Raw genomic sequence first — 245,135 nt, 5'->3', positions numbered from 1 at the left:
TCAAATTTATGCACTTAGTGATGTCCCTTTCCAAAGCCCCTCCGATTGGAGAACTCCAACCTCATTCTGGGCAAGAGGCTAGTCTTTGGGACTTCAGGGAGTCCCTTGGGGCAAGAGCCAAGGGTCTTCCTCATGCCAGGAGTCAGGAGACCTTTAGGATGGCAGCAGAGTGGGCATGTCCATCTCTATCTTTCCTTTATCCCACTATTGTAAAGATTAAAATTTAGGGGATACTGAGGCAGGTAGAAATTAGTTTCTGTCTGCAAAGAGTATGATATTTTTATAGGTTTATTGAAGATTAAGGATTAAAGAAAATAAAGGATAAGAAAGCACGTGTCTAGGCCCAGGGGCCTAGACAACCTCACCTACATTACGAAAAGAGATGCCTCTGCTTGGAAGCTGCAACAGGAAAAAGAAAGACCCTGCCGTGGGCAGAGACCCTTTAAATAATGATTTGCTCTCAGCCCAGGTGAGAATTCAGTGAGATTACAAAGCATTTTGGGGAAGTGGAGCAAGGACTTCTGGAGATTGAAGTCCTGGATTCAAGTCCATTTTTACACTATCCTAAGTGTTTTGTTTATACATAAACAACAGGCTCTGTCTGCATGCTTAATTCAATCAAAGGATGGGGTAAGAAACAGACATAATTAATAGTAAGTCTTTCTTTTAAAATCCAATGTTTGATATGCTAAAGAAAAGGGGTATAGGCTAGTGTTAAATGTTTACAATGACTTGCCCAGGGTCACACAGCTAGTATATGTGGCTATATTTGAACCCAGGAATATGAGTCTTCCTAACCCCAGGTCTATATAGTCTATCCACTATACCTACCACCTCACTGCCTTCAAATACATTAAGGACTTACTAATAAAATGCCATGCTAGGACTAGGGATGCAAAGACAAAAAATAGGGAAAACAATTCCTATCCTTAAGGAGCTTATATTCTACTTATTCTACTGCAGAACTTGTACACAGATAAGTAAAGACAAATGATGTACAGAGTCAGGACTTGTTCACAAAGACAAGTTTTATGTACAGAGTTGATCATTTTAGCAAGAAGAGAAGGAATCCACTTTGGGTTGTTGTTTTTTAACTCTTACCTTCAGCCTTAGAATCAATACTGTGTTTTGGTTCTAAGGCAGAAGAGTGGTAAGGGCTAGGTAATGGGGGTCAACTGACTTGCCCAGGATCACACAGCTAGGAAATGTTTAAGGCCAAATTTGAACCCAGGACCTCCCCTCTCTAGGCCTGGCTCTCAATAAGCTGAGTTACCCAACTGCCCCCAGCAATCCACTTTGTAAAGAAGGATCTGCTTCACCTCTGACCTCTTTGAATCCCTCAAACACTTCCAGACTCAAATGCCAACTCCTAGATCTTATCTTTCTTGATGGTTCCATTCATTAGAAATTTCTTTCACATTATTTAACATTGTACTAGAAACACTAGCAGTAGCAATTAGAGAAGAAAAAGAAATTGAAGGTATTAAAATTGGCAATGAGGAGACCAAGCTGTCACTCTTTGCAGATGATAGGATGTTCTACTTAAAGAATCCTAGAGAATCAACCAAAAAGCTAGTGGACATAATCAACAACTTTAGCAAAGTTGCAGGATACAAAATATACCCATATAAGTCATCAGCATTTCTATATATTTCTAACACACCTCAGCAACAAGAATTAGAAAAATTAATTTCATTTAAAATCACCTTAGACAATATAAAATACTTAGGAATCTATCTGCCAAGACAAGTACAGGAATTATATGAACACAACTACAAAACACCCTCTACATAATTAAAACTAGATTTAAAGAATTGGAAAAACATTGATTGCTCATGGATAGGATGAGCTAACATAATAAAAAGGACAATCCTGCCCAAATTAATTTACCCATTTAGTGCCATACCCATTGAACTACCAAAAAATTTTTTTACTCAATTAGAAAAAAACATAACAAAGTTCATTTAGAAGAACAAAAGATCAAGGCTATCCAGGGAAATCATGAAAAAAAAATGCAAAGGAAGGAGGACTTGCAGTCCCAGATATCAAACTATATTACAAAGCAGTGGTCATCAAAACAATTTGGTACTGGCAAAGAGACAGAAAGGAGGATCAGTGGAGTAGACTTGGGGTAAGTGACCTCAGCAAGACAGTCTATGATAAGTCCAAAGATCCCAGTTTTGGGGACCAAAAGCCACTATTTGATAAAAACTGCTGGGAAAATTGGAAGACATTATGGGAGAGATTAGATTTGGATCAACATCTCACACCCTACACCAAGATAAACTCAGAATGGGTGAATGACCTGAATATAAAGAAGGAAACTATAAGCAAATTAGGCAAACACAGAATAGTATACTTGTCAGATTTATGGGAAAGGAAAGACTTTAACACCAAACAAGAGATAGAAAAAAATCACAAAATGTAAAATCAATAATTTTGATTACATCAAATTAAAAAGTTTTTATACAAACAAAACTAATACATCCAAAATTAGAAGGGAAGCAACAAATTGGGAAACAATCTTCATTACAAAAACCTCTGACAAAGGTCTAATTATTCAAATTTATAGAGTTAAACCAGTTGTACAAAAAATTAAGACATTCTCCAATTGATAAATGGGCAAGGGACATGAATAGGTGATTTTCAGTTAAAGAAATCAAAACTATTAAAAAGCACATGAAAAAGTGTTCTAAATCTCTTATAATCAAAGATGCAAATCAAAACAACTCTGAGGTATCACCTCACACCTAGCAGATTGGCTAACATGACAGCAAAGGAAAGTAATGAATGCTGGAGGGGATGTGGCAAAGTGGGGACATTAATTCATTGCTGGTGGAGTTGTGAATTGATCCAACCATTCTGGAGGGCAATCTGGAACTATGCCCAAAGAGTGCTAAAAGACTGTCTGCCCCTTAAAAGACTGCCATAGCACTGCTGGGTTTGTACCCCAAAGAGATCATAAGGAAAAAGACTTGTACAAGAATATTCATAGCTGCTCTCTTTGTGGTGGCAAAAAATTGGAAAATGAGAGCCCTTCAATTGGGGAATAGCTGAACAAATTGTGGTATATGTTGGTGATGGAATACTATTGTGCTCAAAGGAATAATAAAGTGGAGGAATTCTATGTAAACTGGAACAACCTCCAGGAAGTGATGCAGAGTGAGAGGAGCAGAACCAAGAAAACATTGTACACAGAGACTGATACACTGTGGTACAATCAAAGGTAAATGGACTTCTCCGTTAGTGGCAATTCAATGACCCTGAACAACTTGGAGGAACTTACAAGGAAAACTACTAACCAAATTTGGGAGTAAAAACACCAAAGAAAAACAACTGCTTGAATTACATGGATCGAAGGGATATGGTTGGGGATGTAGACTCTAAATGAACATCCTAATGCAAACAACAACATGGAAATAGGTTCTGATCAAGGACACATGTAATACCTAATGAAATTGCTCATTGGCTATGGGAAGGGTGGGTGGAGGGGAGGGAGGGAAACCATGTGATTATTGTAACCAAAGAATAATGTTCTAAATTGACTAAATAAACTAATTCAAATGGGAAAAAAAAAAAGAAATTTCTTTCTCTTATCCCAATGTCTGAGAATTCTTTTTCTTTGTATACATTTTTTATTTCTCTGGGTCCATGAGGTCTCTGGGTCCAGTAGGACACAAGTTTCTTGAGGGCAGAGTCTGTCTCATTTTTGTCTCCAACCCCATGGCCTAGCACAGTGCTTGCTTGCTCACTGAGTTGCATTGAAGACTTAAATTTCACAAATTTTTCCAGAAGTAAACTTCATCACAATGTACAGTACATAGTGTAGGTATTTGAAATCATCCAGACTTAGTAGGATGGAGGATGCGACTTGAGAGGAATGACCTCCTACTCGAAAGAATCTCGAACTCAGCATTAACGTGGCAAAGGCTATTTTATTTTATCCTCTAGAGAATGGGTACCCACAAACCAGTGTTACTGCAAGCAAGTACAAAGAACGGGAGCAGCAGAATCCCTTTTATTAACACAAATCAGGCCCTCCCCTTGTTCACCACTGACAGGTTATAATCTAGTCACTGAGAGCCAACTGACTGGAATGCAGTTTGCAATCACACTCATTCACATGGGTTCTAACCAATTAAAATAAGGTAACTTCACCTGTTATCCTCTTAAAGGACTAATCCATCATGTGTTCCTCATCGTGTCCTGCTGATGTGGATGTAGGGTAAAGGAGCTTAAGCTCAATTAGGAGCTTAACTTCATTTTCTTTTCTTTTCACTCCACTATTCAGACTTATGAGAAGAGTCCACCATCTTGTCAGGACCTGTTTCCCACACGACTGACCCACCATAAGTATTCCTTTGTTTTTCTGGGGAACCAAAGCTATGAAAAAAGAGTTGCACATTGTCTCATCTGTTTATATTTTAAATAAAGGTGTATAGTAGGATGGTTGGATGAGGTTAGAAGTGAACTGTATATTTATTTATGGAAAAGATTTAATAATGAGGCAGCTAGGTAGCACAGTGGATAGGGTTCCAGGCCTGGAGTCTGGAGGATCTAGGTTCAAATCTGGCCTCTGACACTTCCTAACTATGTGACCCTGGGCAAATCACTTCACTCCAATTGCCTAGTCCTTGCTGCTCTTCTCTGTCTTAGAATCCATACTTTAAAAAAAAAAAGTGTTAATAACTATTACAAATTGGCAATCAAGGCCACAACTTGAACACCCTGTTTGACCAAGGTAATGGGCTGAAGACTAGTACAGTGTTGTTGCTCAATTGTCTCCGTTGTGTCTGGTTCTTCATGACCCTCTCTTGGGATTTTCTTGGCAAAGATACTGGCATGGCTTGTCATTTCCTTCTCCAACTCATTTTATAGATCAAGAAACTGAGGTAAACATGATTAAATGACTTGTCCAAGGTAATACAGCAAGTTGATTCCAAGCCCAGTGCTCTATCCACCTTACCCCCTGGCTGTCCCAGAGTACAATGTTAGCCCCAATAAAATGTGAACTCCTTTGGCCATTGGATTATTTTTGTTTTATTCTCAATGACTAGCTTAGTACCTGGCACATAGGATACAGACTGGATCTGTGAATTCCTGAGAACAGGGAACTCTCAGATAAGAAACTCTTTCTAGTAATTCAGGTCAGCATTTTTGCTGCAACTTCTAGCCTTAAGTATTGAGAGAGTTTAAGGGATTTTCTTAGAATCAGTATGTCTCAGGGGGGCGATTTGAACCTAGTTCTTCCTTTAATAAGGCTAGCTCTCTGTCCTTTATGTCATGTTGCCTCTCTGCCTGGCACATAGGAGGTGCCTTATAAATGTTTCTTGAAAGAAAGACTATATAATGGCAGTCTTTAATGCTCTGACCAATTGGCCGTATTGGCTCGGGATATATTTCTCAACCCTTGGCTTACAAAAGATACTGAACTTGAGATGCTAGCAGGCCCAGGATCTCGCTCCCTTTCCCAGCACAAAGCCCTGCTGATTGGTATAAGGAAATCACATTTGTAAATCAAATCAGGCATGGAGGCATTTTTTACGCCACTTAAATTTGGTAGATGTGTGCCAGGAGTGATGAAGGTTATGCTGATGGAGCATAGAAATCTATATATAAATCTTCCCAGGGACATAATCATTTAGTAATGAAATTCACCATCATCCTGAATGACGGAGAAATGTAGAGACTACAAAAAACAACTTATCTTTAGAGGATTTTGCTGTCTGTACTAACAAAGAGTCTCCTTCAGAGCCTCCTTCCTCAACAGGTTTCTACCAAGATCTTCATTTGTGGAAATGAAACTGCTCATAGGAGGGCCATAGGCATATTTCTATTAGGTACAAAATAAGCATTAAAATGAGCTTATCAGCCTATGTTAGGCCATATCTTCTTCAAACAACATGAGAGTTCTCCACCCAAGATAAGAAAAGCCTTCATAGCCTTCCGTGTGTTTTTAGAATTAAAATTTTAATCATGGTGGGTGGGCAGCTAGATAGCTCTGTGGGTTGAGTGCCAGGTTCAAATCTGACCTCAAATACTTCCCAACCGTGTGACTCTGGGCAAGTCACTTGACCCCCATTGCCTAGCCCTTACCCTCTTCTGTCTTGGAACCAATACACAGTATTGATTCTAAGATGGAAGGGAAGGGTTTTTAAAAAATGAAATCATCTCTGTCCTTCAACTGAGCATTTATTAAACACCTAGTGTATGCCAGGTTCTATGCTAAGACCCTGGAGAAACCAAGTCCAAAAACCAAAACCATTTCTGTCCTTAAAGAGCCATATTCTTCTGAGGGAAACAACATGTCCACAGATAAATAAATACAAAGTAGCTGGGGGTTGGGGGAGAATACCAAAGCTTTATGTAGGAAGTGGCCCTTGAGCTGAGCCTTGAAGCAAGCCAATACATAGAGGTAAAGAGGTCCCTTCACTGTCCGCTCTTGATCCTAATTGGTAAAGAAGCATGAATCAAATGGCCTCAAGTGCCTTCCCTGGCATTAGCCAACAACAGCAAAAAAAAAAAAAAGAAGAAACAAACAAAAAACCACCCCAAACTCTGACATAGCAATCTGTCTTAACAGCCCTTTCCCCTCCCAGCCTGCATCTCTAATCCTTCCTGGACTGAATGTGGGATTTCTACATCTTGCCCAAAATGTAATTTCAGCAACTGGGTTTTTAGAAAAATGACATCAAAATTCTGCCCTCGGAGATGAGAAAATCCCTGATAGACAGACGCCTCTCAATAACCTGTCATTATAAGAGATACTGTTCATTTCAGACCCAAATTTGCCTCCAACCCACACAGACCTCAGGGTTTCAGGCCCTTTCATCCCTGCAGATCAAGGCATCTGCCAAATTGATTCATGAGCCTAAGGTTAGAGAAAATGTTATTTGTGTCACCAAATGAATAGAAAAGAAGGGGGAATGGCCATTCCCTACCAGACAGGCCCATTTAGTTTGACCTTATCTTTCCCACAGCGAGCATTAATAGAGGTTTCAGAGGGAAATGGAAAGCTGCCAACACACTGAATTGCACAAAATTCTGTCCGCACAGTAATCTTTTGTCCTGGGCTTCATCTGGCAATAACCTTATGGCCCAGATTATAAGGATTATCATTGCTTATTAACATGTACTAATTCATTACCTTTATGTGAACAGGGGCCCTGCCTCGGAGTCAGGAAAAACTGGGTTCAAGGTTGTCATATGCGAGCTGTGTGACCATAGACAAGTCACTTAAAGTGTTATGTCTCTTAAATATGCCCCCAAAGATGAAATTATGAGTAGGGACAAAAACAACATATAATTTGACTTAATTTATTTTTTGTTTAAAGATTACAAGGCACTATTATGGATATAAGCCCATTCTTCTTCCTTCCTTCCTTCCTTCTTTCCTTCCTTTCTCTTCCTCTCTTTTCTCTCTCTCTCTTTCTTAAACCTTTCCCTTCTCTCTTAGAATCCATACTAAGTATCCGTTCAGCAAGGGCCCAGCAATTGAAATCAAAGGACTTACCCAAAGTCACACAGCTAGGAAGTGTATGAGGCCAGATTTAAACTGGGGACCTCCCATTTACAGGTCTGGTGCTCTAGCCACTAACCCACCTAGCTGCCCCCCTTAATATCAAGTCCATGGGCTGGGCAATTGAAATTAAGCAATTGCCCGGTCTGAAGTCAAATTTGAACCCAGTTCCTTCTGACTCCAGTCTTGGTACTCTATCTACTGCACTTCCTAGCTGCCTTACTTCAGATTTATTCCACAGCACTTCCTTTTTACATCATCAATCAGGAAGTAGGCTTCCTAGCCTCTCAATGTGAGGAATTTGGATTATACAAGAAAGTTGATAGGGTGTGCATATGTACCAGACCCTGGCTACACTCATATCTGATGTTTCCATAACTAAAGCAAGGCTTCTTCTACGGAAAGGCAATACCCAAGAAAAGCCTTTGTTGGTCAGAACAGCCATTTCTCAAAGGATCCATCCAAGCTCTTATCAGCCATATTAAAAATTGCTCCAAATTATCAATAATCAGAAAAAGGAAATGAAAGCTACTCAGATAGATGTAACACCACAGGTTCATTAGATTAGCAAAGTTGACCAAAAAGGAAAACAAATGTTGGAGGGGTTGTGGGAAACACACACACACACACACACACACACCCCATAGCATTGTTGATGGAGCTGTGGAATGGTCCAGATATTTTGGAAAGCAACTGGAAAATATGCCCCCAAATTCACTAGCCTTACCCTAGGCACAGCAATACCATTACTAAGCCTATTGACCAACAAGATGAAAGAAAGAGGGAAAAGATTCCTATATAAACAACATTAGTTATTTTTGTGGTGACAAAGAACTAGAAATGAAAGGGGTGCCCAGCAATTGAGGAGCAGTCCAACAAGTTAAGATGTCCATTATGATGTAAACAAATTAAGAGGGGAACAATTTTAGAGAAATCTGGGAAGACTTGTATAAACTGATAAAGAGAGAAGTGAGCAGAACCAGAACAACTTAACAGCAGCATTGAAAAGACAAATGACTTTGAAAGCCTTTGGACCTCTGATCAAGGCTGATTAACTACAATAATGATGCATGCTATTGGCAAATAAACTTAAGATACAGAATATGACATACATTTTCAGACATGACCCATGTAGGAATTATTATTTTTTAAAACTCTTGCCTTCTGGCTTAGAATCAGTATCATGTATTTTTCCAAGGCAAGAAGAGTGGTAAGGGCTAGACAAAGGTTAAATGATTTGCTCAGGGTCACCCAGCTAGAATATGTCTGAGACCACATTGAACATCCAGGTCTCCAGACCTGGATCTCAGTCCACTAGGCCACCTAGCTGCCCCCAAATTAGTTTTACTTAACTAAGCCTATTGGTTATAAGGAGTTTTTCATTGGGGGAGGAGATTCGAGAGGAGGAAAGGAGCTAGTAGCAATGTTGCTCAAAAAAAGAAAAGGAAAGATGGTCACTGAAGCATTTTTTTTTAACTTTCAGAAGAGTTTAGAAGGAATTTCAGAAGGAAACACAGTGGGAGAATAATTTTGAAACCCCTACTCAAATTTAGTCAGTATTTACTCAATTCATTGTGTTTTACTAAGTATCAATGATATGATAGTTTTATGAGTTAAGAGGGGCATTTAATAAATACTTACTGACTTGGCTGTCAACTTTTAAAAAGTCATATGGCTTCGCATATAATCCTCTTTTTCGCTTCTATTTTGTATAAGGAAATGCTCATTTAATTTAATTTGATGGGTGTTTAAGTTCAAAATTTAAAATTTTAACTTAATTTAAAAAATTTTTAAGTCTTTCCTTCTTTCTTACCACCTTCTCCCCTCCCAATATGATTTATCACATTCAATTTGCTAAAGAGCATATTGTTGTTCTTTTGTGGTTTTCAGTTATATCTGACTCTTTGTGATCCCTTTTGGTGTTTTCTTGGTAAAGAGACTGGAGTGGTTTGCTATTTTCTTTCCATTTTACAGGTGAGAAAACTGATGAAAAAGGTGTTCAAAGACTTGTCCAGGATCCCACAGCTAAGAAGTATCTGGGGCCAAATTTGAACCTAGATCCTCCTAACTCTATGCCAGGCTCTCTATCCATTGAGCTACCTAGTTTCTCCCAAAATGCTACTTTCTTCCTACTAGGTATTTCCCCCATCCATACATCAAAACTACTCAATATTCCTTGAAGACATGATAACAGAGGTAATTACCTCTGGGAAGCAAGTGCTATTATTATCATCCCCATTTTACAGAAGAGGACTTTGAACCTAAGAGAGAATAAGTGAACTTGCCTAGAATCACATGAGTAGTAAGTGTCTTTAAGGCAGAATTCAAACTCAAATCTTCTTAATTCCAGTCTATTTATTACTCTCACTTATTAGTTACCTAGCTATCCTGGATAAAATTGAGAAAAGTCTCCAGCACACAGAGCTGACCAATACTACCCCCACCCCACCCTTCTCCAAATTTTAGCAACATATGGACAAGCCACCTAGATTAGGCAGATAACAATTAGTTTCAGGGGAATACCCACAACAATACTATTACAGATTGATTTGAGTAATTTGTGCTTTATACAGTGTCCAAAGCCTAGAGTAGTGATAGCAAAGCTATGCACAGGTGCCAATGATTGCACTCAGAGAGCTCACTGTGGCCACAAAGGCACTGTCCCTCCCCACTTCCACCCCCAGAGTTCCTTACTAAAAAGGACTTGGGTGGGTGGAGCTTACTCCCTCCCCACTTCTACCATGCCTAATGACATTTTTTTCACATGCCCCACCCCTCTGCCCAGCAGCCAATGGAAGCACACAGGAAGTAAAGTGGGCAGCTCACAGACAGCAGAGCTGGAGGGGAGCAGAGCACTGAGCCCACTCCCCTTCCCCTCTCTACACTAGCTGAGGACATTCTTCACTTCACCTCCCTCTCCACCCAGCAGCCCAGTGGGAGTGCTTTCCTCTTCCTTTGTGTCTGAAGTAAATTTCTCTCTCCTGTGTCATACTCATGATGTCATCTCCCATCACCTGGAGGCCAGATACCACTGAGTAAATTGAGGAAAGACCAGCTGCTGGAAAATGGAGCAATGGGGCTAATAATATCGAGTCATCAGGAGGGCAGAATGATTTTCCCTGTAACACCCCCTAGATTGACCCCATGGGTGGCCCAGGCAAATTAGAAAATCATGATATATCATATGTTAGTGGGTGGAGAAATTTAGACTGGATAAATTGAGGCAAGCAGAGAGCTGAGGACCTCTGGCTTTCTGTGTTTGCTGGTGACTACGTTCCTCAGTGTTGGTGTGGTAGGGGGCCCAAAATGGCAGTCATAGATTAGAAAAGCTAAGTACCTCTCTCCTATTTTCCCCCTCTTCTTCCTACTACTATTTTGATTTAATAAAGTTATTAAGCTACAACCAGTCTCCTAATTTTTAATTCTTACACCTCAATGGTGTAAAGGGGTGGGAGTGTGGTATTTAAAAGAGTGGATGCCATAAACTGTAAGAGTTAAAATGGTTGAGGTTGTAAACTGTAGTGATTAAAATAGTGGAAGATATAAATTGTAGTAGATATAAGAGTGGTGAGTAAATTGTGACCGCAGAAAATATGTTTTCACTACAGTGTTTTGTTTTAAATAAAAATATAAGGTGGTCGCCAGGGAAATATTCCCAATTATTCAAATACCCAAGTCAACCATGTTTTATAGAGAATTTAATTAATAATACAATGAGGAATTAAAGAAAGAGAGAGTAAGAAAGGTATAAGTATGAAGGGCCTTAAGCCAACATGGCCTAGACCTGAGTCTTAAGAGAGAGAGATCAGTCAGTCTTTTATCACTCACCACAAAATCTGTCCAAGCAAGGATTCTAGTGACAGAGTCTCCCCAGAGGGAGTTCCAGCCAGAGTCAGCCTCCCTTGAGAGACCTCCTTAGAGATTATCCTTCAAGAGATTCTTCTCAAGAGACCCTCCTTAGAGCCTGTCTCTCAAGAGCTTTTTCTTCTCAAGAGATCCTTTTTCTTATATAAGGGGTTTTCTCCTATGTCATCTCCCCTAATTCCATCTACCAATCACAGTAGACATTTTCCAAAGGACATCCCATTCTGAATTCACAGCTGAGTCGACTAATCCCTTTAGTAAGTTTGAACCAGAAAAAACACAACTGAGTCGACTAATCCTTTTAGTAAGTTTGAACCAGAAAAAACTTCTGAATAAGTTTTCACCTCTTTGCTCCTTGTAAATTCACAAGTTGCCTGACCTTTATAGGTACTTAGCACCCTATTGTATTAATTCTAAAAATAGGCATGGCTTAAGTATGGGTGTAAGCATTTCTCATTGTTCAGCAAGGAGTTTTCTCCCCTAAAGCAGCCCTAAGTACAGGTGGAGTAGAGGTCCTCCCATTTCTGATCCAAGTAGAGTTCTCACATTTTAGATCTAAGTAGCTTCACTGTTTAAAATGGGGAAATGGTCTTAACCAAATGTTCTAAGGTAGAGTCTGAGAAATTTCAAGATTCACAGGAGGAGGGGCACCGCACACAATCTCTGGGGAGGGAGGGCATGACCCTCAGTCTGGAGGGTGGAGTGGGGGCAGGGCCTGGCACTCCATCTCTAAAAGGTTTGCCATCACTGTCTAGAGCTTACAATAACAAAGTATCTTCTTCTGAGTTCCTAGAACTTTTTTTTTTTTAACTCTAATTGATACAAGTATTGGCTCTAAGAGAGAAAAATAGTAAGGGCTAGGCAATTAGGGTCAAGTGTCTTGCTCAGGATCACACATCTAGGAAGTATTTGAAGTCAATTTGAACCGAGGACCTCATATCTCCAGGTCTGGCTCTGTTCACTGAGTTACCTAGCTGTCCCAAGTTCCTATAAATCTTAGCACAAGAGCCAGATAAAGAAGTCATTACATGTGGCAGGGGCATGGAATATAGCTTCCTATCGCCTCCTTTTGTCTAACATCCAAACAATCCCAAGGTCTTTTCTTGGAGGCAGGGTAAAAAAGAGAGAGAGAAGGGGAAGGAAAGTCTGCTTTCACTGATTTGCTGTGAGTCACCTGGGATCTTTACTCTGTAAAAATGGAGATTTGAACCCCGGACTTCAATCCCCAGAAGTCCTTGCTCTAGTTTCATATATTACTGCATTCTGTACTATTCTATTATACTGAATCATTTTAATGTACTGAGTTTTAACTACTGTTAAATTCTGTTGCTTTTCCCCTATAACCATACTGAACGAACAAACATTGAGTAAGCTCATATAAAAAACAGCTTTTCTATTTTTGACTTTGTAAATTTTCACATAAAGAATAGATGGACTCCATCAGGAAAATTTCTATAACAACCTTTGGAAAATTTAATGTGCTAAATATCTCAATTGATTTAAGGGTTCTTTAGACATGATTTTTAGAATTTTTCTTAACAATCTCTGGTCATTTTTGCCAGCCCCTAACACGAGGTGTAAGGCCCATGAAGTGAAATACAATTATAACCCCCAACCTTCCCACATTTCTAAAAATGTGAATGGAAGCTGGGCAGTTAATCCCAGGGCATGTACCCCTAGAAGCCTCCTCCTCCCAAAAAAAAGGGAGCATCTCTCATTTATACTCAGCTCACTACTTAACTTCCACCAGAATGATCTCTAGATTTTTTGATGTTGTTCTAAACCTAAAATGAGTTTTACTTTGTTTAAAAAATATGTTTATTACCAAGGTTGAAAGATTTGTTACATTTGTAAAAATTATGACAAATATATGTGACAAATATCCATCAATTCATAGGCTTTTAAAAATGCCATACAGCAACTTATGTGAAATATGATAGTATGTTTGTTTGCTATTATAATTAATTGGGCTATTGAGAATTTTGGGGATACTGATTCCTATATATTTGTACTACTGTTCTTTAAAAATGAAAAATGTTACCTTGTTCAATTCATTTGCTTTCACTCACAGTGGATCATGGCCAGATATGAAGAGGAAATGGATCTCATTTTCTGTGAGAAAGCCTTATATTCTATATTTTCTTAGCTGACACAGAGTGTCAATGATTATAAGCTATATTTTTGAATTTTAAAACTCTTTTATTATATTTTTCTTGCATGTGCAATATACTATTTCAATTTTTTTATTTTTTCTCTTTTTTTTATATTTGAAGCACATGTCACCAGCATTAAGATTTTCTTTAACTTTTTGATTTTGCAGTACTATAAGTTTAAAATACATTTGCTATAATGCAAATAAATGCCCTAAAAGCTTGAGACTATAAAAATGATGCCACTAATTATTTTAAAAATTCTGGGACTTTGCTTAGTAATTCTGTCTGATTCCAGGACAAGATATACACAAAAGAGCTATTGCATAGGGCCAAAGATAAACCAATCCAGGACAGATTGATGCACTTCTAAGACAATACAAAGGTCTTGAACCTAGTGTGAAGACTTGAGGTTGCTATGTTTAACATTTGTTACAACATAGGCCTTCCTTGTGTCCACACTTACTCTGAAACGAGTATCCCCAAACTTGGCTCCTACCTGGTTCCTATAAACTGGTCCCTTTTCTATCTTTCATAGTGTGGTAACTTTCTGTAGTCCTGGCTACTGACTGGGTAAATGCATCATTGTTTAGATCATTTCAATCGGGCCCTGATTCAAGGACCTGTTATAGATTTGCTTTTCCTTTACTTAGAATTTTTACACATAAGACTTTGATAGTCTATATTTTCATCCAAAAATTTTCTTTTTTATTTGGATTTTTCTGATGTCTTTTTAATTTCTCTTACCAATTGGTTCATATACCTCATAACTCAGCCATGCATCCTTAAGTGATCCTGTGTTTTGCAATCACCCTTTTAACGGGGAAATGTAAAAAATATTATTATTTTAAATTGCAAAGTTTAAATTCCTTTTGAGAAGAATTTTAGGTAAAGAAACATGATACCTCTCCAAATCCAGAAACTGAACTACTTGGAGAAGACACCACGAAGATGCCTCCAGACCACAAGCTGCACAAGAAGATCAAAATGAGCTTTGGGTGTGGTTGATTGAACATTTATTTGTTTCTATACTTTTATGCCAAAGAGGACGTCCCCCTAACTGGCTTTTTGTCAATGCATCCAGCAATTATTGGTTTTGTTCTTTTTTCTTCTTATCCTCAATTATTGTAATGTTTAAGTTGATTATGTTTTCATGATCCTTTGGGAAAAACCTTTTTCCCAGAGGATCATACGAGGAAATGTAAAAATGGAGATTTGAACCCCGGACTTCAATCCCCAGAATTCCTTCTCTAGTTCCCAGGATGCCCTCTAATCTCACTGAGATTTCCACCTGGGCGAGATCAAAATTTCTATTTAACTGGCTGTAAAAGTCTACTGAGCTCTTTTCCTACTTCTGCTTCCAAGCAGACGGGTCTCTCATGATGTAAGTGAAATTGAATGGGCCTTTCGGCCCTCCTAGTCATATACTTTCTTTTTTTTTATTTTTTTATTTTTTTTTAACCCTTACCTTCCATCTTGGAGTCAATACTGTGTATTGGCTCCAAGGCAGAAGAGTGGTAAGGGCTAGGCAATGGGGGTCAAGTGACTTGCCCAGGGTCACACAGCTAGGAAGTGGCTGAGGCCGGATTTGAACCTAGGACCTCCCGTCTCTAGGCCTGGTTCTCAATCCACTGAGCTACCCAGCTGCCCCCCATGTACTTTCTTACTTGTATTTTTCTTTAATGTTTAATCTCTAATAAACCTGATAAAAATATAATACTTCTAGCAGAGAAACTAATTTTTAACTGTTAATACTCTGTCTACCAGTCTTAAAGACTCACATGGGAGGCGATGCAGCAGCCTCCATGTTGAACAAACTGGGTGTGTTCAAAAAGGTCAGAGATGCTCTTCCTCCCTGTATACATTCCATATATGCAAGAGCTCAGTTAGACATCCAAGACACCAAGGTCATCTACTGCATCTTGGGCCAATCTCAGTCCTCTTGCCTTCTGTCTTGACACTGGACTCTGATGACTCTGAAAGAGAGTGAAACTGATGACTCTGTGCAACTTTGCCTCACTGAAATCCAATTCACAGACAAGCCAAGACATCACTCCATGATGTCACTGGTCCTCTTTGAAAATGGACAAAAAGGGGCAGCGGAGTGACTCAGGGGATAAAGAGCCAGGCCTAGAGATGGGAGGTCCTGAGTTCAGATCTGACCTCAGACACTTGCTAGCTGGGTGACCCAGGTCAAGTCACTTAACTCTCATTGCCTAGCCCTTACTACTTCTGCCTTGGAGCCAATACACAGTATTGATTCTAAGATGGAAGAGAATGATAAAATTAAAAAAGAAAGAAAGAAAGAAAGAAAGAAAGAAAGAAAGAAAGAAAGAAAGAAAGAAAGAAAGAAAGAAAGAAAGAAAGAAAGAAAGAAAGAAAGAAAGAAAGAAAGAAAGAAAGAAAGAAAGAAAGAAAGAAAGAAAGAAAGAAAGAAAGAAAGAAAGAAAGAAAGAAAAGAAATGCTCAAACACAACAACTATATACTATATATATGTTAGTATACTACATAGATACTTAGTAGATATACTTAGTATCCTATGTATGTGCATATATGTATAAACAAAAACTCAGGGGGGGAGGGTTCTCAATTATTTTAAAGAGTATAAAGGGGTTGGGGAACAGCTAGACAAATTGTGATACATGACTATAATGGAATACTACTGCATCATAGGGGACAGCTAAGTGGCTCAGTGCATTGAGAACCAGACCCAGAGACAAGGGGTCCTGGAAAGAGAGCAACCAAGAGAACATTATATACAGCTACAGATTTAATACTTGAAGAATAACTTGTGAATGTTCAGCTCCAGAGAATGAACTGAAAAATAGAAATGTGAAAAGACACAATCTAGACATGCATGTCTCCTTGCTGTGTAAAAGTCAAATTTAGGTTTTATGCTAAATATGAGAGTTATAAATTAATATTGTGGTCGTTGATTTAAAAATATTCTAGCTCAAGTCAAAATGACTTTTAGCAGCTTTTATTCACAAAGAGGTGGAAAGAGTGACCATGTACATGTAAATAAAGAGACAGATTCCTAACAAGCCTACCAGCCCTTCTGCAGTGAAGTTTGGCTCAGGCTCAGCAAGGGCTTCCCCAAGTTCCTTGTCTCTGCGTGGATTTCCTGGAAATCTTCAGCTAGAAGTCCCAGTGGTATCTTCAGCCTGAGTTCCACCAGTGCAGCCTTCTCCAAAGTGAAGGCAGGAATCTCAGCCACTCACCCAGCAAGACCAAGCAGAATCCAGGAAAAAGTCTCCTCTAAGCCAAGGCAGGGATCTCAGCTACTCACTCTAAACACCAGGAAGGAATGATCCCTAGCATGCTGGTCTCTTCTTTTATGCTCCTCTTTTTCACAGCACTTCCTGTCACTCCCCCTTCTTCGCAGAAACCAATGGCAGTCTTTTGATTTGCCTAGCATGGGGGTAGGGGTGGGGAGGGGGAAAGAAGGGACCTTTGGAGGTGTGAGCTTACTCTGGTAAGTGACTTGCCAGGAACTCTTGTACTTAATGGTAAGTAGGGGTACTTTAAGTTCTTGATTTGATAGGCAAGGGGAGAGTTAATCCTATTTTCACAGCTGGATGATGCCTTCTAAGATACAGGGAGAGAAGGAAGGTGCAGAGATACTTGGAAATAAATTCCATTAATAAAAAAATAAGAAAAAATGTAAAAGAGCATAGAGCCCTAAGACCAAGAATTTTGAGAACCACTTCAGTGAAATGGAAAAACATCAAATTTAGTCAGAGAGGGGCATCTAGGTGACTCAGTGGAGAGAGCAGAGCGCCAGACCTAGAGATGGGAGGTCTTGGGTTTAAATCTGATCTCAGATGTTTCCTAGTTGTGTGACCCTGGAAAATCACTTAACCTCAGTTATCTAGCCCTTACCATTCTTCTACTTTGGAACCTATAATTAATATTGATTCTAAGGCAAAAAGGTAAGGACTTTAGAAAAATATATATATAATTAGAGGGTTTCAATTCTATTTTTGGCTCCACCACTTGCTAACTGTGTGATCTTGGGCCAGTCACTTCTTTAGGTCTTAGTTTCTTTATGTATAAAGGAAGTTTTAGTAATTCTCTAATTTCCTACTCTGTTTTCTATTTCATTTCCCACATATATTTTATGCTTCAGGTCAATAGCCCTGATAAGTAAAATATCAAGTGGGGAGGAATGACCCAAAATATGCTAAGAAAATTCTATAGAATCCCAGAATTTGGAAGTTAGACCTCAGCAATCATCTAAGCCAAACTATCGCTGAAAGAAGCCTAATTAGCAACAACGACAACAATAATAGCTAACACTCACATAATGCTTTAAGGTTTAGAATGTCCTTTTCATATATTAACTCATTTGGTCATACAACAACCTTATGATGGATGTGCTGTTATTATCACCACTTGACTGAGGACAGTGACCCAGAACTGATTTGCCCAGGGTCACAAAGCTAATATCTATGGCTGAATTTGAACTCAGGTCTTTTTGTACCATGTCTCATGCTCTACACATTGCATCAGACAAGTGATCATCTTACCTCTTTTTGAAGCTCCCCAGGAAAAGAGAATCAACAATCGTATAAGGCAGTCCAGATATCTGTTAGCAAGATTTTCCTGAGGCTGAACAACTGAGGTTGACTACCAACTATTGCTCCATGTCAAGTCCTCTCAGACCAAATAAAAATGCCTGTCCTCTTACGTTGCTGTTGTTCAGTCATTTCAGTTGCCTCTTTGTGACCCATCTGGAGTTTTCTTGGCAAAGGTAGTGGTTTGGCATCTCCTTTTACCAGTGGGAAATCTGAGGCAAACAGAGTTAAGTGACTTGCCCAGGGTCACACAGCTAGTCAGTGTCCAAGGCCAGATTTGAATTCAGAAAGATGAGTTTTCCTGACCCCAGGCCCAGTATTCTATCCACTGTACTAGCTAGTTGTCCCTTTTAGTCCCCAACAGTCTTTTAAATACTTAAACACAATTATCAAAGTCCTCCCTGAATTTTCTTTTCTTTTTTATTCAAAGATATTTAATTTTCCCAATTACATGTAATAACAATTTCACATACATTTTCTTTTTTTTTTTAAACCCTTACCTTCCATCTTAGAATCAATACTATATATTGGTTCTAAGGCAGAAAAGTGGTAAGGGCTAAGCAATGGGGGTTAAGTGACTTGCCCAGGGTCACAGCTAGGAAGTATCTGAGGCCACATTTGAACCCAGAACTTCCCTCTTCTAGGTCTGACTCTCAATCTACTAAGCCACCCAGCTGCCCCCCACATACATTTTCCAAAATTATAAAGTCCTATTTTTGTCTTCCTCCCTCATTTTCCTTCTCCTTCTAGGAGATGGTAAGCAATTTGATCTGGGTTATACATATATTATCATATAAAACATACTTCCATATGAGTATGATTCTCATAACTGATCCTCATCCAAAACTTATCCTCATAACACAGAATCAGTCTTCACCATCCCGGTTGCCCTCCTTTGGACACCCTCCAACTTATTTTTTTTTTAAGTTTGTTTTTTTTAAAAACTTTTTATAGTTTCTGTTGTCCAGAATAATCCACAATAGTCCAGATAAGGAAAAATACAGAGAAACTGTCATCTCCTTATTCCTAGAGGCCATATCTCTCTTAATAAATTCAAAACTGAATTAGCTATCCTATTATTCTGTTGAATCAGATGAAGTTTTTGGTCCCCTAAGACAACCAGATCTTTTTCAGACTGCTTCCTAACTATATCTCCCTCTAAAATTTCCTAGGGCCTTGGTTGCACCTCATTGAGTATAATGTTTATCTTACTCACCCCACAGGGTAATAATGCTGGGTAAAGCGCCATTTTCAGTTGTTATTTTTATTATAAATTCACATTTTGTATTGCGAAGTTGATTTTTTTGAACCCAAGTCTCAGGAATTTACATTTAACCTACTGAATTCTATCTTGGTATATTCAGCTCAGTTCTCAAAACTGACACTATTTTTGGTTCCAGACTTTCTCAGTTGGGGTGTGAGGTTGGGAATCAGGGTAGATTTGGGGAACAGAAAGTAATCCAGGTAGTAGAATACAAAAAGATGGTTTGGAGCCAGGCTGAGGAGAGCCTTAAAACCCAGATTAAGGACATTTGTACTTTTCCCTACTCCTATTATGGAGTCACTAAAATTTATTTGAGCAGGGCAGTGACTTGGTCAGATCTATGCCTTTGGAAGATGATTTTGGGGTAATATTCTAAACCTTCTATTACTTGGCACAGGGCTCTCTGCACACAGTAGTGGTTTGTTGAATGAATGGATGATCGAATGAATGAACTGAAATAGTCAACGAGTGAAAGAATGAGTAAATGATGTGTGTGGACCAGTCTCTGTGTTTCAGAGTGTAAGCTTAGATCAAAACGCTGAGATAGGTCGATGGAAGCTTTCGGCTTGCCGTATTCTTCGACCTTTTCACCTAACAGGAAAGCGCTCTACTTCTCAATCACTCTCGGGAGGGGTCTTCTAAAAGGGAGAAAGATAAAGAGAGCAAGTGCATACCGGCTCAACACTCACCCCCACTGCACATGCGCCACTCAGGGACGGTCTCAGTACGAAGGCAACCCTGCTCCGCGCGCATGCTCATACATCTTCCCTTCCCCCTTCCTTGGGCTCCCACGGTCTGCGCAGACGGTCTGCGCAATCTTAGGTGGGCTTGGAGGCCGTGCAGCGCAGGCGCTGTGCCCATTTCCGGGATCCCTGTCAGCCGCTCCCTCCCGGCCTCCGTCTTCCTCCCGCCGCCCGCCGGAGCTTATTCGCGTCGACTGACCAGAGTCCGCGAATCCTCCGCTCCGGGGCCCGTCCGCACCCTCCCCATCCCAGGTAAGGGATGGCAATCAACTCTTTGCTCATCTCCTGACCCTGTCTGCTTTCGTCCCGGGGTCACTCGGCCCTTTCCCAACCCTTGGTTCCCTGGGACCCGGCTTAGGCCGCTGGGGGCGGGCAGACCCCGGCCGCTGGGGGCTGAGAGGGCGGGGCGGGGCGAGCCTCCCTCTCGTTCCCGCCCCTCCCTTTCCCGACCCCCAGCCCTGAACTGAGGCTTGGGAACTGTAAAAAAGGAAGCTCCTTTCATTCTTTTCCACTCTGGAGATGCTCTCCTTCTTTGTTTTTTTTTGCAGCGGGAGCCCCCCAGTACCGCTACCCCCACCACACACACACACACACCTCATCCCCTCCCGGCATCCTTTGTTCTTTAGCCCCTTAGGTCGTGTTGGTCCATTTCTTCCAGCCAGAGGTGAGACGCCTTAAGCCCCTCCACCTCTGCGGTGGCTGGGACTGGGCGTAGGTTATTGTCCTGCTTTACCTGCCTCGCCCGTCCCTGAATTTCAGGCGTGTCCTCGCTTCTTCCTAGTGTGGGGAGAAGATAGAGGAGAATTGGCCCAGATGAGGAAGACTCATTAAATCCCCTTTTACTACCTTCCTTCTCAGGGCAGCTACCAGCCAGATTCCTAGGCATTTTAACTGACCAATTAGAACTGAGGAAACGGATGACCATGACTATACCTTAGGTTCATTTTTCTTTCTGGTCTGTAGCTTGTATTTTTACCTATGAGGTGGTGGAGGAAGAAAGGAGTTTAGAAAAGGACTCCCAATTAATACATTGAATAGGAGTTTCATGTGGTCTTCTGTAACTGGTGGGTGAGTGATATTGAAGCTAAATTGGTCAGGAAGAGCATTATACTGAGGATGAATCAGTTAAAGCCAACCAGAGAGCTGAGATATTATTCCAAAATCATAGAAAGAAAGGTTGGATCAGGGATCACATTTTCAGATAGGAAAATAAATGAGACTAAAAGGGTCAGATCCTCAGCATTTAATTGGGAGGTGATGTATAAAGTTGTTATCTTAAGTATGTTTCAAAATATTTTTTTAGATCTATGAGTAACAAATTCTGCTAATAAATATTAAGTATCTACTTTATGAGAGGGGCTGAAGATACAATGAATTTTTTTTTCCTTGAGGAACTTGTATTTTACAGGTGGGGTTCATCAGGTACACAAATAATTATAAATCAATTCAAGGTAAATTGAAGGGAATAGTCATTGTTTGGAGATTAGGGAAGACTTCACAGAGGAGATGGTACCTGATTTGAGTCTTGAAGTGAGACAAATTTTGAAGTAGAAACCAAGAGGGCATCCATTCTGGGCATTAGATTGTACAAATGTTTTATATCTCCATATCTGAATGACACTGTACTTAAAGCAAATTGTATATATGAAAAGGAATTTTGATTTCAATCTGTGTTCTTTCACCAACTAAAGGAGTATATCATAGGATCATAAACTTAGAGCTATAATGTTCCTCAGAAGTTATCTAGTCTAAACTCATTTTACAGTTGAAACAGACTCAGAGAGGTGACGTTTATTGACCAAAATTTAAAAGTATTGGGTGTCTGAAGATTTCTTCTTGAGTGCAGTGACCATATTTTATAATTCTTTGATCCTATATTGGGATCAGGGTCAGTTTCTGCATTTTTTGCATCCCTAGTGCTTAACACACATCAGTGTCAAGGATCTATGAGATGGTGTGGAAATATCACAATCTACATATAATTTGATTGATAAGTCTTAGAAAGTTGCCTGAAGTTTAGGCATATTAAGTGATATCAAAGCGAGGCATTCCCTAATTTCAAATCTAGCACCCTTTGGACTATTTAATACTGTCTTAGGGAATTTAGTGAATGTGGGTTGGATTTTTTGGTTAAAATTTTGAAGGTTGATGAGTTTATTATAGTAAATGATGAGTAATGGTTGTTGAGTTCAATAGGTTCCCCTTTCCTTTTTTTTTTTAATAACCCTTACCTTCTATTTTAGAATAGATACTAAACATAGGTTCCAAGGCAGACTAGTGGTAAGGGCTAGGCATTAGAGGTTAAATGACTTGCCCAGGGTCACACTTGGGAAGTGTCTGAGGCTAAATTTAAACCCAGGACTGCCTAGTTCTCTATCCACTAAACCACCTAGCTATCCTTCCCTGTTACTCTTAGCAGTTTTCTTCTGTTTTGCCATTTTGTTAAGAGAAATAAGGAGAAAAATTAATTTTAAAATTTCAGGCAAGGGTGACCATAATCAGATTGGATCCGTATTAAAGATTTGACAAAGGCGCAGTATGCTAATTTGTTAGGTACTTTCACCAAGACAGAACACTTAGGGGTTAAAGTGCTGTGTTTGGAACCGGGAAGTCCTAGGTTGTACTCCTTCATTCAGATATATGCCAGTTGTGTGATCTTGGGCAAGTTACTTAGTCCTTTTTGAGCCTTATTTTCCTAGTCTGTATAACAGTTTAGATTCTGTGAAATCCCTTTTAGCTCTAAATCTGTCATCTATGTGATCAATATTAACTAATAATAAAAATTAATTTAATAATTTAATTAAATTATTGTTTAATTTAAAGTGTAAATGGTGTTTTCCAGCACAACTATCTTCAGTTTGTAGCTAGTATAAAATTTTTCTATCTCCTAAAGCTAGGATAACTGAGACCCAAGGAAATTCTTACACCCTTAGAATTGCATGGCTAGAGCTCAAGTTTGAACCTAGGCTTCTGGCTTAAAAGTCCATTGCTCTTTTCAGTGTACCATACTGCATCTAGAGAGAATGCCAGTTATGGGGATTTTCTTGTTTTATAGTCTTAAAATGTAGTGCCTCCAGCATGAAAGTATGGTCAGATTGGAAACTTGGGTAATATGGCTGACTTAGATATAAACTTTAACATAATTATACCATTGTTTGAATTTTTTTCTTTGAAAAATTACTCCAGTGCAGTAATAAAAATCAGTGAAATTTTTTGACTTTCCCACTGCTGTTTATGACCATACACGAAATTATGCTTTTTCTTGTTTGGCATTCATATAAAGATAATAGTTTTCAGTCCTGTTCATAATCTTTCTATGTCAGCTTCCATAGAACATAAGCTCCTTGTGTGAAAGGTTTGTTTTGTTTTTCTTTGTATCTCAAGCTCCTAGAACATTGCCTTGTGCCTCGTAGGCGTTTAATAAATGTGTGTTGAATAGAATTTCAGTTAACAAATAGAACTTAAATTATTGTTCTCCACTAAGAAACTGTGGTGAACTAAATATCTTTTAATTGAGGAAATATTGAGATACATATATGCTATTTAATTAAACCTGAGCAAATTAAGTAGCTCTGATGTTTTAAGAACTATGCCATGAACATCTTGAAATGTTTTTCGAAACTCATGAATCAATGCAATTAATTTTTAAAACATTGGACTTTTTATTATTGATTTAAACATTTTTTTCCTTTTACATAACTGCCGGTTGCCTAGTAAGTTATGTAAAAACAAAATGTAAAATTCCTATCTTCATTCCTAGAACAGAATGTCAAATTTTGATATTTATTTCATAGCTGATTTCTAGATGTTTGATATTTATTTTACTTACTGGCTGAATGTTTTTATTCCTTATTGGCCTTTGAATATATTTACAAGTATCAAAAGTATTACCTTAAACCAAGTTTAATTTCAGTTTTGACAGCTAATCTTGCTATTAAAGGTAGCCTGGATAGAGAGCCACTATTGCATCTGACACATCCTGGCTTTGTGCCCCTCTACAGATCACTTAACCGTTTAGTATTCTAGGTGACTATCTAAGGCTATAAATTGTAAAGAAGGTGCTGCCCTGCACTGGTTTAGTGTTTGCATCATTAAGAAGTTCCACTATCCCCAATGAAATCTCAGACCCAGACTTTATCCTTTTAACAGCAAAATTTAATAGCTTTCAGGAGCAGCTAGGTGGCATAGTGGATAGAATGCAGGACCTAGAGTTAGGAAGACCCCTCTGAGTTCCACTCTGGTGTCAGACACTTACTAGCTGTGTCACCCTGGGCAAGTCACTTAACAGTTCCTCACTTATAAAATAAACTGGAGACAGAAACAGCAAACCACTTCATTATATTTGCCAAGAAAATCCCAAATAGGGGCAAGTAGGTGGCTCAATGGCTTGAGAGCCAAGCCTAGAGATGGAAGGTTCTAGGTTCATATCTGGCCTCAGAAACTTCCTAGCTGTGCGACACTGGACAAGTCACTTTACCCCCATTGCCTAGCCCTTATGCTCTTCTGCCTTGGAATCAGTAGAAGGTATTGATGGAAGATAAGGCTTTAAATTTAAAAAAATGTTTTTGAATCAAATGGAGTCACGAATATTCTGAAATGACAGGATGATTTCACTTTACCTCTATTTTCTTTTGGCCCTTCCATTCATTTCCTCTTTGCATCAAATTTCTTATCTTTCTTTTCAATTTTTACCCTAGGTTAGCAAGATCCTACTAAGATATGTCATAATTTAAGATTTCAATGAGTGTGACCTTTTGAAAGATATTATTTGCTATGGATTAACTTTTCAATTTAATTCACCAAACATAAGCACTTGCTTTATAGTGGAGAAAAATAAGTTTAAAAATTTTAAGCAAGTGACCATAATTCAAGGGTCAAGAACCAATACTAAGTGGTAGGGAAACTAAGATTTAAAAAATCAGGTAATATCTGACTTCTGCTGGGAATCAGGGGATAGGGTAGGGGTGCAGTGGTATGGAAAGCAGCCAGTGTTCAGAAAAGCATAATCCAGTATGTAGAGATTGATGAGAGAAATGGAGTACTGATAAGTACTCTAGAAATAGAACATTTTGGGAGGGGGTAAACTTGAGGTTGGATTTTAACCCAAAGATCTCTAAGTCATATACTAATTGAATCTAAGCATTTAGAGCAAAATTTTTAAAATCACCAAAACCAGTCCCCTCATTTTACAGATAATGAAACTGGGTTTCTGAAAGTTACCAATGATCCAATAGTAAATGAAGCCGAGTTTCAAATCCTGGGACTCCAAATTTTATGGAACATTTAAAGATTGTATTGTTCAAATGTCCATTTTATACATGAGAGAATTGTTCCACAATTTTTTTTTAAACGCTTACCATCTATCTTAGCATTGATACTTAATATCAGTTCCAAGACAGAAGAGCACTAAGAGCTAGACAATTGGAGTTAAGTGACTTACCCAGAATCACACAATTAGGAAGTATCTGAGACCAGATCTGTACCCAGGGGACTCTTGACTGTGGCACTCTATCCATTGAGCCACCTAGCTGCCCTTTGCTCACTGTCTTATAAAAGGAATAATTCAATCTATTAGTTATTTACTTATTATCCATTAATCTCTATGTCATTACCCAGGTGTATAATTTTGTTTTATGTAAGCTTAATTGCCCAAAGTTTGTCTACTAATCTAATAACCATGTAATAGTTCATAAAGTAGATAGAAATAGATTTTAAGTGGTATATAACTATCACAAATATTAATTTAGAAATATATTTGAGCATCCGAGGCTTCGGATTATTGTTTACCTATATTACTTTGTAGAATGTTTTTATTGATTTTTAATTCCTCAATAAACATGACTCACATCTTTCTATAAATGTTATCCAGTTCTGGAATAATCTGTGTAACAGAACATTCATTAATAGTCATCCTGAATAACTGAATAACTAGTGCTGATCTTGAACTACAGAGATTTTAATTTTTGAACTGAAGTGAATTTAACAAATAGGATCTGGCCTTGGTAAAGCACTACTTTATGACTTTTTAAAAATGCTTTCTTTTATCTTTATTTCAGCTTTTTCCCTTTTGAAAACACTAAGAATAATGTCCTTACATCAATTTTTACTAGAGCCAATCACCTGCCATGCTTGGAACAGAGACCGTACCCGTAAGTATATTATTCTCTTTATTTATTTATTCATTTATTTATTTGTTTGTTTGTTTGTTTATTTATTTATTTTTTTGCTTTGGTACTTTATCTACAGAATAGAATTTATTAGACATTTATGGGATTCTATGATAGGTTACTAAAAGATACATAAGAGTTATAGATCTTCAGAACAAGAGGTGCCTTAGAGATCATATAACCCAGTGATAGCAAAACTTTTAGAGACTGAGTACTCAAATCGCACCCTCGAGCAACATGTGAGCTGCCCCTTTACCCCAGACAAGGGAGGGAGGAAGCACTCCCATTGGGCTGCCAGGCAGAGGAGTGGGTGATGAGAGAAATGTTCTCAGGCAGGGTAGAGAAGGGGAGAGAAGCAGCCCCCTCTGGCACATATGCTATAGGTTTGCCAACACAGATAAAACCTAAATCTTTTTCTTTTCTTTCTTTTTTTTTATTCCCAGATTCTTACTTGGGCAAATCACTCTGAGCCTCAGTTTCCTTATTTGTGAAATTAGAGAATTGGCCTAGATGTTCTCTGGGGTCCTTTTTAGCTGTTAAGATTCTTTGATATAAGCAAAAACTGAAACCTAGGTCTCCATACCTGAAATCTTTTCTTTATGCTCCATCCCACTCCCCTTTTGACTTCAGATGCATATGGGGAGTCTTTTATTACCTGAGATTCTAGCTTTTCCACTTAGCCCAGAACTTTTAACCAATAATCTGGAGGCTAAGACATAGGGTTTATTTTTTAGACTCTCACTCAGTGAGGCAATGTGGTACTGAGTTTGCCTTCCTTCTCCTTTCCCCTTAGCCAAGAGTTAAAAGTGAGCACTTATTTCAGTTATTTAAATATAGAAATTTAAAGAGCATGTCAGTATTTAATATTTAGTACCTTCTAGATTTTCTGATTGTTTTACAGAGACTTAATACATGCAGTCTCGTCCTTATTTTCTTATCAAAAAATTATTATATTCATTTTGCAAAAGTACTTAAATATTTTAAGATCTGTTATTTCTAATGACTCAGGACAAGCTACTGAATTTAATATTTTCCACTTGGGAATTTCAGCTTTGTCAAATTTGTGAGAGTTATTTGTAGATAAAACCCAAGTATCTCGGTATGTAGAATCATTAGGTGGTTGAACTACAGCTTTGAATGGAGGCCTTGCAGATACTTCAATTGTGCAAAAAGGACCTTTATGTTACCCAATATATAAATAATTTGAAAAAACATGTATGATTATCACCATAGCTTAAACATATACAAAAATCTTAAAATCTCTATTGAAAATTTAAAACTGATTTTAAGAACCAATATTGAGAAATACCTTTGGCCAAATGAAAGTTCAATGCAACAAGTTTAACTTTAAGAAAAAATCAATAGAAATTAATAGGTGTTCACTTTTTCTCATATGTATTTTTAATAGATTTTGGTCTAGTTCAGGGGTTCTCCATTTTGAAATTGAAGCCTAAATTCAAGATCCATATGGGCTTTGTTTTTAAATGTTAACTTTTTACTTAGCTGGACCAAATTATAAGAATTCACTATTTGGTAAAAATTATTGGGAAAACTGGAAAGCAGTCTGGCAGAAACTATAGACCAATATCTTACACTATTTACCAAGATAAGATCGAAATGGATTCATGACGTTGCCATAAAAGGAGATATTGTAAGCAAATTAGAAGAAAAATGAACATATCACCTATCAGATTTATGAATGAGAGATGGATTTATGAATAAATGAGATAGAATGCATTGTGAGATATAAAATGGATAATTTTGAATACTTTATATTGAAACGGTTTTTGTATCAATAAAACTAATGTAAATAAGATGAGAAAGAAAGCTGTAAGTTGGGGAAATTTATAGGCAATTTCTCAAATAAAAGTCGCATATCTTAAGTACATATAGAGAATGTTTTCAAATTTATAAGAATAGGAGCAATTCCCCTAATGAAAAACGGTAAAAAAATATGAACAGTTTTTGGATAAAAAATCAAGCCTATATATAACTACATGAAAATATGTTCTAAATCATTATTGATCAGAAAAATGCAAACCGAAACAACTCTTGAGATATCATCTCACACCTATTAGATTGGCTAAAATGATAAAAGGGCAGAATTGACAAATGTTAGAAAAAAGGAGACAAACTGTGAACTAATCTAACCATTTTCAAAAGTAATCTGGAGTTATGCTCGAAGAGTTATAAAACTGTGTATATCTTTTGACACTGCAATGCCACTTTTAATTAGGTTTATTTCCTAAGGTGATTGGGGGGAAAAGGAAAGGAACCTATATGTCCTAAAATATTTATATCTGTTCTCTTTATGGTGGCAAAGAACCAGAAATTGAAGGGATACCCATCAAGTGGGGAATGGTTAAACAAGTTGTAACATATAATTAGATTTTTTTAAGATACCAAATTTTATTTTTAAGAAATTTTTTAAAAGTTTACTTTGGTATGGATTCAGACTCAATTCTTTTTTTCTAGAAGTAGATGGCATTTTTTATCATGAGTCCTTTGGGATGGTTTTGGATCATTATATTGCTGAGAGTAGCTATTATTCACAATTGTTCATTGTAAAGTATTCCTGTTACTTTATAGTGTTCTAGTTCTGCTTATTTCACTTTGCTTAAGGTCATGTAAGTCTTTCCAGGTTTTTTTTGAGCTCCTCCTGCTTGTCATTTCTTACAGCACAGTAGTATTCCATTACAATCATAGACTATAACTTCCTCAGCTATTCCCCCATTGATGGATATCCCTTCACTTTCCAAATATTTGCCCCCTTAAAAAGAGCAGCTTTAAATATTTTGTACATATAGATCCTCCCCGCCCCTCACTCCACCTCGCCTTTTTTTAAATATCTCTTTGGGTTACAAACCTAGTATTGCTGGGTCAAAGGGGCTGTACTGTTGTATAGCCCTTTGCACATAGGTTGAAATTGCTCCCCTGAATATATGAATCAATTCACAACTCCCCCAACAATGTAGCATATGATTGTGATAGAGTACTAGGTAATGATGAGCAAGTTAATTTTTAAAAACCATGGAAAGACCTGCATGAAATTATGAAGAGTGAAGTAAGCAGAACCAAGAGAACATTCTGTATAGCAACAGAAATATTATTTGAAGGATGACTTGTGTATGTCCACCTCCAGAGAAAGAATTGATAAATAGAAATAATTAAGACATAGTTTTGTATATTAAAAAAACAAAAACAAATTATGGTCATTGCAATTTGTATTCACTTTTTCAATCTTTAATTTAAAAAACACCCTTTAAACAAAATTTCTAATAATTTCAAAACAAATTTTAACTCCACTTTTTAAAAATTGCCTTTTATATTTATATAAAATTTATATAGTAATTGATACATTTTTATAATTTTATCTTTAATTATATGATCTATCATTATATATCATTTATATAGAAATTTAAGTTTTGCAAAGGACTTTATATACATCGTCTTATTTGATTGTTAAACAAAATACTGTTATTCTATATATGTTAAATTCTTTCTGCCAGAGATTGCCCTTAGTCCTAATAATCATGAAGTCCACATCTACAAGAAGAATGGGAACCAATGGATGAAAGCCCATGAACTGAAGGAGCACAATGGACATATCACAGGTAATAGAATCCTGTTGTGAGCTTATTGCCCCTGTCTCAAGAGAAGGCTTGAGTGTAAGATGAATCTACTACTTTGCCATATTTAATGTTTAGAGTTCTGTACTACTTATAGAATGTCTTGATAAATGAGAAAATATTATGTTGCTGATTTCAGTCTGTCAAGCATTATTTAACCCTCTTAGACCCCTAGCACTGTTGGTGCTGTGGGGAATATTACAGAAATAGAAGATTCAGTCTTTAAGAGCTTAGTAATTAGTTAGACATACATGAAACTTGAGAAGAAAAGCCTAAAATGAAAATGTGGTCAAGATCATTCATAAGTGTTAAGAGGAACACAGTGTTTCCTAAAAGACTTCACTGCATTTCCTCTTAGAAATTAAGAGTTCTGTTAGGATTTAGACCCAAAGGAAACCTGGAAACAAATAATTAAACATCTCCAAATCTCCAGTTTTTTGTTAGGCAGTGAGAGTAGAAGATGATGGCAGAATCCAGAAGTTAGAATCACCCTGTGAAGGTATGCTCCTACCGCTGCCCTGCTGCTTAGCTAGAGAATGATGTTTAGTAACTTAGGGAACATAATTTTTTGGAAGCAAAAAATATTAATTTTCAGGATTGTTTTATGTAATGAGCCATAAAATCACAGATTTAAAGCTAGAAGAAATCTTAAGACCATAGATCATAGTTTCAGAGCTAAATGTGGGAGTAGAAGAGGAAGGGCATAGGTAGCACAGTGGATAGACTGCCAGGCTTAGTCAGGTGGACCTGAGTTCAAATATGGCACCAGACACTTCGTATGACCCTGGGCTGCTTTTCTATCTTAGGATGGATATTAAGGCTGAAGGTAAGGGTTGTTTTGTTTTGTTTTTTAAGCACCTAAATATGAGCTTCATAGTTATTTAATCTAGCCTCCTCATTTTATAGTTAAGAAAACAAAGGCCCAGAAAAGGTAAGTGATTTTCTTCAGGTCATATAGATATAGATAACAGTGGCAGAGGCAAGATTTGAACTCAAACTTATAAGGATAGATCCTTTTTTATTTTGCTTCAAAGTTTGTCTGCTAAGAGCTAACTGTTTGTAATGATTTAGCTCGAACCATATAGACTTTATGTATTTTTGCCAAGAGTATGATGGTGTTTACTAGTCTTGTGTTCTCTCAATCCATCCCCACCGCCAACATTTTCATTCAAATAATAAAGGACCGCCATTGATTGACTTTATTATGATCATCTGACATTTCATCTATTATTCCCTAACAATGTTGGTAAGTTTCCATTACTTTATAATTGATTCTTTTTTTAAAACCCTTACCTTCTGTCTTGGAATCAAGGAATGGTGAGGTTTGGGCAGTTGGGGATAAATGACTTGCTTAGGGACCCACAGAAAATGTCCAAGGTCGATTTGAACCCAGGATCTCCAGATTCCAGGCCTGATCTAGCTGCCTTTTCATAATTGATTTTTTTTTTTAACCCTTGTCTTAGAATCAATACTGTGTTCCAAAGCAGAAGAGCAATAAGTGCTGGACAAAGGGATTAAGTGACTTGCCCAAAATCACACAGCTGGAAGTATCTGAGGCCAAATTTGAACCCAAGACCTCCCATCTCTAGGCCTAGTTCTCTATCCACTGAATCATCTGGCTGCCCCCTCCATAACTTTTTGTCAAATAACATGACCTCCTAGATTTAAAAAAAAATATGCTTTCTATAGCAGCCCTTTATGTAGTTTCTAAAATTCTTTTCTGAGCTCACACAGATTTGCCTGTAATCCTTACATCACAATCCTATACTTAATAGGGTTGTAATAATAATGTGTCCAATTGTAGGAAACATTAAGAAACTAAATAATTATAGCACTGACTATAGTTTTGATTGTTTACTTATATTGCCTTTCTTCTACTTGACTTTTCTTTGTTACATCTAGCCTATTTCATTTTCAGTTCTTTAGTCATTAAATTCATTGCTAACTTTCCTGACTAGCTTCATTGTGACCTAAGAATGATCAATCAAGTAAACAAACATTTATTAAGCATCTACTCTGTGCCAAACACTAGTTATACAAAGAAAAGAAAAAATAAATAAAAGAGTCTCTGCTTTCAGAGTGTTCATAGTCAAATGGGGGAGACAGCATGCAAAACAGCTATGTGACAAGTTATATCTAGGATAAACTGAAGATAATCAGCAAAGGGAGTTCATGAGCACTGAAGGGAACACAAGAACACTGACTATATTTTACTTTGGATTTTTAACATTAGAAATGTCTTTTTAAGTTAAAATAGTCCAAAGATGAAAGACTTAACAAAATAGTCAAAAAATGTGAACTATCCAGACATCCTTTTCCCCTCCCTCCTTTCCTCTATTGCTCTATTTTGGGGTCCTTTGTGCTTTGGCTGGTTTTTTGTTAGAAGTCTCAAATAGCATTTTTTTAGTTCTGAAGAAAATGTTATTGGAAAACTCTAAATATAACTATGGCAAGAGACCAAGGATCAGTCATTTTTTCAGAGATACTGACTAAAGAGCGGAAATACTCCTGTTGTGGCTCTTTTGAAACTAAAAGAATGTACATTAATACAAGGAAAGAAAGATGCCATTGCAGACTTATCAAAAGAAATGTCACAATTTTTTTCTCATACTTAATCTTTTGGGTTGATGCTTGATCTTTTTTTAAAAAAAAAAGAACACTCAAACTTATTGACCTAGAAGTAATGAGAAAGCTGGGGAAAAATGCAAGTCTATATTAGGAAGAAATGACAACTTTCCTTCTGCTAAGTGTTTCCTTTCTTCATTTCTTTCTTAACTCTTACTTTCTAGCTTAGAATTATACTAGATATATAGAAATATACTAGATATGATTCCAAGAGAGAAGAACAGTAAGGGCTAGGCAATTGGAATTAAGTGATTTGCCCATGGTCACACAGGTAGGAACTGTCTGTGGTCAGATTTAGCCAAATCTAACTGACTCCAGGCCAAGTGCTCTATCCATAGTGCTTCCTAGCTATTGGGGGGGGGGGCCCCCATTCTTCTTTTCTGTCAAGTAAATATTTAGAAAGTTAATGCTAATGTACATTATGGAGCATAAATGTGTAGGTTTGACAGTTACAAAGTTGGCTGTCATAGTAGAGGTGGGGCTAGATATAGAATAGAATAGAATAGAATAGAATAGAATAGAATAGAATAGAATAGAATAGAATAGAAATGCCTTAGAATAATAAAGAGCCAGAGAGAGATTTCCAGGAAGAAAAATATTTGTAGTATTTTTCTTCGAATATAAGGTCTTGGGGGCAGCTGGGTAGCTCAGTGGATTAAGAGCCAGGCCTAGAGATGGGAGATCCTAGGTTCAAATTTGGCCTCAGCCACTTCCTAGCTGTGTGACCCTGGACAAGTCACTTAACCCCCGTTGCCTAGCCCTTACCATTCTTCTGCCTTGGAGCCAATACACAGTATTAACTCCAACACGGAAGGTAAGGGTTTAAAAAAAAAAAGAATATAAGGTCTTACACTATCCACATCCAGAGAAAGAACTGTGGGAACAAAAACGCAGAAGAAAAACAGGATCAATCTTGTGGTTTGATAGGGATATGATTAGGGTTTTAATGTTAAAAGATCATTCTATTGCAATATGAATAACATGGTAATAGGTTTTGAACAATAATATATGTATAACCCAGTGGAATTGCTAGTCAGCTCCTGGGGGTGGGGGTGGGGGTGGGGCAGGAATCATGAATCATGTAATTAGGAAAATATTCTAAAGAAAAAAAAAGAATAAGATTATACTGTCTTAGAAAGTAGGAATCACCTGGAGTAGGGGGTATGGTAGAATGGTGGCAGGAACTCCTTGTACTTTGCATACTTAAAGCTTTTCAATAAAAAATTATTGTTTTTTGATTGGATCTTTGAGAGAAGGTAAAGGATCAGCTCTTCTATTCGACCCAGCTTCCTATTAGGATCACTCAAATATTTATTGAGTACTTACATTATTTTGGTGTGCTAGGTGCTGGTGGATAAAATGAGTTATAAAAATAAGAATATCTTACAGTTTACAAAACTTTACATTCTATTTGTATTGAGTTTCATCACAACCCTCTGAAATAGGCTGAGGGTTTTACTTTCTTTATTACCTTTTTTAAGGAAACAGTCTTAGTTGAGAGATTAATTAACTTATCCAAAGTAGTTGGAGAATCAGGACTAGAATTTTTTTTAAAAACCCTTACCTTCTGGCTTAGAATCAATATTTAGTCTCAGTCCCAAGGCAAATACTTAGTCTCAGTCCCAAGGCAGAAGAACATTAAGAGCTAGGCATTAGGGGTTAAGTGACTTGTCCAGGGTTACACATTTAGGCCATGTCTGAGGCCAGATTTAAACCTAGGTCTTCCCAATTCCAGGCCCAACTAGAATTTTTTAAAATCCCTACTCCAGGTTATCTTTGACTAGAATGAGAGTTTGTTTACAGCTTTCCTAATTGGAAAGTCTGTCCTATAACAATCATTCTATTGGATGTACAAAAAATGTGATTAAGTTGTTGCCAAAACTTAAAATGATTACCAGAAAAGAGATTATGCCTTTGTATTTTAATTTTTCACCAGAAATATACACATAAATTTAAAAGTATACATTTCCTGCTTTTCCCAGTTAGTTCTCATCATAGGATCATAGATTTAGAGCTTTGAGGCCATGAAGTCCAACTTCCTCATTTTGTAGGTAAAGAAATTGAAGTCTGAAGAGGTTAGTTATCCAAGACCACACAAATAGTAGATATTAAAGATGGGATTTGACCCAGTTATTCTGATTCCAAAGCAAATGAATGTTCTTTCCACTGAACCAACCAAGGATATGTAATTTGTTTATTACTGAGGTTTTTTGTTTGATTTATCACATTCTAGTACTGGAATAAAAGAATCCCCAATTACTATTTTTTCTTTTTTGTATAACTGTTCATCTTTTATGAATTAAATTTTTGTGTTGAGTAAATTGAAATTTGTTCCTTTTTCTTTTACTATTATATAATGCCCTTGCTTGTCTTGTTCCATTTTTTTTCTTTTTTTATATTTTGCCTTACCAAATACCATTACTGCCATGTCTGTTTTTTTTTTTTAAATTTGGAGTTTTCATGGTGTATTTTAGACAAATCTTTTTGTTTTAATCTAACAATATCCTTTTAGCTTAAAAGCATTTTCTGAGAGACACTATAACCTAACATGCTGGATTTGGAGACTGGAAGACTTGGGCTCAAATGTCACCTCTTACCAGCTGTGGGACTCCAGACTGATGACTGAACCTTTTTTCTGAGCTTCTGGCAACCCTTAAGACTTAAATTTTAGATTTGGTTGCAATCTATATCAATGAAAGAAATTCCTACATAAAAATGTCCTTGATGTTGGTATGTTTCCTGTAGATGTTATATAGATGACTTTTTTTTCCTAGAGCCATTATACAATTTTTAATAGGAAAATTCATTTTCTTCATGTTTATTGTAAGTAGTCAGATTTTTTTTTTCTTTTAGGAAAAAAGCTATACATGTGAGTAGAGATATTTAAGAAACCTTTTTTTTTTTAAGTGCATACTGTGTCTAAAACTGACACAGTCAACTTTTTGGTTTTTTTAAGATACTGATATGAAGTCTCAATTGTAGGTATTGACTGGGCTCCCAAGAGCGATCGCATTGTAACTTGTGGGGCAGACCGCAATGCCTATGTCTGGAGTCAGAAAGATGGAATCTGGAAGCCAACCTTGGTGATCTTGAGGATTAATCGTGCAGCCACCTTTGTGAAATGGTCTCCCCTGGAGAATAAATTTGCTGTAGGTAGTGGAGCTCGACTGATTTCTGTGTGCTACTTTGAGTCTGAAAATGACTGGTGAGTAGTAGTATTTAGAAGGAATAAATGAGAACAGATTTGTAAAGTTGTACATTCTGACCTATTTTTGCATTCTATATGGTATGCTGAGGCTCACATGTAACTGTTTCTCGAATTGGTATAAACTCTATTAAGATATTTTGCTTTACGAGTTATGTATGCATAGATGGATCAGACCACATGTAACCTCTCTCAGCAGAACCGATCATTTGTGTATTTTAGGCTACATACTTTTTTCCAATCTCTAAAATTAGACTTCTGTTCTCTTTCATCATTCTTTTCAAATTACAATTTTATTACCCTGATGCTATTTTTTCTTATTCTGTTATATAAATTACAGATTTAATTATACTCAGAGGCACATAGAAATGTTAGTATAGCTTCCCTTTCCCCCCACATCTGTCCTCTCAGACTTCTAGGATTAATTTTGAATTGTTTTTATTAAGCAATTCTGAGTTAATATAATATTCTATTTGTCATCTTATGATATAAACTATCTCAATGGAAATCCACTAGACTCTTGGAAGCCTAATTGTGAATGTTGTACTTTATAAATCATTTGAAACCAATCCAATCAAAATACAGAAATTTATTTTATGTCTAAAGAACTTATTTTAACTATTTCCTCCTGTTTGCTTTGATAAGAAAACAATCCTCTTCCATCTGACACACATTCAGATATGGTGGTAAACATACTCCAACTTGGAAGTGGTTTGTGATAACCTACTGTGTTTGTGTTTCAGCCAAAATGATCAAAATGTACTTTCTACAGTTTTGCCATTTCTCTTCAGGCATAATGAAATAAGGGAATTATCTTCTTTTTATAAAGCAATAAAACTTTCAGTTTGCACTCATTGGGATGAAACCAGGCTGAGTTATAAAATAAACTTTAAAAAAGATTTAGTTTTCTTTCTTTCAAGCACAATGAATAAAACATTCTCTCTGAGGAAATTTGTTTAAATGAATAGATGAGAATTACTTGTAATTGGCCATCAGTTGTTTCTGTGTAAATTGAGAACTAAATTTTTAAGGGCTTAAAAATTTTACTTAGATAGCTTAGAGATAGTTCCCCATATATGGTCTTATTTTCACTATCAATTTGCATAATAAACCTTTGCATTTCTTTGCATTCCTTCAGAGAGAACCTTCACAACTCTGGTGTAAATGTTCACAAATTCCGTGTGTGTGTGTGTGTGTGTGTGTGTGTGTGTGTGTGTGTGTGTGTGTGTGTGTTTTAAACCCTTACTTTCTGTCTTAGTAATTTAGTAATAACTATTAAGGCAAAGGGGTTAAGCTAGGCAAATGGGGTTAAGCGACTTGCCCAGTCACATGGCTAGAAAATGTTTGAGGCAGCTTTGAACCCAGGTCCCCTTGAATATACTCTGTGTGTTTTGAATAAATGAGATTTTCTAACTGAATAAAAAAGGTGAAGGAAGTAATTTGAACATCCTCTATTTTTTAATTTCCTGTGCATTCAGAAGCTTTTCCTCAATTGTAAAATAGTATTTCACAGAGTCATAAAATGTTAGAGCTAAAGAGAATTTAGAAGTCATTTAGTGTAATTCCTTAGTTCAGAACAGGTGATATTGATTTGTCTAGACCATAAGAGTTAGTGGTCCAAATGAAGACAAAGATCTCGTGCTCTCTCTTTTTAAGATATTTTATTTCATCAAGTACATGTAAAAAGTTTCTACATAAACGTTTTCAGAAGTTTGCGATCTAAGTTGTCTAAAAAATCATATTCTCTGAAGATCTTGGTCTCTTTTAGTCTAATTCTTTTAACTTATTTACATACTAAGTTTATTTACTGCTTATCTACATGATGATGTCAATACTTTTTAAATAATAACCCAGAGCCCTCAAATGATATTATGAGTTGTTAAGTATCTTTCTCTTCTCTATTTTGCTTTAATATTATAAAATATTTTCATTGTGCTATATACTTAACTACAGTGGTTTGGGGGGAACATCAGGCCTGTTTACATGACAGAGTCCAAAAAGTGAGACATTTTCTGCTCTCCAGGAGTTTACATTAATTGGGAGAGACAGTACATTAAAAGAAAGTTCTGCTACAGAGCAGATCTTAGTTATTCTCCTGAGAATGAGAATTTTAGCTAGATGGAAGATTATAAAATGGATTTGTGAGATTCAAGTACCTTGTAAACTTGTAAACTAAGATGGAAATAAGTAAAGATAACTAATTAGTGAATTTTGATGCTTGGAGGGCTATTCATTACCACTGTTGGTATCACTCACTTGTGCCTTCTCATATGTGACTCTTGTCATTGCCCTTGAGTATTCATTCCATGTTCTTCTAGAAATCCCTCACAGAAGGACCACCCAGTGTCCTGGGTCTTTCTTCTACCTCTCAACATTCCATCTGTAGATTATCTTTTCTTGTTGCTTCATGCACATCTTTCTGATAAATCATCTGCCATTTTTCCTGCACAGTTTTTCATGGTAATCTGTTGAAGCCCTATCAAGGTGCTTCTTTCCACATGCACTCCAGTGCTCTTTGGATGACCTGTAACTTTAATTCTGCCCAACTGTAGGTCAGACAATCTCTTGACCACCACAAAGCATCACCAGAACATTATTGATGTTAACAAGTTAGGCTTTGGTTTCAAGGAGAAGCTTGGGGTCATTAAAAGCATTTTCCAGTTTGCCAAAGGGAATCCAACTTGCAGTCTTTATTCTAGTCAGTTCAGGGCTCTTTGTCCATTTGCAGTGCCTTTCCAAAGCATATGTAATGGCATTCTATGAGCTGTCCATTCTAGTATATAATAGTAGAGCACCAACAAAGGCATTTTTTATCTGTGTGGTTTTTCAAATGTGAATTTTGAAGCCAGACTCTTTAGTAAATATAGAATTCAGAAGATTCTACATTGTTCTAGGGGTTGCTACAATCAGCATAATGTTGCCATTGCCATCTGTAGAGAACCCCTTTGATTTGGATTTATTGTGAACCTCCTCCATGACACTGGCATGTTTGACAACCATATTTTCCTGTTTTATGCTTCATTGTTAATTAAAATTTAGTCAGATATATGCATTTTTGGACCTAGACAATGTGAGAATTAGTTTTGCAAGTTATTTATTTTTGCATCTTTCAAAGAAACATGATTCTCCCCCCCCCCCTTTTTTTTTTAAACCTTTACCTTCTGTCTTAGAATTGACACTGCGTTTTGGTTTCAGGGCAGAAGAAGGATAAAGGCTAGGCAATGGAGGTTAAGTGACTTGCCCGGGGTCGTAGCTAGGAAATGGCTGATGTCATTTGAAACCAGGACTTCCCATTTGCAGGCCTGGCATTCTATCCACTGAATCACCTCGCTGCCCTGGAAACATGATTTTAATATATACATAAGAGACATTGATGGAGAGTTGGAAGGCAATTTTACTCTTATAAAATCAAATATTTATAGATAACAGATAGTAAGTGCAGTGAGATCTCATCAACACTATATCTTTCAATCATTTGTATGACATTAAAGTTGTAGTATGGTATAGAAATCTGGACATGGAGTTAGAAAGATCTGAATTCAAATCCAACCTCAGATTCTTCATACCTGTGTAACCTTGGGCAAATCATTTAAACTCTATTTGCCTCAGTTTTCTCAACTGTAAAATGGAGATGCTTAAAGCACCTGCCTCCCAGGATTGTGAAGATCAAATGTGTTAATATTTGTAAAGTGCTTAATATAATGCCTGGCACATCATACTGTTGTTTAGTTAATCATTGCCAAACCCTTCAAGACCCTGTGGGCCATAACATGCCAACCTTGTCTGTGTTCTTTTCCTTTGTTGTATTTAAAAAAAATTTTTTTTAATAATCCTTATCTTCTGTCTTAGTATCAGAAGGGTGTTAAGGGCTAGGCATTTGAGTTTAAGTGACTTGCTCAGGGTCTGTAAAGATTAAAATTTAGGGGAGACTGAGGCAGGTAGAAATTGGTTTCTCTCTGCAAGGAGTATTATATTTGATGAGGTTTATTAAAGGTTGAGAATTTAAGAATATACAAGTAAGAAAAAACACGTGCCTAGGCCAAAGCCCTAGACAAGACCTTACCTACATTATGGAAAAAGCCATGTCTGCCCCAAAATGGAAGTCCAAAAGAGAGCCAAAAGCCTTTGCAATCAGCTTAAATCCCTTCTCGATCTCGGCCCAGGTGAGATTACAAAGCATCTGGAGAAGTGGAGCAAAGGCTTGTGGGGGTTGAAGTCCAGAGTTCGAGTCTATTTTTTACAGGTCACACAATTAGAAAGTGTCTAAGACCAGATTGGAACCCAAGTCATCCTGACTTCAGGCCTGGCACTCTATCCACTACTACTAGCTGCCCCCATGAAGTTTTCTTGGCAAAAATACTGGAGTGGTTTATCATTTCTTTCTCCAGTGGATTAAGGCAAACAGAGGTTGACTGACTTACCCAGGGTCACCACTAGTAAGTATTTGTGGTCCAATTTGAACTTGGTTCTTCCTAATGCCAGGCTCCCCTCATGCCTTATCCACTGAACCACCAAGCTAGCTACCTAAGCACATTGTAGGTATTTGATAAAATGCTTATTCCCTTCCTCTGTATAACTTCCATCAAGGATGCCCTCGATACATGTATTAGTTATTTTCCTGAAGATTTCTATAGAGAAGAGAATATATTCATATTGGTCAGTAGTTACTGGTATTCTCTTGGTAGTTTTTTTTTTTAAACCCTTACCTTCCATCTTGGAATCAATTACTTTGTATTGGTTCTAAGGCAGAAGAGTTTTAAGGGCTAGGCAATGGGGGTTAAGTGACTTTCCCAGGATCATAGAAGTGTCTGAGACCAGATTTGAATCTAGGACCTCTGGTCTCTAGGCCTGGCTCTCAATCCACTGAGCTACCCAGCTGCCCCCTCTCTTGATAATTAAAAAATAAAAATAAATTCTGACTCAACCAAATGTTTTATATCCTCCCTTTTATTTTTCTTGAGAATTGATCTAACAAACACTCAAAATTGTCACCTCTACTGTGAATTTTTTGTTTATTTGGTCTAAACCAAATAGACCACCCTCTGTGTTCATCATTGTTTTCTTTAGTGCCATTTCTGTTTCCTCATATAGGGCTGAACTTTGCCGAGGACTGTAGCAAACATGTTTGCAGACTGCCCAATATCAGAGACTGTGAGGTTAGCATCCAAATGTTGTGGCTCCAATGTCATAAATGAAAAATAGCTTGTAAGAAATCTTGGCACGTCTTTTTATTTTTTGTTGTCTTTTTTCCACTTTCATCCTTAAATGCTCTCAACATGATCTATCTTAATTAGGTCTCATCACGTTTTCTGTAAGCTTGTTTTTGCCTCCAGCCAGCAACTGGCCTTCAAACATCTCTGAAATACTTTCTATGTGCCAGGCATTGGGCTATCAAAAAAAAAAAGAAGGGAAGTGTTCCAATCCTCAGGAGTTCATTTTGATGGAATAAAACATGCAAATAACTATGTACATAGAAGATATAGTCAGTTTAAATAGAAGTTCATCTCAGAGGAAGGGCTGATGAAAGGGCTGAGGGAGGAACAGAGACTGGGAAAAGCCTTCAGCAAAAGCTGGGATTAAATCCATGTCTTGAAGGAGGCTCTAAAACAGTTGAGGGGGAAGGAGGGTATTCTGGAAATGAGGGAGAGCCAGTACAGATGCAAGGAATTTGGGAAATGAGGTGTTTTGTGAGAAGACCAGCAGGGCCATTGTGGCTAGATCTCAGAGTTTATGGAGGGGAATAAAATGCTAAAAAAGAAAGATAGGGTGGGGCAGCTGGGTAGCTCAGTGGATTGAGAACCAGGCTTAGAGAAGGGGGGTCCTAGGTTCAAATCTGACCTCTTTGACTCATCCAGGGTCACACAGTTAGGAAATGTTTGAGGCCAAATTTGAATTTCTGTCTCTACTCCTGCACTCTGACCATTGAGCCACTTGCCTGCCCCTAGGCATGAATCTTACTTCTAGTTACAAGAAATTGCATTTCCTCCTCCAACATTATTAAATCACAGAGGTCCTAGTGTTCAAGGGGCCCTTCAGGCAGTCTGGTGAAGCCCCTGGGCTCCTTTTAAAAAATGATGTTTTTAATTGTATTAAGATAAAACACAGGATTATAAAGGAAACCAATTCTGTGGACATTTAGGGTATCCCAAAAGTCTTTAGTGCAATATTAAGCTTTAATAGCTTTAGGAGGTTAAAACTATACTAAAGGGGGCAGCTGAGTAGCTCAGTGGATGGAGAGCCAGACCTAGACGGGAAGTCCTGGGTTCAAATGTGACCTGGGACACTTCCTGGCTATGTGATCCTAGGCAAGTCACTTAACCATCATTGCCTGTCCCTTACTGTTCTTCTGCCTTAGAATCAATATACAATATTGATCCCAAGATGGAAGGTAAGGGTTTAGAAAAAAAAAGAAAGATAGAAAGGGACCAAGTTGCAAAAAGACAAACAGAATTTTCTATTTCATTCTGCTTGTATTAGGGAGCCGCTGAAGTTTATCTGGGAGGCGTGGGGGAAGATATAACATGATCAGACCTGTTCAATAGGACACTTTGGCAGTTGAATGGAAGATGGACTGGAGTGGGGAGAAGCAACTAGGCTAATTATTAGTCCAGACATGAGGTGGTGAGGGTTAGGGAGATGATTGTATGAATGTTTGGAAGGTGTAATAGATAACAAAAGATGGGATGGTAGAAATGAACAAAATTTAGCATCATATTCTTACTGTTTTGTGAAATAATACTGGTCTGATCTTTAACTATTCTCTTCCATAAAGATTTTCCACATTAGTTTATATTCCCCTTGGCTGCCATCTCTCCACAAGTTAACTTCTTAAGGAAATATGATGATTTATGTAAATTTCTGTTCTTTTATCCATTTCCCTTTTTTTAATGTCAACAACTTGTTTAGGTCAGGTTGAATTGCCTCAATTGCACATCATAGTTTATTTTAAAATCAAGTATCAATTTTGATTTTACTTTAACAAGTCATTGTTCTAACTATACATATGGCAGTTAATCTGAAATTTTCTCCCTTAGGGCCAGTCATTTTCTGTTCAAATTTAATTAAATTAATGTGTTATTTGGTATTCATCATAATCAGCACTGACTATCTTCTTTGAATAAAGTTATTTCTGAAGACTTGCGTAAACTGATGCAAAGTGAAGTCAGGAGAACAATTTATTCAATAACAACAATATTTTAAAAAACAAATTTTAAATGACTTAGGAACTCTGATCAACACAGTCACCAGTCACAATATCAGTAGCCTTGTGATGAAATATGCTGCCCACCTCTTTCTTATGGACTCAAAGTGCAACTTGAGACATATTTTTTTAGACATGGCCAGTTGGGGAATTTGTTTTAGTTTGTAACAAGGTTTTTTCTTGCTTTTTCAGTTTGGAGGTCAGGGTAAGGGTTGTTGGGAGGGATGAAAATAAAATTCATTTTTTACTTTTATTTTTTTATTTTAATTTTTTAAAACTCTTACCTTCCGTCTTGGAGTCAATACTGTGTATTGGCTCCAAGGCAGAAGAGTGGTAAGGGCTAGGCAATGGGGGTTAAGTGACTTGCCCAGGGTCACACAGCTAGGAAGTATCTGAGGCCAGATTTGAACCTAGGCCCTCCCATCTCTAGGCCTGGCTCTTAATCCACTGAGCCACCCAGCTGCCCCCTAAAATACATTTTTAAAAAAGAAAGTATTCCTAATATATTAGCAAGATACTTCCATATAGTCTACAAGCCATTGGCCTCTTTATTCTTTAATCTTATTTCCTAAACTTTTTGCTTTCTTCCTCTGCCCACTTTTCTATTGAACTAATCAAATATCAAAATAATCTTCATGCACAAGTGTCTTTGTGCACAAAAACACACAAAGACAATCGTCATCCTCGGTTACTGAGAGACTACTACTGTGTAATTTAAGGTCACCATAAGAGTTTTTCTATAATCCCATTCTTTGCAGCAGATGTTGATGTATAGTCAACAGTTATTTTCCTAATAGTATTGTTTCTTTGGGAAATTAGGGTGAATTCCACACCATAGCAAAGCATCAGAGAAGGACTTTGTAGAGGAATATTGATAATAAAGAAATCTAATAAATCTGAACTCTTCATACTATAAAAGTTGGCATCATAGAGGATCTGAAAAAATAGTAACTAACATAGAGGTAAACATCTGTGTACTATTGATAGTAAGAGTGATACCATGTAAAATTCAGAGAGTGAGAGTTTAATTGGAGGGATAATTAGTGAAAGGTTACTATTTATCAATCAATCTGTCTTTGAAAATGTCAGCCCAATTTGTTAGGAAACCCACTGGCAAATGTGAACTTCATGCTTAGATGTTATCTGCTTGATAGACTTAGGTGACATTTGAGGAGTCTGGTTTGACATCTTGGTATGTATATATAAGTTGTCACTTTTTTTGGCTTTAGGTGGGTGAGCAAACACATAAAAAAGCCAATTCGTTCTACTGTCCTTAGTTTGGACTGGCACCCCAACAATGTTTTGCTGGCTGCTGGATCTTGTGACTTCAAATGCAGGTGAGAAAAAACTAAATTTTATATATAGATTTCAAATTGGCTCACTAGGTGTTGACTCATTTTGTATTATCAAATACAAAACAAAGCCAAGTAGTAATAATATAGAAAGACCAGGACCCAAGTCTCTTTTTACTTCTATTTGTTTTTAGTAACATCTTGCCAATATTATCACAAAATATGTATGAGTAATATAGACTGGGGAGAAAGTTTTGATACCTCAATATTATTTCTCATATGTCATCTCTGGCAGCGGCCCTTGTGATATCACTACTATGGTATTAATGTACAAAATGTAGCATAACTACATAAGATTTTCTTGTACTGTTATTTTTGAAGTAGTTCACTGATTACTTTTCTTAGAACAAGACTGGAAGAAATACAGTTGGGTTTAAATTTGATCCATATGTCACCAAGAAGCAGGAAATCTTGGATTTTGCCCTTCTATGAAAAACAATGTCTTTTGGGGTACATAAGACCAGAAAAGATGTCAGGAATCTTTCTCCAATAGGTTACATGAAGAAGAAGGCGGCTTGTATCACCAGTGTTGGGTTATTATTTGGAAAGAATGCTTGTTAAATATTTAAAATCAGATTTTAACAGTGGGGAATTGAGTGAACATCAATTAAGTAAGGCTCATCTGGTGAATGCCGTTTTAACATAAAGCTTTTTAGCCATCCTTCAGAATATGTCCTAAGGTTTCGAATGCCATCGGGTCTCCTAAATTTTGATTTGTTCCTACAGTAGGTTCAGCTATTGTTGTTTGTAATGGTGTAGCTTCTTTGGAAGTTGAAAATAGGTATTGTTAACAAAGAAAGAGGGATAGCTACCACTATCATTCTGTTAGAACAGAGCTAAAAATATGATTATCAAGACAGAGTTTAGTTCACATCATACAAGTGCAGAATAGCACATATAATCCAAAGTATAACATAAAAACTTTATTATTTGAAATAGATGATTTTCTGGATATAACAACCAGTTCGTTATTATCCTTTAATCATAGCTTAAGATGAAAATAGTTCACTCTGACTTAATAACTAACTCTGCTCACCACTTGCTTCCACTGTTGAGGTGGAGAGGGATGGATTTTTTTTTTTTTTTGCAGTAGTACAGGCCTGAGGTAATAAGAGGCAAGAATGAAGTGGTAGCAGTGAAATAGAAAGGAATGAATTTGATATAATTACTAAGGAATGAGCGACAGGACTTGGTATAGACTAGATCCAAATGGAGAAGAACAAGGCATCAAAGATGACTCTGGTTTTCAGAGGCTAAATGAATGGAAGAATGAAAGAAACATTGAAATCTGATAAGGAGTTGGCTTGGCAGAAAATCAGTTTCAGTATGACAAATTAATTTTTAAATCACTTGCTGTTGAAAGCATTAATTAGGCAGTTACAGCTTTGAAACTAGTGCTCAGAAGAGAGTTTAGGAATAGAGGTTTAGGTTTGGGAACCTGGGTCTCATTTTCCTTATTTTTAAAATGAAAGAGTTAGACTTGATGACTCTTCTCTCTAATCTATGGACCTACAATAATCTAAACCTTGAGAGTGGATTAATGTTCTCAGAAAGCAGGAAAACAGCAGACCAAGCCATGAATAATGCAGATATTTAAGGGGGAAGTGAAAGGAAAGTAGTGTAAGGATAATTTTAGCTTTGTGACTTGGAATCTAAATAATTGGTCACCAGGGAAAATTCCCAAATAATAAAATATCCAAGTCATCTGGGAATTATGGTGATTTTAATTAATACAGAGAGAAGGAATTAAGGAAAAGAGAGAGTGTGTGAAAGAATTAATTTAAACTGCTCTGGCTCAGGCTGAGCCAGACAGTAGTTAAAGGCCTTGGCCAAAGTGGCTTCCCTGAGCCCAAGGGGAAAGGAGTCAGTCTTATCACTCACCACGAGACCATTTCCAGGAGGCTGTCTGAGGGGGATCCTCCAGGCTGAGTTCCAGTCCTCACTGAACTGAACTCCAAATCTAATTGCACTATGAACTGAATTCAGTTGCCTGAACTGACTTTTTTAGCCTCCATTTAAAGAAATTTTCTCTTATATCACCTCCCCTAAATTTTCACATCTACCAATCACATAGAGCTTTCTCCAGGACTGCCTATTCTTTAGTTCTCACCTTCTTTGATTAGATTTTCTCCAGGACTATCCACTCTTTAGTTCTCACCTTCTCTGGTTAGATTATATCTTCTGAGGTACTTCAAACTTCTTTGTTAAGCTTACCTTTTGTGAGTTACTTGACCTTTTTGTGATTAATTTAACCTTTATAGGTACTTAATACCCTTTTGTATTAGATCTAAAAATATACTTAGCTTAAGTTTTAGCTTCACTATAAGGCATGAGTTAAGTACCCTCATTGTTCAATCAGGAGTTTACAATTTTATCTTCCCCTAAAGTATGTCTAATTAGGGTGGAGTCATTTCCAAGTTCACAGTAGAGAATAATGTTATTCCCTTGACAACATTTTCAGTTATGGTCTGTTATGCAGGTACTCTTGTTCTTTTTTTTTTTTATTAAACCCTTACCTTCTGTCTTGGAGTCAATACTGTGTATTGGCTCCGAGACAAGAGTGGTAACAGCTAGGCAATGGGAGTTAATGACTTGCCCAGGGTCACACAGCTAGGAAGTGTCTGAAGCCAGATTTGAACCTAGGCCTCCCATCTCTAGGCCTGTCTCTCAATCCACTCAGCCACCCAACTACTATTATTCTTGTGATCCACCCTTGAATTTTAAATTCCTTTGTCATTTTCTTCATTGTGTTTTTAAAAAATGAAAATGATAAAGGGTTCCATATTTCTATGTAAATTAGATGTTCATCTAGGTATCTAATTCCTCTTACTCCTACAAATACTTGAAGACTCCTATGTAAGGGTTAAAATTAATGGTTGGACAATAATTATATGAATTTATGTGGTTGCCAATATTATATCTCCAGTCAGAAATTTATTTACAGATATTTACAAAATGGAGAGAAAACAGTAGAGAAATGTGAAGAGGTTATCTGTCCTATCAACCTAAATGTTTTGCTTCAGGTCTGCTTAATTCAGGCAGAGATTAATTAGCTCTCAACTAAGAAGGCTGGTAGTGAGTAACCATACGGCCTCCTCCAAGATGGAAGCTAGATTCTCCAGAAGCTAGGAAAGGGGTCAGCCTTTTACTCACCCAAGGAGGTAATCCAAGAGTCAGAGTCCAAGTAGAAGCTGAGCTCAGAGCCCATGATCCAAGCCATAGTCTCTAGCAAAGTTCCCTCAAAGACTATCCAAGACTATCTCCAGAAGACAATCTCTTCAGAATATCTTCTCAAAAATAGTCTGCCCTGAAGGAGTTCAGGGCTTGCTTTTTATGGTGACTTCTTGTCTCTTCCCTCTTCACAGTGTAACAATTAAAATTAGTTTTTCTGCTAAAAATATTATATTTTATGAGGTTTATTAAAGATTAAGAAATAAAGAAAATACAAAATTAGATAGCACATGCCTAGGAGGGCTGAAAGCCCATTGAATTTCACTTACTACATCTTGAGAGACACGTGTGCTTGGAAGCGGAAGCAGAGAGAGGGAGGGAGGGAGAGACAGACAGACACAGACAGACGCAGGCTGTACAGTCAGTTTAAATACCCCTTTTGCTCTCGGCCCAGGTGAGGACTGTAACAGTTAAAATTTAGGGGAGACTGAGGCAGGTAGAAATTAGTTTCTCTCTTCAAGGAGTATTATATTTTATGAGGTTTATTAAAGGTTGAGAATTTAAGAATATACAAGTAAGAAAAAACACGTGCCTAGGCCAGAGGCCTAGACAAGACCTCACCTACATAATGGAAAGAGCCACGTCTGCTCCAAAACAGAAGTCCAAGAGCGAAAGAGAGCCCAAAAGCCTTTGCCATCAGCTTAAATCCTTCCTCGATCTCATCCCACCTCAGAATTGCGTGAGATTACAAAGCATTCTGGGGAAGTGGAGCAAGGGCTTGTGGGGATTGAAGTCCAGAGTTCAAATGTCAATTTTACATACCCCCGTTTGATCCTCTGGGAAGAAGTCCTTCCCCAAAGGATCATAAAAACATAATCAATTTAAAGATTATAATAATTTGAGGATAAGAAAAAAAATAAAATAAAACCCATAATTACTGAACTCATTGACAAAAAGCCAGTTAGGGGGCAGTCCCCTTTGGCATAAAAGTCTAGATACAAATAAATGTTCAATCAACTACACCCAAAGTTCAATTTTGTGCAGCTTGTGGTCTGGAGGCTTCTTCATGGTGACTTCTCCAACAGTTCAGTTCTGGATTCAGAGAGGTAGCATCTTCTTTACCTAAAATTCTTCTCAAAAGGAATTTAAACTTTGAAATTTAAAATAATAATATTTTTTACAGGACTCGGGGAGATTATAGGAGCATTCTGGGAACTTCAAAGGACTTCTTAGAATTGAAGTCTGGGGTTCAAATCTCCATTTTACAACAGGGGCCAATAACAGTTTCTAATTTGTCTAGCACTACCCAAGTAGCAGTCTCTGTAGGATAGACTTCTCATCTCCTGAAGGTTAAGTTCTCATCAAAAAGATTCACAGATAGGGCAGCTGTGTTGCTCAGTGGATTGAGAACCAGACCTAGAGACTGGAGGTCCTAGGTTCAAATCTGGCCTCAGACACTTCCTAGCTGTGTGACCCTGGACAAGTCACTTTATACCCCTATTGCCTAGCCCTTTCCACTCTTCTGCCTTGGAACCAATATGCAGTATTGATTCCAAGATGGAAGGTAAGAGTAAAAAAAGAAAAAAAAATTTACAGCTGATTGAATTTCTAAGTACCTTGCTATCTTCTCACCTAATACTAAGTAAAGTGTTTAATCTTTTGTTGATTCAATTCAAAAGTAGACAAAGGAGAGTTAATCCTGTCTTCAAAATCTAGTGAGGTACTAAATAGGGTACTTAAGTTATTGTTAACCAAAGTGTTAACTCAAAATAGACAAAGGGAGTAAAGGATTCCCTTTCAGAACTATAAACTCAGAGAGAACAAATAATTCCCTTTTACACCTACTAAATCTTTTTATTGATAGTTTAAACTTCTCTACTAGGAGCAACTAGGTAGCACAGTGGATAGAGTGCCAGGTCTGGAGTCAGGAGGACCTGGGTTCAAATTTGGCCATGGACATTTCCTGACTATGTGGCCCTAGGCAAGAAATTTAACCTCCATTGCCTAATCCTTGCCATTCTTCTCTTAGAATTAATGTTAAGAAAAATGGTGAGAGTTTTTAAATAAATTAACAAACACACATCCCTACTTTAACCTACTTTAAATGGAACTATCATTCTTTCAAGTGTTGGAATATTAGCTTCTTTTTTTCAGTATTAGACATTCCTAAATTTCACAATTGTATGAACTTCAGCAGTATTTCAAGGACGCTTCAACAGTTCTTCCATCAAGGCAAAACCTTCATCCCCCCCCACACACACACAAAAAACCCAACCTCAACAAAGTTTGTCCATGAGATGGTCTTTGATAATTAATGTGGCCAAAGAATTAAAGGCCTCTCTCCTGCCGTGTTCTTGAGAAGTTTTCTAACCTCCACCAGAAGAGCTCCCAGTTTTGCATCCCAAGACTTTCCATTCTGTTTATGGCAGTGATGGTGAACCTATGGCACAGGTATCAAAGATAGCATGCAGAGTATTCTCTGTGGGCATCCTGTCTGGCCCCTCCCAGTTTGTTACCAGAAAAGGTAGGACTCGGCGGAGCTGCTCCCCTCCCCCTCTACCATGCATGATGACATTTTTTCACATCCCACCCCTGCCCCTCTGGGAGCTCCCATTGGGAGCACACAAGGGATAAGGTGGAGGACTTACAGGTGGCAGAGATGGAGGGGGGAAGAGTGCTCAGGCCACTCCCCTCCCCCTCTCTATACTCACTGAGTACATTCCTCACTTCACCCACCCCTCTACCCAGCAGCCCAATGGGAGTGCTTCCTCCCTCCCCTGTGTGGATTAAGGGGGGGCTCAGGGTACACCTGGCACACAGTTGGAGGGGGGCATGGCATGTGGTCTCTGAGCAAGCAGGGGAAGGCAAGGGCACAGCACTCAGTGGGGGGGTTGGGGGAGCAGAGAGTACTCCATCTCTAAAAGGTTCTCTATCACTGGTAGATGGGATGGGATGGGAACTGAAGAATGGAGAGAGTCTCTTGAATAAAGTAGCTCCCATCCACTATAACAGTTAGCATTTTCTCTGCAACATAGAAAGTTTCCCAGAGCAAAAGTTAAGTTGTCTGCCCGAACCTACATAGCCGGTAGGTAGCAGGTGAGACTTGAACTCATGTTTTCCTGGCTTCAGAGATAGCTCTCTGCTTAAGCCCTGGCTGCCTGTCTACTTGGGACTGCTCCTAATTGTTAGGAAATACTGACTTTGTGACCATTTTCAAGTCACTTAACTTCTTAGTAGCCAAGTAACTCTTAAGATTTTAAGTTATATACAATTTGTTGATCAACGTCTCTGGAAAGATTTTTTTCACACTGGGAATTTCTTACACTACTGACGTCATAGTCATAATGTTGTTTGCTGTCCTCTAAGATCTTAAATCATTTTCATATCAACTGTTCATTAGCTACATTTGTAAATTACATCTTTAAACTTATATATTGGACTTTAAATTTATTCCTATTAAATTTCATCTTATTAGTAACATTTACTTTATCGTTCTGTGTGTGTGTGTATATGTGTGTATAAAAACTTTATCTTTTGTCTTAGTATTCTATTCTTGGTATGTTGAGTCTAAGAGTGGCAAGGGCTAGGTAATTAGGGGTTAGTGACTTGCCCAGAGTGGCATAGTTAGGAATTGTCCAAGGCCAGATTTGAACTCAAAACTCCTCTCTGGGCCTGGCTCTCTGTTTACTGAACCACCTAGCTGACCTTAATTTTATTTCTATGAACTTTTATTAGTAAGCTTTAGTCCACTATTCTGGCCTTTTGCTATGTATTTGTAGTGAACCTGTGATCTAACCCATACTATGAGCCCATCTTGTTCACAAGAATAACATGTGTGATTTTGTCAAATATTTTGCTGAAATCCAGATACACTGCATTCTCTGACCTGCTAATCTGGTAATCCTGACAAAAAAGAAGCGAGTTAATCCTGGAATGACTTGTTTTTAGTGAAGGTATATGCCAGATTTTTTGCAAGGAATCTGTCTTCCAGTACTTTGAAGATTCTACCTCCTCCCTTTTGAAAATCAGGACATTTTTCTCTCTTCTGTCTCATAGCACACATTCTGTTCTCCCTAGATTTTTAAAAATTATTGGCAGCAATTACATCCACCAGGTTTTTAGTACCCTGGGATGTATTACATCCTGTCCTCCTGGCTTGAACTCACTGAGGGAAGATGGATGCTTTCTTACTGTCGTCTTATCTGATAACCATTTTTATCTATTCTTCCCACTACGGAGATCATCCTCCTTGGCCAATTAAAGAAGCTAAATAAGAATTTATTTGTTCTTTTTCCTCTATCATCTGTTATCATCATCTCACATCTTTGAAACAACCCTTAAGATGATTGTCTCCAAAGTTAGTCCTGGATGACAAACACAGTCCATCTCCATGTCATAACCAAAAACCTTTCCAGCTAAGACCTCCTGGATCTTGTACCATTGGTGTTAACCAAGAATCCAGGGTTACCTCCAGGTCATAGTGACACAGGTAGAACAGTATGTGGGTTAGCAGAATGTAAGGGTGTATATGTACAAAATACAAATATTTAGACATGATAAATTCCTTGGAATAGGGAAAATGGGTTCAAGTGTCCTAGCCCCAACACTATGTCACAGTCACTTTGCTTCTTTGTCCCTAAATTGTCTCATTGGTAAAATGGGAAGATAATACTGACTCTACCTTGCAGCATTGTTGTTAAGTACTTTGTAAACCAAATGTAAGACATTAGATATGTTCTTTTTAATTTATAGTTTGTTTTTTAATCTCTTAGAGTATTTTCTGCCTACATTAAAGAAGTTGATGAAAAACCAGCCAGTACTCCATGGGGTACCAAGATGCCTTTTGGTCAACTGATGTCAGAGTTTGGTGGTACTGGAAGCGGTGGTTGGGTCCATGGGGTCAGTTTCTCTGCCAGTGGGAACCGCCTCGCTTGGGTCAGCCATGATAGTACTGTATCAGTTGCTGATGCCTCTAAAAATATGATGTAAGTATTCTTTACTTTTTTAAACATATAGTATCTTCTATTTCTGAAACTTTTTCCCTCTTGTTGGAAATGGGATATGTGAAAGTCAAAGCTGGTCCCTATTAGTTTAATCAGATGAGCGACCATAATTCAGTGTAAAATAATAGAAATACATTGAGACTTCGAATTGGGAAATTTTCATTAACAGAACAGCTCCTTTGAGGCATATTTGTGCTAGTTAACAGCTAATATTTGAAATGTTTTTTAGATCTGAACTTGAAAAAAGGTTCTTATGTTCTTACAGCCAGAAATAATTTCTTTTTTTGTTGTTGTTAATTTTATTTAATTGATTAATTAAGAGAATTTTTCCATGGTTACATGATTCATATTCTTTCCCTCCTGTTCTCCCATCCCCCTTGGGTTTTACGTGTGCCAGTGATCAAGACCTATTTCCACATTATTAATATTTGCACTGGGATGATCATTTAGAGTTCTTTCTCTGGATGTCAATAGCATTCTCAGAAATGATTTCTAATGAAAGAACTATTGCAAATTCCTTTGAGAACTTGTCTGGTTTATAGTATTGATAAGCATTCCTTCAAAATAATAAGTTTATTCTATTAGTCTTCATTATGCATCTCCCTAACACTTAGGTTATCATAAGACATCTACTGGACTTATTGAATAGGAGATATTTTCTTGCCCTAGTTAGCCAGAGAATATTCAGCATTTTCATTAATTTGGACCCAGTTAAGTAAGGCCTGAAATTTTTGATGCTAATTTTCTTGTTAGATATTGGAACAACTTAAATTGTGATGACCCCATTTATTATTTAAGTTCTCAATGACTGAGGTTAATGTTTACATATTTATATGTTGGGGAAATAAAGAAAAACAATTCAGTCATCATTTCTCCTATCAGTTTTTGCCTTTTCTTGATAAACACAGATTTCTAAATGAGTCCAAAGAAAATGTGGTTCTTTATTTTAATTACTAATAAGATGTAATAACATTGTCCTAGAAATCAGTTTTCACAAGTAACTTTGGCTCCCTCTAGTGTCACATGACAGTATAGTCTCAAATTTGGTTTGGTTTTTTTTTCCTTAACTAGATTAGGGTTTTATGTATTTCCCCAAAATGTCATGATGTTGTAGTGTTTGTAAGGTAGTAGATTTTATTCATTTTATCCTGTTGGTTCAAATATACTTAATTAACTTTTTTAAAAGTATTAAGAATTTGGATTTAGGAGCAACTAGGTAGCTTAAAGGAAGAGCACCAGACCTAGAGATGGGAGGTCCCAGGACCAAATCTGGCCTCAGACACTTCTTAGTGGTGTGAACCTGGGCAAGTCACTTAACTCCAATTGCCTAGCTCTTACTTAGTATCAATTCTAAGCCCAGAAAGTAATGTTGGGGGGTTGAGGTAGAGGGACTCAGATTTTTTTTTTTTGCACTGTCATACCCTCTGAAAGAAAGTTTCACATGGTAAAAATCTGATGTAGAATGCTAGTCCAGCACCTGACACTAACTTTTTAAAAATTGTCTTTAAGAATATACTGTCTTTTGGGGGCAGCTGGGTAGCTCAGTGGATGGAGAGCCAGGCCTAGAGATGAGACATCCTGGGTTCAAATGTGACCTCAGACACTTCCCAATTGTGTGACCCTGGGCAAGTCACTTAATCCTCTTTGCCTAGCCCTTATTGCTCTTCTGCCTTAGAACCAATATACAGTATTGATTCCAAGACAGAAGGTAAGGGTTTAAAAAAAAAGAATATGCTGTCTTTTGAGTAAATCACAATTGATCTTTATTCATCCTCAAACTTTCATTGAGTACCCAATGCTAAGTAACATAAGATAGGAGTCCCTTCTGTCATAGAATTGTAAAGTCAAAAGATGCATAAAAATAGAGCTAACAGTAAGTAGGATATCATTAAATTCCAAATAAATAATCATTTTTATCTAGAGTAGTCATGGAACACCTCTTGGAGAAATAGAAATCGGGTTAGCCTTTATGGGACAGATATATTTAAATAGGGAGTAGAGTCTTTCAAGAAAAGTGAGCAGGCAAAAAAAAGAAAAGCAAGCAGGGGGCATATAGGTGGCACAGTAGACAGATCCAGGCCTGGAAATGAGAGGTCCTGTGTTGAAATCTGGTTTCCAGCCATGTGATCCTAGGCAGATCTATCCCTTACCATTCTTCTGCCTTGGAACCTCTACTTAGTATTGATTCTAAGTAAGACAGAAGTAAGGGTTTAAAGGGAGGGGGAGTGAGTAACATGAGCAAAGATAATGAGATAGAAGAGCACATGGCATATTTAGAGGTCAGTGAACAGATCAGTTTTACTGGAATGGAAGTCACTTAATCCTCTTTGCCTAGCCCTTATTGGGTTGGAATGGAAGGTTCCTTTTGAGGAAGGAAGGAAATAAAATTAAATGATACGATAGCCTTGACTGGAAGTTTGAATTTTTTTCTTAAGTTGATGGGAAGCCATTGGAAGGACTTCCCATCAACATAATATATGTAGTGGATAGGACACTGGACTAAAAGTCAGGAAGACTTGGATTCAAATCCTGCCTCAGATACTTAGTACCTATGTGATCCCAGGCAAGTCCTTTAACCTTTCTGGGCCTCACTTTCTTCATCTGTAAAATTAAGGGGTTGGACTGGATGACTTCTCTTTTTAAAACCCTTACTTCCTTTCTTAAAATTGATACTAGGTATCAGTTTCAAGGCAGAAGAGCAGTAAGGGCTAATCAATTGAATTTAAGTGATTTACCCAGGGTAACACTGCTAGAAAGTGTCTGAGGCCACATTTGAACTGGGTAGCTCCTATCTCCAGGCCTATGAGTTTTGTTCACTAAACCACTGTAGAAATAAAAATAAATAAATACTCCTAGTATTGAAAAATACATAACTTACAAGGATGCTTACAAGGACATAACTTACAAGGATGCTGGAAATGTAGCTCAGGGGTGGCAAATTTTCCACCTGCACACCACCTACCTGTCCCTGGACTCAGCTTCTAAAGTCCCTTCCTTCTCTAAAGTCCTATGATCCTAAGAAAGTTACCATAGAATCCATCTCCTATCTGTAATTCTTTAGAATGTTGATATTTTTACTCTTAACATAAGCTTGTGTCTTGGGAGCCCCTGAGAGAGAGATTCTTTTGTCATCTTGTTTGTCTGTAAAGAAGCTAAGTAGTCAGTTTCAGCTCTTGTTTAATAAGTGTTCTTATGTTCAGGGTTTCACAGCTGAAAACAGAGTTCCTCCCACTCCTGAGTGTGTCATTTGTCTCTGAGAATAGCGTGGTGGCTGCTGTGAGTATCTCTTTTCATTTTTTTTCTTGTGGCACTCTGTAGTCTTTCAGCAAGAGAATAATACATACATTATGAAGCTGCTCACAATGTATAAAAGCCCTTTACAGAAAATTGTATTTGCTTTTAATAGTGAAAAATGCTAAAAATGAATGTTCTGTTTAGCAATCAGCTAAATGTATGATGGTATCTTCCATGGCCTTAATGATGTCTTGTTTCAGGGCCATGACTGCTGCCCGATGCTGTTTAATTATGATGATCGTGGCCCCTTGACCTTCGTCTCCAAATTAGACATTCCAAAACAGAGCATTCAGCGCAACATCTCTGCCATGGAACGCTTCCGCAACATGGACAAGAGAGCCACAACTGAGGATCGCAACACTGCTCTAGACACACTACACCAAAACAGTATCACGTAGGTGCTCTTCATTGAGGGTCACCAGCAGCCTTAGTCTTTGTCAGATTCTCAGGATAGAAACCTTTATTTTATTTTATTTTAAATTTATTAATTCCAAAGCAGAAGATCTGTAAGGGGTTGGTAATTGGATTTAAGAGACTTGCTCAAGGTTACACAGGAAATGTCTGAGGTCAGATTTGAACCCAGTACCTCCCATTTCCAGGCCTAGCACTCTATTCATTGAGCCATCTAGAGACCCCTAGGATTGAAACTTTTAAACAGATGCACTTAATCTCCTGAGAGAAGTTGTCTTGTGGCTAGTATACTCTTCCCTCCTCATACTATTCAAACTAGCATTATTTCATGAAAGAGACATACTAACAGTCTGAATTTCCTTTTCTTGATTTTTTTCACCCTAAGTATTTCAAGTTATATTAAGATACAGAATAATTTTGACTTTTGTGATATGAAAAGCAAAACCCATTTATTGTGAGGATTATGAAATACCTGCAGCAAAATTTCAAGGCCGTGGGGGCAGCTGGGTTGCTCAGTGGATTGAGAGCCAGTCTTAGAGACGGGAGGTCCTAGGTTCAAATCTGGCCTCAGCCACTTCCCAGCTGTGTGACCCTGGGCAAGTCACTTGACCCCCATTGCCTAGCCCTTACCACTCTTCTGCCTTGGAGCCAATACACAGTATTGACTCCAAGATGGAAGGTAAGGGTTTAAAAAAAAAATTTCAAGGCCATATAACCTATCAGCATGATTTTTTTGTCAAAATATTTTTCAGAACCATAAGAGGTTCTCAAACACTTCAGTCCAGTGTCATCTTAGTTTTCTTACTAGAAAACATGGAGGTAGAATATCACAGCTTTGTTCATCATGATGCTTCCAATTCTATTTTGGCTCTGGATTTAAACTCAGTATTCTTGTGGATGAGACATAGAGTGGTGTAGTCTGAATACAAGTCTTGATTCAGAGCCAGGCCCTCCTCTGACATTTTTACTGTGTGACCCCTTGGCAAGTCATTTAACTTCTGAATACACTTAACAGTTCTCTAAGTTACATAGAAAGTGCTTGAATTTTTTCACCTAAGTATTCCCAGTGCCAGTGAAATCATGGGTCTAGTCCCAAACCCTGTCCTTGTACCTAAGAACAAGATGATTGTGTGGTTAGAAAAAAAACCAAAATTTTTTTAGAATCATCATGACAAAATTATGGTTTCTTTTGACTCATTTCACACCAGAGACTTGTAATTGTATAATAAGAAGGAAGACTTGAATTTTGTCCAGAAAAAAATAATTAGAGGCTAAAGGGAAGAGTGAGGAATTTTTTTGAGAATTCAAATCAGTATTTCGCCGAAGTGCCATAAGATAGTCTCTGTCTTAATAGATTTTTGATCGCCTAAGAACAAAATTTGATAAGAATGATGGATGGCAAGCACATTAATTTTTCTTTGAAGGACTTTGAAATGGCATAGTATGGTGGAAAGACCTTGGATTTGGAGTCAGGAGACTAGTTAGCTTTGCCACTAACTTGCTATGTGACTTTTGTCCTCAATTTCCTTTTTTTCTTTTTTCTTTAATTCTTACTTTCTGTCTTAGTAACAATTCCTAGACAGAAGGGCAAGGGCTAGGCAAATGGGGTTAAATGACTTGCTCAGGGTCACTTAGATAGAAAGTGTTTGAAGCCAGATTTAAATCCAGGTCCTCCTAAATCCAGGCTATCTTATAAATGTTCTTCTCAAGGACCTTTAAAATAGCCATTTTTAGCATATTTTTCCCTTGCAGTTTTATGCAGATTGCATACCAGAAATATCCTTATTGCCTCTCTTGAGGTTTTTAAGGGTGTAGTTTAAGGAAAAAAGGTGGGGGGTGATACCCTTTTAGGACAGGAATGGCTTTTTTCATTTTTAAGTCTGAATTCTTCCTGGAAAAAAAGATAGATTCCATAGCTTGTTCAGAAGAAAGATTATTTTGTGAGTTCAGACATTGATTTTCTGCTTAAGGAACTTGGAGATGAATTCCTCTATTCCCTATTCTCTTCTTTACTTGTTTGGAATGGGTAACATATATGTCTTTACTGGTGAATTTTATGATATAAATGGCCAAAAACTCAGTAGGGTCGGAGTTTTATTTGTTATAGATCTTTTTGGAATGATTATGATATTTTGAACCTTACTTTTTTTGTATGTTTAACTAGATTTTAGTAAGGTTTCAACCTGCCTTTAATAATTATTGCTCATGGGACAGCTGTCCCATGTAGTGTAGGCAGAGTGCCATACATTGTGTTGGGAGGACGAGGGTCCAAACTTGGTCTCAGACACTCCTGACTATATGACCATGGACAAGTCACTTAACACTCTTTGCCTAGCTCTTATTGCTCTTCTGCCTTAGAACCAAGGCTTAGTATGGACTCTTAAGACAGAAGGTAAGGATTTAATAATAATATTTATACAGTGCTTCTACTGTTACAAAGAATTTTCACATACATTATACCAGTAGAATTTCTTAGCAATCCTGTAAATTATTCAGGTATTATTGTCCTCTTTTTATAGATATGGAAAGTGAGTTTCAGGGGGATAATTTGCCCAAGGTGACAGGTAGTGAGTAGTAGAACCAGAACTTGAACAAGTCTCATGCCTGATGGAATCTGATCTAGTAAAATCAATGAAAAATATTGCTATTGTGGTTATTGATGTAATTCTGCTTCTGTCCCAAACTCTGGGGAAGCATATGAAATAGATGATCATGATTCTCCAGGTCATTTAGTAAATTCTTTGGCAGACTCTGGAAATCCACTACTTCTAAGGATTCTGCCTTTCATTTCAAGAAAACAAGCCCTGAGGTGCATCATTGAAGCCTGCTATCCATAAATCCATGAAGCACAGCTTAAAATGAACTTTCCTCATTTTAGTATTTTTGTCAGAGACCTGAAAGCAAAAAAAAATTGAGGTGTCCTCTGAGTAAAATTGCTGGCAACCAATTTGAATGGGAAAACTTGATATTCTAGAGTTGATGGATAGCTCATTCACTTGAACTGCCATAAAGCTTGACCTGCTATGGGATAGATTGGACAGCCATAGATCACTGCCACAGTGTTAACGTTCCCTGAAGTCCCTCCCTTTATTCTTCCTTTTTCAGCCAAGTGTCTATTTATGAAGTGGACAAGCAAGACTGCCGAAAATTTTGCACCACTGGCATTGATGGAGCTATGACAATTTGGGATTTCAAGGTATTCTTTGTCTTGTGTAATAGATATTGTCTGTGTAGTAGTAGTGGCAGAAATAAGTAACTGACATTTGTATGGCGGTCCTGTCTATCTATGAAGGGCAACATTAGCCATAATCCGTATTTGAAACCAAGTAACAACAATACAATAGAAATACACATGGTTAGATGTGCTTCATTAAAAGATTTAAGGCAAATTCTTTACTAATCAGGAACTTCTTTCAGTCTTCAGTTATTCTTTCAGTGGAAAGATTAATTTATGTGGAGATACTGGCTCAGTTAAATGTGTAAACATCTGCTCTGTGTGTGTACTCATATCTATACACACACACATATTTCTGTTTGGCTTATCTAGGTCCAAGGAGATTCTAGTCTTTAGAATTTAGTCACTTGACCCCCATTGACTCACCCTTACCACTCTTCTGGCTTGGAACCAATACACAGTATTGATTCTAAGACAGAAGATAAAGTTTTTTTTTAAAAAGAGAAATAAAAAAGGAACAACAAATGTGTGATTGCAATATACTTATGTAAACAATCTAGAATAAATTAAATTATCCAGTCTCTGTTAATATGCTTTACATCTAAATAAATAGAGAGATTTTACCATTTCCTGGAGGCTTGAAGACCAAGTATGTATACATATATGTAGAGATATGTATCTACAGAGATCTATGTTTGTATGTATAAAATGTTTTAAAATATATCAATTGTATGTGTTCCAAGAAAAACCACGTAAAAGAAAAATGATAATCCAAACCAATAATATTTAAGTACTAAATACTCCTGGGGTCAGCTGAGTAGGTCAGTGGCTTGAGAGCCAGACCCAGAGATGGGAGGTCCTATCTTCAAATCTGGCCTCAGACATTTCCCAGCTATGTGACCCTGGACAAGTCACTTAACCCCCATTTTCTAGCCCTTATCACTCTTCTGCCTTGGAACCAGTACACTGTATTGATTCCAAGATGGAAAGTAAGGGTTTACAATAAAAATAAAAAATAAAAGAAGTGGGACTTGAGTTAGGCTTTGAGTATAGTTCTCTTTAGTGGAGGAAGTCATTCCAGTCAGAGCTAACAACTTGAGAATATGAAAAAAGATAATTATTTTCAAGGTCTTTTTGGGGAGGTCAATCTTGCTAGACCAAAGGGTCTTAGTGGGGCAGTAGGAGAGTGTTCTTTTATCATTTCCACCTATTGATAACATAAGCTTTAAGGCTCAGCTTAAATGTTGTCTGTCTCCTTAGAGCCTTTCCTGATTCCCTAATGCTCCACCATCCCTATCCCCACATCTAGAAATGTCTTTCTCTGATCTAATCTCTTATTTGGTCATTTTACATTCCTTTTCTAGGTTTGACATCTTCTAATTTGTATCATATTTACCTTTATATATGTCTCATCAACCCATTTAAGATTAAGGAATATGCCTTTATTTGTCATTGTGTCTACCCTGGGGCTTAACATAGCATCCACTAGGTAGAATATATTTACCATTTGATATAAGGCTAAAGTGTGTAGATAGTCCATTGTAGGGAGTTATTAATGGGCAGGCCTATTTGGGGATTTTCAGATTACCACTATAAAATTAATTATTGATTTTCTCTTTTCTCTCCAGACTTTAGAGTCTTCAATCCAGGGGCTACGAATCATGTGAAGCTGTATTTCCACTCTCTAGCATGACAGACATTTGACAGAATGCAGCTCGAGCACTTGCATGAAAATGGGAAAGACCCTACCATAAGCCAACACTGAGAAAATACCCCTTGCAGATGTTTTGTTATTGTTGTTTTTTGAACATAATTGGTGATCGTATTGGTTTAAAAAAAATCAGCAGTGATGTCTTTTTGATTGGCTGTTTCATTCCATTCTTGACCAAAGCTGCTCTTTTAAGTAGTTTATTGTGGGAACTTGTCACACTAAATTAAAGGGGGATTTTATGTAAATTGTCTGCTAGAAAAATAAAAAATTAAAAAATATAGGAAGCATTTGTCTTGTGATTTTTTTTCCCAAGTTTGAATTTGTTGTTTTTGAATGAATTAAAATGTTGTTTTGGTTTTGGTGTTAGTTTTTTTGTTTTTGTTTTTTTTTTCTGTTCTATTTCCCTTCCATTCTGGGGTGGGGGTGGGGAGGAGCTAAAACTCAAGTAACATATATAGAGTCAAACAAAAATAATTCTCCACATTGGCCATATCCAAAAACCATATGTCTCAAAATGCACCTTGAGTTTTCTCACCTCTTTGTTAGGAGGCAGATAGCTTATGTCATCATGGTTTCTGGAATTGTGATTGGTCATTACAATAAGCCAAGTTCTTAAATCTTTCAGAGTTGTTGTCTTTACAATGTTGTAAAGTTATTATAGAAAGTGTTCTCCTGTCTTTCAGTCTACTTGCCTACTAGTTTTTTAGATTTCTTTGAAACCATGCCCTTTATTTATTACATCAAAAAAATATTGTTATATTCCCATGCTATAATTTGTTCAGCTATTCTCCAGTTGATGGGTTGGCTTCCAATTCTTTGCTACCACCAAAAGAACATTTATAAATATTTTTCTATATGTATGTACTTTTTTTTTTCTTTCTTTGGACTCCTTAGGGTATAGAACAGGAGTCCCCAAACTTTTTACACAGGGGGCCAGTTCACTGTCCCTCAGACCGTTGGAGGGTGTAAACCTTAAAATTTCTTAGACTTGTGAATGTTGGAAATTTCACCATTGGAATGTGAACCCCATTGGCAAGGGAGGTTCCTCCTCCTCCCTTCTTAAGATTACTTTAGGACAGAAACCTTTTGCTGAACAATGGAAAGGGCTTTGACCTATGCTTAAGCATAGAACAGGAATTTCTTTGAGTCATGATTGATTTTAGAATTGATACAATGGAGATACTTGGAATGACAGAACCAGGTCTTGGAAATTGCAATCTCCACCCTACTCAGTCCTAACAGGATTTAGGAAGGGCTGCAGCATAGATCAAAATTTAATTATTCCAATCTCTACCCTACTCAGGGTAACAGGATTTAGGAAGGGCTGTAGCAAAAGATAAAGATTTAATTATTTGAGAATATGACCTTCAACAGACATGTGCAAAGCCACAGACCTCTGGGTGGTCCTGGGTTAAGCTAGAGCCACCATTGGCACAGGGAAAATGATGGACAGTGATTGGTATATGTGAGAACTGAGGGGAGGGAACTTGGATGGTTTCCTTAAAGATAGAGGGGTCTGAGGACGGTGGGGGGGTTGGTTGGAGAGTTTTTTGGCTCTGAGAGGTTGTGCTGCTCTGAAGGAAGCTGGAGGTGGAGGCCCCTGAGACTGTTTCTCCATTTTGGTCACGTGAGTAATAGGGACTGATCTCCTTTCTTTGCCTCAGCTATCTAAGGGCTTGGGCCTTTTGGCCCAGCCTAAACAGAAGGTATTTAAGCCCTATTCCCTTCTCTCCCCTTTCCCTCTCCCTCTCTCTCTATATCTCTAATTCCTTTCTTCCTCCTGTTTGTAATTAAACTCTATAAAAGGTTGACGGCTGACTTGAGTTTTCATTTAGGAATTACATAGCTGAATTCCTTGGCGACCTTAAATTAATATATATCAAGGGCCAGACTATAAAAAAAACTATGAACAAATCCCTATGCACACTGCACATATTTTAAAGTAAAAAAAGAAAACAGGAACAAATAAAATATTTAAAATAAAGAACAAGTAAATTTAAATCAACAAACTGACCAGTATTTCAATGGGAACTATGGGCCTGCTTTTGGCTAATGAGATGGTCAATGTCCAGTTCCATATTTGTCACTGCTAGCTGTAACAAGTTAATGCAAGTGTGCATCAGTTAGTCTAGATCTGGTTGGAGATTTCAAATGTTTCATTCTGGAAAAAGTCTGTTCACAGACTTAAGTACTGTCAGAGCTGGTTGCCATTTTGAGTGCATGGTTCCTGAGATTAACCCTAAACCCCAGATCGCCTCTCACCATGTTGATGTCTTCCATTGTGCAGCCACATAATCCTTTGCGTAGCACTTTGTTCTTATTCAGTTACTCTCAGAACAAGGCACCAGGCAAAGGATTATGTCACTGAAAGTAGTACTGTACATGAGTGATGCCACACTTTGCAGCACCTAGGTCTATATTATAGAACTAGGAAGCAGTATTGCTGGGTGAAAAGAGAAGTACTGTTGTGATGTTGGAGGCATAATTCTAAAGTGCTTTCTAGAAAAGCTAGGTTAATGTTCCATTTTTCTATAGCCCCTTCATTATTTGTCCTTTTTCATTTTTTAGTCAACTTTACCAGTCTGAAGGAAATCTTCAGTTGGTTTAATTTTCTTTTCTCTTATTTGTAGCTATTTTTCATATAGCTATTGTTAGCTTGAACTTCTTCCTCTTCTTCATATCTATCTGGTTCTGCTCTTTTGCTATTCTCTTCCCCAGTCCCAGAGCCCAGTCATAGATACTTATTCTTTCTTCTCTTTTAAACTCCTTTCCATGATCCATCCTCCATGTTTAAAGTTTTGTTTATGACTGGCCTCTCCCTAAGTTTACCTCCTTATTCCTCCTCCTTACCCTCCTATTGTTGAATGAAGCATATTTCTGTACCCGACTATATATGTGTTTATTCTTCTCTCCTTTCATATGAGAGGTTCAGGTGTTCCCAGCTCCCCTCACAGCTTTCTCCTTATCCACTTAGTTGTCTTCTTGCATACCTTGATGAGACATTTCCTCCATTTTTCTCTCCCCTGCTTTTTATAATGTATTCTTTCCCCCTCCCTTTCCTTTCTTTTTTCAAACATAAAACTACCCCCTGGCCTCTCCCTTTGATTTGATTCCCTCTATGACCTCTGATGATAGGAGAGTTCAAAGGGGATACTTATCATATTAGAATATAAACAGTTCATTTTTCTTTATATTTACCTTTTTTATGTCTCATTTTCCTGTGTTTTCATTTCATGCTTCCAACATGCTTCTAGTTTTTTCATCAGGTCCTTTCATTCAAGGACCATTTTTTCCCCATAAAGGATTAAACTCAGTTTTTCTGGGTTATTCTTGGTGGTAAGAATATTTTTTGCATTTTAGAATATCATGTTCCAAACTATACCTTTATAGTGGTGTCTGCTAAAGCTTACATGATTTTGACTGGCTCCTTGGTATTTGAAATCTCTCTGGCTATTTGTAGTATTTTTATTTTGTCCTAGAAGCTCTAGATGTTCCTAGGAGTTTTCATTTGGGGGTTTCTTTAAAAAGTGATAACTGGTAAATTTTCAAATTCACTTCTAGAGATCTAGGCAGTATTCTTCGATGATTTCTTGAATTCTGATGTACACGCTCTTTTTAAGGGGTCTTGGCATATAGATAATTTCATAAATTTTCTCTCCTTGATATGTTTTCCAGACTAGTTATTCTAGATACTGGATACCTTACATTTTCTCATATTTTTTTTGGTCTTGATTTTGTATTAGGATTTATTGTCTCATGGTATCACTTCTCTTTGGTCCATTCTAGTTTTCATGGAGTCTGTTGCTTTGACGATTTATGCTAAGCTATTAATTCTTTAAGTCTTCCTCCCGTAACTCATTTCTGTTTCATTTCTTCTAGAATCTGTAATTCACTTAGAAAATAATTTTAAAAAAAATTTTAACTCCATTTTTTCTAGGAATCCTAGTTGTACTTGTGTCCAAGCTGTATTTTTAAAAACATTTTAAAGATGTTTTGGAATCATTCTTAGGCATTTTTGTCTTGAGAGTCCCTATCACCACTGATTGTTAAATTTTTAGTGTGATAAGTTATGCCTCAGAAATCAAGCAAACACTATATAATTCAGGGCTTGACATATTGTTTTGTTGATTGTATAGGCTTAAGGAAACCATGGAGAAAATACTAATAATGCACATTAAACTTAGAAGTGTTGTGAGTACATTTTCCCTCCAGAGAGCCAATTATTAAACATTTATCAACCTGCCACTGTTGAACATAGGGCCAGGCTCTTTGCACTTTTAGAGGAAATATCTGGGCTTGGTCCTGCTCTTGAATCCTGCTGCTGCTTTCTCTAGGTATTGAGTGCTTTGTCCTTCAGGGATCTGGATGGAGGTGACTCAGGCTGGGAACTGGCACTCCTAAAACTGATCCATGCAAAGTGATCATTGCCCTTTTGCTCTGATCTTTTCAAGCTTCTCACTGTGATCTGGATCTAGGCAACACCATTGTGGGCTTGCCCCTGCTTAGAGCTCCCTCCAATAGATTGCTGCTGGCCCCATCGACTGTCAGCTATCTGGAAGACTAAAGGTTCAGAGAGAAGCATCTGCAGGTTCCCTCTTGGTCTCTTTTCCTTGCTTGATTATTCCATTGGAGGCTTCATTCTGAGCTGGGAGCTGGTTTTACTCCAGGAGTCAGGACTCATTTCTGATATTGTTCCTTGCCCAGTACACAGCCTCAGCCCCTTGTCTACCTAATCCCCTAGACAGCCACTTCTAGACAGATTCCCTTTCCAGTCCTCACTGGATTATCAAACCTAGTTTAGGGTGTGAGCAACAACTGTAAGCTGAAACCTGTTCCTGTTCCCTGTGTAGAGCCATGCTCAATGTGGAATCTGGACCTCTTGCCCCAGGGCCCCAGATCCGTGTCTGTTCTGGAAGGCTCTATGAAGTGCCCTCCAGGCTAGACCCTACGTCTGTTGTCAGACTTCTATTTCCCTGGGCCAAGATGGGCTAGAAAAATGATTCGTTTTTCCTTGAATTTTCTGATTGAAATTCAGATTAATGAATTTTTTTAAATTTTCTTAGAGTTGTGAGGAGCAGGGCTGTACTGCCCATCTTGGCTGGTCCTGTCTTGTTTTTAAATATGTTTCTATTTGTCAAATATTTCCCAATTATGTTTTTAATTTGTTTAACATTCTTTTTAAAAATTTAGTCCCAAATCCCTACCCCCTCCACCGATTGAGAAAGCAATTCCACAACTATACATGTGGAATCATGCAAAGCATATTTCCATATTTGTGTTACAATTTTGTGAGGCTTTTAAGTAATAAAGAAGGATAGGGGATTATAGAACGTATACAGGACTAATTGAGAAATAATTAGTTAGGATATAACATTTACATAAACTTTGTGACCTTTAACCGGAATATTTCCATTTAATAATGTCACCCACTAGATTGCCTAAAGATTTCAAACCTGTTTCCTTAAACAGTCGGATGGAATGGTTTTCTGCTTCCTCCTCCAGCTCGTTTTACAGATAAGAAAACTGAGGCAAAGAAGGTAAAATGACTTGCTCAGGGTCACACAGCTAGTCAGTGTCTGAGGCTGGATTTGAGCTCATGAAGATGAGTTTTCTTGATTCCAATCCCAGCACTTTATTCACTGTGCCAGCTACCTGCCCTTTTATCTTTGTGGTGCTGGCTTTTCATTGCTATGCCGAAGCAATAAGACTGTAACACCCTGAATTGCATTTCTCAGCCTCTTAGCATCAGCACCAGCATTCTAAGGGCCTCTAGTACTATGCCAAAAGTTAGGATAAGGACTGGGACCTGCTTTGGGCCCCAAATGGCTTTCAAAGTGAGAGATCTATAAGGAGCCAGTGAAATGTACTGAATTACTTGGAGTTGGGGGTGAGAGGGTAGGAAAACCAAAGGGGGATACCCCTTTGAAAACAAAGGATTTATATTGAAACTTACACATCCATGGTTTGCCCAGCACTAGCCTAGGCCCTTGGGTACCCTCTGAGCTATGCTACTGCACCTCCTGTTTGAGGAGAGTGACTGACTAGAGGAAGCATTTGGAAGGAAACATGTCACCTCCCCTATTCAATAAACTCCAGTGGTTCCCCGTTATTTCCAGAATCAAATGCAAAAACCTGTTTTTTGGCATTCAAAGCCCTTCATAACTTAGCCCCACTCCTATATTTTCAGTCTTCTTACATCTTACTCCAGAGCATATCTTTGATCCAGGGACACTGACTTCCTTACAAAGCACTCCATCTCTTGTCTTTGGATGTTTTCCCTGGCCATTTTCCATACATGGAACACTCCCTCCCTCATCTCTGCCTTCTGCCTTCCCATGCTTCCTTTCTTCCCCCTTAGCACAATCTATTCAATTCTACGTATTATAATTATATTCAAACAATTATGTCTTTAAGTATATTAATGGGCAAAGATTGATGTGAAGGAAGCCATTTTTCATGAGTTTTTCTTGTCTATGCAGTGCCTTATTCCACAAGCCTGATGAATATAGAAATATGTATTACACAGCAGCACATTTATAATCTATATCATATTACTTGCCATCTTGGGGAGGGAGGGAGAGAATTTGGATTGGAAATTGTCAGGAAACATGTCAAAAGTTATTTCTACATGTAATTGGGGGGAAAATATAATAAAACATTACTTCAGGGGAGGAAAAAGGTTGGTGTGCTTAGTGAAAGAGGAGTTTTAAAAAACTGCAAAGAAAAGAAAGATGGCAGAAGGATGTTAGCTTAGTCAAAAGGAAAGTGACAAGTAGAGTTTTGTTGGTTTTTTTTTTTTTTAAGGATATAGAATGTATCAAATCAAGACAAGAGAACAAGAAGACACTGGCCAAGGAAAGTACTTGAACCCTTAGAAATGAATGGCACTTTCAGAAGTTATCTGGTTCAATTCCATTATTTTAGAGACAAAGAAACAGACCCAGAGAAGGGAACTGGCTTTCCCAGTATTCTCATAATGAAAACATTGAAGACTTTCTGGTCATGGAATCTAGGGAGCAGATAACTTCTAAGAGGCTCTTTCACCCTGAAGACAATGATGACACCAAGATCATAGATAGATAGGTTCAAGTGTCCACAAGAATCAGGGTTGATAATTAGCCATCTAGCCTGAGAGTGAAATAGGTTGGAACCATAAAAGTCAGGCTTATTTGTTAAACTGTGTCAAACGATTTGATGACTAAGCCAATTCATCCATCTAGGCAGAACTGTGTCCTGTAATGCCTTTCAGTTTGATAGCATGCTATATGACTGAATATATAAAGTACTGTTGACTCCTCAGGCAATACAGCAATAAAAGAAAGATAAATATGTGTTGGCAAGTTCACAACCTAGAGAAAAAGCTCTTCCCTTTATGGAAGTGGTGGCCTATTATTCTTGATTTCTTGCTTTACTTATGATAAGGAGACTGACGTTTATAGTGGTAAAGCTCTTGCCCAAGGTCAGCCAGGTTCAATCAAGTCAATGGAACTGACCAGAAGTGAACATGGGAGTGGAGAACCTAAAGTTATAGAGTGGTATTTGTCACAGATCCTGATTTATGATGGGAGAAGTCTTATAATGCCATGTTGTAAATGGGAAAATATCTGTTTGTACAAAAATATTTATAGCTGCCCTTTTTGACGTGGCAAAGAATTGGAAACTAAAGGGATGTCCCTCGGTTGGGGAATGGTTGAACAAATTGTAGTATATGACAGTGAGGGAATAATAGTTTATGCTGTAAGGAATGATGAATGGGATGATTTCAGAAGGAACTGGAAAGACCTCCGTGAACTGATGCAGAATGAAATAAGCAGAACCAGGAGAACATTGTACACAGTAACTGTAATACTGTGGGATAATCAAATGTGATAGACTTTGCAACTAACAGCAATACAACGATGCAGGACAATTCTGATGAAGAACTGTGGGAGCAGAAATGCAGATGAAAACACATGATTTATCACTTGTTTATTTGGGTATAGGTTTTGGAGTTTTAGTTCTAGAAGATTATTTGCTTACACAAATGAATAATGTGGGAATTAAAAAATAATAATGCCTGGGAGCAGCTGGGTAGCTCAGTGGATTGAGAGCCAGGCCTAGAGACGGGAGGTCCTAGGTTCAAATCTGGCCTCAGACACTTCCCAGCTGGGTGACCCTGGGCAAGTCGCTTGACCCCCATTGCCTAGCCCTTACCACTCTTCTGCTTTGGAGCCAATATACAGTATTGACTCCAAGACGGAAGGTAAGGGTTTAAAAAAATAAAAAAAAAAAATAATAATGCCATGTTGTAATTGTTCAATCATATCTGACTCTAGAACCTTGTTGTGGGAGAAACACACCCAAGTTTGTAGCAGGGTCTTGCCCCAAGAATGGGAAATTCAAATTCTGTTTAATCCAGAAATAAGAAAAAAACTTTATTTGAAAAAGAAGTGGTTTTTGGTGGTATGATAGTGTAATAGCTGGTAGAATAGTGAGAGTTTCCAGTGTGAAGGTCCCTTGTTCCCCACTGTCCACTTTGTCATCATTTGTCAATGTGGGGGAGGTCCCACCACCCTTCTGGAATGAGAATATGGGGGTGGGGATGCAGTACAATAGAGTACTAGGTAATTAATTACATCTTACAGTTCTAATCTAAAGTAAATATAGAACAATATGAGTAATTAATAAAACAGGTTAGGCACAAAGCTCATGCCAAGTATAGAATGTTACAGATTCAGTACAGGTGAATAATGAACTGACAACAATATAGATTCTGTAATTCATACTTGATTAATGCTGAAACTACAGATTTTCAGTTGCATTTATTGGTAAGAAATACAAGATTTCAGAGTATGAGGATCTTGTTCCGATGACTACTCTCACTGCCTGAGGTCTGCCCCCATCAACTTCATTTGGAATTTTTTTGGGTAAAGATATTGAAGCTGTTTGTCATTTTCTTCTCCAGCTCATTTTATAGATGAGGAAATTGAGGCAAACAAGGGTAAAAGTGACTTGCCCTGGGTAACACAGGTCTGAGGTCACATTTGAACTCAGGAAGATGAGTCTTCCTGACTACAGAAGGAATGCTCTGTCCACCGGGCCACCCAGCTGCGCCTGTTACCTAGTAGTTAATTCTACAGTAGCTCAGACTCCTGAAATGCCTCGTACACAGATTGTGTGGAGCATTTTAATTAATGTGGAACTATGTTGGAATCTCGCTTTCTGGGTCATTGGTGGCCCCTATGGACAACCTCCAAAGGAAATAGATCTCACAGCTGGGATCTCACTTTGTCAGCTAAATAAGACCTTGTTACTGCAAATGGATTTTAGCGTCCTCCTCTATAAAACAAGGGGCTTGAACAAATGGTTCCTCAAATCCCTTCTGTTCTAACACTCTGTAGTCTTTGTTCTAAGGTTCTCTGTTCTCGTGGCCTTCCCACATCTCTAAAGTTCGGTCATTTGAATTCACACTTGTGAAGTTCTTTAAGGTTAACTGAGTTCTTTTTCCCAATGGCCCTCCAAAGGAGATATCCTACAGTCACTTCATTCTGAGTGGTTAGAAAAACAAAGAGGAAGTGATATTTTTAAGGTCACACGGGTAATGTCAGAAATAGGATTCGAACCCAGATCTCTTAAATCCACATTCAAGGCTTTTCTCCTCCCACTACCCCACACAAATGTTTATTTCACTGGTAGAAATAGGTCTTTTGAGGCAACTGACCCCAAGAGATGGAGAGCAACAGCAGTTATCTAGCCAGGAACAACTACTCAAGAGTGTATTGAAACCTTGTTTCAGGAATTAGGTTAAGTTTGTATTATGAGAACACAAAGACAGCACTCCAAATTGTTCTTGGAACATCAGATGTTCTGTATGCAAGCACTCTGTTGTGGCCCACTGTGCCATTCATGCTGATTTCTTTAAGGATTCTGGAAAGTTTTTTTCAGAGGAGTCAGCCTCTTTCTAAAAGAGAATAAATTCTAAGGAGGCAACTGGGTGACTCGGTGGATGGAGAGTCAGGACTACAGATGGGGGATCCTGGGTTCAAATCTGGCCTTAGATACTACCCAGTTGTGTGACCCTGGGCAAGTCACTTGACCCCCATTGCCCAGCCCTTACTGCTCTTCTGCCTTAGAAGTATTGATTCTAAGACAGAAGGTAAGGGTTTAATAGATAAATAAATAAATAAAAATAAATGAATAAAAGAGAATTATAAATGCTCAAGTCTCAACAAAAATGAGCAAAATCATACATAAAACTATAAACTCCAAACTGTATTTTGGTAAAAAGGAAAAGTTTCAACAAAATAACAATAATGGCACGATAGTTGCTCTGTACCCTTTTCCCAACTTTTCAACATTGGGCAAATATTGCAACACACTCTAGATTTTTTGTAGTCATAATACATTGTTTCGATTCTGCTTGTGAGCTATTTAAACATTCCCTGTGTTCAATCTCTAGCCATGTTGGCGTGTGCCCAGAATAGATTTTGTGCATTGTGGCTGCTGACTTTTGGTATTGGTCAACAATCCATTAGACATTCAGCCAACCATTTGGTATGCAGCGATCTACCATACTAAGATGAAAGGCATTTCAGGACACCCGTTCGGAGCAAATGGATGAATTAGCTTAGTCATCGAATCCTGTTTGGCACAGTTTAACAAAGAAATCTGTGCTGTTGAGAAAAATCTACCTCCATAGTTTAATCTCTTACATTCATTCACTCCATCTAGCCTAACCGCATCCCCTTGTCATGGAAGATAATTATTTGTCTCCCTCCCTGCTTAAAGTCTCCTCCCACTCCTGTTCTCTACACAGCAACTACAATAAATGTCATAATTTTAATGGCACGAAGGTACTTTGTAATACAGCTTCCCATTAAGATGAAGGCTTAAACTTCATATTGATTTCTTTAAGGGTTTGGAAATTTTTTCCAGAGGGTTTAGCCTCTTTTTAAAAGAGAATTATAAATGCTCAAGTCTCAGTGAAAACGAGTGAAATCATACATAAAATCCTAACCTCCAAACGATATTGTGATTAAAAGAAAAAGTTTAATAAAACAATAACAATGGCATTGTATTTGCTTTGGTAAACTAATCAAAACAGGAGGGTTACATTTTCAAATATTGTTTAAGGGACAGGTCTGACTGTGACTGCGAAAATATGGGTTTCAAGACTGTGAATTCCCCAAAATGTAAAGATAATTTTTAGCATCTGGATTTTATATCAAAAATAAGTGGTCGCCATGGGTAAAATTCCCAAATATGAAATACCCAAGTCAGCTGGGTTTTATGGAGATCTTAATTAATATAAATGAAGGAATTAAGGAAAGGGAAAGAGACAGAATAAGAGGAAATAGTAGGAAAAGGCTAGGGCCTAGGCCAATGGCCTAGGCCTTTCTCTTTAAGAGAGAAACTAAGTCAGTCTTTAATCACTCACCACAAGATCTTTCCAAGCAAAACTCTAGTGTTCAGAGACCCAGCAGCCTCCTCTGACTCCTGACCTCCAATTCAGCTACCAAAGCTGAACTAAATCGAACTACCTTGAACTGGTTCAGACAGCTCCTTTTAAAGAGAAATTTCTCTTGTGTCACCTCCCCTAAATTTTCACATCTACCAATCACAGTAGATGCTTTTCCTAGGACAACCCATTCTTAGTTTTTAGTTCTCACCTTCTCTGGGTAGATTATATCTTCTGAGTACTTCACACCTCTTTGTTAAGCTTGCCCCTTGCAAGTTGCCTGACCTTTTAGTGATTAATTTGACCTTCATAGGTACTTAGCACCCTTTTGTATTAGATATAAAAATAGACCTAGCTTAAGGGATTTTGCCTCACTATAAGTATGGGTTAAGTAATTTTTCATTGTTCAGTAAGGAGTTTACAACTTTATTTTCCTCTAAAGTATGCCTAAGTATGGGTGGAGTAATGTTAGAGCTCCCAATACATTCCTGACCAAGTACCTCCATTGTTTAAATGGGGAATAACCTTAACCATAACCTTAAGAGTATGTTCCAAGGTTGAGTCTGAGAAAATTTAAGATTCACATGACCATGTCCGTCTTCTGCTCTAAACCCTCCAATGGCTCCCTATTATTACTAAAATAAAATACAAATACTTCAGTCTGAGATTTAAGTTCTTCCACATCTTTTTTTCCATCATTATTTCATATTACACATTTCAAGAAATTGGTGCTTTAGGGGCAGTTAGATGTCTCAGTAGTGGGTTCAAATCTGACCCTAGACACTTCCTAGCTCTCTGACCCTGGGCAAGTCACTTATCCTCAATTACAGGGCCTGTGAATGAGAGAAGTACAATCAGCATTGCAAAGACTTGGTTTTCAAGGAAACCTCATGCAGGAAGAGAATGGAATGTTGCTGGCAATGGGGGATGGGGCTAGAACCTCTAGCCAAGAAAAGCAGATGAACAGTTGGAGAGGGGTTCTCTCTTTTGAACCTGAAGGGAGAAGAGTATCTTGCTGTGATCCCTCATCTATCTGAAGAAATCAGATTAGCCATCCTACCTCAGTAGTGGTGGATAAAGACATTTTCCCTTTGGGGAAGATAAGAGACTATCCACCCAAGAAAGTTGTCAATTGATCTCTTCAATATATCAGGAAAATACAACACAGCCTGACTCCATAATCTCCTCAGGGACTCAGATCCTCAGACCTGAGCCCTCAACCCCTGAAGGGAATTTAGGTTAAAATAGAATTCGATTGTTGATTTTATGGTTGAACTGAATATATTTAATTGGTCGCCAAGGATTTAATTACTAAATCCCAAAGTCAGAATGGAATTTATAGTAGTTTATTTTACAACAGAGGAAAGATATTAAGGAAGAGATAAAGAGAAGAAAAGGGGAGAGAGAGAGAGAGAGAGAGAGAGACAGAGACAGAGACAGAGACAGAGAGACAGAGAGACAGAGGGAAAGAGAGAGAGACAGAGACAGAGAGACAGAGAGAGAGAGAGGGAGGGAGGGAGGAAGAGAGAGAAAAAGAGAGAGTGAGCTTCCGCTTCCTCTGGTTGAGATAGGAATTCAAAGGCCCCAGCCAGGGAAGGAGTCAAGGAAGGGAAGTCAGCCTTTACACTTACCACCTGTCAGTTCAATCAGCAGTTTCTTTATCAGCCTCAACTCCAATAGAATTGCTTCTTATAGGAGGTTCCACTCCAAGTGTGAGTCTCCATTTCAACTGTGTCTCTCTCCACTCCAAGTGTGTCTCTTCATTCCAAGTGTCTCTGTGTGTGTCTCTGTTTCCACTTTTAAAGACCTTTTCCTCTTGCATCACTTCCCCTAAATTTACGTCTACCAATCAGAGCTGATGCTCCACTCCAGGATTGCTCACTCTTTCACACGTGGATCACGGACCTTCCACTCAATGTATCAAATGGGTGTTCATACCTTTTTGTTATTAAAATCCAAAATGGGTAGATTTCCATACTCAACTTTAAATACTGTGCTTACATTTTTTGGAATTAAAATCTAAAAATAGATGGGATTACAATTTAATCTTCACAATCAAGGAAAAGCTAAGTACCTTCATTGTTACAATCAGGGGAGAGCTAAATCTAATCTTCCCAAGAGACTTTCTAATTTTCCCTCTTCCCTAAACCTACCATTCCTAAATACCAAAAGAATTAATAGATCTTATTAATCCAGAAGAAACTGAACATCTTGTTCTTCTAATGTACTAAGGGGATCAAGATAATATCTATATAGGGAAGAAAACAGAAAACAGAAACTGAAGGTGATTTCATTCTTACCTTTCAGCTCTGGAAACTGATCAAATCTCTCACCTTCCCTTGTGTAGCTGTACTCAAGAGAGGAAGTAGTGTTCCGTTTTATCTGTTCCCTCTCTCTCTTAAGTTTTTCAAAGTTTGGTTCCTGATCCCCTGCTGGTACAAGCCCTTATTGCTCTTCTGCCTTGGGGCAGCTGGGTTGCTCAGTGGATGGAGAGCCAGTCCTAGAGACGGGAGGTCCTGGATTCAAATATGACCGCAGACACTTCCTAGCTGAGTGACCCTGGACAAGTCACTTACCCCACATTGCCTAGACCTTACCACTCTTCTACCTTAAAACCAATATCTAGTATTGATTCTAAGATGGAAGGTAAGGGTTTAAAAGAAAAACAAAAAAGATCTAATAGCAGAGAAATAATAAGGGTCTTAACCTAGGGTCTGTTAACATTTTTAAAAATATTTTTAATTTTTATATTCAGTTCTAAATTCTCTCCCCCATTGAGAAGGCAAGAAATATGATAACCATTATACATATGAAGTCATGCAAAGCATATCCACATTAGCCATATGGTAGGGAGAAAAAAGCCAGAATAATAAATGAAAAAAAAAAAACCCATATTTCTTCATTTTGCATTCAAAATCTCTTTCTAGAGATGGATAGCATTTTTCAGCATGGATCCTTTCAAACTGTCATGGATCACTTGGATGGATCTAAATTAGTCTTTCACCGTTGATTATTGTTATCATATTGCTGTCATGTCGTACAATATATATATGAATTTTTACCTTCCATCTTAGAATCAATACTGTGTATTGGCTCCAAGGCAGAGGAGTGGTAAAAGCTAGGAAATGGGGTTAAGTGACTTGTCCAGGTTCACAGAGCTAGGAAGTGTCTGAGGTCAGATTTGGACCCAGGACAAATGTATTTTTAAAAAGCTATCTTTATATTGATGAGTAGTTAAAGGAGAGGGGGCGTATGAGGTGTTCAGGACTAGCCCCGCTGATATAAGCCTTTTTTACCTGCCTTTGGTATCTACCTGTGCCCCTACTCTCACCTATGTATGGCACCAAGAAGATGTAGCAGGAGGTGACCCTATCCAGGCAAAATGGTCTAGGCAGATGAGCTAAACGGACCTCCAACCCCTCTGTGAGTGAGGCTGCTGTCTCTCTCAAGCATGTGAAGACTTCCCCAGCAGAATGGGCAGATGAAGGCGGCTGAAGCAGGCTCTGGGGAGCCCTTAGAGCTTGGCCAACCGTGGAAGATGCCAACGTCATCCCCTGCACCCCGAGCCATCACCAGTTGTCCTGACTTTTGTTTTACCACCATACTGACAGCTCTGGAAGAAAGAGACTGACCACTTTGTCCAACTGTACCTTATTTAAAACCATTTCCCCAGTCAAGACTTCACCCCATGATGCATCGGTCAGTGGTCCTCTTCAAAAAAAAAGCCAAACAACAGAGGTGATAATAGTAGAGAAGAAGTATGCCAGGGGATAGAGGGCTGATTGCTTGGACCCAAGAAAATCTAGAGTTGAGTCCTTTCCCTGATACATGCTAGCTGTGTGACTATGGAAAAATCATTCAAATGCTCAGTGCTGCAGACAAAATTCTAATACTAGGAGTTATAGATGAGTTGCTGCCCTGCTTTAAGGGAAATTTTCTTCATTTGGGGTGGGGGAAGATGGGATTAAGCATTTATTTAGCACCTACAAAGTGCCAGGCTAAGCACTTTACAAATATTATCTCATATGATCCTTACGACAACCTTAGAAGGTAGGTGCAATAAGGACTCCCATTTTATGGGGGAAGAAACTGAGGCAGGTAAAGGCTAAACAACTTGTCCAGAGACAATAGCAATTTAGTGACTCATCAGAATTAGAACTCATGTCTTCCTGAATTTAGGCCCAGATGCTCTATTCACTGGACCACTCAGGGTTCTTTACACTTAAGAAATCCCAAGATGGCAGATGGATGATTCAGATAATTGAGAGCCAGGTCTAAAGTAGGTTCAAATCTGGCCTCAGACACTTTCTAATTGTGTGACCCTGGGCAAGTCATTTACCCACCATTGCCTAGCCCTTACCACTCTTCTGCCTTAGAACTAATACACATAGTATTGATTCTAAGATAAAAGGTGAGGGTTTAAAAAAAATAAAACAAAATCACAGGTCTGGACCAAATATAATAATAACCTCTCATTTTAAAACTCTGTTATGAGTCTAAATAAGCTCTGTTGATTTTCTACAGATTATATTTATTTATTTTATTTATTCATAGTTCATAAATATTCATTATTTACTTCAAGTAAGGTACAAAAGATGGAGATATAGAATCATTTAAACATACCCAGGAGGAATTAGTTCATTAGCTCTTCCTTTCCTTCCTTTCCTTCCTTTCCTTCCTTCCTTCCTTCCTTCCTTCCTTCCTTCCTTCCTTCCTTCTTTCTTTCTTTCTTTCTTTCTTCTTTCTTTCTTTCTTTCTTTCTTTCTTTCTTTCTTTCTTTCTTTCTTTCTTTCTTTCTTTCTTTCTTTCTTTCTTTCTTTCTTTCTTTCTTTCTTTCTTTCTTTCTTTCTTTCTTTCTTTCTTTCTTCCTTCCTTCCTTCCTTCCTTCCTTCCTTCCTTCCTTCCTTCCTTTCTCTCTTTCTCCTTTCCCTTCCTTCCTTGTATGTTTTTACTTACTTATTACATTTTCATTTTATTCCTTTTCTTTTTTTTTTACCAATTACATGTAATAACAAATTTCTCCATAAGTTTTCCAAAGTTATATGATTCAAATTGTCTCCCTTCCTCCCTTCCCTCCCCACTCTCACCCTGGGATTCTGTTGTTTTGGATGGTGATTACCTTAGTCACCTACTATAGCTAGGTCTGGCTCCATCCTCATTTCATCTCTCTTCTTGGCCCTCTCCTCAGCAGCTGCCATGCTATCAAATACATTTCCCAACCTCCCCTGTTTGCTAGTTCTGAAACCATACTCAAATCAACTCTATCATCACTCCTAGAAAGGAGTTATCAATATATTCTCCTATGCCTTCATTCATCATCTCTGTAATTTTCTTTTCTTTAAACCCTTACCTTCTGTTTTAGAATCAATTCTAAGGATAAGTTCCAAGGCCAAACAGCTGGGCATTGAGGGTTAAGTGACTTGCCCAAGGTCACACATCTAGGAAGTGCCTGAGGTCAAATTTGAACCCAGGTCCTCTGAACTTCAGGCTTGGTTCTTTATCCACTGAGACACCTATGTGCCCCCTCTACATGACTTCACTGCTCCAGTTCCCAACATAGCCTTTACCTGATGGCAAAAGCAAAGAAAAATAGAAGAAAAAATGCCTACCCTATATCAGAACTTGCATAAAATCCCATCATGGTAGGTGTTCTTTACCCAGAATCCTTAAAAGTGGCTTTTATTATATTTAATTTTAAAACCCTTATCTTGGTTCTTAGAATCCATATCAATTCTGAGTCAGAAGAGTGGTGTTACAACTAGCAAGTTAGAGCAAAATATCAGAATTGAAGGCCTCCCATTTATCCTTGTCCTCCAATGCAAAAATGGTCCCTCCCCTAGTTCACCATTGGCTGGTCAAAAGAGAGTTACAATCTATACATGAAAGAAGCTAGCTAATCAGAACGCAGGCCAGCAATACCTAATTATACTATATATTCAAGCAGGGTTTAACCAATCAAAACAAGTCTTGTGGTTTGACCAAACAAGACAAGGACTGATTCAATCCTATCTATGTTTTTCTTCAACCAATCAGAGAAGGAAAAGATTATATACTGCTCTTAGGTTTCAGTTTCTATACATCATTTCTTATCAGCCAGATGTACTTCCTCCAGAGGAGTTCATGCTATCTCTTTTCCTCATAGTGACCCTGGACAGATCCCTCAACCCCCATTTCTAAGGCTTTCTCACACTTCTGCCTTATAACTAACACATAATATTAATTCTAGGATGGAAAGTAAGGGTTTATAAAAAAAGAAAAAGGAAAACAATTGTCAATTTTTGTTTCTTTTTTTAAAATAATATTTTATTTGATCATTTCCAAGCATTATTCATTAAAGACAAAGATCATTTTCTTTTCCTCCTCCCCACCCCCCATAGCTGACACATGATTCCACTGGGTATCACATGTGTTCTTGATTCGAACCCATTGTCATGTTGTTAGTATTTGCATTAGAGTGTTCGTTTAGAGTCTCTCCTCTGTCATGTCCCCTCAACCGCTGTAGTTGGGCACTTGCTTTTCCTCCGTGTTTCTACTCCCACAGTTTGTCCTCTGCTTATGGATAGTGTTTTTTCTCCTAGATCCCTACAGATTGTTCAGGGACATTACACCGCTATTAATGGAGAAGTCCATTACGTTCTATTATACCACAGTGTATTAGTCTCTGTGTACAATGTTTTCCTGGTTCTGCTCCTTTCGCTCTGCATCACTTCCTGGAGGTTGTTCCAGTCTCCATGGAATTCCTCCACTTTATTATTCCTTTTTGCACAATAGTATTCCATCACCAACATATACCACAATTTGTCCAGCCATTCCCCAATTGAAGGGCATCCCCTCGTTTTCCAATTTTTGGCCACCACAAAGAGCACAGCTATGAATATTTTTGTACAAGTCTTTGTGTCCATTATCTCTTTGGGGTACAGACCCAGCAGTGCTATGGCTGGATCAAAGGGTAGACATTCTTTTATCGTCCTTTGGGCATAATTCCAAATTGCCCTCCAGAATGGTTGGATCAGTTCACAACTCCACCAGCAATGAATTAATGTCCCTACTCAATTTTTGTTTCTATATGTACTTGGGACTGAGGCCAAGTGCCACAGGTTGGGGAGCTGCTGGGAGCCATTAAGTCCATGCTATCTGATACAGTCACAGGTAGAAACCAGGGACTGCACAGTGGCCCCAGGAAAGATGGAAACATCCACTCAGACCCCTCTGTGTGACTTCTCTTTTACTATCATCCCTTATTATTGGAATTGTTATAATTATTATTCTTACCCAACCCCAGGAAAACATAGATGAAAGCAAAATGCGTACAGGGTTGAAATAAATGTCCCACTCTATCCCCCTAAAATATTGCCAAAAGATATCAAACCTAAGTATTCCTATGTACCCACTTAGATAAGATGGGATCCCCTTCTCCAGGTATAAAACCCCTAACAAAACTATCTAGATTCTCCACCCCATATATAGGCCAGGGACAACAGGTCTCCCTGACCTGGGACATTAATTGCCTTTCATGCAGAGGCTGGTATGTTCTACCTCACTGGTACTGTTTTGTTAACTCTGTAGTCAAGTTAATATGTCTTGGAAACCTTAGTGAAACATTAGAAAATGAAAGCTTGATATTGGAAAAATAATTAAAACTGGGTTATGTTTTATTAACCTCTGACCCCACTGACTTGACAACAGTATTGTGTTGATTATCTCCTTAGAAATCTGATTGATTATGTATTTGGTTAAAGTAACAAATAATCACTCTTGGTGGCTTAACCACATATCTGAGCACCTCACGGGTTAATGAGAAGTGACCTTTAGCTGTGCTATTCCTGTGATGAGAAAACATCCATCTTCTGTAAAAGCTTCTCATTTGTTGTTAGGATCTATAGAAACAAAGTATGTAGGATAATCATAGAATATTAATTAAACAATTTGTTAAAAGTTAATGTATGACCTTGTATAAATGGAGATTGATAAAAAATTTGAGCCAAGCCAAAAGGACTTGAACAAGGCAGGTCTTCCTTGTCCTACATTCTACCAAGTGTCTAAAATTTGGCTCCTACTTGACTCCTACAATCTAGTCCCTTTTCTGTCTTTCATGGTATGGAAAACTTTCTATAGTACTGGCTACTTATTGGGTAAATGCATAATTGCTTAAATTATTTAAATTGGGCCCTGATTTAAGGACCTGTTATAGAGTTGTTTTTCCTTTACTTATATTTTTTTAGACATAAGATTTATACATTTTGCATTTCATCCACAAGTTATTTTTTCTCTTTTATTTGGATTTTTTCATGTTTTTTATTTTCTTTTGCAAACTGATTCATATACCTCATAATTCAGTCATTCATCCCCAAGCAATCCCTCTGTTTGTTATTATTCACCTCAGGGGGGCCAAGTTATTGTTGTGAATTCTGATTTAAATTTGAGCAATTTTAGGATAAGAAACTTGCTACCTCTCAGAATCCAGAAGGCGCCATAAAGATAGATACCTGCAGAGACCACATGCTGCACCAGACGATCCAGAGTGAACTTTGGGGAGTGAATTGAACTATGGGGGGGGGTTGAAATACCTTTGTTTTGAATGTATACTTTTATGCCAAAGGGGTCTGCCCCCAAATTAACTTTTTGTCAACCTAGTTATCATTGGTTTTGTTCTCTTTTCCTTTTATCCACAAATCTTTGCAATTTTAAAGTTGATTATGTTTCCATGATCCTTTTGGGGAAACTGGTTTCCCAATATGATCACAGGTGGAATATGTATAAATGGAGATTTTGAGCCTTTGAATTTCATCCCCCAGAAGTCCCTTAGTATTTTCCCAAAATTCCCTTTTCCTGCATCCCTGCATTTTGTGTGATTGTATTTAAGTGGCTGTATCTCCTCCCTCTTTCTCTCTTGGACCTGCAACTGGACTGAATTCAGGCAGTTCTTTTGTTTTAGTTATTAATAAAACTTTATAAAAATTATTTATTTAGTTATTGATTATTAATTAAAAAACCCACAACCTACTCCATTATCTGTAAGGAAGCATGTATGTTGAAAAATTAAATTGTGTGCCAAGTACATGTGTAATCACTGAGGGTATAAAAAATGAAGCCAAGTCTAAGCCAAGGTGGAGCAGTTTTTTGTGATTCCTGACTGAAGGTTGAAACATTAACTGGTTCCCATCTTCTTCATTACACTGACACTGCCATACCTTCAAGGACCCCCAATCCCCACAGGAGGGTTGAACCCACATACCACAGCAGGGAGCTATGTGAATGTTAGTGTTAGAAACATAGATGGAGAAGGAGCTGGATGGCTCAGTGAATTGAAAGCCAGGCTTAGAGATAGGAGGTCCTGGGTCCAAATCTGAACTTAGATATTTCTTAGCTGTATGACCCTGGGCAAGTCACTAGCCCTTATGATTCTTCTGTCTTGGAACCATTACATAATATTGATTCTAAGGCAGAAGGTAAGGATTTAAAAAACAAAAGAGGGTTGGCTTAGATGATTATATCTGAGGTTCCTTCCTTCTCAAAACTTCAATGATTTCCTCTCCCCTCTGACTTCCCCAGTCCTCACTGCCTGGAAGAGTCATTCCTTTGGCATTTAACCTCATATTTATATCACTCTCCATGTTTCCTGTGTATCACTATTCTCCCCAAGTAGACTGTTAATCCCACCCACAAAGTCCAACCCCATGTCTTTGCTGCACAACTATCATTTAAAAATGACTATTAAATTAAATTAAGAAGCAGCTAAGTAACTGGGTGGATAGAGTATCCAGCCTAGAGTTGGGAGGACCTGAGTTCAAATTTGACCTTAGACAAGTCCTAGCTGAGTGACCCTGGGCAAGTCATGTAATCCAATTGCCCAGCCTCTGCCTCAGGAGATGGATACAATTCTAAGACAGAAAGAAAGGGTTGAAAAAAATTTTTTTAACTGAGTGTTTGGAACTTGTGACAAGAAATGCTCTCCACCTCCAGAGAAAGAACAGTTGGAGTCTAAATGAAGATGAAAACATGATTTTTCACTTGTTTATTTGGGTTTATGTTTGGGGGTTTGGGTTTTATAATATTATTCACTTATAAAAATGAACAATATGTAAATATGTTTTACGTGATAATACATGTATAACCTAGATCGAATCTCCTGCCAGCACTGGGAGAATGAAAGGAAGGGAGGGAGGGAGACAAGTTTGATCATATAACTTTGGAAAATTTGTGTGGAAATTTGTTGAAATTTGTTATTACATGTAATTGGTAAGAAAAATTTTTTAAATAAACTGAGTGTTTTGGAATATAAAGGCATTTTGAGCATTTGTACTGGAATAATGTTTTTAATTCCTCTCCTCAGTTTTATATTTATTGTCTCATTTGATTATCACCAAAACCTTGAAAGATGGGTAAGGCTAGATTCTCATCATCCTCATACTAGGAGGAAACAGACCCAAAGAAAAATGACTCGTCCCAAGGGTAGAAACATAACTAGAGTAGAGTAGGCTAGACTTTATCTCAGGCCACTGAAAAGTTGCCATTTGCTACCAAATTCTTATGATTCTTCAGAAGTTAGAAACTACTGAATTTAGAACCTGAATAATAAGAATATTAATTTAAAAAGGAAGCTACCAAATGATAAACTTCCTCTCCACATTGACTACGCCTCATGGGATTTCCTTCCCATCCTGGCCCTTTTCCCTTCTCTCTAGCAACAATTTAAAATATCCAGGGATTTGTCTCACCTTGACTCCACACACTCCCCATCCCCACTGTGGGGAGGGGAGATCTTATACTTTAGGGGCCCCCCATAGGACTTTGTGTCATGGGATATCTTCACCTTTATTTAACCCTACTGAATGTGTCCGAAAATGTTGATTTGTACTTGTGTTTTATGAAGCTTACTCTGGCTCCAAAAATGTCCAATTAGAGTTCAGTTGACAGCACACGAAGTTAGTTGTGGAACCAGGATTAGAACACAAGTAGATAGATTACTGGATCTGGAGTCAGGAAATCTGAGTTCAAATTTAACCTGAGACACTAGATGTGTAATCCTGGGCAAATTCCTTAACCTCTGCCTGCTTCAGTTTCCTCAAGTGTAAAATTAGGATCATAGGAGCAGTTTGGTGGCTCAGTGGATTGAGAGCTAGGCCCAGAGTTCAAATCTGGCCTCAGACACTTCCTAGATGTATGACCCTGGGCAAGTCCCTTAACCCCCATTGCCAAGCCCTTACCACTCTTCCACTTTGGAACTAATACATGGTATTGATTCTAAGATGGAAGGTAAGGGTTTTTTTAAAAAACTATAATGAGGATCATAATAGCATTTACCTTCTAGGGATGATGTGAGGATCAAACGAGACAATATTTGTAAAATCCTTAGCATAATGCCTGGCACATAGTCAGCACTTAATAAATGCTTGTTTCCTTTCTTCCTAACTCTGTCCCTCTTTCCCTCCCTCTCCCCCTACTCTCTCTCTTTCTTTCCTTTCTCTCTCTCTCTTTTCCCTTCCTTCCTTCCTTCCTTCTTTCCTTCCTTCCTTCCTTCCTTCCTTCCTTCCTTCCTTCCTTCCTTCCTTCCTTCCTTCCTTCCTTCCTTCCTTCCTTCCTTCCCTCCTTCCTTCCTTCCATCTTTCTTTCTTTCTTTCTTTCTTTCTCTTTCTTTCTTTCTTTCTTTCTTTCTTTCTTTCTTTCTTTCTTTCTTTCTTTCTTCTTTCTTTCTTTCTTTCTTTCTTTCTTTCTTTCTTTCTTTCTTTCTTTCTTTCTTTCTTTCTTTCTTTCTTTCTTTCTTTCTGTCTTTCCTTCCTTCTTTCCTCCCTACTTCCCTTCCTCTCTTTCTCCTTCTCTTCCTTCTTTCAATATTTCTTTTGTTGTTATTCTAGCATATCTGACTCTTCGTGACCCCATTGGGGGTTTTCTTGGCAAATATACTGGAATAGTTTGTCATTGCCTTCTCCAGTTCATTTTACAACTAAGGAAACTGAGGCAAACAGGGTTAAGTGACTTGCTCAGAGTCACACAGCTATTAAGTGTCTGAGGTCGGATTGGAATTCAGGAAGATGAATCTTCCTGGTTTCAGGCCCAGCACACTGTGCCCAAATCTTCTTAAGCAATTACTATTGAAACATTGAAACAGTCCCTGACCTCAAGGAGTTTCTCCATTATCTGGAGAGCTAATATGTACATATACAGGTCTATACATAATATAGAATGATTTGGGGTGGGAAGGCAGGATGGGGCAGCTAGATGGTGTAGTGGATAGAAGCTGGATTCAGAAAGAAGAATCTTTCTTAGTTCATATCTCCTCTCAGATACTGACTGGCTGTGTGCCTGGAGAAGTCACTTAACCCTGTTTGCCTCAGTTTCCTCATCTGTGAAATGAGAAGGAAATGGCAAACCACTTGTCAACTTGGAATCTAGAGGTCCCCCACTTGTAGCTTGGAGGGATTTGACTTTAAGATATTTAGTGACTCTCCTGCTCTCCAGAAGCCCCTCCCAGTATTTCACACCCTCCTTCCAAGGATTGGGCTACCTACTGGGACAAATCTTAAGTCTATTTTTATCCTGAAACCAATGAACTTGGACCTTCCCTCAGGGAGGAACTCTCGGTGACAAAGTCAAACCTGGTGTTTCTGCCTCCAAACTAAATAAACTGGGGATCACCGAATCCCTCCAAGCTACAAGTCTGGGACCTCTCGATTCCAGGTTGGCACACTTGTGTCTTTGCCAAGAAAACCCAAATGGGATCGCAAAGAGTTGGACACACCTGAAAAGACTCCACAACAGATTCAGCTAGGTTTGTGAGGGGGGAAGTTGGGAGTTGAGGATGACACAGTTTATGAATCTATTTTGTTTTTTTTGCCATGAATATGTTCTAAGCAAGAGAATTGTTGGTGAAGGGGCCATCCCGAGCCTCATGGCTGGTTCCTGAGAACTGGGGGAGGAGAATGGAAGGCACATTTGATAGGTATGTAGTGGAAAATGCCTGAGTCCTAGGAGTAGTTCCAAGTCTTGGAAGCCTGAGATCTCTTATCCCAGGACACTGGTTCCTTTATGGGATTATCCTACTTTGCCCTGCCCACCCTTCAGACTGTCCATTGGTCCTTGTTTGTCTGGAACCACTAAGCTACCACAGGAAGCCTGGAGCCTCGTGGGTGGTGCCAGGCCTGGGAGGAGAGAATTTGGCTGGGGTTGTTGCAAGGAGGTGATAGAATTGAGCAACCACTTAAAACTCTGCACATGGTGAGAAGGGGTAAACAGGTCAGGAATGTGAGGGATTAAGCCTTGGATGAATCTTGGGAGTCAGAAGAGTTTAAAGAGCCAGCCTCAGTCTGGGCTTATCTTTGGGTTTACTCTAATTGCTGAGCCTGGCCTGTGATGTACCCCAGAACAGAGACAAGGGAGACCTTGATCTCTACCTGTCTTGGCTAATCAGTGGGAGAAAAAAATGATAAAAAAAACAAACAAACGTATTTTGGAGCATGAAGCAGTTAAAAGATTTGGGTTCTTTTACTATTCTGACACTGACTTATAAAACACAATCATTATGGGGGGTATCCTCAGTTTCTACCTCTGTAAAAGAGGGGCCTGCAGGTGGGGCCAGTTGGACCATAAAATGTAGGTCCCTCACATCTGTAACATTCTCTGATCAGCATTCTGAGTAGATGTTCTTTTAACATCTAAAATTCTATGATTCTCTATTTCTGAAAAACCTCCAGATATTCTAGGTTCCTGTTTAACCATTATCATAGGATCATAGAATTTGAACTGGAAAGGACCTTAGAGGACATTTAGTCCAATCCCTTCATTCCAGATGAGGAAATTGAGGCACAGAGGGGTTAAGAGATGATACATCCTAGCTGTATGATCCTGGGCAAATCATTCAACTCCCATACTTAGTATTGATTCCAACATGGAAGGTTAAGAGTTAAAAAAATTTTTTTTTAAACGGGTTGCCTAGCCCTTGCAGTTCTTCTGTTTGAGAATTGATATTAAGTTAGAAGGAAAGGGTTGAGAGAGAAAAGCCCAGGATCATACAGACAGAAAATAGCAGAAACAGAATTTGAACCCAGGTCCTCTGACTCCAAATACATCAATATTCTTTATTCCTCTCTTTCTTCTCTTTCTCCTTTCCTTTCCTTCTCTTTCCTTTCACCCTCACCTCCTTTAGTCAGAAAATCTAGTTTGGACTGTTGGCTCTGAAGCTTACTGGCTGTGACCTTAAGTGAGTCACTTCCCTTCTCATTCTCTAGATCTGTAGGATGGGGTGAGGGGGTGGGGTGGGAGGAGCTGGGCTAGTTTGCCTAGTAAGAAATCTTAGTCTGGTATTTTAAAATCAGAGTAGCATTTTTTTTTCAGTACCCACTGGGTGCCAGGTATTTGAGATGCCATAACAGAAAGGAATTACAAGAACATTCTTCTGAGGAAAGATAACTTAAATAAGGTGGGGCATATAGCACAATGGACTGGAGTCAGGAGGATCTGGGTTCAAATCAAGCCTCAGACACTTCCTAGCTGTGTGACCCTGGATTCACTTAATTCTGTCTTAAGGTAGTTACTAAAACAGAAAGTAAGGCTTTAAAATTAACAAATAAATAAATATGGATTGGGTTTAGATTTGTGGTTTTCTTGAGACTGGAAACTCCTAGATCAGGAAACCCCCTCCACTTTGCATATTCTCTGTAAATTATAGAGAAATTAAGGGACTTGTCTTGTCCAGGGTCACACAGCTAACATACAACAGAGGCAGAACTCGAACCCTGGTCTTTGAGCCAGCTCTCTAATCATTATTTCACAAAGCCATGCATTAGATGAGAGAGACAGAGAGAGAGGAGAGAGGGGAGAGACAGACTGAGAAAGGGAAAGAGACAGAGAAGGAGAGAGAAAAGAGAGAGAGAGACAGAGACAGAGACAGAGACAGAGACAGATACAGAGAGAGACAGAGAGAGAGAGAGAGAGAGAGAGAGAGAGAGAGAGAGAGAGATCCTCCTCCTCCCTCCCCCCACATCCCCCAACCGTACCACAAACCACAGGTTTCTGAAGTTATGAAGTCCACAGTGCAACCCCGTGGCATGAAACCCTCCTGGGGAGGAGATGGGGGGAAGAGCAGACGTGGCACTCGTGCTTTCACTGGATGTCTCCAAATCTCCCCCTGGGGATAGGCTACCCCGAAAGACCCTCTGCTCTGACTCTGGGTGGGTGGGTGACCAGGGGGATGCGGGTGCTATAGCTACAGAGGCTTTGAGTGAACTGACTCGCGTTCTCAGCATCCCCCAGAAACCGTGCCCCGGGGCGCTTGGAGGACACACCTCTCCTCCCGGGCTTCTCAGAGCAGGACGGGAAGTGAGCAGGGCGCGGGCAGCCTGGCGGAGCCCTTCACAGCAGGAGGGAGTGAAGGAAAGAAGGAAGGAGGGAGAGAGAGGGACCGAGAGGGAGGGAGGGAGAGAGAGAGGGAAGGCGGGAGCGAGACAAGGAGGGAGGGAGGAAGGCAGGGCGGGCAGCTCGCTGGGGCTGCAGTCCCCTACGCCCACACAAGGAAGTGGTTGCTTCTCTCGGGGAGGAAAAGGGAAGTCACAGACACTTCAGAGTGCGGACCCAGAACTTCGGGCTCCTGTGGCTGCCCCCGCGCCGTACCCGCACACAGCTGCCTGGCTGAGGTTCATGTGCACTGGCAAGGGGCCAGGAGCTGAGCGGGCCCGGGAGCAGCGGGTACAGACAGCATCTGGGCTCTCCCAGGTAAGGAAGAGGGCGTGAGCACGTGGGGGGACTGGTTGGGGGAGGGGGGAAGGGTGTGTGCGTGTGTGAGTATGAGTGTGTAAGTGTGTGACTGAGTGTGATCATATTTGTGCGTGTGTCTCTGTGTATGTGTGTAGGCATTCAGAAACTCCGGAAATTCGATTTTTTCTTTTCTGTTTAGTTTTTCCTACTCGTTAAGAATATTCTGCCTAAAAAAAAAAAATCCCGAGGAGTAGCTAAGGTAGCACAGTGGATAGAGAGCCTAGCCTAGAGAGGAGAGGTCCCAGGTTCCAATTTGACCTCCAGACACTTCTTAGGTGCGACCCTACCGAGTCACTTAACGCCCATTGCCTAGTCGTTACTACTCTTCTGCCTTGGAACCAATACACGATTCTGATTCTAGGACAGAGAAGGTAAGGGTTTAAAAAAAAAAAAAAAATATATATATATATATATATATATATATATATATATATATATATATATTCTGCCTCAGTTTTCTAGTTGAAATTTAATTGTTTGTTACATTAAAATACCTGGGCAACTCCCCACCTCTTCTCCTATTAGAGAAGGCATCATTTGGCAAAGAGACGGGAGTATGTATATATAAAAGGTGTCTTATTTCTGTTTGTCAGTCTTTCTCTGGAGGTGGACATACAAGCTGTTCTTCAAACAGTGTTTTTCTGTCTATATAATGTTCTCTCAGTTCTGCTCATTTCACTCTTCATAATTTCATATAGATCTTTTCAGGTTTTTAAAAAATTAACCATCTGGGCAGTTGGGTGGCTCACAGTGGATTGAGAGACAGGCCAAGGTCCCCAGTTCAAATGTGGCCTCAGACACTTCCTAGCTGTGTCATTCTAGATGAGTCACATAACCCCCATTGCCTAGCCCTTACCACTCTTCTGCCTTGGAACCAACACACAGTATTGATTCTAAGAGGGAAGGTAAGTAGTTGTTTTGTTTTTTAAATTAATTTGCTCATCGTTTTTTTTTTTAACCCCTTACCTTCCCTCTTGGAATCAATACTATATATTGGTTCCAAGGCAGAAGAGCTCTAAGGGCTCAGCAATGGGGGTGAAATGACTTACCCAGGTCATACAGTTAGGAAGTGTCTGAGGCCAGATTTGAACCTCTATCTCTAGGCTTGCCTCTCAATCCTTTGAGCCACCCAGCTGCCCTCTGCTCTTAAGGCACAAAGTAAAGGTGAAGTGACTTGGACATCCTTCCCCATCTCTGCCCCTTAGGTTCAGAAGTAAGGAGATTTCTTCAATGAGAATTGTGAATTTATCCCCCTCCACCTCAATGCAGTTGGCCTACTTTCTTAGCTCTGCTCTTCCACTCCCTGTATCTTCTGGAATATCCAGGGTCTGAGACTCTTGACAGGACCACATATTAAGGATTTGAATGGGAAATCCCCTTAGAAAGCAGACCATTTCCCCACAGCCTGATGTCTCTGAGAACTCTGCCTCTCTCTCCCTTGCCTCTTTAATCCCTTCTGTGTGTCTTCATCCTCAAGCCTGCCACAGGTTAAGGAAAAGAAGGCTTTTTTTGCATCTGTTTGTATTAGCACAGTACCTGGCATGTAGCCCGTGCTTAATAATGTTTGCTGGCTTTCCGAGATACACAGAACGTCCTCTGCCTCTTTTACAGAAGCCCAGAAAGGTGGAACCTTTAGAACTTAGAATTGGAAAATGGTAAGGGGCCTTAGAATGATAGATGGAAGAGATCTTAGAACACAGAACACAGTGTCAGAGCTAAAGGTACCTCGGAACATAGAACATTGGCCATGAGATCATCTAGCCCAACCCCCGGTTTCACAAATGAGGAAGCTGAAAAGCCTGTATGTGAGGAGTGTTATGGGGTCCAGATGGGTACCCCTGGGGTTCGGGAAGGATACCTTTTGCAAGAATGCAAGACTCCAAAACTTAGCTTAAAAACAAAAAGAGAAATGTATTAATTTAGAAAGTAATGTTGAGAATGGCCAGGAGGATAGCAAGGTGGGACAGCAAGATGGGGAGCAGTTCCTGGAAAGAAAGGCTGTTCCTCCATGGGACAGCATGGGTGGAAAGGCTGTCCCCCAGACCACATCAGTTCTGGGGTTTTTATACTCTTTATGTCCTATGTGTGTCCTAGGTGTGGAGGGGACTTGGAGAGTGTTAGTCCCTCCGGCATTTGGTGGGGTGGGGTGGTCATCTGACTGGGGTCTGCCTGGAGGCCTAAAGATTCATCTCTTTGTCCATTTTAAATCTAGAAGCCTATCAAAGAGGATAAACATCTCAGGACCCTAGGGGGGGGGGGTCATTGGGTGTTTCTAGGTTAAGAGTCAGAGGATGCAAAGGCAAGGGAGTTTCCTTGATAATAGTTTGCCTGGGTTTCTGGGGGTATAGTGCCCATGTCAACGAGTGTCCCAGAACTTAGCCAGTCTCACAGTGTGATGTGAGCAGCAAAGTTTGAACCAAAAATCTAGGTGCCTTGACTCTTAGGCCCCCCAAGACCCAGCACTGATCCTGGGGTCGTCCTCTCATAAAGGATAGATCTGCCCACAGACAGGGAGGAAGGAAAAGAGGCTTTGGAAGAAAGCCTCTGGAAGAAAGAAAGAAAGAAATGTCCTTTTCCAATTGTTCTGGTAATCAATTATACCCAAGTTTAGGAAAGCATCCCCTTGAACTTTTCTTTGCATCTGTTGACTGCTCAGTTTTCTAGTTCACTCTTCACGATTTTTAGTATACCTGGACTTTGCACTGAGGACAGACATCACATCACAGACTGACTAGGAATCAGGAGATCTTTAAGATGAAATAGAAACTCCTCTTTGTCTTTTAGAGCCCTTCAAAGCCTGGTCCCAGTCTCCCTTCCCAGTGCCATACATACTTGGTGGTGTCTCCAGACTGGCCTTAGGCTTCTTTACATTGCACCTGGTTTTCCATTTTCTGCAGGCTGTGTCTCTGTGCAGGCTATCTCCAATGCCTGGAATGCTCCCGTATCTCCACCACAAAGAGACTTATATTTTCTTTGAGACTCAGATCACCTATTTTAAGTCTTTCTTAAATTCTTTCCAAGTACTGGTTGTACCTGTCCTCTCTACATTGCCATTTATTTATTTCTGGATTTTAATTTAACTAGCTAACAAGAACAACAATAGCTATCATCTCTTTTCTTTTTTCTTTGATTTAAAATTTTTTAAAAAAAACTCTTATCTTCTGTCTTAGAATCAATACTGTCTGTTGGTTCCAAGGCAGAAGGCTAGGCAATGGGGGTTAGTGACTTGCCCAGAGTTATAACACAAGGAATTGTACTCTAGCCACACTTAAAAAAATCCTTATCTTCCATCTTAGAATCAATACCATGAATTGGTTGTAAGGCAGAAGAGTGGTAAGGGCTGGGCAATGGGGGTGAAGTGACTTGCCCAGGGTCATACAGCTAGGAAGTGTCTGAGGTCAAATTTGAACCCAGGACCTCCCATCTTTGGGTCTGGCTCTCAATACACTGAGACACCTAGCTGCCCCTAAAAATCTTTTTTAAATCTATTTTTATTTTGCCAGTTATGTGTAGAAACTTTGACTATTGTTTTCTCACATTCCAGGATTCCTCATTTCTTCCTCCCTACCCTTCACCCTGCCCCTCCCTGAGGCAGTAAATAGTCTGATATGCAGCTAACATTTCTATAGCTCTGTGGCTAAATGCTTTACAATTATCTCTCCTTTGATCCTCCCCACCACCTTGGGAGGTAGGTGCTATTATTTATCTCTTATTTGCAGATGAGGAATCTGAGGCAAACCAAGTAGGGTCACATGGCTAGTTCTGAGTATCTAGTATCTGAGACCAGATTTGCTATTTTCTTCTCCAGCTCATTTTATAGATGAGGAATCTGAGACAGATAAGGACTTGTCCAGGATCACACAGCTAGTATCTGAGGTCAAATTTAAACTCAGGTCTTTTTTTTTTCCTGGTTGGAAGCATGCAAAGCTTGGTTAATCTTATTTTTTAAATTTTCTATTTATTTTAAAGATTTTTTTCCATGTTTCCAAGATTCATTTTATTTCCTTCCCCTTTTCCCTTCCCCCTCCCAGAGCAACTCCACTGGGTTATACCTGTGTTATCACTTGATACCTGTTTCCATATTATTCATTTTTGCTGTAAGAGCCATCTTTTAAGGTCTAACCCTCAATTCATATACAAGGGATAAATGATTTATTTTTCTTTTGTGATTCCAATTCGATAGTTCTTTTTCCTAAATCCTTTAAGAGTGGTCTGCTACTAGCAGTGCTGTGGGGGGCTTGAGGTGAATTCCCTGGGTTTGGGATGGGTACTCTTTGCAAGAATGCAAGCGACCAAAATTTAGCTTAAAAATAAAGAGAGAAATGTATTTATTTAGAATTCATGTTGAATTTGGCTGAGAGGACAGCATAGATGGAAAGCTGCCTACCAGAAGACATCACTTTTGGGGTCTTTCTACTTTACAGTAGGCAATACATAACTTGAGGAGGGTGTGTGCTCAGACACAAAGGGCTGGTCATCTGACCAGGGTCCCCCTGAAGATATAGGGGGGTGACCCTTATAGTTTAGGGGACAAATAGATGTTTTAGATCCTTCTCTAATGGATGGATGGTATCAAAGCATAGCCTGGGGGTGTATCTCTGTCCATCTCAAAACCTAAAGGAGGATCCAAGAAGGAGAATTCTCTCAGGGGACTTTCCCTTTGATGCTGCAGGGTCTTATCTGGAGTTTTTGATGTTTCAGGGTTAGTAGTCACAAGGATGAAAGAAAACCAGGCAATTTTCCTGCTTACAGTTTGGCCTGAAAAAGTTCTATAATATGGGGGTACAAGGTAAACCTAGAGTCCCACATCAGTAGTGAAGTCCATTAGTTCCACAATGTTTCTCTTTCTGTGTAGTGAGAACCAAGAGAATGATTCTGCTCATTTCACTCTGCATCAGTTCATGGAGGTTCTTCCAGTTCACGTGGAATCCCTCCAGTTCATTATCCTTTGAGCACAATAGTATTCCATCACCAACATATACCATAATTTGTTCAGTCATTCCCCAATCAGAGGGCATCCCTTCATTTTCCAATTTTTTGCCACCACAAAGAGTTAGGTCTTCCTGGTCTCTACTTACTGCTGCCTTATTCATATTTATAGAAGATTCAAACTAAGAGATGTATTCAACATAAGAGAGACCTCCTGAGGGGCAGCTAGGTGGTGACTAAGTGGATTGAGGGCCAGGCTTGGACACTGGAGGTCCTAAATTTCAATCTGGCCTCAGATACTTCCTAGCTGTGTGACTCTGGGCAAGTCACTTAACCCCAGTTGCCCAGCCCTTACCATTCTTCTTCTGCCTTGGAACCAAAGCCCAGTACTTATTCTAAGACTAATAAGGTAAGAGTTTACAAAAAGAAAAGAAAAAAAGGGACCTCCTCATCACCTAGGTCAATTTATTCAGGAGGATGATGAAGAAAGAGGATTCCTACACTGTGAAGGAGTCCACTTCACAAGTTTCTACCTTGTCTGCCTCCAGTGGATGAGTAATATTTTTTTTATATGTTGGGGAAAAAAAGGGGTGATGGGGAGATGGAAAGACAGGAAGATCAATGACTATTAGCTCTGAGAGGTCCTTGAAATGTTGCTTTGTGTGGGTGGCAGGCATGTCCAGGCTGGATCTGGGGCACAGAAAGGGATCTTAGTAGTAGGAAATTTGGTGCCCCTGAAATACCTTCTCTCTAGAGGAGAAGGTCCCAATTTGGGGCAGAAACACTCCCGTTTGGGTGACCCAGTTCTAAGAACCTCCCTCAATCAAACACCCATCTTGGCAGAAAGACTTTGTTTAAGGTCCTTGGCTGCTGATTCAGTCAACTCTAATTCCAGATAACTTGGTAGCCAGCATAGTGGAGAGGAAAGACCATTGGCCTTAGAGGAAGACGGGCTTGATGCCACACTCATGAAATGGGGATAATAACACTACTCACTTCAGAGCACTGCTGTACTTTGCAGGCATGGAGGGTTTCCTCAAAGTGGAGTGCTATTACTTGCTAGCTGGGAGATACTTTCCAGATCTGTGACCAAAGGCAAGTTGCTTCAACTTTTAAAGCTAGATTTTAAGTTATAGATAAGTTGCTCATCTGCAAAGGTGGAGGGAGTTTCCACCACTGACAGAGGGAACTCCCAGTTCCTAATTGCAATGAAGTCATAGGTCCAGACAATAAGAGTATGATTAGTTAGGTACATCAGAGACAAGGAAACAGAAATCCAGTCTTGTCTTTTGTAGATTGCCTCCATCAAGTAACTTTCAGATAAAAATATGACTTCAGTGCTCCAGGCTAATTTTTTTTTACACTCTTACCTTCCATTGGTTCCAAGGCAGAAGAGTGGTAAGGGCAAGGGCAATGGGGGTTAAGTGACTTGCCCAGGGTCTCACAGATAGGAAGAGTCTGAGGCCAGATTTAAGCCCAAGATCTCCCATCTCCAGGCCTGTTTCTCTATCCACTGAGCCACCCAGCTGTCCCTCCCAGTCTGCTGTGACTGAGACAAATCCCTGCTCATTGATTTCTTCAGAGTATAAATATGTATCTGTCTGAGGCCACATTTGAACCCACATCCTCCTGACCCCAGGTCTGGAGCGCCATCCACTGTGCTACCTAGCCACCCTGTAGACTTCGTTTGAATCAGATACATTAAACTCTGCTAATGTGTTCTTCCCAGGTAATGTGTTATCTCAGTTATTATGCTCATGTTAATGAAAGAAAACTGCACGTGAATTCAAGAGGCCAGCACTGGCATCTTGGTGCTCGATTTTTGCTCTGTGACCTTGGCCAAGTGTGCTAATAGAGAAATGTGCTAGTAGGATTTAGGATCTCAAGGAATAGACAAACACCAAGCTGACCTAATAATGGGCTCTGTTGATAGTATCATGGGGCAGCCGGGTGGCTCAGTGGATTGAGAACCAGGCCTGGAGACGAGGTCCTGGGTTCAAATTTGGCCTCAGACACTTTGCAGCTGTGTGACCCTGGCCAAGTCACTTGACCCCCATTGCCCAGCCCTTACTGCTCTTCTGCCTTGGAACCACTACCCAGTAAGAGTTTACTTTTAATTAAAAGAAAAAAAGAAAGAAAAGTAGACCTACTCATATGAGAGATATATAGATATCCCTTCTTCACTGAAACATCCCATAAAAGAAAAAGAAAAAATTTAGACTTCTTGTATGAAGAGACAGTCAAAACATTTCACACCAATTTTCTAGATGTTGGAGGCTCTGCCCTCCTGGATGGGGTAGGAATACCTGTTCTTCACTGCTTTCCATGGGATACCCTTTCTTTTGAAAAGGAACTAAATTGAAACCAATCACATAGATTTTCCTTGTTAAAAAAGAAAAAGTGGAAACAGCATCTGAGTGCTCTTAACACTGTTCTCTGTTCTATCTGGCAAAACTGTATTTTTATGATGTGTGTGTTGGGGTAGGGAGGGCGACCTGTTCATTAGGGGAAGTCTATTAAGCAACAGTGGAAAAATTTCAAGCATGTTCTGACATTCTGCAATTCTTATATTTACATTCTAAAACAGTTTGCCTCCTTGTGGTTTGTCAGAGAGCGCTTGCCTCGGTGCTTCCTTCTTCAAGGTTGCTCACTATTTCAAGATGGAGTCAGTCTTGTTTCTCTCCTGCAGTTGTCTGGATCAGGAAAATGAAGCTGTTTCCACGATTGCTCCTAGGAAATCAGCTCTCTCCAGACCACAGTCTGACTACCAGATGGGCCACAGATGTTAGAGGCTATGTGGTTTACACTGACCGTCCCTTCAGTATAGGGAGCTGGTTCTTTGTACAAGCCCTGCTCTTAGGCTAGTTAAATCCCACGCACTTGTGATTGAGGACATAATGCTTTGGGGGAGTCAAAGAAGCTCAAGCAGGACAGTGAGTGAACCTGAAAAAGTCTTTCATTATTTAGTTGTTGATGTTCCCTCATTTTAACCCTGTCTGATTGTGACTCCATTTGTAGTTTTTTTTCCTTGACAAAGATACTGGAGTGGTTTACCATTCACTTCTCCAGTTCATTTTACAGTTGAAGAAACTGAGGCAAGCATAGTTAAGGGACTTGCTTAGTGTCACACAGTTAGCAAATGTCTGAGACTGGATTTAAATTCAGGAAGCAACTCAATTGCACCACCTAGATGTGTTCTCTCCCCAGAAATACATTTGCCTTAATTATTTAAAACCCTTCCTTCCCTCTGTCTTAGAATTGATACTAAGTATTGGTTTCAAGGCACAAGAGCAGTAAGGGCGAGGGAATTGAGGTTAAGTGACTTGCCCAGGGTCACACAGCTAGGAAGTATCCAAGACCATATTTGAACCCAGGACATCCTGACTTCTGGCCTGGCTCTTATCCAATGAGGCACCTAGCAGCTCCTCTTTAATTTCCCTTAACATTTCTTTCTAGTTTCCTTATATTCATGCCTGCCACTGACTCCTAGAAAAGAGGTGAGTTCCTTCTTCTTTCATAGAGCCAGAAAATGCTAGAGTTGGAAGGAGTGTTGGAGTTAATCTATTCCAGCCACTTCATTTTACCAAGTTGGAAATTGAGGTCCAGAGATGTACCCAGAGACTTATTGGCAGAATAGCCTTGAGGCAAAGTCTCCTGACTTCCAGGCCAGGGCTCTGCCCACTCCATCAGCTAAAACTGATCCTGGAAATGCACTAAGTGGAGAATTTGCCCACAGACAACTGTCCTCTGGGAATCTCCAAAGTGCTTTCTACATCCTAACTTTGTTCATCTTTGTTCATCCATGTGTGAAGGCTGAAAGAGAATTTTCCTGTATCCAGCCAAGTGCTTACTTAAAGAGAATAACATTTCATCTACCAGAGCTCAAAGAAAAAAGTTCTGTTGACCAGAGCAATTAGGTGACTCTTTGGATAGAGATCCAGGCCTGGAGACAGGAGGTCCTAGTTTCAAATCTGGCCTCAGACACTTCCCAGCTGCGTGACCCTGGGCAAGTCATTTAACTCCCATTGCCTAGCCCTTACTGCTCTTCTGCCTTGGAACCAGTGTGTAGCATTGATTCTAAGATGGAAAGTAGGAGTTGGGCTTTTATTTAAAGAAAAGAAAAACATTGAAATCGTTTCTAAGACAGAAGTTAAGGGTTTTAATTTTAAAGACTTGACTGATTCTTCATTTTCTTGCTTGGATGTGAATTATTGGTGAGGAAAAATGATAAGCCGATCCTTTGTTTTACTTGGTTATACTGTCATCTTCCCCAGAGCCAAAATGCATTTGTAAGTTACGACCTTAGTTGCCTGACAGCCAGAAAGGTCAAGCTGGTTACTTGTGGTCACACAGCTAATAAATATCAGAGATAGATTTGAACTCAGATCTTCCCGACTCGAAGAGCAAATCCTCCATCCACTAAGCCAACCCAGCTTGGAGTTGGAGGAGAGAGTTCTTGATATTAAAAGTTCACTTTCTTACATTTTCCTAAAAAGACACAGGATGTAGCACCCTGATACAATCCCAAGAGCCGACATTAGAAATGGAAATGAAGGTGAATTGGACTGAACTCAAGTAAGAAAGAAGTGTTTTAGACTGAAATTTGCAAAAATCCAAGCAAGAAGGGCAACCAGGTGTTTCTGTGGATAGAGTGGACCTGGGCTCAAATCTGACCTCTGATAATTCCTAGTTGTGTGACCCTGGGCAAGTCACTTAACCCCACTTGCCTAGCTCCTACCCCTGTTCTACCTTAGAATTGATTTTTAGTAAGGATTCTTAGACAGTAAGTGTTAAAACAAACAAAAACAACTCTCAAGAGCCCTATTTGGAGAGGCAAAACAGAGATGAATTCACTGGGGAAGCATATCAAGATCAGATCTTGATGTAAAGACTAGAAAACTTGGGATCATCAGGGAGTCCAGAAAATTCCAAAATTTTTAGAGTAAGGAGGGGCAGTGTGATTGGTTTCAGCATTATGCGGGGGCGTTGGTGCCCTCATTGGCTGACTGCTATATTATGCTATGTTACTGAATTTGGAATAGAATGGAAACTTCTGTTATGTTTAATAACATCAACCCACCCTCATTCAGTTTCACATTGATCTAATAATTCTTGTTATCATTCCAAAGCTTTTTAGGGTATTGATTTTTAAAAAACTTTGATGAAACAACTTGATATGAGGGATCGAATTTGAACTACTTTCAAATTTTTGTTACTTTGAAATAAAATCCTAGCTTGATTTTATGATATTAACTTGGCTGAGCTCTCACTAGAGTGGAGAATTGTGACTTGTGGTAGCCTGATGAAATTAGACCTGACAGTCGTCTACCTCACTGTATTCTCTTTCTGCATCCACTAATAAGAATCAGCCAATCATTTGTCTTGCACTTTATGCTTTTCAAAAATACTTTTACTAACTCATCCTTCTGATCTCCAGTCAATTTCCCAAGTGAGTTTTCTCAGAACTGGCACAATGAGTGTTCCCGTTGCCTAGCAGTTCTATTTTTCTTCATATTGAAGCAAGTGAATAAATTGCTTTTCTGGTACAAATAAGTCTTTTGAGCGTTTGGGTGGCATAACTCAGATTTCCTAGAGCTGAATCATTCCTGAATTAGCTGAGCATCAAAACAAAGTCAGGGGTTCTTAGCCATTTTCCTGCTATAGTCCCCTTGGGAGGTCTAGTAAAGTCCATAAAGTCTCTGAATCACGTTTTAAAAATATATAAGATAGGGACAGCTTAGTGACTCAGTGGATAGAGATGGGAGGTCCTGGATTCAAATCTGGCCTCAGACACTTCCTAGCTGGGTGACCTTGGATAAGTCAGTTAACCTCAATTGCCGAGCCCTTACTGCTCTTCTGCCTTGGAACCAGCACTTAGTATTGATTCTAAGACAAACGGTAAGGGTTTAAAATATATATACATATTCAATTATATTGTTATATAATAACAAAGTAAAATAAAGAAGTAAACTGACTGGAAACTGTTACTTGTTGAAATATAAAGGATAAACTGGTTACATAGAAATACAGTAACCAAAATGTAAAAAACAAACCAAATTCATGGACCGAAGGTTATCTTGTAACTCAGTAAGTGCCAAATAAGTGACTGCGGCTTTGTTGCCTCCTGATAAAACTGTCACATAGAGGAAACTTCCTTCTTCTCCCTCCTTCCCAGGAATGTCTAGTGCCCTTTGCCTATCATTCAAGCTGGGTTGGAAAAGATCCCAGCTCATTCCAGTTTGAGTGTGAGTGACTAATACATTCAGAGAAGGTTTCCAGTCACCCCAGGAAGTGGCCTCTTGGTTCAGAGACTTGACCCTTCCCCTCAAGGTGAAAGAATCCACAAAGTCCGCCAGCAGCTGCCTTGTCCGTCTTGCCCTTGGAAAATCAGTGGCCTGGCCAGAAGGTGAATTGTCTCCAGAATTCTTCCTCTTCTCTGTCTTCCTCCTCTGAACAGAGTGAAGGGAAGGAGAATTCATAGTCCTAGAAAATTGGAGCTGATGGTGCCCTTAGAACTCAGCTGGAAAGGCTAGATCTTAACTTTTGTTTTTTTTGGTAATATGGACACAATCCATTGGCACTCCTTATGGATTTCTTACCAGAATGTTTTTAAATGCATAAGATAAAGTAGGATTGCAAAAGAAAGCAATTAATTGAAATACAGTTACAATACAAAAATAATAAACCCTTCTGTCTTATTATCACTTCTAAGACAGAAGAGTGGTAAGTGCAAGGCAGTGGGGTTTAAGCAAGGAAGTATCTGAGGTCACATTTGAACCTTGGTCCACTGTGCCACCTCGCCCCTATCCCCCTATCCTAATTAAAAAGAAAAAGAGATTTTGGGAGCAGCTAGATGGCTTATTGGATAGAGAGCCAGACGGAGAGATGGATGGGAGGTCATCAGACCCTTCCCAGCTATATGACCCTGGGCAAGTCACTTAAGCCCATGCTTAGCCCTTACCCCTCTCTCTTCTCCCTTCGGTATTGCTATGCTTAGTATTGATTCTAAGGGTTTTTTAAAAAAGGTTATGGACTTCAGGTCAAGAAGCCCTGGGCGAGATAGTCTTCACCCTCATTTTACAGATGAGGAAAAACCTAAAGCCCTGAGAAGGGTCTAAAGTCACGAGAGAGGAAAACTTCAGGGTTCAAATGCACCTTCAACCCTTACAACCAGTGTGGCTTAGAACGAATCACTTAGCCACCCTCCGTTTCCTTATCTGCAAAATGAGAGGGGTTGAACTAGATGGTGTCTTGGGTTCTTTTCTACTCAGTCTATGATGGCAGAGAAATTGTTCCCGGGAGGACCAGGCAAAATGCATTTCTGCTCCACGGAAAATTTCTGTCAGCAGCTCTTCCCCCAGGACCTGCTGGAGGCAACAGAGACTGAAAGTAGCCAGTTCTCCTTCTTTTCTAACTTTGACCAAAAAGGCCATAAAAGGAGAAAAATGGGAAACGACTCTTTTAAGTTAGAGCGAGCTGCCCTGGCTGGCGCCATGACGGTGGAGCCAGGGGGTGGCGCACATAGGGCTAAGACCGATTTTTTAATTTGTCCAAAAAAACTGACAGGTTCCTGTAGGGAAAACACCCCCCCACCCCCACTCCATTTCTGAAGCTGTGGTTGAACAAGACTTTGTGTAAAGTACCAACTTCCCCAGTAGATAGAGGTGGCCCCATTTCCTTAGACTTTCAGCCAATCACTCTGGGCCTGGGTAGTGGGGAGAGCTCATTTTTAACTTCTTTGGGGCTCTTCAAGACATTTTTTTTCAGTTGTTTCATTTCCTGGCTGTCGAAGAGCTGCTTTTATTTGTCAGAATATTCCTTAACACCAGGCACAAAATGGTGGAATGTTGAAACAAATTAGATGGAGGCCTCTCTGCTCCCTGCTGGGGACCTCTGATGCTGGATGCAGGGAGGGGGTGGACCCAGATGTGTCTTTGGCTGCCTTCTAGAAGGAGGATTCCAAGCTGTCCTGCCAGTCTTAGACGCTTTCCAGGCAGAAGGCATTAGAGCAAGGCGGTGGGGGTATATGTTTGAACAGGGTCACAAGATGCTCAAGGGGATGGTCCAAGAAACAAAATGGAAAGATGGAAGGGAAAAAATTAAATTAAAAAAAGGGAGAGGTGAGTTAGGTGGCTCAGTGGTTGGAGAGGCTGGTCTGGAGTCAGGACCTGGGTTCAAATATGGCCTTCCTAGCTGTGTCACCCTGGATTGCCTAGCCCTTGACACACATCTGCCTTAGGACAAAAGGTCAGGGTTTAAAAAAAAAAAGAAAATAGTGGATTTGAAACTAGAAGAGGCAGCACGGAATAGTAGAAGGATCTCTAGCTGTCCTGATTCCAAGGACCTGTATTCAAATCCTGATTCTGATACTGACTTACCAATGTGACTCTGGGTGAGTTTCTTAATCTTTTTGGGATCCATTTTCCTCTTCTATAAAATGAGAAGGTTAGATAAGACGGCCTCCAAGGTCCCTTCAAGTGTCCGATGGTCAGCTCTATCCCTTCCTTTCCTGTGTGACTTTGGACAAGTCATCTTCCTTCTTTGGGCTCCAGCTTCTTCATGTGTAAAATGAAGATGTTGGTCAAATGGCTTGCATAGTGACTATAGTAGGGAGATTTTCTTCCCACTCTACAGTCTATGATCCTAGGATCCTAGGAAATGGACTTGAGACTTTTTCATGTTTGACAGACCAGGGGAGTAGGTTGGAGGAGGAGAAAGAGGTGGTTCTGCCAACTCCTGCTAAAAGATTGGAAGCTAGATACAGGTAGGCAGCACAGTGACTAGAGCTTCAGGCATGGAGTTGGGAGGTCCTGGGTTCAAATCTGGCCTCAGATGCTTCCTATCTGTGTGACCCTGAGCAAGTCACTTAACCCTAATTGCCTAACCCATGCCAGTCTTCTATCTTAGAATTGATACTTAGTTTAATATCAATTCTAAGGCAGAATGTAAAAGTTTTAAATAAATATGTAAAAAATAAAAGATTGGAGACTCAAGTCAGTCAATAAATTCTCCCAATCACTCATCTTTAATCCCATATGATATGGGATTAAATAGAATATATTTATATTATATTTTATTTGTATATAATATATTATAAACATAATATAATATGAGAGAACATAAGTATATGGTGGAATTTGCCTAAGCCTGAAGCTTTATGACTGACAACCTGGAAGGAGATGGAGGAGGGAGGTACAAGGGAGAGTCAGAAGTAATTCAGAATTCTGGTTAGTAAGAAATGGTATTGATTTGGTATTTACAAGGTTCATGGGATAATACGTATAGAGGTGGAAAGGGCATCTAGTCCAACATCATTTTGGAAATTGGGGCTCACAGTGTCACTGAGTAAGTAGCAGAGTGAAGACTTGAACACAGGCCTTCTGACTCCAAGGCTGGCATTCCTTATGTTATACTATAGTAGTACAGTGAATAGAGCACCAGACTTGGAGTCAGGAGAACCAGGGTTCAAATGTGGCTTCAGATACTTCCTAGTTGTGTGATCCTGGATAAGTCATTTAACCTCCATTGCCTAGCTCTTGCCACTCTTCTGTCTTAGAATTGATACTAAGAAGGTAAGGATTAAAAAAGACAATCACAAGTCTAGTCCCTGTTTTAATAGGTGACACAAGAGACAGAGAGCTGGACTTGGAGCTAGGAAGACCTGAGTTCAAATTCTGCCTCAGACATTTACCTGGTTGTATGTGATACTGGAAAAGTCACTTAATCTCTGATGGTCTCGTTTTCCTTATCTACAAAATTGGGATGATAAAAGCACTTATCTCATCAAAGTTGAGGTTCAAATGAAATACTGTATGATAATCGCTTTGTAAATTAAAGCACTATTTAAATATTAACTATTATAATTAAATTTATTTGTGAGAGTATATTTATATACTTTTAAAAGTTGGGGGGAGAGGTTGCGGCAGCTAGGTGGCTCAATAGATTGAGAGCCAGGCCCAAAGCTTCAAATACTTCCTAGTTTTGTGACCCTGGGCAAGTCACTTAACCCTCTTTGCTTAGCCCTTACTGTTCTTCTGCCTTGGAATCAATATACAATATTGATTTTTTTTTTTTTAAATCCTTACCTTCTGTCTTAGAATCAAAGTATGTAAGGCCATATTTGAAAGTAGGATTTCCCATCTCTAGGCCTGGCTTTCAATCTACTGAGCTACCCATCTGCCCCTCACAATATTGATCAGAAGATAGAAGTGAAGGATTAAAAAAAAGACAGAGGACCTTTGTGCCTACTTTTTGCTTTGGTTGAGTCATGTCCAACTTTTTGTGACCCCATTTAGGATTTTCTTGGCAGAGATACTGGAGTAGTTTGCCATTTTCTTTTCTAGTTCATTTTACAGATGAGGAAACTGAGGCAAATACAGTTAGGTGACTTGCCCAGGATCACACAGCTAGTAAGTGTTTGAGGTCAGATCCAGACCTGTCACTCTATCTACTGTACCACCTAGATGCCCTTTGCACCTAATAGAGGTGTTCAATAAGCTTCCTGAAGTCAGGACCATGAACCAAATGGCTTAAAGCTTGTGGTATTTTGGGAAGAGTGTTGGTCAGAGCATCAGGAGAATTTGAGTTTAAATGTTGCTTTAGACTCTCATAGTTGTGTGACCCTGGGTAACTCTCTTATCCTTCGTAAGCCTCATTCTTTTCCACTGTAAAATGAGGAGATTGGTCTAGAGCAGTGGTGGCGAACCTTTTAGAGAACTGAGACCAAGTGCCCAAACTGCAACCTTCATACTGCATGTGAACCCCCCACCTTACCCGAGACAGGGGAGGGAGGAAGCACTCCTATTGGCTGCTGGGCAGAGGGGTGGGTGATATGAGAAATGTCCACAGGTGTGTGTGGAGAGAGAGAAGGGAGGAGCCCCTCTGGCACGGTCCGGCATGCTCCGGCACACATCCATAGGTTCACCAACATGGGTTTTCTCCATCACTTTCTTAAGTGTAGAAATTAACAAAATAATAAATCAAGTCATAATCTCTAGCATTTGCAGATTTCCACGGTTTAAGTTCTTACACTGAGAAATTAACAGTTGGCTGATATTCCAGCATACCACTGAGTGTGTGTTCCTCCTCAGCAAAGTTTCCTAGGGGAAGAGTTGGTAGGTAGGTAGGGATTGGGCAATCTGTGGTTGTCCCTGGATAGGGGCAGGGGGAGGGAGTAACATGCGGAGGGAAAGGAGGAGGTCCCCTGTGGGAGTGTTTGAAGTCAGCAGTAGGTGTTGGGAAACCTTGATAGCTTCCAGATGAGCCAAACTGCTCCTTTATGCGCCCCAGGCCTGGGGTGGTTGCAGTTTTCCCAACCTCCATTAGCTGCTACTTCCTCCACATTATGTTCTGCAGAAGCCAGAACTTCTGGAATGTGAAGCATAAGAAGCAAAGTCTGGTCCAGATCTGGCTGGGGAGAAAATGGGAACAAGTTGGCTTTTTTGAGCTGTGGATGGGGAAGAAAAAGAAAAGTTGGGTTTGGGGGAGTCACTAAATTTCTTACCTAGAAGAGAATTAAAGATGTCTGTGAAAAGCGGGGGGAAAAGAACCTTTACAAGTTAGATTCACTGGGTCTGTATTTCCTGGATGAAAATTGATGTACTGGAATGGGAGTCAATTTGGAATTGGTTTGGACTTTTTTAGATGGGCCCAGCTGGATGTTGGTCTATGTCCTCTAATAGACATGGATCTCCCTCTTTTTTTATTGTAAACTTAATATCATCAAACATGAACTCCTATCTTCCGTTTTCATGAGACACTCCTGGTATGTGAAGCATGAGAAGCAAAGTCTGATCCAGATCTGACTGGGGAGAAAATGGGAGCAAGTTGGCTTTTCTGAGCTGTGGATGGGGAAGAAAAAGAAAAAATTTCAAAATTTTAATATCACTGGGACCTAGTTGGAAGGAATCTCAGAGGTCATCTAGTCTTGTTTTTAAAAAAAATAATTTGGTAACTTTGGAAAATGTATGTGGAAATTTGTTAATACATGTAATTGGTAAAAAAAAAATTAATACTTTGATAACTAAAAAAATAGTAATAATTTGACTAGTGGGAAGTTAAGTGCTCAGTGGATAGAGAGCCAGAGCTAGAGATGGGAAGTCCTGGGTTCAAATTTGGCCCCAGATATTTCCTAGCTGTATGACCTTGGGCAAGTCACTTTACCTTCATTGCCAAGCTCCTACTGCTCTTCAGCCTTGGAACCAGTCCACTATATTGATTCTAAGATGAAAGATAAGAGTTTTTAAAAAAAGATTTTATTACTTTTCCAAGTTGTCAACAAGCATTTATTAAATGATTATGTTAGATCTTGTGCTGAGGGCTAGAAATAGAAAAGCAAGCAAAAATAAAAATAGCCACTGCCCCTAAGGAGCTTATATTCTAATGGGGGAAAGATAAAACACACATAAGGGTACTGAAAAGCAAAAAGGGTTAAAAAGGGGGAGAAGTTTTTTTGTTTTTTTTTTTGACTGATAGATCAAGCTGTTGACTTATTCAGCTTGTAGTTTCCTAAAACAGGTCTTTTTCAGATGAACTTTTGGCATCATCCTTACCCTATCCTGTACTTGGGTGGTTGAATTTTTGAACCCAGGTAGAAGACTTGGCATTTATTCTGATTATACTCCAGTTGATTAGAGTCAGCCTTTCATGTTCACCATTTAAGATCTCTTTAGGGGGCAGCTAGGTGACACAGTGGATAGAGCTCGAAGCCTAGAGGAAGACCTGGGTTCAGATCTGGCCTCAGACGTTTCCTAGCTGCATGAGCCTGGACAAGTCACTTATCCCCAATTGCTTTGTCCTCACCATTCTTCTCACTTAGGATTGAGTACTAAGTCAGAAGGTAAGGGTTAAAAAAAAAGATCTTTTTGAATGCTGATTTTGTCCTGCTGGCCAGCTATCCATCTCTGCCTTGTATTTTCTGTTAAGATAATGTTTGCCAGCTATCCCTTCCTCTTTGTCCATGATTAAAAAAAAGTGCACAGCACAGGCCCAGGCACAAAGCCCCGGCTGTGACTTATCTGGAGAACACATTCCAGGTTGACATCCATCCATGAATCACATGTCTTGGGTGTGGTCATTTTAGTTACTTTTGAAACTCCCTGAAGGGCTTGTGGTCCAGCTCCCATCACTGCATCTGGTTCACAAAGATTTCTGGGAGACTTTTCCAAATGCCTCGCAGCAATCCGTGAAACACTCTATATGGTCTGTGGCATTCCCCTGGCCTATCAGACTTGTAAGCCTGTTGAAAAAGGAAGTGAGATTGGTCTTTTGCAACTTGTTCTCATTGAAACAACCTAGCTGGCTCTTAGTGATTACAGAAGCCACTTTCTTTCCCCTTCTGCCCCTTATCACCTTGACAATTCTTAAAAAAGTTTTTTTTAAATTGGGGACATGTGGATAGGGTCCTAGACCTGGAGTCAGGAGGAGCTGAGTTCAAATCCAGCCTCAAACACAGCTTCTTAGTATTGTGTCCCTAGGCATATCCCTTAACTCCTATTTGCCTAGTCCTTGTCCTTCTGCCTTAGAGTTGTTACTAAGACAAAAAGTAAGCGTTTTAAAAAATTTAAATGAATATCTTTTGGTGTTTTGTGATTTTCCATCAGTTTTCTCTGGATATAACATCTTTTCCCACCTAGTGAAGCCTTTCCTTGTAGCAAAGAAAAAATGTTAAGCAAAATCAATCAAAGAAGTACATTTCCTCATTCCTTATATAGGGCCAAGATTAAGTTTATGGTTATTCCTTTTTTTTTTTTTATAAATCCTTACTTCTTGTCTAACAACTCTTAAAAGGACAAGGGCTAGGCAATGGTGGTTAAGTGACTTGCCCAAGCTCACACAACTAGCCTGGCATTCTATCCACTGAGCCACCTACCTACCTGCTGGGGCAAGAGAGGGATCATTAATCTTAAACAATTACACAATGCCCAATTCTTCTTTCTCCTTGCTTATCTCCATATAATGACTCAGTTTTTTCCATTCCCTAATATTTATTCCCTTCCTTGGGACCACATTACCTGAATTGAGGTCCCCAGTATATCTTTATAAAACCCTGGAGTTGTATGAAAAAGAAAGCTACCCTCTTGAAATTTTCCTTTATTTCTTCTGTACCATTTTGGTGTCAATACTGAGGTCACTTCTCCTTTCTCTCCTCCTCGGTGAGGGGGAAGAAGAGAAAAACACACACACACACTTAACTCTAAGGAAGAGAAGAGTCAAGCAGTGAAGAAGCTCCTACTGTGGTGTGGATCCTTGGACCCTGGGAGCAGGGCAGCATCAATCCATGGCTTGGCTTTGTCCCAAGTGCTGAGGAAAGGTTGAGAGAGAGAGGATCCTTCACCAGGAAGATTCCATCCCCCTTCAGCACAGTCAGAACCCCAAGAAACTTATTCTTTCTGCTGTATCCAACTGGAAGAATTTTAGCTAAAGATTTTCTTTTAATTAGTGTAAATAAAAATTTCCAACAGTTAATATCAAAAAAGGAAGGGAGAAAGAAAGAAAGAAAGATGAACAAAGGAAGGAAAAAGAAAGATGCCTCAATATACAATGAGTCCATTTGGCTTTCTATCTAGAGGTGGATAGGGAGGTTTCCTCATGAGTCTTTGGGAATTAGAGTTGGTTATTGTATTGAACAGTCACCAAGTCTTTCAGAGTTGATTTTCCTTGTAGTATTTCTGTTACTGTATAAATCCTCCTGGTTCTGCTTGCTTGATTTTGTTTCAGTTCATACAAGTCTTAAATGGAAGGAAAATCTTCACAGAAAGGGACTAAGCTAGCGTGGAAAGGACCAGGAAAGGCCTCCAGCTAAAGGTGGCATCTTGAAAGAAGCCAGGGAGGGGATGGAGATGTTTAGGGTGAGGAGGAGAGGACAACCAGTGCAAATATGTAGTATCTACTATGATCCTAAGATTCTCTGTCCTGACTAGATAAGGAACTTTGGTAAGACTTTTCCCCTCTCCAGGCCTCAGTTTCCTCATGTGTAAAATGAAGGGGGTAGGCTATAAGATCTTTGAGTTCCTTTCTGGTGTTAACATCTCATATGGTTCATGGTAGAGGGTTGGGAGGATGAAGGGAGATGTGGCCTCCAGAAGACTCCCTCACCCAGTGTAGAATGTACTAAACCAACCAAGAAACCTTAGGAGATTTAGAACATCCAGGATTATGCGTAACCGCAGTCTTTTATTCTACCACCCCTAGAAGCACGCCCCCCTCCACCCCCCCCCCCCCTGCCTTTTCCTGCTGATTAATAGTTTTTCCCCTAGTTCTCATGAGTATTTTCAAACTAGCTTCCTGTTTTGGACAGTTATCAAGCTTCCTTTATTTTCCCCAACTCTACTTGGATTTCCCCTCTCCACACACACAAGGCTAGTCAGAGGTGCCTTTGTTTAAAGATGGTTGGGCTGTTAGGATGGGGCAAGGGTGGGGGATGTGTCCAAGGAGAGGACCGAGTTCTCTGTGGTTGGGTTTATGGCCAAGTGCTCCACAGAGGGGGCTGAGCGGGGTGGGTTTGGCAATAAGGGAGGTTGGAGGGGAAGGGGCAGGGTCTTGTTAAGTGGATGCCATGCTGGCCACATTATATTGCCTCCCCGTATCCCACTGAGAAGTAGCTGTGGTTCAGTGGTTAGGAGCACTGGACTGAAGTCAGGAATACCTGAGTTCAAATCCTTCCTTCAGACCCTTCCTAGGTGTGTGACCCTGGCCAAGTCACTTAACCTCTGACTATCTGAGAAAAAGGATCCACTGGAGAGAGAAATGGCAAACCACTCCAGGTTCCTTGCCAAGAAAAGCCCATGGATAGCTGTGGTCCAGGGGGTCACAGAGAGTCCACCATGATTGAACAAATCCCCCACTGAAGCCTTTGATGACATCATCAGAGGGCTATGGGGAGTCGTGATGACACCATTAAAGAGCCTTTGTCACTGACCTTTGGAATGTAGCCCATTTCTCTTCTAAGTCCCTGGGACAGTCGCCTTGTTGTCCTATAGGAAGGAATCTTTGCTCCAAGCTATGATGGCAGATAGGGTTCAAAACTATTTCCAAACCAGTCAGTTATCACCAGGAAAGACTCCCCCACCCCATCTCTCAGTGCCTAACCTTTTTTTGTATCAAAGACTTTTGAAAAAAAAATTGTTTTGGGGGACAGCTGGGTGACTCAGTGGATTGAGAGCCAGGCCTAGAGACGGGAGGTCCTGGGTTCAAATCTGACCTCAGACACTTCCCAGCTGTGTGGCCCTGGGCAAGAAGACACTTAACCCCCATTGCCCAGCCCTTACCACTCCTCTGCCTTGGAGCCAATACACAGTATTGACTCCAAGATGGAAGGTAAGGGTTTATTAAAAAAAATGTTTTTATTCTTAATTCAAAGATATTTTATTTTCCCAGTTACACATAATAATTTTCAACATATGTTTTCCAGAATTATAAGATCAGAATCATCCCCTTCCCTCCTTTCCTTTCCTCACTCAGAGCTGGTAAGGAATTTGTGTATCAGAGACTTTTGTCAGGGCAGATAGGTTTGCTAAACTGCCCTTCTCTTTCTCACTCACATCCTTTTAAATTATTAAGGGGCATCTAGGTTGCCCAGTGGTTAGAGAACCAGACCCTAGAGATGGGAGGTTCTAGGTTCAAATCTGGTCTCGGACACTTCCTAGCTGTGTGACCCTGGGCAAGTCACTTGACCCTCATTGCCTAGCCCTTACTGCTCTTCTGCTTTAGGACCCATACACAGTATTGACTCTAAGACAAAAGGTAAGGTTTTAAAAAAAGAAAAGAAGACTCTTGGCAATCCTTTGCTCACAACAAGAAATGCTCAGTTTTGATCAGATGCTAGTAAAAATAAAGATGTTATTTTTTTCCCCAGCTAAGTTCATGAATGTATCCCAGGAAAGGAACCTCTAATAAAAGGTACCCAATTAGTCAACTTAGACATAGATCCTTAGAAAACTGAGTTCAACACACAAGCTTTTATTAAGGGAAGAAAGGAAGAAGCATTTATTAAACATCTTTCAGATGCTAGGCATGCCATGCACCAGAGAGAAAGACAAAGACAAAAATGAAATTCTCTCCCTTTACTAGCTATGGAACCTTGAACAAGACACTTTTTATCTCTTGGACTCAGTTTCCTCAGTAGAAAATGAGTGGGGTTTGGACAAGCTGACCATTGAGGTCCCTTCAAGTTCTAAAACTATTTTTTATTTTAAATTTTTATTTTTAAAAAATATTTTTCCATGTTTACACAATTCGTGCTCTCTCCCCTCTTCCCTCCCCCTTCCCGGAGCTCGACAAGCAATTCCACTGGGTGATACGTGTGTTATCACTTGATACCTATTTCCATAGTGTTCATTTTTGTAATGGAGTAATCTTTTAAAACCCAAACCCCAAATCATACGCCCATATAAATAAGTGATAAGTCATTTGTTTTTCTTCTGCATAAAACTATCATCTTTTTAAGAAGCTTGTGGTTTTTTTTCTTTTTAAACTGGAGTGGTTTGCCATTTCTTTCTCCAGCTCATTTTATAAATGGGGAAACCAAGGCAAGGAGGGTTAAGTGACTTACCCAGAATCACACAGCTAGTAAGTATCTGAAGCCAGATTTGAACTCATGAAGATGAGTCTTCCTGTTTGTAGGCGCAGCACTCTGTCCATTGTGCCACCAGATGCCCTACCTTAAAATACTCTGTATATATCTTGTATTTACCTGGCTATTTACATTTGTCTCCCTCACTGAGAACTCTCCTTTGAGGGCAAGGACTTTTATTGCTTTTAAATCTTTCTTAGTATCTTCTAGTACAGTACAGTTCCTGGCACATTTGTTCAGTTGTTTTCCAATCATGGGGTGGTTTGCCATTTCCTTCGCCATCTCATTTTACAATTGAAGAAACTGAGGCAATGGGGGTTAAGTGACTCATCCAGAGTCACACAGATAGGAAACATCTGAGGCCAGATTTGAACTCAGGAAAGTGAGTCTTCCTGACTCCAGACCAGGTGCTCTATCCACTGGGTCACCTTGCTGTGTCTATTCCTGGCACATGGCAAATCTTTAATAGGTGCTTTTTTGACTAATTGACTGACTTTCTAGATCTAGGATTCTGTGATGCTCCAGGGATAAGGAAATCAGCTCTGTACCAGGATCAGAAGTGGTTGGACTCATGGGATTGCCATGATCTGGTGGTCAGATCTTCAGAGAGAGAGTGGAAGGAGGGCAAAAAGGCCAGTGTTGTTGAATGATGGAGTATGGGTAGCTAAGGATGGAAGGAGTATGGAGCAGTGGTTAGAGTGCTGGACTTTCACTCAACTTCTTGAGTTCAAATCTGGCCTCAAATACTTCCTGTGTGACCCTGGGCAAGTCATTTAATCCTGTTTCCCTCAGTTTCCTCATCTGTAAAATGAGCTGGAGGAAGAATGGCAAATCACTCCAGGATCTCTGCCAAGAAAACCCCAAATAAGACCACAAAGATTTGAGCACAACTGAAATGATTGAACCATAAGAGAATGCTCATGGGAACATGGGATTCAGAGCTTGAGAAGGCTTTTGAGGGCATCTACCTGATTCCTCTTTCCTCTTCTAATTTTTTTTTCCATAGAGGGGAAGATGGTCTTGGGAGTGAAATGACTTGTCCACGGTCACACAATTATAAAGCAGCAGAACTAAATCTAAAATACATTGCTCAGATGAAGTCTTTTTCAACTTGAACATTCTGTCAATCTATATTTATCTAACCCCATCCTCCTCATTATATAAATTTTATTAATTATAAATGACTTCAAACTCACTGCTCTTTCCACTGAACTACATGGCCTCAGCACTAAAAGCCCTTCCTCCACTCTGCTGTCCCCCTTTGCAGATCTGATTATCTGCTAGGTCAAACGTTTCTGAGCCTGGCTCAGAGATGACCTCCTTCTCCCCTGAGATAGCACAGCATGGTAGGACCAAAGATAGACCTGGGAGGGACTGGTCTGGTCTAGAAAGGCAGCAGGGAGAATCCGTATTACTGTGGAATAATAATAACAGTGGTTAACATTTATATATCATTTTAATATTTGCAAAACTTTTATTAGATCTTAGCTTATAGTGTGAATTTTGGATTGACTCCACCCTGCTTAGTCTTTTAAAATTCTAGCAACCAGGAATGTCTACACCCCTACTTAAGGATTAAGTGTTGGGGAGGATGGCCTATGACCAGCATGTGCTAGCAAGTGACAAATCAGAAACAACTGACTGACCCCCTGGGCTGTCCTAAGCCAAGCTTAAGCCACCATTGGTACATGTGAGACACAGGAAGTGATGTAAAGAACTCCCTATATATTTCACTTGAGTATTTATTGGGATTCAATTTAAATCCCTGGCGACTACTAAAATAATATATTCAGTCAACAACCCTAATTTTATCCTTAACAGTAGATGATAATTACATGATATCTAATATTATCTTTTAAAAAACAAAAAAAACCCCCAAAAATCTTACTAGTAACAATACCAGGATAGAAGAATAGTCAGGGCTCTAGGCAGTTGGGATTAAGTGACTTGTCCTTGGTCACACAACTAGGGAGTGTTGGGGGCCATTTTTGAACCTAGGATCTCCCGTTTCTCTAGGTCTGGCTCTCCATCCACTGAGCCATCTAGTTCCCCCCATTTATAGTATCTTAATGGCAGCTAGGTAGCCCAGTGCATAGATGCTTCCAGAATTCCAATCTAGCCTCAGGCACTTACTGTGCCACCTTGGGCCAGTCATTTAATCCTGTTTGCCTCAGTTTCTTCAGCTGTAAAATGAGCTGGAGAAGGAAACAGCAAGCCACTCAGTATCTCTGCCAAGAAAACCCCAAATGGGGCCATGTAGAGAGGGTCATGACTGACCAGTGGAGAATGGCAGGGGCAGCGTTTGCATCATTCTGAAGATGGAGGAGCCTTCTTGCTCTGGGTGACAAATGGTCGGCTCTTTCTGCTCTCTTTTCCGGTATGGGTTTCTTTTAGACTGTACTGGGGGGAAGGAGGCAGAGTGATCTAAAGCAACTTCCTCTTTTCTTTTGCTACAGCAGAAAAACCCACCATGGCCTACCACAGCTTCCTGATTGAACCCATCAGCTGTCACGCCTGGAACAAGGACAGAACCCGTGAGTGCCCCCTTCTGTTCAATTCGACCCAATTGTCCTGGGCATTTTCTTCTAGCAGCCTGAGAGAACCAGAGAAAGAGGAAAATGGGACCCTTCCCCAGACACAGCTTTGGGCAGTCCTTGTTTTTCTTTTTCTTTTTTTTTATGCTGGTATTTTTTTAATCACACAAAACCTGTTGTCATGTAAAAATTATATACCAGTATAGATGTGCCACTCATTAGGTGAAAAACTATTGTACAAAATGTACAATTCACTTGTTTTTCTTTTTAAAAAATGTCAACGTCTGTAAGAGGAGGATCGTTTCTAGGTCTGTTCTGAGGGATTCCTATGTGAATCCTTAGTCTCAGGAGCCAGGATGCCATGATTCTTTCCTCTATTTCCCCCATGCACACTCTTCTCCATCTTTATCCTGCTATTTTTTACTACTGGTCCATGCTTAACTACCATGCCATCCCCAGCTGCTTCTCTTGAACCCTGCTCTTTTTGAGCTTTTCCAGAGAAGGCAGGGCGCTGTAGTTTAAAAAAAACATTTTAATCGTTACTTCCCTTCTTAGAATTAATACTATGTATTGGTTCCCAGACAGAAGAGTGGTAAGGGTTAGGCAATGGAGGTCAAGTGACTTGTCCAGGGTCACACAGCTAGAAAGTGTCTAAGGCCAGATTTGGGCCTCCTTTCTCCAGGCCTGTCTCTCTATCCACAGTGTCACCTAGCTGCCCTTTGTAATTGAATTTTGCTGTTGTGTTGGAAGCCCTAAAATCCAGATTTATGTTCTGTTTATTCTCTCTACTAATTACATGATCTGGATCAAGTGACTTTATTGCTCTGGGATTTGCTTTCCTCCTCCACAAATGAAAGGAACTGGACAAGATGATTTCCAAGGGCTATTCCCACTCTAAATCTGTGACTTTTATGAAATGGAAAACAGATTAAACCACATTCATTTCCCAGTATACACCCCCACCGTCACCAAATCCCCTGGAAACAAAGGAAGTCAAGCCAAACAAACCAACAATGACCTCATCTGGCAGTGTGTGCAGCATTCCACACCCATGATCCTCCATCTCTCTGCCAAAGACCTTGTTTTCACAACTTGTACCAGGTATCAGCGAAGATACTCTTGGCTTCTCCCTGTGTCCTTTGAAGTACTTGGCACTGTTTGGCAAATCACTTCCCTTATTGCCAAGGCTAAGAAGTTCACCCTAGTGAGACATGGGACGCTCTGGCCTCGAGTATCCATCCAGCTTCCCTTTCTCCTCAGGATACTTGCCTTCTCCAAGGACTGTTTTGCTCGTGTCACATCAGCCAGCTCCTTTGTCCTATACACACCGATCGATAGATCTTGTTTGATGTAATTAGAGTTTGACTAAGATGGGCTGTGAGGTCCCTTCCAGCTCTCACCTTCTGTGATATCAGTCTTTTCCCAAGGGGTGACAGCCTTCATTTTATGGAAGAGTGACAGGAAAAAAGGAAGGAAAGATGAATGGAAAGAGGAAAGAAAAGGAGAAAAGGAATGAAAAAAGGAAGTAACTATTTACATTTTTTTAACTTTAACATCCATTTTTTAAAGTTTTGAGTTCCCATTCCCTCTTCCGCCCTCTAAGAAAGCAGGCAATATATCAGTGATACTTATGAAGTCATACAAACCATAGTTTTATATTAGCCATATTGCAAAAAAAAAATTGGGGGAAGCCAAAAAAAATAAGGGGAAAAGCATGATTCAATCTGTATTCAATGTTCATCAGTTCTTTCTCTGGATCTAGATAGCATTTTTTATCATGAGTCCTTTGGAATTGACTTGGATCATTTTATTGCCAAGTCTTTCACAAATGGTCATCCTAATAATATTGCTATTACTGTATACAACATACTCCTGGTTCTGCTCACTTCACTTTGCATCAGTTCATGTACATCTTCCCAGGGTTTTCTGAAACTGTCCCGCTTGTCTTTTTTTTTTTAAACTCTTACCTTCCATCTTAGATTCAATACTGTGTATTGGCTCCAAGGCAGAAGAATGGTAAGGGCTAGGCAATGGGGGTCAAGTGACTTGCCCAGGGTCACACAGCTGGGAAGTGTCTGAGGCCAGATTTGAACCCAGGACCTCCCATCTCTAGGCTTGGCTCTCAATCCACTGAGCCCCCCAGCTGCCCCCCTGCTTGTCATTTCTTAAAGCACAATAGTATTCCATCACAATCATATATATACACAGTCATTGTTCCACCATTCCCCAATTTATTGACATCCCCTTGATTTCTAACTCTTTTGCCACCATAAGAAGAGCTGCTATAAATAATTTTGTACATAGGAGTTCTTTTCCTTTTCCTTTAATCTCTTTGGGGTCAAAGGGCTTTATATCTCGTTGGGCACAATTCCAATTGGCTCTCCTGGTTGGACCAGTTCACAACTCTATCAACAGCATGTAAGCATGCCTTGTTTTCCCAAATCCCCTCTGGCAGTTGTCATTTTTCTTTTCCATTATTTCAGCCAGTCTGATGGGTATGAGGTGATGGTTTAGAGTGGAAACGAGCATTTATTAGATGCCTACTCTGTTCCAGGCACTGTTCTAGGAACTCATATATGTTCTTTCCTTTGATCCTCACCACAAACAACCTTGGAAAAGTAGGTGTGATTGTCATCCTCATTTTTACCGATGAAGAACCCATGACTGAGAAAGTTCAGTGACTTGCCTAGAGTCATAGAGCTGGTAAATATCTAGGGCTTGATTTGAACTCAGATCTTCCAGACCCAGCGCTTTTGCTCAAGGCCACACAGAGAAGGGATGCAGTAGAATTGGAACAAGAACCCAGGTCTCTTGGTTTCCACCCAGTGTTCTTCCCACACCACATTATCTCTATGGTTCAGAGCGCTGATGGAAAATCCTGCCTCTAAAAACATTTCACTCCGCTGTTCTCTCTGTGTTTGGATAGGGGTTCAAAATGTGTGTGTGTGGTGTGTGTGTGTGTGGCCTAGGGCTGCTTGTCTGTGTGTGCTTATGGAGAAAAGGAAGGGAGGGATGACATTGAACTTATCTATCCCTCATTCCTGTGATCTATATAATGCTAGAACCCAGAGGGCTCCTCTCCCCCTCCTCTCTTTCCTCCTCCTTGCCTCCTCTGTTCTCCCTCTCCCCCTCCTTGCTTTCCTACCTCCCTGCCTCCTCTGTTCTCCCTCTCCCCCTCCTCTCTTTCCTGCCTCCCTGCCTCTTCTGTTCTCCCTCTCCCCCTCCTCTCTTTCCTGCCTCCTCTGTTCTCCCTCTCCCCCTCCTCTCTTTCTTGCCTCCCTGCCTCCTCTGTTCTCCCTCTCTCCCTCTCTGCCTCATGTCACTTTGTCATCCAACAGAGATTGCCATCTGTCCAAACAACCATGAGGTCCACATTTATAAGAAGGAGGGAACCAAGTGGGCTAAGGCCCACGAGCTTAAGGAGCACAATGGACAAGTAACGGGTGAGTGTGGCTGTGCACCCTGGGGGCATCAGTGGGGAGACTCTTCCCGTGTCATCCCTGGGAAACCGAGGCGTGGGGAGGCAGAGAGGAGGATGGAGAGCTGCAAGGAAAGGCTGTTGGCTCATCAGCGTGAGGGCAGCGGTAACTTCACTTCCTCATCAAAGGGCTGGGTGAAGTGAACCTCTCACACCTACATTTATGATCTGTGGTCTAGGAAAGGAAGGGAAAGAGCTCTCCCTGCTGGAATCTATGTGCAATTGCAAGGAGGTTCTCCGGGGGGGGGGGGGGGGGGCTGCCCACTGTGGTGGGGGGAGGCCAGGCTGGCCTCGGGCACGGGAAACCCTCCAACTCCTTTCCTGCCCACCTTGGCTGCAGGCATTGATTGGGCCCCTGAGAGCAACCGCATCGTCACGTGCGGCACAGACCGCAATGCTTATGTGTGGACCCTGAAAGGGAACATCTGGAAGCCCACCCTGGTCATCCTGCGGATCAACCGGGCCGCCCGCTGCGTCAGGTGGTCCCCCAAGGAGAACAAGTTTGCGGTGGGCAGTGGCTCCCGCGTCATCTCCATCTGCTACTTTGAGCAAGAGAATGACTGGTGAGAAGAACTGGGCTTTGTCTGAATCATGGTCATTAACTAGGGCTTCAGGCACCTTCTTTTATCCTTCTAGGTCACCTGGAAATTATCTCTCATTTGCACAAAATTTACATGTACTTAGTTGTCTTATTTTATTTATGACAATTGGAGCTAAATGACTTGCCCAGGATCACACAGCTAGGAAATGTCTGAGGTCAGATTTGAACCCAGGACCTCCCATCTCTAGGCTGGCTCTTCACTGAGCGACCCAGCTGCTCTAGCCTTTAACTGTTCTTTTGCCTTTGGAACCAATACTACTATTAATAATCAACTCTAATATTGATTCTAAGATGGAAAATAAGGGTTTTAAAAAAATATTGCTGTTTCAGTACACAATGTGCTCTTAGTTCTGTTTGCATCCATTCTTCTGTGTAAGTCTTCCCAAGTTTTTCTGAAATCATTTCCTTCATTATTTCATATCACACAATAGAATTCCATCACAATCATATACCACCACTTGTTCAGCCATTCCCCAGTTGATGGGCATTCCCTCAACTTCTAATTCTTTGCCGCCACAAAAAAGACCTACTATGAATATTTGTGAACAATTCATTCCTTTTTCTTTTCTTCTCTCTTTAATCTCTTTGGGAAACAGACATAGTAGTGGTATTGCTGGATCAAACAATTTGCAGTTTTATAGTACTTCGGGCAGAGTTCCAAATTGTTCTCTGGAATGGTTGGACCAGTTCACCACTCAATCAACAATGAGTTAGTATTCTTATTTTTCCACATCCCTGCCAGCATTAGTCATGTTCCTTTTCTGTCATGTCAGCCCATCTGATGCAGGCCATTCATTTTAACGGAGAGCTAAGACCCCCAAGAGGGAAAATGACTTATTTGTCCAAGAGAGAGCAGCAAGAGAAAGGCAGAATTGAGATTCAACAGCTTGAATCCAGGGGTGCGGTACACTGAAAAGGGCATTAACTCTGAAATTAGATGACCTGGATTCAGTTCCTGATTACTATGTGGTGCTGGGCAGATTAATGCCCTCTACTTCCTTTTCTTCCTATATAAAATAAGGGGGTTAGGCCAAATGACTTTGGGGCTGGAAGCTTACATTTCCAGCTTGGTGTTCTTTGCCACATTTCCAGGGCACTATTCTGAAATCTAGTCATTTTCCTTGTTCCTGAGAGACAGTCTAACTGGGGGAATTGAAAGAACACTGGGAGCAATTAGGGAGTACAGTAGATAAGAGCACTAGACCTGGAGTCAGGAGGACCTGGGTTCAAATATGGCCCCAGATATTTTCCAGCTCTGTGACTCTGGGCAAGTCACTGAACCCCAATTGCCTATCTGGAAGGAAGGAAAAGAAAGAGAGAGAGAGAGAGAGAGAGAGAGAGAGAGAGAGAGAGAGAGAGAGAGAGAGAGAGAGAGAGAGAGAGAGAGAGTGAGAGAGAGAGAGAGAGAGAGAGAGAGAGAGAGAGAGAGGAAGAGAGGAAGACTGACTAGGAGTCAGGAGGACCTGGGTTCAAATCTGGCCCCAGATATTTCCCAGCTCTGTGACTCTGGGCAAGTTGCTTAACCCCAATTGCCTATCTCTCTGGAAGGAAGGAAGGAAGGAAGGAAGGAAGGAAAGGGAAGAAAGAAAGAAAGAAAGAAAGAAAGAAAGAAAGAAAGAAAGAAAGAAAGAAAGAAAGAAAGAAAGAAAGAAAGAAAGAAAGAAAGAAAGAAAGAAAGAAAGAAAGAAAGAGAAAGAAAGAAAGAGAGAAAGAAAGAGAAAGAAAGAAAGAAAGAGAGAAGGAAAAAGAGAGAGAGAGGAATGAAGGAAGGAAGAAAGAAAGACTAAATTAGGAATCAAGAGTCCTGAGTTCTAGGTTCATCTTTACCTACCTGTGTGACTTGGGAAAAGTCACTTGACTTGTTGAGGTCTTGGTGTCTCCATCTTCCTCATGTCCCCATCTAGAAAAATCTCTAAATTAGGTCTTTTATGGCTCTGACATATTAGAAATCTTGAACTTGACTTTCTTAACAGCCAAGGGAAATCTGACTGTCTTTTTTTGGGCCTGTATTCAGGTGGGTCTGTAAGCACATCAAGAAGCCAATCCGATCGACCGTCCTCAGCCTGGACTGGCACCCCAACAACGTGCTGCTGGCTGCTGGCTCCTGTGATTTCAAGTGCCGGTGAGGAGTGGAGGGTGATGGCTCCAGCTGAGGGAGCACCTGTTTTGCCCCTGGCCAGAGGTGAAGGGCCAGGCCTCTGGGTCCTGGGGCTGGATTTATTCTCCCATGTCAGGTGTTTACTTTGAAGGCCTTTTCAGGAGGAACCTGGTCCAGGACAAATGGGGTTTAGCTATTGATAAAATGGAGGTAGTTAGGGCAACTCTATGGCACAGTGCATAGAATGCTAGCTCGGAGCCAGGAAGACCTGAATTCAAATCCAGCCTCAAACACTTACTAGCTGTTTATACCTCTGGTCAGGTCACTTAACCCTGGTTGCCTGTTTCCTCATTTGTAAAATGATCTGGAGAAATGGCCGACTACTCTAGTATCTTTGCCAAGAAAACTCCAAAATGGGGTCAGAGTCAGACAAGACTGAAATTAGACATAGTATTGAAAGGGCACGTCTATGGATTGCCGATCTTCTTTAAGCAGTGCTTTACAACAAAGCTGTTACTCAGCTTAGTTACAAAAGATGTGAATAATAGCAAAAATAGCATTCAATTTAGGCTTTTATTGAGTGCCTGCCTGCTAGGGGGCAGGAACTGTTAGGTCCTGGGGAAACATTAAAAAAAAAGTTCCTAAGGAGTTAAAAATGCACGAAAGCGATACTGTTTCCTATGTAATGAGTAAAGAAGTTCAACGATAAAGTTAACAAATGACATGTACCCCTCAAAAGGAAAAAGAAATAAAAATGAAGGTAGTTTGAAAAGTGAAAGAGGACCTGCAATTCCCTTCTACTCCCCCAAATTCTAAATAATTTAATTGATGCAGTTTAGATGCAGTGGAAGTAGGAAGAGAATGTTGGGAATTGGAGTAAGATAACATGTCATCACGGTTCTCTCATCTCTGATGCCTGACATTCAATCATTAGAGCTTTATTCTACTGGTTTGGTCACTTAACAGACATGTATTCAATGGCAGATGGGTTGCGCAGTGGGTAGAGCCAGGACTGGAGATGAGAGAACTTGGGTTCAAATATAACCTCAGATATTTCCTAAGCTGTGTGACCCTGGACAAGTCACTTAACCATAGTTACTTAGACCTTAATGCTCTTCTACTTTGAAACCAATCCATGGTGTGGATTCTAAGACAGAAAATAAAAAAAGAAGAAGAAGGAGGAGGAAAGGAGATCAAGTTAGAGAAAAGGGAATCTGCAGATGTCCAAGATGAACCTTTATGTATTGCCTCCCCTAGTTAGAATGTGAGCTCCTTGAGAGCAGAGATTGTGCCTTAGCACTGTGTCTGGCACATAATTAGTACTGAATAAATGCTTTCTTGTTCATTCATTCATCTATTTAAAACTCAAAAATTTTATCATTTCTAATCCAAGGAGGGATGTGCTGGAGCCAGCTCAAACTGGTTCATAAGAGCCAACTGTTAAATTTTCAATGTGAGAATTTTACCTTTCAGAAACCAGTAGATACTACAAATTAAGAACTTTATGGTTCTGCAGATTGCCTAGGTATAAGAATGTGATAGAAAAAGTGTCAATAATGCAGATTAAATTTTTAAAAAGGGTGACAGTATATACTTTTTTTCTGGAGAGCTTGTTGTTAAACATTTACCAGCACATTCCTGAATCCAACCCCCTGGGTTTATTGGTGAGAAAATTGAGGCATAAAAATACAATGCCTCTCCCTGCCCCCCCCCCCCCCCAAGTTCTTAACCTGTAGTGTTTTTTTTTTATGTTTTTACAATTGCACTTCTTTCTTTTTTTTAAATCCTTACCTTTCATCTTATAGTCAATACTGAGTATTAGTTCCAAGGCATATATAAAGGCTCAGCAATGGGGGTTAAGTGAGTTGCCCAAGATCACACAACTAGGAAGTATCTGAGGTCAGATTTAAACCTGGCCAAGACCTGCCTTCTCTAGTCCTGGTTCTCAATTCACTGAGTCACCTAGCTGCCCCATACAGTTTTATTTCACTATATTTTATTTCCATTGTCATCCCATGTATTTTATTTTATACATGTAAAATCATTCCTCAAATGGGGTTCAGAAACTGCCCCAGACTTCCAAAGTGGGTCCATGACATACACAGAAAGGTTAAGATTCCCCGATTCAGGCTGATTTTTGCTTTGGATATGAATGTTGGGGGCTGGAGAGCACTCAGCATGCTTTGTCCAGTACATCCATCCTCTGCCTTTCCCCAGTGAGCTTTCCTGGGAGACATAAAAAGGGCTAATACCCTCCTGTCCACCCAGGCTCCTCTCCCTCTCCATCCCCATAATCCCCTCCTCATTCTGGTTTTCTTTTCCTTCTCTCAGAATCTTCTCAGCTTATATCAAGGAGGTGGAAGAGAGACCCTCACCCACCCCGTGGGGCTCCAAAATGCCCTTTGGCGAGCTGATGTTCGAGTCTAGCAGCAGCTGTGGCTGGGTCCACAGCGTCTGCTTCTCTGACAGCGGCAACCGCATGGCCTGGGTGAGCCACGACAGCACCGTGTGCCTGGCTGATGCCAACAAGAAGATGGCGTAAGTGGGAAGCTTGCAGAAGACCCACCGGGACCTACAGGTCCCTTAGACCCACTTCAGCCTCTTGGAGAGGCTGGTGGATGGTTGGAACCCAGATCCCAAAGGCCAAGTCTGTAGAAGAGCCTGAGCTACAAGAATCCCAAATCTGGGCATCCGTCCTCTGCTTGAAGATTTGCTCTTGAGGCAGCCCATGCCCTTGTGGGACAGGAAATGTTCACTTTTACCAGGCGTCCCAGAACTCTTAGTGATGCTTGAAGCTTTAGTAGCTTAAAATTATAATAGGTTTAAGCTTTAAACTTGAATAATTTTAAGCTTTAACAGCTTAAAACCTCACTTAGGTCTTGGAGACCTGTATAGAGAGGGTATCTATATCTGAAAATGTCTACACTGTGCCTAAAATTCTGTGCCCCGAGGCCACACAATCTGCTCCTGCTTCTGCAAGGCACTGGATATCTGAAGTAATGATGCGCTTCCAAAGCTGAGATTCTTTAGGTTAGGCATCTCCAGGTTCATTTGGCTGATCCTTCTATTGTGGAGTTTTAAGTTATCTTCCTGTCCTGGTTGCCTTACTTCAGGCACACTAGTTTGGCAATATCCATTCCAAGATGATGTGGCCAGAAGTGGCTACCATATTCCAGATGCAGTATGACTAAAGCAGAAGCCATTGCAACTCTGACTTTTCTGGATATGGGCACTAAGCTTCTTACCATGGCCAAAGATTACATCTGAATTTTGGTTTGGTTGCCATGTTGCTGAATTAGCAATCCACTAAAATTATTGTCTTCCCTCCTCTTCCTTTCTTCTTCTCTCCTCTCCCTTCTTTTTTTCTTCTCTTCTCTTTTCCTTCTCCTGCTCCTTCTCTTCTCTCCTTTCCTCTTCTCATCTCTTCCTTCTCCTGCTCCTCCTTCTCTTCTCTCCTCTCCTCCTCCTTCTTGTCTCTTCCTCCTTCTCCTTTTTCTCTTCTCTCCTCTCCTCTCCTCCTTCTCCTTCTCATCTCTTCTCTTCCTCCTTCTTTTCCTTCTCCTTCTTTCCTCTGCTCTCCTCTCCTCTCCTCTCCTCTTCTTCTCTTCCTTCTCTTCTCTTCCTCCTCCTCTTCTCTCCTCTGCTCTCCTCTCCTCCTCCTCCTCCTCTTCTCTCCTCTCCTCCTCCTTTTCCTTCTCCTCTCCTCTGCTTTCTTTTTCTTCTCCTCTCCTCTTCTTTTTTAAACCCTTACTTTCTGGTTTAGAATCAATACCAAGCTCTGGTTCTGTTGGAGGTGAGCAATGGGCAATGAAGGGAGCAGGACCCTCAGGCTCTGAAATCTTGTATTTCTCACTGGTTAGCACTAGCTAAGCAGAAACTGCCAAATCAGTATTATTAATTGGTTAACCATTCTGTATTGTTAATCACTTGTAACTGTACCGTTCTGTCCCTTAGTTCAGAACTGTCAGGCTGCTCTGTGCCACGGCTTTGGGCCTGTATTTACCTCATTCAGAATTATTAGGCCATCCTAATGGCCATTTGCATTGTTCTGTATTTACCTTAACAATGTTCCCATCTTTGATAAAGGCACTTCAGAAGAGTAGTGAGACCTTTCCCACACCGACAAAGGATGGCTGGGGGGCCATGGGGAGAAACCTGAGATATGAGTACCCAGAGCTCTGCCAGTCCAGGGCTCTCAATAAATATGCAAATCCTGATCCACCCAGGGGGCTGCTCCACCAACTTCCAGGCTATTTCATTAGCTCCAAGGCTGCTTCTCCACACCTGGAGAACTGCTACTCCTTCAGCCCAGGGCTCTGGGGCTAATCTGCCATGGGGGCTGCTATTCTACCAGCCCCAAGGTCATTTCACCAGCCTAGACTATTATGCTCTCCTGAAAACCTCTTCTACACATAAAAGTCTTTTCTTACTTCTGGATTGAACAGAGTTTGAGTCTCCTGAGGCTGTTTCAAAGCAGAAGACTGATAAGGATTAGGTAATGGGGGTTAAATGACTTGCCCAGGATCATACAGCTAGGAAGTATCTGAGTCCAGATTTGAACCCAGGACATCTGACTCTGTATCCACGGAACTACCTATATCTTTTTCGCCTGGATTGTTCTCTAGGCATGCCTCCTTCCTTTTGCTCTGGGCTATTGGTTTTCTGAACTCACCGGGCTTCCTATTTATTCCTATGAAATGTTATATTATGGGATCTGACCTATCATTCTAGGCTGTTGAAATCTCTGCCAGTCCTTATTCTGGCTGTCCTATTCTGGGGTTTGTTGTGGTTGTTGTTGCCATAGTCTCTGCTAGCCAGCAATAGCTGGGTTGGGCTCATTTATTTTTTCTTCTTCCCATCCCCTGTGGCAGGGAAAAGGTCAGATGGTTAACTAGTCAGAGATTCTTGGAGCCTCCAAACCTCCAAAAGCCCTTCGTTCTTCATTCATCTTCCCAGCATCCCTGAGGTTTTTGTGGGGGTATTTGTCATGGCCTCAACTGTACAGACAGGACCCTGGGTATCTGCAGGGTTGAAGGAGGAGGACTAGTCCTGACATCCTCCTCTCTCTTCTCCCCTAGGGTGGCCTCCCTGGCCTCAGAGACCCTGCCCCTTCTGGCGCTCACTTTCATCACCGAAAACAGCCTGGTGGCGGCGGTAAGCAATGAGAATTACGTTAGTTCACTTGGTTCTTGCTCCTTGCCATTTGTAATTCTTTACATTCAAATAGATGCATTTCGGTCACTCTCAGTCTTCATAAGGATTATGTCACTCCCATTCACTTTTTTCTTTTATAGAGCACTCTGTTCATCTTGTCCTTCCCTTCCCCTTTATTCCCCCTTTCCCGCCCTCCCCCCCCTTTTTTTGATTTCACAAAAAGTCCAGGTTGGTTTTTATCTCTGATTCATCTTTTTTTCCCTTTTTTCTAATCCTTATCTTCTCTCTTAGAATTGATACTAAGTGTTAGTTTCAAGGCAAAAGAACATTCAGGGCTAGGCAAATGGAATTAAGTGACTTGCCCAAGGTCACACAGCTAAGAAGTATCTGAGATGGGAGGTCACATCTCCAAGACTAGCTCTCTACCCACTGAGCCACCTAGCTGCCGCCAGACTCATTACTTAACTGCATTATAATTTTATTTGTATTATATCTATCTAATATGCATCCAATAATTATATTATAATTTTTATTTTACTATTCTTTTGTGGTAGACAACTGGATGGCACAGTGGAGAGAGTATTGGGCTTGGAGTAAGGAAGACCCAACTTCAAATCCAACCTTAGTCACTTTAACTGTGTGACCCTGGATTAGTTATTTAATTTTGCTGTGCCTCAGTTTCTTCAACTATAAAATGGGGATAATAATAGCACCTATCTCCTAGGGCTGTGTTGGCGAACCTATGGCACGAGTGCTGCTCCCCTCCCCCTCTCCACCACGCCTGAGGACAGTTCTCCCATTACCCATCCCTCTGCCCAGCAGCCCAATGGGAGCGCTTCCTCTCTCCCCTGTCTTGGGGTACGGCTGGTGGCTTACATGCGGCATGAGGGTACAGATTGGGCACTCAGTCTCTGAAAGGTTCACCATCACTGGCCTAGGGTTATTGTGAGTATCAAATGACTATTTGTAAAGGGCTTAGCAGGATCTGGCACATGGAGGTCATTTCATGAATGCTTGTTTCTTTTCTTGCTTTTGCTGGCTAGTTAAACTGCTGGCAGGGTTTTTTACCCTTATGACTAAGGATACTATGAACATCTTTGAACAGATCTCATTTTTTATTTTACTTATTGATACTTTCAAGGCATCTTCCCATTAGTGGAATTACTGGATTAAAGAACATGAATATTTCTGTAACTTGGACTCACATTGCTTTCTTTTCTTTCCTTAAACCCTTACTTTCTGTCCTAGTAACAGTTCTACGGCAGAAGGGCAGGGGCTAGACAAATGGAGTTCAGTGACTTACTCAGGGTCATACAGCTAGGAAGAGTGAGACCAGATCTGAACCCAGGACCTCCTGGCTTCAGGCCTGGCGCTCTATGTACTGTACCACCCAGCTGCCCTCTATAATTCCCATTTTACACATGAGAAAACTAAAATTGAGAGTTAGCAGCTAGCAAGGGACAGAGCCAGCTGAGGCCAGACCCCCTGACAAAGGCTCTTTTTCCTGTGCCCATCCCTCCCTCTCTCTCTTCCCCCAGGGGCATGACTGCTTTCCCATGCTCTTTACCTATGATGGCGCTTCTGGGGTGCTGAGCTTCGGGGGGCGGCTCGACGTGCCCAAGCAGAATTCCCAGCGTGGGATGACCGCCCGAGAACGCTTCCAGAGCCTGGACAAGCGGGCCAGTTCTGATAGCTCTGCTGGCCTGGACACGCTGCACAAGAACAGTGTCAGGTATGTGAATGGCCAGCCCCAGAGTCATTTAGAGGAAGTACGGCTGGCTATGGAGGTTGGAGAAGCAGGGACGGTCCGGACGGGAGGGCTCCCTCCTTCCAGGGACAGGAGGTGGGGTGGAGTGCTCTGCAGGGCTGGGCAGAGAGATTGGTTTGGGCCCTCGGGAAGAAGTAGGGACCTTTTGGAAGTCAGTCAATGAGTTGAGGGTATTTAGGGATTCACAAGACAAGACAAGGTCCCTGCCTTCCTGGTAGATCAGGGCCACCCATGTTGGATCATGTGATCAGAAATCCATACAAATGCTGGCTCTATTAAATTTTTTTAAAAATTCTTACCTATTGATTCTAAGGTAGAAGAGCAGTAAAGGTTAGGTGATTGGGTTAAGTGACTTTCCCATGGTCATGCAGCTAGGAAGTATCTGAGGTAAGATTTGAATCCAGGACCTCCCAAATCCAGACCTGGCTTTCAATCCATCAAACCCTCTTTAATTTTTATAAATTAAACCAAGTGGTCAGATAGACCCTAGTACTATTTAAATGAGTTTTGTTTGGTTTTGATTTTGTTTTAAGCAAGAATGAAACCACGTGGCCTAGTGGAGAAAGGGGTGGACAGGGACAGGGAGAGCTGGTTCCAGTCATGCCTCTGTCAACCCTGGCTGCTCTTTGACCACAGATGAGTTATTTGACTTCTCAGAGCCCCTAGTCTGCCCTCTAGGGTGAGAAGTCACAGAGAGTTGTGGCTGCATTGGTGGAAAGGTTTTTCACACAGGGAGTTCCTGAAATTCACAGGGCTTGCCTAAAATAAAACAAAAGTACAAAGAAAGAAGGGGGGGGAAGACAGAGACAGAGGGAGAGGGAGAAACAGAGACTGAGGAGGGAGAGAGAGACAGAGAGACAGAGAGGGGTGGTGTGTGATGGGGCTGGACTGGGTGATTTCTGACCTTCTAGGATCGTACAAATCTGGTTGCAGAAACAAGAAATACACGTATGAAAACAAATCCAAGGAGTCTGTTATCAATCCTGACTTCCTCCTTCTTGGAGCTTTTCCTGATTCATTGAGGCAAAATGGACCTTGCTAGGCTACTGGCCTGGGAGTAGTTGCAGGTTCAACTGGGTGCCTAGAGGCACATTCCAAGAGCTTAGATAGAAAAACAAAAGGGAAAAGTAGGCCTGCAGAACCAGGGATATTTTTCCAGGATTCATCTATTGTGTTTCTGCCCTAAAGTCTGTGAATAGGAAGAAAAGAAACTTTAATGAGTTAGGCCACTGCTGAGTAATAGAGTACTGGGGCATAGGGAGAGTCTAGGGCCTTGATGGAATGCCTGACCTCACCCTACCCCCAGACCATGTGCTGTGCCCCTCAACCACTGAGTGCTGGGTATGCCCCACCCCCCACTTTACCCCACACAGGGGAGGGAGAAAGTGCTCTCATTGGGCTGCTGGGCAGAGGGGTAGGTGAAGTGAGGAATATCCTCAGCTAGTGTAGAGAGGGGGAGGGGAGAGGCCTGAGTGCTCTGCTCCCCTCCAGCTCTGCCACCTGTGAGCCACCCATATTACCCTCTATGCACTCCCATTGGGCTGCTGGCGGGAGGGATGGGGGATGTGGAGAGGGAGATGGGAGCAACTCTACCTGACTCTCTTTGTCTTTCTAGTAATGAATTGTGCATATGTGGAGGGGGAAGGAAGCAGCTATGTGATCACAGAGAGTACTCTGTGTGCCATTTTTGGCACCCTTGCCATAGGTTCGCCATCACTGGTATAAAGAGATGGAGGGAGGAAGAGAAAATGGTTATGATCTTGGGAAGAAGCTAGGGTATCTCTGTGGAAAGAGCACCTGGTCTGGAGTCAGGAGGACTTGGGTTTGGATCTAGCTTCAGACACTTCCTAGCTGTATGATCCTGGACAAATCACTTAAACCTGATTGCCTGGCCCTTTCTGCTCTTCTGTCTTAGAATTAATACTAAGACAGGAAGTAAAAGTATTTAAAAATAACTTCAACTTCAGGACAGGCCCCTGTCCTTGGGCCAGTGTGTAGAATTCTCTGACTAGATGGAATTGCTCTCAATCTGTTCATTTTTCTTTGCAGTCAGATCTCTGTCCTCACTGGGGGGAAAGCCAAGTGCTCCCAGTTCTGCACCACTGGGATGGATGGAGGGATGAGCATCTGGGACGTCAAGGTGAGTCCAGGAAATGGCAGCTATGGATTTCTCAGCCTCAGGTAGTCCTCTCAAACATACTCCATGCAGAGAACATCAGCATACACAGACCACAATTGGAGTTTCTGATTTCCCTTTGGGGTTCATTTCCAGAGACCTGGGAAACTGAGAGTTTCTTCCTTTAAAATCTTCCTTGTTTTGGGTAGTTGGCGGAAGAGCTAACCAGAAAGAGTGGGGGAGCTTTGTATGAAAGAGGTGTTCCTTGAGTTAGGGAAGAGCTGCTGTGGCTCCTGGAGTTTATGGGGTTCATCTAGGTTTTGGTTGGTTGGTTTTTCCATTAAGTTTAGCTTTTCTGAGGGCTTGAGTATACACCTGGGATTGGTTTTGTGCAAGTAATCCATGCTGGTCACATCGTAATAGCTGATATTTATTAATTTCCTTTTTTTTTTTTTTGATTCAAAGACATATTCTTTTCCTGGTTACATGTAACAATAACAAAATTATTAAGATCCACACCATCTCCTTCCTTTCCTTCTCTCCCACTCTAGGAGATGGTAAGCAGTCTAATCTGGGCCATACATGTATTAGAATGCAAAATTCACTTCTATAGTGGTCATTGTTGTAAGAGGGCACTCATACAAAAGCAAATGCCCCAATAAATAGACTGATGTGAAAGATAGTTGGCTTTGGTCTGCATCCATCTGACTCCAACAATTCTTTGTCTGGAGGTAGATAACAGCTGATATTTAGTTTGTACTCATCTTTCTGAATTTAAATCTTCTCTCAGATATTTAACTAGTTATGAGGCTCTGGACATGTCAGTTCACCCTGTTTGCCCCAGTTTCCTCATCTGGAAAATGAGCTGGAGAAGGACATGGCAAAGCACTCCGGGGTCTGTGAAGAAAACCCCACATGGGGTCACAAGGAGTTAGACAGGACTGAAATGACTGAAACAGCAAATATTGTACTTTAAGGTTTACAAGGAACTTCTTGTACATTATTTCATTTGCTCCTCACAGTTATCATGTGAGATGTATGCTATTATCATCCTCATTCTACAGATGAAGAGGCTGAATCTCAGTGATGTCAAATTTCTTGCCCAGGCACACACAACCAATTAGTGTCCAAGGTGGGATTTGGACCCAGGTCTTCCTGCCTTCAAGTATAACATTCTGTCTCCTGAGAGTGGCTATCCACATCCTTTGGTTTAAGGGACCCCAGGTAGGACATCAGTTGACAAAGAGCTGAATGACAAGCATGAGGGTAGTTCAGACAATGTTAGAGGAAGGAGCAGGTACCAGAAAAAGATGTGGAGTGGAGTGTGCTGTGCTGAGGGTTTTGTAGAGATTGTAACTTAAAATCTAAATTAATTGGCCGCCAGGGGGGAAAAATCCCAAATAAAATACCCAAGTCCGTCTGGAAATTTATGGTAATTTTAATTAATATAGACTAGAGGGAAGGATTTAAGGAGAAAGAGGGAAGAGGGTATAGGATTTCTCCTGCCTGGCCTGTGCCAGGGGGAGTTCAGATCTCCTCCACTAGGTCTCTGAAGGAAATTAGAGGCTTCTAAGAGGATAAAGTTTGGAAAGTAAAGGGGGGAAAACTCAGCCAGAAACTCACCACTGAATCTGACAATAGCTGTAGCCATGCCAAGATGCTGAAAGGGCCCAGCACGCTGCCACCAGTCACCTGTCTGCTGCCAAAAGGTACCACAGAGAGGAAGTGATGCAAAATATATAAACCTTTTACTCTTGTGTCCCCTCCTAAATTTTCACATCTACCCATCACATCAGAGGCTTTTATCCAGGACTGTCCATTCTTTAGTTCTCATCTTCTTTGATTAGATTATATCTTTTGAGTTACTTAACACTTCTTTGTTAAGTCCACCTTTTGTTAGTTACTTAACCTTTTTGTATTAAGATCTTAAAATAGACTTAGCTTAAAGTTCTAGCTTCACTATAAAGTAAGAACTAAGTACCTTCATTGTTCAATCAGGAGATTACAATTTCATCTTCTCCATAAAGTAAGATCTAAGTAGGGTGAAGTAATCTAAATTTCAGTTTCTATGTGCTAGGACTGCTCTAACCACTAATTGTGTTTTATCAAGCAAAGAAAGAAAGAAACAAACAAACAAACAAAAAAAAAAAGAAAATGGATTTTCCAGTACTTGGCCCAGGGCCGCCCCTCATCTCCTTCCCCCAGGAATACAGTATTGTGGGTGCTTTCCTGTGATGTAGGGACCAACCCCATCTGTTTTCTTATTTCAGAGCTTGGAGTCCGCCCTGAAAGATCTCAAAATCCGATGAGCCAGACGTGACAGGGAGGTGGTTTCCCCACCTGTCCTAGGAGTAGGAGGCCCTACGCCGCCAGGCATGCTCATGGATGCCAGCTTCGCTTCCCTCTTTCCTTCTGCAAACCTGACTTTGCCAAAGCCCAAATGGGCTAAGCAGCCCCATCTTTGCCTCTGTCCTCCGGGACAGTCAGAGGTACCTTTTTCTTAAATGTCCACAGAAAATGCCCTTGATATCAATGCTTTCTTTTATATGTATATATATAAAACAGAACTATGCTGGTCATAAGCTGCTTCAACATGTTGAAAGAATAAAAATGGAAACCACGGGTGTCTCTGCCTCTCTTTCTTTCATTCACCATAATAGAATAGGAACAATTGGACTGAGCCAGTCAGGGGTGATGGGTTCAGGGCTTTTGATTAGCTAGATAACCCTGGACAGCATGATTGGGCCATTTTTTTTTTAATTTTTGGATAGATTTCATTTTATTTTTCAATGAACAAAATTTTCTTTTCTCTCTCATCTATTTCCACCTTCTTCTCAAAAGGAAAAGATAAAACAAACCTTAAAACCAATATCAAAATAGATCTATGACTTAGGCATAAAGGGAGATCAATAAGCAAAGTAGAAGAACAAGGAACATATGTAGGGGTAGGAGAAGAATTTATGAATAAATATCAGATTGAAAGCTGAGATAGAAAATAAATCAATTGGAATACATTAAATGGAAAGGTTTTGCACAAATAAAACGAAGCAATAGGGGGCAGCTAGGTGGCTTAGTGGATTGAAAGTCAAGTCTAGAGACGAGGTCCTGGGTTCAAATTTGACTTCAGATACTTCCTAGCTGTGTGACCATTTAACCCCCATTGCTTAACCCTTACCACTCTTCTGCCTTGGAACCAATACATGGTATTGATTCTAATATGGAAGGTAAGGGCTTAAAAAGAAAAGCAATAAGTTTGAGAAAATATTTTATAGACAGTTTCTTAGATAGCTGGGTCTTTCCCTTTTATGTCCATTGTAAAGCATCAGCCCCTCACTGTTATTCCTGTCTGGAACTTCTTCTTTCCCTTTCTTACCATTGTAAAATCAATCAACTGTCCTTCTCATCCTCAGTTCCCATGTTTCACCTAGAAAGGTATTTAAGCTCCCCAACTTTAATGGCTCTTCAGAATTGTCATTCTCCTAAATTTGGCATTTTCTCAGGGGTCAGTGACCAGGGGGGCCAGAGTTCAATCCTTGGACTCTGTGTAGTCGCAGAGCAGCTCTGAGCCAGAGGGAGTTCAGAGGCCTCAGCCAAGGAGCCTTCTCAGAAGATTAAATCTAGCTCGGCTTCCAGCCCTGAGGCCTCCTCCAAGATGAGGGGTTTCCTTGGAGGCTAGTGCCTCCAGAAAGAGCTAAGGAAAAGGGGAGTCAGCCTTAATACTCACCATGTGGTCATCTAAGGAAAGCAGTCTCAGGTCTCCTGCTTGGGCTCCTCCAAGTCAAGTTCTACCACCAAAGTCCTCTCATAGGAAGTGACTCGAAATATAAAGGCAGTTCTTTACATTATTTGCTATGTCTAAAATGTATCAATGCTGGCTTAAACTTGGCTTTGGACAACCCAGGGGGTCAGTCAGTTGTTTCTGATTTGTCACTTGCTAGCACATGCGGGTCATAGACCTTCCTTCCCCACACTTAATCCTTAAGTGGGGGTGTATACATTCCTGGTTGCTAAAATTCTACAGACTAAGCAGGGTGGCGAAAATCTAAAATTCACATGGAAAAGTTGCTGCTTGGGAGGACAGCAAGAGTAGAACAACCTGGAAGGTGACTCCAAGAATGCCTCAATTTTGGGGGGGACTATTCTTTTACTGCAGTGAGGCCCTGACTCTGGAGCAAGGGGTTGGGGAGGAGGTTTGCCCTGAGGGCATGGGGGTGGTTCTCTTGATTTGGAGGACAAATGAATGGTGTCTGTCTTTGTCCATCTCAATTCAATGAGGCAATCAAAGGAGGGTAATCCTCAAGGTCAGGTGTTTGGGGTTGAGAATCAGAGGGCATAAGGGAGCAGAGGAATTTCCCTGATACTAGTTTGCCTGAGTTTCCAGGGGCACAGTGCCCATGCCAGTGTGTGTTGGTGCCTGTGAATGGGAGTACAGCAGTGTCTAGCCTAGACAAGGGTTCAGAGGCGTGAAAGGTTGGCTGAAAGCTTTGAATGGGAAGCTCAGCTGAAGTGGGAGTGCCTGAGTGCTCAGCTGAAGTTCTGGGTAACTGCTTTAAGGCAAATAAAATGGAGAAGGTTTCTTCATGAATTGAAATGCCCGTAAGGTTTCCTTGGTTGGGTGACTTTGTGAAAGAGCTTCTCAGGGAAGCTTCACAACTGAAGTTCTGGGTTTCTTCTCAATGTTCCGTGCGGGTTTGCTTATATTGTGTGTCTAATGGATTTCTTCCAAATGCAGGTGATATAAACGTTAGCAAATAACATCTAGAAAGTTGTGTTGACAGTGAATCGCTCTCCAAAGCCAAAGAGGCGAGAGGGGAGCTGTGATCTGGAAATGGGAATATCCAGCATGAGGCCAAAGGAGGTCCCGAAATGCATCGCTTTAAAGTCTCAGCCTTTCTTCCTAGTTTTGGGTATAGTTAATGTGTGAAATCTTGTCTATCCAGTGCGGTTAATGCTTCGTATTGGTCACCAGATGCCTTTTATTCTGGGAATTAGCTTCGTCATGACTGCTGTCCTTTCGTCTTGTTCAGCTATTATTGGTTTCCCAAGAGCAAGTCTTTCTGATTAACGTGTGTGTGAGTTCTGGAGTAAAGAAAGTTCATTTCGGTTATTGCGGGGTTGTAAAACGACAAGGCGTGATTGGGAAAAGGTCTGCTTTAAACTGCCCAATGCATTTCCTGTCTAGGCTTTAGGCAGAGGGAAGGCCATTTTGGAGCCTGGCATAAATGAGATAGAGATAAAGAGAAGGGAATTAGGTGGGTATCTGCCGGAGGTAAAGGGAACCTTTAAGCTTTTCCTTAGTGACTCACAGTTTTGTTTTGGGAGAGAAAAGTTGTTCTTAAGTACAGGATGGTGAACTATGGAAAATTTCCAGAGTGCACCCATTACAATAGCCAAGTTTTTGTTTTAAAAGACCAGTGAATACTGATTGTTAACTAAGTTTTCCTTTTTAAGTGGAGAGAACTAGTTGTCTTGTGAGCAGCACACGAATGACCGCTCTGAGAGAGAGGAAAGGAATCCCCATCTGGAATGCCCTGCATTTTACCACCCGGGCTCAGGAGTAGTGGGGGAGAGGTGAGTAGAATTGATTAAAGCTGTCTGCTGGGTGGCTCATTGAAAGGAATTGCTTTAGAGCCTCTGGAGCACTGACTGATATCTCCAGAAGTTTCTTAAGAGCTAAAAGCCTGGACAAGATTTTCCTGCAGCCTAGAATCTGAAGAGGACAGAGAAGTCTGAAGGAGCCCCCAAGAAACTGAATCCGATAAGTACTGATTCTCATCATTTTCGTTGACTTTTAGCAATATTTCTGTAGCAGGCCATTGTATTTCCCCTGAGCAAAGTCCCTTTTTAGGTAGAGAATCCAAGAAGAAGAGAGTTTCATTCCCCAAATTTAGTTGAAGTAGGAAAGGTAAAAATAGGAGCATTTTACCTTGTTAAGAGACTTAAAAGTAATGGCTGTTCATTTGAGAATTTGCAGCAAAGATTCCAGAGTGCTACTTTGTTCCAAGGGAGTATCAGAAGAAGTTGGGAAAGAATGATGGAGCCTAAAAATAATTGTTGATAACAGAAGATCATTTATTTTGAACCTTGAGCATGGCCAAAGAATTGCCATTTAGGGGTGAACTGTAGGGGAAGATAATTGGGAAGCGAATTGCTCTGGAAGAAATTGGCTATTTTTTTAAAAATATATTTTATTTGATCATTTCCAAGCATTATTCGTTAAAGACATAGATCATTTTCTTTTCCTCCCCCCCACCCCCCATAGCCGATGCGTAAGTCCACTGGGCATTAGATGTTTTCTTGATTTGAACCCATTGCTTTGTTGATAGTATTTGCATTAGAGTGTTCATTTAGAGTCTCTCCTCTGTCATGTCCCCTCAACCTCTGTATTCAGGCAGTTGCTTTTTCTCGGTGTTTCCACTCCCACAGTTTGTCCTTTGCTTATGAATGGTGTTTTTTTCTCCTGGATCCCTGTAAGTTGTTCAGGGACATTGCATTGCCACTAATGGAGAAGTCCATTACGCTCGATTATACCACAGTGTATTAGTCTCTGTGTACAATGTTCTCCTGGTTCTGCTCCTCTCGCTCTGCATCACTTCCTGGAGGTTGTTCCAGTCTCCATGGAACTCCTCCACTTTATTATTCCTTTGAGCACAATAGTATTCCATCACCAACATATACCACAGTTTGTTCAGCCATTCCCCAATTGATGGGCATCCCCTCGTTTTCCAGTTTTGGGCCACCACAAAGAGCGCAGTTATCAATATTTTTGTACAAGTCTTTGTGTCCATTATCTCTTTGGGGTACAGACCCAGCAGTGCTATGGCTGGGTCAAAGGGTAGACATTGTTTTGTCGCCCTTTGGGCATAGTTCCAAATTGCCCTCCAGAATGGTTGGATCAGTTCACAGCTCCACCAGCAATGAATTAATGTCCCTACTTTGCCACAGAAATTGGCTATTGATATAGTCACAAGGGCGAATGGAAGGGCTGAGAAATGGCTCAGCTGGATTTCTTTCAAGTTCTACAGGGGCCTGCTGGTCACTACCAACTTACTCAGGGCATTAATAGTCCAAGTCATGGGAACTTACTTTTCTCCTGTTATAGCAAATTTTCTGTAATCATATGATGAAGGGAAGCTCGGAAAGGCAAGGCCTAGAATATGGCACTTGTGAAGGCAGATAGACATTTTCAGCCACGATGAATGAGTAAATTCAAAGAGGTCCCTTTTCTTAAAAGGAAGAAGAATTTAGGTCAGAAGGAAAACCTGGCAAAACATCAGCACCAAAAAGGGGGGAAGCCTTGCAGATAAATAGTAGATTCTAAGCAGAATTTTTAATAAACAAGGTTCAGATAGAACACTGAATGGCTCCCTAGTACCAGAAAAGCTTACACATTTTGGAGCTTCTAGGCAGGAAATGAGATTAGAAAAAGTCTTTGTGCCTAGGAATACTCATGAAATCACCCATAGACCTAGGCCCAAGTTCAATGGTGATGAGCCCTTATTGCCAATAAGTAGATATCAATTAGGAAATTGAAATGTGTACCCCAAACTTGTTTATCTGCTTCTTTCTCTTTTCCTCTTTCTTTTTTCCTTATTTTAGTAATAACTCTAAGACAGAAGGGCAAGGCAAGGCAACCATGGTTGAGTGACTTGCCCAGAGTCACATAGCTAAGAAATGTCTGAGGTCAGATTGGAACCCTGGTCTTCTTGACTTCAGGTCTGGCACTCTATCCGCTGTGCCTCCTAGCTGTCTCAATATCTAGTGTTCTAAGTCAACACACAGCTGGCAGAGATCCTTCCTTTCAGTTTAGTGGCCTGGTTTCTATTTGAGTTTGATGCCCCTACTCAACAATCTGACTCGAACCCACTTTGCAGTCTGATTGCACAACACTCCTCTTCATGCAGCCCACATTCCAACCCAACTGGCTCTCCTACTAGCTCTTCCCTGGGCACTCCTTTGTGCCTACGCCAGCATGCCCGAGGCTTGGAACATCCTCCCCCCCTCCACTCCCATGACCATACATCAGACGGGCAGCTCTGGGACCAGTTCTGACTTGAAGTTTCCTGGGACCACAATGTGCCCTCTCCAGCCTCAAACTGTCCTGGAGTTCTTTTTTTAAGCCTTTCCTTTCTGTCTTAGTAACAACTCTAAGATGCAAGGGCAAGGCTAGGCAATAGACTAGGTGAGATATATATTTATATGGGACTTGCCCGGGGTCACAGAGCCAGGAAGTGTCTCTGGTCAAATTTGAACCCAGGACCTCCTGTCTCTAGCCCTGGCTGCTAGTCCTAGTCTAGGACCCTTTGAGCTGCCTAGCTGAGCCTAATCTAGAGTTCTTAATCTGGATTTCTCCTTTGTCTTCTTTGTTGCATTCTATTTTTTTTTAAACCCTCCCCTTCCATCTTAGAATCAATACTGTGTATTAGTTCCAAGACAGAAGAGCAGTAAGGGCTAGGCAATGGGATTAAGTGACTTGCCCAGAGTCACACAGCTGGGACGTGTCTGAGGTCAGATTTGAACCCAGGTCCTTCTGACTGGCTGGCCTGGGCCATCTTTTTTGTTTTCTACAAAGTTTCATTTTTATAGTCAATATTTGTTAAATATGTAACAATACTGCATAAGACAGTTGATACAAATTTCTATTTCTTTGTTTCATAACACTATCAGCCATGGAGACTCTTGAAGCAAAGCAGTGCCATTGCCAGTGTGTAGAGTCTGAAAAATATGGCTTCTTAACCAGTGAATGGAAATGAGTGCTGAGTTACTCTATAAAGTGATTTACTTGTCTACTGGCTAACCTAAGAAAAGGATCTCCTCAGAGGCAATTTTTTCCCTCTTCTGGCACACGGACTCCATCTTCCTCAATATGCTACTGAGTCACTGGAAAGTGTCATCAGCATGTTCATTTGAAAGCCCTCTACATAGAAGAATAGCACTTATGGCTGCTCTTTTGTGGCAGCAATGAATTGGAAATTGAGGGGGTGTCCATTCCTTGGGGAACGGCTGAACAAGTTGTGGTATGTGATTGTGATGGAGTACTATTGTGCTATAAGAGATGATGAGTGGGGGGCAGCTGGGTGGCTCAGTGGATTGATTGAGAGCCAAGCTCAGAGACAGGAGGTCCTGGATTCAAATCTGGCCTCAGACACTTTCCAGCTGTGTGACCCTGGGCAAGTCACTTGACCCCCATTGCCTAGCCCTTACCACTCTTCTGCCTTAGAACCAGTACACAGTATTGATTCCAAGATGGAAGGTGAGGGTTAAAAAAAATAATAATTGATACAAAGACAGAAGGTGAGGGTTAAAAAAAAAAGATGAGTGAGATGATTTTGGAAAAACCTGCAAAGAATTATATGAACTGATGCAAAGAGAAGCAAGCAGAACTGAAAGAACACTGTACACAGTGACAGCAAAAATTCTTTTGTTTAATTCAGAGATATTTTATTTTTCCAATTACATGTCATAACCATTTTTAGCATGTGCTTTTTGAAATTATAAGATTCAAATTGCCTCCCTCCCTCCCTCCCCTCCCCTCTCAGAGATGGTAGACAGCAATATTTCTCAATGAACAACTGTGAACGACCAAATTATTCTCTGAGACTCCTGATGTCAATGTCCTCTGCCCTCCGAGACTGTAGAGTCTGAATGCAGTTCAAGATGTACACTATTTCATTTTCTTTCTCCTTTTGTTTTCATTTGAGATCTCTTCCATGAAATGAGTAGTATGGAGAAAAGTTTTGGAAGCTTAAAATCACTATCAGATTGCTCACTATTTCAGAGAGAGGGGAGGATAGGGACAGAGTGAGGGAGGGAAGATCAGAAGAAGGGAGAGAGTTTGAAACTCAAAAAATTTTTAATGTGTTTTTACATGTAAAAGGGGGAAAATCAAATATTGTTAAATAGGAAAAATATTGAAAAAAATAAAATTATATTAAAACAAAAAACAAACAAAATAAATCAATTGGAAAAAAGGTCTAAGGAACTTTCTAAGCTGGATTTGTAGAGAATATCCTTCCTGATAAAGGGGTTCTTTGCACTGAATAATGATAATAATAATAATAATAAATAAGTACCGTGCTAAAGTCTCAGTCCCCATACCAACTATGGGAGGTAGATGTTATTACTATCTCTATTTTACAGATGAGGAAACTGAGGCAGAGATTAAGTGACTTGCCCAGAGCCATACAGTTATTAATTAGTGTCTGAAGCTGAATTTGAGCTCAGGTCTTCCTGGGGTCCAGAATTCTATTCGCTGTGATGAATTCAGAGACCCAATAAAAAACAAATTTCTAGTGGCTACCAAAGGGTCTTTGACAGTGTAGAGCCCTTAAAGAGACAGCCACCATCACTAGAAATGTGAATTGCCCGGTGGTGCATTTCCTTCCTTTCAGCCAGATTTCCTGATCCAGGTTTATCTGGAGGTCCAGGTAGTTTTAGACTAGATTTGCTGCCTTAAAAATTAGCATCGATTAGGGACAAATTTGTGGGCTCTAATTGGACACATTTCAGTCAATTTAGTTTTCATGTTCCTTCATGGCCTGCAGCCTTAAGGAAGGGAAGACACTGGGTGAGGCCATGTATGACTCACAGATGTATCTGGAGACTCAGACTGTGGGGAGAAAAATGTGGAAGCCCTGTGAGAGACACATTAGAGACTGAAGCCTCTGCACATGACCTCATGCTTCTCATGCTTACTCAAGCAAGGTAACTGCAGATTTAGTCAGAGTAGTTGTAAAAACAAGGGCTGGCCCAGGGGTGGTACAGTGGAAACAGTGGCTTCTTTAGAAAGTTATTGCAGGGGGCAACCAGTGGATTGAGAGCCAGGCCTAGAGTTAGGAAGTCCTGGGTTCAATAGATAGAGAAACAGATCCAGAGACGGGAGGTCTTGGGTTCAAATTTGGCCTCAGACACTTCCTAGCTGGGTGACCCTGGGCAAGTCACTTAACCCCCACTGCCTAACCCTTACCATTCATCTGTCTTGGTTAGTATTGATTCTAAGACAGAAGGTAAGGATTTGAATAAATATTAAAAAAAACCAGGAACTGAGAACGGGGAAATGACTTGTCTAAGGAAACAACACGTGTTCAGTTATTGGCAGAAGGGTGAGTCAGTGAGGAGTTATAGGGAACACTTGTTTCTGATCATTCACATGCAGAAATTTATCAGAGGAGCAGAATACAAGCACAGCTGGAAAGTTTTTGAAGGAAGGTAACCTGTGCTGATCGATGCCAGTCAAGTTATTTCTTGAAGGGAGGGAGGGAGGGAGGGAGGGAGGGAGGGAGGGAAGGAAGGAAGGAAGGAAGGAAGGAAGGAAGGAAGGAAGGAAGGAAGGAAGGAAGCATTTTTAATCATTTGAGCATTTTTAAGGGCTATTAGACACTTGCTAGTTGGGCTTGCCCGTCTCCCTCTGGCTTCACACAGATTTCCGTTTTCCATTGTCTTCTCTCAAGGGTGCTCTGGAGTCTGAAGCAGGATGCTTCTGGCCCTTGAGATTTGGCTTCCTGTCCAGTACCTGATTCATCTCCGGGTGGGAAGATGGACCTGAGAACACAAGAGCCCAGCCCATGGCACCAATATTGGCTTTTCTCCACAGAACCCCCTGAGCCTCACTTCCAATGCCTGGAATCCTCTCCTTCCCTCGTCTTCTCCCAGTCCTTCGAAGCTCACTCATGTTAGTGCTCAGGCTTTTGCTTTGTCCTGCCTGTGTAGGCCATTTCCTCTCCAGTAAAATGAAAACTCTGAATAGGTAAATGCTGTTTAGTTTTGGGCTTTGTGTTCCTGGAGCCTCGCACAGAGCTGAAACAACTGAGCATTAGCAACCTGACAATTCCCATCTGATCTCCACAACATAACCCCGTGAAATAGGCAGTACTATTCCCCAACTTACAAAAAGAGGAACAGAAGGCTCGAGGACTGACATGCCTGTCACGAGGGTAGTATTGGAGATGGGACTCTGAATCAGGTGTTCCCGACGCTAGCTATTGAACGCTATTCACCACGTTACACAACCACTCAGGTAAAGGCAACTTACTCTGGCCTTCACACTACTCCAAAAGTCCCAAAGAACAGGTTTCCTCAATAAACCACATTCTCTCATGGAGGACAAAGCCCGGCAGGGCATTTTCTGCAGCTTCTTCTATCCCGGAGGCACTGTGTGAGGCTTTTCCTGCCTCCCTCCCCTTTGCTATGGGTCCTCAGTCCCAGGTTTGTAAAGTGATTTGAAGACTTAGAGCTGGAAAGGATCTGAGAGATGACCTACTTGTTAAACTGGAAGTGATCTTGGGGATTAGACATCGGATTCAAAGTGGACCAACACCATGGACCCGGAACCCGTTACCTCCAGAACTCTGAGGCTCGGTCCACTTTTGATGAGCTCTCATTGCTTTCTCTGATGTCAAACTTAAATATGCTGCTGCTGCCCTCTGGGGCCAAGGCGAAGCAGCCTCGGCACCCTCATGGGCTAGCAAGCTTTAAGAGTACTTGAAGTTATGATCATCCTGGTCTTGTCCATACATCTTTCCTGTTTCCTTCAAAGTCTTCATGCGGCATGACTCGGAAGCCCAGCCCTGCTGGTGGCTCATTGATGGATGGCTCGTTTGCTTATCCTTGTCTTCCCTACTGAACCCAATGCAGTCATCCCTTGCTATAGCATGGTTCATTATCACAGCTTCACTGTATGGTGGGTTTTTGTGGCTGAATATTGTACTGTACAGAAGGGAAATGTAGAATGCCAATACCGCTTGTGCAGGTTGGCCAATGTGAGATTGTACATGGCACACTATTGGCTGATAGGTGAGGGATCACTGTAATGCAAATGTGGCCTAATTGGGGTAGAGTCCAGAGGAAGTCCCCTTATTTTTGGACGACCAATTTGTCATGTAGGAAACCCAGGATCAGGGATTCAAATCAAGTTCATAGGACAGTAGTTCTACAACCGCTTCAAGTCAAAGCTGCTTCTGAAAGCAATGAAAATGAGGGATCACGGGGCCAGAAACCCATCCTACTCCCCAAAGGCAGGAAAGACATGAAATTAGTTTGGTAGTGACTTGATGCCCACATCTTGGACCCTTTTGAAATGGGAAGTGGCTGATAACTTGGTTAATCTTAATCTGGATGTTAAGGCAGGAAAAGAATCTATTGGGCATCAGTTTTGGAGATGTCATGTCACTTCCTGGTTTGGACATAGAAAAAAGGAGAAATAATCAAGGATAGACAAAATATATGATAATTTATATTTTAATCAGCCAAATATACAAGTTTAATTTCTTGAGCATGTTTTGCCTGGGCCTTTACCAATAAATGTTTTTCGTTAAACAGAAGATATGGTTAAAAATGGGCACTAGACCTAGTCAAAGGGGAGGAAAGAAATGGAAAGAGAGCAGAAGAGAGGGATGGAATGAACAAGGGCCACCCCTCCAAGAACACACATGAGAATGGGCTCCCGGACGTTTATTTACACTCAGACTGCAGAGATTTCATGGGAAAATGTGCAGATGAGCGTCCTGTCAATACAGACCCAGGATTTTCATTCAGATCTTTCTATGGGTCACCCCACCCCACCCCAACCAACATACCCCATGTAATCTACAAGTCGAAGTTTTTCCTACCCTCCCCCAGCCCACTGACCCCCCCTGCTATGTGTTCTGAATCCTAAGAACAGTGAAAACATCCAGACTTTTCAAACTGTTACACACAGAAATGCTTTTCTGCATTATTTCTGCCCCAAAGATAGCAGCTGCCCCCCTCCCCTGCCCTTCCCCCCTGCCCCAAAATGGAATTCTGTGCCGAGATGAGGAGGATTCACGCCGTCTGTGGCTCCGTGAGGTGGAGGGGGATGCCACAGTACACTCCAGGTGGCACCAGTGTGGGATGCAATACGGCAGAGGTCCTGGCAGGCCCTGGGCACAGTTCCCTGGCATTTCCTCCTCCCACATGCACTGTGTTTATTTATTAAGGGAGAGCGACTGCATTCGTTTTCCTGACACAGTTGCATCATCTTTTGCTGAAAGAAACAAAACAGAATATGTAAATGTCAGAAAAGACGCAAGGGGGAGATTCTGGCCATGGACAGAGGGCTCCCTGCCAATCACGTGAGGCGGTGAAAAGCCTTTAAAGGTTCCGCTCACACTTTCTTATTTGTAGCTGAGAGAGACCAGCATTTTCTGGAACAGGAGTGGCTGAGTCAGGGCTGCCCACCTTGTAGCTTTTATAGAAATCTACTTGAGTTGAGGGAACCAACCCCTAATCTGGCTCCAGCCAAGCCACAAGAGAGCAAGTCCAGGTTAAGGAAGCTCCAAAGTCACTTGGGACCCGCCCATAGCACACTCCTTAGGCCCTTTGATCGGGATCTGTATAGTTCCTCGGTGGATAAGCGTGATTCCACAGTCGTTCACCGATTTCAAACAGCTGGATGTTTTAACAGGCTCTCCTTGTTTGGATGGGACAGATATATAAGACATCCAAAACCAAAGCAGCAGCAAGCCTAGGAGTCTCATTCACTGGTGAAGTATGCACTATTCTAGGAATAGACGTCAGGCAGGCAATGATTTTCTCCTAGTCATTTCCTACAAAAAGCACTCCCAGAGCCCTGATTCCAGAGCTCACCGAGCAGCCTCCTACCTTTCCTTTCTTCTTCCTTCTTTCTGGCTGCTTCTTCCCTCTGTTTCCGGATGATGGCTAGCCGGGCCAGATCTGCTTTGGCTTGTTCTGTTTTACCAGCTAAATGCATTTTCATGTATCGTTCTTTTGCTTTCTGTTTTTCTATTTCTTCTCTATTGGAGTGAAAAATAAAAATTTAAAACCTCAATGTGAACATGAGAACTACAAAGTTAAATTTGAAGGAATAAGGCCTTAAGACAAAAAGCAAAAAGAGAGGTGTCCCTTGTCAGTCTGTTTTGGGGCACCTGTGGCATGTAGATGTGTGCTAGGGTGGAAAGATATTGGGGAAAAAAACCCAACCAATTGATAACAAATGTAGAATTAACACTACACAAAGTGATGCAAAAATATGAGATGTGCTTTAAAGACTTAGCAGAGAACAAGGCTCTCTCTAGGAGTATTCTGAATGTGGCAGAGAAATGGCGGGGGAGGAAGATCCCCAGCACTAGAAAATGGTGCAGAACAAAACTGTGAATAAGTCAGCGCAGTACAGTGTTGGGGAATAATGGAAAAGTTGGGAAGGAAGGGGAAGGCAGCTAATGAAAGAAACTGATTTGGGGAGAACCCTAATAAAAGAAATAAGTAGGAGTAAAGATTGGAAACAGGACCAGATGCTATCTGGGTAAGGCAATACTAGTTCTATTGCACACAATATTAATAAACTTGCTAGAGTTCATTCTTTTTGAGCTGAATCCTGAGGCTAACAAAACCCTATATACGCAGAGGGAATCCATTTTAAACTGTGGAATGGCAATCAAAAGGATGAGATGTTAACAAAAAGTCTCTAAAAACTTGCTACTTCTAGCCTATAAGATCTTGATCAAAACCTATGCCATACAACTGGGGAGAAATAGGGGAGGGCGCTCAATTTTTAAAGGGGAAGAGTGGGAAATGGGAAAGGAGCCAGTATAGAGTAAGAAGAAAATATGCTCCCATTTGCCTTGGTATTTATATAAAAACAGTCGTTTTGTTCTGTATGGCTTGGTCTTTAGCATGTAGATTACAAAAGACAGAACACAAACCCGATAAAATCTAGATCACAGACTCAATCTCTGCACAGCCTAATTACTCTCCCAGATAGAGAGGAAAACCTCTCTGTTCTAGGGTGAGTTTGCCACTAACCCCAGGCACCCCTTTCCAGGCTGTCGGATGGTTGTCAGTATGTGGCTGGCTTGGTGAAACCTATCTATCATACGTGGAAAAATACCCCTTTGGGCTATTTATTCTGTTTCCAGTCAACAGCAGAGCCAGGTCTGCCTTTGACTGTTCTGTGATAAGTAGTTAACAGTAGTACTACTTTGCATAGAAAAGTTCATATATATATATTTTTTTCTCCATGTACTGGGAGGGTTTTTGCATGGGTTCCTCCTCTGTGAGAGGGGGATGGACAGCAAAGGGGAAGCCTCATTACACCCCCTACTGCTACCTCCACGGTTGCCATTCAAACATGCACAGAGATGGACAGAAGGTCTTCAGAACAGAAGAGTTACCGTTCTCTCCTGGACAGCTCCTTTGGCCCATCCAGATCCAGCTGAGTGACTTTTTTGGTTGTCTGGCCTATTCGGTTGGGATTCTCTATGTCTATTAACCCTTCCACTCCTTTGCGTTTTTGCTAGGATTCAGAAGAAAGGTAGTTGCAGGTTAGTGAATCTTTGTCATCCTGGAGAGACAAAATTAAACCTGCCCAGATGCACTACCCCAGCAGCTCTGCTGGTTCATTTGAAAGGGGACAAATGATTTCTATAAGACAGAGCAGCTACTCACAACTCCCACCTGCAACTAACAGGGAAAGCTAAATGCAGAAGGCGGTGAAATAATTTGTAAAATGTGTTCTAAGCAGAACACTAACTTCCTAAAAGGTAAAGCTGATGGTAAGTTTAGCCTCTGAAAAAGCATCTCTTGAAAGGTGCAGGGATCTTTTTTTGTGTCAATCACATACAGGTTCCCCCACAGGGCCAATGGGCACATGTCCTGCTGTTCTTGGCTGACAGAGAATCCATACTGTTCTTGGCTGACAGAGAAAAATGAAGCTTTATGCTTTTTACAACACAGGATTAGCTTTGAAGATTAGCTTTCTGAGCTTGCCCAAGAAGGTAGATGGGTTCTAAAACTAGAACTTTCTTTTATGGATGCAAGCGAGGAATATATGTCATGTGGTGGATGTGCTAAATCCTATATCCACTGGGAAAAGGCTTTTATAAAAATAACTCACACATTTACAAAACACTCCAAGGTTTATAATTTACTGTTTCCCCTAGGTGATACAAATGTCATCACCTCCATTTTATAGGGGAGAAAAACAAGGCTTGAAAAAGAACTTAAAATACTCAGTCATATGAGCAATAGCAAAGCTGGATTTGAACCAGGTCTTCCCCCTCCAAGTAGGGGATTTAACACTATTCAGCAGTCCCCTCATAAGGTATAGAAAATAACTCCAGCCTAGGAACCCAAAGACCTGAGTTTGCAGGTCCAGTTCTAATGTGAATATCCCGTGTAAATGTGGAACTCACTTTACTTTTGTGCCTCAGTCTACTCAACAGTAAAACGAAGGGGGGAAGGCTAACTGATCTCTAGCTCTAATACTGGGAACTCAGTTTTTGTCAGTCAGCCTTCCCTTTGTATGCCAGTGATCAGAAGAACATTCAAATCCTGCTCTGGGATGAATGCTGTAATAAGATACACTACCTGGTAATCATCATCATCTTCATCACTTTCATCGGAATCTAAGGATTTCTTTTCCTTTTTGGGGTCACCAGCTGCCCCATCGCCAACTTCTTCATTTTGTTCTTCTTCTTCCTTTTTAGGAAGTTACAAATGACAAATGAAAGGGTTTGAAAGCAGCACCCCAAATAAAACCCACACCCACTTTAGTTGCTTCTGGGTGAGATTACAAGCTATTTAAGGGTCTTTCATATGGTTTTGTGTTTTCCATGGAAGCCTGGGTGGAGATAGGGACCTGCATGGTGCCATGGAAAGGATGGGGTCCTGAGTCAGAGGCCTGTTTGGGCCTCTTACCACTGCCTCTGCCACTTACCAGTGTGACCTTGGGCTCCCTTAGCTTCAGTTATCTCATCAAGCTCACAGGATTGTTGAGACGATCGAATGAGATACTGACTGTGAAGGGCCTTTGCTAAATATGATATGCTATAACCCATAAGGTATTATCATTACTGCTTAGGCTCTCTAAGTATTACATGATAAGACTGACCTCTTGACTGAAGTAAAGATACAAAAAGCCTAAAAAGTTGCTTCATGAATAAGGGATATTCATCAGCATGGTAAGCAATTCTCCCTCCTTTGCTCCATCTACCTGCGTGGGGTCCCGTGCAGCTGGCACTGAACAGCCCTGATACCATCCCACGTGAGTAATTATAACACATATTTAAAAACTCAAATCATCATAAACTCCAATACTAAAATGCCACCCAGACTCCTTTATGTCCCCCTATTTAATAAGTTGCCAAATTCTGTTTTCCTTCACAATGTTTCCTGTATCTATCCTTCTCCTTTCAATTCTCACCATTCTACTTTAGGCTTTTGTTACCTTGCACCAGCTAGATGGAAATTTTTTCTTCTAATCTCTTTTAAATCCTTATCTTCTGTTTTAGCATGGATACTAAGTATTGGTTCCAAGGCAAAAGAGCAACAAGCGATAGGTAATGGGGGTTAAGTGACTTGCCCAGGTACAAATTTGAACTCAGAATCTCCTCTCTCTAGGCTTGGCTCTCTATCCACTGAGCTACCTAGCTGTCCATTCCAATCTCTCTTGTGCATGATCAGACTAATTTTTCCATGCCACTGCTTGGATCTTCTAATTCTACTAGTCAAAAACCTCCTATGTCTCTCCACTGCTTATAGAATCAAGCCCAAATTCTTTAGCCTTATAATTTGGTTCTCAACTACCAGTCCAGCTTTACCTACAACTCCCTTCAAGTGAATTATTTTATGCAAACAAACCACTACTCACCCCCCCTCAAACATGACTTCTATTGTTCTGCCTTCAAGTCTTTGATTATGACAATGCCTCTACTTAAAATGTCCTACCCTCTCTGTTGAGTGAAACAGTATCCATTTTTCAAGGCCCAGCTCACAGTGCTTTTAAATCTTTCTAACTAGACGATAATCTCCTGAAGGGTATGTCCTATCTATCGCTGGAATTCAATCTTTCCGCCAAATTTCTAGCATTTGCATGTAATGTGCATGATTTCATTCCCCCTCAATCAGTCCAATCTTTTGGAAGGCAGTTTTAGAGTAAGGGGTCATCTCTACAAGACTGGTGGCACTCATGGATTTTATGTGGTATTTGATAGCTGACCACCTTCTAAAAGAAAAGGGGTGGCTTTTCAACAAATCTATGAACAAGGTAGTCCATAAATAGAACAGAGTACAGAATGCCATCCTAAGATGCTATATAAAGGGGTGTCTGTTTTTAAAACTACTTAATGATAGGAAACATTTTAGAAATGGAAACACTTACCCTTGCCTTCTGCTTTTCAGCTTGAAGCTGGGCATCAATCTCTTCAGGGCTTGTGTACTGCCTCGCTCGGCCTTTGTGGCCTCCTTTTCTTCCTGCACAAGAGAATTTGCATTTTAGGAAGAAAGATACTTCTTAATTGCTTAGAACATCAGCACCATTGTTTTTAAGCTTGTATTAACACAGATCTTAAATTTGCTTAAAAACACACACACACACACACACAAACACACACACACACACACACACACACACACACTGATATTTGTCTTATTGATTCCAATATCATATTGTTTTTTGTATCACCTATATTTCTTACTGTGTTCTGTCTCCTCCTCCCCTCAAAGAAGTACTATTACAGTAAAGAATAAAGAGAAAAAATTTCAGCAAAAATAATATATCAAAAAAGTCTTGATATAAGTAATATTTCTACTCAGTGTTCCTCATTTCTGCAAAAGTAGGGGTAAAGCAGGGAGTCACTACATTTTTCTTAAAAGTTCAGAAGCTAAAGTTCTAGGAAACTTAGTTGATTATCAAAGAAAATCTTAAGTTAATTACTTCCAAATACTTGAGAAACAAACTCAAGCTGTTTATTCAAAAGGAGGTAACAGTGGAGTAAGACTCTTGAAATGACCATTGATCTCTCTGATATGATTAGCATCCATATGAATGAGGCAGATTAATATTCATCTTAGAGAAGAGGCAGAGTCAAAACTCTTTGGGAAGTTGAGTGACTTGTGTAGGGTTTCAGTTATTAAGGTTCTGAGGTGGGATTTGGTCAAAGGTCATCCTCATTCTAAGTCCAGTGCTCTATCCTCTGTACCACACACCCTTTCAGTTATTCAGGTACATTCATCTGTGTATAACCACTGGAATTTCTATTGATTCTTTTCTAAACATACTTAGGAAATGGATATGTGATCTAAGGATTAAAAGTCATACCACAAGAATTAAGCAGAGCATCATATTAGGCATTTTCCACAGCTATGTGTAAGCAGGGAAAGAAGAACCAAATAAGAGAGAGGGGTGATGATAGAACATAAAATACGTGAAATTCAAAGTTTCTGAATGAACAAAATGGATGTAACCAGGATAAATAAACTTTGATGGGAGAAAAAAATCTTTGCATTAGATGTACAGTATAGGTAATTAATGCAATATACAAGACCAAGAGCCATTCCCCAATGGATAAGAAAATAAACAGATCTCTAATGCAAACCATTGTGACAATTTACAAAGTCAAAATAGAAAAAAGGCTGTTTTTATATATGGGCTTATTCAATAATATTTGTTCAGTATAGTTATTGGGGAAAAGCATCTAATGCAAACTACTAACTATCATATGAGCAATTATTTTGAATCATTAAGAAAAATGTGAATCAAAACAACTCATGGGATTATATCTAGCAAATTGACAAAAACAAATAGTCTATTCTGGAGGAGTTATGGAAAGGCATTTATGCTATTGTGAAGCACTTTGAAATTATGCTAAGAAAGTGACCAAAAGTCCATACCCTTTACCTAGTAATCTCTCTACTAGACACATAGCCCAAAGAGGCTAAAATTAGAAAGATTTCACACACATCAAAATATTCAAGGCAGCAAAATTTTTATAGCAGCAAAGAATGGAAACTAAAGTAGATGCATATTAATTCGGTATGTGAAAACAACACAATTCTCATATGAATATGAAAAATGGGAAATCACATTTGTGATTTCATGAGTATAGAGCTTCCTGTGATGACTGCCAGTTCCTTCTCAGAAACTTCAAGTCTTACAGAGGTGCCTGAGATACACAGAGGTGAAGAAGTGTGCCCAGAGTCACAAAGTCTGCATATGACAGATGGCATAAAACCAGGGCTTCTCATTTTGATGCCATCTCTCAACCCACGGATACCAGGCTGTGTGAAATGATGCAAAGTGAAATAAGCAGAATCAAGAAAACAACATGCAATAACTCTAATGTTGTGAATGGAAAGTATAACCAAAACAAACAGAATCAAACAATGCATGGAAACTGGAATATTATATCTATTGGCAAACAAATTGATATGTTCATTAGTTGGGATGAAATTTCTTTCTGAAAGGATAGAGAAACTCTGATTCCTTGAAAAAGAAAAATCTTGCTAAATACTAACAACCAAAAAAGAATACTGTCAAGTTGAAGGGGAAAAAGCATAAAGAGGGAAATCCATGAAAAAAAATCTCACAAATTCCTAAAAAATGAGATGCCTTTTGGCAAACAAGAGGTTTAAATTTAAAATAAACTAGATAAAAGTCTAAGAGTTAAAAATTAATTGACAGGGGCAGCTAGGTGGTTCAGTGGATAGAGCCAGGTCTGGAGATGGGATGTCCTGGGTTCAAATTTGGACTCAGACATTTCCTATTTGTATGACCCTGGGCAAGTCACTTCCAACTCCAAGTTGCCTAGCCCTTACTAATTTTCTATCCTGGAACAGACACTTAGTATCAATTCTAAGACAGAAGGTAATGGCTAAAAAAAATTGGCTGATGATTCAAGCATACCTAAATATAATTAGTTCTATTGTCTAATATTGTTTAAGCTAACATACTGGCTTGTCATTTCTATAAAAGGAAAACAGGTGATATTCATCATATTTTACTATTCCTAAGATGAAAGTGTTTGCTTTGATCCTCAGATGAGTTCTCACCTAGTAAGCCTGGGGCTCACCTAATTTTCATCTAGTATTTTGCTACAAAACAGCCTCTTTAATTAAACACAATATTGTTTCCATGAGTCACTTACTGAGCCAGGTGGGGACTTAAGAGAAAGTCCCAAAGCTGCTTCCTTTTCCCTAGATTTCCTAGACAGCAGGTGCTGTGCTATAATTGTGTCACTCTGGAACCACCACCCATTTTTAATGACTACTTGAATTTCAAGTGCAGTATGGCAAGGATTCTAATTCTTTCTTTAAATGAAGCATCTTGTCTTACCCTCTTAATTTTTCAAGCAATACGAACAATTCACAAAACTGATTTCTGTAGTCTAATCTTACAGAATTTGATACATGATAATCTCTACTTTCCTTGTAATTTCGTTAAAAATCTACATAACATTTTGTATAATCAGGCCACTTTATTCTGATGCTTAATTGGCCAGTCCTTACTCCTCAAATCAACATATGGAAACAAAGCAGGAGCTTACCAGTATGCTTTTGATCTTAAAGCTCTTCATGGAGAAAGTTTCAGTTATCTGATAGTTCGGTTTTAAGCTTTCCTAATTTTAACTTCCAACCTCAACCAAAAGTTGCCACAAAGCAGTTGACTGAATGATTAAAAAACAAAAACAAAAAACAACACAACCACACTAGATTTTGCACATCTTGAAGTAGGGACCCTGGAGGTGGTTGGTGATCATGAACCAAATGGCTTAGAGAAAACTAGGCAGAATCAAACAAGCATTTAAATGTTTCATAGAAGTATTGAAAGATCAGGAAACTTGGGCTGGAGTTAGTTCTGCTACTAACCATGTGTCCTTGGGCAAATCACTTAAAACTTCCCAGGGTCTCAGTTTCATAATCTATAAAATGAAGATAATGAGATGATCTTGAAGGAAGTTTCTACAACTCATGAAGAAGTTATTTTCCCAGGCCTAAAAACACCCTGGCATGGCTAGAGTGTAAAAGAAGGGGCTAATTATGGCTTCACAGCACTACGAAGTGAGTTCCAATCACAGCTCAAAGGATGCTTATGACTCATGTTAGTTCCTAAAGGGTCATAGGGCGTTTCAAGTCATTTACTAGAAAAGGTTGGGAAGAGTGTTTTTCAGAAATTCTTCTCCTGGTTCTTTCGAAGATCAGAAGCTAAGAAACCAGCTTATTCCTTCCCTTTTATCAGTCTCAAAAGATCTCCTGATTCCTTCTAGGCTCAGACACTAGGAAACCAGTTTCCCTACACTTTATCATACTCAGAAGATCTCCGGCTATGTCCTGGGGTCTGAATGCTGGGAAGTCTTTAGAGTAGAGAAGAAAGTCTGAACTCTAAACAAACGTGTGTGTGTGTAGGGGGGCGCCGGAGAAGTGTGTGTGTGTGTGTGTGTGTGTGTGGCGGCTCACGCGTGTCTGTCTCCGGACGGCCTAGAGAACTCCCCCGCGTGGGAGTAAGGTAATAAACAGGAATTAAGGGGCAAAACATCCAAGCCAGGGCCCCAAACTCACGCGTCCACTCTCCCCATCATCCATTCGCCCTCACTTCACACCTTCCCACAGAGATGGTGGGACCACGCCACCACGCCTCCCCGCAGCCCCAGGGGTCCAGGTTTGGGGGAGGGGGTCTCCCAGTTCGGGCCCTCGGGTCCCCAGCCCAGCCAGGAAGACCCGCTCGCTCTGATGGGGCAGCAGGGCCTGGGCTGGGTCCCCCGAGCCTCACCACAGGCGCCGGAGCAGTTCCTTCGAGGCCGTGGCTCCTCGCTCCGGGCACCACCCGGCAGAAAGGACTGCGGTCGGGGGTCGGAACCAAGTTGGGGGCCGGGCTCCAGGGCCGTCGCTCCCTCCCTGCCTCCCTCCCAGGCCCCGCGCGCGCCTCTCACCTTTGGGCATCGCGGCTCCGGCAGCTGCTGCAGGAACTCGAACTGACGCCGGAACCGGAACTTGTCTCTATCTTTCCTTCCTCCCCCCTCCCCCCTCCCTCCCTCCCTTTCCCCTCTGCTCTCTCTCTGTCTTTAGCCCACCCCGGAGTCGAGGGAAAGAACCCTCCGCGGGCTCAACCCGTCCTCGCGCGCCGCTGCCGCCGCCGCCACCACAGCCACGAGGACCCGGAACCCTTCTCCCAGGCGTGAGAGCTCGAGGGGCGGCTGTCCGGGCGCCCGCCGGAGGCCCGGCGCCGCCAGCGCCCCTCTTACGGGTACTCCCCAACACCGGGGCCCGGGCAGGCTACTGGTTTCACACCCCAAAGAAGGTCGGACTCCCCCATTAAGGAATTCCACCCGCCTCTCGGGACCAGGGAATTAGAATTCTCCGCAGGCAATACTGTGGGCGACCAAACTGACGCAATACCTTTGCAAGGCCTCCGCCTGTGGCGGGACGGTGACGTCATATTACAGGAGCCGGGTAGCCCTTGTCCGTGACGTGTAAATCAGGCGACTAGAGTAGAGGCGGAGCGGTAGGACGGAAACGGAAGCGGGATTGGTGGTCGTTCGTGTAGTCGGTAAGTTTTGCCCCCGTGGTTTCCTTGGCAATGGCCGCTGCCTTCTCTTTCCCCTTTGTGGGTCGAAGAGGGATTTTGTGACCTCCTTCCCTGTCAGACTGAGAGAGTGTGGAGGCTGCTGCTCTTGGGCTGGGCCCGTGATACCTCCCTTTGGAGCCTAGTGAAGAGACCCATTGCTCCCCCTCTCCCCTTCTCCCCGCTCTCGCCCTAAGGACTGGTTCCGGAGGGAAGCAGAGAGCGCCCGGTCTTCCCGGAGGCCTTTGCTTTCCAGTGCCCCGAAGATACGGGCCGTCGGCCTCTCTGGGGCAGGAGTTTTGTTTTGAGTGGTGGAGGGAGGAGGAATTGTGCGGGGCAACCGCTGGTGGAAACAAGTGTCAGACGTTGAGTCGAGGGGACTTGGATTCTTGACCGTCACTGTTCTGCGTGTGATACCTCAGCGTGTGACCCGTCGCTCTTCTGAGCTTCATCTCCCTAATATTACATGCTTTGCTAAAACTCAACGGATTGTTTCGAGGATCAGATTCAATTCCATTAACATTTATTCAGAGCCCTTGTGCAGAGCACGGTACTAGGCTCTGGGATATGATGCGGGAGGTGGTTCCACTACAGACGTGGTTCTTGTCCCGGTATAGATGGAGGATAAGATGCAAACATGAAATGAGTGTACTATATAGCTTTATGTGAATGAATGCTTTAGGGAGCTGTAAAAGATACTGCTTTGTGAGGACCCAAGGGGAAAGCCGTTCTTGGTTCAAGACCAGAATTTTGCTACTGTAGATGGCACTTTATTTGGGGGGGACTAGAGGCTGCCAGAATGCTATATACGTTATGTGTGTATACACCTCTCCACACACACACATTATTATCATTTCCCTTCATAGGCATCCTCAAGGAATCTTCAAGTGCTGGAAGAGACCTTAGAGATAATGAAGTCTGAACTCTTTATTTTACAGATGAGGATGCTGAAGCTTAGAGAGGTTTAGTTAACTTTCTTAAGGTAATATAGAAAATAGGGAGGTATTTGAACCCAAACCTTTTGAATCCAACGCTTGTATTCTTTTCCAAGTAACCATGCTTCCCTCCCTCCTCCCCCCCACATTGTGTGCAGAAATGCTTATTATCACTTTCTAAGTGCTAGTAAGAATTTGTGTTTGGCTTGCTTTATAAGGTCCACTTTGACTGATGTTTTTGTTTGCTGGGCCTATTCTTTGTGGATCCGAGTATCTGGGTTCAATTTATTTATCTTTGTTTTTATATTCTTTTGTATTGTAGAAGATGCCGAAGGTAAAAAGAAGCAGGAAAGCTCCTCCAGATGGCTGGGAGCTAATTGAACCAACATTGGATGAATTAGATCAGAAGATGAGAGAAGGTGAGCAGGAGAGTCAGTTTTCAGTTTCAATATTAGACTATGATCTGACTGAATAATCACTTATTTTGGATACAGCACTTGAACACTCCTCTAAATTGTAGCACTTCATTAAATTGATGGCACAAATCCATGCTCACTTTTTCTAAAATTTTTTTTTGGACACCAACCACATATTATATGGAAGGAGCATGGAATTTGGAGCCTAAGGATTTGAATTCTAGAACTACTACTTAATATTTGTGGTAACAAGTCAACAAGCATTTATTATGCACCTAACGTGCTGTTCTAAGCACTAGATACAAACTAGATAGTTTCTAAAATCCCTTCTGATTTTAAAAATCTACTGACTCTTCCAAGTCTTTACCCAGAGAGAACAGATTTCTCCTCTCTCCTCCTCACACCCATGGGTTGGTATTTTATTATTATGTAGTATTATGTAGGGACATGACTAATTATGGAGGGGGTTCTCTAGATCTCTGAGGGTTTCTTCTAGCTGGAAATTGTAGAACCAAGAGCTCTTGATTTAGGAAATTAAAATTCCTTAATAATGCTTATACTTACAGAATCTTATTTGAGAAAACTGACCAGGTGCATCAGAATTGCTTCCTTATTCAGATTTTTGTTCAAGTGGAAACTTTTTGTATATGCACCATTAAGGAATGCCTGTTTTCATTTTTCTTTGTTAATCATCCATATTGTTTGTTAACCTATAAATATTCTTATTATAGTGATTCCTACCTGAAATGGAACTAGTAGAACATATTTGTTATAGGACTCGTATGTATAAAGTGATGAGCAGATTAAGTTCTTGCACAGAATAGGTGTCCCATAAACAGTTTGTTGAATGCATGTACTATATATAGGCTATTTTGTGAGGCATGAAAGTAACCTTGGTGTGAGTTTTAGGGTACTCGCCCATTGTAGAGGTTCAAGTCAAAGTTGTTGGAAATAGCCAAAAAATATTTTTTAAGCATCTCCACTATAGTCAGCTTTCTTGATCTGATGTAACACCACAATCCTAGCTTTTTATTGTTAAATTCCCTATTATATTTCTTTTCTCCATTTGTTGGCCTGACTGGCATTTTCATGTTCATTTTTGTGATTTAGTATTAAAAAAGCTATTACTATATTGTGTACCCATTGTGCATATAGAATGTTCAAACTTTCCATTCTTGATTCCTGGTTTTTCTTAAACTACAAGAAATTATTGAAGAAAAAATGGCATTTGGAAAAAGAGTAGGGTATTAATATTTAGTGAATCATTAAAAAACTGCTTCTCTCCAGAGATCATTGTTGATGGAAATGTAACTTTATAGACTTTTTTTCTTAGAAAATTATTTCAAATCCTCTGTACCTAATTTCTGTGCCTTTTTCCCTGTAGCTGAAACTGAACCTCATGAAGGAAAGAGGAAAGTGGAATCTCTCTGGCCAATCTTCCGGATTCATCACCAAAAAACACGATATATTTTTGACCTATTTTACAAGAGGAAAGCTATAAGCAAAGGTAATCAGTTGGCTGGTAGGCTTTGGGGTGTCTTACCTTTTTTTTTTTTAGTGGAGGAAATCCTAACTTTAAACTTAAGCATGGAGAGCAATTAAATAATTAATGCCACTCCTGAAACCCCAGCAAATTTTAGTTTTTTTCCTGATCACTAAGAAACCAAAAAGTACTGGTAAAATGTACTTAACAGAACTGCTTCCCTTTCTCCTTATCCTGGGGATGGTGAAAGGGAATTTATTTTGAACAGATATTTACCTAATATTTCTTCCTCTTTCTGACAGAATTATATGAGTACTGCATTAAAGAAGGTTATGCAGACAAAAACTTAATTGCAAAGTGGAAAAAACAAGGCTATGAAAATTTGTGCTGCCTCCGTTGCATCCAGACTCGGGACACCAATTTTGGAACTAACTGTATATGTAGGGTTCCAAAAAGCAAGCTGGAAGTGGTAAGCTTTTTCTTACTGGTACTTATTTCTGCTAACTAGAGAGCTAAATTCCTAGGACAATTCCGAATCACTTGGGGCTAATTATCTTTTTTATATCAGTTTTTATTGTAATGGTATTTATTATGAGTTTCGTTCTCACTTATATGTCCTGGCTCCTTTTAATCCATTTTCTTATGGTTGCCTTGTGTGCCCTGTTTTTCTCTTTTTATGTGGGCAAGATTTGAGGGGTGTGTAATCTACAAATGAACCTAGGGATAATGGTGAAAAGATGCCCGAGTGCTTTAAAGCCATATGGCTCAATGCCTTACACAAATGAGATCTGCAGAACTGATTTAGCTATTATTTGAACTTAAGCTTTGCTTAGGATTTTTACTTAGAACAGAAAAGTGATGAATGGTCTGACTTCTTAAAAGATGCTAATTACAGTGTCATTTGTAATTCATTTGACATGGTTAACATGGAAAAAAAAACACTAAAGCAGTTAACAAGAAAATATCTTTAATTAGGTCAAAGGAGTCAGTGCTCTTATAACCACCATAAAGAGGCATGCACACATACAACACCAAGCTAAGTTCTGAGACTCTGGAACAACACCTCTAGGAAAATGCACCCTGAATGGGAATTTCCATCATGGGATTTTCCATGGAACTGAAGAACTTGGGGTCTTGTGAACTCTTTAGGGAATGTAGGAAAGGAAGGACAATGGATTGAATTATCTGGAGGGCTAGGGAGGAGGATTCTAGCCATGGGCTAGACAACCTAGGAGAAGCATAGATACAATGGAATAAACTTCTAAGTGACCTGCTTAGGGTAACATAGGTAGAAAGTATCTCAGGCCATATTTGAACCCAGAACTTCCAGTCTCCAAGTCTGGCTTTCTATCACTGAGCAATCCAGCTACCCCAGAATAGCTTCCATCAGAAAGGGGTTACTTCCTGCCTCACTGTTAACCAGGCTATATCACTGTCTGCCTTGTTTTACAGGGACGGATCATCGAATGTACCCACTGTGGCTGCCGAGGATGCTCTGGTTGACAGGTCTCGGAGTGATGGGCCCACAGATTCCACTTCTAGCTTATCATTATTGTTCATCTCCACGAGTAGCTGTTAAAGTGAACACTTTCCCCTGGATAACTCCTGCTCTCCAAAGCTACAACCTGCAATTGGAGCATGATGGCAAATAAAAGACTGTATTAATCAGTTGTAATTACCTGTGATTTTAAAATAAAGCCTTTAACTATTGGTAACTCATGCTGTAGTGTGTACACAAGATATTAAGATGGAGATAAGATTTTTCTTAACATGCTACCACTTAAATGGATTGATCCTTTATATATAAAAAGAGCTATTTGAGACTTCATTTTTCTCTCATGACCCTGTAGGTTAACTAGTACAAATATTATCCCCATTTTATAGTTGTGGAAACAAGATCATAGGTTTATAGAATTAGGAGTTGAGAGGGGCTAGCCCAGTTCCTGATTTACACAGTTAGCCTGTGAGGTGGGATTTCAACTATATTACCTCTAATATAAATAGAATTCAGAAAGGGGGCAGTTAGGTGGCTCCGGATTGAGAGCCAGGCTTAGGGGAAATCATGGCAGCAAATCTGGCCTCAGAAAATTGCTAGCTGTGTGACCTTGGGCAAGTCACTTAACCCCCATAGTTCACATAACCCCTTACCACTCTTCTGCCTTAGAACCAATACACAGCATTGATTCTAAGATAGAAGGTAAAGAATTTAGAAGGCTAAATTGCCTTGCCATAGAAATGATAATTGAAAGGCAACACTTGAACTCATGTCTTTTGCCTCTTAAGACAAGAGTTCTTAACATCATTATAGGCCACCTCAGAATAGAGAGATTCTAAAGTCTGAAGATAATAAAGTTATCATTTTAGTATTTCCCAGAGTTGGAAGGGACCTCAGAGCAGCCATTCCTTCTAACATAGCAGCCTGTGCATGAAAACCTCCAATAAAAGAACCTGCTACTTCTTAAGACCTCCCCATTCTACTCATTGTTTGAAGTTTCTACTTAAGTTTAAATTTGTTTTTTAAACTTTTACCCATTTCCTAGTTTTTATTCCTTGGAGCTAAGGACAAGTCGAATCCCATGTGCTATTCCTTCCAATACTAGGATGGAGATTGCTATCATGTGATTCCAATGCCCAGGTCTTCTCTAGGCAAAATATTCTCTTTCTGAACGTGAGGCCAGTCTAGCTGCCCCTCTGGACACTATTTTGTTGGCACAGGGTTCTCCAGACTTGTAAAAACAGCCCAGTTTTTACAAGAGCCAACAACTCTCAGCTCGGGATGATTCAGGAAACAAAAGCTGGTACAATCAGCTGCTGTGTAATGAAGTCTATTGAAAGCATTCTAAAATGCAGTAGTATGCTAATGCAATAAGACCCCCAACTATATTGTGGCCAGTAATGAATACTGAACATAGGGGCAAAGGGTAAAGACTATCATTTCCTTGACCCTGTGATACAAAATACTTCTCTACGTTTCCTCTGTGGCCAACTGATCATTAACAACTGGGGATTTTGGGGGTTTTGCAAAATGTACCAAAGTTGGCCTATATTGTCAGTCCATGGAAGATCATCACAGTGACTGTTCTTGCTGGCCTTTGGCTGCTTCAGTCTCCTCTTCACTAACTTCGTCAGTCTTAGGTTTTATCTTATATTTCTGCCAAGGATGGGGAGTTTCTTCTGCTGGCATCACTTTCAGCCACTGCTTGTAGTAAGCTCGAAAACCATCAATCTTTTCCAGATAGGCATTCTTCTCTTTGTACTGTAAATGAAAAATCCAGTTACATATTTAAGACTAGGGATAAAGTAGCTTCTGTGATTAAAATAATGAGAGAAACTCTTAGGCTAGTGGAGAAATGTTATATATTGTTTCAGTTAATAGAAAAAAGGTAGATCATGACTCAAAGCTTTACTTAGAGAAGTGGCTTGATACTATGTAAATATATTCTTCAGACAATAATGAGAGCATATGTTTTTATAGTGGTTTGAGGTTACAAATTGCTTGACATTAACTCAACTGGTTCTCACAGTCCTACAGTGTAGATTGGACAAGTATTATTTCCATTTCACTGATGAAGAAACCAGTTCAGAGAGGGAAAGCTGCCCCTCCCTAAAGAATATCACAGAAGAGTTTTTTTTTTTTAAAGATTTTAAAACATTATTTTATTTGGTCAATCTCAAACATTATTCCTTGGAAACACAAATCATTCTCTTTTCCTCCCCCCCCCCCCCCCCCCCCCGCCAATGCTCAATTCCACTGGGTATTGCATGTGTCCTTGATCTGAACCCATTTCCATTTTGTTGGTAATTTGTACTAGGATGTTCATTTAAAATCTACATCACCAATCAATATCCCCCTCGATCCATGTAGTCAAGCAATTGCTTTTCCTTGGTGTTTTTACTCCCACAGGTTTTCCTCTACAATGTGTACATTGTTTTTTTCTCATAGATCCCTCCAGGTTGTTCTGGGACATTGCATTGCCACTAATGGAGAAGGCCATTACATTAGATTGTACCACAGTGTAATCAGTCTCTGTGTACAATGTTTTTCCTGGTTCTGCTCCTTTCACTCTGCATCACTTCCTGGAGGTTGTTCCAGGCTCCATGGAATTCCTCCACTTTATTAATCCTTTGAGCACTATAGTATTCCATCACCAACATATACCACAATTTGTTCAAGCCATTCCCCAATTGAAGGGCATCCCCTCATTTTCCATATTGCCACCACAAAGAGCGCAGCTATGAATATTCTTGTACAAGTCTTTTTCCTCATTATCTCTTTGGGGTACAGACCCAGCAGTGCTATGGCTGGATCAAAGGCAGACAGTCTTTTAGCGCCCTTTTGGGCATAGTTCCAAATTGCCCTCCAGAATGGTTGGATCAGTTCACAACTCCACCAGCAATGAATTAGTGTCCCTACTTTGCCACATCCCCTCCAGCATTCATTACTTTCCATAGCTGTCATGTTAGCCAATCTGCTAGGTGTGAGGTGATACCTCAGAGTTGTTTCCCCCCTCCCCCCCAATTTATACATTATTTTATTTGGTCATTTTCAAACAATATTCCTTGGAAACAAAAATCCTTTTCTCCCCCCCCCCCCAGCCAACTCACGATTCAACTGGGTATCACATGTGTCCTTAATCCGAACCCATTTCCATGTTGTTAGTATTTGCATTAGTGTTCATTTAGAGTTTCTCCTCTGTCATGTCCCCTTCCACCCCTGTAGTCAAGAGTTGTAGATCGTGTTTTTTTTTCTCCTAGATCCCTGCAGAATGTTCAGGGTTGTTGTATTGACACTAATGGAGAAGTCCATTACGTTCTCTTTTACCACAGTGTATCAGTCTCTGTGTACAATGTTTTCCTGGTTCTGCTCCTTTCGCTCTGCATCACTTCCTGGAGGTTGTTCCAAGTCTCCATGGAATTCCTCCACTTTATTATTCCTTTGAGCACAATAGTATTCCATCACCAACATATACCACAATTTGTTCAGCCATTTCCAATGGAAGGGCATCCCTCATTTTCCAATTTTTGGCCACCACAAAGAGCACAGCTTTGAATATTCTTGTACAAGTCTTTTTCCTCATTATCTCTTCAGGGTACAAGCCCAGCAGTGCTATGGCTGGATCAAAGGGCAGACAGCCTTTTGGGCATAGTTTCCAAATTGCCCTCCAGAATGGTTGGATCAATTCACAAACTCTACCAGCAAATGAATTAATGTCCCTATTTTGCCACATTCCCTCTAGCATTCATTACTTTCCTTTGCTGTCATGTTAGTCAATCTGCTAGGTGTGAGGTGATACCTCAGAGTTGTTTTGATTTGCATCTCTCTGATTACAAGAGATTTCAAACACTTTTTCATGTGCTTATTAATAGTTTTGATTTCTTTAACTGAAAAACTGCCTATTCATGTCCCTTGCCCATTTATCAATTGGAGAATAGCTTGATATTTTTGTACAATTGACTTAGCTCTTGTAAATTTTAGTAATTAGACCTTTGTCAGAGGTTTTTGTTATGAAGATTTTTTTCCCAGTTTGTTATTTCCCTTCTGATTTTGGTTATATTGGTTTTGTTTGTACAAACCCTTTTTAATTTGATGTAGTCAAAATTATTTTACATTTTGTGACTCTTTCTAAGTCTTGCTTAGTTTTAAAATCTTTCCCTTCCCAAAGGTCTGACATGTATACTATTCTGTGTTCACATAATTTACTTGTTTCCTTCTTTACGTTCAAGTTGTTCACCCATTCTGAGTTTATCTTGGTGTAGGGTCTGAGGTGTTGATCCAAACCCAATCTCTTCCACACTGTCTTCCAATTTTCCCTGCAGTTTTTATCAAATAGTGGATTTTTGTCCCAAAAGTTTGGGATCTTTGGGCTTGTCATAGACTGTCTTGCTGAGGTCACTTACCCCCAGTCTATTTCACTAATCCTCCTTTCTGTATCTTAGCCAGTACCAAATTGTTTTGATGACCACTGCTTTATAATATAGTTTGAGATCTGGGACTGTAAGGCCACCTTCCTTTGTATTTCTTTTTCATGATTTCCCTGGATATCCTTGATCTTTTGTTCTTCCAAATGAACTTTGTTATGTTTTTTTCTAATTCAGTAAAAAAGTTTTTTGGAAGTTCAATGGGTATGGCACTAAATAAGTAAATTAATTTGGGTAGGATGGTCATTTTTATTATGTTAGCTTGTCCTACCTATGAGCAGTTAATGTTTTTCCAATTGTTCAGATGTAGTTTTAGTTGTGTGGAAAGTGTTTTGTAGTTGTGTTCATATAGTTCCTGTGTTTGTCTCAGCAGATAGATTCCTAAGTATTTTTTATTGTCTAAAGTGATTTTGAATGGAATTTCTCTTTCTAATTCTTGCTTCTGAGATGTGTTGGAGATATGTAGAAATGCTGATGACTTATGTGGGTTTATTTTGTATCCTGCAACTTTGCTAAAGTTGTTAATTATTTCGACTAGCTTTTTAGTTGATTCTCTAGGCTTCTTTAAGTAGACCATCATATCATCCACAAAGAGTGATAGCTCGGTCTCTTCATTGCCAATTTTAATACCTTCAATTTCGTTTTCTTCTCTAATTACTACTGCTAGTGTTTCTAGTACAATGTTAAATGCTAGAGGTGATAATGGGCATCCTTGTTTCACTTCTGATCTTATTGGGAATGCATCTAGTTTATCCCCATTGCAGATGATGTTGGCTGATGGTTTTAGATAGATAACTGTTTATTATTTTTAGGAAAGACCCTTCTATTCCTATACTTTCTAGTGTTTTCAATAGGAATGGGTGTTGTATTTTGTCAAAGGCTTTTTATGCATCTATTGAGATAATCATGTGATTTTTGTTGGTTTGCTTGTTGATATGGTCAATTATGTGGATGGTTTTCCTAATATTGAACCATCCTTGCATTCCTGGTATAAATCCCACCTGATCATAATGAATGACCCTCGTGATGACTTGCTGGAGTCTTTTTGCTAGTATCCTATTTAAGATTTTTGCATCTATGTTCATTAGGGAGATTGGGCTATAATTTTCTTTCTCTGTTTTTGACCTGCCTGGCTTTGGAATCAGTATCATATTTGTGTCATAAAAGGAATTTGATAGAACTCCCTTTTTGCTTATTATGTCAAATAGTTTGTATAGTATTGGGATTAGCTGTTCTTTGAATGTTTGATAGAATTGTGAATCCATCTGGCCCTGGGGATTTTTTCTTAGGGAGTTGATTGATGGCCTGTTTGATTTCTTTTTCTGATATGGGATTAAGAATTCTATTTCTTCTTCTGTTAATCTAGGCAATTTATATTTTTGTAAATATTCATCCATATCACCCAGATTGGCATACTGCCATATAATTGGGCAAAATAGTTTTTAATGATTGCCTTAATTTCTTCTTCATTGGAGGTGAGTTCTCCCTTTCTATCCATGATACTGTTAATTTGGTTTTCTTCTTTCCTATTTTTTATTAGATTGCCCAATACTTTGTCTATTTTGTTTTTTCAAAATACTAGCTTCTAGTCTTACTTATTAGTTTAATAGTTCTATCACTTTTGATTTTATTAATTTCTACTTTAATTTTTAGGATCTCTAATTTGGCTTTCTTCTGGGGGTTTTTAATTTGTTCGCTTTCAAGTTTTTTGATTTGCATGTCCAATTCACTGACCTCTGCCCTCCCTAATTTGTTAATATATGAACTCAAGGATATAAATTTTCCCCTGAGTACTGCTTTGGCTGCATCCCATAGAGTTTGAAAGGAAGAAATGAAATGACATTATTGTCATTTTCTTCAATGAAATTATTGTTTCTATGATTTGTTCTCTAACTAGCTGATTCTAGAGAATCATTTAATTTCCAATTAATTTTTGATTTGGTTATTTTTATTGCCTTATGATCTGAAAAAATTGCATTTATTATTTCTGCTTTTCTGCATTTGTATGCCATGTTTCTATGACCTAGTGTATGGTCAATCTTTGGGAATGTGCCCTGTGTTGCTGAGAAGAAGGTGTATTCCTTTTTGTCCCTATTTCTTTTTCTCCATATATCTATTAACTTTAATTTTTCTAAGATTTCATTTACCTCTTTATTGTTTATTTTTTGATTTGATTTATCTAAATTTGATAGTGGTAGGTTCAGGTCTCCCACTATTATAGTTTTACTATCTATTTCCTCCTCCAATTCTACTAGTGTCTCCATTAGAAATTTGGATGCTATACCATTTGGTGCATACATGTTGATTAGTGATATTTCCTCATTATCTATACTCCCTTTTATCAGGATGTATTTACCTTCCCTATCCCTTTTAATCAGGTCTATTTTTACTTTGGCTTTGTCAGATATCATGATTGCAACTCCTGCTTTCTTTCTATCAGTTGAGGCCCAATAGGTTTTACTTCAATCTTTAATTCTGACCTTGTATCTATCCTCCTCAGGTGTGTTTCTTGTAGACAACATATGATAGGATTCTGGATTCTAATCCACTCTCCTATTTGTCTACATTTTATGGGTGAGTTCATCCCATTCACGTTCAAAGTTATGATTGTCACTTTTAAATTCCCTAACATTTTTATATCCTCTCCTAGTTCTGTCCTTTCTTCTTTTGCTATATCCTTTTAACCCAGTGGTTTACATTTAGTCAATCCCCCTATTCCCCTCCCTTAATATGCTTCTCTTTCTGGCCCCTCCCTTTTTGTCCCCCCCCCTTTTTTAGGATCTGTTAAGTTTCCTCCCCCCTCTCCTTCCTTTCCTTTTTTGTAATCCCTCCCCCCTACCCCTCTTAGTTTTCCCTTCTTCCTTACCCTGTAGGATAAGATAGACTTCAAGATCCCAATGGATCCGGATGTTCTTCCTTCTCAGAATTGATTTCACTGAGAGTAATGTTCAAGTATTATCTAGTAGCACTCTCTTCCTCTCCCTCTTATAAGAGTATTCTTCCCCTCCTCTTCCCATGTGTATCTTTGTGTGACAAAGATTATTCTGTTTACTTTATTTTTTCAAGTATCTCTTGGTACCATCATTGATCCCCCCACCCATTTCCTTTTTTTTAATGCCCCAATCTTTTCCTATGAATGATTCTTCTATTTACTATAATAATGAAAACATTTTTTGAGTTACAAATAACATTTTCCCCATATATTAATATATATAATTTGATCTAATTGTAGTCCTTAAAGAAGAGAGTTTGAATAAAAAATTTTTTTTTCTCCTTTTCCCTTTCTTTCATATTTACCTTTTTTCATGTTTCTCTTAATCTTTGTGTTTGGATATCAAACTTTCCACATAGTTCTGGCCTTTTCTTTACAAATACTTGGAAATGTTCTATTTTGTTGAATGCCCCTGGAAGTAGAGAGTCAGTTTTGACGGATAGGTGATTCTTGGTAGGAGACCCAGTTTTCTTGCCTTTCTGAATATCGTGTTCCAGGCCTTGCGGTCCTTTAGTGTGGAAGCTGTCAGGTCTTGTGTGATCCTGATTGGTGCCCCTTGGTATCTGAAATGCCTCTTTTTGGTTTCTGCTAGAATTTTTTCCTTAGCTTGAAAGCTCTGGAATTTGGCAATTACATTTCTGGGAGTTGTTTTTTTGGGATTTAGTGTAGAGGGTGTTCTTTGAACTCTTTCAATGTTTATTCCCCCCCCCCCCCCCCTGTTCAAGAACTTCAGGGCAGTTTTTGGATGATCTCTTGTAGTATGATGTCAAGGTTTCTGTTTATTTCTGGCTTTTCAGTTCTCAAATTGTCTCTCCTTCCTCTGTTTTCCTGATCTGTCACCTTGTCAGTGAGATATTTTATGTTTTCTTCTATTTTGTCAGTCTTTTTACTTTGCTTTATTAATTCTTGCTGTATTGCAAGATCTTTGGTTTCCAGTTGCTCAATTCTGGTCCTTAAGTCCTTGTTTTCTGTTATAATCATTTGGTTTTCTGCATTAATCTTTTGGTATTCAGCTATGATTTCTTCATTATTTTTGAACCATTTCCCATTTCTTTTGCCAGAAGGCTTCCATCTTTTTGATAAGCTCCAATTGAAATTTTTCCAGGGCTTGTGGACAATTTCCATTTTTTAGAAGGTTTTGCCTTTGTTTGAATTTCGTCCAGTATTTTCTCTGTAGCCTGGGTTTTTCCTCTGTAAAAATTCTTGAGGGTCACTGTCTTTTTTTTTGTTTTTGAAGGATTTTGAGGCTCCTGTGCACAATTAGACATCTCCATCTATGTTTTTCCTTTCCTTTTTAGTCAGAAATCTGAGTGAGCTGGGCAGGTTCCCTGTGTATGTAGTTAAGGAGCAAGGATTTTGCCTGAGGCAAGCTCTCGAATCTCCACAGTCCTTTGCAGCTCTTCTCTGTGCTACCTTCCCAGGGTGTCCAAGGTGTGAATTTCAAAACTACTCAACCCTGTTCAAACCATTCTTTAGAGGATGGGATTTGGCTATTTCCTGATCAATAACAATAGAAATACTTGGAATGACAGAATCAGGTCTTGGAAACTACAATCTCCACCCTACTCAGGGTAACAGGATTTAGGAAGGGCTGCAGCAAAGCTCAAGATTTACTTATTTGAGAATATGACCTTCAACAGACATGTGCAAAGGGGACAGACCTCTGGGCGGTCCTGGGTTAAGCTAGAGCCACCATTGGCACAGGGGAGACACAGGAAGTGAGGTAGAGGACAGCTGAGGAGTCTGGGGACTTCCTGTGTGGAGGAAAGGTGTGTATTGGAGCCTGGTGCTTGGAGTGGAGGCACTCAGACTGTCTCTCCATTTTGGTCACGTGAGTGATAGGGACTGATCTCTTTTCTTTGCCTCGGCTATCCAAGGCCTTGAGCCTTTGGCCCAGCCTAAGCAGAGTGGGTATTTAAGCCCTATTCCCTTCTCTCCCCTTTCTCTCTCTCTCTAATACCTTTCTTCCTCCTGTTAGTAATTAAAAAAAAACTCCATAAAAGGTTGACTGCTGACTTGAGTTTTCATTTAGGAATTACATAGCTGAATTCCTTGGCAACCTTAAATTAATATATATCAGTCTTTTAATGTGATTTCCATATCACAAAGGTCTGCGCTCCCCTGCCCGCATGGGTTTCCAGTCTAGCTTCTTTCAGGGGTAGGTCCCTGGAGGTCCTAGTCAGCTCCCAGGGACCTAGAAGTGCCCCTTGCTCGCTCTAGAGGTGCTCCTTGCTCACTCGCTGGTTCTGGTGGGTGCCCTGGCTCTGAGAACCTAAGGTCTGCTCTACCTCGAGTGCGCTGGGGTTTCCTGTCTATCTGCTTTCAGGGGTAGGTCCCCAGCGGTCCTAGTCAGCTCCCAAGGACCTAGAAGTGCCCCTTGCTCACTCTAGACATGCCCCTTGCTTGCTCGCTGGTTCTGGCATGCACTGGCTCCTGCTCTGGCTCTGTAGGTGGGGTGGGGGAGGGTGGATTGGCTCGTGTTTGGGTGGAAGCTTTTTCACCCTCTCATATTTTGGAAAGGCCCTAATCCCACGTACCTTCAATGCTATGCCCTACTGTACAGTTCTTCCATTATTCTGAAAATGATTTTTAAGATCTTTTGAGGTGGTCTTTGTCAGTGTGTGTGTGTGTGAATTTTAAAACTACTCTACTCATGTCGTACTTTAGAAGACCTGATTTAGCTATTTCCTGATTAGTAACAATGGAGATACTTGGTTTAACAGGATCAAGTCTTGGGAACTATATATTTCTCCACCCTACTTATTTTAACAAGGTAAGGAATGCCTGCACCATACTCAAAGATTTAATTATCTGAGGAAATGGCCTTCAACAGACATGTGCAGAAAAAGCGGATAGACCCCTGGGCTGTCCTAAGTCAAGCTAAGCTATCATTGGTACAGATGAGACACAGGAATGTGATGTAAAGCCGTCTATATAAGGCATGTCACTTGCTCTCTCTCTCTCTCTTTCCCCGGAGAGGTGACTCTGGCCGGCAGCGTGCTAAGTGTTCCGACATCTTGGTGTGGTAGCAGCTATTGTCTGGGTTTGGAGGTGAGTTTGCCCTTGAGCTGATTCAGGTTCAGGCATCTTGGCTGAGCCCTTTGGAGTTCAGGCTGATTCTTTCCTCTTTCCTCTTTTCCTTTTCCCTTCTTCTTAATTTCTTTCCACTATATTAATTAAATCATCATAAATTTCCAGCTGAATTGGGTATTTCTTTTATTTGGGATATCCATGGTGACCAATAATTAACATAGTTTAGATCACAATGCTAAATTATCCTTTACATGTGCTGGGGAGAGGAAGTGTCCTGTGTCTAGATTGCCACCATGCTTACGCAGAAGTCCAAGAGTTTTCTTTAACCTCATTTGTAAAAAAAAAAACCCAACAACAACAAACCCTTACTTTCTATCTTAGAATCAATACTGTATGTTGGTTCCAAGGCAGAAAAGTGGGAAGGGCTAGGCAGTAGGCACTAAGTGAGTTCCCCAGGGTCACATAGCTAGGAAGTGTGAGGCCAACTCAGGATCTCTTGTGCCAGGTCTGGTTCTACCCAGTGTGCTACCCATCTTCCTCCCTTTTAATCCTATACTGTATTTTAAAACTATTCCACCCTAATCAGACCATTCTTTAGAAGATCTGATTTAGCTATTTCCTGATCAATACAATGGAGATACTTGGAATAACAGAATCAGATCTTGGAAAACCCACATTCTCCACCCTAGTCAGTTTAACAAGATTTTGAACGGTCTGCATCAAACTCAAGATTTAATTATCTGAGGAGATGGCCTTCAACAGACATGTGCAAAAAAAGGACAGACCTCTGGGCTGTCCTAAGTCAGGTTAAGTCCTCCCAGATAAGACGCATAAAAGTGATGTAAAAACTTCCATATAAGGCACGTCAGTTTTTGCCTCTCTCTTTTTCCCTGGAGAAATGACTCTGGCTGGCAGCGTGCTAAGCGTTCTGTCATCTTGGAGTGTTGGATGGTGAGTTTGCCCTGGAGCTGATTTTAGGTTTGGGCATCTTAGCTAAGCCTCTTTGGAGGTCAAGCTGATTCTTTCCTCCTTCACACTCAAACCCTTACTTTCTAGATCTCCTATCTTCCTGCCCGGTGTTAGCCCCTTCTTTAAATCTTCCTTACTATATCAATTAAATCAGCATAAAATTTGGCAGCTGACTTGGGTATTTTATTATTTGGGATTCACCCTTTACAATACTGCAGCACTGACAAAGGGCCCCCTCCACTGTTTGCCTCCTAAACCCTACCTGTAGAAGTGCACAGCCCTAAGGGGCATAGATAAAGTATTTCTGTAAGGGTTAGGAGACCTGGGTTCTATATAAACTCTACCAGTGTGACCTTGGGTGGTTCATTTGACTCCTCTCTAGAAGCTGTCTCCCTACTTTCTTTGTAAAATTCCAGAGTCTGAGCAAGATGATCTCTAAATCCATACTACTGTAAACCTTAAAATTTCTTAGACTTATAAATGTTGGAAATTTCACTATTGGGAAATTTCATACTTGAAAAATTTCCTATTGATAGTGGAACTCTATTGGAATGTGAACCCCATTGGCATGGGAGGTTCCTCCTCCTCCCTTCTTAAGATTACTTTAGGACAGAAACCTTTTGCTGAACAATGGAAAGGGCTTTGACCTATGCTTAAGCATAGAACAGGAATTTCTTTGAGTCATGATTGATTTTAGAATTGATACAATAGAGATACTTGGAATGACAGAACCAGGTCTTGGAAATTGCAATCTCCACCCTACTCAGTCCTAACAGGATTTAGGAAGGGCTGCAGCATAGATCAAAATTTAATTATTTGAGAATATGACCTTCAACAGACATGTGCAAAGCCACAGACCTCTGGGCAGTCCTGGGTTAAGCTAGAGCCACCATTGGCACAGGGAAGACATGGACAGTGATTGGTAGATGTGAGAACTGAGGGGAGGGAACTTGGATGGTTTGCTTAAAGAGAGAGGGGTCTGAGGACTGAAGGGGGTGGTTGGTTGGAGAGGTTTTGGCTCTGAGAGGTTGTGCTGGCTCTGAAGGAAGCTGCTCTGAAGGAAGCTGGAGGTGGAGGCCCCTGAGACTGTTTCTCCATTTTGGTCACGTGAGTAATAGGGACTGATCTCCTTTCTTTGCCTCAGCTATCTAAGGGCTTGGGCCTTTTGGCCCAGCCTAACAGAAGGGGTATTTAAGCCCTATTCCCTTCTCTCCCCTTTCTTTCTCCCTCTCTCTCTCTATCTCTAATACCTTTCTTCATCCTGTTTGTAATTAAACTCCATAAAAGGTTGACTGCTGACTTGAGTTTTCATTTAGGAATTACATAGCTGAATTCCTTGGTGACCTTAAATTAATATATATCAGTCTTTTAAAGTGATTTCCTTGTCACACTACATAATGCTATGATTCTACAAAATATGGCCAACACCACTCAGAGTTCTAGGGGGAACACCTGAGGATCAGAAACTGCTTTGGCATCAAAGATGAGGGTAGCTTTTTCTATAAGTTTTTATATAAAGAGAAAGCTAGGCAAAACTTATTTGCACACTAATTTAACTGTTCTATTTGCAAAAGACTGACTACCAGTCTTCTGATTGGAGGATTTATGTCACAGCTAAGGTGAGATATTTAAAATCCATAACAATTAGTAATTGGCTGATACTAGATTAGAAAGGAGAAGCCAAAAGGATCTGTCCACCTATGTACCGCACTATAGGCATCCTTAGCTGAGATAAATGTAGCAGAAGGTTGAACTGAATGTGGATTTTGCTATCCTCTGCTCTTTAATTTTCTTATATGCACCAAGCTCTAAAAGAAAGACTTTGCTATTTCATTTCCAGGATATAACTCTTCTTTAAGACCTAGATTACATACCCTGTCAAATGTTGGAGGGTACGTAGCTGCAAACTCCAGCTGTTGGATTATGACTTCATTCACTGGGACCTTGTTCTTCTTCATGTCCTGAAGGATGACTATGAGATAAGCATAGTTCAGCCTCTTCACAGCCGTATTGATGAGGGTGCTGTAGACATGGGTGTTGGGGACAATCCCGCATTTCTGAAACAGCCAGACATATTAATTAGGGAGCTTCCCCAGGGACTGACTGAAGCCAGTAGCACAGAGTTCTTTGATGTTTTGCCAACAGTCAGATTTAAAGGAAGAAGGAATTAAATTAATCTTTCAGTTAAGTCAGCTATGGATATCTCTGGTCAGAGGGAACCAATGTGTCGGAACTTTACACAAAGGCATCAAGTTGTGCTCTTCCTTGAAATAAATATGGGGTTACTAAGGGAGCTGAAGCAAGCTGAACCTTTTATGGTAGCATGTAGGGGACACAGGGCAATCATTGGGAAAGGGAGGGAGTCATATGTTGTTTTGGGTGAAGAACAGATGGGGATTCATGGTCGGGTAGTGATTACTAGAGCTGGCCCATGACTATTTTCTAAAGTGAAGAGAAGGAGAATCCCTGATTTCTTTAAATAAGACCCCAGACGATAGAATTAATCAGTGTTTAGCCAAAGGAAATGACTGAATCTAGGACAATGATGAATTAGTGACTTAACAGAATTATAGTAAAATTAATAAAAATTCTAGTAATTATATTTTATAAAGGAGAAATTTTAACTGCACAGTAAATCTAGCTACTCCCCCCGACCCGTTAACTGTAACTCTATATCAACCATCTTAGTCATGAGGTGTAGGGGCCTTGAATCTTTGCCGACCTGCTGGCCATGGGTCAATACTATACAAGGCACACTCAGAGGAGTGATGATGCCTTGAACCTCTCATTAATATGAGATCATGGCCTAGCACATAAACTTGAAGGCCATACCTACTAACCAAGAATTTCAATAAGAAGTCGAGATACCTCTTCAAGAAGATAACACCCAACATTACTAGGAAATATATCTCCCACCCATTGTCTTTAATAGTATTTCCCATCCTAATGATGATATAATTTAGGGTATAACAAAAGGAGAAAAAGTTTTATTCACTTGTTTTAGGTGGGGAGGCAAACCTAAATACCCAAATTTGCTGAGAGACACCAGTCTTTCTCATTAAACCTGTTATTGGTCTGGAGCTTTGCCTCTTTGTTTTATTTCAGATTGGCTGAATGTTATTTGTCACAGGAGGCACAAAACAGATCAGGCCTTTGGAGAAAAGGGGGGGAGGGGAGAGAGGGAGGGAAGGAGGGAGGGAGAGAGAGAGAGACACAGAGAGAGACAGACAGACAGACAGACAGATTTGGCTGTATTCTGTAAACCTCAGGCATCCAATTAAGACCATCTCTCTCTCTCTCTCTCTCTCTCTCTCTCTCTCTCTTCTCTATGGATGTTGCCTCCCCCAGTGAGAATCCTATTTTGAAATGTTGATTGTTGACCTAATAACCAAGTTTTTCTCCCTTCTTTGTTTAGGAAACTAAATTCCACCTCTTCCATGAAATAGCAACAATGAGAGGTGATGACTACTCTTTCTGAACTAGAAACTTTTATGCTAACCACTCCATAATGCCTCTCAACTTTGTAGAGTGGAGAGAGTGCTGGATTTGGGGTCTGAGGACCTCAGTATAAATATGAGTTCTACCACTGATTAGCTGGATAATCCTGGACAAGGCCCCTGCTGGGCCCCAGGTTTCCTCATCTGCAAAATGAGGGGATTGAACCAGATCATCTCCAGAGTTTCTTCTAGTTTTAAATCTATACTCTCACAATTCACTTAGAACTTCAACACTAAATAATGTTATAAATTTCTAACTTCACAGAATAGGGACTACACTTGGGAATTCAATGAAAGGAACTTTTATATGAGGAGTGCCAATTCAGGGTAACCCCTTCACTGCAACTCATAGTCTTAGAGATCCTTTGTCTGCAAGTGGTGCCTTGAGCCCTTGGGTGGACTTGGCATCCCTTTCCCTTATTCTCTCTACTTTCTCCACACTTTCTCTCATATTTCCAGGTTTAACACCTTCTTGGAAATTACTTTTTCTAAGATGAGAGGTAAGGATTAAAGAAAAGTAAAAACACATCTTTCCCCAAATCCACCTTCTCATGAGTATTGTTCAGATGAGAGCCAGTGACCATGATATGCCAATAAACATTAGTGTTGGCTCAGGGAGAGGTCAATCAGCCATGCTGGTATACTTCCTTTTCCTGGGCACTACCCTCATTGAGGACAGAGGATGCCTTCCCAAGATTGGGTACCCAGAAAAATCCCTTGCCTCTGTGACCTCAACAACCAGAGATCTGAGGCACGGAGTCTACAGACTTGGAAGGGTTCTGTGGATAGATTTCAGAGGGTCCATGAACTTGGGGAAAAAAAGTTGTATCTTTATTTCAATGTAACTGGTTTCCTTTGTAATCCTAAGAATTTTACTTTATTCATTAAAAACCTTTACCTTTTGTCTTTGTAACAATTCTAAGTTAGATGAGAGGCAAGGGCTAGGCAATGGGGGTTAAGTGACTTGCCCAGGGTCACATAACTAGGAACTGCCTAAGGCTAGATTTGAAGCCAGGTCCTCCCATCTCTAGGCCTGGCTCTCTGTTCACTGTGATATCCAGCTGCCCTTTATTTTATGCATTTAAAAGCATCATTTCTAGTCCACAGGCTTCAACAAACTGCCAGAGGAGTCCATGATATAAAAAATGCTAAGAACCCTTGCTTAAGAGATTACCCAGTGCCACGAGAAGTTAAGTGCCTTGCCTCGGATCAAACACAAAAACACAATCAGTAGAGATCAGAGATACCTTCCTGGTTCTAAGGCCACTAAGTCACCACTGGCACATGTGAGACACAGGAAGTGATGTAAAGAACTGCCTTTCTATTGAGCATCACGTGGTGAGTGATAAGACTGACTCCCCTTTCCCTTGGCTTTCTGGGGAGGCCCCCTTGGCCAAGGCCTCTGAACTAACTCTCTCTCTCTCTCTCTCTCACTCTCTCTCTCTCATTCTCAATTTCTTCTTTCTATTGTAAATAAACCACCATAAAATTCCATTCTGACTTGAGTGTTTCATTGGGATTTAGAAATTAAATCCCTGGTGACCAATTAAATTAATTTTCAGTCTCAACCCCAAATTTACCGTTAACACTGCATTAATATTACTATCATTTCATAGATATGCCACCTTAAAGGTTTGCAAAGGTATTTTCCTAAGATAATCTTCTATGTGTTTACCAAAGTTATCTGAGAATGTAAATATCAAGAAGGAAGAGTTGAGCAACTTTTTTTCTGGGGCTGACCATGAAAATTTAAATGAGTGTTCCTGACTACTCTGTAAACTGGATACCTTGAAACACTGTTAAAAGAAAGTCATCAAGAAGGCCTGTTTAGGGGGCAGCAAGGTGGCTCAGTGGATTGAGAGCCAGGAAGACCTTGGATTCAAGTGTGGCCTCAGAAAATTGCTAGCTGTGTGACCCTGGGCAAGTCACTTAACCCCCACTGCCTAGCGCTTACCACTCTTTTGCCTTAGAACAAATGCACAGTATTGATTCTAAGATGGAAGGTAAGGGTTTAAAAAAAAAAAAGGTCTGTTTACCTTCATATCTGCAAGTAGCTGAATTCCATATGCTTTCTTGAGGCAGCCTATAGCCAAGTTACAAAACGTCTGCATGTTAGGGACGATTCCTCTCCTTGCCAAGATGGGAAGCAGCTCCTGAAAGAACAGATCTTTATGCCACTTACAAACATTTCTTGAGCACCATTGTATAAAGGACACTTTGCTAGGTACTGGGGAGGTAAAGGATGAGGCATGCTCCATGCTCCCTGTTCTTTCCCATCTAAGTCCTTTCTGAAGTTGTTTCAGTCACATGATGGTCAAAGCTGTGATGAAGCTGACTGGCCACTGCTTTACTAAAATGAAATTAAATCAACTTAAGGGGGATGACTTTTGCTCTTTCTTTCTGACGCTCAAGAAAGTTCTGATCTTCCTAAATTAAGAAAGGCCTAAAGAATATACAGATTTCAAAAAGGCTGTGACAGCTCACTGGCCCCTCTTGTTCTTCTGTTCCCCTCGTAGTAAAGGGACAACATAACGGGGAAGAGATGAGAATCACCTAAAGGTGAGGGGAGAACAGGAAGAACCTTATTATTCAGCAATGAAAAGAAACCCTCTCTGAAAGGACCCAGATCTGTTGACAGTTGCTGGGAGAGACAATGAAAAAGGGAGAAGGTTTTAAGTGGGGCCTTGGAACTGTATTCTTTACTTTTTAAAAATTAAAAACCCTTGCCTTCTATCTATCAATTCTAAGACAGAAGAGCAGCCAGGGCTAGGCAATTGGGGTTAAGTGACTTGCCCAGGATTGCACAGGTAGAAGTGTATAAGGCCATATTTACATCCAGGTCTGGCACTCTATCCATTGTGCTACCTGTCTGCCCCTTCCTCATCCTAATTTAGGAGAGAAAAGATGTATTAGTGTTTAGAGTTCACCTTACCTTTGCTCCTTGTAGGTCTCCTAATTTGCTCTTCTTCTTCACCAATGTGTTGAAAAATGTAATATCAGCTTCCACTTTGTGCTCATCAAGAATGGCCAACAATGAAGACTCTGATGCACTGTTTGGCCTGACAATCTCAGCCAACATCGTCAGAGTTTTGATATTAGGTACAAGGTGGTCCTCCTTCATCTTACTCAGGAAGCCTTCCATCTCACCCATTAAAGCCAACCTGTCAGCTGGAGTAGTAACAGTCCCTAAAGAAATCACATTCAGGTGAGATACTGTGAGATCCAGCAAGTTTGGCAGGGGGCAACCAGGTTCTAAAAATCCAGCAACATTGGCTTTCATGGGCTCTGGACTACTCAGACTTTGGTTTAGCACCACCAGGGAATCAGCAGGTTTAGAGTCAAGTCCTCCTTTGCCATCTTCCAACTTGGGCTGAACCTCATTGGTCTCTCTGGCTTTCTGGAGGTCCAGAGGATCCCAGGCCTCCCTGGAAATTCCCTGGAATAGCTGTCTCTCCAGGGAGTCCACATGCAGCTTGACTGAGGTGGCCTTCTGTTCTTGTGTTTGCTTCCTTCGGTGCTGCTTGCCTGCTGTCAGTTGGAGCAGGGCTGGCTCCTCTTCAGGCCTCAGAAGCAAATCTGAAGCCACTCTGGGGTCCCCTAGATCACAATCTCGAGCTGCACACAGCATCAGATTGTAACTGTGAGCATTGGGCTTAATCCCCATTTTCAACATCTGTCGCCAAACCTGCTCCAGAAGAAAAAGTGATGTTTCCTCTGAATAATGAAATAAATTTCAGAGGAGCTCTCAGAACCAAGGCTGGGTCAGCTGGGGTCAGACACTCAGATAATGTTTTCTGGGTGGGGTTGGGATATGATGAATGAAGTGACATTGGACTCAGGTCTCTGGTAAGCAAGAAATTTCTCTGGGTACCCAATCTAGTGCCCAGGGGATCTGGGCAGGAGAAGGAAGTATGCCAGCATAGCTGACTGACCTTTCCCTGAGCTGACAGTAATGTTTACTGACATATCATGGTCACTGGCTCACATCTGAACAATACTCATGAGAAGGTGGATTTGGGGAAAGATGTGCCCTTACTTTTTTGTTTTTAAACCCTTACCTTTCATCTTACAATAAATACTAAGTATTGCTTCCAAGGCAGAAGAGCAGGAAGGGCCAGGCAATGGGGGTTAAGTGACTTGTCCAGCGTTGCACAGCCAGGAAGTGTCTGTGCCTTTACTTTTAAACTATCCAGAAGCGTTTTCAGAAAGGCATTTTTATGAGCAAGAACAAAGAAAGGGCCCTCTAAATACCACTTGTGCCCAGCTCTGCCCCAGTTTCCCTTAGGAAAAGACAAAATGACTTGGATTCTAGTTACTGCTACCCCCCCTCCTTCCCCCCAGCTCATCTCTTATCCAGCATCACCACATTCTTTGCCATTTGGCATATATTTCCTATTTCTATCCCACTACCTTGAAAGGATTTGCTTCATACCCAAAACCCTCAAGGGGAAAGGTACAGACCTGCAAGGCATATCTGAAGCCTGTCTTCTTGTCTGTTATGCAACCCATAAGTAGGAAATTGAAAGTCTCTTCGGTGACAGCATGACCTTTGAGGACAATTTCCTAAAGCAGGAAAAATTTGTGACTATTTTGAATCCAGGGTGGCCCCAAGGTATTGTCTGAATGATGATCTGTTTTAGAACATAAGCCCTTAGAAAGCAGCATCTGTAGCTAATTTTATTTAAATGATACCCAGTATGATATCTAGGTAATTTAACCCTCAGCAATCAAAGGGAAAGAAAATGAACTCTCTAATCCTTAAATATATTTATCCTGGATGGACAAAGAAAGTCAATCTCACATCTCCATTTATGAAGTGGTTAAATAGTTTTCTTCAGGATGCATGGAACTACTGCCTGTTTTAAACTCTGGATTTCTAGAGGGCAGACCCCATCCATACCTCCTGTCTTAGAATTAATACTATATATTGGTTCCAAGGCAGAAGAGTGATAAGGGTTAGGTAATGGGGGTTAAGTGACTTACTCAGGATCATACAGTTAAGAAGTGTTTGAGGTCACCTCTGAAACCAGGACCTCCCATCTTTAGGTCTGACCCTCTATCTACTGAGCCACCTAGATGCCCAGGAAGCCTAACTTCTTAAATGTACAATAGCACCTTGTCTCCAGTATCTGTATTTGGATAACAATAACAACTGACATTGCATTTTGTGGTTTATAAGTGCTTTAACCTTGTAATTCCATTTAAGATTCACACTAACTCTGTAATGTAGGTTCAACTGGTTTACAAATTTTCTATTGAGGAAACTGAGGTTAAGTGACTTGTCCACAGACACACAATTACTAAAGGCCAGAGGAAGAAAATCATAGATCTTGAGAGGAAAGAGACCTTAGAGGTCATCTAGCCAAACCCATTCATATCATGGATGAGGAAACGGAGGCTCTGAAAACAGAAGTGACCTGACCCAAGTCTCTCATTTCTATCACCTCTGCTTAGACTAGACTTCCCCTCCTCAGCCTTATTTTTGAATTTTCCACAATGAAGCCTCTTTGGGACACAAGTGTCTGAGCCCAATGTTTTACTGGCAAGGCTGAGTGAGGAGGGGTGAGAGTATTTTATCATCCCACCAATAACTGTTCAGAGCAAGAAGTGGGCTGTGGAAGTAATGGCCAGAAAACAGCTTGAGGAGATACTGAGTGGTTGATTCCCATCTTGTATCTTACCTCCTGATCTCTTGGTCTACATCTCTGTTCCTGCAACAACTGGTTGCCAAAGTCTGGTCTTAGCCATCAGGATATTTAATGCTCTTAAGAAACACACCCTCTGCCTGGATTTGTGATTAAGGATTGCCAGGATCCTCATTTCTAATCCTATTCTTTTCCCTAGCCCAACAGCCCTAATCCCCTGGCACTGTCAGCCCCCTGGCAGGAAAGGATAGTGTTGTCTCATCCCTTACTTGTAGCTGACAATGGCCATAAAGAGCTCTGAGCTTGGAGTCAAAGAGACTTGAGACACCCACAAGCTGCATGACCTTGGGCAAATCATTTATCCTTTCAGTTTCAGGTTTCTCTTCTGTCTGGGTCTAAATCTATGATTCTATGATCTGTATGCCATACTGCAAGGCCCTGAATAGGAGACTACAGAGCTGTAGTCACAGTTGGCTCAGATCTTTGAGAAAGCAGCTGCTCTTTGAGGTATATTTATGCCTTTTGGAAAGGAAAATGCTGCCCTAAGTGGTTGGCTCTCTCTCTGTCTTTGTCTCTGTTCCTTTCTCCCCCCTTACCTTCTGTCTTAGTATCAATTCTAAGACAGAAGAGCAGCAGGTTCTAGGCCAGTGATGGTGAACCTTTTAGAAATGGAGTGCCAAGCCTGCAGGAGGGGTGAGTGAAGTGAGGAATGTCCTCAGCAAGTGCAGAGGGAGGGAGGAGAGTGGCCAGAGCACTCAGTTCCCCTCCAGCTCTGCCACCCATGAGTTGCCCACCTTACCCCCTGTGCACACCATGGACATGGAATCTAAAACCCCCCAAACTTGTAGCCTGATGAGCTCTGATGACCCCCGGTTTAGTTAGCTTGAAGGTGAAAGGCCTAAGTTTGACCTTGAGAGTCTCTCCCTGAGGGAAAGTCCAACTTCAGGAGTCTCAGACTAATAATAGACCTTAAAGTAGTTTAAGTAGAGATGGCTAATCCCATCAGGTGTTAAGTATCTCTTTTTGTCTCAATGATTTCTCCCCTTAGGTCAAAGTCCTTTACCAAGGTAGCCCAGCCCTCTGGCTAGATCTTTCTCTTTTGTATGCATTGTAAAGCATCAGCCCCTCACTGTTATTCAGGTCTGGGACTCCCTCATTTTCTCTTTTACCATTGTAAAGCCAATCAACTATCCACTCTCATTCTCAGTCCCCAGTTTCTCTAAAAAGGTATTTAAGCTTCCCAACTTTAATGGCTCTTTGGAGTTTTTCATCTAGGTGGTGACACTCCCAGGGGTCTGTGACCAGAGCAGCTCAAGACTAGGCTCTACAGGGTTTGTGGTTCACAGCTTTGTGAGAAGGCCTAGTAATACATGCACCCTTTCCCCCCTAATTAAAAAGTGTTTTTTTTTTTAACTAATTTAATAGTTCTGTTTCCCCCCCCTCCCCCCAGTTTAACAGTACCCATTGGGCTGCTGGGCAGAAGGGTAGGGAGGCATGGTGGAGAGGGGGATGGGAGTAGTTCCACCAGAGTCCCTTTGGCTTTCTAGCAACAAACTCTAGGGGGTGAGGTGGGAGGGTGGTTGAGTGCCTATACAGAGTGCTTTGTGTGCTATCTTTGGTACCTGTTCCAAAGGTTTGCCATCACTGTTCTAGGCAATCAAGGTTAAATGACTTGACTAGGTTGAAAAGGTAGGAAATGTCTGAGAGCAGATTTGAATCCAGGCTCTTCTGACTCCAGGCTTGGCACTCTATCTACTGAGCCACTTAGCTGCCCCATTTTCACTTCTTTTTTTTTTTTAAACCCTTACCTTCTCTCTTAGAGTCAATACTGTGTATTGGCTCCAAGGCAGAAGAGTGGTAAGGGCTAGGCAATGGGGATTAAGTGACTTGCCCAGGGTCACACAGCTGGGAAGTGTCTGAGGCCAGATTTGAATCTAGGACCTCTGGTCTCTAGGCCTGACTCTCAATCTACTGAGCCACCCAGCTGCCCCCTTCACTAACTTCTAACTGAATTTAAATATTCTTTGTGGGCAAAAGAAATTATTCTGATGAAGGGATTGTCAAGGGAATTTAGAAGCTCCCAAACTTGTAGCCTAGAAAGATTTAATGATCCCCAGTTTACTTAGCTTAAAGGTGAAAGCCTCAGGTTTGACCTTGTCACATGAGAGTTCCTTCCTGACAGAAGTCCTACTTCACTGGTCTCACACTAACAATAGACTTTAAGGTAGTTTGGTGGGAATAGCTAATCCCATCAGATGTTAAGTGTCTCTTTTGTCCCAATGGTTTCTCCCCTTGGCCAAAATCCTTTACCAAGGTGGCCCAGTCCTTGGCTGGGCCTTTCCCTTTTGTGTCCATTGTAAAGCATCAGCCCCTCACTGCTATTCCTGTCTGGAACTCCTCATTTTCCTTTGTTACCATTGTAAAGTCAATCAACTGTCCCCCTCATCCTCAGTCCCCATGTTTCACCTAGAAAGGTATTTAAGCTTCCCAAATTTAATGGCTCCTTGGAATTGTCTAATCTGGTGTGGTTGGCTTTCCTAGGGGTCAGTGTCTGGAGCATCCAGAGTTTAATCCTTGGACTCTGTGTAGGTATGTGCAGCTCTGTTTAGAGACCTACTATCACATTGGACCCCTTTTCCTTGATTAAACAGAAGTTTTTCTGACTATTTAATAGTTCTGTGTTTTTCTAAGTTAACAGGATCCATAGGCATTCTAACTACTGTGGTACCTAGCTGCCCCTCTCTATATCCTTTTTTTTTTTAACCCTTATCTTACCTTCCACCAATCAATACCATGTATTCGTTCTAAGGCAGAAGAATGGTAAGGGCTAGGCAATGGGGGTCAAGTGATTTGCCCAGGGTCATATAGCTAGAAAGTGTCTGAGGTCAGATTTGAACCAGGACCTCCCATCTCTAGGTCTGGTTTTCAATCCATTGAGCCACTTAGCTGCCCCCTTCCCTATATCCTTTTTCTGGGTAGGCAGAGGTTCTTGGCTTATTATAAGTTTTTTATGGACACTTCTCCCAAAGCCTTGGGATTATTAATGGCTTGGTATGAAATGGCTTTTGTGAAGTTCTTGGGTCACCCAGACACAGGCTGATGGGTGAATGGGGATCAAACTGAAACTTCAAAAGTTTGTGTCATTACATGATGATTATAATTGGACTGCCCCGAGGGATTCCCTTATCACAAGACAGTCCATGCTCTTCTATACAAGTCACAGTTTTCACCTTATTACTCCTTGCATTCACCCAGCCTCTGACTTAATCAGTCTCTCACAGTCAAGGACACTTTGGTAGAACTGGAGGTCATGCTAGTGTCTTAGAGCATGATTTAGGAACAACTAAAGTCGTCTGCAGAAAGGGGGTAAGCTAACCTGGGGGTATCGGACCATACCGGAACACTCTTCTCTAACCTCTGCAAAAGTAGACATTCCTAGAATCTGGCAAATAGAGGTCCAGGCCCCATCCCCATAAATCAAGTGGGGAGAATCCTGTGGCCTACCAGCTGGGGTTACCCTCCTCCCTGTGTAACCATCTGAGGCTCAGTTTCATGCTATCTGAGTCAACCAAGATTAAGAAACCTATTATGTGATAGGTACTGAGAAGTGTGAATCAGACTTTCTTTGTCTAGCATCAGTAACTTTTAAATTGATCAACCAAAATTGAAAACACCCCTACTTAACACTTTGTAAACCATCAAGTAAGAGAATTCACATGTCATTTATTTGAAGAAGAGAATTCACAAGTCACTTATTTGGAGAGCTCCACCCTTTTAACCCAATCAATCAGAAATTTGTGAATTCTTTGTAAGAGTTAACACTTTTAGAGAGTGAGAAGTGGATCCCCCAAACACTGCCCCCCCAGTGCTAGGCAATTTGGAAATTGTGATTGGCCCCTGTGAAGAGGGGAAGGGACAAGAAGTGAATATAAAAAGTCCTGAAAGGCTTCAGTTTAAGGTCCTCTTTGGTCTGAATCTGGAGCTTGGAGGATCTTGGACTGGGATTGAGGCTTGGAGCTAAGACTTGAACCTCAGCTTTGACTTGGGACCTTGGCTCTGGAACTGTTTCTTGGGTGAGTGAGTAGTTGGCTTTCTTTTCCTGGCTTCTGGAGAGAGATTAGTTGTGGAGAGGCCTTCTCCTTTTGAAGGAGGCCGAGTGGGTGGGGCTTGCCCTTCAGGCACTGGAGCAATATTTTAGTGTGATAGGCTAGACATCTTCTCTATTCTCTTTTTGTATTTCTCTACTTTTACTCTTTCCATCTCTTTGTAAATAAAAGCTATTAAAAGTCATTTTGAATTGAGCTATGATATTTTAAATAGGCGACCACAAGATTATTTTAGGATTCTCATATATTTAGACAAACCTTTAATTCATTATATTATTGTTATGCTGTACTGAAGTTTGCCTATTTATCCTGTAAGTCCTTGCACACTGACACTGTGAATCTTAAAATTTCTCAGACTTGTGAATGTTAAAAATTCTCAGACTCTACCTTAGAACATTTGGTTAAAACCATTCCCCATTTTAAACAATGAAGGGACTTAGTCAGGAATGTGAGAACTCTAACATTACTCCACCCACACTTAAGCATACTTTAGGGGAAGATAAAGTTGTAAACTCCTTAGTGAACAATGAAGGTACTTAACTCATACTTATAGTGAGGCAAAAGCCTTAAGCTAAGTCTGTTTTTAGATCTAATACAAAAGGGGTGCTAAGTACCTATGAAGGTCAAATTAATCACTAAAAGGTCAAGCAACTTGCAAGCTTGCAAGGGGCAAAGAGGTGTGAACTTACTCAGAAGTTTTAGTCTACCCAGAGAAGTTGAGAACTAAAGAAGGTGTGAATTAAGAATGGTCAGTCCTGTGAAAACGTCTACTGTGATTGGTAGATGTGAGAACTTAGGGGAGGTGACATAGGAGAAAATTCTCTTTAAAAGAAGGTCAGAAAAGGCCTCTGGGAATTCAGTTTGCCAAAGCTGGAGTGGAGCTCAGGAGTTAAACTTGAGGGTTTGAACACTAGAATCTTGCTTGGGACAAATCTTGTGGTGAGTGGATTAAAGACTGATCTCTCTCTTAGGGCTTGGGCCTAGGCTGGCCTGGGCTGGCCTAGCCCTTTTCTCATTGTTTCCTCTTACTCTCTCTCTTTCATTAATTCCTTATTTGTATTAATTAAAATCTCCATAAAAAACCCAGCTGACTTGGGTATATTTCACATTGGTAATTTTTCCCTGGCGACCACTTTATATTTGATTTATCTCAAGACAATGTCTTAAAACCATATTTTCGCGGTCACAATTTATGCCAACCACTCTTTTAACTGTTACAGTTTATGCTGAGACACTACTTTAATTATAACAACACTGATAGGACATGAGTTTGGGATCGCCTAAAATCAAGGAAGAAATAGGGTCTCTTTTATGTGGTACCTAGTAGCCTGGCAGAGAGGTATGGACACAAGAAGTCAACAAGAGCCAGAGAACAAGGGCATGCCCTGGAAATGGTAGAAATAAGTCCCTCACCAATGTCATTCCAATTCAAGGGCTTTGGGAAGCATTCTGAAGACAATGATAGTTTCTGGAGTTCTAAACCTTATTGGCTGAGTAGAATCAGGAACAAGGAACATGGACCTGGCTAATGATCAAGCTTAGGGCAGTGTGGGGCTGAAGTGGGAAATGTAGTCAGCCCTTTTAAAAAGTCTGAGGTTGGGGGCACTGAGGATGCCTCAGTGGATAGAGAGCCAGGCTTGGAGATGGGAAGTCCTGGGTTCAAAAAAGATACCTTCTAGCTATGTGACTAGCCCTTACTGCTTTTCTTAAGATGGAAGGTAAGAGGTTTTTTTTTTTTAAGTTTAAAAGGAAAAAGGGAATCAGAGGCTAACTTTATCTTTAGTTCTTTCTCCTTGCCACATGCCTGATAAAGCAAAACAAATCCCTACAACCTCCTTTCTCACCTGACTGCATGACTTTGGGACTTCTCTGACTCGGCCATCCACCATGCTTTCAATTCTGATATCTTCTCCCCCTACCCAGATTTTTAAGTTTCTTTTTGCGTGTTGTTTCCTCACCATTCAATTCTAAGCAACTGGCTTTCCTTTTTCCTATTTGTATCCTTAGCAAGCATGCAGTATAGTACCTGACACACAGGCATTTAAAAAATGTTTACTATTGACTACTATTGGTTCTGCAGGCTCTTTCTGGACTTCTATCTTATTACCACTGACAGGTAAGGGAATTTTCAGACAATGGTATCAATTGTAGCTGGTGGCTACAGAAGCCCTGGTGACTTCTGAACATGCTTGAAGTTCTTCAGAATCATTCCTGATCCTGAAAATGAAAATAGAAACTTGTGCCCTTGTGAATCTTCAATCTCAACCATAATGGAATGAATTTTATTCCAGAGAAGAGGCAGAATCAACTCTGGTTCTGAAATGCCATGATACCTGCTCACCTAAGCTGAGAATCTTGTTTTCTATCTAGATGCGGAAGAAAAGTAGTGGGGAGTCAGAGGGGGACCAACAACATTTACTGAGTAATCACCTGTATAGGCAGGTCCATGTTAGACAACGTGGTGCAGAAAGAGTTTAATAATAATTTTTTAAAATGATTCCTATTGAGGCAGCTAGGTGACACAGTTTATCAAGTTCCAGGCCTGGAGACACAAGATCCTGGGTTCAAACCTGACTTCAGACACTTCTTAGCTATTACTCTGGGCAAGTCATTTAACCCTATTTGTCTAGCCCTTGCCCTTCTATCTTGAAGTTGTTAGTAAGACAGAAAGTAAGGCTTTTAAAAAAAATACAACCCTTACCTTGAAGACCTCAAAACACATCCTGGTATCAGCACAGAGAGCAGTTGCTTTTAGTAGTGCATGATAGGATTTCAAATTCAGTTGGATGTTTTTGTCTCGGAGTTGTTGCTGAAGCTTTAGGGCACTCTGTAGGGCAGAATCTTTCCAGGGTGACTGGGCACAGGCATTGAACAGGGCCGTATAAGTGGCTTCAGTGGGCTCCAGATCTCGTTTCTTCATCTATCGTTAATAAGAGAAAGCCAAAGTTGCGTATTTGTCTTTAGCAGGATTAGAACATTTCCCATTGGAAACCACTGATTTGCTCATTTATTTGCTTGACTTGGTTCCTAATAAAGCTGAAATGACAAAAAGGCTTGTAGGATCAGCATCTGGAGGCAAGACTGGGGGCTTAAGGCATGATCTGCCTAAGAAGGGCATGTCCTGGGCACAGCTAGGGCAAGAACTCCAGGATCTGATTTTCCAGCCTGTCCCTAGTATTGAAAGTCTTAGATTTTGTTGAATGTGTAGCAAATGGTATGGAATATACACTTCTAATAGCATGAGCAACTCTTCTGGGTTTCTTGATGTCAATGTCAAAGAATATACGACAAGGAAAAAGAGTTTGTGAGTCATGGCTTTATGATGTCTCAGGCAGCAACCAGCCAAAGCAATTTTTAAAAATTAGCAATACATAAAAAACATAATTTTGGTAAATTTCCTTTTTGATTCCTTTCTTCCCTGGGAGCCATCCCATTGAACAAAGAATTTTTTTAACCCTTAGGGCAGCCTTCTCCAACTCCTTTTAATTCCAGTGCCTTCTCTCTGTTATTTCCTATTTGTCCTATATATAGATTAGTTTGTATATATTTGTTTGCATGTTAGCTTCTTCCATTAAATTGTAAGCTCCTTGTGAACTTTTGCCTCTTTTTGTATCCCCAGTACTTAGTACACTGGCATATAATAGGCACTTAATAAATGCTTATTAATAGATTGATTTTATTTTTAAACTCTTACCTTCTGTCTTAGAATCAATACTAAGTATTGGTTCCAAGGCAGAAGATGAGCAAGGGCTAGGCAATGGGGGTTAAGTAACTTGCTCAGGGTCACACAGGTAGGAAGTATCTGAGACTAGATTTGAACCCAGGACTTCCCATCTTCAGGCTTGTCTCTCTATCCACTGAGCAACTTAGCTGCCCCTTGATGGACTGATAGAATGAAAAAGTGAAAACGAGAGGGGGGAAAATCAGTAAAATCATGCATTGAAAAAAATCTGAAACTATATGTAATGGGGCAATTAGGTGGCTCAGTGGATATAAGCAGGCCTGGAGATGGGGAGATCCTGGGTTCAATCTGGCTGCAGACACTTCCTACTGGGGTAACCCTGGGCAAGTCACTTAACCCCAATTGCCTGGTTTTTATTGATCTTTGTCTTGGAACTGATACTTAGTACTGATGCTAACATAGAAGGTAAGGGTTTAAAAAAAAAAGGAAAGGAAAGGAAAATATAGTTTATGTAATGTTCCACACTTACGGAACTCCTACAGAGACAAATGAAGAGGGGTGGGGATAGGGTAGAAGAATATCTTCTCTTTTTTAATGGAGTCACCAAGGCCATTTTCTGCCCCATGCCAGAGCTAACACTAGCTAGAACCCTGTGTAAGCATGGGTAATCTTAATCTCCCTATCAAGATATATGAGTTTTCTTGTCTGTACAATGGGGATAACAATACTTGGACTACCAATCTCACAGGGTTGAGGTGGGGACAGTGCTTTGCAAACCTTAAAACACAGTATAAGCCATGATGATTACTGCTCTCAGCCCAGTGATTGTTTTTTTTTTTGCTACCTCTCAGATACTGTTTCACTTAAAACAAAGATGAATGGATGTCTGTGCTGGCCTTACTTGTTCAAAAGACCCCTTCCCTCCCCTCCCTGAACACTCACATCATTGTACAGTTGAAAGGCTTTCTTCAGGTAGCCTGCCCGACCGCAGCCTCCAATCAGCACTGTATAGTTACACTCAATGGGTTGGAGGCGTTCCTCCTTTAGCATCTGCCTCTCGAACAGATCCAGGGCCTCAGCCAACTGCGGGCACCATCGAGAAAGGAGAAACAAACTAGAGAGGATGCTTATGTTTATGTTTTTATACCCACCCACATATATACATATGTGATATAGGAATATATATTAGATGAAATAGCATATATTAAATGTAAATATATTTATATGTAATACATAAAGATAAAAATCCATTTATATATTTATATGTGATATATGATAGTATATAATAAATATACACAATATTAATATTAAATATAAATATATGTCTTTATATATACTTATATACATATCTATATATCTCTAATTAAAGTGAGAAAAGATCTCCTTAAATGACAAGTATTGAAGTAGGGAGAAGGAGGGCACATTCTTAAGAAGCCTCAAAGTGTGGTCTATGTAGCACTTTGGAGTTCCCATCACCTGCTTGGCCCAGCACTGTCAGCAAATACCAAAGAAGACCAGATATCATCATAGTGGCTTTGGGTTAGCCCAATCTAACAGAATGCCCTTCTTGGCCATGGCTGAGTCACTTGTCCCAAGATGTTCCATGCTTATATGAATTAACACTGGCATAATTTCTTCTCATTGGAGACTTAGATCAAGTCTCATTTCTTCCTTTTTCAGAATTCCCTGTTTGATGATCCCAACCCTTTGGGTGGGCAAGTCATTGACCCCCACTGCCTAACCCTTCTTACTCTTCTGCCTTGGAACTAATATACAGAATTGATTCTAAGATGGAAGCTAAGGGTTTAATACAGGGGTCCCCAAACTTTTTACACAGGGGGCCAGTTCACTGTCCCTCAGACCATTGGAGGGCTGGACCATAAAAAAAAAACAAAAACAAAAACAACTATGAACAAATCTGTATGTGGCTGTCTGGGATAGCAGAGGCTGCAGTGCTGGCTGTGATGGACCTGTCACACCTTGTGCAGGCCCATCACTGCCACTGGACAGCAGTATACCCAGTGTGGAAACCCCTCCTCCACATCATTGCTTACCATGCTGATATGTTCCATTGTGCAGCTACATAATCCTTTGTGCGGCGCCCTGTTCTCCTTCAGTTACTGTCAGGACAAGGTGCCATGCAAAGGATTATGTCACCGGAAGTAGTACTGTACATGAGTGATTCCTCCCTTTGACACACCACCACATACAGTGCTCCTCTCACTGACCACCAATGAAAGATGTTCCCCTTCCGGAAGTGTAGTGGGGGCTGGAAAAATGACCTCAGGGGGTTGAATATAGTTTGGGGACCCCTGGTTTAATAAAATAAAAAAATATATAGAAAAAGAGCTAACGATTTGTCAAGTGCCAAATGAAGACATGGCAAATGCTATGCCAGTTCATAAGTGATGTGTCAAGGAAGATCCTTCCCTCCCCCTCCTCTATAGCTTGATTGGTCCATCAAACATTCCTGACATAGCACAGTTGTGCCAAGTTTGCATCGCTCTACATACTGTACACCAATAAAGTCAAGACTTTGGGCTTGAGAGGGAGAGAATCGAGAAAGGATTGGGGGAGAATCAAGAAGAGAAGGAAGAATTTGGGAGCAGAGCAAGCAGGGGAGGAGGGAGGGAGGAAAGAGACTGGCAGGCTAGGGACCACGTGGTCAAGTTACTTATAGGAATGATTGTCTACCCTTCCTAATAAACCTTATAAAATATAAAATATATATCTGTGTAGAGATATTATTTCAATTCTTACAGTGAGAAGAAATCTGTGTGGATTGAAGGAGTCAGGGAAGGCTCCTCAGGAGCCCAGCTCCTTAAAGCTTTCTCTGCTCTCACATAACAGGGGCTCTTAACCTTTTTTGTGTCATGGACCTGTTTTCTCATTGGGAAACCCATGCACCCCCTTTCTCAGAAGAATATTTTAAAATATATAAACTAAAATATGCAAGATTTTGGAGAAAATCAATCTACTGAAATACACATCATGATGTTAAGAAAACAAGTTCACAGATCTAACTATGGATAGAAATGATATTTCTTTCCTTAGAACTCAGAATCAAGAATCAGGAAGACTCTGGTCCAGCCTCATACACTTACTAACTGTATGACCCTGGGCAAGTCACTTAACCTGTCTGCCCTGCTATCCTCACTTGTAAAATGGGGATAACAGCACCTAAGACAGTGATTTTGTTGTAAGGATCAAATGAGACATTATTTGCAAGGTGCTTAGCACAGTGCCTGGCACACTGTAGGCTCTATATAAATGATTATTCCCTCTTTTTCCCTCCCACAGAGCCTAGCACACAGTAGGGACTTAAATGCCTGTAGTATTACATTAGATTTGTGTACATATCTTGTCTCCCATAAAAACAGCAAGCTTCATGGGAAAAGAACTGAGTTTTGTTTCTTTTTAAAATCCTTATCTTCTGTCTTGGAATCAATACTAAGTATTAGTTCCAAGGCAGACAAAGGGTAAGGACTAGGCAATAGTGGTTAAGTGATTTATCCAGGATCATACTGCTAGGAAGTGTCTGAGACCAGTTTTGAACCCAGGACTGGCTCTCTATCTACCGAGCCACCTAACTGCCCAGAATTTTATTTCTCCTTGAAGAGCATCCCCCTCATGTCTAGTACAGGGCTTTGCCCAAAATTCAATAAATATGATGAATGAATAAAGAGGTAGAGTCTGAAGGATGATTAGGAGACTATAGGCTCCAAGAGGCCATGGTCTGTTTTATTTTTGTATGCCTGGTAATGCCTGGCACCATGGCTGTTGAATTGCACTAAAGAGGGAAAAGAGGAATACCACATAAAGATGGGATCCTGTTGGTGTATTTAGGAAAATCAGTATGAATGGCGAAGATTCTTATTGCATAATGGGAACTAGAATTTCCAAAGGCATCCCTGCCAGCTCCAATGTGATGTGTCAGTCTTTGACATCTGAGACTTGGTTTTCCCATGAACTAACTAGGAATGAAAGGACTCACCTTGTCCTCCTTTATCAACTTCTTGCATTGAAAGAAATACCAATGAGGAGTGTTGTGCCGGCCCTTCCAAGGCTTTTGCAGTATCTTATCTTCCTCATCCTCATATTCTTGAAACCGTAAGTTGTGAAAGTTGGCTGTGGTTTTGCGAAATACTTTTCTGGATGAATATTTGTCAGATAGGGTTCCAAAGTTCTCTTCTTCATTTCCATTTGTTTCCAGTTGGGACAGAGAACATGATTCACTGAGCTCGGGAGAGCTGCTTTTTATACTTTTCTGGGTCCCGTCATTTGAATTGAGTTTGGGGAGGGAGGAACTGAATAGTCTCAGCATCCCACACTGCTGCTTCCATCCCAGGCATCTGTACAGCTGCCATGTACCCCTATGAAATGTCAGGCTCTTTCCTTGAACAGGTATCCATCTAGTTCCATTGGGGCCCACCCCTGGATGAAAGTGTCGTAGGGCAAATGATCCTACCAGGGTTGGGTTAGAGAACAGCTGTAAGATTTTCATAATGTCTTCTCTTGCTGTTGTCTACCATGGATTTTTATGGCATAGTCTGGGTCCTGGAGTCAATTCAAATAAAGAATAAAGGTAAGGAGGGATCAAATATACTCCAATAATGTTTAAACAAAACAAAGCCAAACAACCCTTACCTTCTGCCTTAGAATCAGTACTCTGTATTGGTTCCAAAACAGAAGAGCAGAGCAGTAAGGGCTAGGCAATGGGGGTTAAGTGAATTGCCCAGTTACCCCACTATGAAGTGTCTGAGGCCAGATTTGAACCCAGGAATTCCCATTTCTAAATTTGGCTCTCAATCCACTGAGCCACTTATCTGCAAATAAGATTTTTATATTAATTATTTTGCATAGCCTTAAGTGGAAAGAACATTGATCTTAGATACTACAGCCAGTTAGAAGACCTGGAAGTAGCAATGCCACTTCCCTAAAATGGTATGACACAAGATGAGCCATTTCACTTCTTTGAGACTTACTTATCTATAAAATGAGGATAAAATGTGTTACTCTGGAAAGCCTCTTAAAAAGTATTATATGAATTCATCACCTTTCAGGCTACCAATTCCTTTTTTTTTTTGGCCAATTCTAACCTCACTCTCCCCAGGTTTGCTCAAGATCAAAGAAACCCCCTTGGAGTGGGAGGATAAAATTCTAAGGCCTTCCTCACTGGACTACTCCATAAAATTGTGAAACGGTCAAAGCTTGCTGCTGGTGGGCCCCTATCTTGTAATGAGAATGTATGCATCTATAAAAATGAGAATTTGGTCAGAAGTTAGAACAATGTGTATTAGGGGAAGGGTCAAAAAGGAGAGAAAAAACAGCTGCATTTGGAGCTCAAATCACCTTTCGAATTCTAGTCTAAGCCTCATTTTATGGGTGAGAAATTTGAGTCCCAGGGAAATGACTTGTCCAAGGTTAACACGGTTTGAACTTGGGCTCCCCAACTACAAAGACAATGTTCTTTTCACAGAAAATCCATTCAAATATGGGATGCTGGTGTCAATGCCAGAAAGAGCTCATTTTCAGGACTTTTAAACTCTGTAGTCTGAACAATCTAAAGGGAGTTTCCTCATAACTAGGCAGCTGGAACAGACATTACCTTACAAGTGAGGTGCAAAAGAAAGAACGCTGGCTATGGTATTTGGTAGTATCAGTCGGGGGGATAGTAGGGGGTCTCACTTTGCTGCCTGCTGGTGGGGCAAATCCCTTCTTTCCAGTTTTCAGTTTCCTTAACTGTAAAATGGGAATGAGTGAGTTCTAAGGTCCTCTCCCCAAAGCCACTCTTGCTCATCTGATACTTATTTTTACAGATAGGGGTGCTGGGGCTCAGGGAGGTGCAGATACTTGCACTCAGTAGGTTGCAGCGGTGACATTCGAACCCAAGCCCCCCGGACACCCTTTCCACTCCGTCCCGCAAGCTTCCTTCGGCGCTCAGCCTCCAGAGTTCCCCCGGTTCGCTTGCCCTGCGCGCCAAGCGCAGGCGCAGATGCGGTTCGGGGGGCACCCCGGGAAAGCCTCACCCGCACGCGGTGCAGTCAGCAGCCGGCTCTCGGAAGGAAGCCCGGGGAGAACGAGAGCGAGCGAAGTAGCGTGACAGCTCGCGTCAGAGCCCGCGAGGCCGCCCGCCCCCGCGATCGGCGCCTGATAGGTCCGCGTCTGGCGCCTTAAGCCACGCCTCCCTCCTTCTCCGGCGCGTGATTGGCTGCCCATGGTCCGGGGTCGGAGGTCACGCTCCCGGCATCCCGCGGGGGCGGGACGGGCTGAGGGGAGAAGAGCGGCAGGGAGGGGGGCGGGGTGGCGCGCCGGCCTCGGGCCGAGGACTAGTCCCAGGGAAAAGAGAGCGCGGACTTGGCGGGGTTGGGCAGGGGTCCCAGGCTGTAGCAGAGGAAGAGGAGGTGGAGGAAGAAGAAGAAAACGAAATAGAAGAAGATCCGGGTCCCAGGAGGGCCCGCACCGGCCGCCACGATGCAGGAGCTCATCGCGAGCGTGGATCACATCAAGTTCGACCTGGAGATCGCGGTGGAGCAGCAGCTGGGGGCGCAGCCGCTTCCTTTCCCGGGCATGGACAGTGAGTGAAGCCGCCGACCTTCCCCCTCCCCCCTTTCTTCTTCCCGCCCGCGGTTACGCCAGGCTCTCCGCTGGGGAGAGTCATGCCCCCATTTGACAGATGGGGCAGCCGAGGCCTAAAGAAAAACGGGTGGTGTTAGCTCAGGGTCGAGCAGCCAGGAAATGAACCCAAGCTGGGACTCGAACCCAAGTCTTCCTGTCCTAGACTAGTGTCCTTGGCTTCTAGTGCGTGTACGAATGATAGACCGCCGGGCATCCGCCTCCTCGGTATGAATACACCTCAAGTAGCTGCACCAGGCACCTGAAGTTGGCTTTCGACTAACACCCTATTTCCTGTCCCTCTTCCTTTTCCCTCTTCCCCACCTCCCATCCCCCCACTGGTTTCCCCTTCTTCCTCCCACTCCACTGTCCTGAGCCCTCTGAGTTTGTCCCGATTGTAAGTATATGATCCCGTATCCATTGCTCCTCTAACTCATGGGAATTGGGGATATTTACACCGGAGAATGGAGACCCAAGGGGAGGGAGTATTGCTTAGAGTTGCATTCTACTGTTTGAAAGGTTGGCGCTGTGGAAAGAGGGATTACAGTCGTTTTGATTGGCCCTCTAGAGCAGAACCAGTAGCGTAGGGTAGAATGATAATAACAATAATAATGTTAATAGTAGTACTCACATTTCTACAGTGCTGTTTTTAACTGAAGCCTAGCAAGGAGTTAGCATATATGTTATTATCTCCATTTTATGAACAGGAAATTGAGCCTCAGATGTTCGATGGGACTTGGCCAGGCCACAGAAACTACTAAATGGCAGGACACTCAATTCCAAACATCTTTATCTTTTTTAGAGATAGTTTTTTGTTCAATATTAAGAAGTTTCCCCTCATAAATTAGAGCTGTTTAGAATACAGTAAAGCTTATACTTCAGTGTAACTAAAATCTCATCATCCCAGTCCCTTTTAAATCTAGTGCCTTCCCTCTGTTATTTCCTATTCATCACCCTGCTTTGTATTTATTTGCATGTTGATTTCCTTCCATTTGTCTCTTTTGTATATCCAGTGCTCAGCACTGTGTAGCTTATAGTGGGTGCTTAATAAATGTTTGGCGATTGATTAAGTGTAAAAAAATTATCCCATGGTCATTTGGGAATACTTTGTTCCATTTATGGCCATCCCATTTTAGAGAGAACCATAAACAAGTTGTAGTTTGTTCAGAAGAGGATGACCAGTGAGGATGGTAAAGGGACTTTGGTTGAAGGAACTGGGAGTATTTGGTCTGGAGTAGAAAAGACCTTGTACACTGATAGCTGACTTAAAAGTATTTGTGGGGCTGCAGCCAGATGGCTCAGTGGATAGAGCTCTAGGCCTGGAGATTGGAGGGCCTGGGTTCAAATGTGGCCTCAGACATTTCCTGCCCAGGCAAATTATTTAACCCCATTTGCATAGCCTTTACTGGTCTTCTGCCTTTGAACTGATAACTAGTATTGATTCAAAGACCAGAGGTAAGGGTTTAAAAAATAAAGTATTTGGGTTAGGATTAGAATTAGAACTTCATTTAGAAGTATTAAATTTGTTCTGATTGATCAGGAACTAAGAACAGTGAATTTGCATGAGATGCTTTGGCAGATTCAACTTTTATAAAGAAAAACTTTGCAATAAGAGCTGGCAAAAATGTTTCCCATTGACTTAATATTTTCAAGCAGAAACTTTAAAGATGATCACTTAAAAATTTTTTTTATTTAATTGATTAAGAACATTTGTCCATGGTCACATGATTCATGTTCTTTTCCCTCCCCATCTCCCACCTCTCCTTCTGAGCCAATAAGCAGTGGGTTTTACATGTGTTATTGATCAAGACCTATTTCCATATTATTATTTGCATTTGCATTACATTGATTGCTTAGAGTCTACATCCCCAATCATATCCCCATTGACCCATGTAAGATGATCACTTTTGGGGTATCTAGTAAAGAGGAATTCCAGGTCAAGTACAGGTTGGACTAGATGACCTTTGAAACTCCTTCCAGCTCTGAAATACTTTGTCCATGATGCACACACTTGGTGCTTTGCATTGTAGCTTTTGAGGGGACAGTTTGGTAATCAGATTCTGGGCTGGGCAGCCTGTCCTGTTGCTGTGGATGGTGAAGCAGAGAATTAAGGAGCAGTAGTACATCTACTGTTCTTGCAGGAATATCTGTGCTTTTCAACCCTCTATACAAAACTGATGAACAAAAGAAGCTTCTTTATTCCTTCTTTCCAAGCTCAGTATTTGAACAGCTCATAGAACTATTTATGACCTGGATAGATTGATGCCTGCTCTGAGATCCTACAGGACTTGTTATTTTTTTTAAACCCTTATCTTCTGTCTTAGAATCGGAAGTATGGTTTCAAAGGCAGAAAAGCAGTAAGGACTAGACAACTGGAATTAAATGACTTGCTTAGGGTCATAGAGCTAGGAAGTATCTGAGGTCAAATTTGTACCCAGGCCCTTCAACTCTAGGTGCTACTTCTAGGACTTGTTACTTAGGCTACTTACCAACTGCTTGAAGTTTTTTTCTATCTGGAACAAATTTCTTCTTTCTAACTAGATGAATTAAAAAAAAATTTTTTTTAAACCCTTACCTTCTGTCTTGGAATCAATACTGTGTATTGGTTCCAAGGCAGCAAAGTGGTAAGGGCTAGACAATGGGGGTTAAGTGACTTGCCCAGGGTCACACAGCTGGGAAGTGTCTGAGGTCAGATTTGAACCTAGGACTTCCTTTCTCTAGTACTGGCTCTCAATCCACTGAGCTATCCAGCTGCCCCCTATGAACTTCTTTAAGAAGTTTTAGATTTTAAGTAATTTAGATTTTACACTTGTTTTCCCTACTTTGTCTAGCAGAAGACCTTATTTTATTGACCATAGCAGCCTTTCTAAGTATTGATTTTCCATACCGATGCTAAAACTTGGCTAAGATTTATCACACTCTACCCAAATTATTTAATTCCCAAGTTTTATCACTTTGCCCTTTGTGTGACTCCAGTGAATTCTTCAGACTTCAGAGTTTGCCCCTGGGTCAAGGTGGTGGGTGAGAAACTTTTGGCTTAGTTTTGCTTCTGTGAAGCTAATCATAATCTCAAATATAACCTTCAGTCTTTATGGAAGGTGACAGCTTTAATCTTTTAACTTTTGAATGTTCAATTTCAGGATTACTTTTTTTGTTGATACTTATAAAGACCTCAAAGCAAAAAGTCTGACTATCTGAGGCCTTACTTGAAAGAGCTTCAGAATTGAAGTCCATTTCAAAAAGCCTTTGAAATTTGGACTAAGTTGTTAGGTACAGGGAGCTTAATATAAAGAAAAACTTCCTGATAATTCAGAGCACTTCACTAATGAAAGAGACTACTTTCCATTTCAAGAGATGGCATCTAGGCCTTCTTTGAAAGAAATGAGAGATTTATCTCGCCAAGAAGTGAGGAGTATAAGGGCATATAATGTGTGACCTCCTGTACAAAGTCAGACAAGTAGGAAAAAGAACAGGGACCCCCCTGTTGCAGGCTGATCTGACTTAGAATCAAGAGTGAGTGAAAGGGAGTAAAATGAAATCAACCAATCAGTCAAGAGACATTTATGAAGCACCTGCTATGTTCTATCATCTGGGGAGGCAGAGACATGAATAAGAGTTGCCATCCCCCTACCTCTCTGCATGTACATTTATACAAAGTACATACAAAGTAAGTCAAAAGTAATTTGAAGGGATAGCACTAGCTGCTGGGAGGCTCAAGAAAGCATCATGTAGAAGGCAGCATGAGCTGAGATTCCATGAAACAGAAGTGAGAAAGGAGTACATTCTGCTCAGGAGAGACAGTATGGAAAGGCATCAAGGTGTATGTAGCATGTGGATAAATAGTAAGAGAGCCTGGGGGTGGTGGTGGGGGTGCTGAATTATAGAATATAGGAAGAGGAATAATATATAAGGTAGGTTGGAGCCAGGTTGTAAGAGGCTTTAAATGCCAGATGGAGGAGTCTAGAGGTTATAGGGAGGCCTGGAATTTATTGAGTTGGGGGGGGAGTGCCAGTGGTTGGACCTGTGTTTTAGGAACGTCACCTTGGCCACTATGAGAAGATGGATCTGGGAGAGGAGAGACTTGAGCCAGAGAGACCAGCTGGGAGTCTATTGTAATGGTCTAACAGACATGAACTAGGGTGCTGGCCATGTAAGTCAAGGGAAGGGGACAAATGTGAGAGATGCTGTGGAGGTAGACAAGGATTGGCAACTGGACAATTTGACAAGATATAAGTAAGACATGCTAGGGTAATGATGAGTCAGAGATCATTCAGTATTGAGAACCTGGGTGACTAGAAGAGTGCTAGTGTCTGTAACAGTAATAGAGAAGTTTGGAAAAGAGGTGAGATTGGGAGGGGAAGATAATGGGTTCTGTTTTGGATATAGTGAGTTTGAGATGTCTTCTGGACATCTATTTTAAAATGTGTGGGAGATAATTAGTGATGGAGGACTGGAGCTCAGAATAGGGCTGGGTGTATAGGTCTAGGATTCATTTGTGAGGAGATGATAATGAAACCCATGGGAGCTGATGAGATCACTGAAGGACCCTGTGGCCTTGAAGCTTACAGTCAGGAAGTGATATATGACTGATAATGTAGCAAAGGAGACTGAGATTGGCAGTCAGACAGGAGAAAGCAATGACATTAAAATCCAAAGAAGAGAGAGTAGTCAGTAGGGACAAATGTGGCAAAGAGAGATTAAGAAGCCTCCTGAGTGGGAACATTTGATTTTGCACTGATAACTTTGGAGAGAGTAATTTCATCTGAGAGATGAGATCAGGAGCTAGCTTCCAAAGCTTAGAGAAGTGAGTGAGTGGAGAGGAAAGGAAATGGAGATGATGATAGTAGGAGTTTGACTATATAAGAGAAGAGACATGTAGGATGCTAATTTGAGCAGAGGAAATAATCAATTTAGAGTTTTTTTTAATAATGGGGAGACTTGGTTAGGTGTGTAGGAACAAGGATGAATAGAGAGAGATTAGAGACAGTATGCTAGAGGAGACGGGAAGGAATCAGGATCAAGGACGAATGTAGAGCATTTGGAGTGGCAAGGAGAAACTTTTATCTGTTCATCACATACATTCTAGAAGATATTAGGAGAGAATGAGAAGTGATTTCAAAGGGTTTTGAAATGTAGAGAGGAAAAAAAGAGCTCATGACAAATGGCCTTTGATACATTTCTTGTCAGATAACATTTGGTATTTCTCCTCTTCACAGAGTCAGGGGCTGCTGTCTGTGAATTTTTTTTGAAAGCTGCCTGTGGAAAAGGTAAGAAGGACTTCAGAAGTCCTGGACTATTTCCCAATCCCCAGGTTTAGACTTGCTAGTGTACCCTCTGAGATAGGCAAAGCAAGTAAGTGTTATTCCCTATCCAGATGACAAAAATAAGCAGGTGATGTAATCTTTTGTATATACTCTCTTTTTTGTCACCCACATTCTGGTTTTCTGTACGATTGGGATACAATGGGGATCACATCCAGTTCTGATCTGTTAAGCAAATTGCTTTTCTGAATTAAGCCTTTGCCCTTCTCTAAGAGGCAGATCACTAACCCCCAAATCTGGGATTCATTTAAAGATACTTTGTCACTCCTTATACCCTGACTGAACTGAGTAGGTTCTCTTTGTCCTGAAGTAGACCCAGAATTTGGATAACCTTCTTTATCTTTTAAATGGAAGGAAGAAGTTGTATGTTATTTGATATAAACTTTTTATTACTGAACGTAATGGTAAAATCCTGATGCCAACTCTTAGCATCTTGTGTTCTTCCAGGTGCTTTGACTTGCCATCTCCTTTGATCCTCCCAACAGACCTGTGAGGAAGGCAGGGCCAGTGTTATTCCCCTTTTACTCATGACAAAAAATAAGATCCAAAAATTAAGGGACTTGCCCAGGTAACTTAGCAACAGCACTAGGTCTCCTGGTTCTTTCTACTCTACTGCCCTGTCCTTCCTGCATACCTTACATCCTTTGAGGGATAGTTGAAAGGAGATGGATGTGTAAACCTTGGGTACTTTGATCTCAGCAAGCTCCTTTAGGATAATTTGGCATTGCCCTTGGGTCAGTGTGGTGCCTGGAAGTAGAAGATAATGCAGTACAACCCCCCCCCCCCTCCCCACTAATGTCTTGGTCTCTTTTGGCAGGGGGGATGTGCCCATTCCGTCACATTAGCGGGGAGAAGACTGTTGTGTGTAAACACTGGCTTCGAGGACTATGCAAGAAGGGAGACCAGTGCGAATTCCTGCATGAGTATGATATGACCAAGATGCCTGAGTGTTACTTCTACTCCAAATTCGGTAAAGGGTGTGGCCAGGCCAGGCAAAGGAGCCTAGGGCCATGCAGCCTTCCATTCTGAATCTCTTTGAACCCTCACCCCTCAAATCAGCAGCAGCCTTTTGGAGTAGCTGATGGTGGGACACTGAATCAGAAAGATTAATGCCTTGCCCTGAGTCAACAGCAAATTGGTCAGAGTATCAAAGCTAAGACTCTATTAGTCCTAATCTGCTTTGTAGTAGAAATTTAGCTAGATGACCAGGGTTACCACTTTGTGGGTTACTTTTGTAATTCATACTAATGTCTACCACTTCCATTAAATCTCATTTTTCTGAAGTGGCAATTAATTGGACCCAGTCAGCTTTTTGATTGGTTTCTTGCACCTTGAGGTCCAGTCCCAGGTATGTTAGCACCTGGAAGAACTTTGGAGGACTCACTTGCCCCGTGGACTCAGATTATTAGCCCTATGTAGCCCAGAATACTGGGGCCTATTGCCATGGAGCAGTAGAGCCCTCCTAGTACTTATTTTTGAAAGAATGCTGAAACAACAACTGGGCCACCTTGTGGTCTCTAATCCAGAGATACATCATAGCCAACAGTTGTTGTGAGACCACAGCTGCCTAGTGCTAGTGGGAATGCATAGTATTCTGAGTTGTAGAGGACATTTTACAAGCACGTGAACATCTAGTTCTATTGGTCTGTCTCTTCCTGGAGGTAGATTTCCCAAGTATGGTTTCTGTGGTTGGTAGAGCATGGGCAATTAGAATTCCCTTTAGAACTGGAGTAGGCTTCCTGAAGGTGTCTTCTGTCCCTTTCTTTTTTTCTTCCATTGATGGCCTAATTTGGGTTTAGAGAGTTGCAATGTAGCAATGGAAATGCCAGCTCAGCCATATGATTTTAAAATACTTGTCATCACAGGAGGCAGTAGTACATCTTAAATGTATATTCTGTAGGCATCACTGTGCCGAAAGAGGCATAGACTTGGGGTAGCTAGGTGGCTCAGTGGATTGAGAGCCGGGCTTAGAGACGGGAGGTCCTGGATCTAAATCTGGCCTTAGACACTTCTAGCTATGTGACCCTGGGCAAGTCACTTAACTCTCATTGCCTAGCCCTTGCCACTCTCTGTCTTGGAGCCAATACACAGTATTGATTCTAAGGTGGAAGGTAAGAGTTGAGAGAGAGAGAGAGAGAGAGAGAGAGAGAGAGTGCCAGCGAGAGCGCGCGAGCAGCAGTTACTGATAATGATAATTTTTTCAGAGGCACTATGGTCTTCATTTTACATGGAGATAGGCATAGGCATCTTCTTTCACAGTGTTGAAAAAATAAAAAGTGGTGGCAGATAAGAATTGGAGCTAGGAGTTCTTTCCTTCTATTTGAACAATGACCACATGGCCCAAATTCTCTTCTAGCAAGGAGTTGCAACTTCTTAACAAAGGCAGCGAAACAGCAACAGATGGCTGGAAGCCTATTCCTAACTGATACAGGGAGCGTAGGTCCCCAGGGAAACAGGCCCAAGGTGAAGCATGAGCTGGGTGCAAGAGTGGGCTGAGTGGCTGAGAGATGGAACTTGGTGTATACTCTTTTGCAAGCCAACCTAGATTATTGTGGGAGACTCTTACCACTTTGCCATGTGTAGTTTTTTCTCCTGTCCTCTCACCCTGTGCTTTTGAGTTGTCTGATATGCCTATGTTTGGACTTCTGCTCAGGGGAGTGCAGTAACAAAGAATGTCCTTTTCTCCACATCGACCCGGAATCCAAGATCAAAGATTGTCCTTGGTATGACCGAGGCTTCTGCAAGCATGGTAAGTCCAGGGAGAAGTGAGTTTGCTCCTTTGTCTTACCATGTCCTCTGCTGGTTGATGGCACTAACCTGGTCCAAGGGCAGAGAAGGAGTTTTCAGCATCAGTTTACTTGTACATTTGGGATAGAAATGATAGGCTATAGTCCCTTTTCCTTGGGCCTACAGTTTAGACCTTAAAGACGAATTCATTTACCATAATATCCCATGTCAGTACAGCCAATTCTGAAGATGGTATTGATCATTTTGGGCATCCTTCGCTAACCCCTCACTCAGCAGTTTGAGAGTATGTAGCTTGTGATTTCTGTTTCATTCCACTCCTTTGGGATTCATCCTTGGCAGAGGTGTTCTGCCAGTGACCCAGATTTACAACCTCAGAGTCATCCTGGACTTGGGATTCTCACTCACCCCCAATTTCCAGGCATTTATTGTCTTGTTAATTCTAATTTCCTTCTTTCTACTCTCATGGTCACCACCCTAGTTCAGACCCTCCTAATTATTATAATAGCCCCTAAATGGCCTCCCTGTTTCTGGGCTCTTCCCTCTCTGATCTATCCTCCATATAACTTATTAAAATCATCTGTCTTGCTCAAGAATCTTTGTTGACTTCCTTTTGCCTCCAGGATAAAATATAAACTCCTTCACTAGACATTTAAAGACCCATTGCAAATTAGATTCAGCCCATTTTCCCAGATTTCTTTTCTATTACTTTGTTTAATGAATTTTACCTTCTAGCTAAAGCAGTCCCTACTTACAGTATCCTGAACTTGGCATCCCCCTGCAACTTCCATGCTTTGGTGCCTTGCATAGGATGCCTCCCATCTGGAGAACAGCCTCTTCTTATTATTTATTACCTCTTATTTATTAGCTTCCTCAAAAGTATAGCTCAGGTACCACTTCCCACAGAGGGCTTTTCCTGAACCTTCTGGTTCTCTAGACTCTCCTTCATCAAATCATATACATTTTGTTTGTTTCAATGTATCCACCTGCTCGAGGGATTCCTAGTTTTTGGTGTTTCATGAAGCCTTTTGACAGTCTTGTGAAAACTATGAATCTCTTTTTAGACCATATGTTTTAAAAGCATATAATAAAATTTATAGGATTACAGAGAAAGCCAGTTATGTTGAAATATAGTTACAGGAAAAAAAATAGAGTAAACAGAAAACGAATTATATTAAAACAATTATAGGGGAGGAAAAGAACTGCTTTCCTAAGAAAATGGAAGCTCCTTGAGGGTAAGGACTGATTTCTGTTTAGTCTTTGTATTATCCGTGGCCTAGAATAGAGCCATATAGGAAAAGGAGCTTAATAAATGCTAATCGATTGGCTAATGGAAAAGATATTACTTATTACTTATATCCATAAAAAGAGCCCAAGTGACATAAACAATTCATACTGGTTGCTTGATATTAACTCCACTTTGCTCTTCCATATATAGCACTGAGATTTTTGTATTCCTTGGTTGTTTAATTCCTTTCTTTTCCATTTCAAGGTTGATCTTTATGTATTTTTAGTTATATCTTATCGTGTTGAAAACTGGTGGGAATATGAGAGAGATCTTCAGTGAAATATGTTCTGGGTCTTATTAGGGCTGTCCGTGGTCTTGGGAGCACCTCAGTTTTCACTTTGAAGAATGTAGGGCTCTATGCTACTTGATTTTTCAGGTCCCCTCTGCAGGCACAGGCATACCAGGAGAGTCATTTGTGTGAATTACCTTGTCGGATTCTGTCCAGAAGGGCCTTCCTGTAAATTCATGCAGTGAGTATCTTCATTCCCTCCCTCCCCTACATGTCTTGATTGAGTAGTCAGAGCCCAGTTTGGACTGAAATTTGCTTAGTACTTGTAAACTGATCTTGGAGAGAGAATTCCAGAATCTTGACTCACTGAGAGTTCTCCCATACAAAATTCCTGACAAGTGATTATTGAACATCTGTCTAAAGACCTAGTACCTGGGAGCTTACTGATACAGTCTCTTTTTAGGTCTCCTAGGAGAGTTTGTGCAATGTGCTGTGCTAGAAGCTAGAGGAGAGAGCTAGATAAAATCTTTGGCTCAAGTACTCTAGCCATTGACAGTATGGTTTATCCTACAGGGACTTGAAGGATTTTCAAACCCATTTGACAAGTCCTTTCATGGTAGTATGGGACTAAGATTTCTTTTTTAAAATATTTGCAGATAGAATATTTAGGACCAGGATTTGCTCTCTACATAGGTCACTAGCTAGTTTTCCTTGAGGGATGATTTTAGAACAGGAAGCTATCTACTTCTAGGTACTAGCACTGCCACCTATGGCTACGTGCTTGAAATGTTACCTTTTTATGATGCTGCCTTTGGAGTAAGGCTTTGGCATCCTGTTAAATATCCTTGAGACTAGCAGTACTTTTGAGTCTTACCTGTTATCTTTATCTTAGTTTGAATGAGTTTATAAGTCTTTTTTTTTTTAAGTTTTTCAAATCCTTACTTTCTGTCTTAGTAACAACTCTAAGGCAGAAGGGCAAGGGCCAGGCAAACAGGGTTGAGTGACTTGCTTGGGCTCACCTAGCTAGTATGTGTCTGAGGCCAGATTTGAATTCAGGCCCTCCTGATTTCCTGACTCCCAGCTTGGCAGTCTATCCACTGTGCCACCTAGCTACCTCTCATAGCCTTCTAAAAAATTATTTATATTGATATCTTTTATTTTATATCACCTTCATTTCTGGATATATACCTCCTCTTTTTGCTTCCCATCCCTTGAAAAAGAGAGGCAGAAAAAGCTGCTCAGCAATACCAACTAACACATCAGCATCTGACAATTTCTTTTCCACACTCATCGTTCCCTATTGCTGCAGAGGGAGGAGGGAAGTACATATTAAACTTGTTTTTGAACATTTATTAGGAGTAGATTATAGAAATGGAAATACCAAGGACTAGGCCTCCAGGAGGGGAGGCTCATGGTACTGAAAAAAAATTTCACCTACTTCACATTATTGAATAGAGCTATTTTGGGGATAGATTAATTGAGAGCTAGTGAAATTTTTCAGGACCTTGCTGTTAGTAGGTACAGTGGTAAGTGGTAAACAGAGTCTCAGAGTCAGCTTGTGGGCATACTTTCAGCATGCCACTGTTTGCAGGCATCTTTCTTATCCCCACCTCACCCCCTACTAAGTCTCTACTTCTACTTGGTAGAGGTCATAACACTGACACCCTGTGTTGATGGGATAGACCTGTAGGCTTTCTGCTTCTTGGATGCAGAAAAAAGGGTTTATGGAATGCTCACCATAATAATTGTTGACATTTATATCGGGTTTTGCATTCATACTTTTTACATCTCATTTGGTCTTTTTAAACATTTTTTTTTACTAATTACATATAATATCAAAGTTATAGGATCCAACTTTTCTCCCTCCTCTTCCCTCCCTACCCGTCAGCTGGGTCATGTCATTTGGTCCTTATGGTGACTCATTTTACATTCCCACTTTTCAGATGAGGACACCAAATACTTGCCCATACTCACATAGTCAGTCGCTTGACAGGTGGGATTTCAGCCCAGGTTTCTGCTGATTCCAAGTGCTTGTTACTCCATACTGAGAATTTTTTGTAAGATTTTGTGTTAGGCTTTGGGGAGGATACAAAATAGAAGATGGTTCCTGATTTCAGGGAGTTTATTACATTGTAAGCAGAGAACTAAGATATAAATATATGAAAAAATGGTAAATACCTAGTGAATGCTACAGATAGTAAGTGAGAAATCAGGACAGGGAGATATCTTTGGCTGAAGTAGTCCAAGGAGGTAGCCCTTGAAGTAGATCTTGAAGGAATGGTGGGAGGGGCAGAAAAGTGGGTACTTTATTGGTCTTGTCTTGAGCATTTGGGCCATGGAATCCAGACTGGCAGGAAGATGAGGCTGTAATTACCCCATTGATGGGATTGTCCAAAGATCCAAGTTTTAGAACTGAATTGTTTACCTTTCTCTGTGTCTCTATTTGTGCCTGCTAACCAGCCCTCGATTTGAATTACCCATGGGAACCACAGAACAACCACCCCTGCCTCAACAGACACAGCCTCAGGCAAAGGTACTGTACCCATCTCCCCCTTCTCTACGGTGGCAGCATTGTCTCCTTAAAGTTGGCTTCTTATGAGATTTAGAAACCACTTCATGGGAACATGAAAGACACGTTGCTCCTTAGCCTTCCTATTTGTAGGGTTGAGGCCCTTTAGTTTGAGAGGAACATGAGAGTTAGAGGAAAAAATTCCCACCAACCAGTTTGTAAATCTTAAGGTACCTGGATTGCCTTTCCAGAGCCAAAATGCTGTGGTGGTTGGAATTGTTTCTAGGTCACAACTCTCAATAAGGGCTAAGTTTTAGTTTCAGGGTTTGGCTTTTGTGTTAAGGCCTGGAGGCTTGTATTCCTGCTTGAATACAGAAATAATTGAGGTGCCAGGATTTGTGAGCAGAAAAGAACTCCATGGCACCAAGAAGTACAGATAACTAATTTTCTCTGCAATGAGAGACAGAGAGACAGAGAGAGAAGAGAAGAGATGAGATGAGACGAGATGGGGGGGGGGGGGGCGGGGGAAGGGGGAGAATCTATGTCTTTATATGAGTGTGTGTGAGTGCTTGTAGGTGTATGAGAGTGAGTGTGTGTGTGTGTGAGTGTGAGTCTTTATATGATAGCGTGTATGAGAGTGTATGTGAATGCTTGTGTCCAGAGAGGGCATTAGGGTAGTGGATTTCACATTGGAATCAAGGAAAATTGTGAAATAGTCTTCTGAGGCTATCTTTTCAGATTCCTGTGGAGATCTGGCCAAGTTGGCTTAGGACAGAGGTCTTTCTAGGCTGATCAGCATGTATGATCTTGACATTTTGATCTGGTTGTTCTTCACTTTGGATCCTGCTGCCATCATGCCCTCTTTGCAGTCTTTAGGGTATTTAGGAATGGAGTTGGCAGACTGCTTCTACCCTCATCCATGATCTGTGCTGTTAGACTTCTTATCCTCCTTGTAGCAATTATTAGATTTAGACATCATTTTTTCCTCATTGGGAAAAAATTGGAGATCCTTGGATTAGGGATGATCATTCCAGTGGGCAAATGACGTGGATGACCTTGGAAGGCCTTTCTAATGCTGGAATTCTGTACTGAATATGCTTAGAACGAATCCAAGAATTTAGTTTCACAGAGATCCATGCCTTTTCAGGGCTTCTTCCCATGGGCTCTATCTTACCCTTTAAGTTTCAAAGATAATGGAATTTTCATCCAGATCCCTGGTCAGAAACACTAAAAAAGGTCAGAGCTCAAGGTACATGCTATCATCTGGTCCAATCCCGTTCATTTTATAGGTTAAAAAAATAAACCCAGAAGTCTCCAAAGGCTATGAATAACTGTCCCAAAGTTACACAGTAATCTATTGGCTCTTTCCTCTCCCCCACCTTAGTGTTTTTTCCCCTCACATCACACAGCCTGATAACCATTTGCCATGTGCATCGTGATTTAAAATTAGAACTCCAAGAATGATCCAATATCCCAATTTGTCCTGGAGATCTCTTTTGTCTTTTTTTTTTTAGTGTGTGATTTTATTTTTTTTGTGTGCAGTGTTTGCGAAGCTCATTTCGCCAGGTTGGTTTTTTTTTTTTCCTTTTGCTTGCTCCGCTGAGCCTGACAGCAGAGGAAGTCCTTCTCCCTGCTGGCTTCAGCCTTGGAGAAGTCCCGTTCTTTTTATCCATTCCCTCCCCCTCTTTGAAAAGTACATGTGCACGAGTTTTCCTCAGTAAAACCGTGTTGTGTAACTCTTTCCAGCAAAATAACAATCCACCATTACAAAGGTCGTCCTCCTTGATCCAGTTAACGAGTCAGAACTCTTCTCCCAATCAGCAGAGAACCCCGCAGGTCATTGGGGTCATGCAGTCTCAAAACAACAACGTGGGGAACAGGGGACCCCGGCCGTTGGAGCAGGTCACTTGTTACAAGGTAAGAAAGGCTGGATGTTTGCTTGGGGGCAGAGGGGCGGTGACTTGAGTATGCTTGGAAAATATAGTTGTTTTCTCATTTATCAGGAGGCATGCGGAAAGAATTAACAACTATAAATCAAATATGTAAACTTAAATATTATTCCAGTGTGAGGATGATTGATGACCCCAGAACTACTTGGCTAAAATTGGTTTTATTTCAATTCACAGAATCATGTTAGTTGGTTCATAGATGGCCTTGGAGTCCATCTCCAAACCCCTTCCTTATATAGATTAAGAAACTGAGGCTTATAAGGGGAATGGAAGGGGAATGAATTGCTTAAGCTTCCGTCAGTTAGTTAATGACAAAATTGGGACTTGAGTTCAGGCTTCCTCTATCCAAAGAAATGCTTCTTTGCTGAGTTTGAATGTCTCTTAAGTGCCAGCTTGGTATAGTATTGTGCCTGAAAGTTTAGCTAAGCTCCCCTGACCTCACAGAAGAGCTCAGTTTAGTTGAGAGGATGTGGCATGTATGAATAACTAATACAGAATTAACACTCAAGAAGGACAAAGTATTGTATGAAATCTAAAGCTGGGAAAGGTCACTACCAACTTGATGGGATGGGAATGTGAAGAATCAAGAAGAGCTGGCATGGGTTGGAAGATTGGTACAAATTTACTAAATGGAGGAAGAAGGGAGTAAACTCAAGGTACAGAGCCAGGAAGGAAGAGGGTCTGATGGAGGCAGAGTGTCTGGCTTGGCTAGAACAGACCATGCATGAGAGGGAGGAATGAGTTGGTACTGTGCCAGACTGGCCAGTGCCTGCCTTTGGTGCTTGAACTTATTTACTTGGTAGGCAGAAGGGGAGCCTGGTAAGACATTGAGAAGAGGAATGATGTGACCAGATCGAATACATAAAAAAATAATTTGGCAGTGGTGGGAATGGGGGCAAGAGTGAAAATTAGGCCCTCCATTATCCGTAAGTTGGTGAGCCTGCACCTCCTAACTCCTATTTCATCTGTTTTTCATCCCTTTCACAGTGAAAGGTCAATAGTTGCTAGAGGGGGCCCAGGTCAGGGATTTTAAACAGTAGTTAATATGGTAGTTGTTTAGTGTTCAGCTGAGGTTCAGTAAGAATTATAAAGCGTAATATTGTTTTGGGGGAGATAACTCTTCTCCCTCTTCCTCACAGGCCAGACAGACTGTTACTCAAGTCATGGCTTTCCCTCAGCTAGCCAGAATAGCAAAAGAGGAAGCTAATTTCCCAATTAACAAAGAGGGGGACCTGTTCTTGGGCCACCATCAGCTCAACATGTGTCAAGTCTTTTTTTCAGTCCCTGATGGCTCTTCACATTTTGTAGTCTCTCTCCCATCTTATCCAGCCAAGAACTTTTTGATTGGGTCTCCTGGGCCTCAGGTAAGTAATTGGCCCATCTTGCAGAAGATAATAGCAGAGGTAGGAACAGATCCCACAGGCTCTTGGTTTTGTCTACTAATCATGATACTTGGTTTTCTCAAATATTTTCTATGGTGTTTGGGGCTTTCCTTTTACCATTCTATCTCTTCTGAAACTTCCTTTTACTATTGGAAAAAAAATCTAAAAATGTTTCAATGATCTTGTTTGAGATTTATGGATATACCAGTATTTGAAAATATTCTTTTCTTCCCACTGTTTCCAGTGTGGCGAAAAAGGACATTATGCCAACAGATGCACCAAAGGACACTTGGCTTTTCTTAGTGGACAGTGATGTGTGCGCCAAAGACAGTTCAAAGAGCAGTCACCTGAGGAGCCATTTTCCTCTCCTGTAGCTATTGAGCCTGGGGAGAACTCATCTCACTCTACCATCCTTTGGATCCTTGACTTAATTGTTTAATGCCAATGTTGACAAAACTAAGGTTAAGAGACTCGATGAAGGGTTTTTCTTTTCTAAAAAATTTTTTTGAGGGTTAGGGGTTGCTAGTTTCCCTATCATTTTGTTTTCTTTTAAAAAAGAAATATGCTACTTTGTGCCTCTGGGGGTGATGCCCTCAGTTGGTATCACATGCCTGTCATTGACCCTAACAAACCCATTTGTTAAAGGGTTCGTTGTTAGTGATGTATTTAAAAGACAAGTGGCCTTCTGTGGTCTCTGACCTGAGTAAGTGACCTGAGTGACCTGAGTAAGAAGCTAGGGTCTCTTTTGTCACTCAAAACCTGGCTTTCTGCTGAATTCAGAAAGAATGCCTTGGATACGGTAGTCAGCCCTCATAGAAAACTTGATTTTTGCCTCGTGCTGGTCCGAGCAGCAAGAAGTAAACAGCAGTTCAGAGGAAAGATACAAAGTCTTGAGTTAGAAGTGCTCATTTAGAGTATATTTCTGCTTGGGGTGTCAGTTTAATTTGACAACACTCTGAGTACAACTTCAAAGGACACTAAAGTCAGCCACAGGTTATCTGTTTTAATTGATGACCCTGGTTGACAAGAAAATGCTGTATCTCACCTGTACATATGCTATACTTAGTTGTTGGATTATGCCCCCTTATTGCTTAGGTGCTGTTGGAATGTGAAAGAAACCACCATGTAATTGAATATGCTGTTGAAACTCTGTGAAACTGTCATGCAATTTTCAGGGAAAATGGGCCTATGTAAGTTTAAATGCAACCAATTTTTATGATTTTGATTAAAGCATTTTTTTAAAAAATTGTTTTCTAAGATCTGGTTTACAATAGATATCTTTGTAGGTGCGGAAGACAAATTATTTTTTCACAGAAACTGCATCAGTATCAGTCTTATGGGTCAAAAGTATAGTAAGAATGTACTAACATTGTAAGCTATTTAAGTCATTTGCTATATTCAGATAGTTGTCTTCATCTTAGCTACCTTTTCAAAAAGCCACCTGCAGATTACACTTTTACAAATTCACATTTGGCTCCACAGTACTGACTGCTCAAAGATTGAATCCATTTCTTTTATCTACTCCTCCTTCCTGCATTGCCCTTCAAGTTTCTTTGCTGGTGCTTTTTTCAAAACTTACTATTATTTCAGATTTGTACTTAGCGATCTCTTAGTTTTAGTCTTTGAGAGCAGCTTAAAAATTTTAACAAATACATCTTCGATCTGTGCCAACCATTGAATCGGCTTGCTATCAGTAGGCCAAGGGGTACACTAGGGGAAAAAACAGAATTCTAGGAATTCGAGGGTATTTGCTCAATTTCTTTGCCTCTCTGGGAAGTGCTAAAATAACAGAATCAATAAGCATTAAAAGCCTGCTAGGTGCAGGGAATATGAAGACTGAAATGAGACAGTTCCAATCAGGGAAGAGGTGTCCATAAATAAGCTTATGTGAAAATAAATACAAGGTACATTTTTGGAGTGAAGTTACTAGTAGCTGTGATAGGATTAAAAAGTTTATAAAGTATCCATTAGGCAGTAAAACTAAACCAAAAAAACCCCAAAGGAATTCTAAGAGGTAGAAGGTAAGGTTAGGGTAAATTCTAGGATGGGGAATAGCTAATGCAAGGTGGAGAGACAAGAGATGGACTATGACAAGAAATGAGGCCAGTTTGGCTGGGCCTTCGAGTGTATGATAAAGAAAAAGAGAAATATAATAAATTTGAAAAGGCAGGTTGGAGTCAAGGAAGGCTCCTGAAGTTCAACAGAGAAGTTTGTTTCTACTTCGGGCCCAGAGGTTATAGAGAACCACTGGTTCCTGAGAGGGGAAATGACACGGTCAGAGCACACGAGTAGTCATTTTGGCAGCTATCACGACCCTAACATTTCTTCTCTGATACTGTATCAAGTTACCTACCACAAATTGTAGGTTAAATTGTTGTTTTTGTGAGCATGGTGACATGTTCCCTTCTTGGTTCTTGATAACTAGTGTTTCAACTTAATAACTAATATGATACCTTTGATATGTTTTGAAGCATTTATTTTCCCCAAATATCTCAAGTAGGTTGGAGAGGTAGCAATTAAAACTTTCTCTAAGCCCAAGGCTCTCCCTACTAAACTTGGATTTTTGTTGTTTGTAGCGAAAGCACCAATGAATACAGATTAAACATATTTGAAGTCAAACACTATACAGGTTTAAACACATCCTTTAATATTGGGTACTTGGCTCTACTATTAGTAGATCACGTGATGTTTACCAAGAAGAGTTACAGCTGAAAACTAAGCATAGGGAGAAAATTAATCATCTGAAGCATCTTGAGTTTTCAGTGGTATTTCCGTCTCCGTTCATGTTCTGGAATTAGATGAAAAAAAAAAATAATTACTTTTTGTATTTATGCTAATTTGAAATAATACTTTTGGGGGGGGGCAGCTTTTCTGTAGTTTGAATATTTAAGGGTTTTAGTTGCCAAATATTTTTGACCAAGTCTTTAAGATGGGAAAATAAACTTATGTCCCATCTGGTCCAGTTTGCAACATCAGCCATTTTAACTAAAGGACATGGGGTCCAAGAAGAGTTGAATGCAAAATGGCAAGCTGTCAGATGGAAAATTAAATTTAAGAAAATGTGGCACTGGGGCAGCTAGGTGGCACAGTGGATAGAGCAACAGGTCTAGAGTCAGGATGACCTGACTCTAGGAGGACCAGATCCAATCTAGCCTCAGATACTTCCTAGCTCTAGGCAAGTCACTTTACTCCATTTGCCTATCCCTTGCCATTCTGTCTTAAAGAGTTGTTACTAAGATAAAAGTATGGGTTTAAAAAAAATAAACGTGGCACCTAGCAATATTAAAAGACCCACAGAAAATATACTCACTAAGCTCCTTGTAAGCGGCACAATAACTGAACAGGATATAACCAGCAAGCACCATAGTAACACCACCAATCCCACCTTTCTTCACATCAATGTACTTATTAAAATATGCATCATAACCTGAAGACAAAAGGTAGGCAAAGTTTATCATGGGATAGAACTCCTTCCTAAAACCAATTCACTCCATTTTTAAACACTAATGGGAAGAGCTTTTAAAGATCAAGGATAGGCCAGTCACTCCTGAAAGATTTCCATATTAGTAAAGATAAAAATAGATATGTTGTAAAATAGTAACAACAAACAATAGCTGGCATTTTTATGGAGCTTCACAAATGTTTCTCATACCTACTTCAAATTTCATTTTCTACATCTAAGCAGGGAAAATAAGCCATTTCCTATTAAGACTGACATTTTGAAAGAGATTTCCAAATAATCCACCAAATCGCCAAAACAGTGCAAGGCTTGGATTTGAGCCTTACTCCTACCTCTTAAAATCACTGGATTTAAAATTAGAAGAGACATACTCCCACCTTTTAATTTTGCAGATGAGAAAACAGGTCCAGAGTGGGATTGTCATTTGCCCAAGGCTACTCAGGAATTACAGTGGAGAGATCACTGTATTTGGAGTCAGGGAACCTGGATTTAAATCTTGGCTCTACTGTTTACCATCTGTGTAACCCCTGGGTAAGTCAGTGACTGTTCACGAGCCTGTTTCTTTACCTGTAGAAGGAGACTGTTGGACTGCTAACACATTCCATGAGTTTAGATGTTTTAAATCCACACAGTAGATTTCAGTAATGTACAAAGGGGCATGGTAAATAAATATATTCTATAGTCATATTAAAAGTGAAAAAAAAATTCCTTTAGAATTTAGGTCAACATTTTGTAGATTTAGCAAATATACAAATTCATAGGAAATTATAGTTAAACTGATTAAAAAAAGAATGAACTTACCTATTTGTGCAAATGAGTTCCTAATTACTCAGATTCATGTATGTAAATACAATCTATTGCCAAAACATCCACATGTAAAATGACTAATATATTCAGGCATAAGTATTTAAAAACCTTAAAATACAAACCTCTCCGAAAAGCATTAATAATCCCAGTAGGGGAAAAATCCCGCTTCATTATCCAGGCCGGTACCTGCTCCAGTCTGATATTTAGGAGTCTCTGCTCTTTAAGTGGTACTGACCAAAAAAAAGATAATTAAAAAAAAATCAAACTTGTTTATTTAACAGTACTTTTAGCATTACGAGGTCTTCTAGTTCTGTCACAAATCAAGCACCTAACAGAAAAATTACACTTTTAGTAAACATTTAAATAGAAGCTCCATAAGAAATTATGTATCTTTACAATGCCAAAGTTAAGAGAGTAAAACTAATTAGGATACTGCACCAACAATCAGCCAACCCTCTGATTTGAAAGGAGGTTTGGTATACACAAATGGTAAAACTTCACATTTTGCCTAGTTTTCATCTGTTTTTCTTTCATTGGGAGAAGACAAGCAGCTAGCAGTAATACTTTTGCGAAGTGTTTCTAAGCTTCCCTTTATTTTCAGCCTTTTTTTTTTTTGCTGTTTATACAGAGTATAAGGTGCAGAGAAACAAAAAAAGGACAGAGAAGATAGAAATTCAGTAAACTTACCCAAAAGGAAAAAACCCTGAAGTGTTTTAACTACAATCAAATCTCTGCTATATGGATCCCTAAGGCGACATGATTTTCCACATGGCAGTGGTTTAATTCTTTAAGCAACATACTTAGTGCTTGGCAAAAAATCTGGTGGATGGAAACATTTTTATATGTGCTTTCCCTTAAGAGTATTGTATACTTGGGGTAATTGGGAGGCTCAGTGGCTTGAGAGCCAGGCCTAGAGATGGGAGGTCCTGAGTTCAAATCTGCCCTCAGATACTTCAACCCTGGGCAAGTCATTTGGCCCTCATTGCCTAACCCTTACCAATCTTGGAACCAATACATAGTAGTGATTCTAAGGTGGAAGGTAAGTGTTTAAAAAAAAAAAAGGTACCATATAAGACAAAAAAATAACTTTCTCAAAGTCTGTTTGCTTATTTATAAATTGGAGCTTATGGCTGTAGTACCTAAAGCACAGGGATGTTGTGGGGCTTAAGTGAGAATGTATTTGAAGGTTTTGCAAACTTAGCTATTATGCTTTTCTAGTTTTAATTCTGATCTACATTGATAAGTTTACACTACTGTAAGACATTTCTTAGAATTGATAGGTTAAAACACAGGATCTATGAACTTAAAAGCTAGAAGGGACTTTAGATATCATTTAGTCCAAATCCTTCATTTTTCAGATGAGGAAGCCAAGACCTGAGTTTTGGTTAATGGTTAAGTTACTGATTCAAATTCACTTGTTTACAGACAGCAGGTAACAAAACCAGGGTTTTCATCCAGGTCCTCCAATTCCAAAACCACTTTTTTCTACTTTGCCATGATGCCCTACAAAACTTTGGACAAAATATGATTAACTTGGAGATTTGATGAGTCTCTGAAATTTGCCTTAACATTCCATAAATGATGACTTTCAGTTTGATTGCTATTTTAATATTTTTCTCCATTATGATGATTTACTTTTGTTGCTAAAACTTAAAACCTAAAATTATATGAACTAAAAATACTGATTTCTGAGTAATAGATTCTCTCAATTCTACAGTAATGGCCAGGACTCTAACATGTAATGTCTGCTGCCTTTGTTTCTACTCACAAGCTGCTGAAGAGAGCTCAAGGAAATTATGAACAGTCCTGATTGAATCCACTTCAAATTTATATTATTTCATCTGGACTCTCACTGCAGCAAAGCAAAAATTTTAATATCCCAATTAGTTGTCCCATTTAACACAGCAGCTATTCCTAACTTTTTTTAGACCTCTTAATACCTCCTACTTCCCCCTCTTCTCAGTGGGAGGGGGGGGGTCTTGCCTAAATATTTCATATTTAAAAATTGGGGCCATTAACAGACTATTCTCTTGTCCATTCTACATCTCACATCACTCAGATATCTTCTCCTACTCTCTTCTCCATTATCTACATTACATAAAGAAGTTCTTGCCAAGGCAAACTCATTATAGGTACCCTTGATCTCATTCTCATGAATCTTTAATCTCTTTCTTTATCCACAGGCCAGCACGTATCCACCCACCAGGGTGCTCATTCCTTAAAAAAAAAAAAAAACACCCACATCCTGTATCTCTCTCTTCCTTCATGGTTAAATTTCTTGAGAAAGTCAGCTACACTCAGTGCTATAATTCACTTTCTCTCCTCTCACTTGAGTCTAACCCCTCTACAATCTGGCTTCTGATATCGTTCTAACAAAACTGCTTTCCACAGTTCCTAATGATTTCTTAAGATTTCCTTTAAATTAAAAAAATATAAAGCTTTTCTCAGGCCTTTTCCTTCTTAACTTTTCTGTAGCATTTCATACTAATGATTATCTTTGCCTCCAGGACACATTCCTTTCTGGGTTTTCCGAATATATCTCTTTTGGTTGCTCCTACTCAGTCTCATTTATTATTACCATATACTCCAGGCTCTATCCTGGGCTTGTTTTCTCTTATTTGTTTATACTCTCACTTGGGGGTCTCATAGCCTCCAAGGGGTTTGGACATCTTTATATAGATGGTTTCCAGATCTAGAGATCCAGGCACCTACCTCCAGGCTCAAATCATTATCTTGAAAAGGCCATCCTCAGATATCTCAACTCACTTTCTTTCCTTCCTACCAATGTCTGCCCTTTTCCTGAACTTCTCTATTACTGCCAATGAAAGTGCCATTCTCCAAATCACCCAGGTTTATAATCTCAAGTGTTTTCCTTGGTCTTCATTTACATTTACCCCATATATCAAATCTGTTGCCAAATCTGGAATGGCAGGCCTTTTTTCTTCATTCTTATTTTTCTTCATTATTTTACTTAATATTCTAGATCTTTTGTTCCTCCAAATAATTTCCCTTTTATTTTATGTAGCAATCAATGTAAAGTATCTCTTTGGGAGTTTAATTGCTATAACATTAAATTGGCAAATTAATTTTGGTAATATTTTACTAATAATTCATATAAATTTTATAAACATCACCTTCATTTCTAAATATATCTCTTTCAGATTCTACTCAGTCTTCTCTTGTAACAAATAAAATTTTTAAAAAGGAAATTTTTGTGCATTTATTTCCCTCATCTAAAGGCAGCTGCATAATTTCCAGTTCCTTGAGACTTCAAAAAGTATGGTTCTAAACATTCTGGAGTATGTGGGACTCTTTATTAGTATGCCTTGGAGTATGTGCTTAACAGTGGGGTTCTCTTGGTCAGAATACCCAATAAAATTTTTATTTATGGGGTAGCTTAGTGGATTGAGAGCCAGGCCTAGAGATATGAGGTCCTGGGTTCAAATTTGACCAGACACTTCCCATTTGTGTGATCTTGGGCAAGTCACTTAATCTCCATTGCTTATATCTTCCCTTCTAATTCTCATTGCATTAATCCTGTTCATGCAAAAACATTTCCATTTCATGTTATTACATTTATTTATTTAATCTTTTATGATTGCTTCTCTCTCTTGCTTGGTAAAGAATTCTCCCCTGGGTATACTTGTGAAAGGTACTTGATTTAATTCTAATTTTTTAAAGTGGTGTGATCTTTTAATATCCACATCATTTAATATTTTGAGCTTATACTAATTGATATTTATAAGGATGGCTAGAAATCATTAGCTCTGGAGTGACTAAGTGAGTGGAGCTAAGTGACTTGCCTAGGGCCACGAAATTAGCAAGTATCAGAGGCAGGATTTAAACTAAGGTCTTCCTAACTTGAAGTCCAGTATTTTCTCTACTGCACCAGGAAGCTTCTCTAATAAAGGCATAAGAACAGCAATTCATCCAGGGCCTTTCCCTGTCATATATTGCCATGGTTTTTGGGTGGTACCAGTATGTAAGTTTTCTAAGAATAAGTCTAAATTTCCAATTTTAACTATTATTTAACACTTCTTAATAATTACACCCCAAAATCATATGAATATTTGCCAAAAACAAAGTATGTATTTTAGTAGCTACCCTTTTAAAAACAAATAAAAAAAGAAACCTTTACTCTCTTAGTAATCAATACTGTGTATTGGTTCGAAGGAGGAAGTGACTTGCCCTGGGTCACAAAGCTAAGAAGTGTGTAGGCCAGATTTAAACCCAGGACCTCCCTTCTCTAAACTAGGTGCTCAATCTACTGAGCCATCTAATTGCCCCCACTGTTACTTTTTACTAAAAGGAAGAGCATGCATTTAAATGAGAATACCTAGTACTTAATGTATCTGATCGTTTTCAATGCTTCTTTACAATTAAGTACCCTTTTGGATTAACTTGCTGGCAAAGAGCTCAATGTATACTGCAAGTTTTTTTACTTAGGAAAAAAGACAAAATGTTTGCCAAACCTCATCTTGCAAGGGGCATGTGCAAAATTTAATCTTAAAACAACATTTTTTTTAGTTGAAACAATTAAAAAAATTATTTACTTAGAATATTTTCCCATGGTTACATGATTCATGTTCTTTCCCTTCTCTCTTTCTTCCCCACTCTTGGAGCTGACAAGCAATTCCACCGGGTTATACAAGTATCATAAAACAACATTTATTTAAAAGATCGTAAAGAGGGGGCAGCTGGGTAGCTCAGTGGATTGAGAGCTAGGCCTGGAGATGGGAGGTCCTAGGTTCAAATTTGGCCTCAGACACTTCTTAGCTGTGTGACCCTGGGCAAGTCACTTGACCCCCATTGCCTAGCCCTTACCACTCTTCTGCCTTGGAGCCAATACACAGTATTGACTCCAAGATGGAAGATAAGGGTTAAAAAAAAAAAAGATGGTAAAGAGTAATCAATTGGTCAAGCCCAGTTCTAGACTGGCAATTTAAAATCCAGTAATTCTAATTTTCTGATTACTTTATTCATTTAAATAAACCATGACCAATGGGAACACTTTTTTATTAAGCTGTTTTGCACATTCTTCCCAATACCATGTAAGATGAAAGGAATGCTGCCCAAAATTTATAAAATTTACACTTAATTCAACATTTGTTAAGACTTGCTAGTATGGGGCACTTTGCCAGGTACCGGAAACAAAAAGATGGGAATGTAAACTCATGAAAATTACAGTTTAAGGGAAGGGAGTGGGAAGATACACACCAATAAGTAAGATTAGAAGGGAAGATAGGATGACAAAATGTTTAAGGGAGATAGAGCTCACTTTCCACATATATGTAATTCTCTAACACAATGGCAATAAATTAGAATGTTTCCTAAATCTAATGCAAAGAAATAGGGATAGATTTATTATTATAGGGAAGGAAATTACACGACAAAAAGCAGCAGATTTAAAGCTCAAAAGAGACCAAAAAATCCAAGGTTATTGTCCAAATTGGACATTATTATGTCGGACAAAATTATATTGGAATTTTGTGGCACTAAATACGAATTCCCGCCCCGAAATGTTACTTAGCTGCAGCTTGTCTCCTGTAATACAGACATTTCTGTTACCAACTATGATAAGATCACGATCTTTGATAATTTCTCCCAGTGTCTGACCATTCCTAAACTTACGCTTCATTCTCTCAATGACCTCTAAACCCTTTATTCCTCAGTACTTTCTTGGGCCACCACTCTGCCTGCCAACACTTTTCTCTTCCTAACCCTTGACCTTTTGGTGATTCAGTTCAGCTGTCTCCTGTCCTCCCGTGCTTGCCTCTGCCTCTGCCCCCGCCCCTCGGGCCTAGGCCTGGAAGCTTGAACCTGAAGTCTCAGAAGGGGCCACGACTCCGGGCCCACTAGTTCCACCCTGGCCCGAGTCCCCCGGCCCGTAGAATTTCCCATGCACGGCGGCTCCGCGGCGAAGCCCGGGCTCCTGCAGGCCTTGGCCGAGTCCTTGAGCAGAGGACAGCGGCGGCCGCCGGGCCTCTTCCCCTCGCGTGTTCCCTACAACCTTCAGCATCCCTCGGCCGGCTCGAGACCTGGCTCTGCCTGCCTTCCCTCAGCCCCAGGCAGGGCATCTCTTTCCAAAATCCAGGATCCATCACTCACCGTTTGACCCCATCTCACTACCTTAGAGTCGGACAAGTCCAGGACGCTGCGCGAGGACTGCTGGGAAAGAGGGTCGGAAGGAGACGCAGAAGAGAGCAAAGGCTTATGGGAGGCAGGTCCAAGACTGTAGAAGCAGGGCGGGGAAGACGCCATAGTGGGGAGGGAAGGCAAGGGAATGAGGTTGTTCCGCCCCACGGGGCGGGGTTAAAGTTCAGAGGCTTTTCTAATTCGAATCAGAGGAACTTTAACCTCTTGCTTTCCGTCTGTTGAAAGGAAAAATCAAGACTTTTTAAGCGCCAACGTGGATACTAAATACCCCTTCCGCATTTTTTTGATCTTCACAACAACCTGGAGAGGAAGCTGTAATTATTATTCTCATTTTAGGGTTGAGGAAATTGAGGCTTAAGTGACTTTTCCAAGGCCACATAGCTAACATGTGGCTGAGGCTGAATTTGAATTTAGGTTTTCCTGAGCAGCTTGCAGTGGATAGAGTGCTTCATCTTCATGAGTTCAAATCTGCCCTCTGACACCTACTAGTTGTGTGTTCCCCGCCAAGTCACTTTACCTCAGTTTTCTCATCTGTAAAATGATCTGCAGAAGGATCCTGTATTTTTGTCAAGAAAATACCAAATGGGTTTTGGTTTTCTATGAGTTTTTTCTTAGAACAATGACCTATGTGGAAGTATGTTTTGCATGATTACAAGCATATAATCCAGATCAAATTGCTTACCACCTCCAAGAAAGGGGAGGGAAGAGAGTTTGGATCTTATAATTTGGGGAAAAGTATGCTGAACATTGTTATTACATGTAATTGGGAAAATAAGATATCTTAAAAAAAAAGAAAGAAAGAAAACTCCGAGTGGGGTCATGAAGAGTTGGATGGAACTGACTGACCATAGCTTCTGGACTAGGCCCAAGACTAGAGGAAAGAGAAGGCTAAGAAAAAAGATTATAATACCAGAGTAGAAGAAGGAACTTCAGAAGTGATCTAGATTAGGGATTCTTGAAAAAAAATTTTTGTTTTTTTTTTTAACATTCATTTAAAGAATTTTGACTTCCAAATTTTCTCTCTCTGAGCCCACCCCACCCCATTGGAGACAACCAATATGATATCTATTACACATGGATGAAGCCATGGAAAACATTTCTATATTAGCTATATTGCAACAACAACTACAACAAAGGCAAGAAAAATAAAGTGAAAAAATATGCTTCATTCTGCCCTCAGAGTTCATCAGTTCTCTCTCTGGAGATGGTTAGCATTTTTCATTATGATAAACCAGGGATCCTTGATCTTTTGTGTATGGTGCATTCTTTTGACAGTCTGGTAAATCCTGTGAACTCTTCCCCATTAATTTTTTTTAAAGTATGGAATAAAAGACATAGGATCATAAAGGATGCCTTTTTTCTTTGTTATCAAAATATAATGATCAGAATATTAAAATGAGTCTAATAGTAAATAGTTATCAGAATATTAAAACAAATCTAGACAATCCTCATTTTATAAGTGAGGAACCTGAGGCATAGAGGGGGTAAATAATTTCCTCAAGGTTACACAGTGGCAGGCAGACAGACTCAAGTCCAGTGTGCTTTCCACTGATGCAGGAGGAGAAAGAGAAGGCATAATGGTGGTCTTATTTATCCCATTTTGGGCCCAGAGAGATGACTCTGTGGGGCGAATCATCCCACAACACCTGCCTTGCTAGCTACTGTGTGAGCTTGAGCAAGTTAACTTCTGACATTGCCACCATCTTGGTGCATGCAGGGCCTCACCTCACCTCACCTCACACCTAAACTACTGGGTGGGGGGATCTGCCTGTCTCAAATCTCTCCCCACTCTAGACCTTCTTTCACTCAGCTATCTGATTAATCTTCCTTAAAGCACAACTGTTAGCTAGTCAATAAATTTCAATAGCTTCTCATCACCTTCAGGATCAAATAGAAAATCTTCTCTTTGGCCTTCAAAGCCCTTCAGAATCTGATTCTTCTCTTTCACCTTTTTATGCCTTTATCCCCAAATTGAACTCTGTAATCTCGTGACATTGACCACCTGGCTCTTCTTCACCACGATTCCCATTTCCCTCCTCTGGGCATTTTCACAGGCTGTGCTCCCCTTGCCTGGAACACTCTCTCTTCATCTTTGCCTCCTGGCTTCCTTCGAGTCCTAGATAAAATCCTACCTCTTATATTATAAACCGAGGCATGACCTCTATGGAACACCCAGAGGGAATGAGCCAAGCACGGGCCTGTCCCTCTGTCCCCAGGAGGAAGATAACCCGAGAGACATCACTTAATGCTCAAGCCCTAGGAGATGGCAGTCTCTCTTTCCACTTGAGAGGCACAATCCCTTTAAAATCAAGATAATCTTTATTAAGCAAGAACCAAATAGGCACTTGGAAGGATTTAGCCTAATGCTGAAAATCTCAAAGCTCCAGATAGTAAGCAGTGACATACAGAATTCTAAAAATGGAAGAGAGAAAAGGGGCTGGAGGGGGACAGATCCAGGGAGGGATCCAGGGTAGAGAGTACCAGGAATGGGGAATGATAGATTGAAATGCTGGGGGAGAGAGTAAAGGTTCCAGGAGCAAAGACAAATGCTCTTTGGTACAGTAGTATAGATGTTCCAGTGTGAAATAACTCTGCCTCAAGGTTTCAGCAATACAATGGCCAGCTGAGTCTTCAGGACCAGTATTCCCTAGTTGAGGCCAAGTTATAACAGTTAAACAGTTAAAAATAATTTAGACTGACAGAGCTGTCTGCCTATTAGAATATTCTTGTGGGCCCAACTTGTGCCATCCTAGGGACTCAGAGGGCTGGTATGAGAAGGTCTCCAGAGTCACTGACCCTGTTGAGGTATTCCTGGTCATTCTCAGGCTTGTGAACTTTTTAAGCCATTCTTTGTACTTATTAATTCAATCAGCCTCACACAACTTTATCATCTACAGAGTTGGTAAGTCCAGCAAATTAAGATAATTAACATACATATTTTCACTCTTAATTCTTCTCTCTTTGATAATCTCCATTTTATCCTGAATATATTTGTACACAGAGTGGCTATTTGTATATTGTGTCCCCCTTTAGCTTGTGAGCTCCTTGAGGACAGGGTTTGACTGTCTTTTGCTTTTTTTTGGTACTTAACATAAAGCATGGCACATAATATAAGCTTTAAAAATGATTGTAGAGGGGGCAGCTGGGTAGCTGGGTAGCTCAGTGTGTTGAGAGCTAAGCCTAGAGACGGGAGGTCCTAGGTTCAAATCTGGCCTCAGACACTTCCCAGCTGTTGTGTGACCCTGGGCAAGTCACTTGATCCCCATTGCCTAGCCCTTACCACTCTTCTGCCTTGGAGTCAATGACTCCAAGATGGAAGGTAAGGGTTTAAAAAAAATGATTGTAGATTAGATTTAACAACCTTTCAACCTCCCCCATTTCCTCATTTGTAAAATGGGGTTAATAATAGAAACTACCTCATAGTACCGTGATGGTGAACCTTTTAGAGATGGAGTGCTGGGCTCTACCCTCTCAGTGCCCTCTGGTGCTCCCCCCCTCTTCCCATGTGCAGTGCCCTTCCCCTTCTTGTACACAAGGGAGGGAGGAAGCTCTCCCATTGGCTGCTGGGCAGAGGGGTGGGGGATGTGAAAAATATTGTCAGGCATGGTGGATATGGGGAGGGAAGGGAGCAATTGTGCACAAACCCCTATGCCTTTCTAGTAACAAACTCTGGGGGTGGAAGACAGCTGAGTGCCAACAGAGAGTGCTCTGTGTGCTATCTTTGGCATCTGTGCCACAGGTTCACCATTACTGTCATAGTGTATTGAGGATTAAAGAGCCAATACATATGAACTGCTTTACAAACTTTAAAGAAGTATATGTATATATATACATACATATATATGTATATACACACACACACACACACACACATTAGCTATTTTTGTTTTTATTACTTGTTCAAAAAAATATTGCTTAGCCTGAGATACTTATATACCTTAGTTTAATTAGTAGTAGTAGTAATAATATGAATTATCCCAAAGCATTGAGTATTAAAGAGTGATAAACAAGTGTTAGGATGGGGCAGGAGATTTGGAATTCTGAGGATGACTGACAGAAGTGGAGTGACAGTTGAAGGAGCAAGGGCTTATGGGACAACTAGTGGGTGGCTGAGAGGATACTGGGGAATCCAGTTCTTCTGCCTTGGGACCTGAAGCTGAAAAGTCCAGTTTCTTGAGGCTGAAGCATTACTGAAGTCACCTGAGAAGACCCTGCTTCTTTCTCCAAGTTTGTTGTTCTCTTACCAGTTATCCAACTATTGCTTTCCTTCACCTTCAAAACATCTTATACCCCTGAGGGGAGCTGATTGGATTCTCAAATCAGAGCACAGCTCCCTACCTCCCTGCCACCTTGAATTACTTCTTTCTTATTTTCTTTACGACATACTAATATTTAAGTCAATAGAAGGGGCTATTTAGCTGGGAAGGGGAGGAGAAATCTGTGGGTACTGTTACAAGGCCCATTGGACCACAAACTGTGTAGGAATTTGACAGGGCTACCTGCACCCACTCCCCTCAACTGCATTTTACTTAATCATCATTAATAAATCCCTCAAAAGCAGTCAGATTTCTGTACTGACTTTTAATCATAGTAGGAAGGGTGCTTCAAGAAACTGGGGACAGGTCTCAGGCTTGAGACCAGTCCCTCTGTGGTGGGGCTAAGATAAGGCCTGCCACTAATCCTTTTTGAGGAAAGGGCATAGAAACTTTTCCTGTAGTGAGGCTGACTGGGGAAAGTGGCATCTATCCCCTCAGACATTTTATCGAGGGGCTTCAAGTGGTAAAAACGGATTGCCTGTTATCATTTGAGCGAGAGAAGGGGCTGCCATTCCTTCTCTCACATAGGCATTCCTTCACCCCCTGTTCCTGCTCTCATAATCCACACAATACCTCACTGGGATAGCATCTTGATCAGTGATCCAAAACCATTTTATTAGAATTAACAAGAAGATCCAATATTTTTACACAAGATAATGACGTCCTCAGACTGTTTCTAACTGGACTCCAACAGAAAGAGATGAGAACATTATAACAGATATTAAAAAGCTGTTGGCTTATTTCTACATTCATGGCTTTTTCACATATTAAAAATACTAAAATAGAGCCAAGTATAGTGAGAATGCTAAAACATTTAATGTCCACATGGAAAATCATTCTCTGCTTAAAACATGCCCCCGACACGATAATGTCATGTACAATGGATATAAAATGTGTCATCATTCAAGGAGACAAGTTAAACCTGTTATGGTTCTGCCTCCCCTTAAACTCATTAACTACCCTTTTATGTAGAACTGAGTAAGGCTTCCAAGTCAAAGAATGATGTTTAAATGTTTTATTAATCACATGCTGTACCTGGATGCCACCAAGCTACATGACTTCACTGAAAAACACATTAAAAATCCCTTTATCTTATGGAATCTTTTTCAAATGACATCAAAATATCACTTAGAGTCAATAAGCGTAAATCTTTTCATGTTTTCCAAGTTAAACAAAGGACTCAAGACATTGAATCTGAAGGTCAAAGTTTACCAGAGGACTAAAGTGATATTGACAAATGCCTTGACCTCCTCCAAATAAGACACCCAGCGTACTGCTATACATAAGGGACTAAACTGTGACTGTGAGTATGTCAAGATATTGGCATCCTGAAATCACCACAAGTAGATTGGCCATGCACTGGCTTTTTCCTCCTTCTGTATCCTCAGCATTTAGCACAGTGCCTGGCATATTCATTGTGATCCTTCATCTCAAAGCGGATTGATGCTATAAAGGAATGATTTCTTGACTTACAGATGAATTGGGTTTAATTGAGGCAGATTTGCACAAAGTGGCCCCTCACTCATTCTTCCAGAGTCATCCAAGTCCAGTGGCAAGACAAAAGTCAGGAAAACTGGCAATGGCCCAGGATGCAGTTGATGACCATGGCATCTTCCATGTCTCATCAAGTTGGAAGCACTCAACAACATCAGCTTCAGCCATCTTCATGGCAGTTGGAACAAAATGTTCTCATCTATCCATTGTGCCAAGGGAAGTAAGTCTTCACATGCTTGAAGTAGACATCCCCTAAGTCACATAGTCAATTACTCTCAACCTGGTTTGGCATATCTGCTCGGATGGTCTTACCAGTGTGTGAAGCTACAGCTTCTTGGAGTCCCAGATGGGAGCTGGGTGACAGGTACACACCTGAAAAGGTCTTAGTAAGCCCTCACACCATAGGTAAACCTTCACGAACACCCCATACACCTTTATTAGCTTTAATATTAGCTTTAATATTCTCTCAAGAGACTGATTTTTGGGTAAGAATATGAGTTTATTGATTTATCAGGTTTATTGGGTAGGCCAGCATCATAATCAGTAAAGTGAATTAGGACTTCATGGCTTTCTTGGAACCACCTTAGCTGGATCACCCAGCTCAATAAATAGATTTTTAGGAGCTCATTATTCAGCCTCTCTCTTGACCATCCCAAGACATCTTTAACTGGTCATAGCTAATTAAGAGGAGGTTCATCAACCTCCCCATTCCCATAGGTGGACAGGGCACATACACAGGAAAAGAACCCTGTCCCCCTCATCCATGCATTATCTATCTATCTATCTATCTATCTATCTATCTATCTATCTATCTATCTATCTATCTATGTATCTATCTGTCTGTCTTTTTAACCCTTTCCTTCCATCTTAGAATCAATACCAAGTATTGATTCCAAAGCAGAAGAGAGGTAAGGCCTAGGCAATGGGGGTTAAGTGACTTGCCCAGAGTCACACAGTTGGGAAGTATCCGATGCCAGATTGGATCTGAGGACATAATACTATTCTTAAAGTACATTTTTGTTACTGGACATTAATGGACATTAAGAGATATGTAAAGTGACCTAACAAAATCTATCCAAAATTAATGAGACAGGATCCATCATTCTAAAGCAGTTAGAAAGATTGACACTTCATCAAAATGGAGAAAGAAGATTGATAGGTGTTTTCAGAACACATGATAAACTGATGAGAACCTTACAGAAACACTTTCCAAATAGACACACATTATTTCATTGAGCACTAGTGAAGTTTGACAGTCAGTCTACATGAAAGAATTTGTAGAATGTAACCTAAAATGGTTTGTCCATGAATGGATGGAACCTATAAAAAGGCTTAGATCTCCAAGTGACATCAAAAGGTCTTACATGGAAGTCATCTGTGTTGACCTCAACCAACAATCTGTCAATAGATGTTGAAAAAATGGCTGAATTACACAGATTTATTTTATAGAAACAGAAGGGTTTGTGAAAGGAATTTTTGTCAGGTCATCACAATCAGAAATTTTGTTTTTGTTTAGTTGTTTCCAACTCTTTGTGACCCTATTTGGAATTTTCTTGGCAAATCTACTGGAGTGGTTTGCCATTTCCTTCTCTAACTCATTTTACAGATGAGGAAGCTGAGGCAAACGGAGTTAAATGATTTTCCTAGGGTCACAAAGCTAGTGTCTGAAGCCTATTTTGAACTCAGGTCTTCCTGACCCTCAGTGTTCTGCCTACTTCACCACCTACCTGCCTTTTAATTATTATTACCAACAATTAATAATAATAATAAATGAAGAGTCTGAGGCTCAGAAAGTTTTGGTGACTTACCCAGTATGACCTAGATAGTAAGTATCAGATGCAAGGGTTTGAAATAATTTCTCAATATACATAGACACAGATGGAAAATTAAGGCTACATTCTATCTTAATGTGAGACCAGGCTACAATATGTATCTGATCAGCTGTGGGAAGCAGATCCAAGGGGTTCATGGATAATAGAGATGACATGCCAACACTTCCAGGATTCTAGAGAGTCCTCTGGCAGCTGGGGTCACTTCTGGTTTTTGAGAGACACTGTCTATGGTGTTCCCTTCTATTTTCTCTTTTGTTCCTGGGTTTTGGGGATGGAGAGGCTAAGGATCTTAGCAGATCTCTTCACAATCATTGTCGAGGTCAGCATTTTTCCAGGGAGCTTCCTTTTTTCCAGCAGGATAGAGTCTGAAGGCATAGTTCTCCAAATGTAGTTAGTTCTTCAGCAGACAGCATAGAGTTAAAAAGAAAAAAAAAGAAGAAAAAGGAAACGAAATCTCTGTATAAATTGAATCTGGCTCTCCCAGTCCTGCAAAAGCACTTTGAGGGCTCAATTCAGCTTGCAGATGAGGTGTTTTTGATGGGCTGGGAAGAATTCCCATCGACAAGTCTTTCCCCCTTCTCTGTTGTTAATGAAACAGTTTGCGCGTTTAACGATAAGCAGAAACCAGCAGGTGTCAGCCTTGGTTAGCAGAACTATTCATCTGGAAGCAATTTGCAGCTTGTCCGGATCTCCAGGGACTTTTTTTTTTTTTTGGTAAGGTCTAGTTTTGTCAGAACAGAAGGCTTAATTGTTATTTGGAGGCCAAACACCAAAACAAAAGGCCAGGTTGAAAATAATGCAGTAGCCCCCCAAAGACCTCACTGAACTAAGAGTTTCTAGAATTTGTTGTTCATCCTTCAAGAGGAAAACAGTGGAGGAGAAGGGAAAAAGAAGGGAGAATCAGCCCAGCAGCCCAAGCACCGGTCCACTGGTACTGATGCAAAATGCATCACCAGAGATAGCATTTCTAGCTAATTATTTCATTTACTTCACATTAAGAATTCATTAAAGAAAATGATTGCAATTCAAATTCCCGATGAAAATGAGCAAAAATTCCTTTTCCTTGACATTTGTTTCATTGTAATGCTTCATTTCATTTGGCTTATTCTTTAAGAGAAGAAAGGGGAAAAAAGTTCCCATGGCAGGCTTCAGATGGCATATTTTTCTTGTGCTGCCAGAATATTCATCTGAAGCTCTGACAAGTTCAAGGAGAAGGGTACACTGCCGATGTAGGAGGCATTGTTCCTGTAGTACTTGCTGAAATATTGTGGCTTCTGGGGTAAGATTCTCTGATTTGGACTGGCAAAGGACTCCAAAGAACAGAGGCTAGCCCCAAAGCTGTTGCCATTCTGGTTTCTGTGGCACTGAAGAGCTATTCTCATTAACGGTTAAAGGCTAGCACAGATTGCCTCTTATTAGGGACATGGACCAGACTTTGAGTATCCCAGAAGCAGGCACTGATTCCAATGACCAAAGGAATGATTTGGATTAGGTAACCACATTAAATCATCAGTGCCTTCCTCATTTCTCAGACTGTCCACAACGTGCTAGTTTCTGAACTCTAAATCATTGCCCTTCCCCTCTCCATCCCTACCACCCATTTGCGTTGTCTACTCCTGCTCATGTGGTCTGCAAAATGCCACTGGATGGAGATATAAAACCATGCATGCTTGACCCGTTACAAATTTATACTATTTTCTTTTTAAAACGCTTTCCTTCCATTTTATTGGCATCAAGGGAGAAGAGAAGTAAGAGCTAGGCAATTAGGGATAAGTGACTTGTCCAGAGTCACATAGCTATAAAGTGTCTGAGGTCACATTCGAACCTAGGACCTCTTGTCTCTAGGGCTGGCTTTCTATCCACTGAGCCACCTTGCTGCTTTCCTGCTTTTTCTTTTATACCTATGGGAGGTGGGGGGAGGAATGGAATAACATTCATGTGGTCAGAAGCTGTACCAGGTCTTAGGATAAACACTTTATTTATTTATTTATTTAAAATATTTTTCCATGGTTACACGATTCATGTTCTCTCCCTCCCCTCTTCCCTCCCCCCTCCTGGAGCTGACAAGCAATTCCACTGGGTTATCCATGTGTTATCACTTGAAACCTATTGCCATAGTAATAGAGTAATCTTTTACAACCCAAATACCAAATCATACACCGATATAAATAAGTGATTAATTATATGTTTTTCTTCCGCTTTTCTACTCCTGCAGTTCTTTCCTTCAATGTGGATAGCATTCTTTCTCATGAGTCCCTCAGGGATGTCCTGGATCATTGCTTTGCTTTTCGTAGCAAAGTCAATTACATTTGATCATCCCACAATGTTTCACTCTCTGTATATAGGGTTCTCCTGGTTCTGTTCATTTCACTCTGCATCAGTTCATGGAGGTCTTTCCAGTTCTTATAGAAATCAGGCAGTTCATCATTCCTTACAGCACAATAGTATTCTATCACCATCACTTACTATAACTTATTCAGCCATTCCCCAATTGAAGGACATCCTCTCAATTTCGAATTCTTTGCCACCACAAAGAGCACAACTATGAACATTTTTGTACAAGTGTTTCTCCCTATTATCTCTTTGGGATAAAAACCCAGCAGAGGTATGACTGGATCAAAGGGTTTGCATTTTTTTAAAGCCCTTTGTGCATAATTCCAAATTGCCTTCCAGAATGGATGGACCAATTCACAACTCCACCAGCAATGCATTAGTGCCCCAATTTTGATACATCCCCCCCTACATTTATTATTATTATTATTATTATTATTATTATTTTCTTCACTGTCATATTGGCCAATCTGCTAGGTATGAGGTGGTACCTCAGAGTTGTTTTGATTTGCATTTGCATTTCTCTAATCAGGAGAGATTTAGAACACTTTTTCATGTGACTATTGATAGTTTTGATTTCTTTATCTGAAAATGGCCTATTCATACCAGATAAGCACTTAAAAAATTATATCATCTAAGAATCCCAGCAACCCAGCCGGATAGATGCTCTTACCGTCTCCATCTTACAGTTAAGGAAATTGAGGCATATGGGGGTGAAATGACTTGCCCAGGATCATATATCTAGAATTGTCTGAAGCTGGGTTTGAACTCAAGTCTTCCTGACAGATCTAGAGCTCTATCTACTGTACCTTGCTTGTAGATTGATTAAGTTTCAATTAGACTTTCATGTTTCTTGACAATCCTTTTATTCATTTCTCATTTATTTCCCTCTTACAGTCTATATAACAGTTGTTTTAGGTCATAAAAACACACAATTTGTCTTCTTTCTTCATGTCCCCAATCCCATCTAAATTTTTCTCAGTTGGCAGAGATTTAGAACTTGATAGCATGGGAGCAGCTAATACTTCCTAGCTGTGTGACCTTGGGCAATTTACATAATCCCTATTGCCTACCTCTTACCACTCTTCTGCCCTGGAACTGATTCTCAGTATTGATTCTAAGACTGAAGGTAAGGGTTAAAAAAAAAAAAAGACAATTAGATCCAACCGTTCTGGAGGGCAATTTGGAACTATGTCCAAAGGGCACTAAGAGACTGCCTGCCCTTTGATCCAGCCATAGCACTGCTGGATTTGTGCCCCAAAGAGATAATAAGGAAAAAGACTTGTACAAGAATATTCATAGCTGTGCTCTTTGTGGTAGCAAAAAATTAGAAAATGAGGGACTGCCCTTCAATTGGCTGAACAAACTGTGGTATATGTTGGTGATGGTATACTATTGTGCTCAAAGGAATAATAAAGTGGAGGAATTCCATGGGGACTGGAACAACCTCTAGGAAGTGATGCAGAGCAAAAGGAGCAGAACCAGGAGAACACTGTACACAGATATAGATACACTGTGGTACAATCAAATGTCATGGACTTCTCTGTTAGTGGCAATGCAATGATGCTGAACAGCCCGGAGGGATCTATGAGAAAAACTACTATCCACATTCAGAGGAAGAACTGTGGGAGTAGAAACACAGAAGAAAAACAACTGCTTGACTCCATGGGTCAAGGGGATATGGCTGGGATGTAGACTCTAAATGATTATCCTAGTGCAAATATCAACAATACGGAAATAGGTCTTTATCAGTGATACATGTTGAACCCAGAGGAATTGTGTGTCAGCTTTGAGAAGAGGTGGGAGGGACAGAATATGATTCTTGTAACCAAGGAATAATGTTCTAAATTGACTAAAAAAAATTAAAAAAAGACAATTAGATAGCATGTTAGAGGTCCTCTAATCCAATTCTATTTTAAAGATGACAGCCAAGATTTGAACCCAAGTGCTTTCGTTACAAATTTAGAATTTTTTCTAAGTATCCCACATTGTTTCTAGGCAGGTAGATAGCTCAGGCTTAGAATCAGGAGGACCTGAGTTCAAATCTTGGCCTCAAGACACTTTTTAACTGTGTTACTCTGGACAAGGCACTCACTTTATCTCTGTCTATGAGGCAGCTAAGTGGTTCATTAGATAGGGTTCTGGGACTGGCCTCAGAAGACCTGAATTCAAATGTAGTCTCAGACACCTACTAGCTGTGTGACCCTGGGCAAATCTCCTGCTTGCCTTAATCCACTGGAGAAGGAAATGGTAAACCATTCCATGATACTTGCCAAGCAAACCCAATAGAAGGCATTGGCATGCTATGGTCCATGGGGCCATGAAGAATCAGATATGATTGAACAACAATATATTGCTTTTAAGCCCTGTTCCCATTTTGCTAATAATCATGGTCATTTGATATATGTTCCTTCTGCAATATTAGCTTTTATATTATTATGTAACTAATTTTACTATTCCCTTATCTGTCAGCCTCAAAGGAAGAATTCCCACTCATTCCAGATGCCAGCCTCTGCATTAGCGTACATCTTTTTCCATTTTCTAAGGGACTATACTTGTTCCCTCCTTCTCTAGCACCTTTCTCTTTCTTTTTTAAATGGATTCAGATCTCTCTTATTATGGAAATACCTTCCCTTTCCTTCTCTACCAAGGACTTCAGCTAGAAGTGCCCTTCATGCCCTCTTCTGAACTACTTTTCTTGTTATTGTCTTTGCCACTCCTTTAATACATCATCTAGGGTATTTTATTTTATAGGTATCATAATGGCTAGAGACCTGGGTTCAAATTCTGCTTCTGACTCATACTGAAGATGTGATCTTGGACACAGGTCACTTATCTCAGTAAGATTCCTTGATTACCCAGTGCCCAAGATTCTAATTTCACAACTGGGCAATATGTATGCCTGGGGAGAGGGAATTTCCTCACTGGGATTTTACTTTTTTTTTTTAAACCCTTACCTTCCATCTTGTAATCAATACTGTGTATTGGTTCCAAGGCAAAAAGAGTTGTAAGGGCTAGGCAATGGGGGTTAAATGACTTGCCCAGAGTCACACAGCTGGGACCCTCCTCCCCACCCCAGCAGCTGACACGCAATTCCACTGGGTTTTACATGTGTAAATCAAGACCTATTTCCATATTATTATATTTGCACTAGGGTGATCATTTAGAATCTACATCCCAATTATATCCCCTCAAACCATGTATTCAAGCAGTTGTTTTTCTACTCCCACAGATCTTCTCATAAGTCCTTCAGAATTGTCCTGGATCATTGCATTGCCACTAATGGAGAAGTCCATTACATTTGATTGTACCACAGTGTATCAGTCTCTGTGTACAATGTTCTCCTGGTTCTGCTCCTTTTGCTCTGCATCAATTCCTGGAGGTTGTTACAGTTTACATGGATTTCCTCCACTTTATTATTCCTTTGAGCACAATAGTATACCATCACCAACATATACCACAATTGTTCAGCCATTCTCCAATTGAAGGGCATCCCCTCATTTTCCAGTTTTTGGCCACCACAAAGAGCGCAGCTATGAATATTCTTGTACATGTCTTTTTCCTTATGATGTCTTTGGGATACAAACCCAGCAGTGCTATGGCTGGATCAAAGGGCAGACAGTCTTTTAGTGCCCTTTGGGCATAGTTCATTTGGGATTTTCTTTGGCAGAGATACTGGAGTGGTTTGTCTTTTCCTTCTCTAACTTATTTGGCAGATGAGGGAACTAACACAAACAGGGTAAAGTGACATGCCCAGGATCACACAGTGAGTGAGGTCAGATTTGAACTCAGAAAGGTGAGAAAGTCTGTCTGACTCCAAGTCTAGCACAACACTGCACCACCTAGCTGCCTCCCCATCCTACCGGAACCTCTACTGACTCTGAATGTCTGTAAGCATTTGACAGTCCATCTGCTTCCCCATTTAATCATAGCCTTGAATCACTACTGAACAGTTTCATGTGTGTATATGCCTTTTCCCTTCACATAGAATCCTCTGTTCCCTGAGGTAGCAACAGTCCTTTTTTTCTTTTCTTTTCAACTATGTAGAGTCTACACCATTTACTACCAGCATGAGTGTACACCTGGAGCCTAGGAAATACTTGAGTCACTGTTTGGTCTCTCTTGTCTCTCTGGGTATTTTTAGTTTAAACCCTTACCTTCCTTTTTAGAATCAATACTGTGTTTTGGTTCCAAGGCAGAAGGGCAGTAAGAGCTGGGCAATGGGGGTTAAGGGATTTGCCCAGGGTCACAACACTATATACTAGGTATACTCTAGACATACTTAAAAATCCTTATCTTTCATCTTAGAATGAGTATAATGAATTGGTTCTAAGGCAGAAGGGCTAGGCAATGAGGGCTAATGACTTGCCCAGGGTCACATAGCTAGGAAGTGTCTGAGAGCAGATTTGAATCCAGGACCTCCCATCTCCATCTGCCTCTCTATTCACTGAGCCACCTAGATACCCCTGTGAGCATTTTTCATTGTTAAATGTAGAAAAACTCCAGTCCCTGGAATCTCTTGTTCCTTTTTCTCCTCTAGGATGTCTTAGAAGAGTTTAGAAACCTCCTCACTCATTTCCTTGGGCCTCCTGGCTGCTTTCTTGGCTGTGTGTCACTCCTTTGTGTCCAGTAGAGGGCAGGGGAGGTAGGATAATGGCGCCACTCGACCAAACCAATTTCTGAACATGAAATTGTTCAAGCACCAAATTGCTGGAACTGGCCTTTCTAATTATCTCTCTGGAAATCGCCTGTAGCAGGATGTTGTGGTTACATAAGTTTCCCAGATTACAACTCCCTTAGTCCCCAGTCTATCTCACCTCTGTCTTAGCGTGACCAGTGCAGCTGACTGATTCTACTAAAAAGCGACAGATGAGCCACATTTGGCCACAGAGGCCACAGTTTGTCCTAAGACATCTCTCTGAAGAACCATGCTCAGGGGAATACCATGGGTCCAGCCAAAGCAAAGGGAGAGGGGAGGAAGGAAGTGGCTGCATCTCTACTCTCTTCTTCCTCCTCCCTCTAGCCCCCCTTTTCTGAAAATCTTAAGGGGTTGAAATAAGCACCTGCCCTTAAGAAGGAGTTCCAGATGGTCGTTAGACATCATATCCTGTAGATCCAGAGGAAGTCAGATATAGAAGGCACCTGAGATAATTCAGAACAATCTCCTTATCTTATTTAAAAAACCCTTACCTCCCATCTTAGAATCAATACTGTATATTGGTTCCAAGGCAGAAGAGTGGTAAGAGCTAAGCAATGGAGGTTAAGTGACTTGCCCAGGGTCACACAGCTGGGAAGTGTCTGAGTCCTGATTTAAACCCAGGACCTCCTGTCCCTCAGCCTGGATCTCAATCTACTGAGCCACCTAGCTGTCCCCTCCTTATTTTATTTTATTTTTTTAAACCCTTACCTTCTGTCTTAGATACAATACTGTGTATTGGCTCCAAGGCAGAAGAGTGGTAAGTGCTGGGCAATGGGGGTTAAGTGACTTGCTCAGTCACACAGCTGGGATGTGTCTGAGGTCATATTTGAACCCAGGACCTCCCGTTTCTAGGCCTGGCTCTCAATCCACTGGGCTGTCCAGCTCCCCCCCTCCCCCTCCCCCATTTTACAAAGGATGGAACCAAATTCTACAGATCTGTCCACAGTTACACAGCTAAGTTTGTTAGTAGAAACTGAGTCAGTATAAGAACAATAATAGCTAGTATTTATATAGCTATTATATTTTCTCTTCACACAATTCTGGGAGGTAGGTGCTATTGTTGTTTGGTCATTTCAGTCGTGTCCAGTTCAGCTCTTCATGATCCCATTTTGGAGTTTCTTGGTAGAGATACCAGAGTGGTTTGTCATTGCCTTCTCTAGCTCATTTGATAGATGACAAACTGAGGCAAACAGGGCTAAGTGACTTGTGTCCAGGGCCAGTAAGTTATCTGAGGCTGGATTTGAACTCAGGTCCAGGTCTAGTGCTCTATCCATAGCTACCTATGTACCAGATGCATAGAATTGGCTTAAAGCAAAATTGTGAAGTTGGTGGCTTATTTTCATTTTTATCCAACAGATCCTTTCTCTTTCCCTTTGTCTCCAGCAGAGATCAGGAGCATCCTCTACCTTAAAGCACAGGTCTGACCCCATTACCTTAAAACTTTGATCACTCCCTATTACCTGGAGGATCAAATCTAAAATTGTTTGCTTTCTAAAGCTGTTCATTAGTGAGGGAGACATTTACTAAGCTCCCACTATATGCCAGGCACTAAGTTAAGCACTTTACAAATATTAGCTCATCTGATTCTCACAAAAATCCTGAGAGGTAGGGACTATTATTATCCCCTTTTACAACAGAGGGAACTATGGTAGACAGAGGTGAAATGACTTGCCCTGGGTCATGTATCTATTAAGTGTCAGAGGTCAGATCTGAACTCAGATCTTTCTTACTATTCCCCCATGGCATTACCTTGCTGCCTTAATAACCTACTACCTTCCTATCTTCCTTTTTTTTTTCTTTTAAACACTTTATGTCCCTCAGCTGACTCTACAATCCAGTAACACAGGTCTCCTTGCTCTTCCTCGTATACGAGATTCCATCTCTCAGTTCTGTATGGAGTAAAAAGTGTATTACTCTCAATATATTTTTGGTTAGCAGTAGTAACAATATTAGAGCAAGATTCCTGAAACTCCAAGTGGAGGTCAAGTTTAATTAGTTTATCATTATTAGTTTAATTAGATGCAGCTTTGCTCTCCCTTTTTTTCCCCCTTCCCGTCCTTCACATAAACCTTTAATTAGTACTCTTTCACATAGGTGGAGGGTATTGTATTAGTTTCCTATAAATTCCTATAAAATTCTTATAAATAAAAATAAGAGTTCATTTGTGTCTTTGGGTCTCTCTACCTTTAGAGCAATGTCCTTGTCTTTTGCATGATGAGCAATAAAACAATTTTTGTCTGCATCTTCTCTTGACCTCTCCGATTATTTGAGTGATTAAAGGGGGTACATCTTGCTCTATCAAGATCCCCCCAAATTCCCAGTCCAGACAGTTCCAAGTATGTTCACTGCCACTCTCTCATGCTTGGAATTTTCTCCCTCCTTATACTTAGTTCCTGTCTTCCCCGTCTAGCGGCTACATTCATACATGTAACATACATAAGTGTATCTATATCTCTACACATGTGAGTTTCTAGAACTCAGAGACTCAGCAACCTAGATACCCTCCAAGAATTAGCCCAATATAACTACATAGGGACACCTAGGTGGCCCAGTGGATAGAGTCCAAGTCTAGAGTCAGGAAGACTTATTTTTATGAGTTCAAATCTGGGCTCAGATACTTCCTAGCTGGGTGACCCTGGGTGCTGGAGGCCATCCTACCCCGACTGGCTGACAAGGTCTGAGGAAAGGAGGTCTGTAAAGCAGACCCCAGAATGGGGGCTCCCTGCTGATCCCCCCTCTGTGACTTCTCTCCCCAAATTTTCCCCACTAATGGACTTGTTATAATTTATTCTCTCCCCAAAACAGGAGAAATAATATGAGAGCAAATACTTATAGGATCAATAAATATATACCCTACTTTAAGCCCCCTAGCTTATTACCCCCAAAAGATTGCAATTACAATACATTACTGTCCATGACCCCTCCTTTCTCAAGCACAAGACACGCTCCAAGGCTCTACAATAAACACCCGCTAGTACATGGCTGTTTCCCTCTAGCTGGGAGGAGAAAGAAAAGGAGGGGGAGCGAGGGAATGATTTCCTCAAGTTTGTATCTTAGCAAATCCAAACAATCTCCTTTGAGGGGTTAACACACTCAACTTCTCAAAATGCGATCCCAAATCCACACCATGGACACACCACGGCCCACACAGAAGCATCCACAGGAACGACTGATGCCGATGTATGAAGGTAATCTAGATGTTTTCTCAAAAATTTTATCCTAACCACCTGAACCATGAATCTTTTAATTCTGATATATTCTCATTAGCGTCTTAAACAGTCGTTCCAATTATTCATAAGTTATTATATTGTTAATTTGGCTTTACTAACTTTAGCACATCAATTGTTGTGATTAAGGGGGAAATCTGTTCCTGAACCGAAGCTTCTTTAGAAATCTGAATTTGTAGTTTGGACTTTGCAGTTTTGTCACTTAGCCAAATTGTGCAGTTTCAGCTAAAGGACCCTTTTTTGGTGGTTGTTTCTAGAAAAGCTCATATTTTTACTTAATAGTAGTATATAGAAATGATGGTACTTGGGCACACTGAAATAAGCTCTTGAAATTCCTGTTAATATATCTTATTGTCAGATCAAAATCTATTCTAGCTGTCAATTGATTTCTCAGGACTTTCAAATTGTAGCTCTAAAATTTAGATAAGGTAACTGAGAATTTTACCTGTTTAAGATATTTTACTGTATTGGTCCTTTATTATAAGTGTTAGGTAATTAATTGCAAGCACTTTGATCTCCTTCCTGTGCCTGAGAAAGAGGTTAATTTACTTTTGGAAAAGGTCCAGAGCCTTTGGCTATATTCCTAGTAAATGGGTATTTTGCTGAGGGGAAAAAATATTCCTTTCTTTTCAATTTAACACTTAGGTGACATGTTTTTTAAAACCTTGATATTTAAATCACTCCCAATATATTAATTACAAATTTAACAACTTCCAAATTGCTTTTGTCTAGAGTTCCCTGACAATGTTTCCTTAAGACTCCAGTTTTTCTTTCAAACTTCTGTTCCAAGCAGAATAAAACCTTCATTTTCTGGCTCTATTACTCGTACTATAAATAGGGGAGAGGCGACTACCTTTTACTTATATTTAATAGCCTAATAATAAATCTTATTTGATTTCTGGACTGGTTGAATTTCCTTTGCCAATAGTATTATACATAGTTTGCATAAAATTAATTTTCTTCACAGCACAACTACATACAGGTTTTGTGTATATCCATTATGACATTATAACAGATTATATTTGAATAAATAAAAGCATTTTCTCAGCACAATCAAGTACAACATTGATTAAAAAATTCCAATTTTAGCCACACACCCAATTCTTAATACCTATGCAAATTCACATATTGATTATCAAGTTAAATTTCTACGATCTCAATACTAATATGTAGTTCATGGAATTGAAAGACATCCCATATAAAACCCCAAATTTCAATCTTAGAAAAGATTCTCCACAATCCACCATAACCTTTGACTGGATTTTGCACATTCATATTAACCCATATGGTTTTTTGCCTTTGAAAAGGAAGAATTCCCTCGGTGTCAAGCTGGCTATTAATTACATTCCAACAGTTCTGAAGTTTCTTAGGGACAATAAACAATTCTCTAGGATAGGTATTGTGCAGAATTGATTTTTGCTAACATTTTGCCTTTGATTAATATACAGTTATCACCATACAAATCACACTATATCACGGTACATTTTCAGACTAACTAGCAATTTTCCAAAGTTATATATATATAAGTTTTTAATATTAAATCTTAGAGAGTAGCCAATCATGGGATCAAATTTCCCTTTGTGTGTTCCAAATCAATTCCTTTTTCTTTTTCTGGGGGCCCCTTCCCAAAATAAGAAAAAGTAAGATTTACAGATCACTGTCAATTTTTTTTTTTAAATTAAAACCCTTATCTTCCGTCTTGGAGTCAATACTGTGTTTTGGCTCCAAGGCAGAAGAGTGGTAAGGGCTAGGCAATGAGGGTCAAGTGACTTGCCCAGGGTCACACAGCTAGGAAGTAGCTGAGGCCAGATTTGAACCTAGGACCTCCCATCTCTAGGCCTGGCTCTCAATCCACTGAGCTACCCAGCTGCCCCCATCACTGTCATTTTTAAAGGCCAAAATGAATTACCTCCTTTCAGGAAGTCTGTGATCATAATTTGTGAATGCCCAATTAGGAAGACACCGAGACAAGGACTTGTTATGCGGACACACATAGAGACGCACAAAGTAAATATTAAACACAGACTAAGGGAAGCATGCTTTTAAGAATTAAGATGTTTACTCAAGATCTTGAGGAAGAAAAAGGGGAGAAGGACTGAAAAATCCAGCTTGCTGTTTCCAAGGTACTGTCTCCTTGAAAAACTGTGAGAAGTGGAGAAAAAGGTTTTGGCTTATGAGCCTCAAGTGTAAACATTTGAAAAGGCAGGTGACAAGGGATTGAAAGAGGGGATCCTCTCTGCTAGAACCAAAGATCCGGGGGGGTTGTGGAGGTGGAAAAGGAGCCCTCCCACCTCCGTCCATCCTTTCTTCCCTTCTCCAAGCAGAGGAAAATTCTTCCGTGGAGGTGGGAGAGGAGGAGGTGGCTGCCTAACCAGGGGATTTTTATACCTAGCTGCCTTGCCTGCCTTCTAACAGCCTTGTTTCCAGGCGGGGGGAGCAGTCTCCTCGTCAGGATCTAGGTTTTACACTGAAATCTTAAAAACTTTGGTCTTGGATTTCTGCCCAGATAGTAAGGGTGTTTTCTCCATGGAAGACAGGTTAGAAAAAGTCTGCTCCAGGGGGCAACTGGGTAGCTCAGTGGATTGAGAGTCAGGCCTAGAGATGGGAGGTCCTAGGTTCAAATCTGACCTCCGACACTTCCCAGCTGTGTTACCCTGGGCAAGTCACTTAACCCCCATTGCCTAGCCCTTACCACTCTTCTACCTTGGCGGAAGGTAAGGGTTAAAAAAAAAAAAAGAAAAAGTCTGCTCAAGACTTTAGCCTCGTGGTGGGTCTAAACTAGCTCTGAAGAGTGACCACAAGGAAAATGTCTCAATGGGAACCTACTCTGGTCCTTTGTTAGATTTTGAAATCGAGTTTAATTCATTCCCAAGTTTGCAAGTCAAGGGAAGGACTACAATTTGAAAGAAGTCCAACTTAGCCAACTGTGGCTTGTTTGTTTTTCTAATTGTAATAAGTAGTAATAAGGGACTATATTGATTGGTAATCGATAATTAACAGATCAGGGTGTTACCTACTTTCTTCCTCCCTTCAGCCTCAATTCCCTCCCCTTCCCCCTTCCTCCTCCTCCTCCTCCTCCTCCTCCTCCTCCTCCTCCTCCTCCTCCTCCTCCTCCTCCTCCTCCTCCTCCTCCTCCTCCTCCTCCTCCTCCTCCTCCTCCTCCTCCTCCTCCTTCTTCTTCTTCTTCTTCTTCTTCTTCTTCTTCTTCTTCTTCTTCTTCTTCTTCTTCTTCTTCTTCTTCTTCTTCTTCTTCTTCTTCTTCTTCTTCTTCTTTCTTCTTCTTCCTTCTTCTAAATCAACTCAGGGGTGATTTTATGAGGTTTTCAAATGAAATACCTTTTCTCTCCTCTATCTCAAATAAAGGGTTTACTAGGGAAGACAGGGAAGGATAAGGGAATGGAAGGAAAGAGGATTTTGGGGTTTCCCTATCACTAGGATGAGTCTTAGATTGGAGGATGGTGAAATATAGTTCAATTGAGAGAAATGGCTGATAGGTCTGGACATTCAGTCACTATCACAACAGCAAGTCAAAGAGAGAGATATCTGGACTTTTGTCCTTCTTTCTTCTGTCTTCAAAATCAAGGACCACCTTCCTTTCTTCATTTTCCAAAATCAAGAGAGAAAAACTCTTTCTTCCTTCTTTCAAGGCAACAAGGTTCAGCCTTCAGTTGGTCTGGCTTCCAACTGCCTTTCCTGGTAATGTTCCAAATAGAATACTCTCGTTTGAATGACAGGTTGTCAGTCTCAGCTGCTCCAAACTCTTGTTGCATGCTTTCCCATTTTCTCTCTTCCACATTACTTTTGCTCCCCTTTTCTGAGGAGTATGCTGAATTTTTCCACTAAATTAGCTTTCTTTCTTTTGATTCATTGTGCCCCTTTCCTTTTTAACTTCTCAAAAGTTCTGAATTTTCCCACCCCTCCTTACCTGTACTCACTTACAGGGGATATGCAGCACCCTGGGTGGGATCCTAACCCTCTGAAATTGGAGAGAGCCTTTTGTTCTGGGGGGCCTTTTTATATCTGTGGGAGGAGGGCTTACCTAGCCAAGAGTCCCTGTTCGGGCACCAGTTGCTGTGGGGTGGGCCATGCTCCCACAGGGATGGGGTCTTTGAGGTGGGACAGTATTGGCAAAATGATGCATGGGACACAACTTTGGCATTCAACCTGCAGCACAGGTTTCACAGGATAAACTGCTCCGCCTTGGCTGAGGCCTGACTTTATTTTATACCCTCATGACCACACATCTACTTGGTTCTCAACATACATGTTTCCATGGAACCTAACAACAGATAGGAGGCCTAGGGAGAGAGTCAATGAAACATTGTTGCTAAGTGCAGGATCAGAGGGTAGAATCAACATAACCCAGATATAGGCTGGGGAATTCAGAGCACAGATTTGCCAAAAAAGTTTTTATGCCTAGACAAGAGAGTCCTATCTAAGTGGGTATATAAGAATCCTTAGGCTTAATTTTGTAAGTGGGCTTTCTTGGTAATATCCTAGGGGGACAGAGTGGGACATCTATATTAATCCTGCAAGCATGTTGCTCTCATCTATTTTTCCCGGGGCTAAGTAAGAATAATAATCATAGCAATTCTAAGACTAAGGGGGTGTTAATAAGGAAAGTCACTTAGGGGGGGTTTCAGTGGGTGTTTCCATCCTTCCTGGGGGCTGCTTTGCAGTCCCCCAGTTTCCATGTGGACTGTGTCAAACAGCGTGGTCTTTGATGGCTCCCAGCACCTGGGCAAGTCACTTAATGCTGTTTGTCTCAGTTTCTTCATCTGTCAAATGAGCTGGAGAAGGAAATAGTAAATCATTTCAGGATCTTTCCCAAGAAAACTACAAATAGAGTCATAAAGAGCTGAAAATAATTGGAAAAAACAACTGAACAACAAAGACCTTATAGCATGCCTTGAATCGATGTAGAGGAAGCAGCCTACTACTTCTAAGGTTGCTCCCACAGGTAGAGAGAGCATTAGAGCCTTGTGTAATACATGGGGACTGACATGATCGCTGCCCTCTGTGAAATAGCAACCTGATAGTGAAATATTATAATAAAAGAATAAGACAGCATTCTTGGCTTTTAAGTGATACGAATTCTTTCTGTTTTACTGATTCTTGTTTCTGTCGAAGATATGAAACTGAAGACTACTGCAGCTACTTGTGAGGGCAACTAGGTGGCAAAGTGGATAGAGTGCTGAACGTGGGGTCAAGGAAACCTCAGTTCAAATCTAGCCTCAGACACTTTCTAGTTGTGTGACCCAGGGCAAGTCACTCAACCCTCTTTGCCTCTGTTTCCTCATCTGTCAAATGGGCTAGAGAAGGAAATGGCAACCCAAAATCCTAAATGGGGCCATGAAGAATCAGAGGTGACTCAATAACAACCACTAACCAGTGACCATCATGCCAATAGTGAGCAGCCTGTATTAGGAATTGAGACACGTGTAGACATAACTCTATTTAGTCACTCAGAGGCAAATAAGGGAATGACTTCACTTTGGGGAAAGGGAACAACCTGGCTTATGATTCTATATGGCAGTTTGACATGTAGTTGTATTGATGGCTTTGGTCTTTAAAAAAAGGATTACAAAAGTCTAAAAGGAAAATTAGGGTGGCTAGGTGGCACAATGGATAGATCACTGGATCTGGAGTAAGGAAGATCTGAGTTCAAATCTAACCTCAAACATTTACTAGCTTTGTGGCCCTGGGCAAGCCACTTAAACTCATTCTACCTTGGTTCCCTATCTCTAAAATGGGGATGATAATAGAACCTACTCAAAGGGTTTTGGTGAGGATCAAATAAGATAATAATTGCTAAGTGCCTGGCACATAGTAAGTGCTATATAAATGGTAGCCATTGTTATCATCATCAGTAATAGCAGCAGCAGCAATAGCAGGAGTGGTAGTAGCAGTAGTAGCAGCAGCAGCAGCCCCAGCAGCAGCAGTAGTAGAAGTAGTTTGATTGGAGTAAGAGAGATCTGAGTATAAATGTGACCTCAGACACTAGCTCTATAATCTTGGGCAAGTCACTTAATCATCTTCTGCCTCAATTTCCTTATGTGTAACATGGGGATAATAGCTCTGGCATTGAGGTGGCTCACTGAATAGAGTTCTAGGCTTGGAATCAGGAAGACCCGAATTCAAATCTGGTCTCAGACACCCTGGACAAATCACTTAACCCTGTTTGACTCAGTTTCCTCCTCTGTCAAATGAACCAGACAAGGAAATGGCAAACCACTCTTCTATTTTTCCCAAGAAAACCTCAAATGGGGTCACAGAAAGTCAGACACAACTAAAATGATTGAATAACAACAAAAAGGAAAACTCTCAACAGTAGATGAGGATAATGAACTTGGTTAAATCCTGCTTTGTTAGAATCTATCAGGCTAGGGACTGGAAGTATGATTTAATTGGTAGAGGGTAGTCCTAGAAGAAGAAATTCCTTCAACCAGTGAAGGGTGGCACCTTCTCAGTGACTTTTGGGTCTTAGAGAATTACTTAGCACATAGAGGCTTGATTGTGGTCACAGTATGTGGGACTTGAACCTCAGCCTCTCTGATTGGTTTTCTCTCCACTGCACTGCCCTGACTCTCACTGATGTCTGAAATTTGTATAGTACTTTTAACTTTTCCCATCTCTCTTCCATCAGTTATCTTGTTGGGTCCTCACAATAACCCCTTGAGATAAGTGGAGGCAGATGTTTCTATCACTCTTTGATAGATGAGGAATTTGAAACTCCTCTATCCTAATTCATTCTGGAATCATAGATTTTAGAGCTGGAAGGCAATCTCTGTCATTTTAAAAATGAGGAAACTGAGGTCCCAGAGGTTAAATGATATGCCCAAGATCACTTTGATGAAGTGATTTGAATCCAGGCCTTTTGATTCCAAATCTGCTGTTTTTCCTGCTACACAATGTTTGTCTAACATTTTCTGTCTGACCTTCAAGGTCCTCTATAATCCAGCCAATTAACTTTATTTCTCATTGCTTTCTGACATCCCCCTGCAGTTCTAATCAGGGTTTCTTATTGTCCCCCAAACATGATCTTCCCATTTTTATGTATGTACACCTGTGCCTGTAATATCTTTTTTCTTCTCACTCCCTCTCCATATTGTATTCATCTGATAAGTCTCAAATTGTTTTTTTCCTTTTAACTCCGACCTTCTGTTTTAGAATAAATACTAAGCATCAGTTCTAAGGCAGAGGAGCAGTAAGGGCTGGGCAATTGAGGTTAAGTGACTTGTCCAGGATCAAATAGCTAGGAAGTGTTTGAGGCCAGATTCGAGCCTAGGAACTTTTTATTTAAAACAAACAAACAAACAAACAAACAAACAAGAAAACTTCCAGGGAGGCAGCTAGGTCACTCAGTGGGTAGAGAGCCAAGACTTGAGACAGAAAATTCTTAGTTCAAATGTGACCCTAGATATGTCTTAGCTGAGTGACTGGGAAAATCACTTCGCCCTATTGGCCTCAGTTTCCTCATCAATAAAATGAACTGGAGAAGGAAATGGCAAACCACTCTAGAATTTTTGCCAAGAAAACCTCAAATGTCATCACAAAGAATTAGACACAACTGAATAGCCACTTGCTTGTTGATGGATTGATTGACTTAAAAAAATGGAATGCTCTTCCCTCTGCTTCTTAGAATTTTGAGAGCTTCTTCCCCCCTACTCCTCCTTTAAACCCTTGCCTTTGGTCTTTGGCTCAATTCTACAGACAGTTCTAGGCAACTGGGGTTAAGTGACTTGCTCAGGGTCACAGAGTTAGGAAGTATCTGAGGTCAGATTTGAACCCAGGTCTATCTGGACTCCAGGCCTGGTACTGTATCCTCTGTGCTACCTAGCTGCTCCTACTGAGCTCCTTTTAAAGGCTCAGATCAGGTGCCTCCTCCTTCATGAATCCTTTCTAGATTCTCTCAATTGTTAGTGCCTTTCCTTCAAACTCCCTTACCTTTAATTTCCTTAGATATTTTCATTTCATATTTGCTCACTCTATACCTTGTTTACTCTCTCTCTATGCCCTTGTATTCTCCCCCACTAGAATACAAACTTGCTGTGAGTAGGGATTCATTTATGCTTTGTATTTTTATCCCTAGCACTTACCATGATTCCTGGCACATAGTAGGAGTATAATAATTACTTACAGCTTGATTGATTGATGCCCATCTGCTGTTGTTGTCGTTGAGAATTTCTGTTCAACTTGACTCTTCATGGCCCCATTTGGGGTTTTCTTGGTACAGATACTAGAGTGGTTGGCCATTTCCTTCTCCAGCTCATTTTATAGATGAAGAAACTGAGGCAAACAGGGTTAAGTGACTTGCCCAGGGTCACACAGCTAGTCAGTGTCTGAGGCCTGATTTTGAACTTGGGTCCTCCTGAGTCCAGGCCCAGCACTCTATCCATGGTACCATCAAGCTGCCCTTGATACCTTTATTCCATGAATATTTTCCTTGGGAGAGAAAACTGTGAGGCAAGGGGCTTGACAAAATACCAAATGATATCTCGAAACAATTAAATGAGATGGATTATGTTTTACCAGAGAAGACGCAGCTCACTCCTGGTGGAGGAGTCTTTCTTGTGTCAGAGCCAAAATGTGCCTTCCTGTGACTTTCATCTTCTCCCTTCGGTCTCTTGGTGACTGGTTTTGCCCAACTCTGGTCCACTGTGGCTGCTAGAAATAGACTTTATATTCTAAAATCTTGTCATTTCTCACATTTAGAAAGTCATTCCCATTCCTCTAACCTCCTGCACCCAGGGGTGCCTGTGCTTTGCCTAGATCAGATTGTGTCATCTCTCGAAGTAATGAAAGCACATAATAGATGTGTCTGATTGAGCTTGGCCTGGGGCCAGGGGATGTGCAGAATTCAAGTGAGCAAGAACAAGGCAGAGTGAGGAAGAGAGACTAACTTTGGAGAATCTCTGTCTGCCTCAGGATTTTTTTGTTTCTTTTTTCATCATGTCTGATTTTTTCTGACCCCATTTGGGGTTTTCTTGGCAAAGATACTGGAGTGGTTTGTTATTTGCTTCTCTGACTCATTTTACAGATGAGGAAACTGAGGCAAACAGGATGAAATGACTTGCCCAGGGTCACACAGCTAGAATGTGTCTGAGGCCAGATTTGAACCTAGGAAAGCCCATCTCTAGGCCTGGCTTTCAATCCACTGAGCCACCCAGTTGCTCCCTATCATTATTCATAACAGTCCATAATTATTATATTCATCTATATTTTATTATAGAATTACATAATAAAATTATAGCTTTTACCCATTGGTCCTAGTTCTTTCCATTTC

General features: G+C 40.5%; 7 protein-coding genes across 22 annotated transcripts; 4 read left to right on the top strand and 3 right to left on the bottom strand.

Moving 5' to 3' along the window:
* The first annotated feature begins 19,998 nt into the window (after positions 1–19,998).
* On the top strand, positions 19,999–61,342 carry ARPC1A (actin related protein 2/3 complex subunit 1A). Its single transcript, XM_001363598.5, has 10 exons — positions 19,999–20,370; positions 26,175–26,267; positions 29,795–29,899; positions 35,522–35,744; positions 44,175–44,282; positions 52,241–52,453; positions 55,672–55,747; positions 55,966–56,159; positions 59,282–59,372; positions 60,980–61,342. The coding sequence occupies exons 1-10, from the start codon at positions 20,076–20,078 to the stop codon at positions 61,016–61,018; spliced, it is 1,437 nt and encodes a 478-aa protein (XP_001363635.2). The 5' UTR covers positions 19,999–20,075; the 3' UTR covers positions 61,019–61,342.
* A 26,726-nt stretch (positions 61,343–88,068) lies between these two features.
* Positions 88,069–131,119, top strand: ARPC1B (actin related protein 2/3 complex subunit 1B). Of its 2 annotated transcripts, none has more exons than XM_056806438.1 (10): positions 88,069–88,207; positions 113,210–113,284; positions 116,623–116,727; positions 117,103–117,325; positions 119,378–119,485; positions 121,793–121,999; positions 124,540–124,615; positions 126,154–126,347; positions 128,433–128,523; positions 130,770–131,119. In XM_056806438.1, exons 2-10 carry the CDS (start codon positions 113,221–113,223, stop codon positions 130,806–130,808), a joined length of 1,107 nt encoding a protein of 368 aa, XP_056662416.1. In that variant the 5' UTR covers positions 88,069–88,207; positions 113,210–113,220; the 3' UTR covers positions 130,809–131,119. The 2 variants fall into 2 exon arrangements, with proteins under 2 accessions (XP_056662416.1, XP_003341691.2); XM_003341643.4 differs by having other exon boundaries at positions 113,207–113,284.
* A 10,600-nt stretch (positions 131,120–141,719) lies between these two features.
* On the bottom strand, positions 141,720–152,317 carry PDAP1 (PDGFA associated protein 1). The gene is made up of 6 exons (XM_007498443.3): positions 152,181–152,317; positions 147,635–147,726; positions 145,843–145,953; positions 144,648–144,769; positions 143,119–143,270; positions 141,720–142,501 (listed from the first exon to the last, which is right to left on the bottom strand). The coding sequence occupies exons 1-6, from the start codon at positions 152,188–152,190 to the stop codon at positions 142,443–142,445; spliced, it is 546 nt and encodes a 181-aa protein (XP_007498505.1). The 5' UTR covers positions 152,191–152,317; the 3' UTR covers positions 141,720–142,442.
* A 339-nt stretch (positions 152,318–152,656) lies between these two features.
* Positions 152,657–157,361, top strand: BUD31 (BUD31 homolog). 5 transcript variants are annotated; one of them, XM_056806434.1, is made up of 6 exons: positions 152,673–152,797; positions 153,679–153,794; positions 154,070–154,166; positions 155,548–155,670; positions 155,949–156,115; positions 157,099–157,361. In XM_056806434.1, the coding sequence occupies exons 3-6, from the start codon at positions 154,073–154,075 to the stop codon at positions 157,147–157,149; spliced, it is 435 nt and encodes a 144-aa protein (XP_056662412.1). In that variant the 5' UTR covers positions 152,673–152,797; positions 153,679–153,794; positions 154,070–154,072; the 3' UTR covers positions 157,150–157,361. The 5 variants fall into 5 exon arrangements, with proteins under 5 accessions (XP_016279430.2, XP_056662412.1, XP_056662413.1 ...); XM_056806435.1 differs by having other exon boundaries at positions 152,788–153,362; XM_056806436.1 differs by having other exon boundaries at positions 152,789–153,362; positions 153,751–153,794.
* PTCD1 (pentatricopeptide repeat domain 1) lies at positions 156,597–191,666 on the bottom strand. 8 transcript variants are annotated; one of them, XM_056806432.1, is made up of 11 exons: positions 191,519–191,617; positions 190,137–190,315; positions 189,484–190,046; positions 186,432–186,572; positions 184,509–184,727; positions 176,518–176,619; positions 174,989–175,741; positions 174,093–174,209; positions 170,434–170,616; positions 158,678–158,902; positions 156,597–157,271 (listed from the first exon to the last, which is right to left on the bottom strand). In XM_056806432.1, exons 3-10 carry the CDS (start codon positions 189,991–189,993, stop codon positions 158,714–158,716), a joined length of 2,214 nt encoding a protein of 737 aa, XP_056662410.1. In that variant the 5' UTR covers positions 189,994–190,046; positions 190,137–190,315; positions 191,519–191,617; the 3' UTR covers positions 156,597–157,271; positions 158,678–158,713. The 8 variants fall into 8 exon arrangements, with proteins under 8 accessions (XP_056662410.1, XP_056662408.1, XP_056662411.1 ...); XM_056806430.1 differs by having other exon boundaries at positions 191,098–191,616; XM_056806433.1 differs by lacking the exon at positions 190,137–190,315 and having other exon boundaries at positions 191,519–191,666.
* A 53-nt stretch (positions 191,667–191,719) lies between these two features.
* On the top strand, positions 191,720–209,983 carry CPSF4 (cleavage and polyadenylation specific factor 4). Of its 4 annotated transcripts, none has more exons than XM_001363760.5 (8): positions 191,720–192,066; positions 197,321–197,371; positions 198,243–198,395; positions 200,079–200,174; positions 201,835–201,928; positions 204,148–204,220; positions 205,943–206,113; positions 207,772–209,983. In XM_001363760.5, exons 1-8 carry the CDS (start codon positions 191,964–191,966, stop codon positions 207,838–207,840), a joined length of 810 nt encoding a protein of 269 aa, XP_001363797.1. In that variant the 5' UTR covers positions 191,720–191,963; the 3' UTR covers positions 207,841–209,983. The 4 variants fall into 4 exon arrangements, with proteins under 4 accessions (XP_001363797.1, XP_007498507.1, XP_007498508.1 ...); XM_007498445.3 differs by having other exon boundaries at positions 191,734–192,066; positions 206,018–206,113; XM_007498446.3 differs by having other exon boundaries at positions 191,750–192,066; positions 206,021–206,113.
* Positions 209,984–210,153: 170 nt separating this feature from the next.
* On the bottom strand, positions 210,154–218,057 carry ATP5MF (ATP synthase membrane subunit f). Its single transcript, XM_007498444.2, has 4 exons — positions 217,903–218,057; positions 211,917–212,024; positions 210,838–210,954; positions 210,154–210,315 (listed from the first exon to the last, which is right to left on the bottom strand). Exons 1-4 carry the CDS (start codon positions 217,913–217,915, stop codon positions 210,287–210,289), a joined length of 267 nt encoding a protein of 88 aa, XP_007498506.1. The 5' UTR covers positions 217,916–218,057; the 3' UTR covers positions 210,154–210,286.
* Between the last annotated feature and the right edge of the window lie 27,078 nt (positions 218,058–245,135).

This window comes from Monodelphis domestica, chromosome 7, assembly GCF_027887165.1.
Source record: "Monodelphis domestica isolate mMonDom1 chromosome 7, mMonDom1.pri, whole genome shotgun sequence".
Taxonomy (NCBI): domain Eukaryota; kingdom Metazoa; phylum Chordata; class Mammalia; order Didelphimorphia; family Didelphidae; genus Monodelphis; species Monodelphis domestica.
Note: the sequence above shows the minus strand (reverse complement) of the source record. Positions and strands in the feature narration are given on the sequence as shown.

Excerpts from the sequence above, each read along its gene's own strand:
- PTCD1 (XM_007498448.3), bottom strand. The coding sequence starts at position 189,993 with ATGAAAATCTTACAGCTGTTCTCTAACCCAACCCTGGTAGGATCATTT. Across the intron at positions 176,620-184,508 it reads TGTGTTTTGAGGTCTTCAAG|GAAATTGTCCTCAAAGGTCA; the intron begins GTAAGGGTTGTA and ends TTCCTGCTTTAG. Across the intron at positions 158,903-170,433 it reads ACCCTCCAACATTTGACAGG|TACAAAGAGAAGAATGCCTA; the intron begins GTATGTAATCTA and ends TTTCATTTACAG.
- CPSF4 (XM_001363760.5), top strand. The coding sequence starts at position 191,964 with ATGCAGGAGCTCATCGCGAGCGTGGATCACATCAAGTTCGACCTGGAG. Across the intron at positions 197,372-198,242 it reads GAAAGCTGCCTGTGGAAAAG|GGGGGATGTGCCCATTCCGT; the intron begins GTAAGAAGGACT and ends CTCTTTTGGCAG. Across the intron at positions 201,929-204,147 it reads CCTTCCTGTAAATTCATGCA|CCCTCGATTTGAATTACCCA; the intron begins GTGAGTATCTTC and ends CCTGCTAACCAG.
- ARPC1A (XM_001363598.5), top strand. The coding sequence starts at position 20,076 with ATGCGCCACTCAGGGACGGTCTCAGTACGAAGGCAACCCTGCTCCGCG. Across the intron at positions 44,283-52,240 it reads TCTTGTGACTTCAAATGCAG|AGTATTTTCTGCCTACATTA; the intron begins GTGAGAAAAAAC and ends TTAATCTCTTAG. Across the intron at positions 59,373-60,979 it reads TGACAATTTGGGATTTCAAG|ACTTTAGAGTCTTCAATCCA; the intron begins GTATTCTTTGTC and ends TTTTCTCTCCAG.
- PDAP1 (XM_007498443.3), bottom strand. Across the intron at positions 143,271-144,647 it reads GAGCTGTCCAGGAGAGAACG|AGAAGAAATAGAAAAACAGA; the intron begins GTAACTCTTCTG and ends TCACTCCAATAG. Across the intron at positions 142,502-143,118 it reads GAAGGAAGAAGAAAGGAAAG|CAAAAGATGATGCAACTGTG; the intron begins GTAGGAGGCTGC and ends TGTTTCTTTCAG.
- BUD31 (XM_016423944.2), top strand. The coding sequence starts at position 154,073 with ATGCCGAAGGTAAAAAGAAGCAGGAAAGCTCCTCCAGATGGCTGGGAG. Across the intron at positions 155,671-155,948 it reads GAGGAAAGCTATAAGCAAAG|AATTATATGAGTACTGCATT; the intron begins GTAATCAGTTGG and ends TCTTTCTGACAG. Across the intron at positions 156,116-157,098 it reads CAAAAAGCAAGCTGGAAGTG|GGACGGATCATCGAATGTAC; the intron begins GTAAGCTTTTTC and ends CTTGTTTTACAG.
- ARPC1B (XM_056806438.1), top strand. The coding sequence starts at position 113,221 with ATGGCCTACCACAGCTTCCTGATTGAACCCATCAGCTGTCACGCCTGG. Across the intron at positions 124,616-126,153 it reads AAAACAGCCTGGTGGCGGCG|GGGCATGACTGCTTTCCCAT; the intron begins GTAAGCAATGAG and ends CTCTTCCCCCAG. Across the intron at positions 126,348-128,432 it reads CTGCACAAGAACAGTGTCAG|TCAGATCTCTGTCCTCACTG; the intron begins GTATGTGAATGG and ends TTTTCTTTGCAG.
- ATP5MF (XM_007498444.2), bottom strand. Across the intron at positions 210,955-211,916 it reads TATTAATGCTTTTCGGAGAG|GTTATGATGCATATTTTAAT; the intron begins GTTTGTATTTTA and ends TTTTGTCTTCAG. Across the intron at positions 210,316-210,837 it reads TGCCGCTTACAAGGAGCTTA|AACATGAACGGAGACGGAAA; the intron begins GTGAGTATATTT and ends ATCTAATTCCAG.